Raw genomic sequence first — 288,358 nt, 5'->3', positions numbered from 1 at the left:
TTTTAACAACGATACCAGTCCAGGATTTGACACCACCCTCTTTTAGGTTTCCTTTGTCTTAACTGCTTTTGTATAAAAAAAACTCCGAGATCCAGCCACCAATTTCCATAGTTATTGCGACTCACATTCCACAGGTTGTCGTAAAATATCACAAACCTAAAAATCACTTCAGACATATTTCTGGCCTTCCACTTTCTTCTCAGCTCAGTTGGAGTGCCCTTAACCTCAAACTTCTTGGAAACTTCTCTTAATTGCTCTAGTTTCCTTAACCAGCTGCTCTTCAGGTCTCTGCATTTGTTTTCTCAACCATTACGATATGGTAAGGCTTTTCCTCTGGCAAAGCTGAGAGAGATGCTCCGTCTCTACCATTCTAATCCAACTTCTTATAGCACAGCTGCCTTCTCTCTCATTACCTATCTTCAACTGCCATCAAATCAGCTAAACTAAAACTTCAAATGTTCTCTACCTTGCAAGGCCCCAGTTCCGAAGCAACCACCACTGGTTTATTTATTCTTCAAGCTATAACCCTCTTTAAGCACAATGGAAACACAGTTTGAACTTAACCAACCCCCACACATACAAACACATTGTCCAACATGAATCTAACTATAAGTTTTATCCTTCCAGGCACAGAAACATTAAATTAAACCACTTAAATCTGTAACTTCTTTCTATTGTTTACCAATATGACTATAAATCCTTAAAACTACCTTTGTTCACCTAACAAAGAGGTAATAGAGATTGGGAGGACAATGCCAGGGGGGACATCAACAGTGCATTCTTGGCTCACGCTTGGCGGAATAAATGTGACATGTTTCCAAAACTGAGAAATGTTAACTTGCACTCTGAGAAAGATCCTGGGCCCCAGCTTCCCGTTAATTTTCCAAACGTCTCTTTCAGAATCTATCACAGTGATTATAGATAGAGAGAGAAGGCTGGGTCCACACTGGAATGGGTCTTGTGGAGGTGAAGAGCTAATCATTTCTAAAACATGATTCACTCAAGTGAAAGAGTTCTGCCATGGGTTTCTTTTATGGGTTTGGTCTATAATTAACTTTCATTCTATAAAGGTAACCTCACTATCATTCATGTGATCTGCATCTGCTACAAAGCACTTGTTGAGACTGTTTCAGTCATGTTATGTGCTGTCGGGCCCGTGCACTTCCTGAGTTAGGCATTATATTACGTTACATTAGAAGTGACAGCATGGGTTGGGTGTGCAGGGTCTGGTGGGGTGGTTTTGTTTATACGTTACAGGACGAGTAATCTAAATGCCTGGATTAATGATCCAGTATGGAACTTTGCCACCCAGACAGTTTGCAATTGTGCTGGGCTGGGAACCATCCGACAAATTGATTCAAATCACCAGCTTTGGATGGTTCTGCCAGTTTCACATTTATAGTTACTCTGAAAGGGTTAGAAGGCAAAAAAAGCACTTCTAACTCCAGAGTACTTATTTTAAACATACAGACTGAGCCCCCCACATACCCATGACACCCCAGCCGAGCCCCCCACCGGACACCCACACCTCCCTCACATGGTCCGAACACACCCTCACCTCGCCGGTAGATACGTTCCCTCTTCTCCTGGTCTGACCCTGGTCCCTCCTCTCCTGGTCCACCCCCCCCCTCCCCCCCCCACCCACCCCAACCAATTCACGGAGTCTCCGCGCTCCTGTTACTTGGCAGCAATGCAGCCAGGGGCATGCTTCGCTGCTCTTGTCTCACTCAGCCTGAGGAGGAAGGTTGGGTGAGACAGGGGCTTTGGAATTTCTACCAGGGTAAGTCCCTCCAGACCGGCAATCGTCCGGTGAGTACCACTCCGAGGAAATTACAGGCCACCGAGTGATGAATTGTAAAGAACAAGCAAATCCGAGATTTTACTTTATACTTTACACAGTGACTTGTTATGACCTGGAATGCACTGCCTGAAAGGTTGGTGAAAGCAGATTCAATAGCAACTTTCAATAGAGAATATAGGGCAGGGTCTTCCGACGCCTGTCAGCGGCGCGATCTTCCGGTCGTCTGATCTTCCGGGGAGGGAGGATCCGGCAGTAAACATTACAACCAAAAATCCCTGCAGGGCTATGGGGACAGACCGGGGCATGCAATTGATGAGATAACTCTTTCAAAAATGGGCTGAATTGGCTCCTCCTGTGCTATATGCTTCTATGAAAGAACGATTCATACGCCCCAAAGACTTCCACCTCTAGTCAGTGTCGCAGCAAACATCGCCCCCATCTTTATCTTAATATCTTTAGCAAGATATTTCAACCACTTGAGAAAACTTGCAGTGTTTTTAGGTTGGAATGTACTGCGTAAAAGAATTTCCAGTAAAGGCAGGAATAAACTGGAAAAGCAATTCATTATAAACTTTCCCTAGAGCCAAATTATCTGGAGTGTTTTACAGTGCAACAGTACGTAGTCTGGAGCCAGATCATCTTTCCCAGCAGGTGCTGCCAGAAACATAAGCAACTATTTTTCTTTGGTACTTTACATCCAGACGATTTTTTCAACACACACAGATAATTGCACCTTTTTTAAATTGATAGGAGAATTCCCCGCTTTAAACACATGGCTGTATTAGAGAAATGTGGGGCACTGCAGTGTATTCCTTGCAAAACGGATACAGGGCTGCGGGGAGAGAGCAGATTGGGTTTTGTGTTTGTGTAGCAAAAGGGCAGTTCCAGAAAATATGGGACAGAGGTCTTCTCTGCACCAGGGAATTCCCTGCTTCCCAGAGTTGAAATCTCCTTTTTTGGTATGATAATGAGTGCCTTGAGGGATAACTTAAACTATATTAGTTAACAAATGAGGGGTATCTCAATTTTTTGCCTCTATATCCACATTCATTTTGACACCAATGCCACCTACCTCGACCTTCAAAACGTCACCTGTCCCGGCACCTTCTCCTACTGGCTGCTGAATTTTCCAGCCTTCCTCTTATGGCCTCAAGACTTGGCAATTTCACTGCACTTCAGCTGGCTTCCCACCTTCCACCCTCCTTGGTTTCATCCTTCAGCTCATCTGAACCTCTGCTGCCCGTATCCTAATTTGCACCAATCCCTGTTCACGTATCCTTATTCGAGTTGGGATGGATTCCCAGCCTGCTTCCTACCCTACCTGTGGTGGCAGTTATGGCACCGTGGATTGAACCTGCCTTCGGGCATGGGGATGTGGAAGAAAGTGAATATTTGAAGAGAAGGACTAACCTAGTTGCTCTTCCAGAAAGCTAGTGTGGGCAGATTAAGCCAAATAACCTCCTTTTGTGCTGTAACCATTCTTTTATTTCAGAAACGTATTGGAAATAGGATTTAATGGTTGTTCAGGCATGAAACATCCAATTGGGGAACAAACTGTCTGCTCATTTTTCAGTTGGCCGAGGGGGATTGGGTGTAGTGATGATAGATGTGTCATGAGACCAATAGTTGGCAATTGGCAAAGGGGGGTTATGTGACGAGACCTCCAGGGATATGTCCAAGAGAGTTAACAATCTCAGCTCCTTGGGGAGCATTGTTTTTCAAACTCTTTTTCCAGGACCCACTTTTGGCAAACGGCCAACCTTTATGACCCACACCGGCGGACCGTCGTGACCCATGCCGGCCGATCTTTGCGACAAACGTCGACCGACCTTTGCGACACAAGCCATGTTCACTTACCTTCAATGTGAAATGGTCCTCATGATCTCACTTGAATCAGGTTCAAAGGAGGAGAGGTCCACACGCATATCAGGTGCAGAATTCAACCAATTCCTTTGTGCTGTCTTCATCTTTATGAAAATGGAAAATCAAACCTCGCACATGTAGGTCATCATGAGGGGCAATAATAACAAAATGCTTTTTTTACTCAGCACTGGGTACTCCTGGGAGATGCTGCACCAGAATGCTGACAACTGCTTCTGGGCGGCACGGTGGCAGAATGATTAGCACTGCTGCCTCAGAGCACCAGGGCCCCGGGTTCAATTCCGGCTCGGGTGGCTGTCTTTTTGGAGTTTGCACGTTCTCCTTGTGTCTGTGTGGGTTTCTTCCGGATGCTCTGGTTTCTTCCCATAGACCAAAGATGTGCAGGTTAGGTGGATTGGTCATGCTAAATTTCCCCTTAGTGTCCAAAGGTTAGGTAAGGTTGTGGGGTAGACGTCAAATTGGGCCTAAATAGGGTGCTATTTTGGAGCGTTGGTGCAGACTTGATGGGCTGAATGGCCTCCTTCTGCACTGGAGGGATTCTTGTGGGAGTTGGCGCATTTTAAATTGGTATTATAGGTACGCTGCAGCAGCATAGTCTTTCAATTTGGAGTCAGCTCTAAGTTGACAACTGACTCTGGGGTCTCAACCTCAAAAGGAATTTTTCACGCACCGCTTCTCTTTCAAATTCTGAAAATTCTCTCATTGACCAGTACTTTCCTGCATATTACACACATGGGTTTTGCCTCTTTATTTGCATTGCCACAATTGACAAAACCATACCTCAAGAATTCATCTTTATACTTCTTCGTTCCGAGTTAAGTTTCTTTTTTCAGGGGCATTAAACAGGGGGCCTGAAGCTTTTAACACTTCCACTGCTCTGTCCTGCCCTGGACTCTCCTTAGCGGCTCTCTCCAGCAGATTCTGTTGTGAGATCCTTTCCAATTGGTAAAGTACCAATTTGAGTCTCTGGCAGTCTATTACTTTAAATAAAACTCATTAATCTTCACAGTAGTTGCAAATAGCAGAGCAAAAACTCTGGTCCCTGCTTTTGCACCAAAAGCATGTCCCTGGATGGCATTTTTGTCAATTCTCTGTGCAGGGCACATGACTTACTCATGCTGCCAATTCTGGCCGGAAGACTCCACGCAGCCTAATCTGTATCTCCATTTAAAAGGCGGTAGTGGCCGTAATTCTCCTTGTAAAAGCCAGGAGTGATTGTTCAGCGCTTCTCCCGTTATTGGGACCATTGTGGGAGTGGCAGGACCGACTCTGCAACTGGGTAGCATGGTGGTTAGCATAAATGCTTCACAGCTCCAGGGTCCCAGGTTCGATTCCCGGCTGGGTCACTGTCTGTGTGGAGTCTGCACGTCCTCCCCCTGTGTGCGTGGGTTTCCCCCGGGTGCTCCGGTTTCCTCCCACAGTCCAAAGATGTGCGGGTGAGGTGGATTGGCCATGCTAAATTGCCCGTAGTGTCCTAATAAAAGTAAGGTTAAGGGGGGGTTGTTGGGTTACGGGTATAGGGTGGATACGTGGGTTTGAGTAGGGTGATCATGGCTCGGCACAACGTTGAGGGCCGAAGGGCCTGTTCTGTGCTGTACTGTTCTATGTCCCGACACCAGCCCGCAACCCGACCCACGACTTTGAAAAACCCTGGTCCAGAGCACAGGTTCAATAACTCAGGTCTACATGATTTTAGATCCCTATCTGAAAAATAAACATTGGTGCTAAGAGATGAAAGAAGTGATTGTGTTGAACAAATAGAAATTCAAGTAATTGAAAAGTTTGTTATGTAGAAAAAAAGGTTGAACATGAAAATTAAAAATTGCACATATCAGGGATACCAGGGGTACATTAACGGGAAAGAGTAACAAAAGCTTCAGGGGGGGGGGGGGGGGGGGGGGGGGGTGTATGACCAGCGCTGACTGACGCCACCTTTAAAAAGTGGGGCCAGGACGGAGGGACACTGACAGCCAGGAACCTACACACGGACGGCAGGATCGCAACACTGGACGACCTGACAGAGAAATTCAAGCTAGCCAGGGGGAACAAGCTAAGGTACCTGCAACTCACAAACTTCCAGCAAAAGGAGACAAGGACGTACCCACAACCACCACAACAGATATTACTGGATGCAAGCATAATAGAGAAAGGGAACTGTAGCGACATGTATAACTGACTGGTAGAAAGGCCGACACGGTACTGGACGCAACTTGAAAGAAATGGGAGGAGGACCTGGGGATTTAAATAGGGTGGGGACTCTGGAGCGAAGCACTGCATAGGGTCAACACCACCTCCACGTGCGCAAGGCTCAGTCTGACGCAACTAAAAGTGGTACATAGAGCCCACTTACCAAGAACTCGTATGAGTAGGTTCTTCCCGGAGGTGGAGGATAGATGTGAACAGTGCCAAGGAGGCCCGGCCAACCACGCCCACATATTCTGGTCTTGTCCCAGACTTGTGGAGTACTGGACAGCCTTCTTCGAGGCAATTCCCAAAGTGGTGGGGGTGAGGGTGGAGCCATGCCCGAAAGCGGCGGTCTTCGGGGTATCAGACCAGCCAGATCTATTCCTGGGGAGGAGGGCGGACGCCCTTGCCTTTGCCTCCCTGATCGCCGGCCGTGGAATCCTGTTTGGCTGGCGGTCAGCAGCACCACCCAAAGCCGCAGACTGGCTGTCCGACCTCTCAGAATCTCTCCAAAAGGAGAAAATCAAATTCTCCATCCGAGGGTCAGACGACAGCTTCCACAGAACATGGGAGCCATTCACTCAATTGTTCCGGGAGGCAAGGGAATGACAGCCGGAAGGACGGCACGGGAAACAATAACAAACTTGGCATCTACAGGAGCACAGAACAAGGAAAATCCGGGCGAAAGACGGGGCAAACGGCTGAAGCGGAGGTGATCACGAGACGACAACGGCAATGAAAACTGGGAGAAGCAAGCGACAACACCAACACTGATCCGTTCGCGTATTGCCCTCTGTAATTGTTCTGTATTTGTTTCCCTGGCGCCCAAATGTAGATGTACCCCCCCAGTTCTCCCCCTCCCCCCAAACAGATGCCTACTTATGTGCTAAAAACAGTACTGCCAATTGTACAGCTGCTGTTGTTGAGCTAGCACATAATACCCTCGCAGTTATTTTATTCTAACTTTTTATTTGTTGTTGTTTGTTTTGTTTTTTGTGTGTCCCCCCTTCTCTTCTATGTATATAGATGTATTCAATTTTGTGTACATAATGGTAAATATACTTTATTCAAACCCAATAAAAAACATTTATAAAAAAAAACATGAAAATTGAGGAATATGTATTCAGCAGTTTTAGGCTGCCCTCTTGTGGTGAATGGTGCTTACAACAAAGCGTTTTAACCAGCTTTTGCTAAGTCTGTAAAACTGACCCTTCTGTGAGAACAGCAATGGATTCTATTGCTCAATGAGTAAGAAAGAAAGAGCTTGCATTTATTTAGCACATTTCATGACTTCAGGAAATGCCAAACATTTTATAATCAATTTGGAACTGTTGAAGCTGCCTAGGGGCAGCAGGGTAGCATGGTGGTTAGCATAAATGCTTCACAGCTCCAGGGTCCCAGGTTCGATTCCCGTCTGGGTCACTGTCTGTGTGGAGTCTGCACGTCCTCCCCGTGTGTGCGTGGGTTTCCTCCGGGTGCTCCGGTTTCCTCCCACAGTCCAAAGATGTGCGGGTTAGGTGGATTGGCCATGCTAAATTGCCCGTAGTGTCCTAAAAAGTAAGGTTAAGGGGGGGTTGTTGGGTTACGGGTATAGGGTGGATACGTGGGTTTGAGTAGGGTGATCATTGCTCGGCACAACATCGAGGGCCAAAGGGCCTGTTCTGTGCTGTGCTGTTCTATGTTCTATGTTCTATTTTGGATGCAATGTTAATCAATAGCCCTGTCTGCCCTCTCAGGTTAATACAAAATATGCTATTTTTGAAGAAGAACAGGCGTATTCGCTCTGGTGCCCTGGCCAACTCCCTCAATTAACATTGTTTAAAAATATGATTATCCGTATAATTACCGCATCGCTCTTTATGGAATTTTGCTATGTATAAGTTGGCTACCACATTTCCTACATTACAACTTTATTTTATTGAAGATATAAATATAAAAGCCCTGGTAAACAAGAGATAAAATGCACTGGTCATTAACTCACTCAGTGTGTTATAGGAAATGAACCACGAGATTCAAAGCGCTATGCTTGGCGCATTGGCCAAGTTGGTCATGATACAGGTTGTCATGACAACGTGGACAGAGCATACACAGGCGTTGCGACCCACATTATAATAGGATGGAAAATGTGCTGAGTTGTAGCTGGGTAACAAATAGTAAATGCTTCTTTCCTGACACTCTCATTCATCACTTTAATGGGCACACATACACTGTCTCACAACACATGTAAGAAAGGCTGGTTATATTGACATCGCGCTTTTACCCATTTAGCATTGGTAAATTAAGCTGAGGCAACCTGAGGAAACCGTTCTTATCTGCAGTGAGTGGTTATGATGTGGAACCCACTGCCTGAAGAGGCAGTCAAAGCAGATTGAGTAGAAACTTTTGACAGACAATTGGAATAACACTTGAAGGAGAAAGATTTGCAGGGCTACTGGGAAAGAGCAGTGGGGAAGGCGAGTCAATTAGATATCTCTCACATGGAACTAGCACAGGTATGTTGGGCTGACTGACCTGGCTCTCTCTGGGTCACTCCATGATGAGACCCACTGCAGGCTTGGGAACAGTAGGCCCGGTTCAGGAAAGCAATTTGTCATCATGTGAACTGTGATGACACCCAGCAACAATATCTGCAAACTCTGACAATTACGGAACGGCGTGGATTGGGAATGTAATCACAACTGAAATCATCACAGAACCTGTTTGTTTTAAATGTACACATTATATGTTTGGATAGTGACACACAGAAAAATGAATAGTTCTGTTAGCTTAGTGTCCCCAGGTTAGAGAAAGTACACATCGTTATCTGTTATCCAAAAGGTCACTTTGATTATTCAGCTGCAGGTATATCTCGATTTTAAAACGATTCAGTCTCGGAATGGGAGAGCTCCTCTGTGCTTTTTCATGAATCCAAGATATAAGATTCTGCAGTCTGAGGGCCATGGTGGCAGCTCGTGGAAGACAGTATACGGGGAGCCCAGTGGTGCAGTCGACGGTCAGAGTGTGGAATCAGCTGAGGAGACATTTTAAATTGGACGGGATGTTGGTGTTGACGCTACTGTGTGGGAACCACAGGTTCAAGCTGGGGGAGATGGATGGGATGTACGGACAATGGAGGGAGGTAGGGTTGGAGAGGGTTCGATATTTGCACTCAGAAGGGAAGTTTACAGGTCTGGATGAGTTGTGGAGAGGTTTGAGTTACCGAGGGGTAGTCAGTTTCGATATATGCAGGTGCGGGACTTTGCAGGAAAAGTGTGGAGGGCATTTCCCAGGTTGCCGGAGTACACGTTATTGGAGCAACTTCTATTCCTGCAAGGAGTTGTGGGAGGGTAAGATTGGAGTTATATACGGGATTGAGGAAGCGAGAAGGGTGGCGGGTAAGTGGTGAGGATCAAGAATAGATGGGAGGAGAAGGTGGGGAGCAGAAATAGGCTAAGGACTGGGGTGCGAGGCAATGTGTTGGGTGAATTCAACCTCCTCCTGCACAAGGATGAGCTTGATTCAGTTCAAGGTGGTGCATAGGGTACGTATGACTTGGGCAAGGATGAGTGGATTCTTCCAGGGGGTGGCCAATGGGTGCGAGAAGTGTGGGAGGTGGCCGACGAATCATGCACACATGTTCTGGGATTGTGAGAAGCTGGAGAGATACTGGGCGCGATTCTCCGCCCCCGCGCCGGGTGGGAGAATAGCGGGAGGGCCTCCAGACATTTTTCACGCCCTCCCGCTATTCTCCCCCCCCCCCCAAGCCCGACCCTCGCCGCTCGCCGTAAAAACGGCGAGCGGCGATTCTCCGAGGCCGATGGGCCGAGTGGCCGGGCCTTCACGCCCGTTTCAACATGGCAGCAAACACACCTGCTCGCTGCTGTCGTGAAACGGGCGCCAGATGCCCGTTTGGGGCATCTGGGGGCCTGATTGGCGCGGCAGTACCACGGCCGTGCTAAGGGGGGCATAGGCCCATGATCGGTGCCCACCGATCGCGGGCCGTGCGTCCATAACGGACGCACTCTTTTCCCTCCGCCGCCCCGCAAGATCAAGCCGCCACGTCTTGCTGGGTGGCTGAGGGAAAAGACGCCAACTGCGCATGCGCGGGTTGGCGTTGTCCAACCTGCGCATGCGCGGCCGACGTCATCGGCTGCGTCAGCCGGCGTGACGCTTGACGTGCGGCCTTGATGACCGTCGTCAAGGCTGCGCCGCCGTGACGCACGGGGCTGCGCTCCTAGCCCCGACCGGGTGGGAGAATCGGCCCCGGAAGTGGGTGTGAAGGCTGCCATGGGTCACGGCCTGTCCCACGGCAGCCTTTACGATTCTTCGCATTTGCGGAGAATCTCGCCCACTGTGTTTGGGTCGTTATCTAAGACAGTGGGGGTTGAGGTAAGCTGGACCCGTGGTGCTGGAGCTTCTGGAGGGGAAGGGGGCCAATGTTGGCCTTCGCCTCTCTAATTACCCGGCGAAGGATCCTGTTAAATTGGAGGCTGGATATACCGCCGAGGGTGGCGCCTTGGCTGGGGAATGTATACTACTTTCTTTGGTTGGAGAAGATTGAGTTTGCATTGAAGGGGCCAGCGGATGGCTTTGAGATGTGGTGGGGGTTGTTCTTGACGCTATTTGAGGAATTATTCGTCGCTGAGGTGGAGGGGAAGGGGATAAAGGGGAAAAAACTATACAAACTGAGGGTTGTGATTGTATGGAGTGTGTATTTCATATGTTTCTGTTTTTACACATGTTTGGAATAAAGTACATGTAAAAAAAAGATAAGATTTTGAGAGGTCAAGCATAACCTCAACTTAATTCCTTGTCCGGCATTGTAGACCTCCCTCAGCATCAACCGAGCTTTTGTTGACGGAATGTGACCTGAACCATGACAGCTACATCCTGAAGCAGTTGGTCATCTCTGCCCACTTCGAGGAGCACGACAGGATGGATGGCTGGCTCTCGGGGGATAAGGGGTATCCGCTGAGAACCTGGCTTTTGTGCCAGTACGGAGGCCGGAGACTGAAGCAGAGACCGGGTACAACGAGGCTCTTGCAGCCATCCGGGTTGTGATCGAGCGTTGCATCGGATGCCTCAAGATGCAGTTCTGATGCCTCGACTGCTCTGGAGGTGCACTCCAGTACACCGCCCAGAAGACCACCCCCTTTATTGTGGTCTGCTGTGTCCTCCACAACCTCACAGCAGATGGGCAATGAGCTGGAGGTTGGTGACAAGGAGCATGTGCCCACTTCGGAGGAGGAGGGGTATAGGGACAATGAGGCGGCGTCAGACCAGCAGGGGCTGGAGGACAAGGCCAGGGAGGAATCCGAGGTCCAGCTGGAGGCTGCAGCTCAGATGGCAGCCGTGAGGGCCTGTCCAGCACGGAGGGCCAGGGAGGCCATTGTACTGGCTCAATTCACCTCGGACATGGTATGGTCCATCATCACATTCTTATCCACCCACCCTCCACATTTCCCAGCCTCCGATGTATGTGTCACATCACTCCAGGGGGCTGAGACTGTGTCGGCACTGTCAGCGAGTCACTGTTGAGGGCAGGGGGGTGATGATAGCCCGCAGAGAATTGGGCACTGGGGCTCCTCAGCGTACACATGCACAGCTTCAGATGCCTACTTCACTCAGCAGTGAGAGTGCCCAAACTCTGAAATTCTCCTGTCAGTAACTCGAGGAGCTAAGGCATAAAGACGACGTTGTGCCATTCTGTCTCATTTTCTCAGCAGTTTGACTTGAAATGAATAATTCCACACAGTCAGGAGAGTTTTGAAGGAGAGCGCGGGGGTGGGGGGGGGTGGGGGGGGGGGTGTGGAGTTTGTGCAATCACGGAATGTGGGAGGAACCTTGGTCGATGACCTTTTCGCTCAGCTGATGTGGGCTGACGAGGCCTGAGTGCCCTTCTGTTTGGAAGGAACGCAAATTGAATGCCCAGTTACTCTTGGTCATGTTGTTTACAGTGGGGATGGATTTGCGCTGAGCTCTGTGATTCTCTCACAGGTGCTTGTGTAGATGAAGCAGCTGTCCCCCTCAAAAGTCCACTTGTACAAATGGTAACCGATGAGGAATATTATTGGACTCTGCACTGTGAAGAAACCTGCCCAGGATCTCAGCTAAATTTATTAAGGCACAATTGTACAAGTTAATCTCAGGTCTGTTCATAATTTTCTTTTCTGGATTCATTTATGGGATGTGGCATTGCAGGCTCGGCCAGCATTTATTGCCCATTCCTAAGTGCCCTTGAGAAGGTGGTGGTCCACTGACCTCTATTAATGCCTGGAGTGGGAAGTGCAAGGGAAATAGGTTCTGGGATGATCATTTTCACTTGTGTTTCATTTGGAAAGCTAATGTCTCGAGACGCATTTCCCCCTGCACCCTACAGTCACTCCATGTGGCAATCTCCCTTTCCTTGACTCAGAAGAAGGGTGGCAGGGTGGGACAGTGGTTAGCACTGCTGCCTCACAATGCCAGGAACCTGGGTTCGATTCTGGCTTTGGGGACTGTCTATACTGAGTCTGCATATTCTCCCCGTGCATGCGTGGGTTTCCTCCGAGTGCTCCAGTTTCCTCCCACAGTCGAAAGATGTGGTTAGGTGGGCGGGCAATGCTAAATTGGCCCTTAGTGTCCATAGATTAATAGGTTGGATAGGGTGGGGGAATGGGCCTAAGTAGAGTGCTCTTTCAGTGCAGACTTGATAGGCTGAATTACCTCCCCCAGCACTGTTGGGATTCTTAGGAAGAACAGTTAATTTGTTCGCTGCAGGTGAATTTGTTCGGTACAGGTTCCGTGCACTACAGACAGAAAGTTTCAAACAGGGAAACCCGCTCAATTAAAAAAAAAATCACTCATGGCAGTCTTATTCCTGCACAGAAAGCTCTGCCCAATTAGCTTTACCTATGAGCCAAAAATCCATTGAATGTTAAATAACATAATTAGACAGGGATGAATGCTCTTATCCTACCTGAAATGCACGGCAGGAGGGACAGATGGGCTCTCCCTGGGTCTCTGAAAACACAATGTTAGCACCTGCCTACGACTGAAAGAAAGCAACACATCCCACAAATCATTTCAAAGGTGACAAGTTTTAAGTATAAATGATCCAATTGCCAGCTTTAATAAGAGCACATTTAGCTTCTAAAATTGAAACTCCTCCCTACGCCTTGAACAGTCGACCCACTTATTTGAAAGGCCTGTGCTTCCCATTAAAATGGGAGCAAAAATAATTTTACACAATGAACCGATGACTCTTTCAAAGAGACGCAATGGGCCGGAGGTCTCCTCCTGTGCTGTAGGATTCTGCAATTCTGAGCAGACCCTAAGTGCGTATTGATGAAAGTTCGTTGGATGGTAAAGGTGCCAAGGTGCCAGCTGCCGTTGTGTTTGATAGTGGCATGATCAGGGCAAGAAGGAAATCTGCCAGTGATGTCAAAACAGCCCTCTCACCCCAATGACCTTTGAGGTGTTGTTACCCTCATTGGGACCGTCAGAATTAATTAAATGGGTGTTTTGGGGACGCAACTGCCTCACATTGACGAGATAAAATGCTATCACAAGTCAAAGGAATTAGCCCCATGGTTGATACGTGAAAAATATATGCTTGTAAAAAATTGTCCATGTGGAGGCAGTGGGGTAGTGGCATTATCACTGGACGAGTAATCCAGAGATCCAGGGCAAGATCTGGGGACTGGGATTCGAATCCATTAAAAAAGAAACCTGAAATTAAGAGTCTAATGATGACCATCGACTATTGTTGATTGCTGTAAAAACCTAGCTGGGTTCACTAATGGCCTCGAGGGAAATAAATCTGTCATTCTTACCAGGCCTGGCCTACATCTGATTCTAAAATGCCCTCTGAATGGAGGGCAGTTAGGGGCGGTCAATAAATGCTTGCCCAACCAGCGACGCCCACATCCCGTAAATGAATTTAAAAAATGGGAGTCCACTGCCAAATAAGAATTCAGGAATCGCTGATGCAAAAATATTACGGTCCACCCAATTCACCTTCTACTTTCTGGACAGTTGCATATGCAACAATAATGGCATTGCTTTCTAAACATGGTGATCAATCTCTTATCAATCAGGCGACAACAGACCCAGACGTGAGGTGAGGAAAACCCCCGGTGATGGAGATCTTTGGGAACAAGAGGTTGAAGATTACCTGTTCCATGAAGAAAGTGACACTCACAATGTTACTAGTAGATTGGGTCCCGAAATGTTATTACTGACAGAAAATTATTTAATTTGAATTAATCAATACTAATTGCCTCCACTGACTCCTGATCAAGTCTGCTCCATAGATTGGCCCACATGTGAACATCTAGCTGCATTTTACCAGTTGGCCTGATCCCAATTTTGGCCTCAATTCTGGGTCTGGATGTGGCTGCGTGCAAGCAGTATCCAATTAAGGATAGAGAGTGAACTAGAGGGAAGCTGGTGGCCCAATGGGAAGTCTGCAGCAATGTTCAGTTGGCACCCCTACCTTATGAGGTAGGTGCTGCTGAGGCAGGTAAGATAGCAAGAGGGAGCATCGACATGGTGGTGTTCTCTGCAGATGGTAAAAGGATCAAAATTTCTCATGTATATAGCTGTCGTCCATTGTTATGAAAGGGGAACCGACTACCGAATGGCCTGTGGCTGAGGCTGTAGCCAATACATCCAATGGGTCTGTGCTGGAGTGATGGAGAGGGGGCATCAATGGCCACATTTTCTACCACCGAGAGGCCTTCTCTGGTTCAGTTCCAGGCTCCAGCCTCAGTGGATGCTCAGTCCCTGTTGGGAAGATTCTGGTGGCAGTGGCATCTCTGCCCCAGTGTGCCAAATAATGGGCCGAATTGCATACCTGCCATTGCAGGGGAGATAACCTCTGTTATACTCACCTCGCCCCAGAAAGATTGCTCATAGGCAGAGCATATTGGGGCGCCAACCCGACACATTCTTTTCTGCTTTTACTCACGGTCTCGCGATTGAACCTACCAGCGCAGGACAGGGAAATTTCAGCCCGTGGAGACATGAGTAGGCCATTCAGCCCCTCAACCCTGCTCTACAATTCAGTTAGCTTATGGTTGATCTGGATCAGTAACAGAAATATTGGGTGCGATCTAATGGAAATGTTTCTAAGTCTCATTTGTGGTGCGTTTTACGTGAGTTTCTGGCCAGCTCTGTCGGTGAGTTCCCCACTGCTATTTAATCACACTTAGTTACTTTTTTGGGCACTGGGGAGTTTCTCACCGGTTTAGCCCACACTTCCAATTATTTTCACCGCTGGGGAGATGAACTCACTGGCCAGACCGGCTCCTCATAGATTGAGCAGCCATTTTGAAAGGGTGCCCCAATCTCTAAGTGAGCTTGTGGGTTCTCCACTTCCCCCCACCCATGGCAATGTCATCCCCACACATATGGGCAGTACCCCACATCCCTCCAAGTGAAGACGCCCTGCTTTGGGGTCGCTGACTGCACTCCCCCCCCCCCCCTCCCCACCAGCCCCCTCCCCCCCGATCGTGCCACCTCACGGGTCTTGGGTAGATCCTGTGAGGCGTAGTGGCTGCCAGGAAGCCTGCAGGATGCCTCACGCTCCTGGTCGGGCATGATGTGGCTGGCAGTTCGCGCCCGTTGTTTCTGCAGATTAGTTTTTGAAGCGAGATTGGAGTACAATTGAACGCTTTATTGGACTAGATGTTTCCCTCAGCAGCGCAGGTACAGAATGCAGCAGCTGGGGGAGACACAGACTCTTATACTCCGCCTTACTGGGTGGAACCAGCAGGCAAGCTTCACCAATGATATCGCAGTCTCAGGTACCTCCCACACCAATGGTCTTACAGCCTCAACCTGGGTACCGTAATACCCCTAATACCGACTACCACAGTTTTCAATTTACTCCCTTCATATGCAGGTCATATCCTCTAAGTCTAATGTTCCAAGCATGACAAAACAGATTGTCATTGCCGACATTACCAAGTCCCTCAGAACCCTAAAGACAGCAAGAATATCACCTCTCTACTTTCCCTCAAAATCTCTAAGTATTTAGGTTTACCTAACAGTAGAGCTGCATCTGACGTGGTTGAGAATCTCATACATGGAGGGTTCACAACCATCCAGGATTGGCCTGGAGTCTCCAGGAATTGAAGATCAGTCACCAGGTCACTGCTGTGTGCAACCCTCAAGAAAAATGACCTGGACATTAAAACAGATGGGTTTTTTTTAGTCAATTCTTTGTACATTTCTCTTTACCAGGTATAAATATAAAAAGTATTTTGGTAGCATGTGAGTATTGCTGAACAAAGAGCACGTCGAAGCTTTTCATCGTGCACTCATATCAGCACACTTCACAACAATTTATACCACATGAGAAGAGAGTGCTGATTGGTTGGCAAGTGAACTCTGACTGGTAGAGGTGTTGCCACGGAGAATGCACCAATTAACTGCCAAGTATATTTTTTGAAATTTATACCAGGTATCTTGACCCTGATTGGTCAAGGCATTACCCCCAGGAATGAGTCAGCAAATGGCTGTCACTTATTTTATTTTGCTGGAACAGGCGCAATGTGTGTACATGTTCTTTCTGTCTGCAAAGATCAAGACCCTGTGCATTAATATATGTAGCTTCCAGTACACACACATACGCAGCATTGCAAGCCTAACTGACAATCTTAAATTGGTTGTCAGCATAATTCTTAGCACATTCAAGATTATTTAACAAATGTTGTCCGATACTGAAATTCATATACCACATTGCTTATTGTGCGAGAAGCAAAACATCTTTTTGGCTTAACTGCAGAATCCTTTTAACGGCGAATACCATTGTGCTGCTACTGTAGAGTAGCAGTGTCAAGCTACTGGCAGGTGAAGCAATGGGTGAAGCTGACTGTTTCACGGTTCTATCATAAGTCATTTTGCTCTTCAATTAGCATAGGAAGGCTGTACATCACAAAGATGGATGTATTGGCCAACTCATGGTTGGAGCCTGGGGGCAAGTGATGTGATGAAACCTCCAGGAATACATTCAATCACAGTTTGGAACCCTATTCACAAGGGAACTCTTAAACAGTAAATAACTTGCATTATAATGATATGCAATGTACCACACAGAATCAAACCGTAGCCCAATATATATCTGTCATAACCCCCACAAGGCCCACGGGGATCTCCCTGTGCGCCTCGTGGAATACGAGTTTCCCTAATAGTGGTCAGAGACCCACCCAGCTGGAGCTTATAAAACCGAACATAAAAGCTGGCCTAGGGCAGCACGGTGGCGTAGTGGGTTAGCCCTACAGCTTCACGGCGCTGAGGTCCCAGGTTCGATCCCGGCTCTGGGTCACTGTCCGTGTGGAGTTTGCACATTCTCCCCGTGTCTGCGTGGGTTTCACCCCCACAACCCAAAGATGTGCAGGGTAGGTGGATTGGCCACGCTAAATTGCCCCTTAATTGGAAAAAATGAATTGGGCACTCTAAATTTATAAAAATAAATAAATAAATAAATAAATAAAAGCCGGCCTGAGCAGGGATTGCCGGATTTATTGTTAGTTAACATGAATCTTTATCCTTCCTACTGCTGTCTTCCTTGGTCGTTATACTGTCCTTCTTCCTTTCTCCCTCATGTATTTATCCGGGTTCTCTGTAAATGCAGCAGCTACACCCTGTGCGAGCAAGTTCCACATTCTAACCACTCTGGATGAAGATGTTTCTCCTGAATCCCCTATTGAATTTATTCATGACTATCTTATTTATATGGCCTTTGTTTTAATTCCACCCATGTGTGGAATATCGTTTCTATGCCTGCTCAATCAAAGTCCTCCATTATTTTAAAGACATCTATTAAGTCATCCCACAGCCTTCTCTTTTTAAAAGGTATACAGGCAGTCCTCGGACTTACAACACAATTGGTTTGTCAAAACAGTGTCTTAAGTGGATATAACATAAGTCGGGGCCGATTTTCCCACAAGAGTAATATTATGAAGGGGACTGGTTCCTGAACAAAGGCCTGACCCAAAGTTCTATAATCAATTATAATGTAAATTTTAAGAAAAAGTTTGAAAGATGAGACCACTGTAAACTGAATAGCTAGGACAACACTAGAATAGTTCAACATAGGTTAGTTTATTAAGGCTTGAGATTAATCACAGAAAGTATACCCAGTAGTCATTGTTAACCACAAAACCTGTATTTTTAGGGCATAGCAGTAATACCCATTTAAAGTCTTGCTACAAGCAGTGGCCACAATGCATGGTGGGATTTAAGCTAGCTAACTTGCCCATGTTTTTGAAACAAACGGGATTGTATGGTCAGAAAATTACACAGTCAACTCAATAGTTCTTCAATAAACAGTTCTTATCGATGCCCCCAATATCCTGTCTCAAACAATCCATGGTGTGAAGAGGAAACCAACTTTGGCATCCTGCCCCTGGATGAACAATGAGGTGGACAGGAACTGACTGTGATACATGAGATGGGAATGTCAGTAAAACAACTTTAGAATGGACCACAAGATCCTGATAAACAACAGGTGACAGGATGAGGTTAAATCATGAACTGGTCACAAGTCATCTTTTGCTTAAAGTAAATTTTACTGGATAATATAAAAGTGACAGCTCCAAGGATTGGATGAAGTCCAACTAGGGTGTGCTATTGATTTTTGGAAAATCCGATAATTGGTGTGTTATCAGTGTTAGCCAGATTTATCTTGGCAGATCTTTCTCTTATGTACATGAACCAGGCTTGGCATAATAAAGCTGTCTTAATGAGGTAGATGTGTGTCTGCAGAGCTGCAGGGGACCGGCGCCAATGCGTGCATGCACAGTGGGACTGGTGCCAATGCGTGCATGCACAGTGGGACCGGCGCCAATGCGTGCATGCACAGTGGGACCGGCGCCAATGTGTGCATGCACAGTGGGACCGGCGCCAATGCGTGCATGCACAGTGGGACCGGCGCCAATGCGTGCATGCACAGTGGGACCGGCGCCAATACGTGCATGCACAGTGGGACTGGCGCCAATGCGTGCATGCACAGTGGGACCGGCGCCAATGCGTGCATGCACAGTGGGACCGGCGCCAATGCGTGCATGCACAGTGGGACGGGCGCCAATGCGTGCATGCACAGTGGGACCGGCGCCAATGCGTGCATGCACAGTGGGACGGGCGCCAATGCGTGCATGCACAGTGGCTCCATTCTCCGTGCCAGCCCTGACGTAACATTGAGTAGGGCTACAGGGGCCAGCGCGGAACAAGAGAGGCCCCCAGCCCGAGACACCGGCCCGCCGATCGGTAGGCCCCGATCACGGGCCAGGCCACAGCGGAGTGCCCCCCCGGGGTCGGACCCCCCTCCCCCCACCAGGCCACCCCCGATGGATCCAGACCGAGGTCCCGCCGAGTAAGAGCAGGTGTGAACGGCGCCTGCGGGACTCGGCTTTTTTTGTGTGGCTGCTTGGTCCATCCCGGGCAGAGAATCGCCAGGGGGCCCCCATAGAGCGACCCCGACCGGTGCCGCACCGACCACACCGGAGAATTGGCGGACCGGCGTCGGGGCGGCGCGGCGCGATTCACGCCCGTCTTTACGATTCTCCGGCCCGGCCCCGGGGTGAGAGAATCCTGCCCAGGATGTCAATTTATAAATGTGCAAGTTCTATTTGTCGTAACTCGAACGACTTAAAGTCAAGGACTTCACAACCTCAAAACATCACAAAGCATTTTACCAATGAAATACTTGTTGAAGTGCAATCACTGGGTAATGTCGGAAATCGTGCAGCCAATTTGCATGGGATGATCACCGTGAAATGGCCAGATATTCTGCTTTTTGAGATATTAATTGTGGGGTGAGCATTGGTCCCAGGACACTGGGGAGAACTGCCACTCTCTTCTTCCAGACAGCACTGTGGGATCTTTTACATGCACCAGACAGCACTGTGGGATCTTTTACACGCACCAGAGAGATTTAACATTCTATCTGAAAGATGGCACCTCTTACAGTGCAGCGCCTGGGCAGAGAGCGTCAGCCTCACTTTCTTCGGAATTAAAAGTGAAAGTTGGATCCCCAACCTCTTAATTCACAGGTGAGAGTATTTTGCACCGAGGCACAGCAGGCAGCCCGTTCTATTCCCCTGGGGTCAATGCCAGCAGTAACAAAACAGCCAAATCCTTTGCTGACAATGATTAAAAAAAGCTTTGATCGCTGACAGACGTTATGGAAATTGGTAGTGCTGTGTGGGAAGATGATGCAATTGGCAGGAGGGAGATTGAGCAAAGAAAGTCACCGTGCAGACACGCAGGATAGGAAGCAACCCAAAGCTCAGCCACAGCACATTTCTGAGCAGCCTTTACTTTGTGCTGGGTACTTTGGGGATGATGTGACGAGCAGGTAGGAAACCACAATCAATACTGTGCTCTGGGCGGTCATGTGTACATCGTGATGACGTGTGCACAGTGTCATAATATACACCAGGATATCATGGTGCAGACACACACTGATGGACACACACAGGGACCAATCAACATGTACAAACACCGCAGCCAACCACCAGTTAGAATACACACACTATAAAGGCAGAGGGCACCACGGTTCCCGTTCATTCTGGGTGGTGCCTCTGAGTGTACATAGAACAGTACAGCACAGAACAGGCCCTTCGGCCCTCGATGTTGTGCCGAGCAATGATCACCCTACTCAAACCCACGTATCCACCCTATACCCGTGACCCAACAACCCCCCCCCCCTTTAACCTTACTTTTTAGGACACTACGGGCAATTTAGCATGGCCAATCCACCTAACCCGCACATCTTTGGACTGTGGGAGGAAACCGGAGCACCTGGAGGAAACCCACGCACACACGGGGAGGACGTGCAGACTCCGCACAGACAGTGACCCAGCCGGGAATCGAACCTAGGACCCTGGAGCTGTGAAGCATTTATGCTAACCACCATGCTACCGTGCTGCCCCAGTGTAACAGGAACTCATCCAGCACAGCACAGACTTACAACACGTGCTGAGAGAATCAACTGGTTCGGACAACGCTCAGGTCTGCAGTTTAAGTTAGCATCATTTAGACCCACAATCATCGTGTGTTAGTTAGTTAGAAGTTAGTTCATAAAATTGAGTTGAACCTTCATCAGTGTTGGAAGTGTTTGTTCATCTCTCAAGTCTACACTAGCCAACACTTCATGATACCAGGTGTTGAGGGATGCTCGCACTTCTGAGACCTACCTTTCAGTGATCTGCCTTCCACCAGTCTCGCGCCATCCTATAGAATGGACTCCGTTCGCCCGCCGCCGCCTCTCCGCATTGCAGGGAATCTGGGCCCAAACTGGAAACTTTTCAAACAGCACTTCCAGCTTCCAGCTCTTCCTCGAAGCCAGGGACTTGGAAGCTGCCTCGGATGCACGGGAGATTGCTCTCTTCCTCTTCACAGCCGGTGACCACGCTCTGCACATTTACAACTCGCTCACCTTCGATGAGGGGAGCACAAAACGAAGTTCAAGACCATAATTTTGAAGTTCGACAGCCACTGCGCGGTCGAGGTCAACGAGAGCTTCGAGAGGTACATTTTTCAGCAGCGAATTCAGGGTAAGGACGAGCCTTTCCAGTCCTTTATTACCCACCTCTGCATCCTTGCGCAGTCCTGCAACTACGGGTCCACCTCTGACTCCATGCTCCGTGGTCAGATTGTTTTTGGTGTTCAATCTGAGCCCCTGCGCCAGCAGCTACTAAAAGTAAAGCAGCTCACTCTCTCCACGGCCATTGAGACCTGTGTGCTTCATGAACATGCCTCCATGCGCTACTCCTGCATCCAGGCCGCTGAAACGGCGCGGCAAGCCCCTTACGAGGCAGAATGGGTCCAAATGATTAAATCTTTTCAGGCTCTGGATCTGAACGATGGCGGCCATTTCACGCGCTTTTCACGGAATCCCGCGCTTACACGCAGTGAGCGTGCTGACGTCACGGACCGCTTCGCGCAGGTGCGCGCCACACTTGATCGCCCCGCGCATGCGCGGTGGCGCGACGAACGTCCCGACGCTCCGGCGTGCGGCAACTGCGGCTCCGGCCACTTAAAGCGGCAATGTCTCGCGGAGTCCCGACGCTGCCTGCAGTGTGGCAAACGAGGCCACTACGCTTCAATGTGCAGATCTTCCATGCCTGCTGCTTTTCGAAGGTCCACCCAGCCCCACAGAGATGCCAGGACTATCCAGCCTGCCATCAATGAACCTACTCTAGACCTTGATTCCGACTGTGCCTGCAATGACCCACAGGTCCCGTTCCAAATCGGCGTTGTTACTGCGAACAGGATGTCCCCCAAGCGTGGCACTGAACCTGTCCACGTCCACAGCGTCAGCCAGGATGATGAGTGGTGTGCCACCCTTACAGTCAACCAGAATTCGTCGCCCACCTCAGAGACTGAACGTATGAGCTCTGTACACATGTGGGGCGGAATTCTCCGCAAGGCCCGACGCTGTCGTGAAACCTGGAGAGGTTCACGGCGGCGTCGGAAGACTCCCCCGGCCCCCTATTCTCCCCTACCCGGGGGGATAGGCGGGCAGTACCGGGACACTTGGCGGCCGGGCCTTGTCCCTGGCTTCAAGGCCCGGCGCGCCAAAAATTACACCGCGGCGGCGCCTAATGACGTCAGCCGCGCATGCGTGGGTTGGACAGCTCAATCCCGCGCATGCGCGGTTGCCGTCTTTCCCCTCAGCCGTCCCGCAAGACGTGGTGGCTTGATCTTGCGGGGCGGCGGATGGGAAAGAGTGCGTCCCCTTGAGAAGCCGGCCCGACGATCGGTGGGCACCGATCGCGGGCCAGTCCCCTCCCGAGCACGGTCGTGGTGCTCGATCCCCGATCTGCCCCCCCAGGCCCCACACTTACCTGGCGCGCCATGTTCACGACGGCAGCGGCCAGGTGTGGTTGCCGCCGTCGTGAACAGATCAGGAACAGCAGGCCATCCGGGTCGGAGAATCGCGGGCCGCCATGAAAAACGGCGGCCCACGTTTCTCCGAGCAGCGTGTCGGAAAACCAGACACGCCATTTGGGGGGGGGGGGGGGGGGGGGGGGGGAGAATAACGGGAGGTGTGGGAACGGACCTCCCACTATTCTCCCACCCATCGTGGTTGCGGAGAATCGCGGCCCTGGACTCTCTGAAATGTTCTTTTTCCTATATCCTTTATTGTTGCATTCGTTATCCAGTAATTTGTAAATAGATTTGTTGGTTGTTCCAGTTCATGGTAGTCATCTGCACCAGGCACCTTCCTCTGTAAATAGTCTTGTTCCCTGTAGCTTTGTACATATGTCTTCGCACCTCACATGTAGCTAGGTACATTCTCCACACACCCACACTATTTATTATCACATGCCTAGATCAACATTTTTTTATAAAAGGGGGGATGTCATAATATACACCAGTATATCATGGTGCAGACACACACTGATGGACACACACAGGGACCAATCAACATGTACAAACACCACAGCCAATAGCCAGTTAGAATACACACACTATAAAGGCAGAGGGTACCACGGTTCCCGCTGATTCTGGGTGCTGCCTCTGAGTGTAACAGGAACTCATCCAGCCCAGCACAGATTCACACCACGTGCTGAGAGAATCAACTGGTTCGGACAAGGCTTAGGTCTCTAGTTTAAGTTAGCATCATTTAGACCCACAGTCATCGTGTGTTAGTTAGTTAGAAGGAGTTAATAAAATTGAGTTGAACCTTCATCAGTGTTGGAAGTGTCTGTTCATCTCCCAAGTCTACACGAGCCAACACTTCACACAGGACGTAACGGACGTGATTCTCCGCTCCCCACGCCAGGTGGGAGAATCGCGGGAGGACCGGGCGACTCACGACATGCCCCCCTGACACCGCCCGCGATTCTCCCACCCCCCGCTCGGAAGAATCGCCGCTTGCCGCTTTTCACGGCAACCGGCGATTCGTCTGGCCCAGATGGGCCGAGCGGCCTGCCGTTCCCGACCGGTTCACGATGGTGGCAACCACACCTGGTCGCTGCCGTTGTGAACATGGGCGGCAAAGTGCCGTTTGAAGCTTGTGGGGGGCGGAGAGGGGAGTGAGCACCAAGGGCGTGCTCGGGAGAGGACTGGCCCGCGATCGGTGCCACGCACTCTTTCCCCTCCGCCGTCCCGCAAGATCAAGCCGCTACGTCTTGCGGGGCAGCGGAGGGGAAGACGGCAACCATACATGCGCGGGTTGGAGCCGTCAGCCATTGTGACATCAGCCGCGCATGCGTGGATTGGAGCCGGCCAACCTGCGCATGCGCGGCTGACGTCACATAGGCGCCGCCGTCGCGTCATTCTCGACGCAAGCGTCAAGGCCCGGCGGCCGAGGGTTACGGAGCCCGGGTGGGGGTGAATAAGGAGAGAGGAGCGGCCTCCGAGGCTGTCATGAAACTTGGCCGAGTTCACGACGGCCTTCCCGATTTTTTGCGGCAGCGGAGAATTTTGCCCAACGTGTCGGTAGCACAGGGTTTCTCGCCCAGCACGGGCAGACACACAGCATGTAAGAGCTGCTCAGATGTTGAATTCTCCGCCTTTGGGATTCTCCATTTTGCCAGCAGCCCGGGGGTTTCCTGATGGCGTGGGCCTGCCCCACAACGGGAAACCCCATTGACCAGCCAGCCAAACGGAGAATCATAGAGCTCAGAATGAGACCATTTGGCCCATCACTCCTGTTGGCTCATTCCAAGATTAATGCCACTTCCCCACCCTGGATTTTTTCCTCATAGCCATGCAATTTTAAAAAAAAATCGCTTCCCCTTAATTCTGTGGAGCAAATGCCAAATGCACAATTTCATTCTTGTTTACACAACAGGAGTATTGGGCGTTACTCTCAGGCCTCGTTGCCCTCTTGCTTGAGGCCGGTAGATAGCGGGAGAAGCTGAAAGCGAGAACCATGCCAGGCAGCAATCGGTTTGTGCTGCAACCAGCCCCCTCCCATCGGCAAAATTGGGATCTCACCGTAGAATGGTGTGAAACCAATTATCACCACCCAAGCTCTATTTCCATACAATTAATGGGAGCCACCCCATATCCAATGGCCTCCCGTGATTCACCAGCCTCCCCAGCAAGTGGTAACACTGGAGCCAATTAGTACTCCATTGGACGGGTCCAGGTTGCCACCCAGCACCCTCACCTCATGCTCGGAGCCCATGGAGTGCTGGGATTCACCCCGGGACGGAGGGAAGCTGGTTCGAACCCTGACTGCCCCTGCATCATCTGGCTCTGCCAGCCCTGACGGCTCCCCAATGTCTACACCATCATGTTGATGCCCTCGGCGATGCTCCTCAGTGACAGGGCCATGCTCTGCAGCGACTTGGCAATGCCCACCCTCGACTGTGAGAAGCTCCGCAGCACCTCGGCCATTCCCATCTGAGAACGGGACATGTCCCGCAGAACCTCATCAAGGTCAGCCTGGTACTGGGTGACATCCTAAGTGAGTTGGACATTCTGCCGAGGCCCTCAGCCATGGCTGTCGCCGCCTGCGCGATGCCTTGGACACCTCCACTAATGTTGCTGAATGCGTGCACCAGGCTCTCCACTGCAGTCGCCACCCTAGCAGTGTTGGCCTTGGTGCCACACATTGCCGGCAGCATCACCTGTGCCCGTAGCCTCGGGACTCCTCCAATTGGCTATACCCTGGCCGTCTCCATCAGCTCTGGGTAACCTGTGCGGCTAACAATGCCCTCTCTGTGTCTCCACAGTAAAAGCTCTCCCACAATTGCTGGGAGAGGGCCCCGGCTGGCGGAGGGGTGCCGGACAAACGAATCCTCACCACCTTCAAGGAATCGAGGAATAGGCCCTGGGGGTGACAGGGATGGTTGAGGACAGAGCAGTTACCAATGTGGAGTTCGGCAGACGCCACAGAGGTGAGGGTCCACCGGGCCCCACCTAGAGGACCTGTCAACGTGAGTTGTTATTGTCATACAGACTGACCCATCCCTCCCACTGACCACATGTCCATTCTCCCACAGGTCCTCCAGCCAATGGTACCGGCCCATCCTGGGTGGCCCCCTCCCTGCCTCCCAGGTGAGCACCTCGGAGGAGAGCTCTGAGGATGCCACGATCGACGCGTCACAGCTGTCACCCCACCCTCCACCAGCCTAGATACTCATACTTCGGTGGGAAATGTTAGTGGGCAGGTTTAGGTGGCACAATCTGGTGAGCACCACACTGGTGCACATCAGGTGGAGGCAGGAACCCCCAGGCGAGACAGCAGTCAGAGGCTTCTGGATCCCAGGTCCCAGCTGGGTCCCAGCCAGATGCTGAGCATCTGCAACAAGGTTACCCAGAGCTGATGGAGACGGCCGGGATATAGCCAATTGGAGGAGTCCCGAGGCTACGGGCACAGGAGATGCTGCCGGCAATGTGTGGCACCAAGGCCAACACTGCTAGGGTGGCGACTGCAGTGGAGAGCCTGGTGCACGCATTCAGCAACATTAGTGGAGGTGTCCAAGGCGTCGCGAAGGCGGCGACAGCCATGGCTGAGGGCCTCGGCAGAATGTCCGACTCACTTAGGATGTCACCCAGTACCAGGCTGACCTAGATGAGGTTCTGCGGGACATGTCCCGCTCTCAGATGGGAATGGCCGAGGTGCTGCGGAGCTTCTCACAGTCGAGGGTGGGCATTGCCAAGACGCTGCAGAGCATGGCCCAGTCACTGAGGAGCATCGCCGAGGGCGTCAACATGATGGTGTAGACATTGGGGAGCCGTCAGGGCTGGCAGAGCCAGATAATGCAGGGGCAGTCAGGGTTCGAACCAGGGGCTGGTTTAGCTCACTGGGCTAAATCGCTGGCTTTTAAAGCAGACCAAGCAGGCCAGCAGCACGGTTCAATTCCCGTACCAGCCTCCCCGGACAGGCGCCGGAATGTGGCGACTAGGGGCTTTTCACAGTAACTTTATTGAAGCCTACTCATGACAATAAGCGATGTTCATGTTCATTCACATGTGGTTCACAGTGGTTGGGGGAGGGTGTGAAGGAAAGGTTTGGGGGTGCTGTTGAAGAAAGAGGGGGTGAAGGGAGGATTTTGGGGGTGGACGCTCACGTAGAGACGGAAAGGTCTCTGTGGGGACGGTTTGTGTCAACTCATTCATGCTGCCCGGTGTCGGTCATTGACCTACTGAAGGCCAGTCCTCCTGGTCACGCTTTCCGAGCTCACGGCTGCTGCAACCTTGTCCCAGGCGGCATTTGCTGCCCTGTGGCTCACCCTCACGTACACTCGGGGAAACAGGGCATTCCTCCTGACCTCCACCACATCGAGGAGCCTCCCAGGTCTGCATCCTGCATAAGGGGCTGGTTTAGCACAGGGCTAAATCGCTGGCTTTAAAAGCAGACCAAGGTAGGCCAGCATCACGGTTCAATTCCCGTACCAGCCTACCCGAACAGGCGCTGGAAAGTGGCGACTAGGGGCTTTTCACAATAACTTCATAACTTCATTTGAAGCCTACTTGTGACAATAAGCGATTTTCAATGTCATTTCCTTTTCATCCCCGAATCTTGGGGTCAGTGCCATGGCTGCGAGTTGAGTGGGGCAGGCTGTGCAAGTGATGTTTCAGTGCTGCTCGACCTTGATAGCAGAGGGATGGGAGGTCTCAGCGAATCGGCTGACAAGCCTTCATTTGTGGTGAGAAGCCTGTGAGGCCTTGTTAAGTGGAACAATTAACATTGGATAGCGTTGCCGGCCTCGCTGGGCTGAGACCGGGAAGCTCGTGGCAGTTCCCGCTCACTACCACACTGAGAAATCTTTCTGGAGAATCGCATCCAATAACTTACATTCATATCAAGCCTCCAACACTGCATTCACAAGATTGATTATCAAATAAAATTTGACACTGAGCCACATGAGGCAGTATTAAGACAAATGACCCAAACACTTGGTCAAAGTGGTAGGTTTTACAGAAGAGAAGCAAGGAGGAGTATAGGGAAGAAATTTCATAGCTTTCTATTCAATATAATGGTAAATATACTGAGCGATGTATCGGTTGCTTCCAAGATGTGATAATATATATAGAATAATAGACACACTTTCCTCCTATAACTCTCCCACAAAGGATCTAATGAGCTGCCTACTTTATAATTTGAACACAGTTTAAGATGGTGCCCATGCATTTTGTTGAATCGCAATCATGGCAAATGACATGCCAATTGAAGGGAATTTTCTTTCTCCCTGATTTCCCTCGTGAAGTAACCTCTTTCCCCTCTCCAGTTCCAATTCCTCACCAGCGAGCAATCCGGTTTGCGCTGAAACATCGTTCCATTGGACACTTCTCCTGGAAGGTATGTAAATTAGAACAGATTAACATATTTCTAATAGTCATTTTAATCCCAGTGAGTATCTGGGTGGAAGAAAATAGAACTGAAAATTGAAGGGAAACAAATTAATTTGCAACGTTAAGGGAATGGGCTTGTATTTTTTAAAAAGTAGTGAGATAAGCTGACAGAAATAATTGCTTTGCACATTGGAACCTTAAGGACATAAGACCTGAATCTCAAACTGCACTGAATTATTTAATTTAATCCCTACTCCTGGTCTTGGCTTGCTTAGATTTTTTTGAAATGAAAACTGCACCAAACAACATTTGAAGTTTCATTTCTAAATATTTATTGGCCATTCTTCTCCTGATTATAAGCAGGAGCTGTTTTTTATCAAAGTAAAAATAAAAGGGAAAGAGATGCCTTAATCACAATCTCAGAGTATCCCAAATTACGTTTTGAAGTGCAGTTACTTGTTCTCATGCTATAAAATACAACAACCACTGAGTTTAATAGACATGTATATGATTATAAATGCAAATCGTTCTTTCTTTCAATGAGACTATTGTGGTAAACACCACTACTAACACATTGCATGTATTTCGGTACTGCCACTGTATTACAGGTACCACAGTAAACCCCAGCCTGCTGGCTCCTCCCAGCAGGCGGCGTATGAAAGTGTATGCTCTCCTGCGCTGCTCCCATCCTGGTTCCAGCTGCAGGAGGCACAACATCTTGTGCAATAAAGCCTCGAATGTTTCACTATTCTCGTTTCGTGGTAATTGACGGTACATCAACTATTTTTACAGACACTGGTTGAGAGCAAGAAGGTCAGCTACATATATTGAAACCACAGATCCTGCCCAGAATGGAGATGATTGGGTCATTCCCCTTTTAATTATGCCTGTTGACCACGCTGCTGTAAGGTCAGAAGTGGAGATATTCGCTGATGATTGTGTAATGCTCAGTAACATACCCAACTCCTCAGATAGTGAAGCAATTCATGTCCAAATGCAGCAAGACCTGGACGATATGCTGGCTTGGGTCGACAAGTGGCAAGTTACATTCGCATCACACAAGTTTCAGGCAATGGCCATCTCCAACAAGAGATAATCTAACTATCTCTCCTTGACAGTCAATGGCATCACCATTGCTGAATCCCCCACTATCAACATCCTGGGGATACCATTGCCCAGAAATGGTATTCAGTACCATTTGCGACTCCTCAGATACTAAAGCAGTCTATGTACAAATGCAGTAAGACGTGGACAATATCCAGGCTTGGGCAGATGTAGTAATACAGGAGACAGAAAGATAAAGGTTAAATCAAATTTCTTTTGACTCAAAAGTAAATCCGCACCTGCGGCATACAACACTAGTGTTCCAGCCTGAGGCTAATAGGAACTCCCAATCCTGGTCAGGGATAGTTTTAAAAAGGCTTGATAACAAGTCCCAGCTGCACATAACTCAGTCCATTATCATGGGAATTCATACTCAACAAGTCCCACCCCAATGAGCGATTCCTCATGATCCTCAGAGCGGGTCATCCTGCAGTGAATAACTCAACTCCTGACTTCCCAAAGCCTGTCCACTATCGACAAGGCACAGGAGGGTGATGGAATAATTTCCACTTACCTGGATGAGTGCAGCTCCAACAATACTCAAGAAGCTTGATACTATGGATAAGGCGCTGCTGGCAGTGGCTGAATCGGGGTATCCGGCAATCATGGTCTCTGGCCAAACGTCGCACTGAGTGGATCTGCGGGTGGTTCGGGGGGAGGCCCAGAGGCCGCAATGACGCCGCATGTGGGACTCTTGGCGAATGAGGGAGTGTATGAGCGGGTGAGGGCTGCCATTTGGGGCTATGAGAAGGTGAATGGTACGGGGAAGGTCTTAGCCGCCACATTGTGGGAGGTACTCAAGGCTGTATTTAGGGGGGGAGTTTATCTCGATTCGGGTGCACAGGGAGAGGGTGGAGAAGAGAAGAGAGGGTGTGCAGGAGGTACAAGGTGGCACCAGTGGAGGGGTTGATGAAGGTGAGGCAGAGGTTCCAGATGGAGTTTGGTTTGTGTTGACCGGGAAGGCGGTGGGGCAGTTGAGGAGGGCCGGAGGACAGTGTATGAATATGGTGAGAAGGCAATTAGTTGAGGAAGCAGGCAGCGGCTATGGAGATTGGCAGAATGAGGGATTATTACATAGATTACATAGAATTTACAGTGCAGAAGGAGGCCATTTGGCCCATCAAGTCTGCACCGGCTCCCGGAAAGAGCAACCTACCCAAGGTTAACACCTCCACCCTATCCCCATAACCCAGCAACCACACCCAACACTTAGGGCAATTTTGGACACTTAGGGGAATTTATCATGGCCAATCCACCTAACCTGCACATCTTTGGACTGTGGGAGGAAACCGGAGCACCCGGAGGAAAGCCACGCACACACGGGGAGGATGTGCAGACTCCGCACAGACAGTGACCCAAGCCGGAATCAAACCTGGGACCCTGGAGCTGTGAAGCGATTGTGCTACCCACAATGCTACCGTAAGATGATGATGGATCCAGAGGGGGTGAATGAGGTATTTGAGGCCTTCTACAGGGAGGCTATCCGAGTCAGAGCCCATGAGGGAGTGAAGAGGGGATGAGGCAGTTCCTGGATGGGCTGGAGATTCCCAGGGTGGAGCAGGGGTAGGTGTAGGGCTCGGAGGCCCTGATTGGACTGTCGGAGGTGATGGATGGAATGAGGGCACTGCAGGCAGGAAAGGCCCCGGGTCTGGACAGGTTCCCTGTGGAGGTTTAGAAGAAGTTTAGGGCGGAGCTGGGCCCACTGCTGGTGAGGGCCTATAATGAGGCAAGGGAGAGGGGGGATTTTTCCCCCTATTTTGTAGCAGGCTTCTATCTCCCTGATTTTTAAAAAGGTTAAGGACCCAGAGGAGTGTGGGTCATACCGCCTGATATAATTGTTGAATGTGGATGCCAAGTTACTGCCGAAGGTGCTTGCATCGCGGCTTGAGGACTGTGTGCTGGGGTGTGCCAAGGTTGATTGGAGAGGATCAGGCGGGGTTTATGAAGGAAAGACAATTGTTGGCAAATGTCCGGAGGTTATAGAACGTGATTATGATGACCTTGTGGGGGGGCAAGAACTTGAGGTCGTGGTGACGATGGACGCGGAGAAGGCTTTTGATCGGCTGGAGTTGGTGTATTTGTTTGAGGTGTTGGGGAAGTTTGGGTTTGAGTAGGGATTTGTGGATTGTATCCGGTTGCTGCATACAGCACCAGTTGAAAGTGTGCGGATGAACCAAGTGAGTTCAGGGTACTTCGGGTTACAGCATGGGATGATACACGGGTTTCCGCTCCCCCCGCTGCTCTTCACCTTGGCGACAGAGCCACTGGCAATGGTTCTTAGGGCGTCGAGGGGTTGGAGAGGGATTGAGCGGGGGAGGGGGGTCGAGCATAGCGTTTCTTTGTCCACAGATGATTTGCTATTATATATTTCAGACCCGTTGGACTGCATTAGGGGATTATGGATTTTTTGGGGGAATTTGGACGATTTGTGGGGTATAAATTGAATATGGGAAAGAGTGAGGTGTTCCAGATCAATGCTAAGGGGCAGGAAAGGAGGTTAGGGGAGCTGCCATTTAGAGTGGTGGGGACAAGCTTTAGATACCTCATCTATCCAGGTGGGCTCAGCTGCATAGGTTGAACTTGGCTCGATTGTTGGAGGGGATGAAGATGAATTTTAGGAGGTGGGATATTTTGCTGTTGTCACTGGCAGGGCGGTGCAGATAGTTAAAATGACGGTGCTGTCTAGGTTTCTGTTTGTTTTTCAGAATTTGGGCATTCTGAATTCTCCCTCTGTGTACCCGAACAGGCGGCGGAATGTGGCAACTCGGGGCTTTTCCCAGTAACTTCATTGCCGTGTTAACGCAAGCCTACTTGTGACAAAAAAGATTATTATTATCTTTGTCCCTAAGTCGTTTTTCAGAAAGGTCAATGGGTTGATCTTGGGGATTGTGGTGCCGGGGAAGGCCCTACGGGTGCGACAGGCTTTTCTGGAGCTGGGGCGTTGGGTCGGGGGGGGGGGGGGGGGGTGGCTGCTGGTGTTGCTGAATTGTAGAGAGATGTGCTTCAGGGCTTTGTTGTTGGTGCCTCTGCCATTCTCGCTGGCCAGGTATTCGGTTAGTTCAGTGGTGGTGTCGGCTTTAAGGGTGTGGGGACAGTGCAGGCAGCACTTGGGGTTGGAGGGCATGTCATTATGGGTGCCAATTTGGGACAACCATAGGCTTGTGCTAGCGAGACTGGATGTGAAGTTCTGGGGATGGCGGCAGGCGGGGATTCAGTGTTTCAGGCACCAGTTTATCGAATCATGGAATCCCTACAGTCCATTCGGCCCACAGACTCTGCAACGACTCTCTGAAAGAGCACCCTGGCCGAGGCCTAATCCCCCACCCTATCCCTATAAATCCACCTAGGGACAATTTAGCATATCCAATCCATCAAACCTCCACATCGTTGGACTGTGCGAGGAAACCGGAGCACCCGGAGGAAACCCATGAAGACACGGGAAGAATGTGAAAACTACACAGACAGTCAGAATCGAACCGGTCCCTGGTGCTGTGAGGCAGCAGTGCTAACCCCTCTGGGGAATGGGTTCCAGTACCTGCAGGATTGGGATTTTGTGAGGAGAGAGGTGCCGTCTTTCCCGGGATTGCCTCCTCCTGTATGCAAGATAAGCTTCTGTCGGAGGACGAAATAGGGGGGAGGAAGAGTTTGGTGATTTACAAGAACCTGCTCACCACTGCTCGGTTTCGATTCAAGCAGGGCCACTCAGCTCCAGACTGCATTACAACATTGGTCAAATATGGCCAAAAACTATGCAAGTTGATGCTGCTGTTGTTATTAGTGATATAGAAAATAGAATCATATAACACCGAAGGAGTCGATTATGCTTGTGTCAGCTCCTTGCCAAAGTTAGTTGTCTCCACTGCTCTCTCCTCACTACCTGGCAAATTTTCTCCTTTCAAGTATTAACCTGCTCCTCATTTGAAAGTTACAATTGAATTTATTTCCACTGGCCTCTCAGGCAGTGCGTCCAGATCCCAGAAACTTGTTCTGTAAATGTGTTTTTAAAATTTCACTTCTGGTTCTTTTGGCAATAACTGTGCCCTCTAGTTGCTGACCCTTTTGGCCACGGAAATATTCTCTCCTTATCTACTGTATCCAACTCATCGTAGTTGAACACCTCTTGTAAATCTCCCTTAACTCTGTTTAAAGGAGGACAATTCCTTTTCATCCAGTCCCTCCATGCTTTTTAAAAAAATATTTTAATTCTCCTCCTTTTTCACAGTTTTTCTCCTGAATTTACACCCAACAACAATCAATAACCAACAACAAATGTCTCAAACCCCATAATAGTAACAACGATCCCATCCTCCCACCATGCCCAGATATCAGCACGCATGTTAACATAAACAAAAGACAAAGAGAAAAAAAGGAATCAGGGATTACCCATAGCCATCTTCAACATACACAGCCCCCCCCCCCCCCTCAGCACCCCACCCCCCCCCCCACTAATGTTCAATGTTACCCAGTTCTTGAAAGTGCATAATAAATAGTGCCCATGACTTGTAGAACCCCTCCGAGCTTCCCCTCAGTTCGAACTTAACCTTCTCAATGGTCAAGTATTCCAACAGGTCCCCTCGCCACGCCAGGGCACAGGGTGGAGAGGCCGCTCTCCATCCCAACAGGATCCGCCTTCGGGCGATCAACAAGGTGAAGGCTATGACATCTGCCTCTGTACCTGTTTCCAACCCTGGCTGATCCGACATCCCGAATATGGCCTCCACCACCTTGGAAATTACCCTAATCACCTCCTTCCAGTACTCCCCAAGCTTTGGACAGGACCAAAACATATGAACATGATTAGCGGGGGGCCCCCGCAACGTTCACACACATCTTCTACCCCTTCAAAGAATCGGCTCATCCTCACCCTCGTGAGGTGTGCCCTGTACACCACCTTCAGCTGGATCAGCCCCAACCTCGCACACGAGGTGGAGGCATTCACTCTCCGGGGCACCTCACACCAGACCCCCTCCTCTATAACCTCTCCCAATTCTTCCTCCCACTTCGCTTTGATCCCCTCCAGTGGTGCCTTATCCTTTTCCAACATAGCTCCGTATACCGCTGACACTGTCCCCTTCTCCAGTCCACTTGCCGCCAGCACCTCCTCCAACAACGTGGAGGCCGGTTCCTCCGGGAAGCTCTGATCTCCTTCCTGGCAAAGTCCCGAACCTGCATATACCTAAACACTTCTCCCTGCTCCAGCCCATACTTCGCTTCCAGCTCCCTCAATCCTGCAAATCGACCCCGAGGAAACAAATCTTTTAGAGTCTTAATCCCCTTCTCTTCCCATTTCCGAAAGCTTCTGTCCCACCTCCCTGACTCAAATCTGTGGTTCTCCCAGATCGGCATTTCCTTCGACCCTGCCCCCAACCTGAAGTGTTGGCGAATCTGCCTCCAGATTTTCAATGAGGCTATTACTACTGGACTCCCTGAGTATTTCCCCGGAGCTATCGGGAGCGGGGCCGTTGCTAGTGCCTTCAGCCCTGACCCCCTGCACGAACTCTCCTCCATTCTGACCCACTGGGAATCAACCCCACTGACCCAGCTCCGCACCTTCTCCACATTCGCCGCCCAGTAGCAGTACATCAGATTCGGGAGACCCAAACCCCCTGCCTGCCTTCCCCTCTGTAGCAGCACCTTCCTCACTCTGGCCACCTTCCCTCCCCATATAAACAAGGTAATCAACCCCTCAATCGCCCTGAAAAAAGACTTTGGCAGGAAAATCGGTAGGGATTGAAAAATAAACAGAAATCGCGGCAACACATTCATTTTAAACGCCTGCACCCGACCCGCCAGTAACAGAGGGAGACCATCCCACCTCGCTAGGTCAGCTTTCACTCTCCCCACCAAACTAGTGATGTTGTATCTGCGAAGCCTTCCCCACTCCCGGGCAACCTGCACCCCTAAATACCTAAAGTGAGTCCCTGCCCTACGGAATGGCAGCCCCACCACCCCTTCCCCCACCCCCGGGTGAGACACCACGAAATACTCACTCTTGTCCAAGTTCAGCTTGTACCCAGAGAAAGACCCAAATACCTGCAGCAACTCCAATATTCCTCCTATCGACGCACTCGGTTCTGACACATACAGCAGCAAGTCGTCGGCATACAAGGACACCCTATGCTCTATCCCCCCCCCCTCACTATTCCTTTCCATGCTCCCGAACTTCTTAATGCGATGGCCAACGGCTCAATCGCAAGCGCAAACAGCAGGGGGGACATAGGACATCCCTGCCTTGTCCCACGGTGGAGAGAGAAGTATCTCAAACTGATATTGTTCGTGCGGACACTCGTCTTCGGCTCCTTATGTAATAACTTTACCCAGTTCACAAATCTTGGTCCAATCCCAAACCGTTCCAGCACTGCCATCAGGTATCCCCATTCCACCCGATCAAACGCCTTCTCGGCGTCCAGTACCACCACCACCTCTGTTTCCTTCCCTTCCGCCCGTGCCATAACGACGTTCAAAACCCTCCTAATATTTGAAAACAGCTGCCTCCCTTTCACGAACCCTGCCTGATCCTCACCTATCATCTTTGGGAGGCACCCCTCCAGCCTACCCGCCAGTACCTTTGCCAATATCTTTGCGTCTACATGAAGAAGTGAAATGGGCCTATACGACCCACACTCCATTGGATCCTTAGTCTTTTTAAGCAACAGTGAAATCGATGCCTGCCCCAAGGTTTGCGGCAGCACTCCCTTCCCTATCGCCTCTTCAAACATCGCTAACATCAGGGGTGCCAACTTATTCTTAAATTTTTTATAATATTTCACCGAAAACCCATCCGGCCCTGCCACCTTCCCCTACTGCATCCTCCCAATCGCGTCTTTTATCTCCTGCTCCAGTATTGTTCCTTCTAATGTAGCCCTGTCTCCCTCCCCCAGCCTCAGGTACTCCAAACCATCCAGAAATTCCAGCATCTCACGGTCTCCCCCGGGTGGCTCTGACCTGTACAACCTCTCATAGAATTCCTCAAAAACCTTGTTAATCAGCTCTGGAGCCACCACCAACTTCCCGGCCCTATCCCTTATCTGAAGAATTTCCCTTGCTGCTGCCTCCCTCCGGAGCTGACCTGCTAACATACTTGTCTCCATGCTCATAAACTGCACCCCTCACTCGCCTCAGTTGGGGCACCGCCTTCCTGGTGGATAGTCGGTCGAAGCTCGCCTGTAGTTCCTTCCTCTTTCCCAGCATCGCTGGGTCCCCATCCTCCGCATAACTCCTATCTGCCTCCAACATCTCATCTATTAGCCTCTGCCGCTCCAACCTCTCCTCTTTGTCCACCCTGGCCTTAAACTACCACTACCGCCTTTAGAGCCTCCCAGGCGACTGACAATGACACCTCACCCGTACAGTTGAATCTTACATATTCCTTAATTACCTTTTCAATTTTTTCACAGAATACTTGGTTCCCCAAAAGCCCCACATCCAGTTTCCACCTGGCCTCTGCACTACCCCCTTCTCCAGCACCATATCCACCCAATATGGCGCATGATCTGACACAGCAATTGCAGAGTATTCCGACCCCTTGACTCCAGCCAGCAAAGCCTTTCCCACCACAAAAAAGTCAATCCGCGAGTATACCCTATGGACTGCTGAGAAAAATGAGTACTCCCGTTCCCTGGGTGCAGGAACCTCCAAGGGTCCACCCCTCCCATTTCCACCATTAGCCCAGCTAGCGCCTTTGCCCCCCCTGATGGGACCAGCGAGCGCAGCCGTGATCTGTCCAACCTTGGCTCCTGCACCAAGTTTCAGTCCCCCCCCCCACAATCAGCTCGTGTGTGTCCAAATCAGGAATGGCTCCAAACACCTTCCTCACAAATCCTGCATCGTCCCAGTTGGGACCGTATACACTTACCAGTGCCATTAATCTCCCGTCCAGCGCCCCGGCCAAAATGACATATCTACCCCCCTGATCAGCCACTACCTTCTCCATCTGGAAGCGTACCCTTTTGCTGACCAACACTGCTACCCCTCGAGCCCTTCCATCAAATCCAGAGTGAAACACTTGGCTAACCCAACCCTTTTAAAGTCTCACCTGGTCCTTCACCCTCAAGTGAGTCTCCTGCAGCATAGCCACATCGGTTTTCAGGCTTTTAAGATGCGCAAGCACCCTGGACCTCTTGACCGACCTCCTAGCCCTCTCACGTTCCACGTAACTATCCTTACTGGGGGTCTCTCACCCCCCCCCCCCTTCCTGATCCACCATCAACACACCGCCGGGCCCTGCCCCATAAGCCTGACCTGCCCCTGTCCATTGTTAACATCGAACCCCTTCCCCCCCTCCCAAAAACTCCCCCTACCTTTCCCCCAGAAACAACATCCCCCAGCATCCAACCCTTCCTCCCCCCCTCTTGGTCGACTCGTAGGCCCATTGACGCCTACTATCCAGGCTCCAATGTCCGCAGCCCTCCTCTCCTCTCACCTCCGTTCACTAGCTGACTGACTTTAGCTAGCTAGTGCGGGTGGCTCCCCCCCACCAAGACATATCATCCCCTTCCACCCAGCTCCAGAGAAAAAAAAACAAACCCAACAATCCAACCCATACAATTCACTATCATAACATGTAACCGTCGCAACACAGAACGCCCATAAACCCACCATTAACTTAAACTCTATAACAATACAAAGAGAAGTAGATTACAATACAAATCCGTAAAAAGAAAGTTATAACATTTATACATTTTCCGGCTGTTCAAACACAGTCCATAGTCTCTCTTCCAGCTCCTCTCTTCACGTCTGTCCCAAACCTTCTGCCTTCACGAACACCTCAGCCGCATCCGCTGTCTCAAAATAAAAGTCTTTGCCGTTATACGTTACCCTCAACCTCGCTGGGTACACCATACCAAACCGTCCCCCCTTCTTATACAACGTCGCCTTCACTCGCCCAAACGCCGCTCGTTTTTTTGCCAACTCCACCGTCAGGTCCTGGTAGATCCGGACCGTAGTACCATCCCATAGTATCTCCCGCTTCTGCTTCGCCCAGTTTAACACCTTCTCCTTCACGCAAAACTTATGGAAGCAGATAATTACTGCCCTTGGCGGCTCGTTCACTTTGGGCTTCGGCCTTAATGACTGATGGGCTCAGTCTAGCTCATACTATCACCTCTTTTATTCGTGTGATGAATGTTATCAGTAGCTGCTGTAACGGTACCTTACCTTTAATGCATTGGCCCTTTAAGACTGGGCTTGGAACCCTGGGGACTCCGCCTCTGGCTCCGCCCCCAGGAAACGGTATATAAGATGAGGCTCACTCGGCAGCATGTGATGAGCACACTTCTCGGCTGCTGTTCAGTTCTCAGATGATTAAAGCCTTTGAATTACCTATCTTCTCTCCTGTGTCGTAATTGAGGGTATCTCAATTCGTCTTCTCCTTCAGCGACCCCCACGTTTCCACCTTTCTTCGACGCTGCTTTTCACATCCTTTAGCAGCTTATTGTTTTTCACTTTCTTTCTCTTCTCCTCTCTCTCCCTCCACCCTTCTGTCCTTCATCAATCTGAATTATTCTTTTTTTTAAAGACAAAGGGGAGGAAAAAAAACTTCACCAAACTTCTTTAAATCTTCCAGCTCTCTTCCTTTCCCCTCCGTACTCATCCAGAATTCTCCTGGAACCAGGTTCCAGCCTTCTTTCTTCCTCCTAGGTGGGAGCTATCCGTCGTGGGACACCGCTCTTACATGGTGCCCTAGACTCGGGCCTGCCTCCTCGGCCTCCTCGTAGCTCTGCCCCCGCTGCTCTGGCGCCGACACCGCTCTGGGCCCAGGACCTCAGCCCCCGCTGCCCCAACACCTGCGCGGGGTTCTTCCCCGCTGGCTGCTCGCGCGGGCCCCAAAGGCCGACGGTAGTCGGGGGGTGCGTCGAAACTCGGGGATTTCCACGAAATTGCTGCGACTCACGGCCACCTTAGCTCTTCGCGCTGTGGCCACTCTGCGCGCCCACGCCACCGGAAGTCCCAGTCCCTCCATGTTTGAGGCATTTCATCTTTGTTATCATTCTGGTCTCCTGTGCGCTTTCTCTAAGGCCTTGACATTCGTCCTAAACCATGTTGCCCTGAATTAGACACAATATTACAGCTGAGACCGAATTAATGTTTGTTAAAGGTTTAATGGAACTTCTTCTACTTTGTACTCTACAGGCGGGATTTTAATTCATTCAAAACCATGCACAAATCCACTTGCACAGAGTTAAGGGGCGGGATTCTCCCAGCCCAGATGGGCTGAGCGGCCGCTCTAAAAAGGCAGAATCCCGCCGGCGCTGTCCACACCTAGTCGCAGCCGGTGGGAACTCTGCGCGTAGGGTCGGGGGGGGGGGGGGGGGGGGGGGGGGGTGGCCTGTGGGAGGGGGGTCTCCGACCCCGGGTGGGGGCCCCGATGGGGCCTGGCCCATCAATCGCCGGGCTGGCCTCTCGCTCCCCGGGCCTATTTTCTTCCGCGTCGGCCCCTGAACTCTCGCGCCATGTTGCGTTGGGGCCAGCGCATTGAGGGAGGCCACCACGCATGCACGGGATAGCGCCGGCACCACTGCGCATGCGCGGATCCCATGGTGCACAGTTCGTGCCAGGATGGGAGGCTGGAGCGGCATGAACCGCTCCAGCACTGTGCTGGCCCCCTTTAGGGGCCAGAATCAGAACTCCCAGCAGCCCGTTCACGCCATCGTAAAATGTGACGCCGTTTTCGACGGCGTGGACACTCTGCCGCCAAATGGAAGAATCCGGCCCGAGAACTTTGCATCTATTTATAAACCCTCCCTTATAAAAATGTCATAATCTCGGGTATCTCCCGTGCACAACTCTTTAAAATCATACCAGTAATTTTAAAATGCCTCTCATTCGTTCTTCTAAAATGTACCCCTTCATACTTCTCTGCATTACATTTTATCTGCTGTTTCACCAGTATACTTATGTTCTCCTGAGGTCAGTTATAATCCTTCTCATTGTTCATTCCCTTTCCAAATTGTGCGTTCTCTGCGAACTGCCTCCTAGACCTACGTCTGGATCATTAATATATATCAAAGAGAGCAGTGGTCCTCAGTGAGAGATGACACCTATTAAATCCTCGTGCTCAATGAATTACAGAGTAAGAATACATATGTGAAACAAAAACCTTATTAATAATTAAATATTGATTTCTTGTCATTCATCACACAATTAAAAGACATTTTAACACCTGATCTAAAGCCCTTGATAAATATTGACCATATGGAATATATTAAAGGGAAAATTTCCAGAGCAATATTTGATGCAATTTTAAATGGCTGATTACCGATACCTAAAGGAATAATTGAAGGATGAATAATGTAATATAAACCAACAAAGAAAAGTCGTATTGTTATCAAGTGCAGGAATTGGATAGTCCTCAACAAACTGACAAATCTAATGACCCCCTCGCTCATGTTAGTAAAAAGCCCAAATGCAACTGATTGTTTATTTGAATGATCAGAGCAAAATCTGTTTTTTCTGACTCAAGGAACTGATGATTTTTTAAAAAATTCTTCTGGTGCTTAAAAGCTTTTAAATGATTCTCTATTGTGTACCAGGGATGTGATTTTTAAAAATTCAGCGAGTTATAGGATCATAAAATGGTTACAGCAGAGAAGGAGGCCATTCGACCCATTGAGCCTGTGCCAGCCCTTTGTGAGGGCAATTCAGCACGTCCCACCCCCCCCCCCCCCCCCCGCCCCCCCGACAAGTCCTGCAACCATTTTTTCTTCATCTAATTCTCTAATTCTCTTCTTAAAGCCATGACTGAATCTGCTTCCACAACCCTCTCAGGCAGTGCATTCCTGAGCGTAACCGCTCTATACGTAAAATATTTTCCCCAAGGTTACCTTTGCTTCTTTTGCTAATCACATTCACCTTGTGTTCTCTAGTTTTCAACTTTTCTGCAATAGGTGTTTAGTCCAGAAAGCCAGGCAGTGAAGGATATTAATGAAGTCAGTCTTTACAAACTTTTATAAGCATTTATTTACAGAGATACATATTGCAAGCATGCACCTCCTAGCTGAACAACCACAGTCTGTTCTTATTTATTGGAGCACAAGCCAATCCCCAGTAATGTCCATTGGATACAATTAAATACAATTCACAATTGGAACAGTTTCTTCCTATCTACTCCATCTTGACCCCTCATGATTTAAAATAATTCCATCAAATATTCCTCTCAATGTTCCATCTGAGGAGAATAACTTCAGCTTCTCTAATTAATCCAATTAACTGAAGTCCCTTATCCCTGGAACAATTCTCATAAATCCTCTCTAAGGCCTTCACATCCTTCCTAAAAATGGGTGGTGTCCAGAACTGGACTCCAATTGTTAACATCTGGAATGGAATGCCTGAAAGGATGGTGGAGGCAGATTAAATAATAACTTTCAATACTTAAAAATGGGAAATAAATTGAAGGCTGTGGGGAAAGAGGGGACAAGTGGGATAAATTATATAGCTCTTTCAGGAAGCCAAGAGAGTGAATGGAACCCCTTCCTGGCATGCTGTATTACTCCATGATTCGCCATCGTTCATTGTATGTGTTGGACTTTTCTTCAAAGATTTACCTGGCTGACTTACTCTTTTCTGTTGAATATTACGAAGAAAATCCCAAAGTCAAATCTCCACTCTATTAAGAGGTTAAAAGGATTCAGAAATCCCTTTTTTGTATCCCTGGGAATTGAAAACTCATCTCCGGAGATGGCTACATTAATGGTAATTGGCCCCCATGCCTGATCCACTCCTTTTTGAAGTTCACTTAATGAGTTTTGGAGCAACATAGAATTGCATTTATGTAGTTTATTTCTTATAAAGAGTTCCATGTGTATAGCAGGAGGAACTGTAGTCCTTTCATGTATATAACATCTTACAGAACCTGCAGGGTCTCCCAAAGCACTTTGTCACCAATGAAGTACATTTGAAGTATACTCACTGTTGTAAGTTTAAGTCCTGCACACAGCAAGCTCCCCAAAACAGCAATGTGATAATAAGCAGATAATCTGCTTTAGTAATGTTGATTGGCGATAAATAGTGCCATGGGATCCTTCATGGCCACATAGACTTTGCATGTACCAAATGCGATACAACGAAGGAGCTTGCTGGGACATTTCAGAGGTAAGTCTGAATTGAACCAGGCTAGTGTGGAATTGGTGACAGGTATAGAGTAGGCCTGGCATGGAGGGCAAGATTTTCTTCCTGAATGAAAAACAGATTTGTATTTATCCAGCACCTTTCATGACCTCAAGACACCCATAGCATTTTACAATTAACAATGTACTTTTGAAGTGTCGCTGTGGTTGCCTCATAAGCAACAATGGTCTGTACAACCTTCAGGAGAGATGAATGTTGCTGATGTAGGAGGAAGACTATGAGGGCATCTCAAGGTGGATGCGCCCTCTAATGATTTCTTAAATTATTAGAAGTGTGGCCACAGATACTGGAACTTCACTGTTGTGGGGGTGGGGCCTCCAAGTGATGGCCTGCAGTTACAGCTGTGACTGTCTAGTATCCATTGCACTGAGGAGAATGCGAATTAAAGGAGACCTTGCTGGCATTGGGAAGATTCCAGCCAAGTCTCAAATTTGGACCCAAGGGGGCACTTCATTGATCTGATTGCAACAGCTAATTTACACACAGAGGGTGGAATCTTCCCAGCCCGATGGAGATGGATTTGGAGACTGGGCCGAATTCAAAATGAGTGAATTTCACATTGGGGAGACTTACTGCTGCGATCTGGGCTCTGGGAAATCTTGCTCAGAGTCTGAGGCAGGGTCTGACTCACACCAGCTAACTGCCTGATATCTCATTGTGGGAGGGAGAGGCGGATTAGATGGGGGGAGGGCGGCATGTGGCACAGTGGATAGCACTGGGACTGCGGCGCTGAGGATCCGCGTTCAAATCCCGGCCCTGCGTCACTGTCTGAGTGGAGCTTGCACATTCTCCCCATGTCTGCGTGGGTTTCATCCCCACAACCCACACTAAATTGCCCCTCAATTGAAAAAAAATTGGGTACTCTAAATTTAAAAAAAGGATTAGATGGGGGGAGGAGGGATGGGAGGGCTGTCATGGGCGGGATGGAGAAAGGGGGTGAGATGGCGGAGGAAAACACAGCTTATGAGAAGCGGGCGTGAAACAGGGCCCCCCCAGCCCTCCGGGCATGTCAGACCCGCGCCGCCGCCTGTTCTCCACCCTCCGGCTGTTCCCACAGGTACTCACCGGGCTTGTCCTTCAGCCCCCCCTGGTCAGAATCCTCCGCGTCCTCCTCCTCTGATGAGCCACATTTTCTTCCTCCTCCACCTCCTCCACATCACCCTGCTGCTGTGCCAGATTGTAGAGTGCGCAGCAGACCACCACAATGTGAGCGACCCTCCGGAGGATCTACTGCAGTGCACCACCAGAGCAGTCGAGGCAATGGAACCACATGTTAAGCAGTCCGATGCACCGCTCAATGACAGCCTGGGTAGTCACAGGGGCCTCGTTATTTCGGATTTCTGCCTTGGTCTGTGGCCTCCATACGGGTGTCATTAGCCATATTCTAAGCAGGTACCCCTTATCCCCCAAGAGCCAACCTGCCATCCTGGGGTTTCCCTCAAATACGCAGGGGATCTCTGACTTCCCCAGGTTGTAGCTTTCATGCACACTCCCTGGAAAGCATGCACACATGATCTGGAGATGTTGGTTGCACACGAGTTGGATGTACAGGAAGTGGAACCCCTTCCTGTTACTGAAGGGTGCTCCCAGATCGCCTGGTGCTCACGCAGTGTCATGCATGCCATCCATTGCCCCCTGGACCTGGGGAATCCTGACGATGGCAGAGAATCCCCCTGCCCGGGCATCTTGATGGGCTTGTTGAAGGCCAAAGTTTACATAGTCAGCTGCCCTGACAAACAGGGGAATCTCTCATTGGGGAGATTTACTGGTGCAATCTGGTCTTTTGAGAAATGTTGCTCAGAGTCTGAGGCAAGGTCTGACTCACACCCGCTAACTGCCTGGTAGCAGTGGGTAGCTAATTGTGGGAAGGAGAGGCGGATCAGATGGGGGAGGGGGAATGGGTGGGGCAGACGAGGGCGGGATGGAGAAAGGGGGTGAGATGACGGAGGAAGACGGCATGCGACACAAGCCCCCGCTTGAGCCCTGGAATGAACACAAGGCTTAGAGGCTCAGGACTGCCGTGACCATGCAGGGTCTACAATATTATCCATCGTGTGATATCTGTAAGGAATTTGAGAGGACGTGAGTTCAACAATCATTTATGACTTCCACCCCAGTACCCTCAAATTGCCAACCTTACATCCCATGCCATCTCTCAGGATGTCATCCAACAAGCTCTGGACATGCACCCCCAGCCGTAGCAAGGGCCCCTGGGCACCGGACACCAGACCCCTGGGCTGACTGCTCATTTCCCAAGATGGCTACTCACCTTCTCCAATCCCCACAGCAGCCATTTCGCTAGCTTCAAGTTTTTTAATTGGTGTGCTAAACGGCGTCCACGTGACCACTCACTGGGGAGCCGGATAGATCACAGGAAGCCGTTATATAGGGATCCTTCCTGGTAATGGGACGGAGACTGGTCTCACCATGCTGCGGAGGAATCCTCGTCAACGGGAGCAGGCCGGTTAGCCTGGAGCAGTTCCTGATTTCAGCCTCTCTTGTGATCTAACTGGCTCGCTCGGATTTGCGCCCAGCGCGGTCGTTAGATCGCGCCTATTATCGCTGCAGGCTGCAAATCATTAACTCTCTGGTGATTTCCCTGGTCAAACCACACTAACACCAGGTTTTTAACCCTTAAATTGCCCACCATATTTATTATCCAATTTCCTAAAATCTTTCAATCATCACCAAAGCAAGGGTTTCAGAATTGTTTAGAAAACATAGCTATGGTGGGGTACAAGGGGTAGTTTTTGAGTTTGATAGGTTAAGATGGCCTTAATTGCCTTAATTGTTGGTTAACACCCGATGAATGAAGAGCTGGAGGTTTCTGCAGCCTTATGATTCAGCCATTGCTGAACCACCGAACTAAAGTACACGCTCCATCATACTGCCGATCATACCATGGATCTTTGAGAAAGTATTGGAGTTGTAGGAAACACGATCATTCATGGATCAATGAACTGTTCATTAGCTCTTGAAGCCACAAACCTTTGGACTGAGAGAGCGAGAGCGCTGCCCCTGGAGCCTTGACATCACATCTCTTCCTATTCTGTACCCCAAACATCAAGCTATCTTCTCCCTTTTTATTGAGGCTGCAGAGCTGTTGTCTGTTCCGGAGCTGCAGATTTAACTGATTCAGATAAGCAAGTTGAGCAGACTCAAATTCTATATCCGAACAATTACACTCGGTAAGATAAAGTTGCCATTGTCCCAGATGACCATAGGCTGCTTTCCCCTTTAACCTGAGGACCACCACACCTCAGGTGAAGGTCAAGGTTGAGAAGGCGGATCTTCATGAATAACTTCAGCAAGTACCGGAATTGAATCCATGCTGTTGGTCTCGCTCTGCATCACAAATCCGCTGTCCAACCATCAAACCGTTACCCTCCAGTCAATTGAAGGTCTGATTGTATGTCTGGAATGTGTTTGTTTCTGCGTATGTGTGTCTTCGGTGTGTCCCTGGGGGTTTCATCACATGACCACATCAGCGGCCCCATCTCACATGTCTATTGGTCTATCTTCTGGGTGCCCTGTCTCCCCACAGCCAATTGAAAGGTCAACAAACTCTTTGGGCAGAATTTTATTTGACAAGTGGAAGTTGGATTTACAGGGAGGCAGAGGAGCTAAAGATCCAAAGAAAATGCTGCCGGGTTGAGAACCCAAAATATTCCTGCCCACTTCAAGGTTTAATAGGTGTGTATTTTGTACTCTTTTGGGTTGAACCACTTAAAGATATATCACAGAATCCCTACAGTGCAGAAGGAGTCCATTCAGTCCATCGAGTCTGCACCAACCCTTTGAACGACCACACTATATAGGCCCAATCCCTTGTCCTATTCCTGAAACCACCCTACGGGGAAATTTAGCATGGCCAATCCACCTGACTTGCACAACTTTGGGAGGAAACTGGAGCACCCTGAGGAAACCCACGCAGGCATGGGGAGAATGTGCAAACTCTACATAGGCAGTCATCCGACGTCGGAATCGAAGCCGGGTCCCCGGTGCTGGGAGGCAGAAGTGCTAACCACTGTGCCATCCTCTATGTTTTGCACTATTTTGGTTGAAGCAATTAAAGATATTTTGTAGGTGAGCAGGACACTGGTGAGAAGCTGTCAGATCAATATTTCAATAGGCATTCGATTGTCAATTTAACCCAGAATTCTGGCTTTAAGTAGCCAATTCATGGGTTTCCAAAGTGCTACTCATCAGGGTCAACAAGGCACAAACATCCTAAAGAGTCAATAATCAATTAAACTGACAGGCTGGAAAAGCCTTGAAATAGAGTGAGACTGGTCAGACACTGCGGTTGTGATGGGAAACGTTTGTGCTCATAGCACTTGTTCAGCGAGCCTGGTTTTACTGTTTTAAAGGTGGTTTCCAACTTTTTGGAAGTCAGGTCACCTGTCTTGGGGCTTCCCTCACATTAATCTGCAATTCCCACTGCCAGCCTTCACTGTAGCATGGGAGCAGTATCTACAGGGCTACTGTGGACCTGTGATGAGGACCAATAACAGCACCACCAACATCACCAGTAGCAGCACTTGCTGCTTTTTCCTGGCCACATACCACTTCCTAGAACAGGATTGGGTAAAGAGATTCATTTGGAAGGAGGCAAGGCCCGCAACCCAAGATCAGCTTTCTCCGAGCACCTGAGCCTCAATTTTCATGATAAGTCATTCCTGACACCTGTAGTCCCAGAGAGCAAAACCTCCTTTAGTGAGGACCCTGTGGGCACATTTTGCCTGGAGCCATCAAGGTGCCAGTCACTGGAGGGCTACCCAAGTTCTCTGTTTCTCCCTGGAGTTTTGCACTCTCCTGAAAGAACAGCAAGTTAAGTGTGTGAGAAATAGAAGGTGTGCAGAGGATGGAACCACATTTTTGGGGAGCCACTGTGAGGCATGTGTGTGAGATGGCAATAAGCAGAGGATGAGGGAGTGTTTCCTTTTTAGATGTAAATATGAGGTGGTGCCTGGAGAGATGGGAGTGAATGGAGCTCGAGGCTGTGCTGATCTGAGTGCAGGAGAATGCTGGGATAGTCAAGAGTTTGTGTTTGGCACTTGAAAGTAGGATAACAACCATTTTTCCTGCCCATATTAGTTAATTATTTGGGCACTGTCTCTAGGTTCAAGCCACCATGCTCCTGCCTTCTTCCACCACTTCTACCCGTGCTTGGTTTGGGGGGCTATTCTCTTCCACTTGTCTGCAAGAATCAGTAGGACTTCCAGGAAAGAATCTGGGGCCTGGAAAGCAGTTTTCAGTTTTTTCCTCTCCTGGGGCAGCACGGTATCATGGTGGTTAGCATAAATGCTTCACAGCTCCAGGGTCCCAGGTTCGATTCCCGGCTGGGTCACTGTCTGTGCGGAGTCTGCACGTCCTCCCCGTGTGTGCGTGGGTTTCCTCCGGGTGCTCCGGTTTCCTCCCACAGTCCCAAGATGTGCGGGTTAGGTGGATTGGCCATGCTAAATTGCCTGTAGTGTCCTAATAGTAAGGTTAAGGGGGGGGGGGGGGGGGGGAGTTGTTGGGTTACGGGTAGAGGGTGGATACGTGGGTTTGAGTAGGATGATCATTGCTCGGCACAACATCGAGGGCCAAAGGGCCTGTTCTGTGCTGTTCTATCTTTCTATTTATGTGGTTGCTGACCTCTAAGGAAATTTGTAGAATGCAGCCACGCTGCCCCCTGCTGGGATCCCTGATTTTCCCCTTTGACAGAGTGTGTATGGATGGTCGTCACCTGCCCTCAGTGATTGGTCTGGAAACCTGGATTTTAATGCCATGGCTGAGTTAAATAGAAGCAGCAAAATCCCATCCAGCTTCCTTCAACAGCATCTTCTGAACCCGTGACCTCTTCCACCAAGAAGAACAAGGGCAACAGAATGCATAGGCTCACCACCACCCGGACATTCCTCTCCAAGCCACTCGTCATCCTGACTTGGAAATATATCATCGCTCCTTCACTGTGGCTGGGTCAAAATCCTGGAACTCCCTGCCTAACAGCACTGCGGGTATACCTGCACACACAGCAGCCGTTCACGAAGGTGGCTCTGCCACTTTCTCAGGGACAATAAGGGATGGGTAATAAATGCCCATGTCGAAGAAAAGCTAATTTGAAAAAGAAAATGACCTATGTGAAGCTCTTTTATAGTAAAATTCTGCACTTTGTTACCCAATTGGATTAAACGTGACGCTTAGTGAAGCAAACCTTTTTATCACTATCAATAATTATCAGTATTTTTCTAATAAATAGAAACGTTCAAAGGTTTTTTAAATTGTTAAATGGCGTCAATTCTATTTTTATCTCCTGAATAAATTAATCTTTAATGACTGGAGGTTGTCAGTCACTCCCGCCCACCCAAAATAAAGTACCTGCCTTTTAATGGATCCAAGCAGTTGTAAGAATGGCTAAGGTGGGGCGGAGCTGATGTGATCCCATCACGTCGTATCACGGTGAAACACATCAGCCAGACTGTGCGGGAGCCTCCACAGCAACAAGGTGGAGGAGGCGCGACTTGAGCAAGCGTGCACTGGACCAGAAACCCACAACCTCAGATGGAGTCCCTGAACCCTCTTGCCATGATTGACGACGATGCGCAAAGTGGGTTAAAACTCTTCGCTTTGCATTGAGAGCCGCTGCACCCCACCTCCCTCCCCCAGCCTGACGTCGTGTGAAAGAGAGAGAGCTCAGCATCTCTTCGGGATATGAATGGAGAATGGCGGATGCAGAGTCCATGAACTCCCCGGCTGCCTCTCCCTTTCTGGGGCTGCACATCACCTCATCTCCCAATTTCAGGTAAAGCGGAGACACCGTCAGTGGGGGATGGGGGTACATGTACAATCTGCTATCCGGCGATATTTATTTAATCTCTGGTGTGAAGGGTTGAGGAGCAATACAGGGAAGAGTGAAGGGAAATATTAAAGCATTGGGGAAAAGAAGAGATGCTGAAACAGGCATGTTTGCTCACAGCAGACACCCGCCTTCCCCTTTTCTCATTGGTGCATCAATAACACTGGCAATTGGGGTTTAATTTGACCGAATTGCACCTTATTTTGTTCATAGTGTGTGGGGGTGGGGGGTTTATATTTTGAGAATCTCTGTTGAAAGTGCCAGAGATGATTTCAGGGCGTGGACAGCTCCCAGTCAGAATGAACCGGGAAGGAAAGCAGAGAGGAGGAAGAGGAGAGGGAGAAGGGAGCTTTTATTTTAAACGTTTGATTGATTTCCAAAAGAAATTGAAACGTTTTCGGAAATTGTAACTTTAAAAAAAAATCGAACATTATTTTTTTCAGCTGGCCTTCTCTTGTTTGGCTTCTGAAGGTAAACTAGAATTGTGACGGTCAGGTTATATCTGGGGCTGATGAGTTAGTTGCATATATTCCCCTCTCCATTAAAACAGGCAAAAACAAAATTGTGATTTAACTCTGTCTGAGGGAGGGGCAGCGTGGAAACGAGCTGTCTAATTGTGTGTTATTGCGAATTAAAGCCTTTACCTGGTGGTGAGGAGGCTTGGCTCTGGGAAGATTGTGGATTCGGGTCCCATTCCAAGGATTTCAGTAAATAATTCTAGGTTAAGGTGGTGCAGTCTTCTGGATGGGATGTCAAAGCAAGGACCCATCTGCCCTGAAATATCCTGTGGCACTCTAGTGAAATGTTGGGCAGTTTTCACATTAGCACACCTGATATCTAGGGCCCAGTTAACACAATTTGAATATGGTTATTAGTGTATCGCTGTTTGAGTGAGCTTGCTGTGCGTGAATTGGTTTCCCGGTTTCTTAAATTATAGCTGTCAAGTGTTCTGAGGTGTCTTTGGATCATGAAAGGAGCTACATGAATGCAGATCTACCATTATTAAATCAGCTGCCGTGTAGCGTCTGAATTCCGCTCGCGATATGGGATTTTCCTGGGTATTTTATGGAGAAATCAAATCCCGCTAGTCTATCTCTTCAGGATTTGAGTCTGTTAGTTCATGGAGGCACAAATGTGAAAATGATTTGGAACTGAGGGATTTTCTTCCCAGGATTTTTAAACTAGTGGGATGGATTCCATTACTGGGGCTGCTGGTTGCAGGGTTTTCTTTTCTTCAAAAATTAGAAAATGGAGGGGTGACCTAATGGAGGTCATTAAAATGATGGTTGCTTTCAATAAGGTAGATGGAAATAAGATATTTCCATTTACGGGAGAGGCCAAAAGTAGAGGGCATGGATATCGGGTAGTTGCTGATAATCCCAGTAAGGAATTCTGGGAAAATTTCTTTGCTTTAAGTGGTGAGAATGTGAAAATTATTATTCACTTTGAATACTCCATGGTGTAGTGTAGATGTGTCATCAAGTATCCTCCTAAATACACAAGGGATAAAGGAATAGAAGAATATGCTGATTGGGATTGGGGAAGGTGTTAAATGAAGTAAGTTGGATGCAGTTCTTGTGAAGCGTCAGTAACAGCCTAGAACTGATGGCCCAAATGGCCTGTATCACACGTGGCTTTCCATGTAAAATTGCATTTTATTGCATAGATGTGTTTTTTTTACCCCCCCCCCCCCCCCCCCCCTCTAGCTTAAAACACTCATCACTACGTCCCTCCAATTCTGGCCTGTTATGCATCATTGATCTTGATCAACTCTGCTATTATTGGCGGTCCCTTTGATTGTTCAGGTCCCGAGTTCTAGAATTCCCTCTCAAAACCTGTTACCCCTCACTTCCACAGGTGTTTGTTTGACCAAACCTATGGCCACCTGTCAGTGTATCTCCCCAATGGCTTGCTGTCAATTTTCCTGTGAAGGGATTTCTGACTGTGTTTTGGGCTTTCATTTTGTGATTCCCTGTAATGTTCGATGAAACCAGAAATTGGTGTCCAGCATCATCAGTAACAAGAATTTAAGGCAGTTATTTTAAGGGTGAAGAGTCTGTCTGGTTGGTGTGGAACTTTTCACATCTGGACCAGGTCCAGTAAGGATGACAGATTTCCTTCACTGTGGCCTATCTGACTCCAACCCCTCACAAATATGGTTAACACTTATTGCAAAGTATAATGCCACTAACATTATTCGAGAAACCTTCACCTTCTCTTGGGTAACCAGGGATAGGCAGGCAATGCCTGCACTGTCAGTACAACAATGACTGACTGCATTTATGTAAAATATAATGTGATATCAAGAAACAGCTGAAGGCATTGGACACTGCAAAGGCTTTGATAATGGGACCTGGCAATCCTAAACACTAATAGCCCCCTCACTTCTCACTCTAAAGTTATCTGTTCAGTTTGTCCATCGATCTTTCTGCACTTAAAAAAAATATATTTTGGACCAGTTTCTGATGCATCAAATGGACCTAGGAAGTGACTCCTTTATCTGAAGACTAAAACTCAGGGTGTCATGAGAAATCATTATTGTTACTTGGATGAGGCAGCCATTGCCTCTACAAGCAGCACGTCAGGCCGGAGAAGCAGAACGTGAGCTCCCGCCAGCTCACCTTTCCAGCAACTTCTCCTCTGCTGAGGCGGGGTAGCTAGAAGTGGCTGCTGGGAGTGCTGCAGAGTTGGGAGGAATGCTATGCCTCTGTATTAGTTTCAGAAAGAATAGTTAAGCTAACTCTTTCACTTACCAGGCTACATTCACGTTGGAAAGCGGGAGTATGGCCCAGGGCAGCTCACCTTGCACCAGGGGTTCTGAAAATGGGCAATCGGGCCCTCATTGTCATATGGACAGAAACTAATGCCCGTTTTACACAGCCACCCCAGATGCCTACAAAAGTGGGGTGATCCTTGGACAGGACATTGGGCCCCTGCCCCATTCACACCAATAGAATGTTGTCAACAAGGGCCAATTCCTACCTCTGTCTCTGTACCCTGGCTGTTCATGAGATAGTTACACCAGCCTCTTGTGTAAAGCAGTTCAATATAAACTGTTTATCCACCTTCCTTTTCCAATGTTTGAACCACTGCCCCTAACTCTACTCTAGTTCGTAGCAGTCTCCAGACATATTAACAGGATTCCATTTCCCCCCTTGCCACCAAGATCTTGAATACGGGAATATTATCACTGCCGACCCTGCCCCTTCCTCACCGAGCCTTCTGCCCAATGTAAACAATTTATTCCTCGCTTCATTGAATTTAGTGCAGAAGGAGGCCTTTCGGCCCATCGGGTCTGTGCCAGCCCTTGGAAAGAGCACCCCACTCAAGCCCATAACTCGTCCACCCTGTCCCCTCAACCCAGTAACCCCAGTTAACCTTTATGGACACTACGGGCAATTTAGCATGACCAATTCACCTAACCCGCACATGTTTGGACTGTGGGAGGAAACTGGAGCACCCGGAGGAAACCCACGCACACACGGGGAGAACGTGCAGACTCTGCACAGTCACCCGATCGGCAACTGAACCTGGGACTCTAGAGCTGTGAAGCAACTGTGCTAACCACTATGCGACCGTGCTATGCTCTTCATTGCTTTGATGCTTTAAGCTGGGGATCACTTGGGTTGCTGTAATCACTGCCCTGGCTGTAACAGGCAATGAGAACTGTAGATAGTATTGCAGACGTGGCTGTACTAGCATTTGTATAGATTCATTATGACCGTGTGAGATTGAAAATTTATAAAGCACTGTAATTATAATTGATGCCAGTTGTTTGTTTTTTTTTTGTTTTGAGTTGGGATTCATGCACTTCAAATAAAACCTGCATTTAATATTCATAAGTGATATTCCGACAAAATGATAAGGATTGTTACTTTTGCCTGCAGGTGATATTGAAATGGAAGTATGAATGTTTGAAATTCCAGATGTTGAAATATGTGGCTAATTATTTGAAGAGCTACAGGACTTGGTGGGATTAAAATTCTCATGTCCTCACTACACGATGCATGATATCGTGCCGAGTTTTATTTGGATATTTTAAGTTTTTTTTTATTGGTTTAGTGAAATCAATTATTTTACTCAGGTTTGACAATTTGTAACAGACTGTCCGAATCAATAGCTAGGTGTCAGAGATGGTTTATTAGGCAGCGTACTCACTTTTGAGTCAGTAGATTATGGATCCAAGTCGCTCTCTGGAACCTTGAGCATATAACCAAGGCTGTCACTCCCAGGACAGTGCCAATCAGAGGTGTCGTTCTTCAGATGAGATGTTACACTGTTGACCATCGATAGTTTGCAACTGTGTGCAGTTGTTAGTCCACAGACCTATACGCCAACATCCAGAGTAATATATCAGCTCTTCAATTATCGAATTTCCAATGATCATTTGGGTGTTTCATTGGATCTCCCATCAGTCAGGCAGTGTCAGTTTTGGCTCTGTGGGTAGCGCACTCGCACATAATGCTGGCTGACACTCCAGTGCAGTCCAAGCCTTTCAACCTCTATATGGTTTGCGAAGTGTGCAGTGTGCTCCTTCTCTTGGCTTAAGAAACTTAAGAAAACAATCTTCCCTGTTTCTTTCTTCAAAGGCCTTCAGCAGTCCCTTTTTAAGTTTGAGGTAGGTGATGCATTGCCGCAACTTGCCATGCCTCCTTCGACAGCTCCTTCTAAACCCACAACCTCTACCACCTACAAGGCCAAGGGCAACAGATGCATGGTGACAGTTCCCTTCCAAGCCACATGCCATCTTGACCTGGAACCATCCTTCACTGTCACTAGGTCAAAATCCTGGAACTCGCTCCCCAACACCACAGGGACTGCAGTAGCTCAAAAAGGCAGCTCACCACCACCTTCTCAATGAAAATTAGGGGTGGGCAATGTAAGCAGATTTTGCCAGTGATGCTTATATGCTAAGAGCGAATCATTCTTGCATCTAGAGATCAATTACTGGATAGTGCGGGGAAATGGCACTTTGGGTCGAAGATCAGTCATGAACTAGTTGAATGCTGGTGCAGGCTTGATGGCAGAATGGCCTCCTCCTCCTTCCTATATTTCCACACCTGGGGATTGAGGGAGATCTTCAGAGATATGAGCCTTAAATTTAACCTAGGGGCAGGGGGAATAGAGTGAGACTTGGGCCATGTTACCTCAGACCTCACTTAAATGTGGCTGTGATTATGTTGACTGCCCCTGTCCCACAAGAGAATGCTGGGGAAAAGTAAATCAAATTTGCTCAGGAAGCATCGATCTTTGCTGCCACTAGGTTTCAAAGGTGATAGTAGTGTACTGTGTAATTCTTTGTTAAAATTGTGTTAGTGCCCATCTTAAATCATCACACGCTAACTTAATAATGTCTGTATTTCCTGTGACATACATTGGTGGCAATATTTTGTGTGCAATATTTTGCATTAACGCTGGATCATTCCCACCATTTGAACCACACCCTTGCCCTCCTGCCATTTTAACCACATGCCCACACTATTGCCACCATTTTAGCCCCATTCTCGCTTGAGAGAGATTAACATCGGGCTAACATTTTGCAGAGCACTGAGTTTATTGGTTCTATTTTTTCTGCTGCCAGACCAGCATTGGCCACTTATGTGAGGTAGGGTACTGGGTATTTTAACTAATTTATGTAACATTTTCCCAGAACTACAGAATGATCCATCCAAATTGTGAATAAGGGAGCAAAACTAATGTCAACTCTTTATTATTCCAGAGAATTCCTACAGTGCAGAAGGAGGCCATTCGGCCCATTGGGTCTACACCGACCGAAAGAGCACCCTATCTAGGCACTCCCCCACCCTATCACTGGAACCCCATAACCCCACCTAACCTGCACATCTTTGGACTGTGGGAGGCACCCGGAGCAAACCCACACAGACACAGGGAGAACATGCAGACTCCGCGTAGACAGTCGCCCAAAGCTGGAATTGAACCCAGGTCCTGGTGCTGTGAAGCAGCAGTGCTAACCACTGTGCCATCATGTTGCTGTTCCTGTTGACATAACTGGCAAGGCTAGTTTTTATTGCCCATCCCTACTTGCCCGTAATGTCCTTGTGGCAAGTTCCGGCTCCACTATTTCAACAAAGGCATTAACTTGTTTTATTTTATAAATGGCTTAATGCCTCGATGAAAACATTACAAAGAGGGGATAAAAGAATAGTTGCTGGTAGAACATATTGACTGAATCTTCTATCCCAAGGACAGGATAAAAACAGCGGGGAGTGTGAAGTAACAGAGCCTGCTCACAGAGATGCTAATTGCAGAGTGTTTAAAAACAAAGACCATTATTATTGTTCAGACCCTCTGGAGATGGATTGAGCTGGCACTGAATATTCAGAACAGAGACCTAAAGAGAAAGTGGTTAAAGGGACAGGTCTTTGCAAAAAGGCAACCCAGAGGGAGGAAAAGTGACACAGGGATTTACCTCCAGGGGCAGGACAATAAAACAGGAGGTGTCCGAAGAAATCCATATTCCCATGAAAATGTCAGATGTCAAGAGGGGGGCAAACATTTGCCTTCAACAAGAGGTCATCTCTATTCATTAAATGGCCGATCAGTCACTGAAGCAATTCTCTTCAAAGGGACAGTTCCAATCATGACTATCTGCTGTCATGTTTCTATCATTGCTGTGTTTTCAATGGGGTATATGATAGAGCACAGAAGGAGCCCATTCTGCCTGTGTCAAAACTTTTAAAGAATCATCCAATTGGTCCCCTACTCCCTTACTGTTCTTTCCCAAAATCCCTACATGTATTTTTCCATTTAGTATTGTCTAATGACACTTGTGGTCAATTACCATTATTCACAGTCATGACTCCTGCCCACCACCCCCCACACAAGATGGCACGGTCTGCAGTTACACTACAATCGCATTGTTCGCATGTGAAATGGTTTCACTTCAAAGCAACAGTTGCAACGGTAATTCTGCACCAACTGAAAAAGCACGAGCTTGCATTTATATAGCATCTTTCACCATCTTGGAGCTTTCCATTGCACATAAATACATAGAAGATAGGAACAGGAGGAGGCCTTTTGGCCCTTGAAGCCAGCTCCTCATTCATCATGATTGTGGCTGATCATCCAACTCAATAGCCTCATCCTGCTTTCTCCCCATAGCCTTTGATCCCATTCTTCTCAAGTGCTGTATCTAGCTGGCTCTTGAATATATTCAATGATTTAACATCAACTACTTCCTGTGGTAATGAATGCCACAGGTCCACCACTCTTTGGGAGAAGAAATATCTCCTTTATCTGTCTGAAATGGTTTACCCTGAATCCTCAGACTGTGACGCCTGGTTCTGGATTGGATTGGATTGGATTTGTTTAGTGTCACGTGTACTGAGATGCAGTGAAAAGTATTTTTCTGTGAACAGCTGAACAGATCATTAAGTACCTGGGAAGAAAAGGGAATGAAAGAAAATGCATAATAGGGCAACACAAGGGACTCAATGTAACTACATAAGCACTGGCATCGGATGAAGCATACAGGGGTGTAGTGTTAATGAGGTCAGTCCATAAGAGGGTCATTTAGGAGTCTGGTGACAGTGGGGAAGAAGCTGTTTTTGAGTCTGTTCGTGTGTGTTCTCAGACTTCTGAATCTCCTGCCCGATGGAAGAAGTTGGAAGAGTGAGTAAGCCGGGTGGGAGGGGTCTTTGATTATGGTGCCCGCTTTCCCCAGGCAGCAGGAGGTGTAGATGGCGTCCATGGATGGGAGGCAGGTTCATGTGATGGACTGGGTGGTGTTCACGACTCTCTGAAGTTTCTTGCGGTCCTGGGTCAAGCAGTTGCCGTACCAGGCTGTAATGCCGCCAGATAGGATGCTTTCCATGGTGCATATGTAAAAGTTGGTAGGGGTTAATGTGGACATGCCGTATTTCCTTAGTTTCCTGAGGAAGTATAGGCGCTGTTGTTCTTTCTTGGTGGTAGCGTCGACGTGGGTGAACCAGGGCAGATTTTTGGAGTTGTGCCCCTCTAGGAATCTGCTAACCATCTCCACCTCGTCCCCGCTGATGCTGACAGGGGTGTGTACAGTACTTTGCTTCCTGAAGTCAATGACCAGCTCTTTAGTTTTGCTGGCATTGAGGGAGTGATTGTTGTCGCTGCACCACTCCACTGGGTTCTCTATCTCCCTCCCGTATTCTGACTCGTCGTTATTCGAGATCCGGCCCACTATGGTCGTATCGTCAGCAAATGTGTGGATGGGGTTGGAACCGAATTTTACCATGCAGTCATGTCTGTACATGAGTAGAGTAGGGTGCTAAGTACGCAGCCTTGTGGGGCCCCGGTATTGAGTACTATTGTGGAGGAGGTGTTGTTGTTCATTCTTACTGATTGTGGTCTGTTGGTCAGAAAACGAGGATCCAGTTGCAGAGTGGAGAGCCAAGTCCTAGGTTTTGGAGCTTTGATATGAGCTTGGCTGGCATTATGGTGTTGAAGGCGGAGCTGTGGTCAATACATAGGAGTCTGATGTAGGAGTCCTTGTTTTTGAGATGCTCTAGGGATAAGTGTAAAGAACAAAATAAAGTACAGCACAGGAACAGGCCCTTCGGCCTTCCAAGCCTGTGTCGACCATGCTGCCCGTCTAAACTAAAATCTTCAACACTTCCTGGGTCCGTATCCCTCTATTCCTATCCTATTCACGTATTTGTCAAGATGCCCCTTAAATGCCACTATCGTCCCTGCTTCCACCACCTCCTCCGGCAGCGAGTTCCAGGCACCCACTACCCTCTGTAATAAGAAAAAACTTGCCTCATACATCTCCTCTAAACCTTGCCACTCGCACCTTAAACCTATGCCCCCTAGTAATTGACCCCTCTATCCTGGGGAAAAGTCTCTGACTATCCACTCTGTCTATGCCCCTCATAATTTTGTAGACCTTGATCAGGTCGCCCCTCAACCTCCGTCATTCCAATGAGAACAAACTGAGTTTATTCAACCGCTCCTCATAGCTAATGCCCTCCATACCAGGCAATATCCTGGTAAATCTCTTCTGCACCTTCTCTAAAGCCTCCACATCCTTCTGGTAGTGAAGCGACCAGATTGAACACTGTACTCCAAGTGTGGCCTAACTAAGGTTCTATACAGCTGCAACATGACTTGCCAATTCTTATACTCAATGCCCCGGCCAATGAAGGCAAGCATGCTGTATGTCTTCTTGACTACCTTCTCCACCTGTGTTGCCCCTGTAGGGCCAGGGAAATGGCATCTGCTGTGGACTGGTTGCGACGGTATGCGAATTGCAGTGGATCAAGGCGTTCTGGAAGTATGGAGGTGATGGGCTTCATGATCAACCTCTCAAAGCACTTCATTTCGACTGAAGTCAGGGCCACCGGACGGTGGTCATTGAGGCACGTTGCCTGGTTCTTCTTTGGCACCGGTATGATGATGGTCGTCTTGAAGCAGGTGGGGACCTCGGAGTGGAGTAGGGACAGGATAAAGATGTCCGCGAACACCCATGCCAGCTGGTCCGCGCAGGCTTTGAGTGCATGACCACTCCGGGCCTGCCACCTTCCAAGGGTTCTGAAGGCTGATCTGACTTTGGAAGCTGTGATGGTGGGTGTCGGTGTGTTGTGAGCTGCTGGAGCAGACGACAGTGGATTGTTGGTTACCTGCTCAAACCGAGCATTGAATGGTTCATCGGGGAGGGGTCCGCTGCTGCCGGAGATACTGCTCGGCTTCACTTTGTAGCCGTTACGTTGTTTAGTCCTTGCCACAACCGCCGAGAGTCTGTCTGTGACTCTAGCTTGGTTTGATATTCTCTCTTGGCATCTCAGTTGCCACCCATCATTGGTCACACACCCAACATTAGTAACATCTTCCCTGCATCTCACCTGTCTAGTCCCATATAATTTTATAAATCTCTGAGATACCCCCTCATTCTTCTGAACTCCAGCGAGAACAATCCCAACCTAGTCAATCTCTCCTCATGTGATAGTCCCACCATCCCTGGAATCAGTCTGGTAAACCTTCGCTGCACTCCCTCGAGAGCAAGAACATCCTTCCTCTGGGGTGTTCTTGCTCTTGAGGGAGTGCAGCGAAGGTTACCAGACTGATTCCAGGGATGGTGGGACTGTAATAGATTGACTAGGTTGAGCCAGTCAATGCCATTGCTCTAATGTAGGAAATGTGGCAGTGGGCTGTGCACACAAGCTTCCACAAAGTTATGAGATAATGACCTGGTGTTTTTTTTTGTGGTGTTGGTTGGGCGATATATATTGAACCAGGATACCGCTGCACTTCTTCAAAATAGTTCTGTGGGATCTTTCACATCCATCTCAGAGCATCAGTTGAATGTCTCCTCTGGAAGATGGAGTGTTAGTCATGGAAATTGTGCTCAAGTCTCTGGAGTAGGGTTTGAACCCACAAGCGTTGGAGCTAGAGTGCCACCAACTGGACCAGGGCAGCGCCCATGGTGCCTAATTACCCCATTTGGTCAGGCTTGTGAATGAGTGACATTACAGATTTATTACTTTCTGGGTTAAAAAGGTTATATAGTAATTCAGGCTGAATTGACTTGGCATGGTGCACTCCCTCACGTTTAGTAGATTAAGGGATGATATGATTGAGGAGTTCAAGTCAATTTGATGAGATAGATAAGAGAGAAACTATTTCCTATAGTGGGGAGTCCAGAACAAGAGGGCAGAATCTTAAAGTTAGAGTTAAACTATTCGGGGTGATGTCAAGAAGCTTTCTTCTTCAAACAAAGGGCTGAGGGAATCTTCAACTCCTCTCACAAAAGGCTGTTGAGGGTGATGATCAACTGAAAATTTTAGATCTGAGTTTGGTCGATTTTTGTTAGGCGCAAGGATATTCTAGGATATGGGATTAAGATGCAGATCAGCCATGTTCTAATTCAGTGATATAATGGGTTTGACCCATTTCCGTTCTGATATTGTGGTGCAGCGAGTGAGTGTCGGTGATTTTTTCATTTTTCACTCGCAATTTTCACCAAATCCCATTTGCCCAACTATCTCTTCTATTGCGAAATTAGTAATAACAGTTTCTTTCTTGGTTAAAATTAGTATGCCACTGAAATTCTAGGCTATCCTAGAGGGTTTCATGTGTTTTCCATCAGCTACGAAGGTGCAAAGAGGATCATAACAAAATTCCTTTAGGCTTGTGCATCAAAATTACCCATGCACTCTTCCAGTGGGTGAATTATGAATTGGGTGAAATTACTCCAATAGTGTAAATGGTACTGCTGTTGCTCTTGCACAAACATTGAACCAGATTCTCTTCCCCATTGGTTTAATGGAGGTGTTTATCTTGATTGATTGATTTATTGTCACACGTACCGAAGTACAGTGAAAAGTATTTTCTGCGGCCCAGGGGATGTACACAGTACGTACACAGGAGACAAAAAGAATAATTGACAAAGTGCTTCGACAAATAAGTAATTGGTTACAGTGTGGAACAAGGGCCAAACAAAGCAAATACATGCGCAAGAGCAGCATTGGGTGTTGTGAATAGTGTCTTCCAGGGAACAGATCAGTCCGAGGGAGACTCATTGAGGAATCTAGTGGCTGTGGGGAAGAAGCTATTCCTATGTCTGAATGTGCAGGTCTTTAGACTGCTGTACCTTCTCCTGATGAAAGGGTCTGGAAGAGGGCAAACCCTGGGTGTGAGGGGTCTCTGACATTGCTGTCTGCCTTCTCGAGGCAGTGGGAGGTGTAGACAGAATCAATGGGAGGGTGGCAAGCTTGTGTATGCGTTGGGCTAAGTTGACTATACTCTGCAGTTTCTTGCAATCTTGGGCTGAGTAGTTGCCATACCAAGCTGTGATGCAGCTGGATAGAATGCTCTCTATGGCACATCTGTAGACGTTTGCGAGAATCGATGCAAATATGCCGAATTTCTTTAGCTTCCATAGAAAGTAGAGAGTTGTTGGGTTTTCTTGACTGTTGCATCAATGTGAGTCGATCAGGGCAGACTGATGGTGACCCCAAGGAACTTAAAGCTATCGACCATCTCCACTTTGGAGCCATATATGCAGATGTGTTGTCCTATTTTTCCTGAAGTTGGTCAAAAATAGTTTGGTTTTGCTGACATTTAGAAAGAGGTTGTTTTCAGTACACCATGTAACCAAGTGATCTATCTCCTTTCTGTAGTGTGACTCGTCAGTCTTTGAGATATAACCCACCATGGTCATATCATCCGCCAATTTATAGTTTGAATTGAAGTTCATAGAATCCTAGAAGTTACAGTGCAGAAGGAGGCCATTCGGCCCATCGAGACTCTACAGCCCTTGGAAAGAGCATCCTACTTAAGCCCACAGTTCCACCATATCCCAGTAGCCCCACCGAATCCTTTTGGACACTTAAGGGCAATTTAGCATGATCAATTCATCTAACCTACACATCTTTGGACTATGCGAGGAAACCGGAACACCCGGAGGAAACCCACGCTGATACGGGAAGACACAGACAGTGACCCGAGCCCGGAATCGAACCTGGGACCCTGGAGCCGTGAAGCAACCATGTTAACCACTGTGTTACCATGCTGCCCGTAGTCGTGTGTGTATAAGGGGTACAGTAGAGGACTAAGCGCACATCCTTGTGGGGCCCCGGTCTTGAGGACTATTGTGGGGGAGGTGCTGTTGCCTATCCTGACAGATTGCGGTCTGTTGGTGAGGCAGTCAGGGATACAGCTGCACAGGGAGTGGTCAAGTCCAAGATTACAGAGTTTGATTATTAGTCTTGTTGGGATAATGGTGTTGAAGGCAGAGCTGTAGTCTATGAACCGTAGTCTTTCATAGGTGTCCTTGTTGTCGAGGTGTTTTAAAAAAAAAAAAAAAAAAAAAAATTTTATTCAAATTTTTCAACACATTTTCTCCCAACAGTTAAAGTAAACAAGGTGTAAAACTAAACAGAAAAAGAAATTCCCCCCCCCCCATACAAAGTAATAAATTAATAACTAATAACAATACAAGAAAGAAAAAAATAGCAAACACATCGTTGCAAAAACAAACCCCCTTAACAAACCCTGAACCCCCACCCACCCCCGGGTTGCTGCTGAGACTGACCACCCTCTACCCCTCTGCCAGGAAATCGAGAAAAGGCTGCCACCGCCGGAAGAACCCTTGTACCGACCTCCTCAGGGCAAACTTAACCTTTTCCAGCCTGATGAACCCGGCCATGTCATTGATCCAGGCTTCCGGGCTCGGGGGCTGCGCGTCCCTCCACTGTAAGAGAATCCTACGCCGGGCTACAAGAGACGCAAAGGCCAGGATACCGGCCTCTCTCGCCTCCTGCACTCCCGGCTCTGACGCTACCCCAAAGATCGCGAGCCCCCAGCCCGGCTCCATCCTGGAACTGACCACCTTGGACAAAGTCCCTGCCACCCCCTTCCAAAACCCGTCCAACGCCGGACATGCCCAGATCATGTGGGTGTGGTTCCACGGGCCTCCCGAACACCTCCCACACCTGTCCTCTACCCCAAAGAACCGGCTCATCCTGGCCCCAGTCATGTGCGCCCTATGCAGCACCTTCAGTTGAATTAAGCTGAGCCGTGCGCAAGAAGGGGACGAGTTCACCCTCCCCAGGGCATCCACCCACATCCCCCTCGTTGATCTCCTCCCGTAGCTCCTCCTCCCACTTCGCTTTCAGCTCCTCCACCGAGGCCTCGTCCTCTTCCTGCATCATCTGATAAATCAGCGAGATCCTCCCCTCACCGACCCACGTCCCCGAGAGCACCCTATCCTGCGCCCCCCTAGGCGGCAGCAGCGGGAACTCCGCCACCTGCCGCTTAACAAACTCCCTAATCTGCATATACCTGAAAGCATTCCCAGGGGGGAGGCCCCACTTCCCCTCCTACTCCTCTAAAGTCGCAAACTTTCCATCGAGGAAAAGGTCCCCCATCCGCCTGATGCCTGCCCAATGCCAACTCAAAAACCCACCATCCATTCTCCCTGGTGCAAACCGATAATTGCCCCGTATCGGCGCACACACTGAGGCCTTCACTTCCCCCCCCCCCCCTGTGCCGCCTCCACTGCCCCCAAATTTTGAGGGACGCCACCACTACCGGACTCGTGTAATATCTTGCCGGGGGGAGTGGGAGCGGGGCCGTCACCAATGCCCCCAAACTTGTACCCACACAGGATGCCACCTCCAGCCTCTTCCATGCGGCACCCTCCCCCTTCATCACCCACCTGCGAATCATTGCCACATTCGCAGCCCAGTAATACCCACACAGGTTGAGCAACGCCAAACCGCCTGCCTCCCTTCTTCGCTCCAGGAATACCCTCCTCACTCTCGGGGTCTTCCGCGCCCACACGAACCCCAGAATACTCTTATTCACCCTCTTGAAAAAAGCCTTCGGAATCAATATGGGGAGGCACTGGAAAAGAAACAAAAACCTCTGGAGCACCATCATCTTAACCGACTGGACCCTGCCCGCCAAAGAGAGTGGCAGCGCGTCCCACCTCCTGAACTCCTCCTCCATCTATTCACCAGCCTCAAAGTTTAGCCTGTGCAGGGCCCCCCAGCTCTTAGCTATCTGGACCCCAAGATACCTAAAGCTCCTTTCCACCCTCTTCAACGGGAGCTCACCTATCTCCCTCTCCTGGTCCCCCAGGTGCAGCACAAACAGCTCACTCTTCCCCCACGTTGAGCTTTTTGCCCGAAAACTCCCCAAGTATCTTCAACACCTCTGGCATTTCCCCCCCCCCCCCCCCCGCCGGATCCACGATGTCGAGGTGTTTGAGTGTTGATTGTTGGACCAGGGAATCTGCTGTGGACCGGTTGCAGCAATAGGCGAACTTCAATGGATCGAAACAGTCTCGGAGGCTGGTGTTGATCCATCCCATGGCTTGCCGCTCTAAGCATTTCATGATAACAGATGTCAGGGCCACTGGTCGGTGGTCATTGAGGCATGCTACCTTGTTCTTCTTTGTACTGGTATTATAGTATTATATCTTCCCATTTTGAGTGAAATGGGGTAGTGGAGTGCGAGAAATCAGCATGGTACGTCACCATACTCGCAATTCCTGGGACATAAAGTACAGTATTGAAATTTTCATTTATTCTACTTTACACTGATCTTAACTTTAATTGACTCTATTTTGGCTATTCAACATGAGGCGTTGTTTAAAATTGCTTATTTGTTGCTTCTTTGATAGAGATGTCAACCTTGGTTTTGTGGATATTACTCTTGCCTTTGATTCAAGAGATTGTGGGTTCAAGTCCCATTCCACCCACTTGGGCCCATAACCTCGGCGGACACGGAACATTAAAGCCCTGGAGCAAGTATAGTGTAGATTCCGTGTTGTCTGGAATAAGAATCCCTTATTCTGAATAGAAACTTGAACATAATGTAGCTAATTCCACTAGAACTGACCAGGCTATCTAGTAGAGACATTTTTAATTATGAAGATTTTAAAAATAATTAAGGAAGAATATTTCCTCTGATTGGGGTGTGGCAGTGATGAGAGGTCCTTAATTTTGAATAGTCCCAACCAAGAGAGTGGGGCTAGAGGACAGGAGAAATTTCTTTATCAAGAAGGTTGCTGGCGCACAGGATGTTTTGCCATAGGGAATATTTGATGTTTTAGGAAAAGAATGGGCAATTATTTGAAGATGAGGAAGATGCCAGGTTCTGGGAAGAGAGCAAGATGAGGTTAGGGTTACTCCAAAGAGCTGTCCCAGACGAGACAGACAGAATGGCCTCCTGTTGTGCTACAAACTTTTTTGTTTATTTCAAATGGATTAACAGCTTCAACAAAATAATGGAAAGGCAGCAGCACCCACACATTGTGCAAGAACATTCGGCTTTTGTGCAATAACATTGTCAATTGTCTATCCTTAAGATTTTTCTTGCATATGCAATGTGTGAATGCTGCTATGAAGTTTGGCAATGGCACAATGTTAATGTTGTTTACCAGAGAATAGATTTAAGCAGCATTGAGATTAAATTGCTGTGAAATTAACGATAACAGAATGAATTGGCTACAATTCAGCTGGTAATTGAATGTTCCTGGTGGGACCGCTGTGGGAGGAGAATCGGTTCGTGTGTGCATCTGCTGAGCCTGATCTTTCACTCTGGGAGGTAGGTAAGTTTGTGTTACATGGCAAAATGCAGGCTACCTCTGCCTCTGGCAGCTCGAAAGGGTCTGACAGATGCAAGCAATCTCAATTCAGTTCTCAGTGGAGGTGTTCAACATTCTTCTTATTATACGCTCATTGGCACTGAAAAGACAAGTGTGTGAAATGCTAGTCTCAATGGAGTCTTGCGCACAGGAGCAGGCCCCTCAGCCTATCAAGGTTGTGCTGGCTCTTTGAGAGAGCAGGCAAAATGCTGTCACTGCCCTTGCTCTTCCCTTGCCGTTATCAGACTCCTAAACGACCCTTTTATGGACTGACCTGATTAACACTGCACCCCTGTATGCTTCACCCGATGCCGGTGTTATGTAGTTACATTGTGTACCTTGTGTTGCCCTAGTATGTATTTTCTTTTCATGTACTCGGTGATCTGTTGAGATGCTCGCAGAAAAATACGTTTCACTGTACCTCGGTACGCGTGACAATAAACAAAAATCCAAATCCCATAGCTCTGGAAATGACTATTTTTCAAATATATATCCAATGGCAACAACGTGTGTTTATACAGCGCCTTTTAACTTGGTAAAATGTCCCAAGACACTTCTGGTGTGCTATTTATCAGACAAAATTTGAAACTGTACCTTGTTTTTAAAAAAAAAAAAATGAGGATCGGTGACCAGATGCTGACCGAAGAGGCATTTAAAGGGGAGAGAAAGAAGTGAAGAGGTTTAGGGATTAGGAGGCTGAAGGCACAGCCACCGATTGTGGGACAATGGAAACCAAGATTGTGCAAGAGGTCAAAATAAATTGAGAAGGCTTAGTGTAAAACCGGGTATTGTTATGGAAATTGATTGTGCAGTCATCATCTTGAAGTGACGTGTAGTTATGGTGGTTTGAGGAGCTGTTCGTCGCATGGGGTAAAGTGGGGGGAGGTGAAAAAGGAGGAACAATTTGTGCAGACTGTATCGTTGTTGTTTGGAAGTATGTTCCCCGTTGTGTTTGTGTTGTAACCTGTAGTTATGGTGGGGGAGGGAGTATGAGCAGGGATGGTAGGGGAGGGGTGGGATGACGATGTGGTCAGGCAATGCCATGATGATGATGGGATACTTGGGCATTTGAGTTCTGCAGTTACTTTATCACAGCACCAGCACTATAGAGACAAGGCATGATTTCCAATTCCCCAATACTGCTCTTGTGAATACCAAGGTGAGCATGGTGCAACATAGTGACTGATTGCCTCCACCTTGGCTATTGCTCGATCAAAAGTATTTGTTTGTGGTGTTCACATGAATCATTATCACTTATCCTTCAACTCTGTCAAATGCTTCCTCCGGTTCACTAAAGGCAGAGTTGCTCATTTACCTGCACAAACGTTCAGTTACAATTCTGTGGTCCTGAGGCACTGCCCTCAAAAGACTTTTTGTTAAATGTATTTTATTACATGTATCAAAACAGGTTACAACACATAAACACCACGGGGAACATACTTCCCAGCAATCAACTATACATCTGTACAAATATTTCCTCCTTTTTCACCTCCCCCACCCCATGCGACAAACAGCTCCTCAAACACGGTCACAAACGTCCCCCACCTTTTCTCAAACCCCTGTGCGGAGCCCCTTAACTCATACTTTGTCTTCTCCAACCGCAGCTCGTACAGGTCAACCAACCAAGCCGCTACCCCTGGTGGTGATGCCAACCGCCACTCCAGTAAAACTTGCCGCTGTGCAATCAGACAGGCGAAGGCCACGATATTGGATTTCTCCTCTGCATGAGCTCTGGCTTCTCTGAAACCCCCAAATAACGCCACCAAAGGGACCGGTCCACCTCCCCCTCCAGTATCCTGGCTAAGACTGTGAACACTCCCGTCCAGAATCTTCCCAATTTTTCGCAACCCATAAAACATGTGCATGTGATTCGCTGGCCCCCGCCCACACCTCTCGCACTCATCTGCTACCCCCTGAAAGAACGCACTCATTCTCAACCAAGTCAAATGCACCCTGTGCACCACCTTAAACTGTATCATGCTCATCCTTGCACAGGAGGAGGTCCTGTTTATCTGACAGAGTGCCTCACTCCTCAATTGATCACCCCTCCTAATGCCACTTCCCATTTATCCTTGACCTTAACCACCTGCTGGCCTCCCTGCTCCCCCAGCCACTTGTAGAAATCCTAAGTTCTTCCCACCCCTTCCACATCCCGAAGCAACTCCAGCAGGGTGTATCCTGGCAACCTAGGGAACCCCCTCCAGACTTTCGCACAAAATCCCTAACCTGCAGATACCTGAACTCGCTCTCCCTCGGCAGCTCTACCCTCTCCCTTAGCTCCTCCAGACTGGCGAACCCTTCTTCCAAATACAGATCCCTTGCCTTGACCAGCCCCACTTCCCTTCACCTCTTCTATACACTATGCATCTCCCCTCGGCTCAAACCCATGATTCTCGCACAGTGGTGTTAGCACCGACATCCCTTCCATACTAAAATTCCTTCCACCCTAAAATGCCTCCTCAACTAATTCCATATCTTCACCGTGGACTGCGCCATCGGACTCCCTGAATATCTACTTGGAGCCATTGTCAACACTGCTGTCACCACAGCCCTCAAACTAGACCTCTTACAAGATTCCTCCTCCATCCTAACCCACTCCACCCCTTCTCCTTCCCACCATTGCCACACCTGATCCACAATCGCTGCCCAATAATGATGAAGCAGGTTCAGCAACGCCAACAGCGGGGGGCTGTTGCCTCTACCTCTGGAGCAGGGTCCTCCCGACCCTCGGCGCCTTTCCCGTCGAAACAAAGTCCGAATGTTCATGTCCAATTCCCGAAAGAAGGCCTTTGGTATAAAGATCAGGAGTGCCTGAAAAATAAACAAGAACCTCGGCAAAATATTCATTTTCACCACTTGGACCCATCCTGCCCCCTGCCTTCAAAGATGTTGCACCGACTTGGAGGTTTCCTGCCTTTTCTATGAATCAATCTGACTACCATGAAGGCTGTAAAAGGTTACGCACACATTTATTTTGTTAACACTTTGATACACTTGAGATGATTTGGCTGTAATTCATTGGGGTGGGACATCTTGCCGTTTGTTAGTCTTGTTCCTGTCAGCTCAAATAGTTTTCCTCTGTAACTTGTTGGTTGTGTGAACTGATGAAGTGTCATGGGGGCACTAGGGCGTCAGGGACCTTGGCGGACAATGGATTCAACAGACTGAGCTTTTAGGGTTGAGAAAGAAAAAGAGGAAGAGCAGAAGAAATTCTGGTAAATTAGTGTCAAATTAGACCCCAAAGAGGGATAGAAAGATTGGATTCAGAAGGAGAGAAAAGAATCAGAAATGCCACATATTACAAATGTCTACCAGCTGAAAAGAAATCGAACAGCTCAAATTGTTCCCTTTTTGGGACAATAGGCTGAGTGTCAGCGCATTAACAATTCTCACATCATTAAAAGGTTACTGATGTTCTTACTTGCCAGCACTAAATTAAGGTGACAAGTTCATTAACATGTGGGTTTAAGAGGCTCTGAAAATGAGGGAGATTAAGGGTATAATGTGATACAATGGAATGGTGTAAATTAACCAGCAACTTCTGAAGAATCAAACCATGGCAGAATCACAGAATCTTTGCAGTGCAGACCGTCTGCACTAGCTCTCTGAAATAGCATTCCACCTCATCCCGCCCGCCGGTCTTATCTCTCTAATATTGCACATTCTTTTTTTCTTCAGATAGCAATCCAATTCCCTTACTGAATACCTCGATCAAATCTGCCTCCACCATCTTCTCAGGAAGTTTTTTTTCCAGACTCCGATCATCACTCCGGGTGAAAAACGGTTTCCTCGCATCACTTTTACTCTTTTTGAATCTGTGCCCTCTGGTTCTTTATGCTCTCATGAGCCGGAACAAGTTCTCACTACTTACCCTGTTTGCTCCCCAGGATCTTGAATACCTCTGTCAAGTCTTGTCTCGGCTGCTTTTCTCCAAGGGAAACAGTCCCAACATCTCCGATCGATTCTCATAGCTACAGTTATTTATCCCTGGTATCATTATTGTGTATCTCCGCTGTACGCTGTCCAATGCCATCACATATGATGCCCAGAACTGGAAGTAGTTTTCCAAATGAGGCCTAGCTAATGTCTTAAGTTTATCATGGCCTCTTTACTCTAGTCCTCAATGCTATATATCCTTAATGGCTTATGTACATACACTGAGGTCCCTCTGTTCCTGCACCTCCTTTAGAGTTCTTCCCTTCATTTTATGCTGTTTCTCCATATTCCTCCTGCCAAAATGAATCATCTCAAAATTCTCTTGCACAAACTCCACTTGCCTGCCCAATCCACAATCCACAAACATTTTTGCCATTTTGAAGAAGACTCATCATCACAGTTGACACCATCTGCAAATTTTGAATTCATGCCCTGAACCCCACAGCCTAGGTCATTAATGTGTATCAGGAATAGCAAGGGTCCCAACGTTGACCCCTGGGGGACTCATTACAAGCTGTCCTCCAATCTGAAAAACATCCATTTATCTCTGGTTCTTGTCACTCAGCCAATTTCTTATCCATGTGCCTGCTTTCCCTTTTATTTCACGAGCTAGAATTTTATTCTAGTAATTTGTGTGGCACTGTATCAAATGTCTTTTGAAAATCTCAATAGCATTGCCCTGATCAACCTTCATTGTTATTGCCTGAACAAAAACTCTCAAGTTAATTAAACATGTTTTTCTCTTAATGAATCCATGCTGGCTTTCTTTAATTATCCCCCAACATCCCTCCTTTTGAGCCTGCTCCACCATTCATTATGATCATGGTTAACCGTCCAGTTCAATACCTTGATCCTGCACCCCCCCCCCAAACATCCCTCGATCCCTTTAGCCCAAAGAGCCCCCCCCCCCCCTTAGCCCAAAGAGCTATATCTAATTTCTTCTTTATTTTACACACTGTTTTCGTCTCAACTACTTTTGTTGACAGCAAACTCCACTCTGGGTGAAGAAATTTCTCCTCGCCTCAGTCCTAAAACATTAACCCCATATCCTTAAACTGTGACTCCTAGTTCTGGATACTCCACCATCGGGAAAAAAGTTTTGAATCTATCCTGTCTAATCGTGTTACAATTTTATTAATTCCTATGAGATCCCCTCTTACTTATCTAAACTCCAATGAATATAATCCTAACCGACTTGGTCTCTCCTCGTATGACAGTCCCGCCATCCCAGGAATCAGCCTGGTAAACCTTTGCTACACTCCCTCCATAGCAAGAACCTCCTTGCTCAGATAAGGATATCAACACTACATGCAATACTCCAGGTGTGTCCTCACCAATGACCGATACAATTGCCCGTAAAACATCTCTATTGCAATACTCAAATCCTCTTGCTTTGATGGCCAACATACCATTTGCCTTATTTACTGTCTGCTGTACCTATGCACATACATTCAGTGGCTGATGCATGACGACACCAAGGTCTCGCTGAGTATCCACCTATTTCAATTTACACCCATTCAAATAATAATCTGCCTTCCTATTTTTGCTACCGAAGTGGATAACCTCACATTTAGCCACATTGTACTGCATCTGCCATGCATGTGCCCACTCACTTTGCCTGTCCAAATCTTGCTCATGCATCTTCCTCACAGTTCACTCTCCCACCCAACTTAGTATCATCTGCAAATTTGGAGATACTGCATTTAGTTCCAACATTAAATATGTAATGTGAACAGTTGGGGTCCTAGCACAGATCTCTGCAGTACCCCACTCGCCACTGCCTGTCAATTGGAAAAAGACCCATTTAGTCCAACGTTTTGCTTCCTGTCTGCTAACCAACTTTCTATCCATGTCAAGACACTACCCGCAATCCTGTCTGCTGTATTTACATAGTAATCTGCTATGTGAGACCTTGTCGAATGCCTTCTGAAAGTCTAAATAAACCACATCCGCTGAGCCCCCCTGGTCAACTCTACTAGTTAGATCTTCATTCCAGTAGATATGTCAAACATGATTTCCCTTTCGTAAATCCATGCTGACCTTTTCTGATTATACCACTGCTTTTGAAATTCTGTGCTGTGAATTCCTTGATAATGGACTCTAGCAACTTCATTACTACCAATGTTATGCTCACTAGTCTATAATTCCCTGTTTTCTCTCTCCCTCACTTTTTGAATAGCGGTGTTATATTAGCTACCCTCCAATCTGTAAGAACTATTTCAGAATCCAAAGAATTTTGGAAAATGACTGCCAATAGATTTACTATTTCTAGGGCTACTTCCTTAAATACTCTGGGATGATGATTAAGATTATCAGGCCCTGGATATTTATCTGCCTTCAATCCCATTAATTTCCACAAAACAATTTCTCTACGAATACTAATTTACTTCAGTTCCACATTAAAATTTGTGTTCGTCAGAGCTTCCAGTAGATTATTCATGTTTTCCTTTGTGAAGACAGAAGCAAAGTATGCATTTAGTTCCTCTGCCGTTTCTTTCCACTGTGATGAATTCCCCTGTTTCTGACTGTATTCGTTTTCATCAATCTTACTATTACAGTCAGTTTTTATGTTTCCTGCTAGCTTTTTTTTTTCTTTTTAATCAATCCCTTGGTCTGCCTTTGCTGTAATTTTAAGCAGTTCCCAATCCTACGGTCTATTGCTTTACCTTGCTAATTTGTATGTCCCTTCTTTGAAGTACCCTTGGGTGAACCTCAACACATCCTGGTACCTGATCAATTACATCTCCTCTTTCTCAATTGTAAATTCTTGTAGTGTACCAGTTACCTCCATTCTCACCTTTGCCTGGGCAACATCGTCTTCCTTTTGTAAAGACGGATGCAAAATACTCATTAATACCGTTGCTATTTTTCCTGCCTCCAGATGCAGATCCCCTTTTTGTAAATCCCTAATCATAAGACTTAGGAGCAGAATTAGGCCACTTGGCACATTGAGTCTGCTCCGCCCTACTTTTTGTTATTGCCATTTTATGGTTTATAGGCTTACGGAAGACCTTGAGATTCCCATTTATGCCAGCCTCTTTTCATGCTTTCTCCTTGCTTCTCTTGTTAGTTTTTTTCACTTCTCTGGTTCTTCTGTATTTAGTCTGATTCTCCATTGTATTTTCTACCTGAAATCTGTCGTAAGTGCATTTCTTCCTTTTTTTTTATCTTCACCTCTATCTCTCTTGCCATCCAGGATGCTCAGGATTTGTTTGCTCTAACCTTTCCCTTCTCGGGAATATACCTTGACGTTGCCTACAATACTTTTTCTTTGAAGGTGGTCCATTATCCAGCCACCATCTTTTCAGTCAACAATTCCAACTAATTGGTTCCAATGTGGACCATCATCCCTGGTGGCTTGCCCTTCCCTAAAAGAATAACCTGCAGACACTGACATCCTTGACCCTGGCATTGGGGACGCAACATACCATCCTGGAGCCCTGTCTATGGAAATGCTTGTCTGCTCCCCTATCTATTGAATTCGTGACCACTAAAGCATTTCCCCTCTTCCACCTCCCTTCCTGTGCAGCTGAACCATCCGTGATGCCATGAACTTGGCTCTTTCTACAGTTGTCTGACGAACCATCTCGCTCACTAGTATCCAAACTGTAAAAGTGGTTAGACAGCAAGATAGCCTCAAAGGATTTCTGTGCTTCCTGCCTGTTTATCTTGGATACTCCCAATGCTCACTAATTACCTCTCTGCCCCTGTCCCTCTTTGTTACAGTGTGACTACCTCTTAAGTGTGCTGTCCACATATTCCTTAGCATCGCAGATGCACCACAATGACTCCAGCCACTGCTCAAGTCCTGCCATCCAAAGCTGATGTTTCTGCAGCTGGTGACACTTCCTGCAGATGTAGTCATCGAGGGCATTTTGCCTCTGTGACTTCTCCCATCTTGCAGGATGCATATCCCTCATGACTGAGCTGCACCGATGTATCTTTAAACTTTGTGTTTACCACATCTCGTAATCTCTTGATCCCACTAGCTGAAGTCTGCACGTTCCATCTTGGCTGCCTCCTAACGTCCCCAGCATCACCAGTGAAAGTCTTCAGCTAATTTGATTCAATCCACGTGATATCAGATTTTGGTCACCAGAACTACGACATGTTCTGGTACATCTGAAACACTGGTATCTCCCCAACAATTCAGAAAATTGCCCAGGAATGCCCTGTTGACAAAAAAGCAGAGCACACCACACCCAATCTGACCAATTATTGGCCCACCAGTTGGCTCTCAATCATCAATAAAGTGATTGGAAGGTGTCATAAACAATTGTTTCGAGCAGCAGTTACCCAGCTAACCTAAAGTTAATGGGAATCTGGGGAAAGTGCTCCACAAGTTGCAGTCATACCAATCACAAACTGGAAGGTAGTTGGTGGAGGCCAATCATTTCAGTCCTGGCACCTATAATGCAAGGAAGCTCAGTAAAGAAGCAGTTGAAATGTTTGACCTCGGTCACTGCCTGAGGAATTCATGCAGCTGCACAGACCTTATAAGTTGAGGAGTGGAGGTGTGGCTGATTACTGCAGTGTTCAGTACCATTTCGAACCATTTGGAAGTTGAAGCAGTCTTTCTTCATATACAGAAAGACTTAAACAACATTCAGCCTTCTGATAAGGACAGGTAACATTCACAACACACGTGTCAGGCAATGACTATCTCCAACAAGAGAGAATCTAACCATCTCCCCTTGATGGCATTGCCACACTGAATCCCATGCCATCAACATCTTGGTGGTTTCCACTGACTAGATATTTAACTGCCATTTAAATACTGTGGCTACAAAAGCAGATCAGAGGCTGGGAATTCTGTGGCGAGTAACACTCCTCCTGCCTCCCCAAAGCCGGTCCACCATCTACAAGGTACAAGTCAGGAGTGTGATGGAATACTCTCCACTTGTCTGAGTGAGTGCAATTCCAACAACACTCCAGAACCTGGACACCATCCAAGGCAAAGCAACCCACATGATTGGCTCCCCATCCACTGCCTTCAACATTCCCTCCATCCGATGGCGGCATGTGGTGCAGTGGTTAGCACTCAGACTGCGGCACGGAGGACCTGGGTTCGAATCCTGGCCCTGGATCACTGTCATTGTGGAGTTTGCACATTCTCCCCATGTCTGCATGGGTTTCACCCCCACAACCCAAAGATGTTTAGGATAGGTGGATTGGCCACGCTAAATTGCCCCTTAATTGGAAAATAAATAAATAATTAATTGAGTGCTCTTAAAATTTAAAAAGAAAAGTAATGGTGACTACAATGAAAATCTGGAACATATGCCAGAGGAGCTACTGCTTTAAAAAAAAAACATTCCCTTCATCCACTATCGATGCTGAGTGGCAGTTGTGTGTACCATTTACATACGAACATATGTACGTGTAAATTAGGAGCAAGTGCAGACCACTCAGTCCTTTGAGCCTGCTGTGCCATTCAATGAGATTGTGGAATCTGATTGTAACCTCAACTCCAAATTCCCACCTCCCCGATTACCTTTCACCCCCTTACTTATTAAGAATCAGGGCGTGGTTTAACAGCTGCATTGTGCCCAGCAGAGGGCAGCAGAGCAGAGCTACTGATCAGCTGTTCTGGGGAAATTTGCATACGTGCAGTGCGGTCAGCCTAAGTTGAAGATGGTTTGTGGAGAGGCTGTTGGCAAGTGACAGTTAAACCCGAAACACTTCATGAGTGTTTCCCACCCTACCTCCTCCTCTAACCATCCCCCCCCCCCACCCTACCTCCTCCTCTAACCAACCCCCCCACCCCACGGTGGTTGGGAAGCGGGAGCAGGGGCCTGTCGTGAAGGTGAGTGAGTGCCTTTAAATTTGCTTACCTTTCAGCGGGAGCAGGGTTTGAGGTAATATCAGGTAAGCTCTTCCTTTCTTTTTCTTGTTTTTTTAAAATCTAGAGGTGATGTCAGGGAAGGCAGTACAATGCTCCTCCTGCAGAATGTTTGAGGTGAGGGACGCCGTCAGTGTCCCTGCTGATTTCATCTGTGGGAAGTGCACCCAACTCCAGCTCCTCAAAAACCGTGTTAGGGACCTGGAGCTTGAGCTGGATGAACTTCGGATCATTCGGGAGGCAGAGGGGGTCATAGATAGGAGCTTCAGGGAAGTAGTTACACCAAAGACTGGAGATAGATGGGTAACTGTAAGAGGGACTGGGAAGAAGCAGTCAGTGCAGGGACCCCCTGCGGTCGTTCCCCTGAGTAACAAGTATACCGTTTTGGATACTTGTGGGGGGGACGACTTACCAGGGGTAAGCCATGGGGTACGGGCCTCTGGCACGGAGTCTGTCCCTGTTGCTCAGAAGGGAAGGGGGGAAAGGAGTAGAACATTAGTAATTGGGGACTCAATAGTCAGGGGCACAGATAGGAGATTTTGTGGGAGCGAGAGAGACTCACGTTTGGTATGTTGCCTCCCAGGTGCAAGGGTACGTGATGTCTCGGATCGTGTTTTCCGGGTCCTTAAGGGGGAGGGGGAGCAGCCCCAAGTCGTAGTCCACATTGGCACTAACGACATAGGTAGGAAAGGGGACAATGATGTCAGGCAGGCCTTTAGGGAGCTAGGATGGAAGCTCAGAGCGAGAACAAACAGAGTTGTTATCTCTGGGTTGTTGCCCGTGCCACGTGATAGTGAGATGAGGAATAGGGAGAGAGAGCAATTAAACACGTGGCTACAGGGATGGTGCAGGCGGGAGGGATTCAGATTTCTGGATAACTGGGGCTCTTTCTGGGGAAGGTGGGACCTCTATAGACAGGATGGTCTACATCTGAACCTGAGGGGCACCAATATCCTGGGGGGGGGAGATTTGTTAGTGCTCTTTGGGGGGGTTTAAACTAATTCAGCAGGGGCATGGGAACCTGGATTGTAGTTTTAGGGTACGGGAGATTGAGAGTATAGAGGTCAGGAGCACAGATTTGACTTTGCAGGAGGGTGCCAGTGTTCAGGTAGGTGGTTTGAAGTGTGTCTACTTCAATGCCAGGAGTATACGAAATAAGGTAGGGGAACTGGCAGCATGGGTTGGTACCTGGGACTTCGATGTTGTGGCCATTTCAGAGACATGGATAGAGCAGGGACAGGAATGGTTGTTGCAGGTTCCGGGGTTTAGGTGTTTTAGTAAGCTCAGAGAAGGGGGCAAAAGAGGGGGAGGTGTGGCGCTGCTAGTCAAGGACAGTATTACGGTGGCGGAAAGGATGCTAGATGGGGACTCTTCTTCTGAGGTAGTATGGGCTGAGGTTAGAAACAGGAAAGAAGAGGTCACCCTGTTGGGAGTTTTCTATAGGCCACCTAATAGTTCTAGGGATGTAGAGGAAAGGATGGCGAAGATGATTCTGGAAAAGAGCGAAAGTAACAGGGTAGTTGTTATGGGAGACTTTAACTTTCCAAATATTGACTGGAAAAGATATAGTTTGAGTACATTAGATGGGTCATTCTTTGTACAATGTGTGCAGGAGGGTTTCCTGACACAATATGTTGACAGGCCAACAAGAGGCGAGGCCACATTGGATTTGGTTTTGGGTAATGAACCAGGCCAGGTGTTAGATCTGGAGGTAGGTGAGCACTTTGGAAACAGTGACCACAATTCGGTGACCTTTACGTTAGTGATGGAAAGGGATAAGTATACCCCGCAGGGCAAGAGTTATAGCTGGGGGAAGGGCAATTATGATGCCATTAGACATGACTTAGGATGTGTTGGTTGGAGAAGTAGGCTGCAAGGGTTGGGCACACTGGATATGTGGAGCTTGTTCAAGGAACAGCTATTGCATGTTCTTGATAAGTATGTACCAGTCAGGCAGGGAGGAAGGGGTCGAGCGAGGGAACCGTGGTTTACCAAAGAAGTAGAATCTCTTGTTAAGAGGAAGAAGGAGACCTATGTGAAGATGAGGCGTGAAGTTTCAGTTGGGGCGCTTGATATTTACAAGGAAGCGAGGAAGGATCTAAAGAGAGAGCTGAGACGAGCAAGGAGGGGACATGAGAAGTCTTTGGCAGGTAGGATCAAGGAAAACCCAAAAGCTTTCTATAGGTATGTCAGGAATAAAAGAATGACTAGGGTAAGAGTAGGGCCAGTCAAGGACAGTGGTGGGAAGTTGTGTGTGGAGGCTGAGGAGATAAGCGAGATACTAAATGAATACTTTTCGTCAGTATTCACTCAAGAAAAAGATAATATTGTGGAGGAGAATGCTGAGACCCAGGCTATTAGAATAGATGGCATTGAGGTGCGTAGGGAAGAAGTGTTGGCAATTCTGGACAAGGTGAAAATAGATAAGTCGCCGGGGCCGGATGGGATTTATCCTAGGATTCTCTGGGAAGCCAGGGAAGAGATTGCTGAGCCTTTGGCTTTGATTTTAGGTCATCATTGGCTACAGGAATAGTGCCAGAGGACTGGAGGATAGCAAATGTGGTCCCTTTGTTCAAGAAGGGGAGTAGAGATAACCCCGGTAACTATAGACCGGTGAGCCTAACGTCTGTGGTGGGTAAAGTCTTGGAGAGGATTATAAAAGATACGATTTATAATCATCTAGATAGGAATAATATGATTAGGGACAGTCAGCATGGTTTTGTGAAGGGTAGGTCATGCCTCACAAACCTTATCGAGTTCTTTGAGAAGGTGACTGAACAGGCAGACGAGGGTAGAGCAGTTGATGTGGTGTATATGGATTTCAGTAAAGCGTTTGATAAGGTTCCCCACGGTCGGCTATTGCAGAAAATACGGAGGCTGGGGATTGAGGGTGATTTAGAGATGTGGATCAGAAATTGGCTAGTTGAAAGAAGACAGAGAGTGGTAGTTGATGGGAAATGTTCAGAATGGAGTTCAGTTACGAGTGGCGTACCACAAGGATCTGTTCTGGGGCCGTTGCTGTTTGTAAATGATTTTTATAAATGACCTAGAGGAGGGCGCAGAAGGATGGGTGAGTAAATTTGCAGACGACATTAAGTCGGTGGAGTTGTAGACAATGCGGAAGGATGTTGCAGGTTACAGAGGGACATAGATAAGCTGCAGAGCTGGGCTGAGAGGTGGCAAATGGAGTTTAATGTGGAGAAGTGTGAGGTGATTCACTTTGGAAAGAATAACAGAAATGCGGAATATTTGGCTAATGGTAAAATTCTTGGTAGTGTGGATGAGCAGAGGGATCTCGGTGTCCATGTACATAGATCCCTGAAAGTTGCCACCCAGGTTGATAGGGTTGTGAAGAAGGCCTATGGTGTGTTGGCCTTTATTGGTAGAGGGATTGAGTTCCGGAGCCATGAGGTCATGTTGCAGTTGTACAAAACTCTAGTACGGCCGCATTTGGAGTATTGCGTACAGTTCTGGTCGCCTCATTATAGGAAGGACGTGGAAGCTTTGGAACGGGTGCAGAGGAGATTTACCAGGATGTTGCCTGGTATGGAGGGAAAATCTTATGAGGAAAGGCTGATGGACTTGAGGTTGTTTTCGTTAGAGAGAAGAAGGTTAAGAGGTGACCTAATAGAGGCATACAAAATGATCAGAGGGTTAGATAGGGTGGACAGCGAGAGCCTTCTCCCGCGGATGGAGGTGGCTAGCATGAGGGGACATAGCCTTAAATTGAGGGGTAATAGATATAGGACAGAGGTCAGAGGTGGGTTTTTTACGCAAAGAGTGGTGAGGCCGTGGAATGCCCTACCTGCAACAGTAGTGAACACGCCAACATTGAGGGCATTTAAAAATTTATTGGATAAGCATATGGATGATAAGGGCATAGTGTAGGTTAGATGGCCTTTAGATTTTTTCCATGTCGGTGCAACATCGAGGGCCGAAGGGCCTGTACTGCGCTGTATCGTTCTATGTTCTATGTGCCTAGTGAGGGTCTGCGTGGGCTGGTTAGATCATGGGAGAGGCCCAAATATGGAACTGCGCCAGGAGCTAAGTGGTTTGCTATCTAAACAACCCGCTCCCGTTGGTGGGATCCGGATCCTGCCTAGTTGTGGCACGAAGGTAATTGAGATCAATTAAGGGAAATCTCCATCTCATTCGCGAGACAGAAACCCGATCAAACAGCCTGCGTGATCTAACCGGGTCTTCAGCGACATGTCAAGCGGGCACTGATTAATACTGGTCAACACAAATATGGACCATGCGTTACGGCTCCTGGGGAGTCTCCCAGATCATTCAAGGTCCTTGGTGGTCAGGGGCAGGGCACCCTGGCTCTCCTGGAACCTGGGAACTTTGGCACTGCCAGGATGGCATCTTGGTGCTGTCACCCTTGCAGGGATACTGCCAGGGTGTGAACGTGACAGTTCTATTGTGCCCACGTGTCAGGGTGGTACTGCCAAGGGCCACGGCCTGAGGTGGTCTCATGAAAGGTGGTTTGAGGGGGTGTAGGGTGGTAATGTAGGGGCCTCCGAAAGGTTGGAGGGTGGTGATGGGTGGGGCTCTGAAAGGGGGGATGGGGAGGGGTGAAAGAGTCAGAAAGGGACCATGGGAATGGTTGAAAATGGGGGCCCTCAGCAACTCCACAGTGATGTGTCTTCACTTTGGGGGTGGGGTGGGATAATTCCCATACGTGTGGGGGTGATATTGCCCATGGGGGGGGGGGGGGGGCCCTGGAGCTCTTTTAGAGACCTGGGCCTTGAGCTCTCTTTGAGATCGGGGCACACTTTTTCAAAATGGTGGCCTGGTTTCTGAGGAGACAATGTGCCCGGCACGTTCAGCTCCCCAGTGATGAAATGAAAATAGTTTATTGTCACAAGTAGGTTTCAAATGAAGTTACTGTGCAAAGCCACATTCTGGCACCTGTTTGAAAATCATTGTAAGTGTGGGCTAGCCTGGAGAGGAACTCCCCAGGGCCCACAAAATTGAATAAGTGTGGTTAGATAGTGGTGGGAAACTCCCAACCCAACCCGCCTGAAGTGACACTTCAAAACCCTTCTGTTAGATGCACCCAAAATCTACCCCAGACTTTAAAGTATTCAAAGACTCTGCTTCACTGTCTTTTGAGGTAGAGTGTTCCAAAGACACTCAACCCTCTAGAGAAAACAAAACTTCTTATCTGTATCCTAAATAGGCAATCCCTGGCCCCTAGTACTAGATTGTCCCACAGGAGGAAACAATCCTCACCACATCCACCTTGTTAAGACCCCTCAGGATCTTCTATATGTTGAAATCAAGTTGGCTCTTACTCTGCCTGACCAACCTTTCATCATAAGACAGCATGCCCAATCCTGGTATTAATATACTTTCTCTGAATTGCTTCCAATATATATATTTTTTAAATTTAAAGTACCCAATTATTTTTTTCCAATTTAGCATGACCAATCCACCTAAGTTGCATATCTTTGGGCTGTGGGGGTGAAACCCACGCAGTCATGGGGAGAACATGCAAACTCCACACGGACAGTGACCCAGGGCCGGGATTCGAACCCGTGTCCTCAGCAACATAGGCAGCAATGCTAACCACTGTGTCACCGTGCTGCCCGCTTCCAATATATTAACATACTTTCTTAAATAAGGAGCCAAATACTGTACACACTACTCCAGATGCGGTATCACCAATGCCTTCTGTAATTGATGCATAACCTCCCTACTTTCATATTCAATTCCCCTTTAAATAATAACATTCTATTACTTTTCCTAATTGCTTGCTGTATGTACATACCTGTCGTTTTCCAATTTATGCACGAGGACACCCAGATCCCTCTGTACCCTGAGTTCTGCAATCTCTCACCATTTAGCTAACATGTTTTTTTAACTTTTCCTGCCAAAATGGACAGTTTCACACTTTTCCTCATTATATTCCATTTGCCAGATCTTTGCACACTCGCATAACCTAACCTATCTATATCCCTTTGTAGCCTCCATATGTTCTCTTCAGGTCTTATTAAGCAACCTATCTGTGTCACCAGCAAATTTAGCAACCATACCTTTGGCCCCTTCGTCCAAGTCATTTATATAAATTGTAAATAGTTGAGGCCACACAGAATCACAGATTTGTTGCGTTGCGGAAGGAGGCCATTTGGCCCATTGTGTCTGCAGTGGCTCTCCAAACAAGCATTATGACTTGGTGTAATTCCCTTACCTTTTCCATGTGCCCCTGCACATTATTCAAATAATCATCCAATGCGCTCTTGAATGTGTCGATTGAACCTGCTTCCACCACACTTCCAGGCAGTGCATTCCAGACCCACTTGTTGTGTAAAGAAAGCTTTTCCTCCCATCACATTTGCTTCTTTTGCAAATCACTTTAAATCTGTGCCCTCTCGCACTCGATCCTTTTGAGTGAGAACAGTTTCCCTTCATCTACTCTGCCCAGCCCCTTCATGATCTTGAACATCTCTTATCAAATATTCTCTCAGCCTTCTAAGGAGAACAGTCCTTGGAGAGGCAGTGGCAAAGTGGTATTGTCGCTGGACTAGTAATCCAGAGACCCAGAGTCATGTTCTGCACCTGGTTTCTAATACAGCCATGGCAGATGGTGAAAATTGAATTCAATAAAAAAATCTGGTAACCATGAGACCATTGTCGATTGTTGTAAAACCCCATCTGGTTCACTAATGTCCTTTCGGGAAGGAAATTTGTCGTCTTTACCTGGTATGATCACGTATGTGGCCTGTATGTGACTCCTGACCCACACAATGTGGTTGGCTCTTAAATGCCCTCTGGGATGGGCAACAAATGCTGTCCATCCAACAACGCCCAGATCCCATGAATGAATTAGAAACAAAAAGTCCCAACCAACCTCTTCAGTGTATCCTCATAACTGAGGTTTCTCATCCCTGGAACCATTACCATTCTTCTCACTTCTGCACTCTCTCCAATGTGTTCAAATCCTTCCTATAATGTGGTGCCCAGAAACGTACGCCATACTCCAGCTGAGGTGTAACAAGTGTCTTGCTTTAGTTCAACATAACCTACTTGCTCTTGCACGCAATGCCCCTATTAATAGGGTAGAACAGTGGTTAGCACTGCTGCCTCACTGCATTGGGGTCCCAGGTTCAATTATGGCCTTGGGTGACTGTCTGTGAAGAGTTTTCACTTTCTCCTGTGTCTGCGTGTATTTCCTCCGGGTGCTCCCACAGTCCAAAGTTGTGGAGGTTACGGGGATAGAGTGGGAGAGTATGCCTGGGTCGAGTGCTCTTTCAGAGGGTTGGTGCGCACAATGGGACGAAAGGCCTCCTTCTGTACCGTAGGGATTCTATGGTTGTAATAAAGCCCAGAGTGCTTTATTAACTGCTCTCTCCACCTTTCCTGCTACCTACAATAGTCTATGCACAGATATACCCAAGTCTGTATACTCCTGCACCCTTTAAGAATTGTAAGCCTCATTTTCTATTGTCTGACCATGTTCTTCTACCAAAATGAATCACTTCACACTTCTGTCATGTGAGTACCTTTTAAGAAATGGGGTTTATAAAATAGCTGTCGTGGATGTACCTTTAAGAAATGGGTGTTTATCAGTGATGTCAGAGTGTGGGTGGAGCTGGGCAGTCTATCTGCTTTTACTTTCACTTTGGGCTCGCAGCTACAAGGTGTGTTTAGTTTTGTTTTCGATTTAGAGACGCTGCAGTCGTAGCAAGATGTGGATGAATCTCTGCAAGCTCCTGAACGTTCATTTGGTGATTTCAAAGTCGTAACTGTTCTCAGTATTGAAGTTAAACCTGATGTCTTTCTGTCAAAAGGTTGTTTTATCTTATGGATGTTGCAAGGAAAGATTAAGAGTTAGTTATAGAGTACTGTATTATTTGGGGGATTTATTGGGGTTGATGGTTGCTAAGATGTTTACTGTGGGTTTATAAAGTGTTAACTGGTTTCATAAATAAACATTGTTTTAATTTAAAAGTACTGTACATTTCTGTTGCATCATACCTGCAGAGTAGTGCCATGTGTTCCCCATAACCACAATCTATTCAAAGTTGTGGGTCAGGTCAACCCCATGATACACTTTGGGGTTCTCTAAACCCTGGTCCATAATATTTCCTCCACATTAAACTTCATCTTCCACCTATCTGTCTGCTACACCAACTTGTTTGTGACTTTTCAAAGTTCTGCACTGACCTCCTCACAGTTTACAGTGGTTCCAAGTTTTGTATCATCAGCAAACTTTGAAATTGTTCCCCACACACCAAGATCTAGATCATTAATACATCAGAAAAAGCCAGAGCCCTAATATGGGGTGGAATTCTCCGACCCCCCTCCCCCGGTAGGGTCGGGGAATCACCCGGGGCCGGCGTAAATCCCGCCCCCACCGTGGCCGGAATTCTCCGCCACCCGAGAATCGGCGGGAGTGGGAATCACGCCCCGCCGATTGCCGTGCCCCCCGCGGCGATTCTCCGGCCCATGATGGGCCGAAGTCCCGCCGCTGACAGGCCAATCCCGCCGACGTGGTTTAAACCACCTCTGTGCCGGCGGGATTGGTGGCGCGAGTGGGCCCCCAGGGTCCTAGGGAGGCGCAGGGCGATCGGACCCTGGGGGGGGGGGGGGGGGGGGGGGGGGGGGGGGGGGGCCCCCCCACGGTGGCCTGGTGGCCTGGCCTGCGATTGGGGCCCACCGATCGGCGGACGGGCCAGTGCCGTGGGGGCACTCTTTTTCTTCCGCCGCCGCCACGGCCTCCACCATGGTGGAGGCGGAAGAGACCCCCTCAGACCACGCATGCGCCAGTGATGATGTCAGCGGCCACTGACGCACCGGCGCATGCGTGGACCGGCGAACGCCTTTCGGCCAGCCCCGACACCGGGCGGCATAGCGCCAAAGGCCGTTGGTGCCTGTTTTGGTGCCATCGGCGGAGCTGGAGCCACTCCGGCGCGGGCCTAGCCCCTAAAGGTGCGGGCCCCCCCGCCCTGCCGGATAGGGGAGAATTTCGCCCATGGAGTCTGAGGAACACGACTACAACCATCCTCCAGCCTGAAAAATATCCACTGAGCATTACTCTCTGCTGCATATTCGTCAGACAATTTTGTATCCCCGTTGATGCTGTCCCTTTTATTCCATGAGCTATAACTTTTCTCACAAGTTTGTTGTGGCACAACGTTATTGAATGTCTCAAAAGTCCATGTACACTACAGCATTAGCCTCTTCGACCTTCTCTGCTACTCTTCAATACCTCCAGCAAGTTAGCTAGACTGATTTCACGTTTAGAAATCCATGCTAACCAACCCACATTTTCCGTGTGACTACTAATTAATTCCTGAATAATTGTTTCTCGAAGCTTGCCCACCACTGATGTAAACTGACTGGTCTGTAATTGCTGGCGCTATCCTTGCAACCTTTTCTGAAAAGGGCGTAACATTTGTAATACTCCAGTCCTCTGGTACCTCCCTGGAGTCGAGAGAAGACTGGAAGGTGGGACCAGTGCCCCTACAATTTCCATTCTTACTTCCTTCAATACTCTGGGACGTGTGGTTCACGCACAGTAAGGGACTAAGCCTCTGCAGAGATTTACAGACGAGGGTAAACTGGGCAGGAGGGAGCATGCCGCTCATCAAACCACAAGAGGTGATGGGGAGTGTATGAGATCGAGTAAATAAATTTGCACTGCAAAGTTTAGCATGAATTGAACTGTGTGTGGAAAGGAGTTAGCAAAGCCAGCTTGGATGCAATTTAGACAAAGTACGATAATGGCAATGGATTAGCGGTCCACCAGCAGAACATAATGGATATTTCTGAGGAACTGTGCGAAGCTGCCAGGATTCGGGGGATAAAATGGATGGGATGTTATGCAGCATTTGGACTGTAATGTTATGAATTAGTTACCTATATCTTTATTTCTCTTTTTTTTTGTTTACTGCTTAATTATTTGAGATTCGCTCTTCAGTCTAGGTTCCCTTCTCCTGGTAGTTTTTGCTTACAAGCCATTCATGATCTCGGTGTCCACTCAGCCGTGTCATTGTGAGAATACCTGGAAAACCTTTTATTCATCTATATGTAAATGTGACCTCCGGACGCCACAAAGCCCTTCACAGCTGATGAAGTACTTTTTGAAGTACAGTCACTGACATAATAAAGGAAATGCAGCAATTTGTGTGCAACAAATTCCCAGAAAGGGTCCTGTGGTCATGACCTGATTATCTGTTTCAATGCTGTCAGTTAAGGGCCAGGGCAATGATGTGAACTTGAAGTAGTGCCATGGGTAGATGGTTTAATGTCTCATCTGAAAAACAGTGGACTGGATTCTCCGATTTTGAGGCTATGTTCTGATGCCGGCGTGGGAACGGTGCCATTTTATGACCGAAAATCCAGTGCAAAACGGCCACGGATCCTCCCGCCATTTGGCTGGGGGCTCGCAGCTGAGCAGCATAGAGCACCTGGCTCTTGCTGCCGATACGGCCCGGGGAATTGCTGGGTCCGTGGCCGCACATGTGCGCGGCGGCCTGCAGCAGCCGGCCGCCGACCCGGCCTGCCAAATAGTGCCCTCCCCTTGCCTGACCTGTGACCCCTGCAGCACCCCCCAACAGTGCCCCCAGCCCCTGACAAAGTCCACCCTGCCCGCGGATCGGCCGACTGTGGCGGCGCTGGAATGAGTCTTGCACGTCGAGTTCCTAACAGGTAAGACCATGAGAGACCCGCGCTGTCTGGAACTTGGCTGGTCAAGGGCGAAGCATCAGGGGTGGGCCTGGGGCAACATCCTATGTGAGAATGCCACTTTTGAAGGGGCGGAGCATCACGAAAGATGCACCGCCCCCGATTTTGTTGGAAACGGGTATTCTCCGGATGATCGCCAATGCGATTTCACCGTCGGTGACTGGAGAATCCCGCCCAGTATCCCCAACACTGAAGCGCTCCCTCAGTACTGCATTGGAGTAATGATGCACATTATCTCTCTGTCAGTTAATGTTGCCTTAGTAATTGTGGCTTTGGTGCACCTTACACGAGTAAATTTGACAAGTGAAATTCTAGCATGGGTAATTTTGCATTGCTTGTTTGCATTGTCATCTACTCTGCGAAGTTGTGGGGAGGTTAAATCACTTTGCCTCGCATATCTGAGAAACGCAAGAGCGGCAGGGGAGGGCATTTAACTGAATGTTGGGAAGACTGAGGCAACGTTTGATCCCTACCATAAATGCTACTCCCTAGGCACTGACCCATTCTTCTTCCTGGCAAATCTGAGGTTAAGCAGATTATTTGGAACTTTGGTGTCATGATTGACCTTGAGATGAGCTTCCAACCCCTCACCCCATATCCACACCATCATTAAGACCAGCCGCTTCCACCTCTAACATTGCTTAATTCTACCTCCCTGCCTCAGCTCTTCTGCTGCTGAAATCATTATTCATGCCTTTGTTACCTCTAGACTTGACTATTCCAACACTCTCCTGGCAGCTCCCCACAATCTACTGCTCATTTGTTTTGGATAGTAGAATATCCAAGTCTCAACTTGAACTGAGTCTCATTCGTCTTCACTGCTGATCCACATTGGCTCCTGATCAGCAATGTTTAAATTTGATCATTCTCATCCTTGCCTTCATGTTCCTCCGTAGTCTCGCCCCTCCCCCCCCCCCCCCCCCCCATCTCTGCCCTCTTATCTCTATAAACTCCGTTCTGATGTCTCTGCGCTCCTCTATATCTAGCCCCTTAAACATTGAGAAGATGTTTGGTGGCATCAAAAGGGGTTGGATCTGGGAATAGGGGGAAAGAAACCAAAGTTGGGACTTATTGGGCCTGGATGCAGAGCACATGGAAAGTGGGTTGGTGGCTGGGGTTGGGGGGTGGATCTAGTGATATGGAGGTGGGAGAAGAAGGATCACATTTTAGGGTAAGGCTTTTTAGTTGTGAGTGGTTGTGCTTTGAATGCGTTTAGGATGGGGTGGTGGATAGGAAGCTGAGGAACTCCAGCTTCACATCGAGCCACATGTATTTGAAATATTGCTTTGCTTATTTGGGATTTGCAGCAGTCCAAGGTTAAGTCCCACCCTGATTCCACACGACATCTATGGTCTCAGAACTATCAAAGGCCTCAAAGCGGCTGTCAGCCACTCATTTGCACAAAAGTATCTCCTTGCTTTTAAACCGGGTATCCATTGTTTTGCCTACACCAAAATAATGACCAATAAACCTTTGGTATGGGAGAGACCTGAAGCTGGGGCCATAAATATACGATGGCTATTAATGACACCAATGGTAAATTCAGGAGAAACTTCTTTTACCCAGAGTGCGTAATTTAGAATTTGGAATGATGGACGAGTAGCAGAGATGCATTTAAGAGGATGCTAGATATATACAAGTGAGGAAGGAAAATAGATGAAATGCCAATAGAGTGAGATGCCGTGGGGTGGAAGGAGGCTTGTGTGGAGCAGAAACTCTGATATGGGCCTGTTGGGCCGAGCGTTCTATTTCTGTCCTCTAATTTCTGTTTAATACTTGTAACAAGTGCCCCTTTGGCTCCCATTTGGTGCGGCAAAAATGCACATGGACCTGAATTGGGTGAAACTCCGAACAAGCATTTCTGATTGACTTGCAGATTGTCAGAGAATCCGACCTTCCCAGTCATCGCACCATCTCTTACTGTGCTAGCTACCTTCTTGCCCACCTCCATCTGACCATAAAACATGATGAGCGGCACGGTAGCACAGTGGTTAGCACAGTTGCTTCACAGCACCAGGGTCCCATCTTCGATTCCCGGCTTGGATCACTGTCTGTGCGGAGTCTCCATGTTCTCCCCGTGTCCGCGTGGGTTTCCTCCGGGTGCTTCGGTTTCCTCGCACAGTCCAAAGATGTGCAGGTTAGGTGGATTGGCCATGATAAATTGCCCTTAGTGTCCAAAAGAAAGGTTAGGTGGGGTTACTGGGTTGCAAGGATAGGGTGGAGGTGTGGGTTTAAGTGGGGTGCTCTTTCCAAGGGCCGGTGCAGACACAATGGGCTGAATGGCCTCCTTCTGCACTGTAAATTCTATGATAAAACAAACTGCCAGTTGGAGAGCACACGTCAGAGCACAGGGATACAGGTTTATTGGGGGTGAGGCGCATCTCAGAGGGTGGTGGAAAGTGGTGAATAATTAATCATCAGCCCATTGCTATTTTCTATTGAGAACACAACACAGACCTGATCTCATCCTCTGTTAAAGTCAATGGGACGATAAAACTGGGTGGGGTGTAAAAATAGACAGGATAACACAATGCTGACAGATTCCCATCTGACTGATTCAATCTCCGTTTCTTCTCTGGGAACTGCTCAGAAGAAATGGTTGGGATTCACAATCTCTGGACACACCCTATAGCCAACTTTCTTTGAAGTTCAGTCATTTTTGTGAAATAGTAGTATAATCTGAGCACAGCCAGATTCAACAAACAGCAATGTGATCATGACCAGATCATTTATATTTTTGTTGATGAATATTATCTGAGCATCCAGAATATTGAGCAATTTTAGGCATTGATGATCGACAAGGTTTCTGCTTTTGGTTATGAATTGTCAGTTTGGCTGTTCTGGAGACTGATCATCTTGTTTAAGATTCAAGATGCAAATATTGGGGAGAACTTTTTTAAATCGGTAAATTGGTTGACATGAAGATGGATTACTCTTTTGTGTTAAAATCCTGGATCAGACCCCAACAGTGGTTAGGATGCTGGACAAGAGCTCCAAATGATTATTCTATTTGTAAAACTGTGAGGAAAGGATACTTCACACCAGGAGTGATGACTCTGACTACTAGGTATCATTTATGTTAAAACAAGTTTTAATTTAAACACAGAATTAACCACGTTAACATCAAAGAAAATAGTGTCACAATTATCAGTTAAACTTTTCTTAAATAAAAGGAGTAACTTAAACTTATTATCTTTGTGCCACTGATCTCAATTAAGCAACCTATGGCAAACTGCAAAACTACAGACAGACCTGTATTCTCCCATTAATTACATCATCTGTAGCCCAACAAGGTGTCGCGTGACCTGCTTAGCTAGGGCTAACCACAACCCCATATAACTTAATTACTCTCCGGGGAACTCGAGCAATCGTAACACAGTTCCATTAGCCTTTTTATCTGTAACCAAGTATGTGGCTGGAATGAATCATGACCTTGCCTTTTACGACTCCTTTTTTTCTTTTTTAAAATAAATTTAGAGTACCCAATAATTCTTTTTCCCCAATTAAGGAGCAATTCAGCTTGGCCAATCCATCTAACCTGCACATCTTTGAGTTGTTAGGGTGAAACACGCAGACATGGGGAGAATGTGCAAACTCCGCACGGGCAGTGACCCAGGGCCGGGATTCGAATCCAGGTCCTCAGCGCCGTAGTCCCAGTGCTAACCACTGTGCCATGGCCGCCCTCCAGACTGGATTCCTTAACCTAGGTTCTTTTGATATTACTGCAACATATATATATATATACCTTAACCAAGGCTGTTAAAACCCTTACTGCAACAGATTTAAGATGCAATATATATATCAATTTCTTACATTCATCACACTTGTTACACATGATATCGCACAAAGAGAGAAAGAAATCTGGCACTAGCTTCCCCTTCTTGAAGGCTGTGGACGTTGGTGGACAACTGGAACTTCCAAGATAGAGATTGTGGTTTGTTGCACAAGGAAGAACATGGGAGTTGGACTGGGTGAGTGCAGTTAAGCTGCAGATGAGCCATGATGTGATGGAATGGCAGTGAAGGCTTGAGAGGCTGAAACATCCTCCTGTTTCTCTGAATCTGAGACACAGAATATCCTTGTTCTTGTCCGTGGGTGTCTTTCATTTGAGGACAGATCCTATATTCATAAATTCTCCCACTGAGGGTTAGGAACGCATTTTTGTTTTGAGCATAAATTTAAATCTTTCCAACACTGTGGGCGATGACCTGGATTGATATTCAGGAGAACTCCCGATTTGAAACTAACAAATCCTATTGCTGAAATTAAGGAAACAGACCGACCTTTTTAGTTGCTAGCAATTACACAGTGCATCCTACATAATTCTTAATGTTCGTGCAGACATAGTTCTTGTAGGTTAATGCTACTGTATACCCTGATATCTAGTGTAAAAGAGCAGGAATATTATGCTGTAACTGCAGAATACGCTAAGGCCACAGCTTGAGTAACGTGCACCGTTCTGGTAACCACATTCCGGGAAGGATGTAAACAAACTAGAGACGGGGCAAACAAGATTCATGAGGATGTTGCCAGGAATGTGGAATTTTAGCTTTGCGATGAGGAAAGATTGGATAGGCTGGGATTGTTTCCTTTGGAACAAGGGGTGAGATTAATTAAGGTGTAAAATATTATAGGGGGTCACATTATTTTATGACAGAGGTCAATAACCAGGGACCATTGATTTGAAGTAACTGGTGGAAGGATTAAAGGGTAGTTGAGACAGTGGGTGGGATTCTCCAGCGCCGTCTGCCCGGTGACCAGAGAATCCCGCCCAAAGTCAATGGACTTCTCCATTGTCCGTGGCTTGCAAATGGCATTCTTGCAGTGGGCTGGGCAAAAGGAATCCAGCCCAGTTTCTCACCCAGGCACTGCGATCCAATGCCTGAAAGTGTGGTAGAGGCAGAAACACTCAGCATTTTATTCAGACAAAAAGAGCACTTGAATATTGTTATAACCCACATGGTACTTATCCAGCTGGGGATGATTGTTCCCTAGTGCTGATTGGGCTGTGAGTTAACCAGCACTCATGTAACAGGTGCGCTTCTGTAGCAGCTGACGGGAAGGAGTGAGAAATCTGTGGTGTAAATACTGTTGTTATGCTGAATAAATGTCTTTCTTATGAACTCTTTGGACTCCCCTTTGCCATTTACTTCAATTGGCGATGAGGATGAATTGGAGCTGTTGGCCGCCTTCCCTGAAATTTTTTATTAAAAGCGTGGACTTTCATTGCTGCGAGGGCCTTTCTTGGAACCTGTGGTAAAATGTCAGGTGAACGCCGGGCCGAGGATTGATGCCGGCTTGTGGAGCGCATGTGTTGTGAGTGCTGGAGTCTGACGTATCCGTTAGTACCGGAAGCAATGAATCAGGGTGACTTCTGGTGATAATCCTGCTGCGTTTCTGTCCGTTTCCATTGGCGGTCTTTTCGCGATGCCGGCTTGCTGTGGCAGAGTGCTATACTGGGGAGTCCTGACTGAAGTTGGCCGCTGCCCTTTTGGACTGTTGCTTGGGTTTGTTAGTGTGGTGCTAATTTTGAAAGACTGTTCCGTGATGGTTGGGATTGCGAGATGGACTGTGGTGGTATTTTACATGGGAGCTGATATTTGCTGCATGGTACACGTTTTGTGCTCAGTGTTGCAGCGCATACTGCCGACACTATTGTCTCTGCATTGACTGGTACTCTGGGTGAGAATGCTTTTCTGATGTTGAGCTGTGTGGACGCTGTATTTTTTTTGATGTGCCTGAATGAATCGGTATTGTATAAATTCTGGGGTGACAGCTCCCTGAGTGTTCGGTGGGTGCAGTTAATTCCCCCCCCCCCTTTTTTTCTATGTTTGCGCTGTGGCGAGTGCTTTGGGGTATATGAGGTGTAGTGTTGACACCCCCTCCCCCCTCCCCGGTCCCCCACCTCCACCACCTGGCCCCCTTGTAGCTGAACATTCTGCTGTGCTGGTAATGCCTTGGGCTGATGGGTCAGACGCCATGGTGTGCACTGTCCCCAGGCTCAGCTGTTACCGACTTTGCCCTTTGTGTAGTTAGTGGGGGTGTTGGGCTGGACGTAATGTTTGGCAGGGTGTACGCTGGTCCATCCTGTTCCCTCATTTTTGTGGCACCTTGTTTGGCCCGAATCGCTTTATATTTATTTTGTTGTCATCTGGCCATTGCGCTGTGTTGTGCTGTTTTTTTTTGGTCGTCTTTATTCTCCTCATTTTTTTTTCTCTGTCCTCTCCCCCTTGGTCGTGCAAGTTTCCAGACTTTGGGGGAGGGGAAGGGGTTAGCACCCGCATGGTACTCATCCAGCTTTGGATGATTGTTCCCTTGTGCTGACTGGGCTGTGAGTTAACCAGCGCTAGTACAACAGGTCAGCTGCTGTAGTAGCTGACGGGAAGGAGTGAGGACCCCGAGATGTGTAACTGTGTCCTGTGTATGCTGTTCTGCTGAATAAACGTCTTTCTTATCAACTTTTCGACTCCCCTTTGCCATTTACTTCAAATATGCACTTCAAAAAATAGGAAATTCTCGACAGGTTAGCTTGATCTCTGTTGCGGGGAAGTTGCTTGAATCAATCATTAAGGAGGAGATGACTGAACATTTGGAAAGGCAAAGCTCAATCCACCATTGTCAGCATGGTTTTAGGAACGGCAAGTCAAGCTTGACAAACTTGCTTGAGTTCTTTGAGGATGTAACCGGCAAGGTGGATAATGGGGAACCTGTAGATGTGGTATATCTAGACTTCTAGAAGGCATTTGACAAGGTGCCGCATAAAAGACTGATCCATAAAGTGAGATTGCAGTGGACTTGAGGGTAGAATATTAGATTGGATTGAGGATTGGCTGACTGACAACAAACAGAGGGTTGGGATAAACGGGCCCTTCTATGGCTGGCGAACTGTAACTAGCAGGTGTCGCAGGGGTCAATCCTCAGACCTCCCCTATTTACAGTCTATATAAATGATTTGCAAGCAGGGACAGAGTGTAACATAGGGAAAGCAGGCAGTGAAGAGAAGATAAGAGATTACAGACGGATGTAGATAGGCCAGGAGAATGAGCCAAAGTTTGACAGATGGAGTTTAATGTAGATAAGTGTGAGGTTATCCATTTTGGCTGAAAAAATAGAAAGGCAAATTATTATCTAAATGGAAATCAGATTCAAAATGTGTCTAGGCAGGAAGATCTGTGTGCCACTGTTCATGAATCGAAATGCCTATATGAAAGTCTGTATGCAGGTATAGTTTGAAATAAAAAAGGCAAATGGAATTTTAGTCTTTATTGCAAAACGACAATATAAAGTAGAGAATAGGGTGTTGGTGAGACCACATCTGGATTAATGTCTTTTAAAGTAAATTTGGAGTACCCAATTCTTTTTTTTCCAATTAAGGAGTAACTGCACATGGCTAATTCACCTAACCTGCACAGCTTTGGGTTGTGGGGGTGATACCCACGCAGACACTGGGAGAATGTGCAAATTCCACACAGATGTTGACCTGGGACCAAGATCGAACCCGGGTCCTCAGCGCCGTGAGGTAGTGCTAACCAGTGCGCCACCTTGCCACCCAACATCTGGATTAATGTGTCCAGTTTTGATCATCTTATTTGCAGAAGGATGTGTAGCATCGGAGGCAGTTCAGAGGAGGTTCACCAGATTGATTCTGGGGATGAAAGGATTGACGTTTGAGGGGAGATTAAACAATTTGGGCTTCTACTCGCTGGAGTTTAGAAGAATGAAAGGGGAACTGATTGAGGTGTATAAAGTACTAAAAGGGATTGATAAAGTAAACGTAGACAACGATTGTGGGACAATCTAGGACGAGAGGTCACAGAGAGAGGTTGATGGGCAGTAAATTTAAAACAGATGAGGAGAAAGTACTTCTCACAGAGGATGGTGAATTTGTGGAACTCGCTGCCCCCAGTGGAGTCTGAATCGTTAAATAGTTTCAAGAAGGAGGTAGATATATTTCCGATTTTTTAAAATAAAACGGGTTCAAGGGATATGGGAAACAGGTGGGGAGGTCGATTTGAGGCCAGGAAGATATCAACCATGACCTGATTGAATAGCAGAGCAGGCTCGAAGGCTGAATTGCCTACTGTTAGGGGCTAGGGTTTATTGATTTTGGTTACAATGAGCACAAGAGCCTGCCTTTCGGGTGTTATTCAACAGAGGTCTTGGGCACTTTTAATCAAAAAGCAAACTTTATTCTACAAATGTAGTTGACATTTTTATAAACACACACAGCAAGCATTTTTGAACTACAAACATAAATACCCCCACATAGCTACAGTAATCTATGTATAACCCTTAATGAATCCCCCCCTTTACTGTTCCAATTTAATAACAAGATCCCAAGTAAAAAAACAGAACCCCTTTTCAAAGGTATGGCCCAGCACACGGCTCTCTTTCTGACATAAGACTTGGTATTGATACTCTTCTTTCCTTTCCAAACAGCAGGTTTGAATTCCTTCCAGAAAGCAATTATCTCTTTAAGTTAGCCAGCAGTCTGGAAATAGCTTTTAAAATGAAGATAGAGAAACATTTATTTTTAACCTGTGCTGTACAAAACCATTTGAAACTCAAAGCGAAAGTAAAACTCCGAGCCACAGCCAGCTCCCAACCCAAAACAAAGTTTTAAAACTCAGAGCCACAGCCCAGCTCCACCCACACAATGACATCACTGAAGCCATGTGATAAGACAAAAACCTTTCTTAAAGGGACACTCCCATGACACTACTGCTGCTTCTAATTCCTATGTTCAGGTGCCATAACCTACAGGGCTACGGGCTGAAAGGTAGAATGAGGTTGGATAGCTCTTTTTTGACATACTGGACCAAATGGTGTCTCTAATGCTGTAGATCTTTCTATGTTTTTATGGGTTGGATTTTATGGCTTTGGATGGGGTTTGGGAGACTGGAACTGGATGTGTATGATCCCTGTGCTGTTTCACCATGTTGAATCAAGTATCGACTGGCCGATTAGTGGCCAGCTGCTGAAATGCTATCCAATTAGCATTGTGAAAGGCATACTGTGTCCAATCTGGCGTCCAGCAGTGAGGGAGTTGACCATGAACCGCAAATCTATTCCGGTCACCAATTTAAAGGCCATCTTCCTCCTCCTCATCTCCTTAATTATAAAAGGAATAAATAAAGATGACTAACTGCAAAATGCTGGCATCTACCTGCTGCTGCATGCAGTCATGGCCCTGTTTGCAGGCCTTTGCATCCACCTTTATGTTGCTGACTTATACCTGGTGTTAACTCACTCACAAAGTTTTTATCGCGCGACTAGCAAAAATGGAGTGGGCAAAGGAAAATTGCAATTGATTGGCTTTTTATCAAGTTCAACAGCTTGTTAATTGTTTTCCAAAAGGGCGGGTGGATTTCCGATTTTCTGTACCCGCTCGCCTCCCATGTTGTCCGAGACTGGTGGGATGACATCCGATTGTTGACCCAATGTCATCACACCATATTTTACCTAGGTGGGTGGTGGTGCAGAGAGTGCTCTTAAGCAGGAAGTTTCCGCCAGAGCATAGTTTGTATCTTATATCATTGATTCAAAGACAGAACCTTGCAGCTATTTATTCCCTCTGTGGTCTATCTTGTATTGCAGTTGTCCAAAAGAACAAAACACAAAAGCAAAATACTGCATGTGCTGGAAATCTGAATTCAAACAGAAAATGCTGCAAATACTCAGGTTAGGTTGCATCTGTGGAGAGAGAAACAGAATTAATATTTCGGATTGATAGCTTCTTGCAGTTCTGATGAAGGTTTGTAGCTGTAATAGGTTTGAAGCAAATGCGAAGGAGGGTGAGGAATGGATGAAAGGAAAGGTCTGTAATGGCGTGGAAGAGAGGAGGTATTAAATGGCAAAAGAATTGGTGATGCAAGGCCAAAGTGAGTTGTAATGTGACGAGCAAAGAAACAAATAATGTGTCCAAAGGAGGCATGAGTGGCAGAATCGTGAACAGCTGCTGTCTGAGAGCAAAAAATAACAAGAGGCAAAACAAGAGATTTAAATCAAACCTTTAAGGAAAAGAGAAACAGAATGGGGGCAGAGGATATGGTCTGAAATTGTTGAAGTCAGTTTTGAAAACACATTGTTCATGGGGAATTATAGACTAGTAAGACTGACGTCGGTAGTGGGGAAAGTTCGAGAATTCATTATCAAAGAGTTTATCGTAGAACACTTAGAAACCAATGGCAGGATCAGGCAGTCAGCAAGGATTCAGAATATTTTTTTAATTTAGAGTACCCAATTATTTTTTTTTCCAATTAAGGGGCAATTTAGTGTGGCCAATCCACTTAACCTGCACATCTTTGGCTTGTGGGGGTGAAACCCACGCAGACAGGGGGTGAATATGTAATCTCCACACAGACAGTGGCGAGGATCGAACCTGGGTCCTCAGTGCCGTAGGCAGCAGTGCTAACCACTGTGCCACCGTGCCGCCCATGGCATGGAGTTATGAAGGGGAAATCATGCTTGACAAATCTACTAAATTCCTCGACGATGTAACTAGTAGATGAGTGGATTTGGTATATTTGGACTTATGGGGCTTTTGACAAAGTCCCGCATAAGAGGTTCATAGAATCATAGAATGTACAGTGTAGAAGAAGGCCATTTGGCCCATTGAGCCTCGACCGCCCCTTGGAAAGAACATCAATCCCTGCAGTACCCCAATTTTCTACATTTCCGGGTAGATGCCAGTATTGCAGCTGTACTGGAATGGCTTGACTAAGGGCACATTGAGTTCTGGAGTGTAAGTCTTCAGTACTGTTCATAGAATCACAGAATTTATAGTGCAGAAGGAGCCTATTTGGCCCATCGGGTCAGCACCGGCCCTTGGAAAGAGCACCCAATTTAAGCCCACGCCTCCACCCTATCCCAGTAATCCCACCTAACCTGTTGGACACAAAGGGGCAATTTCGCATGGCCAATCCACCTAACCTGCACAGCTTTGGAATGTGGGAGGAAACCGGGGCACCCGGAGGAAACCCATGCAGAAACGAGGAGAAAGTGCAAACTCCACACGGACAGTCACCCGAGGCCGGAATTGAACCCTTGTCCTGGAGCTATGAGGCAGCAGTGCTAACTACTGTGCCATCCCAACTGTTGTTGGAATATTGTCAGTGTCCATAGCCTTTGCAGTATTTAGTGACTTTATGTGGAGTTAATAGAGTTGGCTAAAGACTGTCATCTGTGGTGGAGGGGGGCCTTTGTTAGGTCCGCATCTTGTTACAATGCTGCAAGCATCATTAGCTGTAGGGCAACTGATAATTTCTTGTATGTTCTGATCTCTCTGGGAAATATCTTGAACCTTTTCACATGAAAGACAATTTGCCTGGCATAGTTTTGGTCAGCTATGTTGATTTTTAAAAAAAGCATGGTTCAAACGCTATTCCCCTGCGATTTGAACATTCTAACTGCATTCCTCTTTGTCTCAGCTCTGATGAAGGGAGATCGTCAAACTCTGCTTCTCTCGACGGATGTTCCTTGACCTGCTCAGTATTACCAGAGTTTTCTGTTTTTATTTCATTTGCGATATTTTGCTTTTGCCCCTCCTTTAGAACATAGAACATAGAACAGTACAGCACAGAACAGGCCCTTCGGCCCTCGATGTTGTGCCGAGCAATGATCACCCTACTCAAACCCACGTATCCACCCTATACCCATAACCCAACAACACCCCCCCAACCTTACTTTTTAGGACACTACGGGCAATTTAGCATGGCCAATCCACCTAACCCGCACATCTTTGGACTGTGGGAGGAAACCGGAGCACCCGGAGGAAACCCACGCACACACTGGGAGGACGTGCAGACTCCGCACAGACAGTGACCCAGCCGGGAACCGAACCTGGGACCCTGGAGCTGTGAAGCATTTATGCTAACCACTATGCTACCGTGTTCCCTGCTTTCCAAACACACCTCTATGGATACGCCCTCAGTATAAATTCCATTCTCGCCATCACCCTGCTGCATGGTCTCCAATTCCTCCTTGTTGTAACACACAATTCAAATTTCTTCCTGCTGGGAAGGTAGGGGAAGAAAGATTCGCATTCATATAGCGCCTTCCATAGTCTCCGGACATCCCAAATTGCTGATGAAGTAGCTTTGAAGTGTAGCCACTGTTGTATTGCAGCAATGGCAGCAGCCGATTTGTGCTCCGCAAGCTTTCGCAAATGATGATGTGATAGCAACCAGAAATTTGTTTTTCGGTGATGTTGTTTGGGGGATTAGTATTGCCGGACACGAGGGAGACTGCCCCTGCTCTTCTTCAAAACATCCTTTCTGTCCACCTGAGAGGGCAGATAGGGCCTCCAATTAACGTCTCATCTGAGCATTGGTATCGCCAACAGTGCCTCCTCCTCTCAATACTGCACAAGAGTGTCAGCCTTGATGTTGTCCTCCAGTAAAAATAATTGTTGCTACTCAACATTGCCTGCGAGGGAACACTTCAAAGCATTTTGAACAAAAGAGAGTGCCGAATGGTTTCCTTCTACACCGTAGCAATCCTGAGAGTGATTCTGTATTTTGATCTGATAGGAAGCCTTTGTTAGATTGTGAAATATATCAATCCCGATTCTGTATGACAAGGTTGCTCATCAGCTCTGGAAAGGGAACCATTAAAAATTGCACTGTTTGAGGCTAAAAAGAGCTTTGTCTGGAGGGATGGAGCTTCACAACACATGATAGCAATCGAACGGTGCTAGAGTGTTTGGCAACATCAATCTCTGAAGATATATCTCACCGAGATAATGAAAGAAAAATCTCTCTCTCGCCCAGATTTTTGCTCCCAGGTCGGGTGCACAGCGGCAGGAGAATTCCTGGCTTTTTGAACGTGACCTGTAAAAATGGCTGCCCAAATGTTGGACTGGCCTGTCTGAGGGTGGGGTGGAATAGGAGTTGGGGCGAATGAGCTGGGAAAAAGTGAGGAGACTGTCAGGTGGGCTGGGTGGGTGTCTTGCCTCCACGCTCTGGCACTTCATTTAAAATATTTTTAAAAGCATGTCTAAAACAATTCTTCCCCCCCGCCCACAAACACACTCACTATGCCACATTGTTGCTAACCTGTGCCTCTTCATGCCCCCACTGACCCCGATGGCCTCTCATGCCCTGATGTCACCTCATGTCCCCCTACTCCACCCCCATGGCCCTGTATACCCCGTTGCCCCACCCCCGCTCGTAGCCATGGTCCTCGGGTCCCATGCCAACTCGTGTCCCTCCCAGCACCCTTTGCACTTGTGCCCTCCATGCCGTGGACAAATTGCACGAGCCATGACAACATAAAACAAATTATCTTTTTTTAAAAAACCATATCTATTCAATGCATTAAAATTCCTTCAACTAATGTTGTTCTATATTCACTTCAAGCTGTCATTCAAACTTCTCATTAAACTGTGCCCCCCCCCCCCCCTCCCCCAGCTATGATATGACAATGTGTGGTTGTAAAATCAGCCTTTGTAGCACCAACCCTATAATGACGAGCCACAGGCTAAGCACTGATTTTTAAAAAAAACTAACTTTGATACTTCAAGCCCAGCAGAGTAAAATCCATTAATTATTATTTCTAACATTGTGCAGACTGATTTTGGTGACTGCCTCAGCCTTCATTAACATGATCTGCACATTGCACCATGTGGGCATGGTGACAGTAAATGCATATTTACGGGAAAGATTCAATACGTGCAACCCAGATAAACTTTCTCCATTCCAGGCAGGGCTTTCTCCAGCATGGGTGCCTAATATTATTCAATATAGTTATTTCATACAAGTGATATAATTAGATTCTACTTTATCAGTAAGCTCTGGGTAGAAAGATCGAATGACTCCTGAATAACAAAGTGGAATGATTGAACAACATGGCTGTTCAGTGTCAAGTGAAAGTATTGGAGCCCTTCGGTGTTGGCTGGAGGACAAAGACTGAATGATTCACAATTGTATCAGTGTTTTCTTGATCAGCAGGTCTGAAGACTCTGCTGCTTTTCACTTCAATACTATGCAATACAACTTATTTGCATTATTTGGGGAAGTGATGGCATAGTGGTATTGTCACTGGACACTCGTCCAGAGACCCAAGTAATGCCTGGGGACAGAGATTCAAATCCACCATGGTAGATGGTGAATTTGAATTCAATGTTTTTTTTTAAAATCTGGAATTCATGGAACCATGGTCATCCAGGATGGAAATCTGCCACTGTTATGTGATCCACAACAATGTGGTTGACTCCACTCTGCTCAAGGGCAATTGGGGATGAATGATAAATGCTGACCCAGCCAGCGACGCCGACTTCCCATGAATGAAAAAAATTAAATATCTTAGAAATAATCCCTCAAAAGCACCTAGAGTGGGATAAAAGGTAAGTGGGCTGAGTGGCGCCCTCCTGCACTGTGCCATTTAATGATTTTGTGAAGCCCTTGTGGCCGTGGATTGATTCTGATTAGAAATGAATTGGGAGGTAAAGTTCACTGCTAATGCTGAGGCAATCTCTTCAAGCAATTTTCGGAAATCATTGCCATCACTCAAACGATAACTGCACCTTGTGATGGTTTTATTTTTATCTGCCCTTGACCCAGGTCTTTCGCTTTAGAAAGAGAAACAAATCCAAATCTGTAACCAATCTCTGTATTAATTTCATACATTACTCTATGCTGCGTAGAATCATGAAGGAGGTGACTGATTTTTTTTGGACGAGAATGTTGAGAATGTGTGTGAATAGCGAGTGAACAAGACTATATTTGGAAGGTGGAAACAAAAGGAGCCAAACATATGGGCCGAGATTCTCTGGCTATTTGTTGGCAGCGGGTTTCCCGGTCCTGCTGGCAGCGTATTCCCACCCGTGGGTTTCCTGGTGGTGTGGGGTGGCTTCAATTGGAATTCCCACTGACTGGCAGGAACAGAGAATGCCATGGTCAGCGATTGGCACACTGCCTCCCGCCACCATGAAACATGCAGCTGGGAGACCGGGAAATCCTGCCCATGATCACTCGTGTTCTCCTCCCTAATCATGTCAATACGAGGTTAGTGTCCAGAGTTGAGACTAGGCGTCCAAGGTGAGTTTTGTTTTTCAGTGAGGTGAGTTTAGTTTTGTTGAGTGGAAGTTATCCCAAAACTATTTTGATTAGGCCCCTAATGGATTCAAAGCATCTTTGATCCCTGCAGTCTGAGCTGGAATAAACCCCCGTCCCAAGGGTTAGGGGTGCATTTGAAGTGGTCCGATTATTGTGGGTTCAAGTCCCACTTGAGACTTGAGCATAAAATCTAGGCTGACACGCTCAATGAGGGAGTCCTGCATTGCCAGATGGAGGTGACATCTTTCAGAGGAGGCATTAAACTGAGGCACCACTTGCCATCTGAAATGAACATAAAAGGTTCCATGTCACAATTTCGAGGAAGACCATGGTGTCCTTGCCAATATTTATCCTTCAACCAAAATCACTGGGAACAAATTATCTGCAACAACATCTTGCATTTAAACAGCGTATTCAACATAGTAAAATGTCCCAAAGTGCTTAGTCGTTACCACATTGCTGTCTGTGGGAGCTTGCCGTGCAAATGTACTGTTGTGCTTCCTACATTACAACAGTAACTACACTTCAGAAGTTTTTTATTAGCTGGTAAGTGCTTAGGGATGTTCTGAAGTCAGGATGATCCCATTGGATCTCATAACATCTCATCTGAAAGATGGCCCCCCCCCAACAGTACAAAACTCCTTCAGCACTGCGCTGGGAATGTCTGCCAGGAATTATTGGAATCTCTCAATAAAGGTTGTTGCTACTTTCGGGCACCCTGAAATCATGAAAGTCATTCTGAACATTAATTCTTCCTTTGAAAACTTTCATCCTAATTTTCCAAGTTGTAGCTTGCGCTGCAGACTGAAAAATCACAGTCCCCAGGAAATTATCCCCAAGTATCTGCTGAACGTAGTTTAAAAATTGGACATTGATAATCAAACCAGATACTGTGTAAATGGATGAGAACAATTTTTCCACAGATTTGATTAATGATCTGGATCTTGCCGTGTCCATAGCAACCATAGTCTGACGGTTGGAAGAGATGGCGATGCCTTGCATGGGAAGCGGTTTCTCATGAATTTCCCCTGAGATGAATCCCAAAGGTGGTCATTAAACAGGATTTCACTGCCTTTTGGAATCGAGCTGTCTGCTTGTTTTATCTCTTTTCTGAAAGCCCATTCATGTTTATTTTATTCCCAGCCAGGAAAGTCATTAACTCGGTTCTTGGCCATGGACTAACCAGTGCAGATCATTCCCCTGTAGCTGAGGCTGCTGCTACCTCACTCGCAGGCCATCGCAAGGGGTGAGGACACTAATCCACAACCCAGTCCTAACTCTGATTGAATGCATTCCTGGAGTTTTCATCACATGATCACCTGCCACCTCCCCCATGCACCCCTGCCTTTGCCCCTCACCCCACAACGCATAACCGTGCCAAACAGAAAGCAACAATGTTTTTCTTTAACCAGTTAGATTTTCTATCACAAACAACAGTGCGATAGCGACTAATTAATCTGTTTTAATGATACCATCTGAGAATTAAGTGTTGCCAAGAACAATGGAGAGAAACTGGCATGGATTCCTTTATATCCCCAGATATATTCATTCACTGGCTCAGCCAGCATTTTAATTGCCTATCCCAAATTGCCCTTGAGAAGGTGGTGATGAACCGTCACCTGGAACCGCTGCAGTCCATGTGTTGTAGGAACACTTACAGCACTGTTAGAAAGAGATTTCCAGAATTTAGACTGAGTGACTGAAGGAACGACAAAATAGTTCCAAGTCAGGGTGGTGTGCAATTTGGAGGGAAACTTTCAGGTGATGGTGTTCCCATGCATCTGCTTCCCTTGTCCTTCTGAAGTGGTAGAGGTTGTGGGTTTGGAAGGTGGTTTGGAAGGAGCCATTGTCAGTTGCTGCAGAGTATCTTGTAGATGTTGCACACCGCTGCCACTGTGCGTCTGTAGTGGAGGGAGTGGATGTTTAAGGCAGTGAATAAGGATGCCAGCTAACCTGGTTGCTTTGTCCTTGATGGTGTCAAGCTACTTGGGAGTGTTGTTGAAGCTGCAGTCATACAGGCAAGTGGAGAGTATTCCATCATACTCCTGACTTGTGCCTTGTAGACGGTGGACAAACTTTGGGGAGTTGGGAGGTGAGTTACTCCATAAAATTCTCAGCCTCTGACCTGCTCTTGTAGACACAGTGGGCTGGATTCTCTGATCAACAACGCTGAATTATCATTTGGCGATGGGTCAGGGAATCCATGTTTCCGTACGCAATCTGGGGTGGCGCTGTTTTTAAGAAGCTCCGCCCCCTCAGAGGCATACCCGGGGAGTATGCCGTATGGGTGGACTCGAGACGTCACCTGAGCGGCCTCCCCCGATGCTCCGTCCTCTATGGGCCAAGTCCCCAACGCCGTTCTCTCACGGTTCGGGGACCGCGCATAGCGGCCACGGACTGAGTCCAGTGGCGCCACTGTTGGGGGAGGGGGAGGGAGCTCTTCCGCTGGCAGCGGAGTCTTTGGCTGGGGTTGGGGGGACTGGTGGGGGATGGTCTGGGCATGGCAAGGCTGGTTACAGGGGGGCAGTTTTTGTCAGGCCGGGTCTGCGCGTGGCCGGCGCCATGTTGCACAGCGCGGCCAACGGCGTGCTCCTGCGTGGCCATGGACCGGACCATTATCCGGACGTATCCACAGGTAAAGCTGGGGGCTTTACGCTGTGCGACTGATAGGCGCCCCCCTCCCTCCCACCACCAGGCAGAGGATTGTTGTGGGGGCGGCGCCAACTTTCTGGTCATATGACCAGATGGATCCTGAGGACATTGCCACAGGATCGGAGAATCCAGCCCAATATTTATGTGGATGGTCCAGTTCATCTGGTGTCAAACTCTCAGGATTTTGATATTGGGCGATTCAATGATAATCATACACTTGAATGTCAAGTGAAGATGGTTTCTCTTGTTGGAGATGGTCATTGCCTGGTACTTGTGTGGTGCGGATGTTGCCACTTATCTGTCCTAGCCTGAATGTTGCCCAGGTCTTTCTGCCTCTGGGCATGGACTGCTGGAGTGTTTGAGGAGTCGTGAATGGGGCTGAACTTTGTGCAATCATTGGCGAACATGCCCATTCCTGACCTTATGCTGGGTTGAAGGTCATTGCTGAAGCAACTGAAGACGGTTGGGCTGAGGACACTACCCTGAGGTACACCTGCAGTGATATCCTGGAACTTAAATGATTGACCTCCCAACAGTGCTGATGCATAATAAAAATGTAGATTTATATTGTGCCTTTAATGTAATAAAACATCCCAAGGAGCTTCACAGGAGTATTATATTAGGAATTCTGACATGGAGGCATGTAAGGGGTTTCTAGGGCAGATGACCGAAAGTGTGGCTAAACAGATCGGCTTTAAAGGGGAAGAGAAAGACCCAGAGGAATGGTTGAGAGAGAATTTTGGAGCTTAGGACCTAGGAATGCACTGCCACTAGTGGTGAAACAATTTGACATTGTGGATCTCATAATATCTCAGGCGGGCTGGAGCTGGAGGAGACTTGAGTAGGGGAGGGGCAAAGAATGGAGGAAATCGAAAAACGGGGTTGAGAATTTTAAAATTCACGACCTGTTCAGCAGAGATTTGGATGACCTACGATTTACAAAGTGTAGCATATTGAAGGCTGTACAGTAGTGCATTAGAGGCAACCGTGACATAGAGGAGGGTTTCAGCAGCAGGTGAACTGAGGGAGGGTGAAGTGGGATGGTGTTACAGAGGTGCAAATAGGAGGTCTTATGAGGGGGGGTGGGGACGGTGCGGTGGAATGTGGGAATAAGGAGGCGGATTCATTTCCTGGTCGCGGAACTGGAAACCTTTTGTGGACCACGAAGGAATCCACACCGAATAGTTTAAATGAAACAAAGTTTTCTTAATTACAATGAACTATTATTTAGGGATCACTTTCCGTCCGTACCAACATCGGCAGACTTTACACAAGAGATAATTACACATGGTTTAGAGTTCCCCACCCCCTTAGCGGGGAGCTTGTATTTGGCGAGGTTAACACAGATTCTAATTGTTGCCCCCTCGTTATGAAAAAATTGAAAAAAAATGAAAATCGCTTATTGTCACGAGTAGGTTTCAATGAAGTTAAGCCCCTAGTCGCCACATTCCGGCACCTGTTCGGGGAAGCTGGTACGGGAATTGAACCGTGCTGCTGGCCTCCCTTGGTCTGCTTTAAAAGCCAGTGATTTAGCCCAATGTGCTAAACCATTATTCCCGTGCTGGTTATGACAGAACTGCCTGGCACTTTCACTGAGATGGAAGTTTAATTAGAGAGGGGGGTCACTCCGTTGTCCAGTTAGTGACTGGGAGGAGGTGGGGACAGAGGCATGATATCTGGGAAGTAGGCCATGTTCTGGCCCCAACTCAGTAAGTGGTCATTACTGTGGCGGCCGCCTGTGAATGATTTCTTTAAAATATAAAGAACGTACATCTTCAAATTGGCCAAGGCAGATGCAGGATCGGGGAGGGGAATGCCAGGATCGGGGAGGGGAATGTTGATAAGTTTAATTGCTGTGCAAATTTTTCAAAATTCTAAATGTCCTCTTTTTTTTAAATCACAGAAACATTTTCTATGCTGCCCCGGTTCCCGAAAGGCTGGAGCTGTTTGGCTTCACACAGCCGCCTACCATTGTAAAAATGAACTTGTAATGATTTCCTTCACTCCATAAATATGCCTAATCAAAGGGCGCCATGTGGTGCACTGGTTAGCACTGGAACTACAGCACTGAGGACCCGGGTTCAAATCCAGGCCCTGGCTCACTGTCCTTGTGGAGTTTGCAAATTCTCCCCATATCTGCATGGGTTTCACCCCCACAACCCAAAGATTTGCAGGTTAGGTGGGTTGGCCATGTTAAATTGTCCCTGAATTTGAAAAAGGTAATAATTGGGTACTCTAAATTTAGAAAACAAAATCTGCCATATCAATGAAGGGAGGGACTTCATTTTCCTGCTACCATTGTGAGTGTGGGTGGGGTGGGGAACAGAGGCAGCAGACTGGTATCCAGGCCATCAGTGACATTTTGCTTCATTGCCCACCCCTGTGCAATGCACGAACATGTGGCCCGAAGAGTATTTATTCCAGAAACTTCCACCTTCAAAGGTTGGGAGGAGATACGTTTCGTACATTAATACCAGCCTAGGCTATTTGATCTAAATGCCCAGTTTCAGTATTGTACGTTCTATGTAATTCTTATTTGTCAGTCTAGCTGCCATTTTTCACCCATTTCCGGAATATATTTATATACAACTAATAAATGAAAGCATTCAGAGGAAATTAAAAAATATATATAATTTATTTTAATGCTCCCAAGATTTCTGTCGTGGGGTTTGTTTGAAGCCATAGCCTGGAAATTAATCTTTAATTCCTGGAGACTCGGGCAATTCTGGAGGGTTGGTACCTGATTCAGGGCATTTCAGTCTCTGAGCATTTCTTCAAGAATCAGGACAACACTAGCTTAATGTCCCTCTTCTTCAGACCGCCATAATGAAATGCCAATAATCTTTCAAAATGTTAAGAAATCTTCTGTAATTCCGAGGTTGGATTTTGACCTCGGGGCCTTCCAAAGTCCATCACTGCCGATGATGTGCAGTCGCTGTTCTAACATAGGAATGTGGCAGCCAATTTGCGCACAACAATTACCCACAAACAGCAATGAGATTAATGATCAGGTAATTCTGCCTTTTTTTTCAGGTGCAAGGTAAGGCATAAACATCAATTGTGACGCGAAGGTTAACTCCCTGCTCTTTGAAATAATGCCATGGGATGTTTTATTGTTACTTGACAGGGGAGACATAACTGTGATCCAGAAGACAGCACCTATGAGTGCACCACTCCTTCATTGAACGTTTCAACTTAGATTTTGTATCCCAATCTCTGGTGTGGAATTCAAAACCCACAATCTTATGACTCCCGGGGCAAGAGTGTAACTCGCTGAGTGTCCTGGGTGAGTCCGTGTTTGATTTTATGAAGGAGCTGCTTCTTAATTTCTGTCCATCTCACACTCTTGATTATCAGATACACAATGTGGAGGAGCTCAATGGGGGAAGGGGCAGTCAGAGGACATCCTGTCAGATCTAGGCTGTGCCTTCCACAGCTCCAGGTTGGATGCTGCCTGTGGTCACTTTTGGCTGTGTCTCCATAGTCTTTATCTCAACTTCGTGGCTCTGGAGAAGAAACAGAGTGTCTGCCACTGCACTTGAGGCCTTCTGTGACCGATGGCTACTACAAAATTGGCGGGGAATTTAATTGGTACATTAGGAAAGTATTGGGAGGTCGATGTGGAAAAGGGGGGGGGGGAGGGGCAAGGACGTTGAGGGGTCTGCCTGTCACCTTCAGAATGTAGTAATATAATCTGTAGAGTCACAGTCATTGGGCTTTAAAGCACAGGAGGCTCTTCCCCCATCTTGTCTATGCCGACCATCAAACACCAGTCTATTCTAATCCCATTTTCCAGAACTTGGTCTGTAGCCTTGTTTTTTTACTGCGTTCAAGTGCTCATCTAAATGCTTCTTAAATGTTGTAAAGATTCCCGCCTCTTCCACCCTTTCAGGCAGTGAGCTCCATATTCCCATCACCCTCTGGGTGACGAGGTTTTTCCTCAAATCCTCTCTAAATCACCCGCTACTTAATTAAATCTATGGTTATTGACCCCTCTACTAAGAGGAGAAGTTTCTTCCTATCTACCCTATGTTCCCCTTAGCCTTTTGAGTTGGAATAAGTGGATCATTTTCTGGTTGGCAAGCTGGAACAGTGGTGTGCAAAAGGTTTCAGTCCTTGGGGGGGGAGAAACTATTTACAAGATACAGGAATCGAATGTACTATAACAGTTGTCCTGGCAATTGTAGTTTCTTGATTTGAGGGGCATGGTGGCACAGTGGTTAGCACTGCTGCCTCAGTGTCAGGGACCTGGGTTCGATTCTGGCCTTGGGTGACTGTCTGTGTGGAGTTTGCATGTTTTCCCGTGTCTGTGTGGGTTTCCTTCCAGGTGTTCTGATTTCCTCCCACGGTACAAATATATGTGCAGGTTAGGTGGATTGGCTATGATCAATACATGGGGTCATGGGGATATGGCAGGAAGTGGGCTGAGGTAGAGCGCTCTTTCAGAGGGTCGTGCAGACTCGGTGGGCCAAATGACTTCCGTCTGCACGGCAGGGATTTTATGGAAAACAAGTTGCAATGAAGAAATAAGAAATGGATATAGATCATTTAGATAAGTGGGTCAAAATTTGGCAGATGGATTTTAACGTGGATAAATGGAGAGAAACTTCAACATGCTTCAGTGCACAGCAATCTGTCTCCTCGTGCACAAATCACAAAGTTAGTATGCAGGTGCAGCAGGTAATAGGGAAGGTAATTCGAATTTTGACATTCATTGCTCATGGAACAGTATGATAGTAGGGAAGTGTTTGTAACTATACAGGGCATTGGTGAGATTGCATCTGGAGAATTGCGCACGGTTTTGCTCCCTTTATTTGAGGAAGGATGTAAGTGCGTTGGAGGGCAGTTCAGAGCAGGTTCACTAGATTGATTTGAGGGATGAAGGACTTGTCTTATAAAGAACGATTGAGCAATTTAGGTATCTATTGGCTGGATTTAGAAGAAGGAGGAGAAGGAGAATTGAGGTGTATCAGATGCTAAAGGGAATTGACAGGTTAGGTATAGACTTGATGTTTCCCCTTGTTGGACATTCTAGAATGAGGGTCTATAGTTTTAGTCTAAGGGGTGGCAGATTTAAAACATAAATGAGAAGGAATTACTTCACTAAACATCATTAATCTGTGGAATTCTCTACCCCAGAGTGCAGTGGACGATCGGACACTAAACAAATTTGAGGAGGTAGATAGATTTTTAATTTAGTAGTGGGGTGAAGGGTTATGGGAAATGGGCAGGAAGGTGGAGATGAGGCTGAGCTGATGCCAACCATGATCGATTGAACGATGGAGCAGGCTCAAGAGGCTGAACTGCCTACTCCTGCTCCTAGTAACAACCCCAACCTTAATTAGCCCCTCCATCGCTGAAATGCTCCAGCCTGGGCAACATCCTGATCAATCTCCTCTACGGTATATTTTTTTCTGTTCCAAGACCTTGGAGAGAACATTCCAGGAACCAGCTGAAGATTTGTCTTGTCAGCCCAAAATCCTATTGCAAATTAGACAGACCTGATTACATCATAAGGCATTATTCTGTCTCCTCTGACAAAGATGTTTCATGAGCTGTTTATCCAGGAATGAGCACCAGCCCACATCAAGTACCCACACCCCAGGGACCCTCCAAAATCAAAACAATGTTCCATTAGCTATTTAACTGTAAACAAGTAAATGGATAAAATAAAATCTTACCTTGCTTTTCCAACCCGCTTAATCACAGCTTTAGTAGACATACTGCCTGTATGTATCTAAACCAGGGTTTTTAAAAATAACATTACTGCAACAAATATAAAATATAATGTATAACAATTTCTTACATTCATCAGTGTCACATCCAAAATTACTGATTACATTTACATAATTATATAATTACATATTATTGGCAAGAAAGTGGCACGGTAGCACTGTGGTTAGCATGTTGCGTCACAGCTCCAGGGACCCAGTTTGATTCGAGGCTTGGGGTCACTGTCTGCGCAGAGTCTGCATGTTCTCCCCGTGTCTGCATGGGTTTCCTCCGGGTGCTCCAGTTTCCTCCCACAGTCTAAAGATGTGCAGGTTAAGTGGATTGGCCATGCTAAGTTACCTTTGGTCAGTGGCGGACTGGGTCTAAAAATATTGGTTGCCAGGAGACAAAGGGGGCCCACCCACAACTACAATGCTATCATTTAATTTTCATAACGAATAAATAAAATTTTCAAAAAATACATATGGAAAAAAGGGTACAATTAAATTTTTGTGGAAAAAATGTGTATTTCTTAGTAATTACAGTGTACATGTACTGTACATATTACTGGCAGTAGATACCAAATGTAAATACAGAATGTTATAATTGAATTTTTTTTTAAAATTTTAAGTAATTGGTTGATATTTTTAAATAGTTTACTGCACAATTTACACATTAACAGATAGTTCCAAAGTACAATAGAGCATTGCATGCAGTCCACTATATTAAGAGCAATCTTTGTGTTCGCTAGATGATGGTGCGAATCTGCCAATAATTGCTTCTGCATCCAATTCATCTAACAATTCCTTTTCAATGGATAGCAACATGTATGATTCCAAATTCTCCTCAGACAGCGAATTTCTTAACCTTATCTTTATGATCTTTAGCTTTGAAAATGTCCTCTCACGGACTTGAGTAACGGATAGTATGCAGATGACTTTATAAAGTTCATAAAGGTTATCGTATGCCTTGTCATGAAGTCTGTTGGATGCCAGAATTTTTAGTACACACGATGGGCAAGTGCTGCAAATTTTATAATTGTTGCAACTGGAATCCATATTCTCACTATCATTAAGCAATAGCTTTAATACATCAAAGTTTGAAGCAAAAGAAAACAATTCCAATATTACTTGACCTTTGCTGATTTGTGGAAACAGCTTAATAATACCTTCCAATGCTTCATCTTCAAGGCCCTTCTCTGCAATAGTTTTAAACTTTGCTGGGTCCAAGCAGGACAAATCTTTATACAACTGTTTGTGTTGTACAAAGTGTGATTCTAGTGTCTGGACAATGCGATCCATTATTAGGTTAAACACATTTACTCGAAAATCAGCTAGAGAATCTGAGGAATTTCTTTCATCATCAATAAGCTCATCTGCCATTCTTTTCTTCTTCCTCTGCCTCTTAACTGACAATGCTGTTTCCAACGCATCAATTTCCAATGTTTGATTTTCATCCATATTCATCTGTGAAATCCTGTCATTACATTTATTTACAAATTCCAAAGCCTTGCTGTGAACGTTATCAAATGTTCTTGTCTGTTCCTTCAACTTTGTTGTAGCTGAATCTACCAAACTCCATGCAGTAAACATATCTAAACCACTTGTCTGTAGATAACTTGATAACGGGGTTGTAGCTTCAAATATATACAAGTAAGTAAATGCTGTCAATATGGTTTCAAACTTTAGAAGACTTTGAAGTAAGACATTTGCTTCATGTTTTGTTTTTGCATCAAACTTTTCTGAATCTTGTATCATTGATAAGCATGTCAATAGATTTACGAAAGTACTGGCAGCGGCATCATCAAAACGTCCAAATATAGTTGTTGCTGCATTGGATTTTCCTGACCATCTGGTCTCACCAATTAGCTTTAATCGTTTCATTTTTTCTTGTCCTAGATGTTTTCCAACAACTTCTATCCCTACAGCCATTCTCTTGTATGATGCTTTCACAAAAGCTGCTATATTCTGGAGCAAATTGAAAAAAGAAACTGCAGGCACACAACATTTTGTTGTTTCAGTTATCACCAAATTCAAGACATGGGCATAGCACCATATATGAACATGTTGATCAGCCACATCAGCAATTTTACTTTGTAAACCATTATACTGGCCATGGTAGCTTGCAGCGCCATCTGTGTTATCAGATAAACATTTTTGGGGGTCAATTTTAAGATGCTGTAATGTTTCAATCAATAGATCAAAAAGTCCCTGTCCTGTACCATCATTACTTGGCACAACTGAAAGTAGTCGCTCACAGATAATACCTTTAAGCACATACCGAATAATAATGCTTAACTGATCGATGGATGAATTATCTTGTGTTGAATCAACCTGAATAGAATAATATTTTGCTTGAGAAACTTCATGACTAATTCTTTCTTGTATCATATTCTTCATAATTTTGATTAACATGTTTATAGTTGTTTTACTCAGGTATGTAACAAGTCCACCACGGCCTTTACTTTGAGCCTTTCCTTGTTGCTCTAATCGTTTGATTCTTTGTTTAGACTTGTTTTGCACTGCAGAAACGTGAGCTGCCATAATGGGGTCATATTTTGCCATCAACTGCACTGTAGCTAAAAAATTGCCATGATTCAGAACCTCATTATCTAGAGTGTAGGCCGATTCATTTCTGTGACCTCGAAAAGGAAGTGCTTGCTTGCCTAACATCTTTATGATGTCTATAATCCTCATGACAATACTTCTCTGCTTCAATACTTCTTCTTTCCTTTTAATTAGTGATGCTTCAAAAAATTTATCTAAGGTGCCATCATTAACCACACTGATATATTGCTGAGCATTTTTGACATGTGCTGTTGTCGATTCATGTAAAGTCAAGCTCTGGCTAATACGCCTGTAGTCACTAAAGCCACGTACAAAGGGTGATGGATTGCAAGTGTTGGGAAACTCAAAGGCCAAGCAGTATGAACAATATAAGCATCTATTTTCTTTGTTATATGTTAGCCATTTTCTTGGGACTGAGTCATTCATAATTTTCCTCTCATACAAATGAACATCAAATGGCAGATCATCAAGTGGCTGAAGTGGATGTTCAGCAAAAAACTGTTTTAGCTTTGCTCGTGATGGATATTGGAAGATTCCAGTAATTGATCTTTCATTTTCTTGCGTAGGTTCATTTACAGGATGTGCTTCAGAAACCAAGTCATTTATGCTTGAAGGAATATCTGATTCCCTGTCACTAGTTGAAGCTATGTGTTCAGATGTTGCAACTACAGGCAGTACAGATACCGGAACAAGGAAGCCAGAAGGAATATTGGGTCTGGGTTGATTAGTAATGGATGCACTTGCATTTGTCTCTACATTCAAAGTAGCTCTTCTGTGTTCTTGTAACTCGCATGTCATTACATCATCACCATGAGCATTGTTTCTTGCTTCTTGATTATTTGTTGCAGAACTGGATATTGATGTGGATTGTGCTTGTGGTATTATAAACTCTGTAATAGGCCTGCATCGCTTGGCTGATTCCTTCCTTTCTGCGTCTTTTTTTTCTTTGCTATTTGGTGACCCAGATTTATGCTTTTTCTTTTCCATGCTGGTAGGGGTAATATTCCTGAAATAAAAACTTAATTAAAAATAGCCCACATTGGGAAAAATGAATATTTATGATTGCAAGAATAACTTGAAGGAACGCCAGATAAACCCCTACTTGATAAAAAATATAAAATAGCCTATTGAAGTGTAAGTAAGTTATGTTCGTTAGTCAATACTACTGTGGCCTATGCAGCTTCAGAAGAGGAGACAATCCACTGTCCAGTGTTCACACCAGCAAGCAACTGAGACAACTGTTGAAACTTAGAAGTTTGGTCCGACTATAGTAAGACGTTAAGAATGGTCCCACGACCAAAGTTAACATGTCCAGTTTGATGCCAGTGTAGTGCTCTTTCCAAGGGTATGTGCAGCCTCGATGGGTCGAATGGCCTCCTTCCGCACTGTAAATTCTATGAAAAGACCAATTGAGGTTCTTGAAGATCAATTGAGCGCAATTTAAGGGATGCTTTTGCCACTTCTGACATACTATGGGTGGGTCAGGGCTTGTGGAGTGGCGGCTCCATCCACAGCATGGGGAGACCACTCAGTAAATCTGTGGCATTCCCTATGGACGCTGATGGATGGAGATGGAGGCCCTCCTGATAGGTCATTTTATTACCAAAGAGGACCACTGTGGGTGTACCTATGTATACGGACTCCAGGGGTTCAAGAAGGCGGCTTGTCCCCACCATCTCCATGGTAATTAGGAATGGGCAACAAATGCTGGCCTTGCCAGTGATGCTCACATCCTCTGAACAAATACATTTTTAAAAACAGTCATTTGCACCTGGCTTTCTGGCCTGCCATCAGAGTCACCACTGGCCTATCAAAATTCAATCCTTGGAGTGTATAATGGACACTGCCAATATTATTCACTTTATAAGATTTACCATTTCATTTTGGAGATTCCCCTTTAAAGGCACTTCTTCCTGCTTGTTTTTATTTGACATCCTGGATGAACCAATGTTATTAATGACATCTAACCCAATTTGACCGGCTCTTACCTGTAGCAACGAAGGTACTTCTCCACCAACATTGCAATGCCCATCTCCTTGAACATCTGAGAAGTAAACACCCTATTTATTCAAGGGCAATCCACTTTGCGACTATGTTCACAGCGTCTTGTGCTTGGTTTAAGAGGAGAATGCAGCACAAGCACAATGGACAGCCAAAACTACTGATATCTGGAAAACATCCAAAGTTAGTTTGAAACAGAAGAATAAAGTAATACTGCAGGTGCTGCATGAACTGAGAGATGATAAACATTTGAGTTTGGTGTAATCCTTTTCCACCAAATGCTTCCTGATGCAATGGTTTTGATTGGGTGCCAGCCCCCCCCCCCCCCCCCCCCCCAACGACCTTGCTGTTAAAAGCCTCCAGCCCATATCTGAGGCTGTCTCTTTCTGGTAATGGTTAACTGGTAAGTACTGTATTGCGACTTTTCTGGAGGTTAATGGTGTTTAATGGCAGAGAGGTCAAACCAGTTTCTGTACCCGCTGTCTATTCCATCTGCTTTTAAAGATGGCATTTAACCTTTGAGAAGCATCAGCTTATCCATTTGTAAGCTGATACTTCCCCTGAGGCAGTGCGTCTCAGATAGGTTTTATTTTGTAACTCTTATTGTGTGTCTCCATTATTTCCATGTCCCAAAAAAAAGGCCGCAGATTTTTCTGGAATGGAGTATCCTTCCTGCCCTGCGTGTTGGCCTTTTTCTCTCAAACTCTGACTCGATAATTGTTTTTGTGCCAAAATTAGCTGAAAATGATGAAGATTGTGGCAGGTGGGTCCTTGGTGAACAATAGGCCCAACAGCCTTAACCAATAAAGAGATGAGAATGATGGAGAAGGAAATAGGATGAGATAAATAGAGGCACATCAGGTACAGAGAGATAAAAGAAGGGAAAGGGAAAAATATAAAAATTATTTAAAGTTTTGAAAATCTGCAAGAATAACCTATCACTTGTAGAGTTGAGACCACAGTTTATATTAACCCTTTCTGTCCTGGAGGTGTTGGCTGGCATTGAAGGAGCTAAAATCTTGCCATGGGAAGGGCTCTTACACTTGTGTACTAGCCCTAATTATTTGTGACTGGTTCATTAGGTAAGTAATGCACAAATGCAACAATTTCTTGAAGCTCAGGGTGAGCTGCTTTTTGCCTAAGGTAATTGGTTCAATGACATTTGATGATTTTTCAGCTCGTCTCTTCTTTCGTCACAAGCTCTTGGCCAGTTTGCCCACTCATAAAGGCGAACCATTAAACAGGTGACTTTTTTGGCATCAAATGCTGGCCCAACCACTGGAATTGGGGTGATGCATATTTCTATGATCTCTACAGGTCTGCCAAAGAATAAGAAAAAGAAACACAAGGTGGCGAGTAATTACTGCAGTGTGTGTCCTCCTGAAGATAGTTTGTTCACAATTAGCAAGTACCAGAACCACTGCTTAAACAACCTTTATCATTCTCACTTTCTGTCTTGTCTCGGACAACAGGCTTTATTGGGAACATTATGCTAGCCATTCTCCATTGCTATAATCTGTCAATTGCAAATGTGTCACACAATGCATTCAGCTCGTTGACTATTTAGGACAGTTCAAGTAGAACAGCTTTGTTTTCCAATTCAGCCCATTCATGGTGCTTTCACCAATGCTGCGTTTTTTTGGATTCTTTCCTGTAAGTAACAGAATCTTCACTGCCTTCAGTCCCTGTAACACCTCTTCTTAACTTGATTCCTTTTGGGAATAGCTCAGCTGTTCCTGCCAGCTTGTTGAGCTTCTCCTTGTTTTGGGGGGTGAAACATGAACTGCCCCTTCCCTCCCCCCCCCCCACCCCGACACCCTAGGAGCTCGAGGTCGGGCATTTGGAGGCCGTGACTTCCTCCTTTTGAATGCAGTTGAGTACCCAGGAGTTTACGGCACAGAAACAGGCCAGTGGGCCCAACTAATCTCTGCCAGTGTATTTTGCTGCACACGAGCCTGCCCACGTCCTGCTTCATCTCACCCCATCAGCGTACCACTCTATTCCACACTTCCTCGTCTGCTTATCCAGTTTCTCCTGAAATGTCTCTGTGCTATTTACCTCAACTGCTCCATGTGGTAACGAGTTTCATAATCTTACCATTCTCTGGGTAACAAAGGTTTCTCCTGAATTCCCTTTTGGATTCATTAGTGAGTACCTTACATTTATCACGCTTGGATTTTGATTCCCCTACAAGTGGTCACAGCTTTTCTATAGCTGTCCAAAATGTTGTCGTGTAGACCGAGAACTGTCACCTAGATTTTCAAGTAGCAAGATCAAATAATCGATATGCTTTCTTTTTTTTAATTTTCAAAAATAAATTTAGAGTACCCAATTCATTTTTTCCAATAAGGGGCAATTTAGCATGGCCAATCCACCTAGCCTGCACATTTTTTGGGTTGTGGGGGCGAAATCCATGCAAACATGGGGATAATGTGCAAACTCCACACCTCGACATGGAGGCTAGGGCAGTTGCATGCTCCTCCTGTAGGATGTGGGTGGTGAGGGATACCACTGGTGTCCCCGCTGACTATACCTGCGGGAAGTGCACCCAACTCCAGCTCCTCAGAGACCGTGTTAAGGTACTGGAGCTGGAGCTGGATGAACTTCGGATCATCCGGGAGGCAGAGGGGGTCATAGAGAAGAGTTACAGGGAGGTAGCCACACCAAAGGTACTGGACAAGAGTAGCTGGGTTACAGTCAGGGGAAAGAAAACTAACAGGCAGACAGTGCAGGGATCCCTCGTGGCCATTCCCCTTCAAAACAAGTATACCGTTTTGGATGCTGTTGGGGGGGATGACCTACCGGGGGAAGGCCCCAGCGGCCAGGTCTCTGGCACTGAGTCTGGCTCTGGGGCTCAGAAGGGAAGGGGGGAGCATAGAAAAGCAATAGTAATAGGAGATTCAATGGTTAGGGGAATAGATAGGAGATTCTGTGGTCGCGAGCGAGACTCCCGAAAGGTATGTTGCCTCCCGGGTGCCAGGGCCAGGGATGTCTCTGATCGTGTCTTCAGGATCCTGAAGGGGGAGGGTGAGCAGCCAGAAGTCGTGGTGCACATTGGTACCAACGATGTAGGTAGGAAAAAGGGTGTGGAGGTAATAAACAAGTTTAGGGAGTTAGGCTGGAAGTTAAGGGCCAGGACAGACAGAGTTGTCATCTCTGGTTTGTTGCCGGTGCCACGTGATAGCGAGGCTAGGAATAGGGAGAGAGTGCAGTTGAACACGTGGCTGCAGGAATGGTGTAGGAGGGAGGGCTTCAGGTATTTGGATAATTGGAGCGCATTCTGGGGAAGGTGGGACCTGTACAAGCAGGACGGGTTGCATCTGAACCAGAGGGGCACCAATATCCTGGGGGGGAGGTTTTCTAGTACTCTTCGGGAGGGTTTAAACTAATTTGGCAGGGGAATGGGAACCGGATCTGTAGTCCAGCAACTAAGGTAGACGATAGTCAGGACGCCAAAGCACGTAGTGATGCAGTGGGGAAGGTAACAATGACAAAGGAGAGTACTTGCAGGCAAGGAGATGGGTTGAAGTGTGTATACTTTAATGCAAGAAGCATCAGGAATAAGGTGGGTGAACTTAATGCATGGATCGGTACTTGGGACTACGATGTGGTGGCCATCACGGAAACTTGGATAGAAGAGGGGCAGAAATGGTTGTTGGAGGTCCCTGGTTATAGATGTTTCAACAAGATTAGGGAGGATGGTAAAAGAGGTGGGGGGGTGGCATTGTTAATTAGAGATAGTATAACAGCTGCAGAAAGGCAGTTCGAGGGGGATCTGCCTACTGAGGTAATATGGGTTGAAGTTAGAAATAGGAAAGGAGCAGTCACCTTGTTGGGAGTGTTCTATAGGCCCCCCAATAGCAGCAGAGATGTGGAGGAACAGATTGGGAAACAGATTCTGGAAAGGTGCAGAAGTCACAGGGTAGTAGTCATGGGCGACTTCAACTTCCCAAACATTGAGTGGAAACTCTTTAGATCAAATAGTTTGGATGGGGTAGTGTTTGTGCAGTGTGTCCAGGAAGCTTTTCTAACACAGTATGTAGATTGTCCGACCAGAGGGGAGGCCATATTGGATTTAGTACTTGGTAATGAACCAGGGCAGGTGATAGATTTGTTAGTGGGGGAGCATTTTGGAGGTAGTGACCACAATTCTCTGACTTTCACTTTAGTAATGGAGAGGGATAGGTGCGAGCAACAGGGCAAGGTTTATAATTGGGGGAAGGGTAAATACAATGCTGTCAGACAAGAATTGAAGTGCAGAAGTTGGGAACATAGGCTGTCAGGGAAGGACACAAGTGAAATGTGGAACTTGTTCAAGGATCAGGTACTGCGTGTCTTTGATATGTATGTCCCTGTCAGGCAGGGAAGAGATGGTCGAGTGAGGGAACCATGGTTGACAAGAGAGGTTGAATGTCTTGTTAAGAGGAAGAAGGAGACTTATGTAAGGCTGAAGAAACAAGGTTCAGACAGTGCGCTGGAGGGATACAAGATAGCCAGGAGGGAACTGAAGAAAGGGATTAGGAGAGCTAAGAGAGGGCATGAAAAATCTTTGGCGGGTAGGATCAAGGAAAACCCCAAGGCCTTTTACACATACGTGAGAAATATGAGAATGACTAGAGTGAGAGTAGGTCCGATTAAGGACAGTAGCGGGAGATTGTGTATTGAGTCTGAAGAGATAGGAGAGGTCTTGAACAAGTATTTTTCTTCAGTATTTACAAATGAGAGGGGCCATATTGTTGGAGAGGACAGCGTGAAGCAGACTGATAAGCTTGAGGAGATACTTGTCAGGAAGGAAGATGTGTTGCGCGTTTTGAAAAACTTGAGGATAGACAAGTCCCCCGGGCCTGACGGGATATATCCAAGGATTCTCTGGGAAGCAAGAAATGAAATTGCAGAGCCGTTGGCAATGATCTTTTCGTCCTCGCTGTCAACAGGGGTGGTACCAGAGGATTGGAGAGTGGCAAATGTCGTGCCCCTGTTCAAAAAAGGGAATAGGGATAACCCTGGGAATTACAGGCCAGTTAGTCTTACTTCGGTGGTAGGCAAAGTAATGGAAAGGGTACTGAGGGATAGGATTTCTGAGCATCTGGAAAGGCATTGCTTGATTAGGGATAGTCAGCACGGATTTGTGAGGGGTAGGTCTTGTCTTACAAGTCTTATTGAATTCTTTGAGGAGGTGACCAAGCATGTGGATGAAGGTAAAGCAGTGGATGTAGTGTACATGGATTTTAGTAAGGCATTTGATAAGGTTCCCCATGGTAGGCTTATGCAGAAAGTAAGGAGGCATGGGATAGTGGGAAATTTGGCCAGTTGGATAACAAACTGGCTAACCGATAGAAGACAGAGAGTTGTGGTGGATGGCAAATATTCAGCCTGGAGCCCAGTTATCAGTGGCGTACCGCAGGGATCAGTTCTGGGTCCTCTGCTGTTTGTGATTTTCATTAATGACTTGGATGAGGGAGTTGAAGGGTGGGTCAGTAAATTTGCAGATGATACGAAGATTGGTGGAGTTGTGGATAGTGAGGAGGGCTGTTGTCGGCTTCAAAGAGACATAGATAGAATGCAGAGCTGGGCTGAGAAGTGGCAGATGGAGTTTAACCCTGACAAGTGTGAGGTTGTCCATTTTGGAAGGACAAATCTGAATGCGGAATACAGGGTTAATGGTAGGGTTCTTGGCAATGTGGAGGAGCAGAGAGATCTTGGGGTCTATGTTCATTGTTCTTTGAAAGTTGCCACTCAAGTGGATAGAGCTGTGAAGAAGGCCTATGGTGTGCTAGCGTTCATTAGCAGAGGGATTGAATTTAAGAGCCGTGAGGTGATGATGCAGCTGTACAAAACCTTGGTCAGGCCACATTTGGAGTACTGTGTGCAGTTCTGGTCACCTCATTTTAGGAAGGATGTGGAAGCTTTGGAAAAGGTGCAAAGGAGATTTACCAGGATGTTGCCTGGAATGGAGAGTAGGTCATACGAGGAAAGATTGAGGGTGTTAGGCCTTTTCTTATTAGAACGGAGAAGGATGAGGGGCGACTTGATAGAGGTTTATAAGATGATCAGGGGAATAGATAGAGTAGACAGTCAGAGACTTTTTCCCCGGGTGGAACACACCATTACAAGGGGACATAAATTTAAGATAAATGGTGGAAGATATAGAGGGGATGTCAGAGGTAGGTTCTTTACCCAGAGAGTAGTGGGGGCATGGAATGCACTGCCTGTGGTAGTAGTTGAGTCGGAAAATTTATGGACCTTCAAGCGGCTATTGGATAGGTACTTGGATTAGGGTAGAATAAGGGAGTGTAGGTTAACTTCTTAAGGGCAGCACGGTAGCATTGTGGATAGCACAATTGCTTCACAGCTCCAGGGTCCCAAGTTCGATTTCGACTTGGGTCACTGTCTGTGTGGAGTCTGCACATCCTCCCCGTGACTGCGTGGGTTTCCTCCGGGTACTCCGGTTTCCTCCCACAGTCCAAAGATGTGCAGGTTGGGTGGATTGGCCATGACAAATTGTCCAAAATTCTATGATTAACCTAGGACAAAAGTTCGGCGCAACATCGTGGGCCGAAGGGCCTGTTCTGTGCTGTATTTCTCTATATCGACCCGGGATCGAACCTGAGACCTCAGCGCCGTGAGGCAGCAGGGCTAACCCACTGCCCAACCATGCTCCCCCGATGTGCTCTTTCAATAGTCAACAAAGAAAAGTACAGCACAGGAATAGGCCCTTTGGTTCTCCAAGCCCTGTGCCGATCATGATGCCCTAACTAAAAACAAAAACCCGTCTGCCCTTGCTCGGTCCGTATCCCTATACTTCCTTCATTTTTTTTCATAAATTTAGAGTGCCCAATTCATTTTTCCCAATTAAGGGGCAATTTAGCATGGCCAATCCACCTATCCTGCACATTTTTGGGTTGTGGGGGCGAAACCTATGCAGACATGGGGAGAATGTGCAAACTCCACACGGACAGTGACCCAGAGCCGGGATCGAACCTGGGACCTCAGCGCTGTGAGGCAGCAGTGCTAACCACTGCACCATCGTGCTGCCCCCTCTATTTCCTTCCTAATCATGTATCCATCCAGATGCCTCTTGAATGTTGTGAATGTGCCACCACATCCTCTGGCAGAGCGTTCCAGGCACCCACCACTTTCTGCGTAAAAAAACGTACCTCGCACATCTCCCTTAAACGTTCCCTCTCTCACCTTTAAACCTGTGCCCCCTTGTAATTGACACTTCCACCCATGGAAAAAGCCTCTGATTATCCACCCTGTCTATGCCTCTCAGAATTTTGAAGACCTCTATCAGGTCTCCCCTCAGCCTCTGTCTTTCTAGTGAAAACAATCCTAGTTTATTCAACCTCTCCTTATAGCCAACACCCTCGAGACCAGGCAGCATGCTGGTGAACCTTCGTTGCACTCTCTCCAAAGCTTCCACATCCTTCTGATAATGTGGTGACCAGAATTGCATGTAATACTCCAAATGCGGCCTAACCAACTTTTTATAATTGCTAACTGAAGAGCAGGGAGAACTCCACTGCTGCTCTTCTTTGAATAGCACTTTGGAACTGAAAGGGTAGCTACAGCTTGCTTTACTGTTTCATTTGGGACGTAAAGCACCCCCAACAATCCAGCACTCCATCTCTACTGTACTGGCCATTTCAGCCTTATGTGTCCAAGCCTCTGGAGCGGGTCTTGAACCAACAACTGTCTGCTGCCTGCAAGGTGAGCATGCTACCAACTGAGCCATGGCGCAGATACTGTTGTGTGAAGGAGGTGGTGCTACAACTCAGCCAATTTATTCAGGCTGCTATTGAGGTTGAGAGGTTTCATTGACACTGTTGGAAGATTTTGCACAGCATGATATTCGGGTTGCAAGCAGAATGCTCGTGTGTATCCATCCACGTAATTGTTTTATCTTTGCTCTGGCACTGTGCTTAGCTGGGAGCAGTGCCTGGGTCAGGGAATGCAGATTAATGCAGCTCTGGATCATTGATTAGATAGAGTAACAGGATCTCCCAGACTGCAGGGGTAAAGAGAGAAATAACAGCATTGGAAAATGAAACTTATTGATTTAAGCTCTAAATAATGAATGAGGATGGCTTTGCCTCCAGGCTGTGAGAGCTGGGACAGGCTGCATTTCCTGTTTCAGGCTGGTTATATATAGTGACGAATACCATACTTTGCTGCTTCTTTTTCGTGGCGTCCTGTGTACTGAAGGGCAGGTTCTCCTGGGCTGATGAATGGATTATATGTGAAGATAGCCCAGAGTAAGGGCACTGAAGAAAGTGGAATCTCCATGTGAATTTGTTGAAGTTATTTATTTGGCGAACATGTGAAAAGAAAAGGATAAAGTGACTGATCAATGTCTCCACCTCCTGCCAAAATGGACTCTGATGAAGAGGAGAGCTGGGTTGAGGATCACTGGGAAGAATGGTAGGAAAGTTCTCAATCCAGCATTGATGGTTTGGAAGGCTGCAGGCTTGGGGATATTTGGTTTTCCACAGGAGCTCATGCATTTTCAGTCCATCTTTAACCAGAGGATGAGTGATTTATTACTCGATGCAAGCTGGAGTCTGGCTACTGTCTCCTGACAAAAGATCGTTTTATGCATTGTTTCAAAGCATAGCATTGCCAGAATGCTCCATTAGAGTTTTATCAAAGGGATTTTTCTTTTCTCACTGTAGTTTTCTTGCGATCAGTCCTGGCTAGAATCCATCTGGAGGTCCCTCTGTTACAATGCAAACTACAGTGTCTGTGAGCCATTAACTAAACCTCATCTCCCGCAAGCAGATGTTTTATTCATTTAAAAAATATATATTTGGGGGAAAAAGATATGATTTTCTTATCGGGGAAAAACAGCTTTGTCTTACGGTCGAAGCCTGGGTCGTCTGTGAGAGAGATGCATAATATAAATATGTAATGTATAGCCGGGTTTACAAAAAAAGAAAAGTACAGCACAGGAACCGGCCCTTCGGCCCTCCAAGCCCGTGCCGACCATGCTGCCCATCCGAACTAAAATCTTCTACACTTCCTGGGTCCATATCCCTTTATTCCCATCCTATTCATGTATTTGTCAAGATGTCCCTTAAATGTCACTCTCATCCCTGCTTCCACCACCTCCTCCGGCAGCGAGTTCCTGGCACCCACTACCCTCTGTGTAAAAAGAACTTGCCTCGTGCATCTCCTCTAAACCTTGCCCCTCGCACCTTAAACCTATGCCCCCTAGTAATTGGCCCCTCTACCCTGGGAAAAAGCCTCTGACTATCCACTCTGTCTGTGCCCCTCATAATTTTGTAGACTTCTATCAGGTCGTCCCTCAACCTCTGTCATTCCAGTGAGAACAAACTGAGTTTATTCAACCGCTCCTCATTGCTAATGCCCTCCATACCAGGCAACATCCTGGTAAATCTCTTCTGCACCCTCTCTAAAGCCTGCACCCTCTCTAAAGCCTCCACATCCAACTGGTAGTGAAGCGACCAGAATTGAACACTATACTTCAAGTGTGGCCTAACTAAAGTTCTCTCCAGCTGCAACATGACTTGCCAATTGTTATACTCCATGCCCCAGCCAATGAATGCAAGCATGCAGTATGCCTTCTTGACTACCTTCTCCACCTGTGTTACCCCTTTCAGTGACCTGTGGACCTGCACACCTAGATCTCTCTGACTTTCAATACTCTTGAGGGTTCTACCATTCACTGTATATTCCCTACCTGCATTAGACCTTCCAAAATGCATTACCTCACATTTGTCTGGATTAAACTCCATCTGCCATCTCTTCGCCCAAGTCTCCAAACAATCTAAATCCTGCTGTATCCTCTGACAGTCCTCACCGCTATCTGTAATTCCACCTTTAAACGGCCCCTGCTGTCCTATTGTAAGTCATGAACCATGTTCCGTTATTCTGATGTGGGGATATTATATGTTTTTTAAAAATAAATTTAAGAATACCCAATTCATTTGTTCCAATTAAGATGGGCAATTTTGTGTGGCCAAACCACCTACCCTGCACATATTTCGGTTGCGAGGGCAAAACTCACACAAACAAGGGGAGCATGTGAAAACCCTACACTAACAGTGGGATGTTATATGATTGTGTTACAGATTTGAACTAAGTTATTCTGCAGAAAATTGTTATGGCCCGATTGGAAAAAAATGATTCAGTCCTGAGCCTGTATAATACTGGTTTATTTCACGATCAAGTAATAGATCGATTGAGCTACCTGTTGCTGTATACAGCCCAAGATTGAACTTGCTCCATATGTTCAATGACTACATTTGGGCAACGGGGAGATGCAAAAAAGTGCTTTAATCCTTGATTAGAAAATTAACTGATATCAAGTGTGGGTTTAACTGCCTTTGTAGGTTTACTTCTGATTCACTGTTTGCTTCTGTTTCACTGTTTGCTCTGGTCTTTTGTCTCTTTTTCAATGTTGAAATGTGGGGCTAGTGGAGACCATTTAACCCCTCCAGCTTGTTCTGCTATTTTGATGAAATAATGGCTGATCTGTAATTTATTAGTCAAAAAAAATCCATCAGTCTGGGATTTAAAATGAACAAATTATCTGGCATCAATTGCCCTTTGCGGAAGAGAGTTCATAACTTTTGCATGTAGGAGTGCAACAGAAAAAGTGAGGCTGACATTCTGGCACGGAGGGAGTGCTGTATTGCTGGAGGTGCCATTCCTTGGCTGAAACAGTAAATTGGGGGCTCATCCTGCCTTTCTGGTGGAAGTTCCCATGGTACTATTTTGAAGAGCTGGGAATTCTTCCCAATGTCCTGATCAATTTTATCCCAAAATCCACATCACAAACAGATGATCACATTGCTGTTTATGGGATCTTGCTGTGGACAAAGTTGCTGCTGCATTTCCTACATTGAGACAGTGACTACATTTCAAAAGCATGTCATTGTCAGTAAAGCACTTTGGACATTTAGTGGCCACGAAAGCTGCTATATAAATGCAAGTATTTGTGTGGCGAGGGGATCAGATCTGGAGTTGTGCTGATTGTGTAACCCCAAAAGCTCTCTGCACCAATATGAAGGTGACAGTGTAACTGCATCCTCCCAGTGAACCAATGCCAGAACATCCATTTGCTACTTCTGTAACTCAGTAAATCAATGCAACATAACAGCCCTAGCATAATGGAGTTAACACTGACCTGCAAGGAAAATAATGAGCATTAATGCTTCGACTTGGGTAATTGGGAAGTTTTCGTAGCTCACTGGTGCTTGCAGTCTTTTGATGCTTGGGGGTCGAGTTTATTTGCAAGTGGAGCTATTCAGACTTGCCTTAAGTGCAAAGGTCAAACAGCACCCTGGCCCAATACCTTTGGGGCCCATGTGGTATTTATCATTGAAGTGGTGCTACTCAAATAAATTTCTCCTCCAATATACCTTATTCGAACTTGGAAAAAAATGCAATTCGGTTTAGGTAGAATGATCGAATGTGCTAACCACTGCGCCACTGTGCTGCCCTGAATGAAATTCTTAAGTAAATCATACTTTGTTGCAATATTAGAGCATCCTGCATCTCCAGGCTTGTAGACAGAAGTGCGATGGTTTTTATGTTGATCTAATTCGGAAACCTAGTCTGGAATTTTCTGCTTCGCCACCCTAGTGTGAGCATTTACAATTAATCATATGTGAAGATGTACAGAATAAAATTGGACACCATGTTAGCTGGCACCATGCTGGTTGCATGTCAACCTACACCAATACTATGGGTACTTTACTTGAGGAGGGGGGAGATGTTCGGTGGCCTGCGCACCCAATGTGCTTCACATTGGGACACCCCTATGTTCTTCACAGGGACCCCAACCTCCTCGTCCCCTTGCTGAAAGCCGTCAGCCAGGCCCTGTAAAGACCCAGAACCCACCTAACCTCTGGCCTATCAGTGGCACTGCTGGGAAAAGATAACTGCTGGCAATTTGGCTGGCTGGTAGCTGTCTTGAGGTGGCAGGTGCTGTCAAATGGCTGTCAGGTGTGCCGGCAAAGGCAGGCGGGCTGCTCGTGACTTCTAAATCATGGGGTGGAGACCTCACCTGCAGCATAAAAAATTCAACCCCGAGAAATGGGTATGCATGAGCTGGCTCCCAGTGTAGCCAAGGGACAGGCTCCTCGACCCATGATAAGAATGGCTCCGCACACCTCGAACAGGAGAAACCAACTCCAAGGTGCCAGCCTTCTGGAATCGAAGTTAAAAGAAGCTTCGTAGGAAATATAAAGCAAAATATGTTTTTGAATACCAACATATACGGGCCCCCCCCCCCCCCACCTGCCCGCCATGGTGCTTCCAAAGGGGGGTCCCGGCCCTGCCAGAGGGCACTGTTCCCCCTAGTGGGCTGAACATAACTGTGTACCCCGGAAGAGTCCCTTTGCCTGGTTCCTGTTTTTAAAAACTTGTAAATCTTGCCAACATTGTCACGCTGGCAAGGGGATAGATCCCAGTGGGCGGGGATGATATGATGAGGAAGCCTTATAATAGATATTAATCAATTTAAATTTCCTGACCTACCTAGATGAGAACTTTATTATGTCAATGGCGCAGGATGTATGTCACTGTTTGCTGTGGCACAAAATCCCATCCATTGTTTTGTACATGCTGTCATGTGAGCGCACCTTTAAGAAATGGGTGTTTACTACTGCAGTGATGTCAGAGAGTGGGTGAAGCTGGGTTATCTGTCCGCTTTTTACTTTTGTTTTAGGCTGTTTGCTGCAGGGTGTGTTTTAATTTGGTTTTCAGAGCTGGATAGCTGCAGTCACAGCCAGAAGGTGTATGAGTCTCTCTGTAATCTAAAGAATGTAAATTGATCCTTTGGTGATTTAAAACTAATAACTGCTCTCAGTAGTGACTTTAACCTGATCTGCTTCTGTTAAAAGTTCTTTTTTAAGTCTTATGTATGTTAAAAGGAAAGCTTAATGGATTACTTAGTGTTGTAGTCTTTTGGGGTTGTATTTGAATTAATGGTTGCTAAGATATTCACTATGTTTTGAAAAGGTTAACTTGAGTTCATAGAATAAACATTGTTTTGCTCTTAAAAAAAACTTTTCCATTTCTGCTGTACCATACCTGGTAGAGTGGGCCATGTGCTCCCCATACCACAATCTATTAAACGTTGTGGGTCAGGTGAACTCCATGATATACTTTGGGGTTCTCTAAACCCTGGTCCATAACAATGCACATACACATGTATATCTATATGTATTCTGTATCACACCATATAGAAGGTAAATTTCATTACAGGTAAATGTCCTTAAAGGTAACATTTTGTTCATGTGACCTTTTCTAACAGCTTGTATTTATATAGCATCTTTAAACGTAATAAAATTACCCAAGTCTTTCCCAAGAGCATTAAAGAGCAAAGTATGACTCTGAAGCCGATAAACAGACAATGGGTCAGATGACCAATAGCTGTGTCAAAGAGGTAGCTTTAGGGAGCCCCTCATTGGAGAAGTGAGGTGAGATATGCGGCATGGAGGTGTAGGTAGGGTACTGCAGAGCTTGGAGCCAGTTGGAGGCAAGGCCGCCAATGGTTGAGCAATTGAAATTGGGGATCGAATAGAAAGGAATAGAATTCCCATAGTGTAGAAGGAGGCTATTTGGCTCATCGGGATTGCACCAACTCGCTGAAAGAGCACCTGACCGTGTGTCGGAATTTCTGCTTTTCTTGTTGTTGGTGTTTGTGGTGAGTTCTGTGCCCAGGAAGGTGACACCATTGCTGTCCCACTGATTGATGAGAGTGACATGGACAGGACTGCTGAAATGTGCCCCGCAGCCTACCTGCAGTAATGCTGACATCTTCTGCAGAATAAACGCCATGTTAGACAACTCTCTGAATTTCCCCATCCTATCCCCATAACCCCACAACCTCACCTAACCTATATATCTTTGTTAACTCAGACTCTCGGCGGTTGTGGCAAGGACTAAACAACATAACGGGCAACAAAGCGAAGCGGAGCAGTATCTCTGGCAGCAGTGCAACTGTCCCCGATGAACTCAATGCATTCTATGCTCGGTTCGAGCGGGTAACCAACAATCCGCTGTCGAGTGCCTCAGCAGCCCATAATTCACCCAGACCCACCATCACAGCTTCCGAAGTTAGATCAGCCTTCCTGAAAGTGAAATCTTGGAAGGCGACGGGCCCAGACGGGATCCCTGGTCGTGCACTGAGAGCCTGCGTGGACCAGTTGGCAGAGGTATTCACAGACATCTTTAATCTGTCCCTACTCCACTCCAAGATCCCCACCTGCTTCAAGAAGACCACCATCATACCAGTACCAAAGAAGAACCAAGCAACGTGCCTCAATGACTACCATCCGGTGGCCCTGACTTCAGTCGTAATGGAAGTGCTTTGAGGGGTTGATCATGAAGCGCATCACCTCCATACTCCCAGAATTCCTTGATCCTCTGCAGTTCGCATACCGTTGCAACCGGTACACGTCAGAGGTCATTTCCCTGGCCCTATACTCATTCCTAGAGCATCTCAAAAACAAGCACTCCAACATCAGACTCCTATGTATTGACTACAGCTCCGCCTTCAACACCATAATCCCAGCCAAGGTCATATCAAAGCTCCAAAACCTAGGACTTGGCTCTCCACTCTGCAACTGGATCCTTGATTTTCTGACCAACAGACCACAATCAGGCAAGAATGAACAACAACACCTCCTCCACAATAGTCCTCAATACCGGGGGCCGGCAAGGCTGCGTACTTAGCCCCCTACTCTACTCCCTGTACACACACGACTGCATGGCAAAACAACTCCATCTGCAAGTTTGTTGACGATACGACCATAGTGGGCCAGATCTCGAACAACGATGAGTCAGAATATAGGAGGGAAATAGAGAACCTAGTGTAGTAGTGTAACGACAACAATCTCTCCCTCAATGCCTGCAAAACTAAAGAGCTGGTCATCAACTTCAGGAAGAAAAGTACTGTACACATCCCTGTCAGCATCAATGGGGCCGAGGTGGAGATGGTTAGCAGTTTCAAATTCCATAGGGTGCACATCACCAAAAATCTGTCCTGGTCCACCCACGTCGACGCTACCACCAAGAAAGCACAACAGCACCTATACTTCCTCAGGAAACTAAGAAAATTCGGCATGTCTACATTAACCCTTACCAACCTTTACAGATGCACCATAGAAAGCATCCTATCGGGCTGCATCACAGCCTGGTATGGCAACTGCTTGGCCCAGGACCGCAAGAAACTTCAGAGAGTCGTGAACACCGCCCAGTCCATCACATGAACCTGCCTCCCATCCATTGACTCCATCTACACCTCCTGCTGCCTGGGGAAAGCGGGCAGCATAATCAAAGACCCCTCCCACCTGGCTTACTCACTCTTCCAACTTCTTCCATCGGGCAGGGGATTCAGAAGTCTGAGAACACGGACGAACAGACTCAAAAATAGCTTCTTCCCCACTGTCACCAGACTCCTAAATGACCATCTTATGGACTGACCTCATTAACACTACACCCTGTATGCTTCATCCGATGCCAGTGCTTATGTAGTTACATTGTATATGTTGTGTTGCCCTATTATGTATTTTCTTTTATTCCCTTTTCTTCCCATGTACTTAATGATCTGTTGAGCTGCTCGCAGAAAAATATTTTTCACTGTATCTCGGTACACGTGACAATAAACAAATCCAATCCAATCCAAGTTAGTGTAGCCAATCCACCTAACCTGCACTTCTTTTGACTGTGGGAGGAAACCGGAGCATCCGGAGGAAATTCACGCAGACACTGGGAGACAATGCAAACTCCACACAGTTACCCAAAGGAGGAATTGAACCCTTGTGCTGAGACAGCAGTACTAATCACTGTGACACCCTGAGCAGAGGACGGCGGGCAGCAGAGGAGACCAGAATTAATATCTGAGGCTTTTGGAGATGGAGACAATTATGGAAGTAGAGAGGAACGAATCGTGAAGAATTTTAAAACCAGGATGAAAATTCTAAAACCGAGACATTGTTTGACTGGGAGCCAGTGCTGGTCAGCAAACATGGGTGATGGATGAGCAGGACTTGAGTGAATCAAGATGTGGCAACAGAGTTTATGGAGGGCAGTATCTGGGAGGGCCGCTAAGAACTCATTGCAATAGTCAAACCTCGAGGGAACAAAGGGATGAAGGGTTTCAGCAACAGATCAACTGAGGCATGGTGATAATCTTTATTGTCGCAAGTAGGCTTGCATTAACACTGCAATTAAGTTACTGCGAAAAGCCCCTAGTTGCCACATTCTGGCGCCTGTTTGGGTACACGAGGGAGAATTCAGAATGTCCAAATTACCTAGCACATTTTTTCGGGACCTGTAGGAGGAAACCGGAGCACCCGGAGGAGACCCATACAGACCCAGGGAGAATGTGCAGATTCCACACACTGACCTAAGCCGGGAATCGAACCTGGGGCCCTGGAGCTGTGAAGCAACAGTGCTGACCACTGATATTACATTGAGCTTGTGAACCAATTGGCTTAGCCTCGGGGTGAGGGATAAAGTCAGTAGCTATAGATCAGAGTTTGCAGCAGCAGCAATTACTTTGTTTTCCCAATATGCAAATTAAGGAGACTTCTGCTCATCCAACACAAAGTCTGTTAAGCAGTCTGATAATTTAGAGACCTGGAAGAGTTGACGAGGTGCTGGTGAGGTCGAGCTGGGTGTTGTCAGCGTACATGGTAAAACTAATACTGTGCCATTGGACAGTGTCACCAAGGGATAGTTTGCAGGTAAGAAAAGGGGAGGGGCCAAGAGTAGATCAAATAGGACACTGGGTGCAGGCAGAGAAGCCATTGCAAGTGATGCTCTGGCTATGATTAGATAGATAAGAATGGAACCAGGTGAGAGTAGTCCCATCCAGCTGAATGACATTGGAGGAAGATAGTATGGCCAACCTTGCCAACGGCTGCCTGCAGGTTGAGAACGACGAAGGCGGAACGCTTACTTTTTATCACAGTTGCACAGGATGTCATTGGTGATGTTTAGTTGTTTTTGTCTTGTGACAGGCTTAGAAATTTTACTGGATTCAAACATGGGCTTTATTTCTCAAAGTGTGACATAAAGATTTATGCCAAAAGGTTTAGTTATGTACTAGGAATTTCCTGTGATGTTGCTCACAGTTAATCAGAGGAACTGGTGATTATCATTATCAACTTGATTCCTGGGTAGTAACATGGCGGAGCGTCCATTGCAGAAGTCACAGATTTTCATCCCACTCAAAATGGTTGGCCTTTGCAACAGAGCGGAAGTCGACTCTCTCAATTCTCAGTTTTTGAGGTCAGGAATTGGCTGTTCCCTTGTCCCGTGTCATTGTACCAAATTACAATGCCACCTAAGTGGCATGTTTTAAATTTTACTCTATTAGATCTTTGCAATGAGACAGAACACCAGGTTTTACAATTGCAGCATTAATTATTGATAGACTGAGGGCAATATTGTGGTGAAGCTAACTCTAGATTTTAATGGGTTATGATTAACTGTAACAATATATCAAAGGCATTATATCATCTGCATTAGTTAGATTTTCCCCTTTTTAGGTGGCAAGTTGCTGAAAGTGCAAGCTAATAATGGTGCACTGAAGGGGGAGTAGGGCACCTGGGACCTGAATATCTCCTGGGTATATCCTTGAACAATCGGATTTAACGATTGGGAAATAAACATCGCAAGGACTGAGAAGCAATTGTAAATTAGAATGGGAGAATTCATCTCAAATCAAGTACAGAAAGAGAAGTATGTGAGGGGAAGATAAGAGGTGTCAATATTTTTAAATGTTAAAGATTGTTCAATTTTACATGGTTAAAATTTCCAAAACAATTAAAATGAGACTCCAGACTTTTAATCATTAATTTTCAGTGTCAAATTGGTTGTTTGGCAATAATTAGTACTCCCCAAGGATCTATCCATGGCCTCGTCTACATGCTGAACCTTGGTGACATCATTCAAAGGGACACCTCCATTGTCACTAAATTGTCAGACTACCTATCTGACTTTCTTGCCAGATGAGCAGAAATTTATTCCCATTAAATAGTGGGATGACAGAAGCCATTGTCTTCAGCCAAACTGTGTAACCTAGCCACCTGACTCCAACCCTTTCCTGACCGGCCTAACAGACTGTTTGCAAGCTCGGTGTCATTTATGACCCCCAAGATGATGCATCCAAACACACATATATGGGGAAATGGTGACATAGGGGTAATGTCACTGGGCTAGTAATTCAGAGGCCCAGGGAAATGCTCTCCGACACTGATTCAAATCCTACCGTGGCAACTGATGGAATTTTAAATTCCATTAATAAATCTAAAAAATAAAACTAGCCTCCGTAATGGTCATGGAAGTATCATCACTTGTCTTTTAAAAACCCATCTGGTTCACTGATGTCCTTTGGGGAAGGAAATCTGCCGCCTTCCTTGGTCTGGCCCACATGTGACTCCAGACCCACAGCAATGTGGTTGACTTTTAACTGATCTCTGAAATGGCCAAGCAAGCTACTCAGTTGAAGGGCAATTGGGGTTGCACAACAAGTGCTGATCTTAACAGCAGTGACCACATCCCATCAAAATATATAGAATAATGCTCTATCATTGGCAGCCATACCTTCAACTGGCTGGGCCCTAAACTCTGGAAATCCCTCCCTATGACTTTCTACCCCTCTCTCTTCCTTGAGGCTCCTTAAAGCTGACCTCTTTGATCAAGCTTTTGGCCATTGGTATATAATTTTGTTCTATAACACTCCTGGGGATGTTTTATCGCTGTGCGAGTTAGTGTTAGCACACTGCTAAGAAGGTATTAAGACTTTAAATCAATTACTTCACTTTTGTGATGAGTTTAGTTCTTATTTACCATGCAGCAAGTCCTTCGAATTTATACGGATGGTCATATGCCAAGCCATTTAATGCATTTAAATAGTGAACCAGACATCATGGTGTCATTTTCACTATTAATAAAGGTGCCCTCTGTCACCTTCTCTAGGTTAGATATGTTGCCACGCCTGCATCACCCATGTTGAGAACTGACAAAATAAAGGCTTCCATTCTATCAAAGTATCTAAAGCACTTAAGAAACATGAAGCTGAGAGAGGGTTTTGGATGATGAAGGATTGCAGCTCAAAGTGGTGATACTAATTACCTTTTTCTTTGCCCACAATCCTTGTTGAGACCTACACCAAAAATGATAAAGTTGTTTTTATTTTGAATGTCATGAGGCACTGTGATTCCTTCTCAGTCAAATTCCATTTGGACATCATGAAGCAAGAGTGGAAAATAAATTTAAAACCTATGTTCATTCTTTTGTGAATGATGGGCGAGATTGCTGAGAGAACTAGAAGAACTAATTCAATTGAGAGAGTCTGGTAGACGTTAAGAAACCTCCAGAGCTTTGCTCACTGGCTTGATGATGCCATCCGATGCTCTCAAATGTGATTACCGATCTTGTAATTCCCCTTGAGGTCGCCATTACTCACATTTAAATCAGACTCTGTGTCGGATGTGTTGGAGCTGAGGCTCTGTGTTCCCATATTATCATTAATCAAGCAAATATACAATGACACTCCAATCACCTGCTTATTAACAGTTGCTGCCTTGGATATAGAGTGTTGTTTGTGTGTCTCCGATGTAGAAATCTGTTTAATTGCAACAGTCTGGATTAGGTGCAGGCTGTGCAGGGTGGCTTGTGAAGGTGTGATGGATTAACATGTCTTTAAGTGCTGTTGCTCAAAGTACAAGATTTTGTAAGTACCATGTGACCCACATTTGCTAAGGTGGAGGTTTGACAAAATCTAATTGTGAAGTAAACTCAAACTCGGGTCACTCAGAGTTTAATTGCTGTTTTTGGGCAGGAAACTTTGCAAATTGAAGTGCTTGACCATTTGAGCTGTAGTTCAGAAGGACACGGCCATAAATAGTAAACATTTATTCTCATGATTGTTTGTTACGGTAGCGAAGTGTGACGGCTAGAATTTACAGACTCCAGTCTGTCTGCTCATGTGTTGACATGCCGTTTCTAAAGAATTATATTGGAAACCGATAGATGTAGCCAAATAATGTAAAGAAAAGTTAGCTGAGAAGAAAATTTCACCAATGCCTCATTCAATACACAATGGATGGAAACTCTGGTTAGTGTTTGTGCTGGCAACGTAAATTTTTGTAGAATAGGTTCATTGGTTTGCTTTGGGAGTTCTAAAAGCTGGCGTTGCTTTTCTGAGCAGTGCAGTTCAGTTTTTGGGTGTTACAATTAAAGACGAGACAGGCTTTAAAAAAAAAAAAAAAAAAAATTAATTTGTGGAATGTGGGCATTGCAGGATAGGCCAGAATTTAGTGCCTATCCCTAACTGCCCTTTGAACTTGAATAGCTTGCTGACCATTTCTGAGGACATTTAAGAGTAAACCACATTGCTATGGGTTTGGAGTCACGTGTAGGCCAGAGGAGGTAAGGATGACAGATTTCCTTCCTTAAAGGACATTAGTAAACCAGATGGGTTGTTACGACAATGATTTCATGGGCATCATTAGGCTTTAAATTCCAGATTGAAATTTCGAACCAGAATATTTCCCCCTCACCTCTGGATTACTAGCGGTGACGGTAACGCGATGCCACTGTCCCCCACCCCCCTCCCCCCAGGCTGAGGGGATTCCTTACCCGTTACTGACTCGTGTTTGCTGGCACAGTGCAGCCCATTTTGCAGCTGAATCCCTAATCCATCCCCTTGTTTTCTCTAGTCTCAAGTCTTCCAATATTGTCCTGGTGAACTCCCACCTTCCATCCTCCTTGGAAACATTAACTCGTCCAAAATGCTACTTCCTGTTTCAAAGCTCGCATCGAATCCGGTTTCTCCATTATCTGCTGACCATGGTTCCCATTCTGCCAAAGCATTGAATTTACAGTTTTCATCCTTATTTTCCAATCACTACATGGCCTTGCCCCTCCTGAAACACTACAACCCTCCAAGATCTCTGTGCTCTTCCAATTCCAACCTATTGTCCATTCCTAATTCTTTCTTTTCCACAATTGGTGGAGGTGCCTTCAACTGCCTTGGCCCTTGGCTCTGGAATTCCTTCCCTAAACCCCTCTCCCACTTTCTGATCCATTCGGATCCTGCATAAAATGCAAGTATTTGACCAAGCTTTTGGTTAACTGTCCTGATATCACCTTGAGCGGCTTGCTGCCAAATTCTTTTTGATGGTTGTCCCACTGAAACACCTTGTGTTAAAGAAACTGTGGGCGCAGGTGCAATAATGCTGTGAGAGCATGAAAGTGGGGATCTCGCTGGTGATATCTCAGGTTATCTTTCCCATGCAACACTGCCCCCCCCCCCCCCCCCCCGCCTTAAAACAGTGACGTAACAATGTTTCCATCCAGGAAGGTCAGGAACCTCACTTCAATATATTAGTGGATGCCCCACTTTATCGTCCCACCACATTGTGAATTCCCAACATGTTTTTCAATGTATGAACCAAACAAAGGGAACTCGCCGCGTATGCAGGCATGTACTGCCCCGGAGGGGTGAGGAGAGGGACGTGCATGAGCAGTACTCGAGCATAGCCCCTCCCCTCCCCCAGGGGCAGTGCCAAGGAGGTTTCTTCTGGAGACCTTCATTAGGTTGGGATCTCTGTGCGTGGGGAGAGTGGGAGTGTAGGGTGGATCCGATCTGGTGGGAGGGGGGGGGGGGGAGAGAGAGTGGGAGTGTAGGGTGGATCCGATCTGGTGGGGGGGGTGGGGTGGTGTTCATAGTTTTTTTTTGTGTTCTGGAGATTAAGTTTCCTCACAACCTTCAGCACTTAGTGGGTGGAATTTTCCCTTTCTTCTATATAAATATATGATGTTTTACTGACCTGTCGGAGAGGATACCGTGCACATATTCCATTAATTCTGGGTAATTTAAATTCCATTTGATTTGGATGAAAATGATGTGAAAAATGTTATGCACTGAAGGAAGTGGTCGGAACTCAGGAGAGATTTGACGAAGATGTCTTGGGCACAAGACAAAGGGAGTGTAAATTATGGTGTTCAAGACTGAAGACTTTGTGGCTGCTTGGCGGCTTCTTGAACTTCTGTATAGTGGCTGAGTACATATGATGTACATATTGGGAGGTGCGCAAAAGAACTGTCAAGTTCATCTAAATAATACATACTTTCCACATACATGAGTACCCCTATCTATGTAACTTGTTCCAGCCCTACAACCCTTTGAAGATCTCTGCATTATTCCAAACTTGGCCAATTGTGCATCCTCAGGTTTTATTGCTCCACCATTGGTAGTCATGCCTTCATTGCCTAGGTCCTAAATCAGTGATGGACAACCTAGTGGTCCTTCTTCATCTCAATGGGCCGCAAGATTAAAATCAGGCTTATTCATTAACCATGAACCCATCAATATGATTAATTTAATGCATGCCAAGTATTTTGTAATCAGTTATAGAAAATGGTGAGTCATTTATATATTCATAGGACTGTCATCAACTTCAAATGGTTAAAAACAAAATAAATATTTACACTTCGGAAGCAGAGGGAATGCATCCCACATGAGATCCGGGCTGCAGATTGCCCACCACTTTGCCTCAGCGAGCAGCAAACATTACTTTCCTGGACTCTGGGACCAGAATATGTACATCCTCTGAAGTAAAAACAGAAACTACTGAAAATCCTCAACTGGTCTGGCAACATCTGTGGAGAGAGAAACAGAATTGCTATTTTGAATGTGATGGGTTTTATAATGTGTAAAATGGAGTGGAATAAATAGAAGATCAGGGATAGATGGGAGATTAGGCGAAATTTGACAAAGATGTCTTGGGCTCAAGACAAAAGAAGTGTCAATGGCAGTGTTAAAGACCGAAGAAAGTGCCAATCGTCTCTTAAAGGTAAAATAGCAGAATATGTCAATCTGACTTTGGCAGTCAAAGTGCTGCTGATTTTCAGATGGGATCATGAAGTGCTATTCATTCTCTAAATTGCAATTAAAGTCTGGCCCCACTCTGTTTACTGAACAATTGGGCTTTATAGCCATAAAGAGAAAGATCACGTAAGCAAGCTCAACTCTGTTTCTTGCACCACCAGGAGGTCAAGATTCTGTTCCAATAGATGCTGAATTAGAATGGCTGGGGAGATTTTCTGAGATTTAATTGTCTCTTGGTTTTAAAGATGTCACTGTCCTTTTCTTCAGCTGCTATTTTTTGCAGACTGACCAGTTTCTCTCTGGTTCTTGGGATAGCAAATTTGTTATCTGAAGACCATTTTGGTCACGTGATCAACTGCTATTGCTCACCCGGAATGGTTTGCAAATCTGAAATCAATGGGGGATAGCTGATGACCATTCTCACTTGATTGGAGTTAACTTTAGGTTTTGGGTAAACTCCAAAACAAGAGCAGGTGTAAATTCAACATATGGTTTTCTTCTGTGTACATCCAGCGAGGGAGAGGCTCCGACCCATGGTTATTCAATCAGGTTGGAGGCAAGTGCAGCATGGTGGCACAGTGGATTAGCCCTGCTGCCTCACGGCGCCGTGGTCCCAGGTTCGATCACGGCTCTGGGTCACTGTCCGTGTGGAGTTTGCACATTCTCCCTGTGGTTGTGTGGGTTTCGCCCCCACAACCCAAAAGATGTTCAGGCTAGGTGGATTGGCCATGCTAAATTGTCCCTTAATTGGAAAAAATGAATTGGTACTCTTTTTTTAAAAAAAAAAAAACATTTTTTTAAAAAAGCTTGGAGGCAGAAATTGCAAAAGTCACCTAACCATTGGCCGACATCTAATATTAATAATAATAATCGCTTATTGTCACAAGTAGGCTTCAATGAAGTTACTGTGAAAAGCCCTTAGTCGCCACATTATGGCGCCTGTTCGGTGAGGCCGGTTTGGGAATTGAACCTGCACTGCTGGCACCTTAACTGTTTTCTGTGTGTCGATATTTAAATAAAAGACCGTTCCAGAAAACTACACACCGAATGCAGTCCTACTGAAAAGTATGAGTTGGGCATACCATCACTGGGCATGACCCTTGGATTTAACCTGATACACCAGTTTTTCCCCACCCCACTCTGCTATCCTGCTACAATAATTTATACCTCCTCTTATCATGTAAATTATGCTTCCAGATTGGTTTCTATTTACTCTCCATAAATGCTGCCTGGGTTGCTGAGAGTTTCTGGCATATTCCATTTTCACTTCAGATATGAAACATCCATGATATTTTACTTTTGTCACAGGAGATCTGCTGGTTTTTAAATGCTTTGAAATTTCGCAATCTGTGTCAGCAACAGATCAGTGAAGGGATTGTAGCTTTTTCAAAATGGAGAACTAGCATCTAATGTGTAGGGGTTGCTGTTCTTGGTTGGTCCCGTGCGTTGATTGCTGTTATATCGTTATATTATTCAGAAAGAGTAAGGAGCTGATAGTTATGTGAACATATGTTCCGGGATGCCATGTTGATCATTGCACTCCAGTCATGTGCCAGGAGCATGGAGTGATGGACATTTAAATAGCCGGAATCTCCCAGCGGCCAGGATATCTCCCCCCGATTGATGGGGGGGAGGGGGGGGGGTGCATCTACAGCGGGATGTTGCTCTTCTGGGGGCAGGTGATGATGATTGAGGGGTGTGGTTGTGGAAGGCTGCACTCTCACTTTGAAATCAGTGTGCCCTAAAAAAAAAGGATGTACCAACCACTGAGGCCAGGCTTGTCGCCATCTTCAGGCCCCACACATTGATTTCTCAGCGGGTTTTACACGGCTCCAAAACAAATACGAAAAATGCAAGCCTGGCACACTGGCAGTACCCTTGCCAACTGGCAATGCCAACTGGGTACCTTAGCAATGCCAGGATGCCACCCTACAAAGAGGGCAAGCACCTGGGGCCTCTGATCCCCTGGGTGACCCCCACAAGTGTTGTTCCATCTGATCCCCGTTTGTGGGGACCAGCACTGAACGTGGCTTGCCGAGGTCTCCCGATGCCTCAGATAATCAAGGGGATGCTTGTTCGAGTGAGACTAGCTGTTTTGTTCTATAATGCAGATTTGCAAAATTGTGATCCCGCCCACAATGGGCAGGATTCGGACAGCAATGTCTTGTGAGATCCTGTTGGTTCGCACTGGGTGTGGTGAGCCGGGTAGATTTCGGAAAAGAGATTTCCGCGCCGCCTTTTGGGCCCAGGATATCTCCCCCCGATTGATGGGGGGGAGGGGGGGGGGGGTGCATCTACAGCGGGATGTTGCTCCCGCAGTTAGATCACGCCCAATCAACGTTTTGGGAGAATTCCACCTAATGACTTGAAGACTTATATTGAGGTCGAGGCATGATTTTTTTTTTTTATAGAGGTATGTTATTCTATGTTATTTCTCTTGAGCTGGGCGCTAATTGTTTTGTGAATATATATTCCTGGCACAATGCAGCCATGTACTGGGTAACAATGTTCTGCATTCGTCCACCAGTCACATGGAGAGCTGTAAGAAATATGCTCAATGAAGCTTTGGCATTTTGTATCCTAAGTGTGATTATTTCTCACTTCTGGGAACTGGAAGACACAATGGTGGTTGAGTGCTGGGACTCCAGGTTAATTCTTTGTGTTGGGTTTGGGATTCTTGGGGTGCAAACCACCGGCCGAGTTGTGCTCTCGCTCGAACATGGTGCAGCCGGTGAATCCCGGGAGAGGCTTCACTGGGTTTCCTGGCAGCCTTTCTGCCTCGCGGGATGTACCCAAGTTCCGCGAGGTGTCGGAGTCAGATGACCGCCCAAAGGGGGTGTGACCAAAACGTTAGAAGTGCTAACGTTTCAAGTCCAGATGACCCTTTGTCAGCTCTTTTCTCTCCCTACAAATGCTGCCAGACCTGCTGAGATTTTCCATCATTTTGTCTTTAGTTTCAGATTCCAGCATCCGCAGTAATTTGCTTTTATCATGTCAGCAACTGGTTGCTGAAAAATGAAATGAAATGAAAATCGCTTATTGTCACGAGTAGGCTTCAAATGAAGTTACTGTGAAAAGCCCCTAGTCGCCACATTCCGGCGCCTGTTCGGGGAGGCTGTTACGGCTGCTTATACAGAACAAGCCATTGCCCTGGTCATATTCCAATGGAAAATCACATCTTTCGGGCAGTTTTTCAGGGGACAAAGCCGAAATATAAAAATATAAGCATGAAGCACCATTGGTTTGCCTGTCCCTTCAGGAATACTAGTTAGATATGAGCTAGATGGCAGCTTTATCAGCTGGTAGGTCTCCTGACTGTGAGTCAGAAGGTTATAGGTTCAAGAACCACTAAGGATCTGAAAACAAAATCAAGGCTGACTTAATTGTCAGTGGTGTTCTCGGGGAGAACTGCGTTTCCAAAAAATAATCCTGACAGTCATCACACTACAGTTCCCGCCTGCCTGTTCAAGTGGATGAAGAAGAATTGGGAGTACTCCCAGTGTTCTGGTCAGTATTCTTATCCCCAAATTTTGATTTGTTTGCTGCTTTTCAAATCTTGTTGTGCAAAGTTCACTGCCTGTGACTGCGCTCGGAATGAACACGATGGGTGCCAAGTGTTTTTGACCTCCCAGGAATACTGAAGGTCTCTCACAAATAGCATGTTCCTTCCCGTATTTCTTCATTTCAACAGAGACACCAACCAAACCTAAAAGTTGGATTGAAGAGGAAATGGAATTATACATGTTAACTCTGTGCAGAATTAAAACAAAGGCCATGATCAGGAATGTGAACACCTGGAAATGACAGAACACCTTTTGAATTTGGGGAATGTAGGAGCAACATAAGCCTGATACAAACATGGAATTCCATTTTCAATTACCAGTTCTCATTCTCCCACTACAGAAATATTGTTAAGAAAAAGGAAGACTTGCATTGATACAGTGCCTTTCAGAAGCTCAGGACATCCCATTACCCTTTCCAACCAAGTACTCTTTGAAGTGGAGTCGCTGTTGTAATGCAGGAAACATGGGACAGCCAATTACTGCACCGCAAGATCCCCAAAAAAACAACTGTGTGATCAGGACCAGAACATTGTGTTTTTTTTAAAGTGATGTTGGTTGAAGGGTAATATGAGCCAGAACTTCACTCCGTTTATTTTCAAAACCGTGAAATAGGAGGTGGGATTCTCCCATCCCGTGGCAGAGTCCCCGCGCCGTTGTAAACGAGTGTGGGTGGAGGCTGCGTACTTAGCCCCCTACTCTACTCCCTGTACACACGACTGCATGGCAAAACTTAGTTCCAACTCCATCTACAAGTTTGCTGACGATACGACCATAGTGGGCCGGATCTCGAATAATGATGAGTCAGAATATAGGAGGGAGATAGAGAACCTAGTGGAGTGGTGTAACAACAACAATCTCTCCCTCAATGCCTGCAAAACTAAAGAGCTGATCATCGACTTCAGGAAGCAAAGTACTGTACGCACCCCTGTCTGCATCAACGTGGCCGAGGTGGAGATGGTTAGCAGTTTCAAATTCCTAGGGGTGCACATCGCCAAAAACTGTCCTGGTCCACCCACGTCAATGCTACCACCAAGAAAGCCCAACAGCGCCTATACTTCCTCAGGAAACGAAGGAAATTTGGCATATCTAACCCTTACCAACTTTTACAGATGCCCTATAGAAAGCATCCTATCGGGCTGCATCACAGCCTGGTATGGCAACTGCTCGGCCCAGGACCGCAAGGAACTTCAGAGAGTCGTGAATACCGCCCAGTCCATCACACAAACCTGCCTCCCATCCATGGACTTCATCTACACCTCCCGCTGCCGGGGGAAAGCGGGCAGCATAATCAAGGATCCCTCCCACCCGGCTTACTCATTTTTCCAACTTCTTCCATCAGGCAGGAGATACAGAAGTCTGAGAACTCAGAAACAGCTTCTTCCCCACTGTCACCAGACTCCTAAATGACCCTCTTATTTATTGATTGACCTCATTAACACTACATCCTGTATGCTTCATCCGATGCCAATGCTTATGTCGTTACATTGTATATCTCGTGTTGCCCTATTATGTATTTTCTTGTATTTTCTTGAATTGTGTTTAATTCCCTTTTCTTCCATGTACTGAATGATCTGTTGAGCTGCTTGCAGAAAAATACTTTTCACTGTACCTCGGTACACGTGACAATAAACAAATCCAATCCAATGGCCTGTCTGTCATTTTTATACTTTCGTTTTTGAGCAGGCTGCAGGGTGTGTTTTGTTTTGTTTTCAATGTTGGAGCTGAAACCAGACCAAGCAGGGGGACTGCTGTTCTCTCTGACATCAAAAGACATCTTGATCATTTGGTGCATTCAGAATTATAAATGTCCTCAGCAGTGAATATAAACCTAATGTGCTTCTGTTGAAAGGTGTTTCTTCTGTCTTATGGATGTTAAAAGTAAAGCTTAAAGGATTACTTAGTGTTGTATTCTTTGGGGGTTGTATTGAATTAATGGTTGCTAAGATGTTCACTCTATGTTTTGAAAAGATTAACTTGAGTTCATAGAATAGACATTGTTTTGCTTTTAAAAAATACTTTTCGATTTCTGCTGTACCACACCTGTAGAGTTGGCCGTGTGCTCCCAATACCACAATCTAGTAAAAGTTGTGGGTCAGATGAGCTCCATGATACACTTTGGAGTTCTCTAAAACCTGGCCCATAACACGCCATGCCGGCGTCATTCGCGCGACGCCCCGATGATGCGGCGGTGCCACATCGCTTAAAATGTGCACGAGCGCCACAAACTCACAAGACCGGCGAGATGGACGCCCCTCGCCGTGCCGCCCCGAGGTTCCGTGATCACGACCTAAGTGATGCTGCTGGACGCGGTCCAAGATAGGAGGGCGATCCTGTGCTGTCGACGTGGCCAACGGCACCATGCCAGCACAGTGAGGAGGAATTGGCGTGAGGTGGGCGTTGAGGCAAACCCCACGGACGGCCGAGCAGTTCCGCAAGAAGATGCACAACCAGACAAGGGCAGCCAGGGTGAGTACACTGAGACGTGCCCCTGGCACCACCCAATCCCTACCAGCCACATGGGACCAAACCCGCGCCCCCAGGTGTGTTGCCAAACCTCCCACCTGACCCTCATGGTTATAGGGGCTAGGGTACTTGTATGTTAGCGTTACAATTAAACTCACAGTTACATCAATGCAAGATGCCCCTGCCCTGTGGCCACGTGGTCGTGAACGGAACTGATTGGCACTGTGTTCGAAGGTCGGTGTAACAGTGAGCCCAGGTGGGTGTAAAGATTCCCCCAGCCATACTTGGCACCCCGTTGCCAGCTGCCCATGTGTCCGTTGCGTGTATACAGGGACCACCCACGTGGAAGGTGTAGCTGTGGCCATGAGTCAGACATTGGCTAACGAGTTGGAGCTCACAGATCATCGCAGAGCGGGGTTGTCATCATCCTTCATGGCATTGAACACACTTGGGTGGTGAGGTAGGTCAGTATGGTGGTGCCAGTCCCCCTGCTCAGAGTCCCTACCCCCCCCCTAGTTGGTGAAACGTGCGGCTATTAACGCCTCGCGTGCGTGCTGCCCAAGTCGGTGGCTTTGTGCAGCCTCGTGTCGTGTTTGTTGCCCCCCTCATCCCCATCGTCCTCATCTGAAGAGGTGTCTCCTCCCACGGCCTCCTCCTCCTCCAGCACATCACCCCTCTCCTGGGCAATATTGTGGAGGATGCAGCAGACCACAACTATGTGACTGACCCTCTCCGAATGGCACTGGAGGGCCCCTCCAGAGCAGTCCAGGCACCTGAAGCGCATCTTCAACAGGCCAAATCATCTCTCAATCACACCACTGGTTGCTGCATGGGTCTCCGCGTCGGTCTGTGGCCTCCGTATAGGTGTCATCAGCCATGACCGCAACAGGTAACCCTTGTCACCCAGCAATCAGTCCCTTGAACATGGCGGGGATTAACGATTGTGCTATGATAAACGCATCATGTACACTGCCCGGGTATTGTGCGCAGACATGCATTATCTTCATGTGCTGGTCACACACCATCTGAATATTTATGGAGTAGGACCCATTTCTGTTCATGAAGAAGTCCCTGTTCTACGCTGGAGGCAGCATGGCGATGTGCAGCCCATTGATCGCCCCCTCTACCATGGGCATTTCTGCCACGGCAGCGAATCCTGCTGCCCGGTCATTCTGGTGGGTGAGGTCCACTGGGAATTGAATGTAGCGGTCTGCGATGTTGTAAAGAGCGTTGTAAAAATGCACCTGTGCACCGATGGCTGGGAGATGCCGGACAGGTCCCCACTCGGCAACTGGAACGACCCTGTCGCATAGGAGTTAAGGGCCACTGTTACCTTGACGGTAACCAGGAGAGCATGTCCTCCCTTAGTCCCACGCGGTGTCATAAGTTGGCAAATATGTGCAACTGTTTCTCTACTCATCCGGAGTCTCCTACTGCCTGCCCCATCCGGCAGCTCCTCGAAGGACATGCGGCATCGGTATTCACGTGGCCTCATGGGGCGCCTCCGCCGCCTTGGCCCCACTTCCCATCTGCTCCCCCTGCTCCTCATCCACATTGGTGTCGTCATCCTGAGCACACCCTCGTTGATCTGATCGATGTCCGTCTCGGCCGCCTCCTGCGCCGGTCGGGCAGGCGGCCCTGCAGCCTCAGCATGACCCACCTGGCCTGCTGCAGCCCGTCCCAGCCAGCGATGTTGGCCGCCGTGGCGGGAGCAGCTGCCCTCCATGTGGGCCTGTGGCAGCGTCGGTGCAGAGTGACTGCGGCAGCAGCGGCTGCAGTCACTCTGCTCCGCTGCTGCCACAGGGCCACATGGAGGGCAGCTGCTCCCGCCATGGCGGCCAACATCGCTGGCTGATGCCCAAACATTGTGATCTGCAGGGGGTGGGGGTATACAACATGTTTCAGGATGGCGCGTGGTCCCCTCTGCAGCCAGGTGCCTTGGGGTACACGTCTGCCCCGGCTTGCTGAATGCGCCACAGCCACGCATGCGCCCAGACCCCGGCCATACCCTCCACCTATACTGCCCGTCCCTCGTGATAGCGCCATCATTGGATAGCCAAGCCTTCACTGGGGGATGCCAGGGTCTGGACCCGCCCCTTACTGCCAATGTATGCCGGCTAATAGGTCTGCCCCGGTGGGGGAGGGGCACACCCATGGGCAAGGCCCGGGGCCGTGCGAGTGGACAGCACCAGGGTGGGCGCCCATTAGCCTTGCTGCTGTTCTGGCGGCAGTGGCTCTGGCAACGCCCTGCATTGGCATGGCGGCTGGCATGTTGTCCGCATGGCCCCCCCCACCTGAGCATAGAGGCCCCCCTCCCCTGAGCAGAGAGGCCCTGCCAACATCGAGGCACACCTCCAACATAGAGGCCCAACCCGCCCCTCCAACATAGAGGCCCGACCCACCCTGCCAACTTAGAGGCCCGACCGGCCCCCCCAGCATAGGGGCACAGCCCCCCTCCCCTCCACAACATGGAGGACCCACTCCGCCAACGTAGAGGCCCGTGCCCATCCCGAGAGTGTCACGAGCGCCATATGCCGGCCGCTCACCTCTTCTCCCATACCGTCATGAAGCATGACTGGCTGACAATTTTTTTTGCAGGTGTGAACAGCGTCATTGAGACCTCGGCCCATCCGGGCCGCAGAATCGACGGGACACCAGAGAATCGCGGGACTTGCCCCCTCGGCCGATTCTCCAGGCGGCGCGCCGCCGTTCATGATTAGGCTATTCACGCCGGGTGGGAGAATGGCAGGACGGCGTTGGACTGTCACCGCATGAAAAATCGGCGCGATCGACGATTCTCCGTGGGGGTCGGAGAATCCCGCCCAGGATCTTTTATATCTAAGAAGGCAGATGAGCCTTTGGTTTAATGTCTCATCTGATGCATGGTTCCTCTGACTGAGCAGCAATACTCTATTGGGAGGACGTTATCCCAGATAAAGCACTTCCACGTTTGTGGCCTTGCTGCTTGGTTTTAGATTGTCAGTGCATCTTTTGTCATATAAAAATTCCTGGCTGATATTTTGAATGTTGCAAGTTGAAATTCTGAACGTTGGATAATTTTTGCTCCAAAGGATAACACAATAGGGATGGGATTCTCCGGTGGGATCCTCACTTCCCACATCGCGGATTTCCTCACGGCGTGGGGTTGGTCACATGGGAAACCCCATTGGCCATCTGCCAGGCAGAGGATCGCACTGAAGACGGAAGGAAGGTGGGAAAGCCGCAAAAGAGGAAACGAGAAGGGGTGGGGGGGTGGAGGGGTAACCCCATCCGCCTCCCTGAACATAAAAGCAAAACACAGCCAAAGCCAATGGGGTGAGGGGGGCAGGAGGGACAAGGGGAGTATGTAAGGAGGGGGGGGGGGGGGGGGGAGAGGAGAGACGGGAGGGACCATAGACCGAACCAGAGGGCAGCAAAATGTATATGGGGTCAGTTAAAAGAAGGACAGGATAAACCCTTCTGTAAATGCGGGTATGAGGCACTCTCAATTACGACGTGAGAGCGAGGTCGGTAATCAAAGGCTTTAATATACAGAGAACAGGACAGCATTCGAGAGAAGTGTGCTCGCCACATGGAACCTTATCCTATATACTGTTTCCTGGGGGCGTAGCCAGAGGCGGAGTCCCCCAGGGTTCCAAGCCTCTTAAAGGGGCAAGGTATTAAAGGTAAATAAATACCGTTCATCACAGGGTACGAAAAGTGTGTGTGTATATACACAATTATTTATAAATATGAAAAATGCTAACAATTTTAAAAGAGCAATAATACTGCAGTGACATTGTCACTGGAGGCACTTTATATTAACTCCACCTCTAGTGACAGTAAATCAATATTGCAACGTTTCAATCTGCACATCCAACAACATATCTCTTCCCCCGTCCCTGTCCCCTCCTCAAGTATTTATTCATACCAGGCATATCTCTAGTATTAGAATCTCCCCAAAGAAAATTCTTGCCGAAGTTGTTAAATACTGCACTGGATCTTGAAACAGTATAAGTATCTGGGCAGAAAAACAAATACAATACATCAACATACCAAATCTTATTATATTCGAGAAGAGAAGGGTGGGAGGAGAATTTAATAATCTTTATTAGTGTCACAAGTAGGCTTGCATCAATACTGCAAGGAAGTTACTGCAAAAAGTTCCCTTGTTGCCACCCTATGGTGCCTGTTCGGGTACACTGAGGGAAAATTCAGACTGTCCAATTCATCTAACAAGCACGTCTTTCAGGACTTGTGGGAAGAAACCGCAGCATCTGAATGAAACCCGCGCAGACATGGGGAGAACATGCAGACTCTGCACAGATGGTGACCCAAGCCAGGAATCGAACCCAGGTCCCTGGCGCTGTCCAGCAAAGTGCTAACCACTGTGTTACTGTGCCGCCCAGATGGAGGTGTTCAAAACCCTGAGGGATTTGGACAGAGTAGATCAGGAGAAGCTGGCTCCATTGGGAGTGGATGAACCTTTTGATTCTGCAATTGGCAGGGACCTGGAATGCACTGCTTGAGAGCGTTGATGGAGGCAGGTTCAATCGTGAAGAGAAAAATTGCAGGATCAGGTGACAACAAAAGGGGAGCGGCACTAGGTGAATTGCTCTTTCAGAAAGCCAACACAAATGTGGAGTCAAGATTGGCCTCCTTCTGTGCTGTAATTCCTCTCTAATTCTATCGCTGATATACTCAATCCCATGAAGCTGCACACAAAACCTTCCGATTAGGAGTTAATTGAGATGACTCATTCAAAACAAAAGTCACAAAGTTGTGGAGTTAGAATCATGCAGCATGGCAGGAGGCCATTCAGCCCATCATACCTATGCCAGCTCTCTGAAAGAGCAATCTGATTAGCCCCACCCTGCTGTTTTGTTCCCCACAGCTCTGCAAGTGTCTCCTTTAGTAAGTATTTATCCAGTTCCTGTCACAGTTGTGAAGCAGGAGTGGTACATTGGTGTGCAAGGGACATTTGATACAAGATTGTACCTAAAATTCAGAAAGGAAATTGATTAGATTCTTAACTTTCTCTGACCTGAGATTGTTAATGTTGTCACTGGATTGAAAGTCAAATAAATATTCTTCCCTGGTACTCCAGTTCCTCAATCAGACAAACATTGAAACCAGGTAAAGTTTCAATGGTTGAGAACCGAATATCTATATTAAACGTACAGCAATTTGTCCAACTTATTGGACACCGCTAAAAAGAATTTGCAATTATATTGCATCTCTCTCAATCTTAATAACTCCATTAGTAACAGCCATTGAAATACTATTGGAGTCGTCACTCTGTAATGTCGGAAATGCTACACAGGAAGCTCCCACAAACAGCTGTAGTACCATAGGATCTTTATATCTATATGAATGAGCAGATGGGACCTTTGTTTAACATCTTTTTGGAAAGATGACACTGCCAATAGTGTAGCAAGCCTTCAGCACTCCACTTTGGCATCAGCTTAGGTTTTTTGCTGAAGTCTCTGGGGTGGGACTTGAAGCAACAACCTTTGGGCTCAAGAGGTTAGCCACATTAGCACAACTGTATGCGCACTTATTAAGATAGAAGGACTGCAGAATGGTGCCATTGTGTGGAAGAACAGTTTCTTGATGCGTCCTAGTATTTGATTTTGTACTAACCCGGACTGTTCTCCATTATGTTGCTGCAGGCTAACTCATGACATAAGTTTGGAGGAGTTCGAAGATGAAGACTTGTCTGAAATAACAGATGAATGTGGGATAAGTCTGCACTGTAAGGACGGCCTGGCCACAAGGGTAAGAGTGTTGTGAGCTGAGTGTAGGCTGTGAATGTTAGGCGGGTATATCTCACTGTGATGGTATGGAGTGGATGGGGAAACATTGGTGAGCAAAGTCAACACTGCAATACCTCTCTTCAGGATTGTGGGTCCTAACCACAATGATGGGAAGTTGCAAGTGGTTAAGTAGAAAGACCATTGAATGGATTTTATTTTGCTGTTAATGTAGTAACAACAATGCAACTTTACTCTGGAAAAAAACGATTGCTTATTCTTAAAAAGGTACAAGACTTCTGGCAATTACCTCAGTCCAGTATTTTCCATGCAATGTTAAGTTGTAATCAGAATCACAGCAAAGCAGTGCCTGGAAAAACTCTGGTGATACAAGTAATAACCATGAAGGCCATAATGATAACTCTATTGCAGAGACACAAGTAGCCAGTCCTGGAGATGCACATGTGCTCTCAATAAAGACCAGACAATTGGTGTTTCTGGATTTTGGAATTCCGGATTTGAAAGGTTACAGTAGTGTTAGTAATAGTGACCATGGGACCACCAGATTGCTGTAAGAATCCATCTTGTTCATTAAGGCACTTGGGGAAAGGAAATCTACAGTTGTTACCCAGTCTGGCCTGGCAGTACAACTCCAGACCCACTGCAATATGGTTAATTCAATCTTTCTTGCCCTCTGAAATGGTGTAACAAGTCACTTAATTGTATTCAAGAAGGCAGCTTACCCCCACCATCTCGAGGACAACTGGGGATGGGCAATAAAGCTGACTTTACCAGTGAAACCCACATTCTGTGAATGAATGAAAAGAAAAAAAACCACGAGAAGAATATGGAGCAATTGGATCATGGGATGATTAATTTTTTTTAAATTTTTTATTGGGATTTTCACAAAATATCAAAAACAGAAAACATCAACAAGAAAACAGTATTAACAAAAAACACAATAACACCCCCCCCCCCCCCCCCCCAAGTAACTACAAAAAGAAATAAATAAGCACACGGCATAATCAGTAAACACATGTTCACATTTCTCCCCCCCCCCCCCCCCCGGTTGCTGCTGCTTAGGCTCCCCGAGCGCCTAACACACCTGTCTTCGCCCCCGAAAAACCTACTCCATGGGATGATTTATGAGAGTTGACTATTGAGATATAGGTTATAGTGTAATTTAAAATGGCATTGTACAGGAACTTGAAAAGGAACCATATGAAAGAATTTGAGAAACTGGCAGAGAAATGGAATTTGGATAGATGGGGAAAAAAAGAACTCTATATAACACCTTTCACAACCTCCGAACCACTCAAAGCACCTTTTATAATGAATCAATTTGAAATGTTAGAGTGGAACTGGCACAAGACACAGGAACAATGGATCAAGTGATTTCCTTCTAGGCTGTAATTTTTATCAAGTTGTGATTTCTTTTTTTTTACTGCCGCTATACTTGTCATGTCCGTGATTTCAAAACATTATCTGTTGATATTTGCCTCAGAAGCACAGAGGATCTGGAATATATAGTGCAGAGGAGAGTGATCCCTGGCTTCGACATATCTTGCTGTGAATATTGGTTCCTGGTTCAGTAATGCCTCTAATTCCGAATTTTCATCTTTCTCTTGCCCCTCCTCCATTTTTACAATGTAGTAAAATATCAAGAGGCCCTTTGAGGATTGTTGGACAAAATTGGGCTCTGAGTCACATAAGGAGATGTCAGGACAAGTCGAGCCTTATCAAAAGCTTAGAGAAAAAGAAAGGTAGACAGGTGAAGAGCTTTCAGGACAAAATTCCTGAGCTTGGGACCCAGGCTGCAAGACATGGTCGTCAATGGTGGAGCAATTAGGTTGGTTTAGCTCACCAGGCTAAATCGCTGGCTTTTAAAGCAGACCAAGCAGGCCAGCAGCACGGTTCGATTCCCGTACCAGCCTCCCCGGACAGGCGCTGGAATGTGGCGACTAGGGGCTTTTCACAGTAACTTCATTGAAGCCTACTTGTGACAATAAGCGATTTTCATTTTAATTTTTTTCAATTAAAATTGGAAATGCACAGGATTCTGGAATGCAGGAAAGCCGGTTGTTGTCTCAAAGCAGACACAGTGTCCTCTGCTATATTATTGAAGGGTACGATCATGTCTGCTACTCCTCCAAAACAATGAGTCTCTTGGAGTTGGTATTATTACAGGGAAGACATTAATGGGACTTCATGTGTATTGCTTAAGGGGTTCTGGGCAGCCAAACCTTACCTGACGTTTCCATGATAATCTCTTTCTGATGCTAGGCAGGATGACCTCCTGAATGTCTTAATTCACTCTGCAGAATAGACTGTGATCCACCTGTCATGTCAGCAAAACTCTGAGCTAATTGTCAGGACAGTTGTCCAGCCCCTGTGTCAGCAAAAGCCAAAGTATAGCCCTGATTTGATGCTGTACTTGGAACAAGTCCAGGACCGGCAGAAAACCTATTAAACTATCCCATTGGAAAAGTGCTGCATTATCTTTTTCTAGCAACCCAGACAAGGAAATTGAATACTGACAAATAGGATTTTAATAAACCAAGGAAGCCTGTCCTAGCCATGAACTGCAGTAGTTCCAGAAGGCGACTCACCGCCGCCACCTCAAGGACACTTTGGGGATTGGCAATAAATGTTAGCTGAGCCAGCAACTCTCCCATCCAGTGAAATAATACAATAAAAGTCAATTAATGAGCACTGTAATTATTTGATCCCTGACTGCAATTTACCCTTTGTATTCCTTGGCTTTGGTGGGTCATATTCTCATCATTGAGTCAGAAACTTATGAGTTCCGGTCCCACACTAGAGACTTAGAACATAGAACATAGATCCCTCGATCTATCCTCGATAGGAACGTGAACAAGATGATGGCTGCATAGCTGGGTCAAGTTAAAGGTTTATGTTTGTAACCAAAATTTAAGGTAATTTACAAAAGCATCAGAGCTAATATCAGATCTTTTTTAAGTAAAGAGTTGCAATCTGGAATACACTGTCCAAAAGTGGAAGCTGATTTAATTGTAACTTCTAAAGGGAATTGAATAATTCTAGCAAAAGAAATTTGGAGGGCTGGGAGAAAGAATGGGGATGAATTGGAAATGATATGCAGGAGCAGTTATGTAAATAGTAACAGATATGACCTCCAACCAGAAGGTGGCAGTAAAGAACAACCACATGACACTGCAACCTCGGAGTCTGGAGATAGTCGTCGTAGTGGATAGTTGCATTTGTAATAGCTCTTGGATAATATTCTAATGGTAATTTAATAGTTAATAGTTTTAGTAGTTTTCATCTTGTTACCTGACCCATGTTATTGTAATCAGTAAACATTCAACTTGGTCATGAACTAGACATTCTCTGGTGCACTAATTCTATCCCGCCAAGCACCAGAACGTAACAATCTCTTTTTTAAGCAGATGGCACTGACATGTTGGGCTAAATGCTGCCCTACTGTGCTATATCATTCTATGGTTCCAGCATTAAATTGAGCAGCCACAGTAATGAGTTGCGAATCAAGACTGATCCTGTGATTTTTGTGCTCAAGCATTTTAAGTATGTGTGTTGTACATAGTTATGCAATGATCGTGGTCTTGCCAATGGTAATTGGCGTCCAAAGTCCTTGGAAAAGATGGTTGTTTATTTAGGTCATCAAAGCATCTTCTGATATCTGACGCCTTCTTTCAAATCTTTGCAACATGCTTAAATAATCCTGACCTTGGGCAGGGAGGGGGGGGTGGTTTGCCATTCCATAAGGAAGGGACTCACTTTAGGTAGGTTTCTCGTAGTTTGGCGGGGAGAGTGAAAGCTGATCTGGAAAGGTGGGAATGTCTCCCTCTGTCAGTGCTGGGTCTGGCACAAGCGGTTAAAATGAATGTGCTGCCGCGATTCCTGTTTATTTTTCAATGCCTGCCGATTTTCCTGCCCAAGGCATTTTTTTTTTTTTTTAGAGACATTGAAGGGATGATTACCTCGTTCATATGGGGAGGGAAGGTGGCCAGTGGCGAATGTGGAGAAGGTATGGAGCTGGGTCAGAATGGTTGACTCCGAATGGGTCAGAAGGGAGGAGAATTTGGGTAGGGGGTTCGGATTGAAAGCGCTACCAATAGTGCTGCTCCGGACAGCCCCGGGGAGATACTCGGGGAGTCCGGTAGTAATAGCTTCGTTGAGAATTTGGAGGCAGTTTCGACAGCAGTTTGGGTTGGGGGCAGGGTCAAGGGAAATGCCGATTCGGGGGAACCATAGATATGAGCCAGGGAAGTGGGATGGAAATTTTTGGAGATGGGAGGAGAAAAGAATTGGGACACTAAAAGATTTGTTTCTTGGGTGTCTTTTTGCGGGATTGAAGGAGCTGGGAGTGAAGTATGGGTTGGAGCAGGGGGAAATATTTAGATACATGCAGATTCGAGACTTTGCCAGAAAGAAGATGCAGAACTTCCCAGTCGCGCCGGCTTCCACATTGCTGGAGGAGGTGCTGACGACAGGGGGACTGGAGAAGGGGGTAGTATCGGCGGTTTACGGGGTGCTTTTGGAGGAGGAGAAGGCGCCGCTGGAAGGGATCAAGGCAAAGTGGGAGGAAGAGTTGGGAGAGGGTATGGAGGAGGAGGAGGGGTTCTGGTGTGAGGTGCTCCGGAGGGTGAATGTCTCCACCTTGTGTGCGAGGTTGGGGCTGATACAGCTGAAGGTGGTAAATAGAGCGCACCTCACAAGGGCGAGGATGAGCCGGCTTTTTGAGGGGGTAGAAGATGTATGTAAACGTTGCGGGAGGGTGCCGCAAACCACTTTCATATGTTTGGTCCTGTCCAAAGCTGGAGGATTACTGGAAGGAGATGTTTAGGGTAATCTCTAAAGTGGTGAACGTGAAACTGGATCCGGGCCCTTGGGAGGCCATTTTCAGGGTGCCGGAGCAGCCGGGGTTGGAAACGGTCGCTGAGGCAGATGTTGTAGCCTTTGCCCCATTGATCGCCTGAAGGCGGATCCTGTTAGGGTGGAGAATCTCCACCCTGTGCCCTGGCATGGCGGTGGGACCTGTTGGAATTCTTGACGCTTGAAAAGGTCAAATTTGAACTGAGGGGAAGGATGGAGGGGTTCTACAATTCATGGGCGTTATTCATTATGCTCTTTTGAGAATTGGAGCACATCGAACATTAGGGGGGGTTGGGGGCTGGGAGGGTTGGGGGAGAAGGGCCGTGTGTGTTAATAGTGACTATGGGTGATTCCTGATTCCTTTTTGTCATTTGTTTATGTTAACATGCGGGCTATTGATTGTAGGTTTGGTGGGAGATCGGGATCAATGTTATTGATATGGGGATTGACATTACATTCGTTACTGATTATTGTTCATTGTTGGGTGTACATTTGAGAGGAAATGTGAAAAAGGAGAATAAAAAAAATATTTTAATTTCTTTTATTTGTATTTTTATTTTTTGTGGACCACAACATGTATACTGCACCCCACCCAAAATCAAGTGTTTCCTCAGAGAGGTGATAAACTGGACACATAGCCATAAAAGTCAAGTGAATATATCAAGTGTGATGCCTGATGTGTTAGGCAGATTGATTCAATGTGGACTGCACTTGATGTAGTGAAGCTAGAAACAGACGTCTAACACTGGAGAAGATCCAACATGGTTTTATTCAACGATAGAACTAATATATATATTCAGCTGTGGGTCGACACTATACTGAACTAACTGGAGACCTTGTACTAGCCTGACCAGACTTACTAGCTACCGCATGGTGTTTGCACTGGCTAGCTCGTAGACTCTGACTGTCTCAGTGGCTGGGTCCAGAGAGAGCGGGAAACCTAGTGCTCTGTGGCTTTATAGTGGTAATGTCCTGTCTGGTGATTGGCTGCACTGTGCTGTGTGCTCACTGGTCATCCTGTGTGTCAATCACTGCCTGTCTGCACCTCATTATATACATGAGTGGATATTATGACAATTCCACTTTTACAAATATGGCATGCGAGTCTTCAAAAGAGGGACGGATGAGGGAAGCGGGGTAATTTTCTCAACCTGCTCCAGCTCACCCATAGACTACCAGAAAGTCCAGAGTCATCAGTCCATGGCCTAGTTTGTAGGCCCCACTCGAGTAACCGCATAACTCCCAACCACTGTTGCTGTTAAATGTAAATGGATGTGAATTAAAAACTGGACTTGCTGGCAATGAATGGGTGGGAAATTTATGGATGAAGACCGATCTAAGACAGGGTAGTCGAATTTAGAAGGATAAAATGTGTGAAAGCGTACAGCCCTGAAATGAAAGTACTTGACTTGGAACAACAAAAGCAATTATGTGCTGCATAGGTTACAAATTGCTTGAAGCAGTCCATGTCCACATGCAGCAAGATCTGGGCGGCATTTAGGCTTGAGCTGGTAAGAACATAGAACATACAGTGCAGAAGGAGGCCATTCGGCCCATAAAGTCTGCACTGACCCACTTAAGCCCTCACCCACCCTATCCCGGTAACCCACTATCCCCTCCTAAACCTTTTTGGTCACTTACGGGCAATTTATCATGGCCAATCCACCTAATCTGCACATCTTTGGACTGTGGGAAGAAACCGGAGCACCTGGAGGAAACAGGGAGAACGTGCAGACTCCGCACAGACAGTGACCCAGCAGGGAATCTAACCTGGGACCCTGGCGCTTGTGGGTCAATATTAGATTCAGTGTCTTTCTCTCCTGATGTATAATTGTGCAAGCATGTCCTCACTGACCAGCCTCCTGTTCAGCATTTTGTAAAGTCTTTTGGCCCATTATTTCGGCGGTAGCTGCTTTGACAGGGAACTGTTGTTGAATAATGACAAATGGCTGGATTCTGCCTTTTCTCTGGCACTAAAATCTGTAGCTGTGCCAACGATCAGACCCTTCAGGGCCACAGGAGCAGGTGAAGGTCATTCGGCCCCTCAAGCTTGTTCTGCCATTAATGACTTGTGTACATCTTACTCTGTACACCTGGCAAAATTATTTACAACACATAAGTGGGCGACTGTTGGTGGGGGGGGGGGGGGGGGAAGGGGGTGTGTGGAGACTGGGGAGGTAAATATACATTCGGTTGTGGAGAAATAATTTTAGTGGGCAGTACTCGAATGGGTTTGGTGTTGTTGTCGCTTGCTTCTCCCGGACGGATCTCGCTGCCGTCTCGCGCTCACTTCCACTTCTGCCGTTCCTCCCGTCTTTCATCTTCATTCTCCTCGTTCTCTACTCCTGGAGATGCCATGTTCGTTATTGTATTCCGTGCCTTCCTTCCGGCTCTCATTTCCCTGCCTCCCCCCCACCTCCCTGGTTCTCCTCTCTTGTTATCTATCTCTTTCCTCTTTCCCCCCTCCCCCCCTCCCGTGGTTCACCTTTCTTTCCTCTTGGGTTTAGCTGTCCCCCCTCTCTCCCGGTCTATCTCTCCCTTTCAGCGCTGGCCCTAGGGTTGCTGGCGCCCCGGGCAAGCTGAACTTCAGCGCCCTTGGGGGGGGGGGGGGGGGGGCCGGAGGAGGGCGACCGGAGGGGGGGGGGGGGGCGGAGGGGGCCGCCCTGGGGGAGGGCGGCCACCGCGCATGCGCTGGTTGGCACCGGCCCAACTGCGCATGCGCGGGACCCGAGTCTGGCGCCTCCTAGCACATGGCGCCCCGGGCGACTGCCCGAGTTGCCGGTACCTTGGGCCGGCCCTGCTCCCTTTCACGCTTTGGCTACTTTCCCCTGATTCTTGGCTACCTGGCTATTCTTCCTCTTGTTCGTTGGCCACAAACAGGTCCCAGAACAATTTGCGTGAATTGCTCCCACGTTCTGTGGAAGCCGTTGTCTGACCCTCGGTTGGCGAATTTAATTTTCTCCATTTGGAGAGATTCCGAGAGGTCGGACAGCCAGTCTGCAGCTTTGGATGGCTGCTGACCGCCAGCCAAACGGGATTCTACAGCGGCCAATCAGGGAGGCAAATGCAAGGGCGGACTTGTGTACATCCTAACTCTATCCACCTGCTTTGGTTCCATATCTTTGCAACAAACTAATCATTTATGGCACTGGCACAGTGGGAAGTGTTATGGGCGGGGGGGGGGGGGGGGGGGTGTAATTTTAACAGTACTAATTTATCCTCTCATTACCCACAGGGAGGTGTTCTTCATTTCTTTTCCTCTTTTCTAAGCGGTGACATATTTCCAAACCCCTTGATTTTGGTGTGATCCAACTTTCTATTCATCTGACAGCAAACCCAAATGGGGCAAACTCAAAGGGTTGGCTTATTAACACACAAAATGCGAAAGGAGGCTCGCAATGTTTCCTCTCTCCTCATACAATAAGAAGAGAGATAGATAAATTAAAGATTTACAGTGCAGGGACCACCAAGAAAATAAATATTGTTTCACATGGTTTCCAGAGTCCCGATTTCAGGTATTTCTTCACTTGAGGTCAGCAGGTTAAATACTGATGCTACACAATTCACTTTTTTACTGTGGGATTTGTTGTGTTATGCTTCTTCATGTAGCATAAGCTGCTTCCTTAATGTATACTCTGACAAAGGAAGGTTCAGATTTGGAGATAGGTTTAACACATTTATTGAACAGTTAACAATTCTCCTACTTGAGTTCGACTCTCCTGCTGATCTTGCTATAGTAACTCAATCTAACTAACCAGTCTGCTCTAATCCATGCAGTGGGTGTGATGCTGCCTGATCTGCCCCTGTCTCTCTGAGAGTCACCTATGGAAAGAGAAAAAGAGCATGTGTGCCCTGTCCTTTTATATGGGTAGCCCCATTGTGGTAGTGTCACCTCTGGGTGTGTCTTGACTGCCCATTGGTCGTGTCCTATCTTACTGACCTATTGGTTGAATGTGTGTGTGTCATGATGTCTCCTGTGCTCCCTCTAGTGTTTACTCAATCCTCGTGTATCTACATTAACCCCTTGTGTACCTACAGTGATGCATGTCACCACAGGGTTGTCTTCACATGATGAGATAAGCAAGCAGAGATGAATCTGTCTTGTTGGTGATGGTACAGGATTTCCAGGAGAAGCAGTGTAAAAAGGGCTAGATGTTCAACCTGGAGCAGAACTCCTTTTCTGTGCAGCTGCCAGTTAGATGGTAAATAGCAGACTGAGACTATGTAGTTCAGCAAGGCAATATCACTTGTCCACAAACAAGAAGCCCATGTCACATAGCTCCCTACCTCTCCACCCAGCCTTTCACAAAGGATGTGTATCCATTGTCTGGCTTCCAAAGACTGTTGATTGCCTCGGCCATTAGGAGTTGAAAGGAAGGTTGTGGAGCCTTTGTCTTAGCAGACAATCCATCTCCTTCTGGTCAGCCTGGCTTATTAAATTGGTATGGCATTTTTATAGCTCCCTTTAAAGTTGGAATCTATAGTGTACAGAGAGGTTATTTGTGGCTCCTTGGAGATAACAACGTTTGAGGTTTCTTAAAATGCCAGGTGGCCTCTTTTGTTCAGAGGTCACAGACAGACACAGTTTCAGCCATTTTAGGAATCCTTGATCAGTTTTAATGTTTTAGAAATATCAATGAGCGTATATTTATTATAAAAACATACAATGTGAGGATTTCCTTCTGCATAGAGGCCATTAACCCCATTTGAGTGTATGCCGGCACCTTGAAGTGCAAACTGGGTAGTCTCATGCCCCATTGCTCTATCGCCGTAGCCCTGCAAGCTTCTTTCTTTCAAGTGCCCATCCAATTTCCTTTTAAAATCATTGATCATTTCTGCTTCCACCACACTCTTGGGCAGCAAGTTCCAGGTCATTACCACTCCGTGTTTTAAAAAAAAAAATAATTCTTCCTCTCATTTTCCCCAAATCTCTTGCCTAAAATCTGTCACCTAATCCTTGTAGCATCAATTAACATGAACAGCTTTTATTTGTCTACCTTGTCCAAATCGATCATAATCTTGTACGCCTCTAATAAATGACCCCTCAATTTCCTTTGAGAGAACAACCAGGCTTCATCGATCCGGACTTGTAGCACAACCAACATTACTAAAAAAGCTTATCTCATCATTATCTTACTGTTGTCTGTAGGAGGTTGCTGTGTACAAATTGGCTGCCACATTTCAAACATTAGAACAGTGGCTACACTTCACTGGCTACAGAGCATTTTGGGACGACCACCATGGAAGCCATGTTGTTAATTCAAGAAATCCCTTGTAAAGATTGCTAATGTGTCTTTAATGCAGCTAGTTGTTATGATCTGGAATACGTTGCCTAAAAGGGTGGTGGAAGCAGATTCAGGAGTAATGTTCAAAAGAGACTTGGACAGGAAAATGTGTGCAAGGCTTTGGGAAAATGGCTGCTGTACAAAATGTCTTCTCAAGTCCCCTTGGTTCTTTTGCCAATTATTTTAAACCTGTGGCCTTTGGTTACCAACCCTTCTGAGACTGAAAACAGTTTCTCTTCATTTACTTAATGATTTAGAACACCTCTATTAAGTCTCTCCTTGGCCTTCTCTACTCCAAGGAGGCAGTCCCTACTTCACCATTCTCTCCATTTGTCTGGATAAGTGCAGCTTCAACAGCACTTGAGAAGCTCAACACGATCCAGGACAAAACAGCCTGCTTGATTGGTAGCCCTTACACAAAAATGGACTCCGTCCACCACCAATGTACAGTAGCAGCTTGTGTGTGTCATCGGCTACACGATGCACTGCAGGAACGCACCAAGGCTCCTTGGATAGAACCTTCCAAAGTAACAACAGCTGCCATCTGCAAGGACAAAGGCAGCAGACATGTGAGAACTCCACTTGCGAGTTCCCTTCCAAGTCACTCACCATCGCAACTTGGAAATATATTGTTGTTTCTTCACTGTCGCTGGGTCAAAATCCTGAGACTCCCTCCCTAACAGCACAGCAGGTGTACCTACAGGACATAAACTGCAGAGGTTCACGAAGGCAGCTCATCACCACCTTTAGGGCAACTAGGAATGGGAAATAAATGCTGGCCTAGCCAGTGACCCCCACATCCCATAAATGAACAACAAAAAAATGTTAGGAACTAGAAAGCCATTTAAGATTTGATGAAGCCGTACCTATCGCGGGTGATGTAAATCGGAGTCTTGCGCCGGAATTCTCCGGACATTTTCTTTTTTCACTGGCAGCGCACCCTGCCCAGCGGTTTCCTGGCAACGTGGGATGGCTTCAATGGGAAATCACATTGGCAAGCGGCGTGAAGAGAGAATCCCGCCACCAGTGAACGACACACTCCTGAGAAACACGTAGCTGGGGGATCGGAGAATCCAGCCCATGTTCTGCTTTTAGACAGAACCTGGTGGGAACATTCACCTCATGACATGCTAGTTAACAGCTCCCTCTGGTGACCCTATAGTTTATTGCAGCAGTCAGTCCCAAACACACTACCATTTAATATATTTTCGAGGGGTGTGTAAATCCACAAAGAAAGTTTGTACTAAGAATGTCCTGAACAAGGAAAAGTGAGTTGGAGGCTGATTTAAATTGATGATCATGTTTCTCGCATTACAATTCTCCAATATATTCTCCCCGTGTCTGCGGGGGTTTTCTCCGAGTGCTCTGGTTTCCTCCTACAAGTTCCGAAAGACGTGCTTGTTAGGTGAATTGGACATTCTGAATTTTCCCTCTGTGTACCCGGAATGTGGCGACTAGAGCCTTTGCGCAATAACTTTATTGCAGTGTTAATGTAAGCCCACTTGTGACACTAATAAAGATTATTATTAATTCCATTAATACACATAAATGAGGCTCATCTTGAACATATGAGTGTAATACAATACTTATCCAGGGAATGGTTCTGGATATTTAGCACATCAATGGCATGTCCCACTCCAAGAACTTGGTGTTTTTACCTTTTGAATTTAAGAAAATCTCACACTTATTCCGGCACCTTTATTGAGCTATTTGTTTATTTATTTAATAAATTTAGAGTACCCAATCCAATTTTGCATGTCCAATCCATACACCTTTGGGTTGTGGGGGTGGGACCCACGCAGACACAGGGAGAATGTGCAAACTCCACACAGATAGTGACCCGGGGCCGGGATCTAACCTGGGTCCTCGGCGCCGTGAGGCAGCAGTGCTAACCACTGCGCGTCGTACTGCCCCAATTGAGCATTTTAACCAAAATATTTTCAGTTAAATCATAGTTACTCAAGTGGTCAGCCTGAGATGACTGCAGGTCATTTCGGAGTGATCTTTAATCTGAGATTTTCCTGCTTGGTTCATTGGGGCTCTTCCTGTTGGTTCCTTTCTCTGCCTTCCCTTTCTGATGCTGTTGTAAGGAACATTTTTCAGGGTTTACATACAGTGCTCTACCTGAAGGCAGGCCCTTGGTTCATTGTCTGTTGATTCTTCATCCTGAGCTGTTTTCTGAGCACTTTATTTTTGTCAATGATGGCTTGCCGTAACCTTCCACTCTCAGCAGCAGTTGGAAGAGGCAGGTCTCATCTCTTACCTCAACTAGAAAGGGAATCGAACCTGTGTTATTAAATTATGCTGAACTACACGCTCGCCATCTCGCCAGATGAGCTAACTGGCCTCTGGACATATAGAATACAGTTCATGAAAGAGCTCATGCCAGTCCTGTTCTGGATGCGGATTGGTTGGTTGAGTGCGTGATCGGCTGTTGGTTGCTTAGCATATTCCCAAATTGATCTGCATTGGATTAGCCATGTAATGAATTCTTCCCCTCCCGCTGTGGTTACCTGTTTTGCATTGATTAATTTCCTGCAATTAGCTTCTGTTTCAATGTAGAATGTCCTATTTAGTGAAGATTGTTCTATTCCGAGTGGAAGGTCCACTTCAATTCAACCCATATTATTGTATCCTGTTTTGAAATAACAAACATTGCTCTGAACTGTAGCCAGTTCATTTAATGCCTTCCTTACAGACTTGAGCATTTAATCCAGGCTGACACCAGTGTCATCTTTTGAATGAAATGATAAACTGGAGCCTCACCTGTCCTCTTGGGTATATGTAAAAGATATCATGACTTTATTTGAAGAAGAGCAGGGAAAATCTCCTCTGTGTCCTGGGCCTAATAATTATCTCCCAACCAATCATGATTTAAAAAAAAAAATAATGCCCATCATCACTGCTGTTTTTGGGACTTGCTCCAGTGAAGTTGGCTACCGCGCTGCCTACATTGCTTCAAAGATCAAAGTTACTTCATTGGCCATAATGTATTTTGGGACATACTGGTCTTCTGAAAAGGGTGATATGAAAGTAAATATTTCTCTTTATTTTGTTCATGTTGCTGACCAGGTCTTCTGGAATGCACAGGTCTCATTGTTTTATGTCTGTGGCAAGTGATACTTTTGAGTGTTGATGAACAATTTTCACAGACAGAAGGATTGAGAGGTTTGTCTACCCGGTAGGAGATTGGCAGACTAATACGCTCTTGCAGATCAGTTTCACCAACCAAGTGGATCTTGTGCCCTCTTGGGATAGCTTTTCACTTTAACTTAGTGATATAAAGTAAGCACATGCAAACAAGGTTACGATAGTATGGTGGTTATGTTTCCGGACTAGTAATTCTGTGGCCTGGAAAAGTAATCTTGAGAGAACAGTTCAAATCCCACCACAGCACAATGGAAAATTGAATTCAGTTAATTGTACATTGGGAATTTTTTCAATAAGCTGGTTTTGTGAAACCATTGATTTGTAGAAATGTGTCTGGCTCACAGGGAAGGCAGTCTGTTGTCCTTACTTGATTTGTCCTACATGTGACTCCAGCCCCATGGCACGTGGTTGACTTTGCACTGCCCTCCAAAATAGACAAGCAAGCCACTCGGTTGAAACAAAAAGCGACAACAAAATAAAATCAGACATGGCAAAGGCATACCATGTTCAGTCGAACCTGCAAAGTGCCCCCCGCTAACATCTGTGGAATTATTGCATGATTGGGAGAACTGTCCCACAACCTAGTCAAGTGGCAACAGCCTGATATAGTCACATTCACTGTATTGCGCTTTGCAGGTGATGTCCCAAACGCCACCATCAACATCCCTGGGTGTGTCCAGATGCAGCAGATGTGGAGGTGGGGTGGGGGGATGTTACTGTGATATACAACCGGGAGGGTGTGGTCCTGCAAGTCCTCAACATTTGACTCTGGACCCAATGATGTTTCGTGACATCAAGTCAAATATGGTCAAAGAAACCTCCTGATGGCCATCTACCACCCTCCCTCAGCTGAAAAGTCTGTATTTCATGCTGAACACCACTTGGGAGAAGCATAGACAGTGACAAGGACATGGTATACTCTGGGTGAGGAACTTCAATATCCATGGCTGGCTCGGTAGTACCAATATTGACTAAGCTGATTGAAGCTTGTTGGACGTAAGTGTCAGATTGGGCATGCGACAGAGGGTGAGAGAATCCACAAGTGAAAGACCTATTTAACCTCCCCATCAATCTACCTGTTGCAGATGTATCTTTCCATGACAATACTTGTAGGAATGACTACCGTGCAATCCTTGTGGAGACTAAGTCCAAACTTCACACAAGGATACCACTCATTGTGTTGTGTGACTCTACCAACTTGTTAAATGGATAGCTTCAGTGCATATCTGTCAGGTAAGAAAGAGGAATCCATGAGGTGCTACGGGCCATCAGCATTTGGAAAATTGTCTTCAACCACAATCTGTGACTTCACCGCCTGACAAATCCCTCGCACTTTTATGACCATTAAGCCTGAGGATGAATGAGGAGTGCAGGAGATTATGAAGGGGACAGGTTGATGAAGCTACAGCACACAACTACATGCATGTTAAACAGCAGAAGCAGCACGCAATAGACAGAGCTAAGCGATCCCACAACCTAAGCATCAGACTAAAGCTCTGTCGTCCTTCCACATCCAGTTGAGATTGGTAGTGGAAAATTAAACAGCAAACTGGAGGAGGGGGAGGTTCCAAAAGGATTCCCATCCTCAATGATGGGGAACCCAGCACATCAGTGCAAAGCACAAGGCTGAAGCATTTGCAACAATCTTCAGGCAATTTGATTCACTCCACATGATATGCAGAAACGGCTGGAGTCACCAGCTACGGCAAAGACTATAAGCCCCAACATCATTCCAGATAATGCCCTGAAGACATGCTCCGAAACTTGCCATGCTCCTACCCAAGCTGACCAGGACAGCTACAATGCTGGCAACTACCTGAAAAACTAGAAATTTGCTGAGATGTCCTCTTGTTTGCAAAATGCAGGAAAAATCCAATCCAGCCAATTACAGCCCTATCAACCTCCCTATCATCTGTAAAATGGTGTAGTGTGTCATCAGCAGAGCTGTCAAGGAGGACTTATTCCCCAATAACCTGTTATGGATGCTCAGCTTGGGTTCTGCCACGACTACTCAGCTCCTGACTTCATTCCAACCTTGGTCCAAAAAGGATAAAAGAGCTGAATTTCAGAGGTAAGTGTGACTGCCCTTGACATTAAGTCAGCATTTGATTGAGTGTGGCACCAAGGAATCCTAGTAAAATTTGACTAAATGAGAATCACGAGGGCAAACACTCCATTAATTGGAATCATACCTAGCCTAATGATGGTAGTAGTTGTTGGGTGCCAATTATCTTAGCCCATGGATATTGCTGCAGGAGTTCCTCAGGGTAGTGTTCCAGAGCCTAACCATCTTTAGTTGCCTCATCAATAGCCTTCACTGCATTATAAACTCAGAAATGTGGATGTTCCCTAATGAATGTATCATGTTAAGCAATATTTGCAACTCCAGATACTGAAGCAGTCTGTGTCCATAGGCAGCAAGATTTGGGCAACATTCAGGCTTGGGCTAATAAGTGGCATGTAACATTTCTATCACACAAATGCCAGGCAATGATCATCTCCAATAAGAGAGAATCTAACCATCTTCCCTTGACATTCAATGACTTGATAATTCTACATCACCCACTATCAACATCATTGGGGTTTGAACAGAAATTGAATTGGACTAGCCACGTAATTACTGAGGCTACAAGAACATATCTGAAGCTGGAAATTCTGTGGCAAGTAACTTGCAAAATGCCTGCGGACTCCCTGAAGCGCGTCTACAAAACACAAGCCAGGGGTGTGATGGAATAATCTTCACTTGCATTGATAAGTGCAGCTCCAACAACACTCGAGTAACCTGATGCCATCTGGGACAAAGAAACAAACTTGATTGGCACCTCATCCAACTTAAATATTCAGTTCTTCCATCCTGTCTACCAGATACCTTGCAGCATCTCATCAAACCACCTTCAAAGCACTTTCTAAACCACAGAATTACTACAGTGCAGAAGGAGGCTATTTAGCCCATTGAATCTGCATGGACCCTCTGAAAGAGCACCCTACCTAGGCCCACTCCCCCACCCTATCCCCGTAACTCCATCTAACCTGCACATCCTTGGAATGTGGGAGGAAACCGGAGCATCTGGAGGAAATCCACACAGACACTGGGAGAAAGTGCAAACTCCACACAGTCACTCAAGGCTGTAATTGAACCCAGGTCCCTAGTGCTGTGAGGTAGCTGTGCTGACCGCTGTGCCACCCTTGTGACTTCTATAACGTCTAAGAAAAATGGAAACACGCTTGCAAGTTCCCGCTCCAAGTCGCACACCATCCTGCCTTGGAAATACATCATCGATCCTCACTGTCACGGAGTCAAAATCCTGGAACTCCAGCCCTAACAGCAGTGAGGGTATACCTGCACCACATAGACTGCAGCAGTTCAAGAGGGAAATTAGGGATGGACAGTAAATGCTCGCCGAGCCCACACTCCATGAATGAATAACGGAACAAATGATCACGGGTAGATGAAGGAGGAGGCTGGTTTGGAGCATAAACACCACTATTGCCCAGTTGAACTGACTGGGCTGTTTTTGTGTTGTACGTTCTGTGTAATTCAATCTAAAATAAATTGGCTCAAATCTAATGAGATGAAACATTTCCTGTTGCAAAGATACTGTTTCGCAGTAGATCAGAAATTACAGGTCAAAAATTACGGAAGAGGGAAATCGGACTGCTGAAGGTCATTGTGTGTTTGAAGATCATTGGCTTTCTGTCCAGGGAAGCCTTATTTTGTTGTTCCCGTCCTGCTCCCCCATCGCTATTGGAAGATCCGGATTTGCTTTTCAGCAAGCAGCATATTCCAATCCTTAAATCTGTCACTTTTAACAGATTAATTCAGTTGCATGGTTGTATGAGTCTGTTTTTGGAGTGTCCTCTGTGTTTTTGGGATACAAGTTAATCTGGGAATTTTTATTAAAGGTTGGGCTCGCGTCTTATGATCCTTTTAGAAACAGTAAAGGAAATGCTTTTTTTTTAAATTAGGAAAGTACCAGAGTGGGACATGAGATTTTTTAAGCAGATCTGGGATGCACTGCCTGAAATAACAGAATTGAACAACATGGAAGGAAGCTGTGATTTATTTCGGAGTCAATTGGGCAACCGAAGAAAGGTAAACTAAACAGTCATCCCATTGAATTTGATGCACAGAAATAGGCCATTTTAGCCCGACAGTTCTATGCTGGTGTTTATGTTCTCCACAAGCCTTCATCAGCACAATGTCTAATCGCAGTCGGGGATGAAATGGTGAGATGAAGAGAGATTGGGAGGAGGCTTGTGTGGAGGAGAGGCGACAGCACGGAGTACATGGTGGCACAGTAGTTAGCACTGCTGCCTCAGTGCCAGGGTCACAGCTTCAATTCTGGCCTTGGGTGACTGTGTGGAGTTTGCACTTTCTTCCCATGTCTGCGTGGGTTTCCTCTGGGTGTTTTGGTTTCCTCCCACAGTCAAAAAATGTGCAGGTTAGGGGCCATGCTGAATTGCCCCTTGGAATTGCCCCTAAGGACTTACAGGTTGGGCTATGGGGATAGGACATGGGAGTGGACCTAGGCGGGGTGCTCTTTCAGAGGGTCAGTGCAAACTTCATGGGCTGAATGGCCTCCTTCTGCACTGTAGGAATTCAATGGTTCTATGGAGAATTAAATGCCACTCATCTTGTTCATCTTCATTTTAACCTGACTGAGTATTAATGGAATGGGAATCAAATGGGGTTTATGCCTCAGTTGCTATTAGTCTCTTACTTCCTATAGGTGCTAAATTAAACCATGCCCATTCATAAATCCACTTATCATTCCATTGTACTGTTTTGGGGCTGACTGCAATTTGAACTGGCTGTTGGATGACGTGTGTTTTGAAGAGGATCTCTAAAGCAGCTGCAAATCTAAGAAAAGTCAATTTGATTTTTGTACACTGCACATTAATTTGAAGCAGGGAATTGGAAGGAGTTTTCACCTGATTTGAAAACGCATTCAATGGCAAATGGAACAAGAACCACTTCCTTTTGCACCTCACCTTTAAGAACATAAGAACTAGGAGCAGGAGTAGGCCATCTGGCCCCTCGAGCCTGCTCCACCATTTAACGAGATCATGGCTGATCTTTTGTGGACTCGGCTCTACTTTTAATGTTGAAAAATGTCCCAAGGCTCCGCCAGAAGAACGTTATCAGACACAAATTTGATGTCAAGCTGCATAATTGGATATTAGGGCAGATGATCAAAAACATGGACAAAGGGGCCCTTTGTCCAAAATCCAAAAAATGCAAAGACTTCTTTCTGAAGCACCTTTCATGACCACAGGTCTTCTGAAATAACACTGTTGCAACATGGGATTGTCTTAAAGGAGGAAAGAGAGTGAGAGAGATCTTGGGGAGGGAATTCTCACGTTTAATATCTTTATTAGCTGAAGGCACGGCCGTCATTCGTGAAGCAATGAAACTCCAGAATGTGCAAGAAGCCAGAATTGGAGCAGTGCAGCGATCTCCAGAGGGTTTGGGGGCTGAAGGAACTGACGGAGATAAAGGGATGAGGCCATGGAGAGATTTAAAAACCAGGATTAGAATTTTAAACTGAGGGCACTACTTAAAGGGCAATACAGATGAGAGAATGCTGAGCGATAGATGAACGGGGCTTGCTGCAGAGAGTTTAGGTTTATGGAGGGTGAGCGATGTGAGGCTGGTCTGGAGAGCACTTCAATGTAAAGTCAGTGGAATGACAATCAAATGGTGTTCATGTCCCTGTCACTAGCAGTCTTGATGTAGGTTGAACAGTACAGGCTCCCTCCCCTTCCCTGTCAAGTTTTTAAAAGATAACAAAGTCGTGGATGAGGGTTTCCACAGCAGATGAGCAAAGGCAGGGACAGAGTTGGGTGATGTTGTCGAAGTGTAGGTATGCATTTATATTTTTTGAAAATATTTTATTAAGGCATATATAATTTAAACAATTTTCAAGAGGAAAAGACAACAAAGCAAATAACACTCATCAAACAAACCTGCCAACATGGCTTACATACACAATTCCACATTCCCCAATTCCAACTATTTCCCACCTCAACCAGGCCCCCCCCTCCCACCCCATGCTTTCCTCTTTCCTTTTTCTGCTGACAGTTTAATTTTCCCCAAAAAAGTCGATAAACGGTTGCCACCTCCGGGCAAACCCTACCATCGATCCTCTCGGGGCAAACTTGATCCCCTCAAGCCTGAGAAGCCCGGCCATGTCACTAACCGATTCCCTGATTTTGGGGGTTCCGAGTCCCTCCACGCAAGTAAGATCCGTCTCCGGGCTACCAGGGAGACAAAGGCCAAAATATCAGTCTTTCTGGAGCCCTCTGGACTCCCGGGTCTTCCAACACACCAAAAATCGCCATCTCTGGACTCGGAACCACCCGTACCTTCAATACCGTGGACATGACATCGGTAGATCCCTACCAAAATCCCCTAAGCCTCGGACATGCCCAAAAAATGTGGACATGATTTGCGGGCATAGGAATGTGTTTATTTGTTATATAAATTCATCAAAGCATCATTTACCCCTGATTGACTGCAACAAACTAGGCTCCAAACTCTGCAATGCCCTCCCTAATTTCTCCTCTCCTCCTTTAATGGGGAGACAGTGGCGTTCCTATATTGTCACCAGACCAATAAACCAGAGAACCAGGGCAATGCTCTGGGATTTGGGTTTGATTCCCACCACAACAGATGGTGAAATTTGAATTCAATAAGAATCAAATTAAGTCTAAAAATCCTCCTGGTTCCCTTTTATGGAAGGAAATCTGTCACCCCTACCTGGTCTGGCCTACATGTGACCCTGGCTTGGCCAATCAGTTGAAGAGCAGTTAGGGATGGGTAATAAATGCTGACCCAGCCAGTGACACGCACAACCAGTGAATAAAAAAACACTCCCCTAACTCTTTGACCAAGCTTTTGGTCACCTGTTCTGGTGCCTCCTTATGTCGTGCCTGGTCAAATCTTTAATATTCAGCATGTCTGAAGATATTTTGTTTAATAAATTTAAAGTGCCCAATTCTTTTTTTTCCAATTAAGGGGCAACTGGGGCACCACGGTGGCCTAGTGGTTAGCACAGCTGCCTCACGGCGCTGAGGTCCCAGGTTCGATCCCGGCTCTGGGTCACTGTCCGTGTGGAGTTTGCACATTCTCCCCGTGTCTGCGTGGGTTTCGCCCCCACAACCCAAAAATGTGCAGAGTAGGTGGATTGGCCACACTAAATTGCCCCCTTAATTGGAAAAAATAATTGGATAATCTAAATTTTAAAAAATTTAAAAAAATAAAAATTAAGGGGCAACTGAGCATGGCAAAGCCACCCAGCCTGCACATCTTTGCGTTGTGGGGTTGAAACCCATGCAAACACTGGGAGAATGTGCAAACTCCACACAGTGACCCAGCCGGGATCGAATGGGTCCTCGGCACCATGAGGCATGTGCAAACCACTGTGCCACCCCATGTGTGAAGATGTTAATGGCCATCGTTTCCTGGACCCCATGGGGGATATGGCAGGCCAGCCAAAAGCTCATTGACTTTCAATGGGATCATCCTATCCTGGTGGTGGGCGGGGTTGGACAATCTCACTTAATGTTCCTTTCATCAGAATTAGAAAGTGTTACAGATGGAACATGTTTTAAGCAAGTACAGAGGCAGTGAAAAAGGAGAAAAAGACAAAATATCTTTGGGGTCAGATGTGGTGGCACTGCTGCCTCACAGCGCCAGAGACCCGGGTTCAATTCCGACATTGGGTGACTGTCTGTCTGTGTGGAGTTTGCACTTTCTCTCCATGGTGTTTCCTCCGGGTGCTCCAGTTTCTTCCCACAGCTGAAAGATTTGCAGGTTAGGTGGATTGGCCCTGTCAAATTGCTCCATATTGTCTACTATGTGCAGAACATAAAACATAGAACATACAGTGCAGGAGGCCATACGGCCCATCAAGTCTGCACCGACCCATTTAAGTCCTCACTTCCACCCTATCCCTGTAACCCAATAACCCCTCCTAACCTTTTTTGGACACTAAGGGCAATTTATCATGGCCAATCCACCTAACCTGCACGTCTTTGGACTGTGGGAGGAAACTGGAGCACCCGGAGGAAACCCATGCAGACACGGGGAGAACGTGTCGACTCCACAGACAGTGGCCCAGCGGGGAATCGAACCTGGGACCCTGGCGCTGTGAAGCCACAGTGCTATCCACTTGTGCTGCCATGCTGCCTACTAGATTAGGTTAAGGGGTTACTGGGATAGGTTGGGAGAGTGGGCTTGGGTGGAGTGATTTTTCAGAGGGTCGATCCTGACCTAATGGACCAAATAGCCTCCTTCTGCACTGTAGGGATTCAATGATTCTATGATCTGTGATGGGGTGGAAGGCAAGAGCGATCCAAAGCTGTGAACTTTACCACCTTGAAGGACACGGGCAGCTGATGCATCGAAACACCATCACCTGTAAGTTCCCTTCCAAGTCATACTCCATCCTGACTTCAAACTGTATCTCTGTTCCTTCACGATGACTGGATTAAAATCCTGGAACGCTCTAATGGTAGTGGATGTACCTGCACCACATGATCAGCAGCGGTTCAAGAAGATGGCTCACCATGGTGCATCACTTTCCTGTGGCAATTATACGCTGATCTAGCCAACGACGTCCACATCCCTTGAAAGAATAAACAAGAATGACAGGAAGGATAATGGTTCAAGACAAAATGGAATGGTAATGAGACAAATAAAGAAACCAAATCATTATCAGCACATGCTTTTCAAACCAAATGGGAGCAGCGGTTGTAATCTGAAAGTGTTGCACTCAATTTGACTCCAGGATTCAGTTTGATGACCGCACCAATGGAGTGCCTTGGGAAGTTTACTTCATTAAAGGTGCCATATTTTGTAATTGATGATTTGGCCTCCCTTTGGACCTGAACAGAGTTTCTAACTGGTCATTCAATTGGTAGCACACAATGCCTGTTGTTCTTTCTGCTTTTAATGCATGCCCCTCTTAATTCTTATTTTCATTTTGAGTTACAATAGATTTCTACCTCATCATTCAAAATTGACCAGCATGCTGTTGGATTCTTTCCTGCATGATTCAAGCTTCCTTCAAGTGGACACTCTAGACAAAACTTTATGCTTTTGTTTCCAAAGTGTCTTTTATTATATGCCGTTGCCCCGGTGGACTGACCAGCACCTCCGATTCCTACATGTCTCCAGATACTTCTCAACCAATCCTTGCCTCCACTTTTGGCTTTTTCACAGCATCCCTATCACTGGAATCTATCTCTCTTCTTCCGGAAGAGCCTTGTACAGCCTGTGCACAACCCTGGCCTCCATCTTTATAAAAAGGAGATGATTGAAGAAGGCGCAAAAAAAACGACTTATGAGGATGATAAAGGAACTGAGAGGTTCGAAGTATTTGGAAAGGTGAACAGGCTAGAGCTCTTTCCTCACGAGAAAAGAGGTTTGAGGGATGGTCTGATAAAGTAAAGTCGCCGTAGTCCCACATGACCATGGGCTGCTTTCCCATTTTGCGGGGGAGGAACTGCTGGTGATTTAACCTGAGGATCACCACACCTCGGGCAACGTACAAGGTTGAATAACCTCAGCCGGTATGGGAATTGAACCCATGTGCTTGGCCTTGTTCTGCATCACAAACCAGCTGTCCAGCCAACTGTGCTAAATGGGAGGGAGGAGATCAAAACTACGGGTCATAAATATAAGTTAGTAACTAATAAAGCCAATAGCATATTCAGGAACAAATTCTTGCCCCGAGAGTGGTGAGAATTTGGAACTCATTATCACAAGAGTAGTTGAGGTGAATAGTACAGATGTATTTAAGCGGAGGCGAGAAAAGCTCATGAGGGGTCGGGGAGTAAAGGGATATACTGATCGGATCAACATTGGATGGGAGGAGGCTTCCATAGAAAATAAACACTGGCATTGACTAGTTGGGCCAAATGACCGGGGGCGGTTCTCCGCCCCCCCGCAGGGTCGGAGAATCGCCCGGGACCGGTGAAAATCCCACCACCGCCGTGGCCGGAATTCTCCACAACCCGGGAATTGGAGGGGGTGGGAATCGTGCCGCGCAGATCGGCGTGCCCTCCGTGCCGATCGGCGAACCCCCTGCGCCGATTCTCCGGCCCATGACGGCCGAAGTCCCGCTGCTGAGAGGCCTCTCCCGCCGCCGTGGTTTCAACCACCTCTGGTGGCGGCGGATTGGCGGCATGAGCGGGGTCCTGGGGGGGCGTGGGGCGATCGGACCCCGGGGGGTGCCCCCACGGTGGCCAGGCCTGTGATAGGGGTCCACCGATCGGCAGGCGGGCTAGTGCCGTGGGGGCACTCTTTTTCTTCCGCCATTGCCACGGCCTTCATCATGGCGGAGGCGGAAGAGAACCCCCCTACCGCTCATGCACCGGTGGTGACATCAATGGCAGCTGATGCACCGGCGCACGCGCGAACCGGCGAAGGCCTTTCGGCCAGCCCCGACGCCGGCCGGCGGGTGTCAAAGGCTGTTGCCGCTGGTTTTGCCGCCAGTCGGCGTGGCGCCAACCACTCCGGCGCGGGCCAAGCCCCCAAAGGTGCAGAGAATTCCGCACCTTTGGGGAGGCCCGACGCCGGCGTGGTTGGCGCCACTCCGCTACGCCGGGACCCCCCGCCCCGCCGGGTAGGGGAGAATCCCGGCCCTGTTTCCGTGCGGAAGACTCCGTGTGACTCGATGTAACATTGACAAGCTTTTCCTTTCTTCAATCACCCAACTGTACTAATGCTGGAATCGTTTTCTTTCTGGCATCACGTCACAATAATAAACTTAGCATCTAATTGTTTTTTCATTGCACTCGCAACTGACCCAGTGCAGACTATTGTTACAGACCGCTGCTCAGTACACAGCAGCTGGTGACTCCCCACCCCCACCCCATTGTTGACACATAACATCAGTGATAAATAAAAGTGTTTATATTCACAAGCGGGAAACAGTCAGAGAAAACAGGGAAAATACTGTGGATGCTGGAAATCTGACATGCAATCAGAAAATGCTGGAAAACAGTCAGCTGGTCAGATAACTTCTGTGGTGTGAGAGAACGAGAGAAACAGAGTTAACAGTTCACTGGCTTTCATCAGGACTAGAGATCAAGGGACTGAATATAGCAACAACAGAGATGGGGGAAGGGGAGGAATGAACCAACAGAAGGATCTGCGATGGGCTGGAAAGTAGGAGTAATGAAAGAATAGAGAGATGATGGTGCAAGTCCAAAGGGCGTGGTAAGGGTTTAAGTAATGGATCATTATATGGACATACTGATGGTATATAAATGGTTATAATTAGAGAGTCAGCACTTTCTGATTTTCTCAATTTTTCTAGAGTTTATTTTTCCTCTTGGAAACGCACACAACATTGAGCGATAATTTTGTGTGATAACGAAAGGGGTTTTGATTGTTAGTTGAACTCCGTGTCGCAGTTTGGGAACAGACGGAAGCAATAAATTATGTATTCATCGTGAACGCACAGCCTGGGGCTAAAATGTCCCAGTGCTTATTCCAGCAATTTATTTTCCATTCAGCAGCGAAATGCTGAGGCAGGGGAAATGTCATCTGGGGATAACAGGGTCAGACAACCACGTAAAATTGCATCTGATTTTGTTTATTGTGCAACTCTCTCATTTATTTATTTTGTCAGTCTTCCCAGGTTTTATCTTCCCCAATCCTAGGGATTTCCCCAGAAGGTGACTGCGCTTCCTAGTTTTTAGCCTTGGGTGGATTTGATTAGCAATAGTGGGGGAATCATCGGGTCATTATGGCACAAAAGGAGGCCATTCAGTCCATTGAGTTCATGCCAGTTCTGGACTGGATGTCGAGCAATTCAGCTCGCCCCATTTTTCCACCGTTTCCACAGCCCTGTTTATTTCCCTGAAGTGCCCGTCCAATTTCCTTCAGAAATCATCAATCATTTCTGCGTCCTCCACCCTCACAGGCAGCAAGTTCCAGGTCATTACAAATTGCTGCTTAAAATAGTTCTTCCTTGTTCTTCCGTACTGTCTCCATTGCAGGAGACACTGAATCCTGGTCACTAGCCTGCCAGGTAAAACCTGACTCGCCTTTTGCCAGGCTGCTTGGGGTGGGTGGGTGGGTGGGGGGGGGGGGGGGGCTTCCTCTTTGGGCACCCTTGGCCTGTCGGCCGACACCTCCCCCACCCACCCCCTCCAACTAGGTGCATTTCTCTTCCTCTCCCCTCCCTCAAGTCCCAGTCTTACCCTTTCCAACCGTGGCCGCCACTCCCCTCAACCTCTTATTGAAGCTTGCCAACCTGGTCCTGGTGAAACTCCAATTTCACCTTGCATCCTGGCTCTAAACTGAATGTGTTCCTCTTGATATGGTGGCACTGCTGGTACACGAGTGCTGCTGGCCTGCCCAACTGGGAGGTAACCCAGAGGCGGAAATATTTGATAAGGGGCAGATTGTTCGTTTTTAATGGCTAAAGGGATGAACGGGCAAAGCAGGGGTGGGATCGCCTCTACCTACCCGCTGCCTCCTTCCCCGACTCCCCAGTGTAAAACTTAGCCCTATAATTCTATGATGTGATCGTGCCACATAACTAAGTGAGCCTTAACAAAAAAATAGTCCGCTGAGCATATTCACCCTTTTTCCATTCCAAATGAGTGTATCCAGATTCATGCTATTCTAAATATGGATATAAACCGAACAACGCTCATTATAATCTGTATATACAAGTGCTTCACAGTGGAAACAGTGGATTGCCTCTATCTGCATTTACAATCAGAAACAGTGTTATGTTGTAGATGCCACATCTGTACTAGCTCGAAATACCAATTTAGACAATGATCCTGTGAAATGTCAAATGCTAATTTTTGTTAACAAATGATCGTAGATTCAAAGAAGCACGAATGTTAGGACCTGTTAAAATACTGCATGCTGTACTGTACATAAATAATATCGCTTCCTTACATTAGAATCTTGGGTGCATTTGATATGAGCCATTACCAGTTCTAGTAAATTGCCCATGGTGTATTCTCTGACTGCAAATAGATGTTAATACCTTTTTAAAAAAAAAACAACTGATTCACCTTAAAGCGGGATCCAATTCTTTAACTGGAATTAAATGAAACTATTGACGATTGTTGTAAAAACCCATCTGGTTCACTAATATTCTTCAGGAACGGAAATCTGCTGTCCTCATCTGGTCTGACCATAATCCCACCTAACCTTTGGACACTAAAGGACAATTTAGAATGACCGATCCACCTAAGTGGCACATCTTTAGACTGTGGGAGGAAACTAGAGCACCTGGAGGAAACCCACGCAGACACGGGGAGAATGTGAAAACTCAGCACAGACCATCACCCAAGGCTGGAATTGGACCTGGGTCCCTGGTGCTGTGAGGCCGCAGTGCTTGCCACTATGCCACCATCATTGCTGTTCTTTCACTGTCGCTGGGTCGTTTAAAATTCGATTGAATTTCAAAAAAGTAAAGAAACTTGTATTCATTCAGACTGAACTAGAAAAAATATTTTAAGTCAATGTCCCTATTTTTTCACTAATTTCTGTTGCACCTGCCACCATTACAAACTATTGAATCATAAGATAGTTACAGCACAGTGCTGGCCAGGGTGACAGGCTAGCAGTGCCAAAGTGCCTGGGTGGCATCAGGAGTACCAGGGTACCACCCTGCCCAGAGCCTGACCACCTGGGGGCCTCCGATCGCCTGGGAGACCCCCAGGTGCCGTTAGGCCTGGTCCACATTTGTGCGGGCCAGTGCTAAACGGCACCACAGTGAAATATCCCAGATGCATTTGATCCTAGGCCTTGGGAAACTGTAGCGAGAACATATTTAAGTGAGCTTAACTGCACATTTAAATATCCAAATCTGGATCCCACTCGGTGAGGGCGAGATCCAGATCGATGTCTTGTAAGACCACATTCGATCTCGCGAGACATCTCGAGCTTTGTAAGTCATGTAAGCGGCTCTCATGAGATTTAATGCCTCATCACGTCACCAAGTCAGATGGGCCAAGGTCGTTCGATTGCGGCCAGAGTCTTTACTGTCCCATGTAACCAAAACAGTTCCCGGGGGTAGTGACTGCGGGCGATTGTATGCTCTCAAAAGTTAACACCAGTTCATTAAATATTCATATAATAGTATAAATGGCATACAGACATACGACTATTGGCCATTTGACCCTTCGAGTCTGCTGTGCCATTTGATTAGGCCATGGCTGATCTGATTGTGGCCTCTATTTTCATGTCTACTCCAGACACCCATGGACTACCTTGTTAGTCAAGAATCTGTTTAACTCAGCCTTGAAAATATTCAGTGACCCTGTCTCTCTACTCTCTGAAGAAAAGATTTCCACAGACTGACTGACAACCCACAGAAGAAAAAAAGCTGTTCACCTTTGTCTTAAATGTGAGACCCCTTGGGCTGGATTTTGCATGCTGTGGCCGGGTAAATTTTGGGTGGGGGAGGGAGCAAGTAAAGAGGGTGGCTACCTATCCAACCACTCTCCTGCCCACCACCAAGCTCGCCCCCATAAAACAGCAGGTGGGTGGGTGCTGAAACTGGCATCCTGCCTGCCATATTTAAATAAATAAATAATTACGAGGGTCAGTTGAGCTTGTTAACAAATTGGTTGACCTGACACTACACTGCCCATGCCATAATACGGTTGGAGTGGGCAGACTGTTTTTTGTAAAACTTTATAAAAGGGCATGAAGGAAGGTGTCTATTATCTTCTGGCACATCAGGGGGCAGCCCCCACTAAGATAGTAATCCCCTTTCTTCCTACCTGCTTGCCCTGTAAAACCAACCACCACGACCCTCCTCCCCAAGCTACCCAAAGCCTCCTTGGCCAGTACTCCAGACTTGCCTTACTTTGATGTCCATCGCACCTTCTGCATGGGCCTTGTTGCAATCCTGACGGTGTCCACTGCGCTCCTGGTGCTGTCAGGACTGCTGGAGCTGCCGGCCAGCCAGTGAGGGGCAGAGGCCCCTCCAGTAGCCCACCCACAGTGCGTCAGTTCCACACTGTGTTTCTGAGGGTGGGAGGCGAGGCTGTCCCGTCTGCCCGTCCATTACCCCCCCCCCCCCCATAATATGCAGCCCCTTATTTTTAAATGGCTTGCCCCAGTTCTGCCTCTCCCACAAAGGGAAACAACCCTTTCAGCATTGAAGTTACAGCAATTTCTACCCTGTACGACCGTAGATCCGAAGGAAAGCACAAAAAAATACAAAGTAGAATCGTTTTGAGACCCATAATTATTCACTTTTTGCTTTGAGAAAAGAGCTAATGAGATCTCTGGTCTCCTTCTGAATACCTGTGGTGTTTAATGACTTCCTGACTGCAGTGGTAACTGTAAATGAGCCATGAACTGTTTTAGTCACACAGTATTCCCCAATTGAAGAACCGTTCTGAATCTGCGGCTTGGCCAGTGCTGACCCATCAGTAGCAATAGAAGATGGGTCAGTCCTATTTTGCCAGAGACAGCTGTAGAAAGAGATTATCTCATACAGTAATGGATGAGGTAATGAATTTCACAGGGGCATTGAGAGCTTAGCTCGGTGTTTGTGTGTGTGTGAATGTAAGAGTTAAGCTGCATTGTCTCTATCGGTGCCATTCACGACCCTTTGTCTGCTGTGACGGATCAGAAGATGATCTTTACTTTAGGGAAAGAAATTACAGCCAAGGTCTGGATCTTAAACTGAAGGTACGTGGTTGTGAGCTTGTGCCAGAACCGGAGCGATTAGCAGTGCTATCAGTCACATTGGCCCCAAATAAAGTGTGGGAAAGTTCTCTGTAAGGTTGGGCAATTGGAGCTCCCGTCGATCTGAATGGCAAGTTAGTTGTTTCCATAACGTGTTGCTGATTCCCAACTGATAACCGGGTTGATTGACAACTTGTTGGGGGGTGGGGGGGGGGGGGGGGGGGGGGGGCGCAATTCGCATCAGGAGGCAAGAACCAGAAATCCTCAGGGTCAGATGCTGCAGTTAATTCAAGGTTAAGAGCCCATCAGGATGGAATCGAGTCTGGGGGAGATGGTTGTGTGTGTTTGTGAATGGAGCCATGATTGCGTTCATTCTGGAGGTGTCTGTTAGCAATGGAGGGAGGGGGGGGGGGGGCTGCAGAGGGAGTTGGTGTCTGGTCATAATTGAGGATGAGGTCGGTGGCAGGAGGCAGACTTGTCAGCTCTTGAAACTGGGAGGTGTGGTGAGGGGTGCGGTTTAACCTGTTACCAGCCGGTGGCTCTGCCTCCCCTGACCCACAGAAAAATCTGAAAAATAAATTTTAAACTTGCTATTGTACCTCTTCTGGCCTTGGATTTGGTTCCGGACAGTTGAATCAAAACTGCCTCTCTCCGCCTCCTTCAATCCTGATTCCTTTGCTCCCTCTGTCCTTACCTTCCTCCTTCATTCCCTTTGTCAATGACCTAATCTGCATATTTGAAACCGAGCCCCTGCTTCTTTCTTTTTATTATTCTGTTCGCCTGTGTTAATGATTTATTAATTGTGTTTAATTATATGGAGGCAGAGGGCAATTTCAGCATACATAAAAAGATATTCACCCCTGGGAATTACATTTTCACTTAACTTATTTAACTTTCATTTAAATTATCTTTATGATATGTTTTAGTTAGAATGTCCTATTGGGGATGTCATCCCTGTATTTTTCGTTTAATTTAATGATTATTTTCTTGAAAGAGTATAAAAAGTTACTCAAGATCCCTGGATGCTCAGTCGGGAGAGCATCAGACTTTTAATCTGAGGGTCTGAGGGTTTCAGTTCGACAGCATTTGGCTCAAAATGTTCACGCCCTATGAAACATTCTCAAAAAAAATCAAAAGTGTTGGAGATGTTTCTTCAATTTGCCCAAACGCCATCTTCTCAGAATTGGGTTCGGCTTGTCCATTTTGACCCAGTGTAGAGGGGAGCTGGGAGGGAGGAGAACCTTCTCTGCCTGACTAGGGTGATCATCGACAGGTTCAAGGAATGGGAGGTTGAGGTGGTTGTCCAATCCAACTGTCTGCCCCTTTACTGCGGCTATGCTTGCAGCTGGGTGGTCCTAGAGGGGGAGCACATGGCATTCATTGGTACGTTTCAGGTCTTCTGTGACAGGTGGGCATCACAGGGGCTGAGATACATAATCACCCCTGGAAATTATATGTTTGTTTACTGAGTTAAGTTTCCTTTGATGTTTTGGTTCAGTTACAGTGCGCCACCAAGGGCTCTCGCTTCACCCCTCGCCTCGTGTTTCTTTGATTTATTTACTTTTGTTTTATAAAAAGAGTATAAACGGGAACAAAGTGGCTATCATTCGGTTTAATAGATACTCACTGCCCCACCAGGCTGTCACCCCCCTCTCGCTAGTTTATATTATTGGTTCTTTTTGTTGAAAAGAGTTTAAAGAGATGCTGAAATTATAGTATGGTTGAGTTCGGAGTTATATGCCTGTCACATTTCACTCTGTAAATAAATACCAGATGGAGTGAAGATTGCCTCCAATTTCAACCTTCACCAACTGATTTTCTGGAATATAATGGGTTGTTCAAGGATTAATATGGGGCACAATGGCAAGAAAGTGGGATTGAAGAGTGTAAATAACTTCTGTTATTTTGATACTTTGCCACCTCGGCCTGGTTTCTGACAGGTGAGTTTGGATTAAGTCTGGGCTTTTATGTGATAAACTGTTCATTGCAGCTGCAGTGTCTTGGTTATGGATTGATTTGTCTTTTAGAATGGCAGGGCATTTTATTATTCATTGTTGGTTACTTTCCCCTCTTGAAATCCTTTCTTATGTTTGTTTCAGAATGTGGGTGATGCTTGTTTAAAAAAAAAAGTATTTATTGCCCATCCTTAATTGCGTGAGGATATTGAGTCAACCACATGGTGTCACGAGTAGGATAGACCAAGAGGAGCCAGCAGATACCTTCCCTGAAATACAACAATGATTCACTTGGCTTCTTACATGCATCTGGTCGGCTTTCACTGACTGATGATACCGTCAACAACAAGTTACATTTATTTAGCACCTTTTTAAAAAAAAATTAAGGGGCAATTTTAGCGTGGCCAATCCGCCTACCTTGCACATCTTTGGGTTGTGGGGTTGAGACCCACGCAGACACTGGGAGAACATACCAACTCCACACACACAGTGACCTGGGGCCGGGATCGAACTCGTGACCTTGGTGCCATGAGGTAGCAATGCTAACCACTGTGCCACCCGAACATAGGACCTTTTAATGTAGTCAAATGTTCCATGAAGCTTCATTGGACTTAGTAACAGGAATAGGCCATTTGGGGTTTCAGTAATTAAATAAAATGTTACACTGAGCCAGATAAGGAGGTATTTGGACATGCAGCCAAAGCTTGGGGAGACAGTGGTGTAGTGGTATTGTCACTGGACGAATAAAGCAGAGACACAGACTAATGCTCTGGGGACGCAGGTTCAAATCCCGCAACTGCAGATGGTGAAATTAGAATTCTGGAATTAAAAGATGGCCACAAAACCATTGTTGATTATCATATCATAAAATCCCATCAGGTTCACTAATGCCCTTTAGGGAAGCAAATCTGCCATCCTTACCTGATCTGGCCTACATGTGACTCCAGACTACCAGCAACATAGTTGACTCTAACTGCCCCCTCGAGGGCTATTGGGGATGAGCAATAAATGAGGACACAGCCAGCAATGCCCATGTCCCATGAACAAATAAAAAACAATGATCAAGGATGTCATAATATACATCCATGTATATGGTAGAGTGCAGACAGGCAGTGATTGACACACAGGATAACCAGTGAGCACACAGAACACAGCAGCCAATCAACAGACAGGACATGACCACTATAAAGCCAGAGGGCAGCAGTTTCCCTGCTCTCTTGGGAATCCAGCCTCTGAGACAGTCAGAGCTCGTGAGCAGCAGCTAGTACAAACGCCGTATGGTAGTCAGTTAGTCTGGTCAGGCTATCCTCGGGTCTCCAGTCAAGTCAGCATAGTGCCAACCCACAGTTAAGCATATAATATAGTTAGATGTTCAATAAAATTGTGTTGCATCTCATCAAGTGTTGGAAGCCTGCCTCTCTCTACATTGCATCAAACGCAGTCCACATAGACCCAGCTTACCCAACACATCAAAGGAGTAGTTAAGGAAGTGAGAGCTAGATATATCTGAGTTTGGGTTGTAGCAGTTTACAGGGGATGAGGGGAGTTTTTTCAGTGCAGCAAATTATGATTTGAACGATCTGAAAAGACAGATTCAATAGTAATTTTCGAAAAGAAATAGAATAAATATGCAAAGCAAAACTATTTGCATGGTTTTGGAGAAAGACAGGGGAATGGGACTAAATGGGCAACTCTGAGAGCCGATGGGTCAAACAGCCTTCTCCAATTTGGCACAATTCGATGATCTGTTCCTGGGATAATCCCGCTGACCTTTTTTTTTTATCCTCGCATGGATGATTCATGAAGTAGACAATAGTTTCTTGACCTGCTGAGAGGCTATAGCTTGAAGAAATCTCCTCACTCCCTTCCTTGAGCTATCCTTTGCCCCCTAGCCAAGGCCTAATTGGCAAAACCTGAGCCTCTGAAATGATCATTTGCTTCGACTGAAGTGAATAATCACACCCGACAGCTGGAACACTGCTGATGTTATTTATTTTTTGGTCTGTTCGTCTCCTGGAAGTTGTGGTGATATGCATCACTGTAAATACACAAGGGGTTAATGTAAATACACTAAGACTAAGTAAACACTAGAGGGAGCACCAGAGACATCATGACATGCAGACATACAGCTAATGAACACATAGAATAGGACACGACCAATGGGCAGTCAAGACACCGAGGTGACACTACCACAATGGGGCAACCCATATTAAAGGACAGGGCACACATGCTCTTTTTCTTTCCACAGGCGACACTCAGAGAGAAGTACAGGGGCAGATCAGAAGCATCACACTCACCGCATGGATTAGGGCAGACTCATTAGTTACATTGAGTTACTATAGCAAGATTAGCAGGAGAGTCAAACTCAAATAGGAGAATTGTTAACTGTTCAATAAATGTGTTAAACCTATCTTCAAGTCTGAACCTTCCTTTGTCAGAGCATACATCAAGGAAGCAGCTTGTGCAACATGAAAAAGCATAACACAACAGAAGTCAGGACTCATTTTTTAACAGACGCCATATGCTTCTCGGCATTTCACCCACGCGTGTCTTCCACACTGCGCGGGTCAGCAGGCTAAGTAGGGAAGCAACAGTCCATTCGGTCAAGCCTGACCTGGCATGGTAATCTAGTAAGGTAATGGACTCAGAACTGATCTTTATCTTCAGTCCTGGACTCTTGAGTCCAGCCAAGATCAATTGTAATGTGCACACTGGTCTTGATGGAGATAGCTGAGTCTTTTAACATGGTGATGAGGGATTAGACATTTTAATTTCCCTGTATAAATCTGGCCAGCTCTGATGCAGCATTTTAACGTTCAGAACCCAATTTAACCATCCATCTTTCTCTCTCCTTTCTCTTTCTCTCTTTCTCTCTCTCTCTCTTTCTCTCTTACTTTCTCTCTTTCCCTTTCTCTTTCTCTCTTTCTTTCTCTCTTTCTCTCTCTTTCTTTCTCTCCTTCTCTCTCTCTTTCTCTCTTTCTCCCTTTGTCTTTCTCTCTTTGTCTTTCTCTCTTTCTCTCTCTCTCCCCCCCTCCCCCCCCTCTCTTTAACTTGTCTTCACCACAGAGGAGTGAGCCACAAGTGCTTCAAAGCAGCTTCTGTTTCTCCACTGAAATTATTCCATTGAAGTGGCAGTACTTAAAAAAAGAATCAAAACAAATGCACCGAAAATCAGACGATGACAGTTTCAAGTTCTTCTGAATCCCTCCCCTCCCAACATTGGCACAACTCGAGGGCAGCGGGCAGAATAGGGTGGCACAGCAATGCCAGTGACACTGGTAAGTTGGCGGGAGCCCCCTGGCTCCAGGCCCTCCACTTAACATCCACCAAGGGAAATAAAGGACAAAGGGCATGGAAGGCAGCGGGCTGCTTCCACCTCTGATGTGCATCCTGGGGACACACCTAGATGCAGCAGTAGACCACTATTAAAACATGTGACACCTGATACATGTGAAGCTCCTGTCACGTTAATCTTCTCAGCAGGGAAGGGGGGATTTGAGGAATGAGGGATTGGGAGGCAGGAGGGACTGCAAGAGAGGGGGATTTGAGAGAAGGAAGGATTTGGGAAGGGGGAGATTGGGGAGAAGGAGGGCTTGGGGGAGGGGCAGAACTAGAGGGATTGGGGAGAAAAGGAGAGATGGGGAGGGGTGAGCTGACAGACATAGCGTCAACCTCTGAGAATGGGGCACGGTTGAGTGCCCACCTGATCCTCTGGACATGCCGGACCCTTGCCGCTTCCTGTCTTCAATCCTTCTGCGGGTTCTCCCCAGGTCATCCTCCATTCCCTCCGCCTCCTCTTCCTCCTCATCAGACGAGACTGCATGCAGCCCCACTGCTGTGCCAGGTTGTGAAAGGCACGGCAGACCACCACAAAGCGGGAGACTCTCTTGGGGGGTGTAGTGTAGGGCACCACCAGAGCGATCCAGGAATCAGAACCTCATTTTGAGTAGTCCGATGGACCGCTCAATGATGGCATGGGTGGCAATGTCGGGTCTCTAACTTGGTCTTTTGCCTCTGCACCGGTGTCTTCAGCCACAACCTCAGCGGGTATCCCTTATGCCCCCCAAGAACCAACCTGTCATTCTGGGGTGGCCAGGGATCTCCAAGTCTCCAAAGGTGTCGCTGTCATTCAAGCTCCCTGGGAAGCGTGCGAACATGTGCAAAATCCGGAGGCAGTGGTCGCTCTGGTGTGTGCAAGGTGGCATGCGTGCCATCAGTTGCCCCCTTGACCTGGGGCATCCTGGTGATGGTGGAGAACCTTGCAGTTCTGGCATCTTGGTGGGCCTGGTGCAGCTCAAAGTTGATATAGCCTGATGCCCGGGCATTCATGGATCAAGGATAACCCTAAAGCTTTCTATAGATATGCCAGGAATAAAAGAATGACTAGGGTAAGAGTAGGGCCAGTCAAGGACAGTAGTGGGAAGCTGTGCGTGGAGTCCGAGGAGATAGGAGAGGTGCTAAATGAATATTCTTCAGTAGTATTCACACAGGAAAAAGACAATGTCGAGGAGAATACTGAGATTCAGGCTACTAGACTAGAAGGGCTTGAGGTTCATAAGGAAGAGGTGTTAGCAATTCTGGAAAGAGTGAAAATAGATAAGTCCCCTGGGCCAGATGGGATTTATCCTAGTATTCTCTGGGAAGCTAGGGAGGAGATTGCTGAGCCCTTGGCTTGACCTTTAAGTGATCTTTGTCTACAGGAATAATGCCAGAAGGCTGGAGGATAGCAAATGTTGTCCCGTTGTTGAAGGGGAGTAGAGACAACCCCAGTAACTATAGACTAGTGAGCCTTACTTCTGTTTTGGGCAAAGTCTTGGAAAGGTTTATTAGAGATAGGATGTATCATCATCTGGAAAGGAATAATTTCATTAGAGATAGTCAACACGGTTTTGTGAAGGGTAGGTCGTGCCTCACAAACCTTATTGAGTTCTTTCAGAAGGTGACCAAACAGGTGGATGAGAGTAAAGCAGTTGATGTCGTGTATATGGATTTCAGTAAAGCATTTGATAAGGTTCCCCACAGTAGGCTATTGCAGAAAATATGGAGGCATGGGATTCAGGGGGATTTAGCAGTTTGGATCAGAAATTGGCTCGCTGTAAGAAGACAGAGGGTGGTGGTTGATGGGAAATGTTCAGTCTGGAGTCCAGTTACTAGTGGTGTACCACAAGGTTCTGTTTTGGGGCCACTGGTGTTTGTCATTTTTGTAAATGACCTGGAGGAGGGTATGGAAGGATGGGTGAGTAAATTTGCAGATGACACTAAAGTCAGTGGAGTTGTGGACAGTGTGGAAAGATGTTACAAGTTACAGAGGGACATAGATAAGCTGCAGAGCTGGGCTGAGAGGTGGCAAATGGAGTTTAATGCAGAAAAGTGTAAGGTGATTCATTTTGGAAGGAATAACAGGAAGACCGAGTACTGGGCTAATGGTAAGATTCTTGGTAGTGTGGAGGAGCAGAGAGATCTCGGTGTCCATGTAGATCCCTGAAAGTTGCCACCCAGGTTGAGAGGGTTGTTAAGAAGGCATAGTATGTTAGCTTTTATTGGTAGAGGGATTGAGTTTCGGAGCCATGAGGTCATGTTGCAGTTGTACAAAACTCTGGTGCGGCCGCATTTGGAGTATTGCGTGCAGTTCTGGTCGCCACATTATAGGAAGGATGTGGAAGCATTGGAAAGGGTACAGAGGAGATTTACAAGGATGTTGCCTGGTATGGAGGGAAGATCATATGAGGAAAGGCTGAAGGGCTTGAGGCTGTTTTCCTTAGAGAGAAGAAGATTAAGAGGTGACTTAATTGAGGCATACAAGATGTACAGAGGATTAGATAGGGTGGACAGTGAGAGCCTTTTTTCTCGGATGGTGATGTCTGGCATGAGGGGATATAGCTTTAAATTGAGGGGAGATAGATATAGGACAGATGTCAGAGGTAGGTTCTTTACTCGGAGAGTAGAAAGGGCGTGGAATGCCCTGCCTGCAACAGTAGTGGACTCGCCAACACTAAGGGCATTCAAATGGTCATTGGATAGACATATGGATGATAAGGGAATAGTGTAGATGGGCTTTAGAGTGGCTTCACAGGTCGGCGCAACATCAAGGGCCGAAGGGCCTGTACTGCGCTGTTATGTTCTAGTTGAACATTCAGGGAATGGAATCCTTTCCTGTTAATGAAAGACACTCCCTGATGGTCTGGTGTGTGCAAGGTGGCATGCGTGCCATCAGTTGCCCCCTTGACCTGGGGCATCCTGGCGATGGTGGAGAATCTTGCAGCTCTGGCATCTTGGTGGGCCTGGTTCAGCTCAAAGTTGATATAGTCTGATGCCCGGGCATTTATGGAATCCCTGACCTCATGGATACACTTGTGGGTCATAGCTTGTGATTTGCTGCGCAAGACCCCGCTCGAGCCCTACAATGAACTGGTTTCACAGAAGTTGAGGGCTGCGGTGACCTTCACAGCCACTTGGAACGGGTGACCTCCTCCTCCATGGGGTACCAAGTTTGCGAGGAAGTGGCACAGGTGTCACATTGTCTCTTTAGTTGAGATGGAGTCTCCTGCAGCGCATGCTGTCTGTCATCTCCTTGAAAGACCAATGATGACTGTACACCTTGAGCCGTCGTGGCGTCCCACTCTGGGTTCCTCCTCGGCCTGATGGTAGGCCGGGTCTTCAGGAGAGCGGGTAAATGGAATTGAAATCAACCATGATTGAATGGTGGAGTGGACTCGATGGGCCAAATGGCCTTACTTCCACTCCTATGTCTTATGGTCTTATGTGCGGCAGTCCCATGCACATGGGAGCCGCCTCCAGCCTGCGTCGATGTTGCTGCTGCCTTCTTTGGTGTCTGGCCGCCGGGATGCCACCAGTACCGTGAGGGCAGCTTCTGCATGACTGACATAATCAGCCATATTGTTATATCTTTATGGAATTGGTGAAGAAGGGAGAATGAAAATCAATTAGGACTGGAAGGGAGCATTCCTGCCTGGCGATTGTCGCACAATGTCCGTTCCATGGTACATTGGCGAGACCATGCAGACGCTGCAACAACGTTGAACGGACATCGCATGACAATCGCCAGGCAGTAATGTTCCCTTCCAGTCGGAGAACACTTCAGCAGTCAAGGGCATTCAACCTCTGATCTTCGGGTAAACGTTCTCCATGGCGGCCTTCAGGATGCACGACAACGCAGAATAGCCGAGCAGAAACTGATAGCCAAGTTCCACAAAGATGAGTATGGCTTCAACCGAGATCTTGGATTCATGTCGCATGACATTCCCCCTCCACCATCTGGCCTGGGCTTGCGAAATCCTACCAACTGTCCTGGCTTGAGACAATTCACACCTCTTTTTAACCTGGGTTTGCCCCTTTCTCTGGATCTGTAAAGACTTAATTACCTGCAAATGCTCGCATTCAAAGTATCGTCCTGAATCTTTGATTTTGTCCATATATATGTTTCTGGAACTTACCTCTTCATTCACCTGAGGAAGGAGCAGTGCTTCGAAAGCTAGTGATTTGAATCAAACCTGTTGGACTTTAACCTGGTGTTGTACGACTTCTTGCTATGCTCACCCCAGTCCAACGCTGGCATCTCCACATCATGTTTACCAGGTAGTTGATACCATCTCTATAGCTGTGTCTTGTGAATCCACTGTGTGCTTTCATTGCCTCAGTTCAATATGCAGTGATATAGGCAGAAACAATGACACTCATTTCTTAGCAAAGCTCACCATGGGCCTTCGGTTTCAAGGTCAGCTAACAGCTCGGTTGCATTTACTGTGTTACCACCCACCAAACAAGCCAATGACATCTCCTCTGAGGTACAAAGACTTCAGTATGTATGACCAACCTCTCAAAGTGGCCTTCCTGAAGGTCCACTTTTCATATACGTCCAGCACTGACCCCGCCTTTAACAACTCCGAGGAAGCTGCCGGCAGATGAACATAACTTTAGCTATTTACAAAGTCCCGCTCAAGGAAACATGTTACTGCCAGGGGAGTCCTTGCTGGAAGGACTCAACAGCACCCGGCCCTGCTTTGGGTCGGCTTACACCTTAGTTCACAATGACCACCAGGCGGGTGGCCTCTGCCCCCTATTTGGGGAACTTGTACTTCACGAGTCCCACGGGTTTCCTCTTGGCTCTCGTGGGGGTTATGACACCGCCCTACTTCTGGGCCGCCTACACCAACTCCTATTATAGTCTGCTCCCCCCAAACTAGAAATCTGACATTCGGGACCACATTTATAGAGGTTCATGGGAATTCTCCCGACCCTCCCTGTGCAATGCAAGGAAAAAATACAAGCCTAATATCTGGAAATTAAAAGCTGGTCTCAGAACAAGTGACCAAGAAGCTGTCGGATTGTCAAAAAAAACCACAACTGGTTTGCTGATGTCTCTTCAGGGAAGGAAACCTGGTATTCTTACCCGGTCTGAGATGGTGTGGCTCCAGCGCTGTGCCGGTGCAGCTAATTCTTGATTGTCATCTGATGTGGCCTATAGTGAGCTGCTCAGTTGTATTAAAACTACTATTGGTTCAACTAGAATACCCACCACTATCTTGGGATGAGCAGCTAGTGGGTGACCATTGCCAACCTTGTTCGTGATGCACATATGTTGAGAACTGAAAAAACCAAGCCAAGGAAGGGAATATTTGATGTGACCAAAAGCATTTAAGGAGCATCTTAAGGGAGGAGAGGTAAATATAATTGCTCTTGAAATTACCAGACAATTCCTTTCTCATTGTGCTGACCTTCTCAGTAACCATCAATGTCACTGATTTTAAATATTTATTATGGCTTACCAATTTAAAAGTAAATGTACTCTTATATATGACCAGAAATGCTTTGTGCATTGAAATTAATGTGAGTTGATCACAACACCGGCTGTTAAAGTAAAGGATGCAATAATCTTTTCCCGTATTCATATCCTGGAAGCAATCTGTTAGGCAAACGTTCGATATTTGGTTGGCAGGATGTGAGGAATGTTTCTGTAAAAGGTGGTTAAACAAACCGCTCTCAGCATTTCCCATCACCTCACTGAGTAATCATCTGTTTATGTCATAAAACTGCTCTATTGTGTACGAGAGATGCAATGAATTAGCTGTAAACCCATTTGCAGTGCCTCAGCAACAAGTCCCCCATTGTTACTTGGCAACAGAATCGTCATTGGATGTTTTAAAGAGGCCTCCGAAATAAGAGAAAAGAAACTATGAACTACTTCTTCAATGCTTCCTGTGATGTAGGAACTTGTTTTATCAATCTGCTTCTCACAGACCACCATAATTTAACCCATTGAGTGCTAGAATTGCTTATTAAATCTTGCAATACGCATGTTTTCTGTCATCAGTTGGGATGTGTTGATGTAGTGCCCATAAAGATTGAAAGGAAAAGATTGTTCATTCTACTTTTTCCTTTCTACTCCTCTCCAGAAAAGAAGCTTGCACTCCTTTTGGGGTTATTTTAAGCTAATTCTCTGGAGGCCCTTGGATCGGACTGCAGCTGAGAAGCTAAGGAGCTATTTTCAGAATGGCTCCCAATCTCCGATCTCCAGATTTGTGTTCTCTTTCATCCAATTGCTCATTGTATTCAGCAAATGGAAGAGACAGCTGGATTGGAACCAGGAGAGAGACTGGCTGGGAAGTCATCTTGGGGCAGTTGCTCACACTGATGGATGGAGTGTTGCAGTCTTTACCATAAACCAGTAACAAGATGCAGAATGAAATGAAATGAAAATCGCTTATTGGCACAAGTAGGCTTCAAATGAAGTTACTGTGAAAAGCCCCTAGTCGCCACATTCCGGCGCCTATTCGGGGAGGCTGGAACGGGAATTGAACCATGCTGCTGGCCTGTCTTGGTCTGCTTTAAAAGCCAGCTATTTATCCCTGTGCTAAATCAGCGCCTATGTGTGCGTCAGAATGCTGTGTGCGTCAGAAAGAATAAACCAAGGATTGTCAGATAACCTCCAATTTGCCGCACAGCTATTCAATAGCAATTCCCCAGAAATTCGCAGTTTTTAGTCTGCAAAAAATCCCCATCAATTATGCCATTGAATCTAATGTCTATAAAATGGAGCTTAAATCATTCAACCCAGTTTTACTGGTGCAAGTCTGCCTGCTGTCTAATTTAATTTCCACCACAGAAACAGGATCTCAGCCCAGCTGGAACTTATGCTCCACAAAACCTTCACCCTGAAGACTTCATTGAAACCCAACAACATTTCCTTCATATTTCTTCATTCAGAGGGTGGTGAAGCTATGGAATTCTTTACCACATAAGGGTGTGGAGGCCGAGTCACTGAATGTATTTAAGAAATAGAACATAGAACAGTACAGCACAGAACAGGCCCTTCGGCCCTCAATGTTGTGCCGAGCTTTGTCCAAAACCAAAATAAATAAATAGATTTCTAGACACTAAAGGCATCAAAGGGTATGGGTAGAGAGCAGGTGCATGGCATTGATAGAGGATTAGCCATGATCACATTGAATGGCGGACAGACTCGAGAGACTGAATGGCCTACTATTTTCTCTGATTCTATGTTTGAATTACTTTCTACCCGATGTTTATTCAGCTTCCTCGGATGCATCCATGCTCTTTGCCTTAACCACTCCATGTGGCAGTGAGTTCCACTGAATCTTGAATTCCCTGTTTATTAATTTTCAGAAGTGGAAACCTCTTTTCCATGTCGACATGAATTAACAGCATAAGTGATGACAGCTGCTCCTCCGCTCATAGGATCCTGCATAAAAGACCAACAGGAAAGTGACCTTAGTCATTGGTCAATCAATTCCACACTTTTCTCCAGTCAAACTTCCCACCTGCACATCTCAAAATGACAGGCAGCAATTTGAAATGTGGGATGAGAATCCTTTGTGCTTTAAATCCAAGCCTCAGAATTGTACAGCACAGAAAAGGGCCATTCAGCCCATTGGGACTTGCCAGTAGACTTCCACAATAAAAAGAAAATCAGCGTACTTTACTAAAGTAGTTTTTTTTTTTGCTTAGGATGTATTTCAAAATGAGGTTTGAAATCTGCAGTCCAAGCTAGTTCTGAAAAAGCTGAACCAGCTGCTGCAGTCAGGTGAGCACTCAGCATCAATCTAACGCACAGGCTGTGCAGGGCCATAAAGCCTCAAGGTTCTTCACTGACTCTTTCTCGTGACTGCCATCATGAGGTACATTGTAAGTGAGTTTTTCTGGTCTTGAGATTGTTTGATCGGTGCCTTTTTCCTGGTCAGTGTTGTTGGTTTGTTCAGGGTCTGGCTTTACCCTTGGTCATTAGCTAGGTCAGTGTTTTCAGACTGGCCAATGTATTTTGCCTGTTTCATGGAATTGAAAGTAAATTATTAACCTGGTTAACAAATTGGCTGAGTGGAAAGGGATCAGGATCATGGGCAGGCACTCCAAATTGGCAGGATGTGACTGGTGGTGTCTCGCAAGAATCTGCGTTGGAGCCTCAACCAATAGTTGATGGGATAGAAAATTACTTATTCAAAATTGATGATGGCAGAAAAATAGGTGGTATTCCTCACAGAGTAAATGGAAGTATTACAGATAAAGGGAATGGGCAAAACCACAGTAAGTGTACTTCAATGTAGACAAATGTGAGGTCATCCATTTTGGACAGTATTCCATCATGCTTGAGGAGAAAAGAACAGGGCACTTTCTAAATGATCAAGAGCTAGAAACAATGGCTATCTAAAGAGGTTTATCTAAGGAGCCCAGGTGCACACATTATAAAATGTCACGAATGGGTACAGAAAATAATCTAAAAGGCTGATGGAATAATGACTTTTGTTACAATTCATAGGACGTGGGCATTACTGGCTTGGCTAGCATTTGTTGCCCATTTCTAATTGCCCCTGAGAAGGTGGTGGTGAGCCACCTTCTTGGATAGCTGCAGTCCATGTGGTGTCAGTATATTGCTGTTAGGGAGGGAGTTCCAGGATTTTGACCCAGTGACAGTAAAGGTATGCCAATATAGTTCCAAGTCAGGATGGTGTGTGGCTTGGAGGGGAATTTGCAGGTTCTGGTTCTTTGAGGAAGTAACGAGTAATGCGGATGGAGGGGAACCTGTGGATGTGATGTCCTTAAATTTCCAGAAAACATTTAACAAGCTGCCACATCAAAGTTTCCAACACAAAATAAAAGTTGATGTTGTTGGGGTGGTATATTAACATGGATAGAGGATTGTCTAGCTAATAGGAAACAGTAAGTAGGCGGAAATGGGTCATTATTTGGATTGGCAAGATGTAATTAGTGGTGTTCCACAGGGATCAGTGCTAGGCCCTCGGTTGTTTACAATTTATATCAATTAATTGGATGAAAGCATAAATGTATAGTTGCTAAATTTTCTGCAGACAAGAATAGGTAGGAAAGTAAGTTGTGAAGGGAACATGAAGAGTCTCCAAAGGGATATAGAAAGGTTAAGTGAGCGGACAAAAAATAGGCAAATGGAGTGTAATGTGGGTAAATATGAACTTGTCCATTTTGGTGGGAATAGAAAAGCAGTATATTATTTACATGAGAGGAGATTGCATAACTCTGAGGTACAGAGGGATCTGGGAGTCTTGGTACATGAATCACAAAAAGTTAGTATGCAGGTAGAGCACACGATTAGGAAGGCAAATGGATGTTTTTGTTTAATGCAAGGAGAATGGAGTATAGAAGTAGGGATGTTTTCCGACAGTTGTACAGGATGTTGGTGAGACCATATCTGCATTACTTTTACAGTTTCGGTCTCTTATTTAAGGATGTACATAATTGCTTGAGAAGCAGTTCAGGGAAGATTCTCTTGACTGATTCCTGGAATGAGGGGTTATCTTACGAGGAAAGGTTGTTTAGGCTGGACCTGTATCCAGTGGAGTTTTGAAGAATGAGAGTTGTTCTCATCGAAACATAATCCTGAAGGGACTTTGATGTCGTGAACAATGAGGATGTTTCCCCCTCTGGGAAAGACTGGAACTAGAGGACACAGTTGAAAATAAAATGGAGATGTGGAGAACTTTGTTTTTTCTGACGGTAGTGAGTGGAACTGTCTTCCTCAGAGATCGATAACATTAAATATTTTCAGGGCAACGGTAGGTAGATTCTTGACTGACAACAGGGGAGTCAAAAGGTATCGAGCGTAGACAGGAAAGTGGTGCTGAGGCCATAATCAGATCAATGCTCATTCAGGCAAGTGGAGAGTATCCCATCACACTCCTGACTTGTGCTTTGTAGATGGTGGACAGGCTTTGGAGAGTCAAAGGGTGAGTTCATCACTGCAGAATCTCTCACCTCTTAGCTGCTCTTCATCATACATATCATTAGAGAATCCCTACAGTGCAGAAGGAGGGTTTTCAGCCCATCGAGTCTTCACTAACCCTTTGAAAGAGTGCCCTACCCAGCCCCACTCCCCAACCCTATCCCACCTAACATTATGGAAACTAACCACCTAACTTGCACACAGAACTGCTACCCACTGTGCCACCGTGCTGACCTATCTCGTCACAGTATTTATACGTCTGGTCCAATTTAATTTCTGCGCAATGTTAGCCCTCAGGATGTTGATAGTGGGGGATTTAGCCGTGGTAATACCATTAAATGTCAAGGCTCGATGGTTTGATTCTTTCTTTATAAATGGAGGAATAGAATATAAGAAGTCCTGCTTCAGATATAAAACTGTTAGACTACACCTGGAGCACTGTGAGCAATTCTGGCCATCACATATTTGGAAGGATATATTGGCCTTGGAGGGATTGCAGCAAAAGTTTTCAAAATATAACCAATCTAACTTTGGTGGTGGGGAATTTCTAGAAACAATAATTTGGGGCAAAATGAGTAGTCACATGGTCAACTGTGGATTGATTAAGAAAAGTCAGCATGGATATTTTTAATGGAAAATCATGTTTAACTAACTTCCTGGAGTTTTTGAAATAATAATAGTCGTCTGTATTGTCACAAGTAGGCTTACATTAACACTGCAATGAAGTTACCGTGAAAAGCCCCTAGTCGCCACATTCCAGCACCTGTTCAGGTACACGGAGGGAGAATTCAGAATATCCAAATTACCTAACAGCATGTCTTTTAGGACTTGTGGGAGGAAACCAGAGAACCCAGAGGAAACCCACGCAGTCACATGGAGAATGTGCAGACTCCGCACAGTGAACCAAGCCGGGAATCGAACCTGGGACCCTGGCGCTGTGAAACAACAGTGCCAACCATTGTGCTACCGTGCTGCCATGTGATATCAGACGCGGTCAGTAGGGGCAAGTGTTGGTGTGATGCACATGGACTTCCAAAAGCCATTTAATATAGTGTTGCACAACAAACTTGTGAGCAAAGTTATAGCTCATGGAATGAAAGGGACCAAAACCACAAGGAAACTGAATTGATTGAGTGGTCTGAAGCAGTAGTGGTTGATGAATTTTTGGGGGGCTGGAAGAATGTTTGTAGTGGAGTTCCCCAGGGGTCAGCATTGGGACCCCTGCTTTTCCTGATATATATTAATGAGCCAGACATTGGTGTACGGGGGGCAATTTCACAGTTTATGGATGATACAAACTCTGAAGTATTGTGAACTGTGGGGACAATAGTGTAAAACTTCAAAGGACATAGACAGGTTAGTGGAGTGGGTGGACAGATGACGAATGGAGTTCAAAGCAGAGAAATAAGAAGTGATTCATTTTGGTAAAACAATCATGGCAAGACCATGTAAAATGAGGGGTACAACTCTAAACATGCTCCAGGAGCAGAGAAACCTAGGTATATATGTACATAAGCTGTTGAAGGTGGCAGAACAGGTTGAGATAACAGTTTATAAAGCATACAGGATCCTGAGCATTATTGATAGGAACATAGAGTGCAAGGTGTCATTAGTTTGACCTCAACCTGACTATTGCATCCAGTTCTGGGCACTGTATTTTAGGAAGAATGTGAAGGCATCGAATCATAGAAGGGTGGCACAGTGGTTAGTACTGCTTCCTCACAGTGCCAGAGTCCCAGGATAATTTCCGGCCTTTGGTAACTGTCTGTGTGGAGTTTCCACTTTCTCCCCATGTCTGCGTGGATTTCTCCCCATGTCTGCTGCTCTGGTTTCCTCCCACAGTCCAAAGGTGGGAAGTTAGGTGGATTGGCCATGATAAAACTGCCCCTTCATGTCCAGGGATGTACAGGTTAGGGTGGGGGTTACGGGGATAGGGAGTGGGCCTGGGCAGGCTGCTCCTTCAGAGGGTCGGTGCAGGCTCGATGGGCCGTATGACCTCCTGCACTGTAGGGATTCTATGGTATCGTTCTACGGCATGGGAGTGACTGCAGAAAAGATTCATGGAATGAGGAACTTCAATTGTGATGATGAAATAGACAAGTGAGGACTGGTTTTCCTTAGGCAAAAGAAGGCCGAGAGGAGAATTTGATAGGGATGTTCAAAATCATGAGGAGTCTAAATAAGGAAACAGGAATATTTCTCCAGTTGTTTCAGAACAGTTCCATCAAGAATTCCTTGTTTTCATATTCTTGCAATAAAGGCCAACTTTTCATTTGACTTCTTATTACTCTCTACCCTGCATATGATTCATGTACAAAGATGCCTTGATCACTCTGTGGCCCAGGAAATAACACTTATACCATTGTAATACTTCTCTTTGAAATGGTAGTATGGGATTATTTTACTCCCACTTGAAAGGGAAGACAGGAGTTTCAGTCAATGTCTCATCCAAAAGACAGCACCTCCAAACATGCAGTGCTTCACACTGACGTGAAGCGTGGATTTTGAGCTCACATTTCTGGAGTGGGATTGGAACCGTACCTTCTGACTCTGAATGAATTGAATGTGTTACACACTGGGTCTAAGCTGATATATTTTAAACATTGGGCAGAATACCACCAAATCCCTACAGTGCAGAAATAGGCTGTTCGGCCAATCGAGTCTGCACCGACCCCCTGAAAGAGCATTCTACCCATGCCCACTCCCCCGCTCTACCCCTGTAACTAACTCCACCTAACCTGTGCATCTTTGGACACAAAGGGGCAATTTTTTTCACATGGCCAATTCACATAACCTGCACATCTTTATACTGGGAAGAAACCAAAGCACAGGGAGGAAACCATGAAGACATGGGGACAACGTGCAAACTCCACGCAGACAGTCACCCAAGACCAGAATTGAACCCGGGTCCCTGGCACTGTGAGGCGGTAGTGCTAAATGCTGTGCCACTGTGCTACCCAGCCTGAAATCTTTAATTTGGTGGCGAGAGTGGAAGCCATGGTAGCATAGTGGTTAGCACAGTTGCTTCACAGCTCCAGGGTCGATCCCCAGCTTGGGTCACTGTCTGTGCGGAGTCTGCATGTTCTCGTGTCTGTGTGGGTTCCCTCCGGGTGCCCCGGTTTCCTCCCACAGTCCAAAGATGTGCGGGTTAGGTGGATTTGCCATGATAAATTGCCCTTAGGTTGGGTGGGGTTACTGGGTTACGCGGATAGGGTGGCGGTGTGGGCTTAAGTGGGGTGCCCTTTCCATGAACCAGTGCAGACCCGATGGGCCGAATGGCCTCCTTCTGTACTGTAAAGTCTATGATTCTATGAATTCCTGCGTTGGGAGGTGGGGAGCACAATCTTGCACTGTTCAGCTCATTACTGATTTCCTTTGTGGAGCAGGGTGAATCTCAATGGGGGTTGGCAGGAGGTTGCCTTCCCTGCTGTTATCTCATAGGATCGAAGGCCTGGCCGATATGCCTAAATGGCACAGGATAGCCTCAATCGCTTTCCCCCATCCCTCCTATCATCTCCTTTACAGCCCCCGTGTGTTCAGCCTGGGCACAATTTATGCTGCCCGCACAGAATATGAGTCAAGCTGTGAGCAGTCCCCAAGAAGACAGATGCAGCGTCTACTCACTTCCGCAGTACTGGAAGTAGTCAAGCTCGCCAGGGGCACCCCACTTGTGTGCAACCATAAAAGTGAATGTTCTCATTTCTTGCTGGTGGGGAACTTAATTTGGAGGGGGATATTAATTCTGGTGAGGTAGCCTTTTAATGAGCACGTATGGCATGCTAATATGTGAGTGAGGGCCTCCTGATATTGTTCTTTGAGAAGCTCCACATGCCTTTTAGCTGTCTTTGAAGTTGCGAGAACAGAATTCCTACAGTCCATTGTCCAGAAAAAGACCTAGTTATCCTGACTCTGCCTGATGTGGATCTGTATATCAGTGGCTTCTGACAATTGACAGATGGTTAATGAAATGATAGTCACATCTAACATACCGATTAACAGGGTAAATCTGTGAACTGTGTGCTAAATAATGAGGGGTGAAATCTGTGAAATGTGTGCAAAATAATAAGGGAGAAATCTGAACTGTGTGCTAAATAATGAGGGGGGAAATTTGCAGGGCAATGTGGAAAGGTCAGCAGAGTGGTATTAATTGGACAGCTCATTCAAATAGTTAACACAGACATGATAACCTGAATAGTCTCCTTTTTCATATTATATCGTCACTCGATTCAATGATTCTGTTGTTCGTGTTTTTATTTCCGATTGAAAGGAAATGTGCTTTACTGTCTGAAAATTATTGTTATTTCTTTGTGATGTGGGCTGTGATTTGCACTGAAGTTAACCTGGAGCATTTTCCCACTTGTTTAGATAGCAAGAGAGCCGAAAGATTTTAAGTACACCATGCACTGATTTACAATCTTCTTGTTTATTATTTATATAATTTAACATAAATTATTATTCATTTTTATTATATATAGATTATTTATATAGTACCTACCTTCATATAAATCATCAACACCTTACCGTCCAATCTCCTCCTCTTCTCAGTCCCGTGTGACCCTGGAGACCAATAATGCTGCAACGACAAGCGGAAATGATGTCTGTACAATCCAGGCAGAGATGCTGCAGCTGGACCTGATTGATGCTGTCGACGATATCGAGGAAGAAGAGGACAACGGTCCTCTGAAGGAAACCAATCCTGTCAGCATGGCATCCTACAAACCCAAACGGCCCACGACCTTGAATCTTTTCCCACAAGTTCCTCGGACTCAGGTAAGATGGACGAAGGTGGCGGTGCTTCCTCGCTGTTCTACTGATGCTAGCTCGCAAATTAAAATGACCTCTGCAGCTCATCCCCCCCCCCCCCCTCCTCCCCCACATATAATCTTATGTTTTTCCCAGACAGTACATAAGAGACAGAAAAGGACTTATTTGCTTTGTTACCCTCTTTTGCTCAGCTCAGTTGTAATAAAGGCGGACCTTAAACTTTGCCTTGATTATGGTCATTAATAGTGGAAATCAAACATCCGTGTTTTCACATTCATTATTGCTTTCCCCGGTTATTTAATCCTAAACATAGACTGTAGGAGATTGCAAAGATTGCCTGCAGCAGTGAGTGTCTGATCAGATTACTGTACCAGTGGACAGTTGCATCACTGAAATGCAGACTTGATTATTGGGCCAGAACATATAATTCATTGCCCTTGTAATCTGTACATGGATGGATTTCAGTAATATGTTGGTTATTGAAGCTGCATGCATGTTGAAAAGTGTAAGGCGAGATCAAATTGAATTGTATGAATAGTCTTTGCATAAAATTACTTATAAAAATGCTTGTTAGTGGATAAATTAATGCCATATAACTGTCTGAAAGCTATAAAGTAAAATTGAAAATGTTGTATTTATATCGTGCCTTCAGGATGTCCCAAGGCCCTCGATAACCAGTGAAGTACTTATGAAGTATATTCGTTGTTGTATTATGGGAAATGTAGCTGTCAGTTTGTGCACCGCAAGTTCCCACAAATAGTCATCTAATATTGTCCAGATAGCTATTCCAATGATAATTAAGGATAAATAATGACCAGCTGTGAGGAGAATTCATCTTTGAAATAGTGGGCATGGGGGTGGGGCGGGATTCTCTGATCCTGAGGCTAAGTGTTGACGCCGTCGAGAAACATCAACATGGCCTCAGAATCAGCAAGTCTGGCCCTTACAGGGGTCCAGCACGGCACTGGAGCGACCCACGCCACTTCAGCTGCCGATCCCGGCGTCAGATGGGCGCCGCCACTCTGCGCATGCACGGTGGAACCGGTGCGATTTCCGCGCATGCGCGGTGTCTCCCTTCTCCGTGTCGGCCCTGACGCAACATGGCATAGGGCTACAGGGGCCAGCACGGAACAAAGGAGGCCCCCGAGAGGCCGGCCCACCGATCAGTGGGCCCCTATCACGGGCCAGGCCACAGCGGAGCCCATCCCCGCCCTCCCATAGGCCGTCCACGGACCCTTCCACGCATGGTCCCGCTAGGTAAGACCAGGTTAGAACGGCGCCAGCGATACTTGGGCTTTTAGGTATGGCCGCTCGGCCTAACCCGGGCGGAGAATCGCCGGGGGGGCCCCATAGAATGGCTCCTGGCTGGCGCCACGCCGGCGATTCTCTGCTGTGAGGAGAATCGCGTCGGGGCAGCGTGGCTCGTTTTGCGCCGGTCGCGCCGATTCTCCGGCCTGGCCCTGGGCTGAGCGAATCCCACCCGAGATCTCTTGTATCAACCTGAAAGGGCAGATGTGACCTCAGTTAAATGTCTCAGCCAAAATGTGACACCTTTGACAGTGTGGCACTACCTCAGTGCACTGGGAGTGTCAGCCTAGATTTTTTTGCTGAAGTCTCTGGAGTGGGACTGGAACCCGCCACCTTCTGACTCAGAGGAAAGATTGCCTCACATTCTCCCACACAAATACAAATATCATACCTTCAGTGATTGATCCAATCCCAGTGTTGTCATTCTGGTACTTGGTGTCAACCTGGCCTGTTGTATGCAGAATAAAAGCAGGCTTTCAACCAATATAAATCGATGACCGGTGTCAAAGGTGTGGTTTTTTTTTTAAAAAATTGATATATTACCATCCAAAATGGTCTACCATGGCACACTTTGTGGTAAAATGAGAATTAAACTGTTTTGCTGGGCCAGACAGGGTGGGAAGAGATGCCAATCTCCTCCTGAATGGAAGGAAGTGTCCGAGATACTCGAGAGATTGACTGCTTCCTGGCGAAGAGTGCATCGGCGCAACATCGAGGGCCGAAGGGCCCGTACTGCGCTGTAATGTTCTATTTACCCACTGCAGAAAGGGAAATAAATAAACTCATTGTCTTAATTTACCAGTTACATAAGTCAATAAATCACCACCTTTCTCACTCTAGAATATGAAAGAAGGAATAATTTCCCATCTGTTTGAGGTGGGAATTTATATAGGTTGGGCAGCACGGTAGCATAGTGGTAGCCACAGTTGCTTCACAGCACCAGGGTCCCAGATTCGATTCCCGACTTGGGTCACTGTGTGGAGTCTGCACGTTCTCCCCATGTGTGCGTGGGTTTCCTCCCGGTGCTCCGGTTTCCTCCCACAGTCCACAGATGTGTGGGTTAGGTGGATTGGCCATGCTAAATTGCCCATAGTGTCCAAAAAGGTTAATTGGGGTTACTGGGTTAAGAGGATGGGGTGGAGGAGGTGTGTGCTTGAGTGGGGCGCTCCTTCCAAGGGCCGGTGCAGACTCGATGGGCCGAATGGCCTCCTATCATTCTATGATTCTATGAATTTAAAAGTATTCAACAGATTGTTATTTGCATTATTCCTCCTTGCCGAATACCTCGATGACAATATTTAGTGTTCTGGTTAAATAACATTTTGGATTTTTATTCAGAACCACCCTCTAAACCTGAACAATGATACAATCCTTGCAGAAGACAGCGAGTGGTAGTGGATGGAAAGTATTCCGCCTGGAGGTCGGTGACCAGTGGTGTCCCGCAGGGATCTGTTCTGGGCCTCTGCTCTTTGTGGTTTTTATAAATGACTTGGATGAGGAAGTGGAAGGGTGGGTTAGTAAGTTTGCCAATGACAAAGGTTGGGGGAGTTGTTGATAGTGTTGAGGGCTGTTGCAGGTTACAACAGGACATTGACAGGATGCAGAGCTGGACTGAGAAGTGTCAGATGGAGTTCAACCTAGATAAATGTGAAGTGATTCATTTTGGAAGGTCAATTTTGAATGCTGAATACAGGCTTAAAGGCAGGATTCTTGGAAGTGTGGAGGAACAGAGGAATCTTGGGGTCCATGTACATAGATCCCTCAAAGTTGCCACCCAGGTTGATAGGGTTGTTAAGAAGGCGTATGGTGTGTTGGCTTTCATTAACAGAGGGATTGAGTTGAAGAGCCGCGAGGTTTTGCTGCAGCTTCATAAAACCCTAGTTAGACCACATTTGGAATATTGTGGTCGCCTCATTATCGGAAGGATGTGGATGCTTTAGAGAGGGTACAGAGGAGATTTACCAGGCTGCTGCCTGGACTAGAGGGCATGTCTTATGAAGAAAGGTTGAGGGAGCTAGGGCTTTTCTCACTGGAACGAAGAAGGAAGAGAGGTGACTTGATAAGAGGTGTACAAGTTGTTGAGTGGTATGAATACAGTGGATAGCCAGGGGACTTATCTATCCTGATGCTTTTCAAAATGTCCAGCACATCCTCCTTGATATCAACCTGTTTGAATCTATTGACCTGGTTCACCCTGTTCTCGTGAGCAACAAGGTCCCTCTCTCTAGTGAATACTGAAGTAAATTATTCATTTAGGGCCTCACCCATCTCCTCAGACTCTAGGCACAAGTTCCCTCCACTATCCCTGATCGGTCCTTCTCTCACTCTGATCATCCTCTTATTTCTCACATAAGTGTGGAACGCATTGGGGTTTGCCCTAATCCTTCCCGCCAGGGCTTTTTCATGCCCCTTGCTAGCTCTCCTCAGTCCATTTTTGAGTTCCTTCCTGGCTACCTTGTAACCCACTGATCCGAGTCACATCCTTACTTCCTCAACCTTACGTAAGTTTCCTTCTTCCTCTTGACTAGAAGCTCTTGTCATCCAAGGCTCCTTCACCTTACCATTCATTCCTCGTTTCAGTGGGACTAAACTATCCAGCACTCACAGCAATGCTCCTTAAACAACCCCCACATTACTGTTGTGCATTTCCGCAAGAACAATTGTTCCCTTTATGCCCCTCAGCTCCTTTCTAATCGCAGTATAATTTCCCCTCCCCCAATTAAATACCTCCTCACACTGTCTGTTCCTATCCCTCTCCACGACTATGGTAAAGGTCAAGGAGTTGTGGTCACGGTCACCGAAATGCTCTCCCACCAAGACATCTGACACCTGGCCTGGGTCGTTGCCAAGCACCAAATCTAATATGGCCTCCCCCTAGTTGGCCTATCTACATATTGAGTCAGGAATCCTTCCTGTATACACCTGACAAAATCTGCTCCATCTCACCCATCTCCTCAATTTACACTAAGGAGGCTCCAGTCAATATTAGGGAAGTTGAAGTCACCTATGACAACAACTCTATTATTTCTGCAGTTTTCCCAACATCTGCCGCCCAATCTGTTCCTCTATCTCTCTGCTGCTATTGGGGGGGGGGGGGTCTATAGAAAACTCCCAATAAAGTGACTGCTCCTTTCTTGTTTCTGACTTCCACCCATACTGACTCAGTAGACAAACCCTCCTCAACTACCTCCTTTTCTGCAACTGTAATGCACTCACTAATTAACAGTGCCGCTCCCCTCCTCTCTTACCTCCCCCCACCCCACCACCATTCTTCCGAAAACATCTGAACCCCGGAACATCTAACAACCATTCCTGCCCCTGTGAAATCCATGTCTCCATAATGGCCACAACATCTTAGTTCCAAGTACTGATCCATGCTGTAAGTTCATCTCCCTTATTCCTGACACTCCTTGCATTGAAACCGACACACCTTAACCCGTTCTACTGAGTGCAACTTTGCCCTATCAACTGTCTATCCTTCCTCACAGACTGGCTGCACACTATTTATGCCTGTTCAACAGCTTCCCTATCCTCTGATCCACAGCTCTGGTTCCCATCCCCCTGCCAAACCCTCCCGGAGAGCTCTCGCAAACCTCCCACCCAGGATATTGCTGCCCCTCCAGTTTAGATGCAATCTGTCCTTCATGTACAGGTCCCACCTTCCCCAGAAGATATCCCAATGATCCACATATCTGAAGCCTTCCGTCCTGCAGCAGTCCTGTAGCCATGTGTTCAGCTGCACTCGCTCTCTGTTCCTTGCCTCACTTGCATGTGGAACCGGTAGCAATCCTGAGATCACTACTCTGCTCGTCCTGCACTCTAGCTTCCAACCTAACTCCCTAAAATCACTTTTTAAGCCATGTCGTTGGTGCTTATGTGCACCACGACTTCTGGTTGCTCCCCCTCCCCCTTAAGAATCCTGTAGACATGATCCAAGACATCCCTGGCACCCGGAAGGCAACATAACTTCCGGCAGTCCCTTTCGCGACCACCAAATCTCCTATCCATTCCCCTAACCATTGAGTCTCCTATCACTATTGCTTTTCTATTCTCCCCCTTCCCTTCTGAGCCATTGAGCCAGGCTTAGTGTCAGAGACCTGGCCGCTAGGGCCTTCCCCCAGTAGGTCATCCCCCACCCCCCAACAGCATCCAAAATGGTACACTTGTTTTGAAGGGGAATGGCCACAAGGGATCCCTGCGTTGTCTACCCGTTCCCTTGACTGTAACCCAGCTACTCTTGTCCTTCACCTTGGGAGTGGCTACCTACCTGTAACTCCTCTCTGTCACCCCTTCTGCCTCCCGGATGATCTGAAGTTCATCCAGCTCCAGTTCCCTAATGTGGTCTCTGAGCTGGAGTTGGGTGCACTTCCCGCAGGTGTAGTCAGCAGGGACACCAGTGGTATCCCTCGCCACCCACATCCTACAGGAGGAGCATGCTACTGCCCGAGCCTCCATCCCCTCTGATCTGAATTCCCAAAGAGATTTAAAGGGTAAAACAAAGAAGAAAAGATTAAACACCCGTTAGGCCCTTTAAAAAAAACAAAAAATATATATATAGTGTTGCTACTCTCCCAAGTGAACCCTCTAAGATTGGTGATTCTGCTAAATGATACAATGATAGCCCCAAAAACAAACAAACCGAAAAATAAAAAAAATTTTAAATTAAAAATTTTCAAAACCCAAAAACAAACAAGTCTTACCGTACAGAATGTAGCTGCCCTGTGAACCAACTGGAACTCCGCCCTCAGACAGGACACTACCACTATAAAGCCAGAGGGCACCAGATTTCCCGCTCTCTCTGGACCCAGCCACTGAGACAGTCAGAGTTTGTGAGCTAGCCAGTGCAAACACCATGCGGTAGCTAGTCAGTCTGGTCAGGCTAGTACTAGGTCTCCAGTCAAGTCAGCATAGTGTCAATCCACAGTTAAACATGTATAGTAGTTAAGACATTAAATAAAATCGTGTTGCATCTCATCAAATTTTGGAGGTTTGTCTCTCACTACACTGCATCAAGGGCAGTCCACATCGACCCAGCCTTCCCAACACATCACCAGCCACTTATCTGATCAGGTGCCCCGGAAAGGCCAACATTTCCTTCTGGCTAAATCAAGCATCTGCTCTCATTTGATGTCACAAGAATGTGATTTTCAGCAGTCATTGTTCAGAGCCATTTCTCCTGGGGCAGGCAATTGGCAAAGAAAGTCTCATTTCATTAATGAGATCTGACTTTGGTCACAAGTACTCGAGTTGATTAAAGTTCAACAACGTATTATGTACTACTTGAACAAAAAAAAGAAGTAAGTGTTAAGCCACAGTTTTTGCAAAAATAATTTCACATTAAATTTAGGACTGATGTTGTGATCCAGCCATAGCCAAGAAACCAGTTGAATTGCAGTCAATTGTCTTAAAGATTATGAAAGGGTTTAATTGGTTGGACAATGACAACAACTAAGTGTCTTTAATGTAATAAAATGTTCCAAGACATTTCATCAGAGTGTGATATGTAAAAATTAGAAACTGAGCTGCGTAAAGTGATATTAGGCAAGATGGTCAAAGGGTTGGTTGAAAGGGGTAGGTTTTAAGGAGCATCTTGAAGGAAAAAAAGAAGTTAGAGAGATGGAGAGATTTAAGGCCTCGGCAGCTGAAGGCATGGCCACCAAGAGAATGCTCATGAGGCCAGAACTTCATGAGCACGGATATCTTGGGTGTGTGTGGGATTGAGGCAGATCGCAAGAGGTAGGAAGGGGCAAATTGTTGAAAACCTGAATGATATTTTTAAACCAAGTCATAGTTAAGACATGGGCAACACAGTTTTAAATTGTTTATTATGGAGGGTAGAATGTGGGAGACCAACAGGAATGCATTGAAATAGTCAATGCTAGAAGTTTAAAAATGTTTAAATGAGGGTTCCAGCAGGCGAGTCGAGATAGGGGAGGTCTGACAATGCTACGCAAAGGAAATAGACCATCTTATTCCTTAGACAAAGCTTTTCCACATGTGGGGAGGCCCAAAACTAGGAGCCACAAATAAAAGATAGTAATAAATCCACAAGGGATTCAGGAGGAAATTCTTCACCTGGAGGATGGTTCAAAGTGGAATTCACTACCACATGGAATGTTTGTGGCAAATAACTAAAATTAAAAGGAACCTAGATAAATATATGAGGGAGGAAAGACTAGGTGGGACAGGGTGAGATAAAGCAGGGTGGGAGAAGGCTGTTGTGAAATATAAGCAGAGGCAAAGCATTTGGGCCGAATGACCTGGTTATGTAATTGTACATTATAAAACTGGAGAGGGATATAAAATAGTCTGCTAATTCACCATTATCTGCTTTACTCTCTGCATAGTCTAGGCCGACCTCAGTATATAACCGATGGATCTGATTAATTTGGATTTTCAGAAGGCTTTCAACAAGGTTTCACGTTGCAGATTGCTATGTAAAGTTGCTATGTAAAGTTGCTTTGTAAAGTTGCTATGTAAAATTAAAGTGCATGGGATTGCGGGTAGTGTCTTGAGTGGACAGAAAGCTAGTTAGCAGAGAGGAGGCAAAAAGTTGGATTAAATGGGTCGTCTTCTGATTGGCAGGCAGTAACTAGTGGGGTACCATTGGGATCTGTGCTAGAACTCCAACTGGCCATAGTATATATTAATGATTTAGACAAGAAACGAATTGTATTGGGCATGATCCAGTGGCCGTGTTATACTTGAGCGAAAGCACAGTGCGGCTGCTGCATCCTGGGAGAGGCCTCGCGTAGGCTTCCCTGCAGCCTTTGCGCCTTGTGGCATCTACCTAAGTCCTGCGAGGCATCAGAATTGGAACTCCGCCCAAAGGGGCGGGGCCAAACAGTGCTTGCTAAAGTAGGTCTTAGTAGGTTGAGGCCTAAATACCAACCTCTCTCAATCCATCCGCCTCCCCAGGGAGGCTTCAGCTGGGTGCCAATCGGTATTGTTCCACAAGAATGTGGACCAGGCATAACGGCACCCGGGGGTCTCCCAGGGGCATTAGAAGCCCCTCTGTGGCCAGGGATAGTGCAGGGTGGCATCCTTGCCATCCCCTTGGGACGTGAGCACCACGGCACTGCCCAGCTGGCACCTTGGAACTGCCAGTTGGCATTTTTAAGGTGCAGACATGGTGCTGCCAAGCTGGCAGTGCAAGGGTTCCCAGGTGCCAGTGTGGCACTGCCAAGGGGCAGGGCCCAAGATGGGACAGGGCCTCTGGGAGGTTGAGGCGGGGTGACAGATGGATGTCCTGGGGTGGGAGGGAGACTCTGTAAATGGACCTGGGGGAGGGGGGGGGGGGGCTGAAGAGGGGGGGTCATTCAGCAAACCCATAGCGGGGTGTCCTCACTTGGGAGGGGGAAATGTGGGGTAGTGCCCTGTGCATGGAGGGGGGGGGGGGGAGAGGAGGGGGGAGTGACATTGCCTATGGGTGGGGTTGTGGAGGCCCCACAAGCTTACATAGAGATCAGGGCACCCTTTCAAAATGGCGGCCCGATGTCTTGAGTTCAGCTCCCCAGTGCTAAAAAAAAGTTTTTAAGTGTGGGCTAAATCAGTGAGAAACTCCCCAGGGCCCAAAAAGTGACGAAGTGTCATAGGATAGTGGTGGGGAACGCATCGACAGAACCAACAGGAAAATCCCTGAAAGACCCGCCACAAATTAATTTAGAAATGCTTCCATTGAATTCCACCCATTATCTCCAAATTTGCAGGTGATGCAAAGTTGGGTGGGAGGTTGAGCTGTGAGGAGGATGCAGAGATGCTTCAGCGGGATTTGGACAGGATGAGTGAGTGGGCATATGTGTGACGGATGCAGCATAATGTGGATAAATAAAGTGAAGTTAGCAAAAATAGGAATGCAGATTATTATTTGAATGCGTGTGTGGTGAATCTAACATGGTAATTCACACTGTATCTTTGTAAGCGCAGTAGCGTTATCCGACCACTAGGGGGAGTAGCTCTGGGAATGCTCAGGAGCTTGTACAGGGCTCCACCCTTTGCTCCGCCCACGACTCCTCCCCCTTGTGCTGCTGTATAAATACCCTTGTCCAGAGTCAGTCTACAGTTCACCGAGAGTTCATCAACGGGTAACAGGCTGGCTCTGTAGTAAGTAGATTAAAGCCTATATTCATAGCGGAAACACGTGTCTGGTGAATTGATGGTTCCATCAATTTAATCTACTTAAGAACAGTCAAGAACGATTATGGAATCAGCCCTCAAGCCTGGACGCCTGGAACTCGGCCCGCAGGATGCAGAGGCTAAAGAAATCTTCTCCCACTGGCTGCGGTGCTTTAAGGCCTACCTGGCAGAAGCGAGCTCAGCCGAAACAACAGAGGAACAGAAGTTAAATCTACTGCACGCGAGGGTGAGCCACAGAATCTCTACGCAACTAAACTCGGCCGGTTCATATACTGCAGCGCTAGCGGTACTCGATAAGATATATGTAAGGCCCATTAACGAAGTTTACGCACACCATGTGTTCACGACTCACCGCCAGCGGCCTACAGAATCATTCGCCGAATTTTTAAGGGAACTCAATAATTTGTCAAATGACTGTAATTATCAAGCGGTTATCAAGCTGAACACAGAGAACTTGCTGTACGCGATGTTTTTGTACCGGGCCTCAGGTCTAACTATGTGCGCCAACGACTGCTGGAAAAGGGGGCCCAAGACTTAGAAACGACTGTGGAAGCTGCGACCACGATGGAGGTCTCCTTCCGCAGCCTTAACTCGTTCCCCGCGACCCAATCATGGGCCCCCGACCAGCGACTCCCCTAGGCCTGTGCTACGCGGCCGCCCAGCCACCATGCTGCCCCAGCCAGCCACCATGCTGCCCCAGCCAGCCACCATGCTGCCCCAGCCAGCCACCATGCTGCCCCAGCCAGCCACCATGCTGCCCCAGCCAGCCACCATGCTGCCCCAGCCAGCCACCATGCTGCCCCAGCCAGCCACCATGCTGCCCCAGCCAGCCACCATGCTGCCCCAGCCAGCCACCATGCTGCCCCAGCCAGCCACCATGCTGCCCCAGCCAGCCACCATGCTGCCCCAGCCAGCCACCATGCTGCCCCAGCCAGCCACCATGCTGCCCCAGCCAGCCACCATGCTGCCCCAGCCAGCCACCATGCTGCCCCAGCCAGCCACCATGCTGCCCCAGCCAGCCACTATACTGCTCCAGCCTGCCATTTTTGCGGCCAGAATCAGCACCCGCGGCAGCACTGCCCGGCCCGCAACGCAACCTGCAGCAGCTGCGGGCAGAAAGGCCATTACGCAAGAGTGTGCCTCGCTAAAAGGGCCCCAGCTTCCAACTCCCCAGCGGCACAAAGTAATCACTCCCCAGGCCCGTGGGGCCCGAAACGCTGCGGCCTATGCCCCGACTCCGCCCCTCCCGCTACGTGCGATCCTTGGGGGCCGCCATCTTGGCAAACCTCCACCACGTGGCCGGCCACGTGCGACTCACGGGGGCCGCCATCTTGGACGCCATCTTCCTCGCCGCCCGCCACGTGCGATCCACGGGCCCGACCTGCATCTCCATGCTCGAACAACTCATCGGAAGAGTACGACTATGAACTCAGAGGGCAGTCATCACGGGGCCACTCCAGCACAGCTGATCGAGCCGCAGACTACCCGCAACTCAGCGCAGTCACTCTGGACCAATCACGCCCGAAGCATCTGCGAAATTCGATTGCAGAGGTCCAAATCAACGGGTACAAAACGCCATGCCGCTTCGACTCCGGTAGCACTGAGAGCTTCATACATCCAGACCTGGTAAGACGCTGTTTGCTCCCCGTTTTCCCCGTGCGGCAAACTATCTCGCTCGCTTCAGGCTCCCATTCGGTCCAGATCCAGGGACGCACCGCCGCGACACTCATAATCCGAGGCGCTAACTACTCAAAATTCAAACTCTATGTTTTGCCCGACCTCTGCGCGCCACTCTTATTAGACCTAGACTTTCAATGTAACCTTAAGAGCCTCACCCTCAGCTTCGGCGGGCCCATGCCCCCACTCACTATCTGCAGCCTCGCTACGCTGCAAATCCCCCCCCCCCCCTCCTCTCTTCGCCAATCTCACAAAGGACTGTAAACCCGTAGCCACTCATAGCAGGCGGTACATCCTGCAGGATAGTGTTGGGATTATAGAGGCCAGCAATAGTCCCTGGAAAGCTCAGGTGGTGGTCGTTAAGACCGGGGAAAAATTCCGCATGGTTGTCGACTATAGTCAGACCATAAATAGATTTACGCTCCTCGACGTGTATCCCCTCCCCAGGATTGCAGACATGGTAAACCAGATCGCCCAGTACCGGCTCTTTCCCACGGTGGATCTGAAGTCTGCATACCACCAGCTCCCAATCCGCCCGGAGGACCGCCACTACACGGCACTCGAGGCCGATGGCCGCCTCTTCCATTTCCTCCGGGTCACTTTCGGCGTCACTAATGGGGTCTCGGTGTTCCAACGAGCAATGGACCGAATGGTGGGCCAGTACGGGCTGCGGGCCAAGTTTCAGTACTTGGACAATGTCACCATCTGCGGCTATGACCAGCAGGACCACGACGCCAACCTCCACCGTTTTCTCCAGACGGCACAGAAACTGAATCTCACGTATAACAAGGAGAAATGTGTTTTCCGCACAACCAGACTAGCCATCCTCGGCTATGTCGTGGAAAACAGAGTCCTGGGCCCAGACCCGGACCGTATGCGCCCCCTCTTAGAACTCCCCCTCCCCCATTGCCCCAAGGCCCTCAAACGGTGCTTGGGCTTCTTCTCCTACTACGCCCAGTGGGTCCCTCAATATGCGGACAAAGCCCGCCCAGTCTTTAGGGCCACACAATTTCCCCTGTCAGCCGAGGCACGCCAGGCCTTCGACGGCATCAAGGAGGACATCGCCAAAGCGGCCATGCGGGCGGTGGATGAATGCACTCCATTCCAGGTTGAGAGCGACGCCTCAGAGGTAGCTCTAGCAGCCACACTAAATCAGGCAGGGAGACCAGTCGCATTTTTCTCCCGTACCCTCTCCGCTTCAGAACTCCGACACTCCTCAGTCGAGAAAGAAGCACAAGCCATTGTGGAGGCTATTCGTTACTGTAGGCACTACCTCGCAGGTAGGAGGTTCACCCTCATCACCGACCAAAGATCGGTTGCCTTTATGTTTGACAACTCGCAAAGGAGCAAAATTAAAAACGACAAAATTCTGAGGTGGAGGATCGAACTCTCCACCTACAAATACGATATTAAGTATTGACCCAGGAAGCACAACGAGCCTCCGGATGCCCTATCCCGCGGGACATGCGCCAGCGTGCAGATTGACCGATTGAAAGTCATCCACAATGACCTCTGCCACCCGGGAGTCACCCGGCTCGCCCACTACATCAGAGCCCGAAATCTGCCTTTCTCCAACGAGGAGGTAAAAGTGGTCACCAGGGACTGCCCGATCTGTGCGGAGTGCAAACCGCACTTCTATGGACCAGACAGGGCCCACCTGGTCAAGGCTTCTAGGCCCTTTGAACGCCTCGCGATTGATTTCAAAGGGCCAATCCCCTCAACTAACAAGAACGTTTACTTTCTAAACGTCGTAGATGAGTTCTCCCGTTCCCCATTTGCTATCCCGTGCCCCGACATGACCTCCCACACAGTCATTAGGGCCCTGGATAGCATCTTCACCCTGTTTGGTTTCCCCAGCTACGTACACAGCGACCGGGGTTCATCCTTCATGAGCGACGAGCTGCATCGGTACCTGCGCGACAAGGGCATTGCGTCGAGCAGGACTACCAGCTACAACCCCGGGGGAACGGGCAGGTGGAGAGGGAGAACGCGACAGTCTGGAAGACGGTCCTACTGACCCTCTGGTCTAGAAAGCTCCAAGTCTCCCAGTGGCAGGAAGTCCTGCCAGACGCGCTCCACGCTATTAGGTCCCTTTTGTGCACAGCGACCAATCAGACCCCTCACGCGAGGCTCTTCATTTTTTCCAGGGGCACTACCACGGGGATCTCACTTCCGGCATGACTGAGGACACCGGCCCCGTATTTCTGAGGAAACACGTCAGGGCACACAAAACCGACCCCCTTGTTGAAAAGGTGCGCCTGCTCCACCCCAAAGCCCAGTACGCATTCGTCGAGTTCCCTGACGGCCTTCAGGACACTGTATCACTCCGGGATCTGGCACCCGCCGGATCCAGCGCCCCTCTGCCCCCACAGAAGGACCTCTCACCCTACACCCCATGCTGGCGCTCCCGAGCCCATGAGCTCGCTCCACCAGTTCCGCGCACCTACGCCTGCCAGCGCCCCCAGTCCCCGGTCGAACCAGGAGAGTATGAAGCTCAGATACAACCCTCCCTGGAGTCCGCCATCGTACCCCAGCACACTACACCCATCCAGCCACCGCAAGAGGCTGCAACCCCGGTGCTCCGCAGATCACAGTGGACAGTTCGACCACCGGACAGACTGACTTTGTAAACCACCACCCCCGCCGGACTTGATTTTTTTTGCAGGGGGTGAATGTGGTGAATGTAACATGGTAATTCACACTGTATCTTTGTAAGCGCAGTAGCGTTATCCGACCGCTAGGGTGAGTAGCTCTGGGAATGCTCAGGAGCTTGTACAGGGCTCCGCCCACAACTCCTCCCCCTTGTGCTGCTGTATAAATACCCTTGTCCAGAGTCAGCCTGCAGTTCACCAAGAGTTCATCAATGGGTAACAGGCTGGCTCTGTAGTAAGTAGATTAAAGCCTATATTCATATCGGAAACACGTGTCTGGTGAATTGATGGTTCCAACAGCATGTAAATTAAGAGAGGTGGATACTCAATGAGACTTTGATGTCCTTGTGTATCAATTACTGAAAGTAAGCGTGTAGGTACAGCAGGCAGTAAAGAAGGCCAATGGTATGCTGGCCTTCATAGCCAGAGAATTTGAGATGTTCTACTGCAGTTGTATAGGACATTGAAGCCACACCTGGAGTATTGTGTGCAGTTTTGGTGTCCTTATCTGAGGAAGGATTGTGAATGCGTCTCTAATTCACTTGTCTCTCAGTCTGGAGGAAACAGTCTCGAACACGTTTGTACTTCAGAATATTCTTTATTGCGATCGGGGCAGCTCCCTAGGTATTCCGGAGAACCACCTCGGAGAGTGCCAAAGTATTGCTCAAAACATCCTTCTTTTATATGTCACAGACTTTGAGGTTATCTATTGGCACATTAGTATATAGCAGTCTTAGCTTAAACAGCAGGTGTTAGCCATAGTTGCAAGCGGCTCCCACATTTCATATTCCGTCATCCGACCATCTGCCTTGTTTCTCAAGGCTATTCGGCTTACAGTCATGAGTCGGCTCACAAATTCCGATATCAACTCCCTTATCTCAACAAGTTCATCCTCCTTTAATAGCTTCAATATCAAACTCCTCCACTTGTAATTTTCCACTAATGTATCCCATTCATTCTGGCTCGTTCTAGCTCTTAACCATTGCTTCACATCCTCATTCCCCCCTTTGATCATTCCGTATTGACACAGCCCTCAGGGGCTTATCCTTGAGAGTCTGAGGAATTCCTCCGGGAAATCGTCCTTTGGTCCAACGTCCTCATACACATTTTCGGCACCTACTAAGTCCTGCTTGTCTAACTGTGGAAGCCGCTGCAGCATCTGTGGCATCACAGAGGCGCCTAAACGATTACAAAAGCATTTCACGCAGGTTGCAATGATACATAGCAAAATGCAAATAACGATAAAGATAATAAATCCATGAAACAGATAGGTGGTCCAGGAACTAGACCACAACCATCCCCACCAGTCATCCGAGGAGGACTGGCGGAGTCTCTTTACCCTGTAGGTCATGAACAAAAACGAGTTAGCAGTCACATGGTGCATTGCCCGCTTCCTCCTGGTAGGCGGGTGAGTATGAATAGTCTTACATTCAGGAACTCGTGGCTTGCCTTTCCTCGTACACCGGTAGTCCCACCGGCAAGCATAGCGATCGCAGGTCAGGGATCCGCAGCTAGTCAGGAACCGAGGCTTCTGCTCGTCTTGATGAATGATGGTGGTGCAGGTATCTACCGGGGTCGCCGTCCACAAGGTCTCATCTGTGGTGCTGTTGGCACAGCTAAAGGTGTCCTCACGACAAAGGTGCAGAATTCGTCCGCCTGGTCTACATCGCCGGTCTCGAGCGATCGCACACAGTAGTGTGCTAGCGAGAATCGCAAGGACAAAATGCAGCCTCATCCTGTAGTCGAACGATCAGCCACATGTACCTAGAACTTTAAAACGAGAGTTAGTGATCATGCAAACTTTATTAGTTTATAATGGTGCATGTGGATCCATGCATTACGTCCTTCAACTTTGACTGCTGTGGGGGTGGTTAGGAGAACTTGAAATGGTCCCTCCCAACGCGGTTCCAACCCCTTCCGTGTCCAATTGCGGATCATCACATGATCTCCTGGTTGCACAATATCGGAGCTGGCCAAGGGTGGCAGTTCCTCTTGTGCGGCACGTACTCGTAAGTGGAGACTCTTTAATACTTTAGTCAAGGCTGTTATGTAATTAGCCATTTCTGTAGACATGTGGTGTAACTGAATGCCTTGGGATGTATGACAGTCCCAGGGGGTGCGAAGGGGTCTTCGTTACAAGATTTCAGCGGGGCTCAATCGAGTCTTTCCCGCAGGGGTGGTTCTGATCTGGAAAAGTGCAACAGGTAAAAGTTTGAGCCAGGTGGCTCCGGTCTCTGCTTGTAGCTTAGCAAGTTTGGTCTTCAGAGTCTGGTTAGCTCTTTCCACTATCCCAGCTGCCTGGGGTCTGTAGGCGCAGGGTAACTGCTGTTTAATTCCCAGTTGAGTGCAGAATTCTTTATTGATCTGTCCCACAAAGTGAGGCCCATTATCAGAGCTTAAACAATATGGAATTCCAAATCTTGGTACAGTTTCACGCCTAAGAACTTTTACTACAGTTGAAGCCTTATTATCTACAGTAGGATAGGCCTCTATCCATTTACTAAACACATCAACAATCACTAATAAATGCTTATAACACTGGCATCTTTCCAACTCAATGTAGTCCAGTTGCAGGGTCTCAAAGGGAACCTCGGGCAATGGTGTTTTCCCCTACTCATAGGGCACTGCCTTACCAGGGTTATACTGCTGGTATATCAAGCAGCGATTGCTAATTCGTTGGGCTATCTCCTGCAGTCTGGGATGCCACCAGGTTTTTAACAATATATCACCTGTAGCGTGAGCACCACAGTGAGTTGCAAAGTGTACACATTCGGCCACACAGGCTGCCAAAGCATCGGGCATACATGTCTGCCCTGCTGGGGTGACCCACAGCTTACTTTCTTTACCATATGTACATCCCAATTCTTCCCATAACTTTTTATCGCTAGCAGGAGCGTCCTCCTGTAGCTGGATTACGTCAGTAATGGTCGGCATAGGTTTTTCAGAGGGAGACTTGTCTTTTGAGCATTTAGTCTGGCTCATCATTTTAGGCACCGCCATTTAGTCGTCTTTTGCTTGGTGGTCGGCCTGCCTATTTCCTTCATCTACTGGAGTTTTTCCTTTCGTATGGGCAGTACACTTTATCATTGCTACCTTTTCTGGGAGCATAAGAGCTTGGAGTAACTGGGTCACCAGCTGCTGATGGGAAATTGCAGTGCCAGCGGATGTTAAGAATCCTCTATTCTTCCATAATTGTCCAAAGTCATGTACGACTCCAAAGGCATATCTGGAGTCTGTATAAATATTTACTTTTTTGCCTGCTCCTAGTGCGCATGCGCGTATTAGTGCGAACAATTCTGCTTGCTGGGCCGAGAATGGAGTTTCAAATGCTGCTGATTCTGCTGTCTCCCCACCCTGGTTGATTATAGCATATCCTGATAACCGCTCCCCCCTTTCACCGATGGAAGCACTTCCATCTGTGAACATGGTCATGTCTGGGTCGTTAAGAGGGTGAAAATTCAAAATTTAAGATTTGTAAGTTCCAATTAAAATGCATCTTCAGCTGTGTGGACTGTTCATTACTTCATCAGAATTAAAAGGGCCAGAGCTTACAGGCAAACCCAGCATGGGAATGTCAAGACATCTTCTGGATTACACACAAAAGCTTGTTGAAAGGGTTAATTTTCTTGCAGAGACAAAAAGGAGTGTATAGTGGGTGGATAAATTGGAATGATGCCATTCGCATCTCTAAACGTTTTTTATATTTTTCACTCAAATGGACTGGGAGTAAAAGTTGGAGTGCTGCCAGATTCCCGTTATCAAGTCTTTCAGCAAACACAATATGTTATTGAGACTCTGAGTGAACCAATTTTGCGTGGTTCTTTCCCAGACGAGCATGATCATGGACATATTTCATTTACCCATCTGTTGTTTATAAGTAATTCTGCAATCTCATAATTAAAACATCTGCGTTGTGAGACAGGTTAATTTCACCCTACTGATGATTATTTGTGTCAGGGAAGTTTTAACCCTTAACTAATGAAACACCGGCTTGATGATATTTGTCAGATGTATTTCAACTATCCTAACCTCCACTGAACACCATAAAACTAATATTTTCTTATTCTTACATACGTGATTTTGCACCCTGATTAAAATTCCTTGTGTATCAAAATTACCCTGGAAATGTCAATGATAGCCTTTAAAAAGAAAAAAATTGTTAACTGTACTCAAACTATAATCTTTAAAGGCAATGCGTAGACCATTTGAAGCTTTCAAATAATCACAGCTCGTAACAAAACTTTTAAAAGTCAAAGTCTGAATACAGAGACAGTGAATAGTTCAGAACAAAGTTTAGATGCCTAAAACTCCCTCTCTATAGATGCCTAAAACTCCCTCTCTCTCTGTCTATCTCTCTACGTAACTCTGTCTGTCTCTGGAACTCTTGTCACTCTTTCTCTTTATCTAACTACCTCTCCCCGTCTCTGTCTCTCCCTGACTCGCTCTCTTTCGCTCTCTCAACTTTCGCTGTCTCTATCAGTCCCTCTCTCCTTCTCTGGCTCTCTCTCTCTAACTCTCTCACTCTTTCTCTAAAATGGAGCTCAATTAAAATACTGAACAACATTTTTCATTCTCCTTCGAAAACTTTATCTGTATCATTCCATTTAAGTAAATTTCCACTGATTGATTTTAGAGGCATTAGCTATTCTTAGAGACGTATATGTCTTTGTGCAGATGACCTGCTTGCTGAAATGGTTAAATTTTTGTACAGAATCGAAAGTGGTGGAGAACTTGGCATGATGCCATCTCCATCCGCTACGTGACCTCAGACATTATCCATCCTTTCTTTCAATTTTCAATGTTCGTTATTTAACCGGTTTTTGGAAAGAGACATTATTGGATGTTTATTTTTCTTTTATTTCAAATAAGTTGAATTACTGCCGAATTTATCTGGACGGCTTGAAACGATCTGAAGTTATTCACGACATGTATCCATTGTTAAGTTTATAACCGTAATCTTGTATTGATTTTCCTCCCCATTTTTTCGTTTTGGGAGGGGGGGGATTAGTCATCCTCCGATATTCCTGAACAAAACTAATTGAGTGTTTTAGCCCCTTTCTGATCTTTTGGACTTCACTTAATTTGATTTTCTTTTTCTCTCCTTGAGACATTCCGGGACAGCCATTAGCCGTAATTGTTGGCAGTTTTGTGATGTCTTTTGCTAGTTTGCACAATCTGTACTGCTGCTATCTTTACCCGCTTTATTGCTATGCTTAAATGAGTTAGAGCTCAATTCCTTTAAACCAGCCTGTCTTCCAAATGGTGTGAAGGTTTAATTTATGTCATTTGTGCTTCTAACTTTATTTGTCTTATCTTTACTTCTGTGTATCTCACCATTTTTCTCTGTTTCACAGAAATCACACCCATCTTCGATCATTGTTTTATTTTGTACCAGAGTATTTTGCTCTTCAAAAACCCAAAAAATGTTTAAACTGACTCTTTTACTTTTACTCATTTGGCCTTGATACCAGATTTATTGGATGTTACCTCACCGTCTGTCTGCCTTGCCGAGTGACTCAAATTTTTGGCGGTCAAAGGTTTGACTACTCGCCTTGTCCACCGGCTCGAGTGGCGTCCAGCTCAGCAAATCCTTCCAGACTTACACTAAATGTTAGGGGTGAAAATATTCACACGAAGGCCTGAGTATCAGTAACAAAGCAGTTTATTATGTTAGAATTCTGGGAGATAAGATTTGGGAACTCTGCAGTCCCTGACAGCATCTTATCCTGAGAGGCCTCATGGTAGCATGGTGGTTAGCATCAATGCTTCACAGCTCCAGGGTCCCAGGTTCGATTCCCGGTTGGGTCACTGTCTGTGTGGAGTCTGCACGTCCTCCCTGTGTGTGCGTGGGTTTCCTCCGGGTGCTCCGGTTTCCTCCCACAGTCCAAAGATGTGCGGGTTAGGTGGATTGGCCATGCTAAATTGCCCATAGTGTAAGGTTAATGGGGGGGATTGTTGGGTTACGGGTATACGGGTTACGTGGGTTTAAGTAGGGTGATCATTGCTCGGCACAACATCGAGGGCCGAAGGGCCTGTTCTGTGCTGTACTGTTCTATGTTCTATGTTCTTATCCCACTTAAGCCTATCCCACTTAAGCTTAAACTCACATGGATTAATATACAGATTCAAGACGGATAGCCTAATGACTTGGTTATTTTCCCATATGCGCATTCCTTTTTTTTTAAGACCTTGGCTGTTTTAACTATTCATTTCTCTGTCAATTTTATACCCAGTTTTAATGCATTAGTTTTCCCCCCAGTGGCCACTTTTCTTCTCCTAACCTTTTATGCAATTCTCCTGACAATTGTCTCAGTTGCTTGGAATATTCCGGATATTGTTCACACAAGGTTTGAAGCGCGCTTCCACTATCAGAGGTTGTATCTAACATACCATCTCTAACACTATTGGCAGTTAATGATCCTTGCGATTATCGTTCATTTGGCGAAATGGTCCTGGACCAATTTATTCAATCATGAATTTAAACGGAGTTATCCTGCTCTGTTGCCCAATTCAGGCAGGCTCATCCGTGCCTGCAAGCCTATCTAACTACAAGGTTATGACGTCCCTGTTATGTTGTTACCTTAGGGTTGATCACGCACCCTTCTAAAGCCTCTTATCGCGGGGGCACTTTTAGACAAAGGCAAGGATCATGATGATGCCGAAACCTCTTCTGTAGCTATGACTGTAGGGGCTACACACCCTCCCTTAAAGCACTAGTCCCTGACTGTGCCTGTGACTATTACTCTAGGGGTCACACTCCCTCCCTTAAAGCACTAGTCCCTGACTGTGCCTAGTGACGATTAATGTAGGGGTCACACTCCCTCCCTTAAACGGGTTTGCCGGACTGACCTGGATTTCGTAGGAGCGTCCCTGAGCACTGACAGCAGGGCCGAATCGCGGACGGTACAGCGGAGGGGAATACCAAAGTGGCAAAAACTTTACTCACAATGGGGACCAATTCCTCCTTCGCTCCCGAACTCGATCAGTCGCTTATGCCGCCAGTCTCAGCGGAGACTCTTTGAAATCCCACCTTTGCCACCAAAATGTGAATGTGTCTCTAATTCACTTGTCTCTCAGTCCGGAGGAAACAGTCTTGAACACGTTCGTACTTCAGAATATTCTTTATTGCGATCGGGGCAGCTCTCTAGGTATTCCGGAGAACCACCTCGGAGAGTGCCAAAGTATTGCTCAAAACATCCTTCTTTTATATGTCACAGACTTTGAGGTTATCTATTGGCACATGAGTATATAGCAGTCTTAGCTTAAACAGCAAGTGTTGGCCATAGTTACAAGCGGCTCCCACATTTCATATTCCGTCATCCGGCCATCTGCCTTGTTTCTCAAGGCTATTCGGCTTACAGTCATTCATGAGTCGGCTCATGAATTCCGATATCAACTCCCTTATCTCAACAAGTTCATCCTCCTTTAATAGCTTCAATAACAAACTCCTCCACTTGTAATTTTCCACTAATGTATCCCATTCATTCTGGCTCGTTCTAGCTCTTAACCCTTGCTTCACATCCTCAGGATGTTCTTGCTATGGAAGGAGTACAGAAAAGGTATACCAGGCTGATTCCTGGGACGGTGAGAGAGTGGTCAACTTGTGGAATTCACTATTGCAGAAAGTAGTTGAGGCCAAAACATTGTGTAATTTCAAGCAGGAATTGGATATAGCTCTTGTGGTTAAAGGGATCAACGGATATGAGGGGAAGGTGGGATCAGGGAATTGAATTTGATGATCAGCCATGATCATAATGAATGGCAGAGCAGGCTCAAAGGGCTGAATGGCTTCCTCCTGCTTCTATTTTTCATGTATAAGGATAAAATATGATCATGTCAACTTTCATGTTTTTATTCACCACTGTTGCTGTCAGATAAGGTTCACTTTTGACTTGAGGCAGTGGTGTAGAACTGGGTTAAAAAGGCCTTAGCCACCTGTTTAACCTCTCCTGAGTCAAGGCAATGGCAGCAGATATCAGGATAGGTGTTTAACAGGCAGCCTAGTCTAGATTTACGCTTCTACACGACTACCCAATGTTACGATTCTCACCCTCTTCCCCTCCTGTGGTTTTTGGTCATTTGTAAACAGGGTTTTTTTAATGAAATAATCTTTGTTATTTTATGTCACTGGCAGTAGGTTGAAAATATGGAGTGGGATTCTCCGACCCTGACCCTGTAGGGGCCAGAATTAGTCGTGAGACAGAGTTTAAGACGGTGTGGACACTCTGCCGCGGGATGGGAGATTCCCGCCCATGTTGTTTGCCTAATTATGTGTCAGCAACTTCTGCTGCCCCAGCTGCATGAGACTGTCACCATCTGCACATGACACCCTTTGTTTCCTGTTTCTAGGATACACTGAATAACAACTCATTCGGCAAAAAGTACAGCTGGCAGGAAAAGGTCTCTCGCTCATCATCGCCACTGAAAACTGGTACGTATGCCTGCACTGCATGGTCTGTTGTTGTGTACTTATTGGAGCTGTCTCTAAAAGAAAAGTTTATCTCCTTGGTTCTTAATCCACCAAAGTTGATTAGTGACCTCTGGTGTGTGTGTTTTGTGCAAGGACTTCTTTAAAAACAAAATGACTGTTGTGTTACCATTTGATGAAGGGAACAGGAGCTTGCATTTATGTAGAGCCTTTCATAAAGTAAAAAGTCTTGAGGTGATTCATGCAGGTTTATTCTAAAGGGAGACGGAATGTTTCCTCTTCATATCTGCCGCTGCAATTACTGCCTCCTTTAAGACCCTCATTAAAATCTATCTCTTGCCTGAATATTTGGTCACCTGCCTTAAATCCAGAATTTTAACAGGACTAGGACAGGGTCGATGCAGGAAGGATATTCCTGATGGTGGGGGAGTCCACAGTCTGAGGATACAGGGTAGACAGTTTTAAGACCGAGATGAGGAGAAATTTCTTCACCCAGAGAGTGGTGAGCCTGTGGAATTCAGTACCACAGGAACGAGTTACGGCTGAAACATTGTATATTTTCAAGGAGTTAGAGGTAAAGGGGATCAAAGGATATGGGGGGGGGGGGAGGCGGGATCAGGTTGTTGAGTTGGACAATCAGTCATGATAATGAATGACTGACCAGGCTTGAACTCAAAGGGCTGAATGACCTTTTCCTGCTCCTATTTTCTATGTTTCTAATATCTCCTCCTTTGGCTTGGTGTCAATTTAGCCTGTTAACTATCCTGTGAATGCCTCGGACATATCACTTCATTAAACGGTGCTCTATGCAAGGTCAATGGAATAAAAATCAGATAGGTTCTCTAATGGGCGGGTGATCTGTCTCACCAATGTACCCACCAGGCCGCGAAGATGACAATCTGCCCCTTAGGTATTTGTCTTCGGTTTGGGAAACTGGTTTGGTGGATTGCAGACCTCTTCTTCATTGTCAAGCAAATAATCAGTCCTCTTCCCTGAGATTTCTCACCGCACATTCCCACTAGGGGCTGGGATGACAAATGATTAGGCTTCGCTGACCACTCCACTGGGAATCCCAGACTTTAACAGTAGCCTCCACTTCTCTGCTGACTCACGACAGCAATCTCCTGAGGTTCTGCTGATAACTATTTGCTTGGATTGCGAGGATGTCACACACAGATTTCCAAGTTTGTAATTGGAGGAGCCTCTGGTGAGGGGGAAGAACTGCAACATGTTTCTGCAAGGGTGTGGCGAGATTTTAATGACCCAGTTTTAGCATAAGATAGAGATGGGCCTGCCCACTGTACGGGCTGCAGGAGGAAGAAAGATTCGGAGTGGTTAACTCCTAGCTTCTCAGACAATTTCTGACACAGTTTCCCTATTTCTTGTCGAGAGATGTTCTCTCTTGGCTTTCCTGGTGTTAAGTCAATGAAAGACTCCTCCAATTATCCAATCTCTGAATCTTCAATTCATTGGTAACAGGAGCGCAATGTACAGTTTATTAATCTTCTCGTCCTCTTGTCCAGAGGCTCTGGGTTCAAAACCTGCTTCAGGACTTGATGGCCACAGAAGGTGTGTTCATAACAGGGCCAAACAGATTAGCTATTAGATTGTAAATCCTTCCAATACACCTGATGGTCGGCGGTAAAAGTGGGAGAGTTCACTTGTCGACCATAATGCGGGAAGTGACGGCAAACCACTGCACTACTTTGCAATACATAATTATGGACCAGTGGAAGTCCATGATTGCCAATACCCTTGTAGGGCATGGTAACTGGAGGGGGAGGGAGAGAGTGCAATTCACACACACAATCAGAATAGTACAGAACAGAAGAGACCATTCAGTCCATCACATCAATGTAATTTCTATCCTAGTGCAATTCAGTGTGTTCCACTTACCTGCTCTTTCCCCACATCCTTGCAATTTTTCCACTCCATTTATGGTTCTAATTCCCTTTTCCAAGGCTGATTCCGCCACCCTTTCAGGCAGCATTTTCCATATATTAAATGCTTGTTGGATAAAAATGATTATCCGCATGCAGCCTCTGGTGCTTTTGACCATCATGTCTAATCTGTGCCCTCAATTATCAACCTTCTTTTATCAAATTGCTTTTGATTGTTCTGCGCACCAGTCACCATATCCATATCTTTATTGCCACATTTTCAATGTTACCTACAGGTCTTATCCACAGAGAGACCTAAAAGAAAGCTCCACGCATAGTTCAGCATAGGGAACTGGATGCTTTTAAAATAACGAGTAAGAATGATGAAATGAAATGAAAATCGCTTATTGTCACAAGTAGGCTTCAAATGAAGTTACTGTGAAAAGCCCCTGCAAGTCAGTAAAGACAACACTTTGGTTTGTGGCTGTGTCACTGTCCATTTGTTTGTCTTTCAAGGTCTATATCCTTGTACATCAATTCTGTTCTTCTTCCTCCTTCCCACTATCTGGCCTCTCCCTCCTCTTTTCCTTTTCTCCACCTTTTCTTCTCTCTCTCCTCACCTTTTTCCTCCCCCTCATCCCCTCTTTTCTCCTCTTTCCCTCTGTCCTCCCTCCTCCTCCTCTTTGTTTCCCCTCCTGCATTTCCCACTTCCCCACTCCTCATTCCCCTTCTTCACCCCTCCTCCTTAATACTAACCTTTTTCCTCCTCCTCCCTTTAGCCTCAAGTGTCCCTCCCTTCCTTCCCCCACCCCTTCTTTTCTACTGCCATTATCCTTTTGAATCTCTTGAGTTTCCTTCCATTCAGATGAAAGAACCCACTCCCACAGTCCCAATCCCCCAGGGCATGTCCAAATGGTAGTTTGTGTCACTTAATTGTATGAAGGGCCAGTGTTGGTTGAGCAGTGCAGCTAATGCCTTTCTTTTTAAATGTGTGGCAGTGGTCTGGAGAATATGACAGCTGGTATTTTTGGGGTGGGGGAATTGTTTGTAGCATTCAATAACCTTTGTGTATTACAGGAGAGATGACTCCCGCTCACGGGTGCCTGGGCGATGAGGTGAATCCAGCGAGTGGCACCACCGACAAAGGGACATCGACTGCCCAGGTCAATCCCTGCAGACGGGCACCAGCAGGGCAGAGCGAGACTGTAGCTTCCAACCCCATGGGGTGCTCGGCAAAGGTGGCGACTACTAATCAGCGGGCGAAGGACAACGAGGGCCAACATGATGAGCGCATCCGATACCAAACGCAAGTGCCGATCGAGACGACTGAGGAGATCTACCTAACTCCGGTGCAGAGGAACTCAGACTCCTCGGAAAATGAGAAGCCCTTCCTCTCTCAGTCCAACGAGAATCGCATGTCCATCAGCTCGGATGTCGACTTTGCCCACTGCTTAACCCTACCAGGGAACCCGAAACCTTCTATCAGTGAAGGGGATGAAGAGCTCTCTTACCTTTCCACGTCTCACAACTGCTCATTGCCACGAACCTCGCTCAATGCAGAGCAGCTCTTTCCGCGGACCTCTGTTAGCTCAGATAGTGCGCTGTCCTATGATTCGGTTAAGTACACACTGGTTGTGGACGACAACATGCAGTTGGAGTTGGTGAGCCTAAAACACTGTTACTCAGGGTACAGCGACGACAGCGATTCAGCAACCGTCTATGACAACTGCATTCCGTCTCCGTACGAGTCTGCTATTGGAGAAGAGTATGAGGAGGGTGTGCTGAAGAGAGATTCGGTCTGTCTATCAGAAGACTCCACTCCAGAAGCAGATATTCCTTTCTCAAAGAAATTCCTCAATGTTTTTATGAGTGGAAGGTCAAGAACGTCCAGTAAGTAGCTTTCTATTATTTCCCTGGCTGAATCGCTCAATCTGGAGATTTACATGGTGCTCCAGAGTTGTGACAGTAGTGGGGGGGGGGGGGGGGGGGGTGCCAGAGTTGTGATAGCGGTTTTTGTGGGGGAATTGGTGTGGTGGGGGGAAAAGAAAAGAGGGTGGCTTCCAGAACTTTGGGTGAGGGAGGTGGTAGGAGGTGCAGGGTGCCAGCATGGGGGAAGGGAGGGTGTTATATGAGCTATGAGAGGGCGCAGAGTGGGTACTCCACATGTGCAAGATTTAAAGATCTGAATTATGGCAAATTCTGGATGCATCCAATCTGGGACAGTGGGCTCAATTACAGGATCATCCTGTGAAATAAGGTTAAATATTCACAATTTCAAGACATCTGAAAATGCTTTATAACCAATAAGGTAAGTACAGTTACCGTTGTAATGTAGGAATGGTGGTAACTTGTGTATAGCAAGTCCCCACATCCAACAATGAGATAAATTACTTGTGAATTTGATCCTGTTGGTGCTGTTTGAGGAAGATATGTTGTCTGGGAGCTTGTCTATTCTTGTTCTTTGAATAATGCTGCACGATTGCTAATGCCCACCTGAATAAGCAGCTGGGCCCTCAGTTCAATGCAGTGCTCCCTACAGTCCTGAACATGAATGTTATCCTGGATAATGCATTCAAGCTTCAAGGGATTCAAGTCTGTGTAAGCTATGCTTCATGGATTCGCTTGGTGTGTACATTGCAATACATACGCCATTAGGCTGAAATCATTCTGAGGATTCTAGGCTTCACTGGCAAGGCTGCAATTTATTACCCTAACCTAAAAGAGAAAGAAAGACTTGTGTTTATGTTCTGGCCTTTCATGACAATCGGACATTTCAAAGTGCTTTAAAGCCAATGAAGAACTGTTGTAGGAAGTGACGCAGTCATTGGCACACAGGAAACTCCCTCGGGCAAATGTGACAATAATTAGACACTCTGTTTCTGTGATGTCAGTTGAGGAATACACTTGAAACTTTTTTATCTTGTGGAAATAAACATTGTGAAATTGATAGCACAGCTCTCAGTCCCAGAGCTGGCATAACACCATAAGACATAGGAGCAGAAGTCGGACATTCGGCCATCAAGTCTGCTTCACCATTCAATGAGATCACGACTGATCTGATAATCTTCAACTCCGTTTTCCCACCTTATCCCTATAACCCTTGATCCCTTTACTGATTGCAAATCTATCTCGGTCTTGAATATACTTAAAGACTCAGCTGCTACAGCCTCTGCAGTAAGGAATTCCACTGATTCACTACCCTATAAGAGATTAAATTCTTCTTCACCTCTGTCTTAAATGGGTGACCACTTACTCTTAAAATCAATCAATGGTTTACTTGGTGCTTATGTCTTTTAATAGACCACTAGATTTCTAGACTCTCGAACAAACCTCATTATGTATACTTGGTTGGAGGCATAAAATCTATTTACCTGATGAAACACTTGCGCCCTATAGAAAACATTGCTTCATTCACAGCTCTGACTCTATGCTCCATGTTGTCAATTTCACAATGTTCATTTACACAAAATGAAAATCTTCAAAGTGCTTTCAGTTTCACCTAGTGATACTTTAAATGATCTGCATGATAGTTTTATTGCATTGTAGTAAAAAGGTTTTTTAAACAAAAGTAGGAAGTTATCAATGCATGATTTTTGTCAAGCTTTGTTTCCACATCCTACTCAATATATTGTTCATTGCATTCTGTACAGTCTATAGTTGGTAAATGGACATGGAATTGGGTGGGTGGGGGGTGCATGGGTGAAGCATGAGTGTGTATGTGGGGGTGGGGAGGGAGGTACGAGGACTGACGGGCCTTTCTGTTAATATAATTTGGAGAACGACCCACAACAACAAGGCGGGTCCTTTAACCAGCACGCCTTTACACTCGGCCCCTGTGACTGTCCAGGTCAGCTGGACCACCTCCAGCCTCAATAAGGGTGCAAGACCGAAAAACGTGCTTGTTCGGTGAATTGGACATTCTGAATTCTCCCTGTGTGTACCGGAGCAGGTGCCGTAGTGTGGCGACTACCCTCTGAAATGACTGAGCAAGCCACTCTGTTGTGGCTTCTCAAGGACACTAAGGGTGATGGGAAATAAATGTTGATCTTGGCAATGCTCCCCGCTGAATCCCCTGAATGAATAACAAGGCAATATGCTCACATGAGCACTTCATTCCGGGAAGAAGCTGAAACCTGCTAGATCATTCTTGCCTCCTTGGCTGGGAGCAGCTAATACAACACAAACTGAAGGATCAATACTGACATCTTCCTCAAGGCTGAGATACATTCCACAGTAACTTCATTGCAGTGTTAATGTAAGCCTACTTGTGACACTAATAAAGATTGTTGTTATTGTTGTTGTTATTACTCCAACAACACTCTTAAAATCTCAAACTTTCCAGGACTACACTGTCTGCTATTTTAACACCCTAGCTACTGGCTTAAAGATCCACCACCAGCGCACCATGGTAGTGTATACCATCCACAGAATTCACGACAGCAACGTGCTGAAGCTTCTTCGCCAGCACCTGTTGCTCGTTCTGGGTGAGTGTGCTTAACACTCAATTTGGCTCTGTTTCGTTACTTAGCTTTGGAGTCGCCAGGTATCGTTAAGATACCGCCACATGTTTCATGGTCAAGTTCAAAGCAATAAATCCATACACCAATTAGTAAGTTCAAACAAGACACGTTTATTATATTACAGTAATCTACTTATCATGCATATAAACTATAAGACTAGGCTAACCCTACCACTAATAGGCCAAATACTTATCTGGATAAGGGGACTGCCGGATCAGGGAACAACGGCCTCTAGCCTTGTCCTGGGTCTGCAGGCTTCCAGTAGTTATGGACTAAAGGGGGTCAGGAGTGTCTACTCTCGTAGCGTGCGTTGTGACTTACTTGTTGCCGGCTGCTGTCCAGACCTCTCCCAAGGTTCTTCTGCTGCAACGGTGTTCTGCTGGGAGGGCTGGCTGGTCAAGGAGAGGCTGGCAGAGAGAGAGAGCTGGGGTCGCGGTCTCTGTCTTATACTCCTCTCAGGGTCTTGCGCCCACCTGGGCGGACCCTCTATACTCTCGCAATCGATTGGGTCTCTTCCCAATCGATTGATTTGAATTCCCCAATAGCGGGGCAATTCATCGATCACTGGGGCGGTTCTTGGGACTTATTGTTTTGGACTTCTTTGGCGCCGAAAAGTCTGGTCTTCCATTGAATGTATCGATCTGTGTTTAACTTGTTTCCATTGTATCTGGGGATCGCCCGGTATCGCCTCATTAGTATTCTAACTGTTTCTTTTCATAGTGCTGTCTGGTTTCTGCAGCAGTAAAAACTGGTTTCTGCAGTAGTCTGAATATACAAGCGCTTTGCAAGCTGCTTGCTTTACAACATGTCCAATTTCCCTGCATTCCTTGCAATCTTCCATTTTGTGTTGGGCAGTGGTCACCCCAGGTGGCTACACTCCCTCCTTGTGATCCTCATGAGAAATCATGAAGGATCACCCAAGTTCGGTGTCTTTGTGTTCCCTGATCTCAGCGAGTCCTATGGCCTCTACACTTTCCTCAATGATGGCACAAAAATTTTATCTAACGGTCTCTGGTTGGCGCTATGTCAAAGGGGACATGCATTACTAAGTAACGAAACAGAGCCAAATTGAGTGTTAAGCATTACCCTTTGTAAACTACACTCCCTTACACATTTAAACATTCTATCTTCCTATCCTTAAAACATTATCATTACACTCCATTTCTGGCTCGGCAGTGGAGCTCAGAACATTACAAAACATCAGAAAGATCTTTATTTACAACATCAAACCAAATGAAATCATTCATTACACATCAAGGAGTTGGGGGGAATGGTGGAAGCCGAAAATAGGGGATTGTACTCCATATAGTCGAGGCGCAAGAGCGGGAGGCTCTCCTTCTCCATTTTCTTAACCAAAGCGTCTGCACTACGATGCAGAGAGCTGCTATCACCAAAAGTGATTCGATAACGTATGAAAGGGAGTACCAGTTCATAAATTTTGTGCACCAGGCCTGGTCATCGCTGTTCATAACTGGGCTTTGAGAAGTTGGTGTCTGGGAAACATTAACGGCGGGGGTCATAGGGGAAAAGGGTTTGCGTCTGCACGCAAAAATACAAAAACAATAACTAAAAACATATAGGTCATCATCTCGGTCTTTCTTTTCTTCCTTCAGGCCTTTTGTATTGCTGATCTTGCTCTGATCCTTCCTTCGAACGTTCGAAAGCTATGGAATCAAGCATAGTATCTGTCAATAATTCGCTTAATACCTTTAATGTTAGTGTATCTGTCCTCTCATTCCAATTGTCCCTTAAATGAATGGCCAAGTCACACCCTGTGACTCCCCTCATTTTTTTTTCAGAAGCGAATTTAGGACCAGACATACACTTAACAACTTTGCCACTGCGAGCCGTCTCGCAGGTTTTTATGATTTACCATCTGAATGTTCCTGGATGTAAAGAGCATAAGGAATGGCAGCTGAAGGGCTACCTCAAACAAAACAAATGAAACCAAACTTTAGAAATGAGATATCCAAATGAGTTGCGTATGGGCTGCGACAGGTAAGATTAGGATGGAATCTCCGAGTAGGGCGTGCTGTGCTGTACCCGAGCTTAGCTTTCCAGAGGGGGAGTCCTCAGACAGGGCGGGTCCTCAATGCCGTTTCTCCACTGCCTGAGCAACACGGAGCGAATGGGCATGAATGTGTTCATAGAACATAGAACAGTACAGCACAGAACAGGCCCTTCGGCCCTCGATGTTGTGCCGAACAATGATCACCCTACTTAAACCCACGTAACCCGTATACCCATAACCCAACAATCCCCCCATTAACCTTACACTACGGGCAATTTAGCATGGCCAATCCACCTAACCCGCACATCTTTGGACTGTTCATTGTGGATTTTCAGCCTCTATTCCCAGAATAGAGGGGCACCTAAAAAAAAGGGGGAGCCAAGATGCTCCTAGTGGGGTGAAGGGTGAAGCCTTAAGATGGGCTTCAGACATTGCAGCTGAGTCAAGTTCTCAGAGTTATCTGCGGACAAACTTAACGTGCATGTGAGGTGGTCACAAGTTTTTCGGCTGAAAAGCGAATGGCCAATCTCCAAATCAAACACTTAACATACAAACAAACATTCACCAACATGCGTGCAGGTTCCATCAGAAAGGACACCGTTTATCTCTCAAGCGGTTCCTCTTTTTACATCATCTGGACACCTCAATTCTCTTCATTCTCTGCGAACAGGGTCGCAAAGGGGTTTCCGTGTCAGGAGTCAGACATCAAATCATCCTCTTCTCCTGAATCCCATACCCTTGTGTGTATCAGGCATGCAATTTTAGTGTTGTGTAACCGGGGATCACTCTCGTCATTCAGGACAAGTATCCAAGAATTGTCCCTGTGCCAAATTGTGGGGTCTAAATTTGAATGAACGTTTTCGGGGTCGTCATAGTTGGGCGGTGGGTTTGGTTGTGGGTCTGGAGTTTTAATATAAGTGACCTCTAAATCACTGTAGTCGGGGTCGCAGTTGATGTGTGTGTGGTCTGTTGTATCAGGGCAGTAGAGAGGCGTGCTGTGGCTGTCGTCCAAGTCACAGTTGCTGCCTCTGCTGTGGCAGCTTGTGGACGTTTTGGGGCATGGTATGAAGTCATTGGGTGGAGTCGAGGTCGAGTCCGATGAGGAACTGGTATGTGTGGGGGAGGGTGGAAATGTGTCTCTTGTGGGCGGGGTGTGGTGTTCTGCTGCGTCTAGCAGGACATGGTGTGAGTGGCTTGACTGTGTTCCATAAGCCTTTAACTGGTTAATGTGGAACTACGCAGTCCTCCCATTTGGGTACTTGATCCTATATACTGACGGGCTGATTTTGTCTGAAATTGAGTACGGGCCGGAAAATTTTGGGGCCAGAAACGTGCTGGGGTTATACACAGATAACATTACCTGTTGGCCAACCTGAAATTCTGTGGTGTGAACATTTTTGTTGAAACAAGCCTTGCTCTGTTTCCGCCTTTAACACAATTTTACTGCGGCTGCTAGCTGAGCCGACCTTACAGTCTCAACTAATTGTTGTACTGCTGTCTCGTGTGTGAGGGCCGTCACTTCTGGGCTGGTCATGTTGAGTCCTAAAAGGAATTTGGATCCTTTCATAGGGCGTCCGGTCATGAGTGTGTGTGGGGTGAAACCTGTTGATGCTGAAACAGTGTTTCGTATAAACATAAGAGTGACTGGGAGCACTGAATCCCAAGTTGAATTGTTCCCCTGTACCATTTTTCTAAGGGTCGATTTTAGAGTCCGATTCATGCGTTCCATTATCCCGCTTGGCTGGGTGTGGTACGCAATGTGGAAATTTTGTTTGATGCCGAATATGGTCAGGACGTTCTTCACGATCCGTTCTGTAAAATTAGATCCCTGATCTGATTCAATACTTCTGGGGAGTCCCCATCTCGTGAAAATGTGGTGGGTCAGGATCTTTGCGGCTGTCTTTGCTGTGTTCGTATGAGATGGGAATGCCTCTACCCATTTCGTAAACGTGTCTATGACCACCAGAACATATTTATGGCCATTCCTGCAAGGGGGCAAGGGACCTATAAAATCGATCTGTTGGTTAGTCCAGGGGCCATTAACGGGGCGAGTGTGGCTGAGTTGTGCCTTCTTTGCATACCTCTCCGGGTTATTTTGTGCACAAATCAAACAGTTCTCGATGTAGTGCGTTACATTGTCTCTTAAATTGGGCCACCAACAGAGCTGTCTAAGGTGGGCTGTGGTAGGGTCGATCCCTTGGTGTCCATGACCATCATGGAATAAGGCAATCATTTGATTCCTGTCTTTCTCAGGAACCACATACAACTTGTCTTTGATAATCACACCCTCATGTGTGGTCAAAGCATGTTTGAATTTGTCGTACTGGGCCACAAAGTTTCCTTTTAAAATCTCCCGGAGATTTTCGTCCTGCCTCTGTGCCTGTACTAAATCTTCTATGTCTGTCTGTGAGACCTGAACTGAACTCACAGGGGCGCTAGCTGGTGCGCTAGCTGGGGGTGTCCAAAGATGACCTCGCCTGGAACCTGCTTTAGCCAGTGCGTCAGCTTTCACATTTCCAGGGGGGGATGATCGATGGTGGCTTCTAACTTTAATAATGCCATACGTCCTATCCTTTGCCTGTTCCAGGATATGGCGGAGCAATGGGGCTGATGGAAGGGGCTTCCCGTCCGCGGAGACAAAACCTCTTGTCCTCCACAGGGGTAGAAAATCTGTGAGGCTGTTACAGACATATAAACTATCCGAATATATGTCTGCTGGGCTGGGGAATGAATCTGGGTGGTCCACTATGTATGCTATGGCCGCGAGCTCTGCTGCCTGCGCGCCTAAATGACCGGGTAACTTTAATGCTATCTCCTCTAGTGCAAGTCCCTGTGCATCTTCCACATAAATTCCGCATCCAGTGATGCGTTCGCCATCTAAAACTGTGGATGAACCGTCCACATAGATCTTCAAGGGGGCACACGTGTCTGTGGGCTGGGGGCTCTGGCTTGAATTCCCTATCTTCCTGGGGGGCGTCTTAGCAATGAAGGGTCCTGTGTTGTGTAGGGGTGCTACTATTTCGCATTCATGGGGTTGTCCTGGGTACTGGAGGTTGTCTGCTAAAAATATGTGTGTCTTGGTCCGTTTAACTGTTATGTCCCGTCCTTGTAACAGAAGTGTCCATCTAGCTGCTCTTATCTGGCTCACTGAACCGTCCTTCAGTCGTCCGTCTAAAAGTAACTGTATGAGGGTGTGTTCGGTCAGAATGGTGATGGGGTTGAGTCTGGTAATGTAAGAAAAGTATTGTACTGCCCAGAATACCGCGAGCGGGTGCTTTTCGCAGGCTGAGAAACCTTGCTCCACGGGGTTTAACAGTCGTGAGGCATAAGCCACTGGTCGTAGCTGCTCGTGCCGTTCCTGAAGGAGCACGGCCGAGGGGGTCAGATCTGTGCTAGCTACCTCAATTGCATAGGGGGAGAGTGGGTCTGGAACTTGCAGCGCGGGTGCTGCGCTAAGGGCTTTCTTTAACTCTTCCACAGCCTCTGTATGCTGCGGAAGCCATTCCCAAGGGGCTCCTTTCTTAAGGAGGTCTGATAGTGGGGCTGCCTTGGTCGCAAAACCATCGATGTGGTTCCGACAATACCCAACCAGTCCTAAAAACAACCGGAGGGCTGAAACATTTTGGTGAAGGGGCAATTTGACGATCGAGTCAATTCTTCTGAACTCGATCTCGCGTTTGCCGTGTGTGATGACTGTACCCAAATACATCACTTTATTTTCCAATAGTTGGGCCTTTCTGGGGTTAACTTTACAGCCGATTGAGTTCAGAAGTTCCAGGAGTTCAGACAGAAGCGTGATGTGCTCTGCCTTGAGTAATAGGTCGTCCACATACTGTACCAGACATTTGGGTCGGGAAAATTTTGCTAGTCCATTTACCAGCTGTCGGTGGAAAATGGAGGGGGAATTGTGGAATCCTTGTGGGAGGCATGTCCATGTGTACTGCTGTCCTTTGAATGTGAAGGCAAATTTGTACTGGCACGCCTTTGCCAATGGGATTGACCAGAAGCCGTTGCTAATGTCCAATACCGTGAAATATTTGGAATGGAGTCCCTGCTTGAGCAGGACTTGTTGCTACCATGGGGGCTACTGCTGGGGTAACTTTGTTGAGTTCCCGATAATCAATGGTCAGACGCCATGATCCGTCGGGCTTCCTCACTGGCCAAATAGGGGCATTATTAGTCGAGGCTACTGTCCTAAGTACACCCTGCTCTAATAAGATCTCTATAACTTTTCCAATTTCTCCCTCCGCTTCTAGGGGAAATCTGTACTGTCTCTGTGGTCTCTGGTCAGGTCCTGTAATTTGAACTTGTCCAGTCATTCTGCCGCAGTCGTGCCGGTAACTGGCAAATGCTGTCCTGTGTTTGTTCAGTACTGCCCTAACCTGTTTATCCGTGCTAAGTGTGGTCGGGTCAAAACTAATCCTGTTTGCGTACTCTCCTACTGTGAGCGTTGCGGGTGCTCTGTCTGATTTCACCATTCGCCAGACACACTGATTTACTGGGTCGAACGACAGGCTGTGGGCATTCATAAAGTCAATGCCCAGTATATGTTCTGCTGTGCGGGGCAGATTAACTAAAACAACGGGGTGTCTGGTGGAGATATTCCCTAGTTGGATTGATACAGGGGCTGTAATGTGTCCCTGCTGTGAGTGGCCTATAAAGCCGCTGAGGGTTATTGTGGCTGTAGTGGGCCACGTGTCTGCCTGTGGTGTACTGGAGCAATTAATGGTTGTGCGGGACCCTCCTGTGTCCCAGAGTAATTCTGTGGGCTTGCCCCGAATTTTCGCCGGGACCACCGGTCTTCCGGATTGGTCCCAGAGGGTGTCACAGACCCAAGTGGGGGAGCCCGAACACCATCAGTCCGCTCCGTCCACATTGGTCTGTCCTGACTGCGTCCCTATACTGTGGATAGGCTTAGCTTTGTTCCTGGTCAGAGTGCCTGTCTGCTGGCCTCTGAGATTTCTGCGGGCCGTTGCATTCCCTAGCAAAATACCCTAACTGTCCGCAGTTGTAACATTCCTGCGATTTCTGTGGGGGGCTGTTCTTTCCCTCATTTACCCATGCGGGGTTTTGGTGCGCTCTCACTGCTTGGATACCTGCTGCAGCCTGAGCTTCTTCGGGGTTCTTTACTGTTACCTTGCCGTGGACAAATTGCTCCCAAGCGCGGGACAATCTTTTCAGTACCCATTTTTCATTATGGGCCTCTTCTGGGGGGTCATAATTGGAGCAGACATTCTGTCCTGTATCTGTGGCGTGGGAGATGATGGTACGGGTCCATTTAACCATATTGTCTCGGGTTAAATGTGCGCTGTTTAAATCACCAAAAACGGCAGTGAAATGAATCCACAGCCTTCCTGCGAATGCTGTCGGGTGCTCGGTCCTTTTCTGCCTACGCTTATTTAGGCCTTCGACTGGGTCTCCGCTGTTGTACCCAATTGCGTCTAAAATAGCTGTATGCATCTCTTCGAGGGTGCCTCCTCCAACGTTCTGTGAGTCGGGGAGGGCTGCTACTATCGATGAGTCTAAACTCAAAACCGTGAGCTTAACCTGCTCTCGCTCATCCAGGCCGTACATGGTCGCCTGCTGTTTCACTCGTGCAAAGAATTGGTGGGGGTCTGAAGTGGGGAGGAACGGGGTGATTTTCTCACGCGCGTCCCTTAGTTGTGTCACGGTTAAGGGGGTGGTGTACGTGATCTCGGGTGCGCCTTCTGCGGTTGCTTTTCTTTGGGTGGTGACTGGGTTCATTGGAGCGGGTGCTATCTGATCTGTAGGGGGTTGGGGCGCTTTCCTTTTCTGTTGCGCTGCTGGCGCACATGTTCCCTGAACATATCGCTGCGCTGTTTCACTTAATTCCTGCCAATCTGGGGCATTTTCTTCTTCTAACTGTGTCCCAAATGTCTCTTGGAAGCCATTCTGCACAGAAAGCAGAGATTGCAGCTGTGCAATCTGCTTCCTACATTTCGCATGGTCCACTGTGCTTTGCCTTTGCTCAGTGGTGGCAGCATGGAGTGCCCTTAAAGCTGCTTTTAGGTCGCTACACTGCTTCTTCAGTGTCTCTACCTGCTTTTCTGACTCTTCTTTTATCAAGACTGCACGCTGCACATCTTGATGGGCTTTTTCATATTGAACTTGAGAGCTGCTCAGATGGGCTAGACAAGACTGATGCGCCCTCTTGGCATTATCCACCTCTCTATCCTTATCTGCCAGTCATTGTCTCAATCCTATATTCTCCTTTTCGATGTCCCTGACATCCACTTTGCTCATTCTGTTCTTCTCCTCTAACTCTGCTCGGAGCGGCCTGACGACCTCCTCTGTGCCTCGCAATTGTGCCAAGCAGGACACAATTGCCATCGGCTTACGTGCTTTACTTATACTTTTCTTGTGAATTTCACTCTGGTTCTCCCACCAAGTATGTCCTGTACTCCCGGGACCTGTCTCCTCAATCACACAAAACTCACTCCAAAGATGCCATCCTTTCCCTTTGAGGTACTTGAGTTCCAGCTCCCATACGGGACACTGACCTACTCTGCTGCTGTTGGTCGCTGCGACCACGAACTGCTCTGGGTTCATGAGGCATTCCATTGCCTGCATGGCCATTTCTTTTTCTCCTATGCTCTCTTAAATTTGGAACGAGGGATAATAAGGGAATGCTTATAAAATACGGGTATGGCTTTCGCTATGTTCCGAATTATAAACTCCCGACAGTTTGTCGCAACACAAATCTCGCGGTTTTACCTTACAACCCTGTTAGTTACGCATGCAAAAACACACTTCCGAATTTTGAGTATTGGTTTGAACTACTTGAACACGTGTGGTTTTTCCCTCTCTCGATTGGATTTAAAATTCAAATTTCTGGGTTCCCACGGAGTGGGGGGGCCACTTCTAGTCGAGTCCCGTCGGATGTCGCCACTAAATGTTGCTCGTTCTGGGTGAGTGTGCTTAACACTCAGTTTGGCTCTGTTTCGTTACTTAGCTTCAGAGTCGCCAGGTATCATTAAGATACCGCAACCAGTTTCAAGGTCAAGTTCAAAGTAATAAATCGATACACCAATTAGTAAGTTCAAACAAGACACATTTATTATATTACAGTAATCTACTAATCATGCATATAAATTATAAGACTAGGCTAATCCTACCACTAATAGGCCAAATACTTATCTGGATAAGCGGACTGCCGGATCAGGAACAACGGCTTCTAGCTTTGTCCTGGGTCCGCAGGCTTCCAGTAGTTATGGACTAAAGGGGGTCAGGAGTGTCTACTCTTGTAGCGTGCGTTGTGACTTACTTGTTGGCGGCTGCTGTCCAGACCCCTCCTCCTCAAGGTTCTTCTGCTGGGAGGGCCGGCTGGTCAAGGAGAGGCTGGCAGAGAGAGAGAGCTGGGGTCGCGGTCTCTGTCTTATTCTCCTCTCAGGGTCTTGCGCCCACCTGGGCGGACCCTCTATACTCTCGCAATCGATTGGGTCTCTTCCCAATCGATTGATTTGAATTCCCCAATAGCGGGGCAATTCCTCGATCACTGGGGCGGTTCTTGGGACTTATTGTTTTGGACTTCTTTGGCGCCGAAAAGTCTGGCCTTCCATTGAATGTATCGATCTGTGTTTAACTTGTTTCCATTGTATCTGGGGATCGCCCGGTATCGCCTCATTAGTATGCTAACTGTTGCTTTTCATAGTGCTGTCTGGTTTCTGCCGCAGTCAAAACTGGTTTCTGCAGTAGTCTGAATATACAAGCGCTTTGCAAGCTGCTTGCTTTACAACATGTCCAATTTCCCTGCATTCCTTGCAATCTTCCATTTTGTGTTGGGCAGTGGTCACCCCAGGTGGCTACACACCAGTCAAACTGACACATCCTTATCATCCAGAAGACCAAACACAGCAGACACCACCTGAAAGTTGTCCTCAGAAGCCACACATCATGCTGACGGAGCCATAATCACGATTCTTTCACTGCTTCTGTGTCAAAACCGCACTCTAATAGCACTGTACCTATACCATATAGATAGTAATGGTTGCCCGCCCCTCCCCCACACCACCTGAATTGCAATTGGGGTGGTTAATAAATGCCGGCCCTGCCAATGACACCAACAGCCTGAGAAGAATCTTTTTTTAAAGAAAGGCACAGTGCTACAGGTAGCTATGAGTTTATCCAATTAATATCTCAGCCTTGAGGAAGATGTTAGTATTGATCCTTCAGATTTTGTTGTATTAGCTGCTCCCAGCCAAGGAGGCAAGAATGATCTAGCAGGTTTCAGCTTCTTCCTGGAATGAAGTGCTCATCTGAGCATTTTTCCTTGTTATTCATGCAGAGGATGCGGGGAGCATTGCCAAGATCAACATTTATTGCCCATCACTTAGTGTGCTTGAGAAGCCACAACAGAGTGGCTTGCTCAGTCATTTCAGAGGATAGAAAAATGTTAACCACATTGCTGCTGGTCTGGAATTATATGCCAGACTGAATAAGAACAGCAGACTTTTCCATAAAGGACATAAATGAGGCAGATTTTTTCTCCCCCGATTTTAATGCAGTGGTTTCATGCTCGTCATTATTAATACTAGACATGCTTTTAATTTCAAATATATTTAATTCATTGAATTTAAATTCCCCAGCTGTCATTGTGGAATTTGAATTTGTATTTCCAGATCATTAAGCCAGGCCCCTGGATTAATAGTCCAATATCATAAGCACTATTATGCCACACTCTGCAGTGATGTTGGCCATGATCAAATACCCTTCTGACACTCACTCTCAAGACTTCCCACATAATGATAACAAAGTTTCAGAGGGTGGATTCTACCAGGGGCGGATCTAGCTGGATTCCAACCGCAGCATAGAGCTTTGCCAGCGGGGAGTACAGATCACAGGATCAGCCCTGTCACGCAGCAGGACCAATCTATAAGCACACTGTCGTGCAGAAGGTTGCGAGAATGGCATACAGAACCCCATTGATATGTGCTCACCTATTTAATGGATGTGGAGCTACAAAGGAGAGACATGTCATTTCCTATTTGTGCGAAGTATTTTCTAATTACATGCATCCTGTTTTGATGGTCACTGAAGCATGAGCACGTGTTGATTTCAGTAACAGGTTTTCAATTCCATTGGGGGTATCCTTCCTAATTACAGAAATTAGCAGATGAAGGGTCGGGTGTTGCCTGCTCTCTGCCTACTTGAATGAGATGTTGTCCTTGAGCAGAAGAGGCCAAGATGAGTTTTGATAATTTATTTGAAATCACAAAGGGTTTAGATGGAGTAAATAAAGAGCAACTGTTTCTCATGGCTGAAGGGTCAACAACTAGAGGGCACAGATTTGAGGTGACTGGCAAAAGAACCAAAAACTTTTTTATTAACCTGTTAAAAGGATTTGGAAGATACTGTCTGATGGGATGATGAAAAAAGATTCTATAGCTGTCTTCAGAAGTGAATTTGATTAACATTAGAAACAGAAATAATTGCAGGGATCTGGGGAAAGTGCATGGGAGTGGGACTAACTCAATTACTCTCCAAAAGAGCAGGTGTAAACTTGATAGGCTGAATGGCCTCCTTCTGCTCTGTACAATTCTAAGATTGTATGAAGTTGACCAGAGCCTTTACACTGACCATCAAAGCCTATTTTATTCCTTGCAGTGGCAGTGCGAAGACCATTCCTCCAGCCCAATGCAAGTTTATTATTAATGGTACCCAGTCTGACAGCTCAGAGTGAAGTAGGTTAATAAACACAAATAAAAACCACTCCGCACCTACCCCAAAGGAGTCTGGTGGAACTGATGGTCTGAGGAAAAAGATGTGTTCAGTAAGGGGGCATGGGGAAAATGTTTAATCTTCTCCATGAAACATGACCAATAACACTGAAGCTGTTGAGGGATATGGGTCAAAGGTGGGTAGATGAACTTGGATCCTGCTGTTCTGATGTTGCCTGCCGAATGTGGACTTTCTTTACAAGCTGCAGCAGTCCCTGTGGTATTGGTGTCCCATCACTGGTTTTAGGTGTCTATGCTGCTGTTGGCTCTCTCCAAATAAAGTCCCTAACACTAATCACAGTGACCTGCCTTCCGTACACTTCCTTCTCAAATACTTCAAAGTCTGAGTGCTGCCTCTCGTCAAATGTGGCAAAATCATCTCGCCCACTTTAAATCACAAAGTTGTCCATAACGTTACCCACACTCCAACAACTCGCCCCATGGGGCACACACTTCAGCCCTTCACACATGATTGTGTATCTACCTGGAATGCACTGGAAGGAAAGGATGGTGTCATGTTGCAGGTAGAAGGGCTGAAGTATAGTGAAGGATTACTAGGAATAAGGAAATATTGGCAGACGAATGCGAGAGTCAAATATGGTGTATGGCCAGGCTGGAGCAAACATGGCGGCTGGGTGCACTAAAATCACACAGGAGGTCACAGGACAGTGTGCTGGTAGTGGGAGAGTCTCCTGAAATTAATTCAGAAGTGAGGAGGAGACAATGCAACTGGCAACTAACCCGCTGCCAGTGGGATGGCAATTAGACTCATTAATGAGCCACTTGAGACCAATTATCCTTGAGTCCACTGGAATTTCGTGATGGCTCAATCATTAAATGGAAGTCACACGGCTCTCCCATGCCTCTCGAATTCCAATCAGCTGGAGGAGCACTCCGTTCCCAACTTGGGTACCAGGAGCAGTACCAGGCATGAGATGCTAACCTGGTGAGGTTACAGACATGCCAATCAGTGGAAGCCAATATGTTGCAGACGGAACTAAGCAATCCCACAATTAAGAAATTAGATCAAACTTCTGCAGACCTGTCACATCCAATTGTGACTGGTGGTGGACAATTAAACAACTAATATAGGGAGAAAGGTCCACAAACACCTCATTCTCAATGATGGAGGAGCCTATCACATTTGTGCAAAAGACAAAGCTGAAGCATTTTATAAGTATCTTTATTGTCATAAGTAGGCTTACATTAACACTGCAATGAATTTACTATGAAAAGCCCCTAGTCGCCACATTCCGGCACCTGTTCGGGTACACGGAGGGAGAATTCAGAATATCTAAATTACCTAACAGCATGCCTTTTGGGACTTGTGGGACAAAACCAAAGCACCCAAAGGAAACCCACACAGACATGGGGGAACGTGCAGACCCCACACAGACAGTGACCCAAGCAGGAATCGAACCTGGGACCCTGGCGCTGTGAAGCAACATAACTAACCACTGTGGTACCATGCTAGAAATGCTGAGTGGATGATTCATCTTGGCCTCCTCCTGCATCACAAATGTCATTCTTCAGTCAATTCGATCCATGCCACCTGAAATCAAGAAATTGCACTGGATACTGCAAAGACGAAAGATCCTGACAACATCTGGGTAGTCGTACTGAGACTTGTGCTTCGGAATTAGCCAATTCATAGCCAGGCTGTTCCAGTACAACTACAATACTCCCATTTATCCAACAATGTGAAGAATTGCCCGGATATGTGCTGTCCATAAAAAGGGACAAAATCAATCCAGTAAATTTCTGCCCATCTGTCTACTCTCAATAATCAGCAAACTGATTGAAGGTGTCATTGACAGTTCTATCAAAAGGCACTTGCGTAGCGATTACCTGCTCACTGACACTCCGTTTGGGTGCTGCAAAACTACAAAAGTAGGTCAGAGATTGAGAATTCTATGGCAAATAACTCATCTCTTGATTTCCCAAAGCTTGTCCGACTACAAGGCAAAAGTTAGGATGTGATGGAATACTCTTTACTTTCCTGGATGAGTGAAGCTCCAACAACAGTCATGAAGCTCAACTCCATCCAGGACAAACAGCCCACTTGATTGGCATTCTATCCACCATCTTAAACATTTTCTCCCTCCAGCACTGATATACAGTGTCAACAAGTGTGCCATCTACACGATGCACTGCAGCAACCCACCAAGGCTCCTTCAATAACACCTTCCACTCAGGGACGTGGATCACCTAGAAGGACAAGGGCAGCAGATGCATGGGAACACCACCACCTGCAAATTTCCCCACACAGCCACAACCCATCCTAACCTTGGAAATATATCGATGTTCCTTCACTGTCGCTGCTTCAAAGTCCTGGAACTCTCTCCCTAACAGCACCTACACCAGATGGACTGCAGCAGTTCAAGAAGGTAGCTCACCCACCATCTTCACGAGGGCAATTGGTCCAGGTAGCAAATGTTTGCCTTGTTAACAACACTCTCATTCCATACAAGATGAACAGGACCACTCGGCTCCTTCAAGGCCATTTTCTGCTTGGGCTCAATACTTAGGCTAGCAGGCATTCAATAGTTTTGTTTTGTGTGGGTGGGGGGAGGAGTTTTGACGATAAGGCAGAAAAGTGGAGTTAAGGAATATCCAGTTAGTCATATTCTCATTAAATGGCGGGGCACGCTCGATGAGCCAAATTGCCAATTTCTGCTCCTCCTTATGGTATAAAGCCAAGATCTTGGATGGGAAGATGTGCGGAGAACCTCCATCAGCCCCCTTCTGACAGGGAGCGCCCTGCCCTTCGGGTCCAGTGACCTCTGTACCTCCCTCACCACCCCCCTTCTCAGTCCCCAGGCATTCTATCAAACACCAACCCCCCAGCCCACTTGCTGGCCGCTGCAAACGGTATTTGAATGACTGGAGAGCTGCAAGCCAGTCAGCGCTTGTCTGCAACGGGCTTGTGGATTCTTGCAGTGGGGGCAGGCAGGTAACTGCTATCCTCACCATTACCTCATGGGGTAAAGGTCCAGGCACCATATATAAAGGACACCCAGGCAGCCTGCACAATCTCTTCCACCCTTGCCAGCCACTTCTCCGCTAACCTTTCCTTGGTCATCCTTCACGTAACTTGCACTGCCACCACCTGCTCTCGCGCAGAGTCAGGCATTTGCACACATTCTCCAAAGAGGTCCCTGCAGCAGCAACTCACCATTAATTGTGGAAGAAGTCTACCTCACCTGGTGCACGCCACTTGTGTGCAGTTATGAAAGTGAAGGTTCTAATTTCTCACTGGAAGGAAACTTAATTAGGAGGAGGGGATTCAATCCCACTGAGCTGGCTTTTTAATGAGTATGTTGTGGTAAACCACTGTTGCACCTGTATTAGGTGATGTACGGTGATGAAAACGGGCAGGTAGAGGGGGAGAACGGGACGGTATGGAGGGCCGTCCAACTGGCCCACGGTCCAGGAACCTCCCAGCCTCTCGCTGGCAGGAGGTCCTCCTTGATGCACTCCACTCCATTCGGTCACTGCTGTGCACCGCTTCTAACAACGCACCCCATGAACGTCTTTTAGCCTTCCCCAGGAAGTCCACATCCGTGGTGTCGCTCCCGACTTGGCTCGCAGCTCCAGGACCAGTCCTGCTCTGTAGGCACGTCCGACTCCCTCAGGGACCTGGTACCGTCAGGTTCCTGCCAAACACACTTCCCCACCCATGCGCCACCCTCCCCTTCCCCGGCGCTCCCAGCATTAACCCCACCAGGACCATCCGTCCTTCCCCTGCCCACGCCCGAGGATGAAGAGGATTTCGGCATGCTCCCGGAGTCACCGAACATCAGGCCAGCACCGATATCGCCGACACCGCTACGTCGCTCTCAGCGGAACATCAAGGCACCGCACCGGTTAAATCTCTAACTGGCACCAGACTTCTTGATCAAATACTGTAAATATTAACTCATTGTTGTATATAGTTCTCCACCACCCCCGCCGGACTCAATTTCAACAGGGGGCGAATGTGGTAAACCACTGTTGCACCTGTATTAGGTGATGTACGGTAGGACCTGTATTACAGGTTCGCCGGTAGTCTCTGCCAACTGTATAAATATGCGTGTCCTCCAGCTAGCAGCCATTTCGCCAGCTGCTGTGGGAGGCCACACATCTTATAGCAATAAAGCCTCTGTTGGATTCAACTATCGTCTTTGTCCAATTGATCGTGCCTCATATATGTATGGCAGGCTAATACAAGAAAAAGTGCTTCCAGACATTGATCGTCGGGAAGCTCAACTTGCCTTTAAAGACCTGAGAATGCAATTGTTGAGGTTCAGCCCACCGTCACAACATATTTTTGGACTGGTGCCAAATTAAGTTTTGGATCCGCCAAGCTTCCCGCTGCTGGCATGATTGGAAGATTCCACCCTGTGTGTTCCTCCAATAAAAGTCCTCCCCAATCTCTGTTAAAAATTAGGGAAAGCATCCCATACAAAATACATGTCGTGCCATGAGAGAACCGTTAGCACCTATTACACTATTTGGCAGCATATGGAGTACTACATTTTTCCAGCCCATCTTGCTTGTGACATCTCTTTGAAAGAGCTATCCATTTAGTGCCGTTTCCCCCCTGCTCTTTTTCCAGAGCCCTGTAATATTCTTCCCTTCAAGTATTTACCAATTCCCTGCTGAAAGTTACTATTTAATCTGCTTCCGCCTTCCTTTCAGGAATTGCCAGTGCCTGGGCAACTTTAAACCTTTGGAGTAAAGATGTACACGTACAGGGAATAACCAAGCAGAATATTAGCTTAAAGAGAAGTGGGCATGGGGTATAGTTATCTCAAATACATTGATACAGAAACTGCTTTTCACTTCTCAAGTTTATATGTGCTTATTTCTGTAACTTAGGTGCAGAATCCTTCGGATTGTTTTCATGTACAATAAATGGAGAAGAAAGAGATCAAACACACAGAGCAGTATTCAGGTAAGAACCAATGCATTTAACGACTACAAAAAGATTCCCACGGCATCTGTATCTGTGCTAGTGTTTAACTAGCGCTATAGGCTCCAATTCAATTTGTCTGCTTTTAGTGTAAGTTGTTATCACTTTCCTTGCTTTCTGTTTTGAGAATATCTTCAAATTAACTCCAAACCTGACCCGAATTATGGGTCTGAAACCCAGAGCATGACATCATCCACGATGTTCCTCACGACATCAAAACACTACCAGTTGCTCCTGATTTTGAAGAAGAGCAGGGGAATTCTCCCCGAGTTGTGGCCAATATTTGTCCCTCAACCAATATCTCTTAAACTGAATTTTAAAAATGTTTTTTTTTACGAGGTGTAGGCAATACTGGCTAAGCCAGTATTTCTTGTCCAACACTAATTTCCTTGAGGTGGTGATCTGCCTTCTTGAACCGCTGCAGTCCTGAGGTGTAGGTCCAGCCATAGTGCTGTTAGGGAGATTGTTCCAGGATTTTGACCAAGCAACAGTGAAGAAATGACAATATATTTCCAAGTCAGTGAGTGGCTTGGAGGGGAACCTCCAGGTGGTGATGTTCCCATGTATCTGCTGCTCTTGTTCCTTTAGATGGTAGTGGTCATGGGTTTGGAAGTTGCTGCTGAAGGAACATTGGTGAGTACCTGCAGTGCATCTTGCAGATGGTACGCACTGATACCACCGCAGCTCGGTGGTAGAGAGAGTGAATATTTGTGGAAGGGTTGCCAATCAAATGGGTACTATCACATTTCTGTTTGTGGCAGGTAGTGTTACCCTTGTTAGGAAACATTTTAGTGTTATTTAATTAGCTGGAAATCTCTTTTAAGATGTCCTGAGGTGGCAAAAGCTTCTCTAGAAATCCAAGTTCTTTCTTTATTATTCTGTAGGGTTCCAGAGCATGCAGTATGAGGGAAGTTCAGATCAAAGGACCACCAGTAAGATTCCTCATTAGTTTCTCGGCTATTAGGATACTCGGTATTCTGTTAGAAACCACAAAATTGCTCAACTGAGGAGAATGCCAATCTGCCTGATATCCTTCAGCAAGAATTCCATTCACTCACTTCTCCAAGACATGTTGAAGATTCTTGACGTTTTTCTTCTAACTGGACAATGCTATATCCCTTTCTTACCGAGAGCAGCTTTTGAGAACTAGTTACAGATTTCCGGTGTCCACCAGGGGTAACTACCCACGTACTTCAGTGATGGTTATGACCTACGAGTCTCTCTGCCATTAGCCACAGTATGGCATCCATTTCCCTCCATGTATTTAACTGTATGCTTCAAAAGTTAAATAGAGATTGCTTCAATCTGTCTGAATGGGTTGATAAAATTATTTATAGCTATCTAAATATATAAAAAATATTACAGTTGAAGACACTTCCTAAATAAACAGCTTGATTTCATATATTTTTGTTACACATTTTAGTGTAGATTTACACTATTCACAATAGTGTAAGACAACTGAGAGCAAATTGGCTTCTGAAAGTTAACAGAAGCAAGCGTTGATTTTCTATCACTTATTTTACACAAATATACCAAATCGAAACCGGTCTCCTTTGTCATCGTTCTCCATTATAAATTCCTGTGACCATTTATAATTGTATTGCCGCTGTTAATTAATTTTCTATTTAAAATATGTTTATTAAATTTTTTCAATAATAAACAAAATAATATAAAACAATTAACCCAAGTTACAAAATTAAAGAACAAGACCATCAAGCAAAAGTTCATATTGAACGCCCTAACGGTGACCAGCACTTTAAAAAAGGAAATGAATGGCTGCCATCTTGGGTAGATCCCTTCCACCGACCCTCTAATGGTTTACTTAACCTTCTCCAAATGTAAGAAAGACATGGGGTCACCAAAGCCAGCCGAGGCAGTGGGTGGATAGTGTTGAAGAAAGAGGCCCAAAAGCTCACCAACCTGGGAAAACACCAGAACATATGAATGTGGTTAGCCAGCCCCCGAGAGCAACGCTCACATTTGTCCTCCACTCCAGATAAAAATCTACTCATCCACACTTTAGTCAGATGAGCCCTATGTACCACCTTGAAGTTGATCAGACTTAGCCGAGCACGTGAAGATGTGGAGTTGACCCTGTGAAGGCCTCACTCCATACCTCATTGCCCAGAATGGGACCCAAGTCCCCTCCCATTTCGCACTCGCCTCACTCAACGGGGATGACTCTGCTGAGAGGATATGGCCGTATATGCTCAAAATAGTCCCGCCCCCCCCCCCCCCCCCCCCCCCCCCCCCCCCAAAGACCCGGCCAAAGACAAAATCCTCTTCCCAGGGAAGAGGATGGCAAACATTTGCGACCTGAAAAGCTTGGAACGAGGCAGTTGGAATTTTTCGTCAGCTTCTTGAAACTAGCAAACCTCCCCTCCGCAGAACAGGTCCCCAAATCACTCCAAACCCTTCCCCTCCTGAGACTTAAATGTCGAGTCCAAACCCGCAGGCATAAAAAGGAAGTTATTGCAGGTGGGGCAAGCGGAGGCATAGAACAAAGCTTAAAATGCTGCCTAAACTTTATCCAGATTCTCAGGCTGGACACCACCACTGGATTAAGGGAAAATTATACTGGAGAGAAAGGCAACAATGTGATTACTATTGCACCTAGAAACCATGCAGAAACTCGCTTCCATTTGGCCTCGTATGGAACCACTGTGCCACAACAATATGTTCTGAATATTGGCTGCCCAACAGTATAACAATAGAGTGGGTAGAGCCAAGCCCCCAGATTGCTTATCTCTCCACAACAGAACCCCACGGATCCTTCGAGTCTTACCCGCCCAAATAAAAGAGGACGTTAATTTATTGATCTTTAACACAAAAAGGACTTGGAGAGAAAAAATGGGGAGACAGTGAAAAAATAAATAAAAATCTCAGGAGAACGTTCATTTTAATAGTCTGAAGCCTGCCCACCAAGGACCGGGGAAGGTTATCCCACTTCTGTAAGTCTGCCTTGACACCATCAACCAGACTGGTATAATTTAACTTATGAAGTGAGGAGCACTTGTGAGCCACCAAGGCTCCCAGATAATGAAAGCTAGTCTTGGCAAGATGAAAAGGTAGCATCCTCGGTTGGGCTTTCCTTCACAGGGGATTGACCGGGAAGCTTTCACTCTTAGCCAAGTTCAGCTTTTCCCCAGAGAAGGAGCCAAAACTCCTAAGCAGCTTCATTTTTTGTTTCATAGATGGTACTGTGTCTGTAATATAGAGAAGTAGGTCATCCGCATAAAGGGAGACCATATGCTCCACCCCTCCCCGATTTATCCCCTTCCACTTAACCAAGGACCTCCGTGCTATAGCAAGTGGTTCTATCGCCAAGGCAAACATGAGCGGAGACAGCTTCCCACAGCGTTGAAGGTGAGATTGACTCACTTTTATTACATCTTGTATATTCCCCAATGGCAGTTGACAGGCGTTCAGAAAATTTCTTGTCTGCTAATAATACCGTGTCCAATCTCCATGGTGGATGCTCGGACCGACTCCAGTGCCAAATCAACAAATGTGCGGGGCATGGTCCAAAATCACAATCGCTGAGTAACAGCCACCCTCGCAAAGGAAGGAGAGACTATCCACCACGAAAAAACCAATCGAAGAGTAGACATGATGCACATGTGGGGAAAAATGAAAAATCTATATCACCTCCGTGCAAAAAATACCAAGGATCTATCCCTCCCCCTCCCATCTGTACCATGTAAAACAACAAAGCTCTGGCCAACACTGATAGAATCAGAGATTTGGACTCGGACCAATCTAGGCTAGGGTTCAGAACACAATTTAAGTCCCCACCCACAATTAACTAAGGCAAATCCAAATTGTGGAGGGAAGGCAGCAAATTTTTCATAAATTTCCTGTTGTCCCAGTTTGGAGCACATATATTAACTAGAACCACCAGAGTGCCCGGCAAAGAGTCACAGACTATAACATGTCTGCCATTGGGGTCGGCCAACATCTTAGCAACAGAAAACGGAATCCTTTTATTAATTAATATTGCTGCACCCCGGGCCCAAACATTGAAGACCGAATGAAGAACTTGACTCACCCGCCCCTTCCACAGCCTTGTCTGATCCCTAACCCGCAAGCGAGTCTTCTGCAAACACACCACTTCGGAATTTAAACTTTTAAGGTGAGTAAATACTCGCGACCTTTTGACTGGACCATTCAACCACTGACATTCCTCGTGACCAGACGAATTGGGGGCCTCCCACCCCACCTTACGGAGTCGACCATTTCCACCAAGAGGGATTGCCCAACACAAACGCAAAAGGTACAGCAACCAGGTCGACCCAAGATGGCACCAAACCAACTCGCAAGGCTAAACAAAGACAAATCTGCAGTCATTGTCAGCAGATATTGTCCCCCCCCCCCCCCATTCATCTTCACCCTCCGATACTTTCATGCCCAAACACTTATCCAGATAAAAGCAGAGTGAACATAAACAACTAAAATCTACTTCTACTAAACCTAAACTTGAACAAAGCAAGAACTCTGAGCTCTTTATCTAAGGACAAAAACTATTATAATGAGCTGCAGTCAACCTTTCAACACCACTCCCGTTAGCCAACTCTTAAGTTAGCAGGGCAACCCCGAACTAGAGTGAAGAGAAATTGGTGGCACGGTGGTTAGCACTGCTGCCTCACAGCGCTAGGTACCCAGGTTCATTTCCAGTCTTGGATGACAGACTGTGGAGTTTCCACATTCTCCCCATGTCTATCTGGGTTTTCTCCCACAGTCCAAAGATGTGCAGGTTATTGTGGATTGGCCATGCTACATTGTCCCTGCGTTTATCAGGGGTTATGTGAAGAAGGGAGGAGAATGGGGATGAGAAACATATCAACCATGAGTGGCGGAGCAGACCTGATGGGCCTAATGGCTTAATTCTGCTCCTATATCTTGTGGTCATTATACTCAAATGCTCCTATATCTTATGGTCATTACCTTCAAGTCTTTGGGTTCTGCTGTTCCTACTTCTGTTTTAATTTGGATATGTCCCTTTTTGCATTTTCCCCAACCTCTGTCTGGGTCTTTGTTGTCCTGCACTGTCATTGCTTTTAAACACATTATTCTCCCAATGTGCTTTCTTGTGCTTTCTCAATTGTAATGGTTCAAAAAGGCATCTCACCACCACGTTATCAAGAGCAGCTAGCAATTGGCACTATATGCTGGCCTGACCAGCACCTCCCACATCTCTCAAAAAAATAAATATGCACAGAGACTATTGTAACCACTAGTGGCACTCCATGGAGCTCTTTAATAAGTACGAAATATAACATGAGCTGTTTGTTGCAGTCTTCCTCACCAGTTAAAGAGAATCTAGCACAGAATTATTTGGATTACCTTTGAGATGAGTCGTGAATTTAAAAAATATATATTTTTATTTGGGTATTTGTAATTTTCATAATAATAACAATAACAGCAACATAAACATGGTACAGTAAACATTGCCATCCCCATCACATTCTTCACACCCCCACCAATAAAACAATAGTCTAGCATCTCAACCCCCCCGAACGGCTGCCACCTCCGGGTGAACCCTAACATTGACTCTCTTAGGGCAAACTTTATTTTCTCGAGACATGAGAAACCCAGCCATGTCACTAACCCAGGTCTCTAATTTCGGGGGCTTTGAGTCCCTCCACATTAGTAGGATCCGTCCCCGGACTACCAGGGAGGCAAAGGCCAAGACGTCAGCCTCTTTCGCCCCCTGGACTCCCGGCTCTTCCGACACTCCAAAGATTGGCACCTCTGGACTCGGTACCACCCGTGTTTAAGTACAGTGGACATAGCCTTAGCAATCCCCTGCCAAAGCCCTCTTAGCTTCGGGCATGCCCAAAACATGTGGACATGATTCACCGGGCTTCCCGTGCACCTCGCACACCTGTCTGCTACCTGGAAAAACTTGCTCATCTGGGCCACCGTCATGTGTGCCCAGTGGATTACCTTGAACTGTATCAGGCTAAGCCTAGCACGTGATGAGGATGTGTTAACCCTGCTTAAGGCATCCGCCCACAAACCCGCTTCTATCTCTGCCCCTAGTTCGTCTTCCCACTTCCCTTTAGGTCCTTTAGCGGAGTTTCCTCTGACTCCATAAGTTCTTGGTAGACATCTGATACCTTCCCCTCTCCCACCCACATTCTAGAAACTACCCTGTCCTGTATCCCCCGTGGCGGCAGGAACGAGAAGGTCGGCACCTGCAATCTCAAAAAATGAGATGAGTCGTGAATTAAATCACGTTACAACCAATGTCTTGTTGACGATTCACTAGTCAGATGCAGTGACTTCATGCTCAGTGAATCAATGTTATTCATTTGTTGGGAAATCTGTGTAATTATAAATGTGATATTATAACTGTTTACTGTCTCACGTTAACTTAGGATGGCATGTTTGTGCACACGATGTTCATAACGCTGCAGGGTGGAAATTATAATTAATACGCTTCTTAAAGCCTGTGCTAAAATAACACAGAATTATAATCATAGAATCCCTACAGTGCAGAAGGAGGTCATTCAGCCCATCAAGTCTGTACCGACCATTGGAAAGAGCATGGTACTTAAGCCCACATCTCCACCCTATCCCAGTAACCCCACCTAATCATTTTGTCACAGAGGGGCAATTTATCATGGCAAATCCATCTAACCTGCACATCTTTGGACTGTGGGAGGAAACTGGAGCACCCGGAGGAAGCCCACGTAGATATGGGGGGAAAGTACAAACTCCACCCTAGAACTGTGAGGCAGCAGTGCTAACCACTGTGCCACCCATCAAAGAATGACAACTTTATTATTGTAATACATTGTAACTGTTAGGATAGTGGACCAGACCCCAACTTTTGTTAGGATACCAGACAAGAACGCCAAATCATTTTTCAATCTGTAGAACTGTGAGGAAAGGATACTTCACCCCAGGAGTGATGACTCTGACCAATAGGCACATTTTATGTAAACACAAATTTAATTGAAACACAGAATTAACCAAGTTAACATAAAATAACTAGCTTTACAATTAACAGTTAAACAGTTCTTGAATAAAATGGAAAACTTTAACTCAGCATCTACACCTGCCACTAATTCCAATTAAATAATCCAATGCAGTTCAATTGCCACTTATAAATAAAGTTGACAAAACAGGTTACTTGCTTATCTGTGCAGACCTTTAGAGTGAGAGTCCCTTTTCAGGAACAACCTGAAAATCCTTCTGATATTCTACTCAACCTTTTTTTTTTTTTAAATTTAGATTACCCAATTTTTTTCTATTAAGGGGCAATTTAGCGTGGCCAATCCACCTACTCTGCACATTTTTGGGTTGTGGGGGCGAAACCCACGCAGACACGAGGAGAATGTGCAAACTCCACACGGACAGTGACCCAGAGCCGGGATCGAACCTGGGACCTCAGCGCCGTGAGGCGGTTGTGCTAACCACTAGGCCACCGTGCTGCCCTATATTCTACTCAACCTAACAGCGTTTGTTGAAACTGCAAACGACAGACAGACCTGGCTCCTCCCATTAATTACATCATTTCTATCCCACTAAGATGCCCTTTTACCTGCTTATCTAGAGCTAAATACAATCCCTCATAAACAATCTCATTTCCAGCAATCAAAACAATATCCCATTAGCCATCTGTCTGTAAAAAGGAACTAGTTAAAATCAAACATGACCTCACATTTTCTGACTCCTTGGGCGGGATTCACCCCGACCCGGTGGGACGGGGGGTCCTGGTGGGACGGAGTGGCATGAACCACTCTGGCGTCGGGCCGCCCCAAAGGTACGGAATCCTCCGCAACTTCAGGGTCTAGGCCCGCCCCGGAGTGGCTTGCGCCCCGACGGCCGCCAGGAAAGGTGCTTGGTGCCGCAGCAAAGGGCCTCCGCCCGCCAGTGCGAGTCGGTGCATGCGCGGGAGCGCCAGCGGGTGCTGGCGTCATCCACACCGGGAATGGCGGGAATTGCCTCTGGTGCGGAAGGATAGAGTGCCCCCACGGCACAGGCCTGCCTGCGGATCAGTGGGCCCCGGCCGCGGGCTAGATACTGGCCAGCATACCAGTGAGAACACTCCTGCTGTGGGACAAATTGGCCTTGTTTTACTATCTCAACCTAAAGACAGTACCTCAGACACTGATTTTTGTTCTGAAATCTCCCCAGTGGGATCTGGACTCGCAACCTACCAACTCCGAGGCGAGGGTAAACACATAGGGTGTAATCTGGTACCCCCGTTTGCCGCTGGCACAAATCTGTAATGGCCACTAAATCTTATGAGTGGCCAAAAATGGAATTTGCGCCAGAGAGATCTCAGTTTAAAATCTTCCATCGGTAATCAACGAGGGCATCAACCTGATTTCCATACATTTAATACATATAATATAACTGATGAGCTTGATGCCGTAACATCTGCCTCCAACTTATCCTCCATCCCTGGTGGCATTTCATCACCCTGGCACTACTAGTTTGCAAAAGTGATAACCACATTGGGAGTGCGTTGGTGTCTGGAGGTCCAAGTGGTTGAGGGACAAGGTTGGGCAATGCACTTGGGCACCCTGGCAGTGTCCCATGGTAGCATCAAGGGGAACATCAAAGGGGCAGTGCCAAGAGGGCTCTGGCAGGGGGATAACCCTCCTCTATTGGCCCCACCCCACAGGACACAAACCTCACCCCAGATTCTCTGTGTACGAAGTGCCAGAAAATCTGGTGTGAAATCACAGCTGTGCATCTGGAGAGATAGAACAGTACAAGAATAGAACAGTACAGCACAGAACAGGCCCTTCGGCCCTCGATGTTGTGCCGAGCAATGATCACCCTACTTAAACCCACGTAACCCGTATACCCGTAACCCAACAATCCCCCCCATTAACCTTACACTATGGGCAATTTAGCATGGCCAATCCACCTAACCCGCACATCTTTGGACTGTGGGAGGAAACCGGAGCACCCGGAGGAAACCCACGCACACACGGGGAGGACGTGCAGACTCCACACAGACAGTGACCCAGCCGGGAATCGAACCTGGGACCCTGGAGCTGTGAAGCATTGATGCTAACCACCATGCTACCGTGAGGCCCCTTTTCACTCTGAACCTGATACACTGAACTTTTGGGAACAATTCCACCCATAGAAAATAAAAGAGAGGATGTACTTCTGATTCCTAAGCCAAAATAATTTTAAGTAAATGGTAAAGAACAGTCGTCTCAACACAGATTCCTATGGAACACCACTTCCCACCTTCCAGCCGTCCTGAATAGCCATCTTTAAACTCTGACCTTTGTGTTGTAGCCAATTTGAGATCTATTCTACTGACATTGCATGCTCTGACCTGAGTGAGCAGTCTACTGGCATTAAACTGTTGAAATGAATAGCCAGTTACTCTGTTATATATTCTATTCTGGTTAAAAGGATACATGGTTTTACATGATTTATGACGTCATGAACTGTCATTTAGCAGACTACCTTCGTCAGACTTTACCTTGGGGACTATGCTCTTAACATTACACACTGTGATACAGGTGTAATCAGTTAATGCTTTCAGCCCACTCCACTCTGCCACAACTCCCTCGCCTTTCTATTTTAGTGGAGGAGCTCACCTATTTTAGAATTGGGAGAATTCTGGGTTTAAAACAGGAAAAAGAACGTTTGAGATGAACACCATGAGCATTTGTATACTAATATCCTACTGTATAATTAAAACATTTTGTGTATAATTGAGATCAAGCATAACGTGTGTAATGATTAATTGGAACTGTCAGTAAATTAGCTTTAAATAATTGAACCAGTGGCGAATTATACCTTGCCATAGACTGCAGGATTATTACCAATGCCAAGCAGGTAATTTTAACAGCTTGGTTGGCTGTGTCATAAATGTTAGGAAGTTATGGGTTCAGACTTCATTTTAGGACTTGAGCATAATAATAATAATTGCTTATTGTCACAAGTAGGCTTCAATTAAGTTACTGTGAAAAGCCCCTAGATATCATGCAAGCTGTCTCAAAGTCCTATTTGCTTGTTCGGGCAGATGGATTGAAGCAATAATATGATAGTATTTGAGGCAGCATTGTGTTTTCTCCTGCCTAATAGGTCTCCTTCAGCCAAAAGCACCAATATTTAGTTAATTGGTTGGTTGTACCTTTTATGTTGGAGGGATCTTGCTGTGTACAATTAGCTGTCATGTTTGTCTATATAACAAACTGTAATTATATAGAGTGGTGAGAACATAGAAGGAGACCTTTAGATCCATTGTGTCTGTGCTGGCTTTCTGCAAGAGCAACTCTGCTATTTGCACCCCCTTCCCCACAGCCCTGCAATTCATCTTTCTCTTCAGACAGTAGGTGTTCTCTTTTGAAATCCATTCTTGAATCAGTGTTGATTAATGTCTGATAGTTAAGCACCTGGGCATGTTTTACCACATTAAAACTGCTGTACAAATGTGTGTTGCTGCTGACAATGATCAATGAAAGGGCTGGCCCATGCAATAATCCATTCAGCAGAATACATCCATATTTCACTTTAGAAAGGCATGTTTCGTGATACCAAAATATGAACACACAAACTTTGCCTTGATCAATGAACTACAAGATTTTCTGACTAAAAGTAGAATCATAAATACATTTCGGCAATGTGATATGTGGATGTTGAGTTGCAGTTTTCGTGCAATAATGACAGGATTATGGAACGCAAATGGAAAAGAGTTCTCGAAATACAATGTGTTACGATCCTTGATCGAGCCCCTAAGTTTTTCGACACCCTCTGGTTAGTTACTGCTAATGTTTTCAGTCGACAAAGTTTGATATTCAAGACACTTACTAAGAGAATAAAGCCACAAGATTCCACAGGTTTTTAACAAATAAAAATAAACAACTGTTCAAGGTCAAAAAGATCAAAAAATTTGCAATATCTAACTTATACTCTATGTGAACTGTGCCTGTAAACTGATGGGCAAGGGCAAACTTTAGTAAACAGACCACAAGTACAATAAATATCATGCAACCAAGTCTTATCCCATGGATTTCTTAGCAACTCACCCGGATTTAAATAAACACAGTGAGTCAACCAATCTCATTGGAACTCTTGTCTCCCTCATGTGGGACTCCAAACTTTCCAATTTTGGAGATTAAGCCTCTGGCTTCCCTCAAAGTTGCTCCAACCTAGACTGCCTCACTGACTGCAAAACTCCAGGTTTTCAATCTCCTCTCCCAAGACTCTGTTCCTCTGGATTTCTAAGTCTACACTCCAGCTCTACATACTGGCTCAATTTGGGCTCTTCACTAGCCTCTAGTTTCACTGGGGCTAGCGGGACCGGAGAATCCCACCCTTTGTCTTCCCAGAGCCAAACGTATCTCTATAATATCACACCGAGCCATGACCTTTGACAAAGAGTCATCCAGACTCGAAACGTTAACTCCCTTATCTCTCCACAAATGCTGTCAGATCTGCTGAGATTGTCCAGTATCTTCTGTTTTTGTTACAAACCATGAACTAGGTAATAAAATGTGGAATTTGACTTAATTCAGTAGGAAAAAACCATTAATTGGGCCTTAATACAAATGGACTGACTGTGATTTCCCCCCCAAAGGCTAACACTCCAGTGCAGTAGTACTGAGGGAATGTTGGAGGTGCCATCTTTTGGACAGACTCTAAAATCGAGTTCCCATCTGCCCTCTCAGGTTGACAAATCCCATGGCACTATTTTGAAGAAGAAAAAGAGGGGTATTTCTGTTTTTTTGGCCAATATCTATCTCTCAGTCAACAGCACAAAAAACATTACAACAGTGACTGCACTACAAAAGTACTTAATTGGCTGTCGAGTGCTTTGGAATATTTACTGGTCATGAAAGGCATTGCATATATGCAAGTTTTTCTTTTAAATATTCCACCAGCCTACTTGATTTAAACATTTGAATTTGACTAATTATCCATAAATCGATAGTCCTGATAGTCTGTAAATTCACCAAAGTTACACTCTACCATGGTTTTGTTTCATTATAGTCTTGGTGCTAGGAAAAGCTTGTCTTTCCTTTTTGACAGTCTCTTTTTGTCACCAACATAGATTTGTGCCTCGACATGATGACGAACTGGAGCTAGAGGTGGACGACCCTCTCCTCGTGGACGTTCAGGCTGACGATTACTGGTATCATGCCTACAATATGCGAACGGGCGAGACCGGAATCTTCCCAGCGTATTATGCACTTGAGGTCAATGTGGAACAAGAATACTTTGCAGGTATTCCTCACTTCAGCAAGATCAAAGAGTACTAATGCAATGCACTTCAACCAATTTGCACACTGCCAGAAATTTGAAAGGGGAAAACTCAAGCAGGTCAGTCAGCCTCCAGAGAGGAAGAAAGAGATTAGCTCAACCTTTCAGGCTGACGACATTTCTTCTCTTTTCGTGTTGGAATCGTACAGAAGCCAATGATTGATTGCAATGTGCCAGGGTCTTGTTGAAAAAAAATAATAAGGCAAAATCCTGGAACTCCCTCGCTCCCTCACTGGGTGTACCTACACCTCGGCGACTGCAGTGGTTCAAGAAGACAAGGCGCCACCTTCCTTAGGGGCAACTAGGGATGGTCAATAAATGCTGGCCTAACCAGCGACCCTCACATCCCGAAAATGAATTTTTAAAAATGCTGTTATTAAAGCACAAATTGATCAGTGAGTTTGGAGAAGAAGATGCATACTGTGAGTGGTGAATAATTTCCAAAACCACTTCCCGTAACACATTTGTGTCAAATTGCTCTTTCGGTTACTTTGATAAACTAGACTTAACACCCAGGTTAGGAAGGAATGGATAGATGGTTTATTCAAATGTGTTAAGTGTTTTCTATCAGTTCAACATCAGAGATAATTTCAACCCTCTTGTAGCATGTTTCCATTTGTAAAGTTATGCAACTGTAGAGCATTTTTCAAAAAACGTTCTGTCAAATAACCAAATTTATTCCACATGTATACATTCTCTCTCTCTCTCTCTCTCTCTCTCTCTCTCTCTCTCTCTCTCTCTCTCTCTCTCTCTCTCTCTCCCCCACACTCTCTCTCTCTCTCTCTCTCTCTCTCTCAGCAGCAGCAGTAGCAGAAAAGAACAACTGGGTAGACAAATTTCACCTGAAGTTCCTGGGCTCAGTCCAAGTGCCGTACCATAAAGGGAATGATGTACTATGTGCAGCCATGCAGAAGGTAAAGAGAAACTAAACCAATATATTCTGTATTCCGAAAATCAAAATGAAACTATTTTCATCCCACACTTAACACGAGGGAAAGGCTGTGGATGTTGTCTGCATGGACTCTAGTAAAGCATTTGACAAGGACCCTCATAGCAGGCTGGTGCAAAAGATTAGATCACATAGGGTCAGGGGTGAACTAACTGGATGGATCCAGAACTGGCTTGGCCATAGAGGACAGAGAGTAGCAGTGTTAGAGTGTTTTTCCGAATGGAAGTTTGTAACTAGTGGTGTTACGCAAGGATCAGTTCTCGGACCTCTGCTCTTTGTAAAAATATAAATGACTTGGAAGAATACGTAGCAAGTCTGATTAGCAAGTTTGCGGATGGTGCTAAGATTGCAGGAATTGCGGATAGTGATGAAGATTGTCAGAGAATACAACAGGATAGAGATAGGCTGAAAAATTGCTCAGAGAAATGGCAGATGGAATTCAACCTGGACAAATGCGAGGTGACGCATTTTGGTAGATCCAATTCAGGTGGGAGCTATAAAATAAAAGGCAGAACCACCAGGAGCACAGATCTGGTTGTGCAGGTCCACAGATAATTAAAAGTGGCAGCAAGGTGGAAATGGTGGTGAAGAAAGCGTATGGCATGCTTGCCGTCATAGGACGGGTTATCGAGTATAAAGGGCAGCATGGTAGCATTGTGGATAGCACAAATGCTTCACAGCTCCAGGGTCCCAGGTTCGAATCCCGGCTTGGGTCACTGTCTGTGCGGAGTCTGCACGTTCTCCCCGTGTGTGCGTGGGTTTCCTCCGGGTGCTCCGGTTTCCTCCCACAGTCCAAAGATGTGCAGGTTAGGTGGATTTGGCGTGATAAATTGCCCTTAGGGTCCAAATTGCCCTTAGTGTTGGGTGGGGTTACTGGGTTGTGGGGATATGATGGGGGTGTGGGCTTTGGTAGGGTGCTCTTTCCAAGAGCCGGTGCAGACTCGATGGGCCGAATGGCCTCCTTCTGCACTGTAAATTTTATTTAAAAAATAAGCTCGAAAATTATGTAACAAATATGTGGAACATTGGTTAGGCCACGTTTGGAATACTGTGTCCCATTCTGGTCACCACAATACCAGAAGGACGTGGATGCTTTGGAGAGAGTACAGAAAAGGTTTAGCAGAATGTTGCCTGGTATGGAGGGTATTAGCTATGAGGAGAGATTGAATAAACTGGGATTGTTCTCCCTAGAGAGACGGGGGCTGAGGGGCGACCTGATAGAAGTTTATAAAATTATTAGGGGTATAGATAGAGTGAATAGTTGGAGGCTTTTTCCCAGGGCAGAAATGACAATTACAAGAGGGCACAGGGTCAAGGTGAGGGGGGGGAAAGGTTCAGTGAAGATGTGCAGTGGGCGGTGGTGGCCAGGAATGCGTTGCCAAGTGAGGTGGTTGGGGCAGATACGTTAGCGATCTTTAAGACACATGAACAAACTGGGTATAGAAGGATACAGGTGGTTGGTCTAGATAGGATATGTGATCGGCACAGGCTTGGAGGGCCAAATGGTCTGTTCCTGTGCTGTATTCTTTGTTCTTTGAATTCACCTCATACAGACAGTGGCAAACCTAACTCTTGTCTCAACTTGAGATTTAAGTCCCGCATCCAAATCTCCACCATGAAACAATATTGAATGAGGAAACCGAGCACTCCCCATCTCTGTAACCTCCTCCAGCCTCATAACCTTCAATGTACTCCTGTGCCCTTTCAAACCTAGCTTCTTGTGCATCTCCCAAGATTCTTCATCCTAATGGGAAAATGTTAATCCAGTGTCTGTCTGTTAGGCAAATATACCCTAATCTCTAGACTTCTCTCCCTAAACCTCTCCACCTTTCTTATCCTCCTTTGATATGCTGCTAAAAACCTGCACATTGACCCAGCTTTTGGTCATCTGTCTACTATCTCTACTGCAGGGAAAATACCTTAACTAAAGAGACTAAAACCCTCCAAATCCCCTGGACCTGATGGTCTTTGTTCTAGGTTTCTAAAAGACGAAGCTGCAGCAATAATGGATGCACCAGCTATGACTTTCCAAAATTCCCCAGATTCTAGAACAGCCCCAGTGCGAAGGATGTTAGCAAATGTTAGACTGCTATTCAGGAAAGGAAGGAGAACAAAAAGGGGGAACTACAGGCCATTTAAACGGACAGCAGGAAAACACTGGAATCTCTTATTAAGGAATTCTTAACTATGCACTTAGAAAGGCATGATCAGACAACGTTTTACAAAACGGAAATCATCTATGTGGGAATGTAAGCTGTGAGGAGGACACAGATGGTGCAAAAGAGAAATAGAGAAGTTAAGGTAATGGGCAACAAGGTGACAGATGGAGGATAAAGTAGGGTAATGTGAAGGTATTCATGTTGGTAATGAGAATTGAAAAGCAGAATATTTTGAAAAACACATGGAACTTGTAAATGTTGGAGTTCAGAAGGACTTGGGTGCCCTCGTACAGGGAATGCAGAAGGTTAGATTGCAGATATGGCAAACAATTATGAAGGCAAATGGCAGGTTGGCCTTTATTGCAATGGGATTGAAGTACAAGAATAAAGAATTCCTGGTGCAATTCTACAGGGCATGGTGACACCACACCTGGAGTACCGTCCCTAGTTGTGGTCACCATATTTAAGGTTGAATATACTTGCATTGGAGCAGTACAGAGAAGGTTCACTGGATTAATTACTGGGTTAAAGAGTTGTACTATGATGAGACGCTGAGTAAATTGCATCTTTTTTTCTGGAGTTTCAAAGAATGAGAAGTGATCTCATTGAGACATTCGAAGATTCTGAAGAGATTTGACAGGATAGACGCTGCCAGGTTGTTTCTCTGGCTGGGAAATCTGCAACACTGCATCAAGCTCAGGATAATGGGTCAATCATTTAGGACTGAAAGGAGGAGATATTTTCTCACTCAAATGTTTGCGAATCTTTGGAATTCCCTAGCCCAGAGGGTTGTGATTGCTCCGTGGTTGAATATATTTAAGGTTGGAATAGATAGATATTTGGTTTTTCAGGGGATCGAGGAATATGAGTCGTGGGGTGGAAAGCAGACTTTAGGCTGAAAATCAGTCAAGATCGTATTGAATGGCAGAGCAGGTTCAAGGGGCTGCATGGACATTTCCTGCTCCTACTTTCCATGGTCTTATCCTCTTACGTAGCTTGTTTCACCCTTGTCTCATTGCTTTCTTGTGAAGAATCTTGAGATAGTTCACTACAGTGAAGTTGTCATTTCATGTGAGTTCCTGTAGCTGAAGAGTTCAGCTTGACAAAAGACAATAGGGACAATGCATATTACTATAATTTAGAATGCACAACTTCGGTGGCGTGTGCGTGGTTGCACACAGGGCAGCTCCTGCTCGAAGGCCTAGAAAAGAGCGCTTTTTACCTGGAAATGGGGGAGATTTTGACGGAAAAGTGCAGCTGAAGGTTAGAGGAGAAATTCCCCCAGGGTGTGGCATATCTGGTGGTTACCAAACCCGGCAGAAGAAGGTGAAAATGCTGGCCCAGGAGCTGGAAGAGAACTATGGCACAGAAGTTATTGGAAGGATGACGGAGGGGGAAGAGCCGGTACAGGTTGGAAAGCTCCAGTTGGAACAGTTGACGGTTCTCGTTCAGGGAAGAGTTCCATCAACAAAGAAAAGAGATGCAGTAGGACAGATCGAAGGCCATTAAAGGGGCTGTGGCACCCCTGAAGGTCTCGATGGAAAGGCTGGGGGTGGTGGCCTGGCTTGGAGACTTGTATGACTTTCTCCATTTGGAAAAGGTCAAATATGAACTGAGGAGTTCAGCGGAGGGCTGTGAAGCAAAGTGGAGGCTGTTTGTGGACACGTTTGAGCTGTTCGCGCGGGAGTGGGTGGGGGGGGGGGGGGGGGAGGGGGGGCGGGTGGAGACAAATGGGGGAAAAACCTGTCCACATTATGAGGTGGGGAGCATGTTCCCTGCATTGTTTATGTTTTCTAACTGAAGCAATTTGGAATAAAATACATTTTTTTTTAAAAAATCCAGAATGCCCTGCCTGGAAAGGTGATAGAAGTAGCTTCAATGGTAGTTCCTTTCATTGGATTTATAGTTGAAAAGGAGACATTTGCAGGACTGTTTGCAGGGAACTGGGAAAAATTGGATAACTCTTTCACTGATTTGCCACAGGCACAGTGGTTCAAATGGCTTCCTGTGCCATAGGATTCCACGATCCTATATAGATCTAGACAGGAAAACCATACAGTTCATATTCAGGATCCTGACATGCAGGGTTCATGAAGGATGCTTAGAACTATTTCTTTGAACCCAGAGCTGCAGTGTGATTTTTAAAAGTATATATTCGTTCATGGAATGTGGCTGGCTGGGCAATATTTATTGTCCATTCCTAATAGCCCTTGAGAAGGTGGTGCCCTTGTCCTTCTAGATGGTGTCACAGGTTTGGATGGTTGAAAGGGTGATTAAATACAGCGCATTAAATTCCTTTAAAAATGGATAGAGACTTTAGTGGGAAAATGGTAGAGTTGGTCCTCAACAAGATCAAATGTGCTGACAGAAAGAAGGATGAACCATTTATATAGTGTCTTTCGTGATCTCATGACTTCCCAAAGCACTTTGCAGTCGATGGAGCACTTTTGAAGTGTAGCCACCATTGAAAACAATTAGCATGCTCCCACAAACTGCAGTGAAATATTTGACCAGATCATGGGCGAAATTCTCCCACCCCCAGCAGGGTCGGAGAATCGCCTGGGGCTGCTGAAAATCCCGCTCCCGCTGTGGCAGAGATTCTCCGCCACCCGGGAATTGGCGGGGGCGGGAATCACGCCACTCCGATTGGCGGGGCCCCTGCGGCGATTCTCCAGCCTGGATGGGCCGAAGTCCCGCCGCTGGGAGGCCTCTCCCGCCGCCGAGGTTTGAACCACCTCTGGTGACGGTGGGATCGGCGCCGCGACCGGGCCCCCGGGGTCCTGGGGGGGGGGGGGGGGGGGGCGATCGGACCCCGGGGGGTGCCCCCACGGTGGCCAGGCCCGCGATCGGGGATCCCCGACAGGCGAAAGCCTTTCGGCCAGCCCCGCTGCGAGGCTGCGGGCCTGAAAGGCCGCTGGCGCCGGTTTTTTGCGCCAGTCTTCTGGTGCCAACCGCTCCGGCGCGGGGCTAGCCCCCAAAGGTGCGGAGAATTCCCCACCTTTGGGGAGGCCCGACCCCGGAGTGGTTGGCGCCACTCCCCTACGCCGGGAACCCCCATCACGCCGGGTAGGGGAGAATCCCGCCCCATGTGTTTTGGTGATGTTGGGTGGGGTAATAAATATTGGCTGGGCTTCAAGCGCATCTAAATATGGGGCAGCATGGTGGTTAGCATAAATGCTACACAGCTCCAGGGTCCCAGGTTCGATTCCCGGCTGGGTCACTGTCTGTGCGGAGTCTGCACGTCCTCCCCGTGTGTGCGTGGGTTTCCTCCGGGTGCTCCGGTTTCCTCCCACAGTCCAAAGATGTGCGGGTTAGGTGGATTGGCCATGCTAAATTGCCCGTAGTGTCCTAAAAAGTAAGGTTAAGAAGGGGGGTTGTTGGGTTACGGGTATAGGGTGGATACGTGGGTTTGAGTAGGGTGATCATTGCTCGGCACAACATCGAGGGCCGAAGGGCCTGTTCTGTGCTGTACTGTTCTATGTTCTATGTTCTAATACATTGAGAAAAAATAAGGGAACAGGCACTGGATTAACTTCTATATTTGGTGAAGTCTAATCAATTGTTACTTTCTTCTTAACAGATTGCAACAACGAGAAGATTGACTGTCCAGTTCAACCCTCCTTCTAGCTGTGTGCTGGAGATCAGCATGCGAGGAATTAAAATAGCTATACAACTCGATGGGTGTGGAGTCTATGAGAAGGTAATTTATAACTTGTCTGTAATGATTGCAAAAATTTCTTCGTGGAACCACAAAAATTGACAGTACAGAAAACTTTCACATCTACGTACACTCCCTGTCAATATTTTTCCCTTTAGAAATTCCCATTTCCACATTGAGAATGGAAATGACCTTGTTATGACATAATTGCACATTTCTCCCAGGGGAAGCCTTGAATTATATCTACATACCCAAGTTCCATTTTTCCCTCCAACGACATGAAGGAAAACCTTTAACGCAGCGAATGGTTAGAATCTAGAATGTCCCGACTGAGTGTGATGGAGGCCGATTTAACGATGGTTTTCAAAAGGGAATCGGTAAGCACCTGCAGAGAAACTTACAAGCCTACAAGGGGAAGGAGGGGGAATGAATTTGTTCTTGCAGAGAACAGGCACAGAGGAGACAGGCCGAGAATGGCCTCTTTCTCTGCAGTTACCATATTTTGATTCAATGATTCTTGAACCCAACTTCACCTGAAGGCTACATTTGCCTCTACCTGAGTAATGCCACATGAGATCAACTAGTTAGAAAAAACAGAACCCTACAACTTCTGCCAACATATCTCCTATGGTGGTGCTTATAGCATGTCAGAGGTTATGTTGTTACCTAATATGGGACATGTTACCAGCAAAGTGTGATCAAGAAAGCCTGATTATTTTGTGCAGAATGAATCAGTTCCTGTCTTATAGTCACCCATTCTGTACTTATTTTACATATTTGGTACAAATTCCTATGCCAAGTTTATATCGGAAAGTCGTTGTAAACATGGCACTGTAATTCACCCATCTCTGGTGGCACAGCAGCAGTTTAAGCGATGGCAAAGTGTGAATTTAGCATGACAGCTTTCCCGAGACAACTTCCACTATAAAGGTAGACTTGGAAATTTAGAGTAGAGAAAGTTGAACGTGCTTGCATAGAAAGGTAACATTTTTAATAAATGTTAAAATTTGGAGAGTTTACAGATGAGACTCACTGGAATGATTCCAGGGATTAGGGATTACAACTACATAGACAAGCTAGAGAAACTGGGGTGGATCTCCTTCGAGCAAATATATTAAGGGAAGATTTGAAAGAGATCTTTAAAAGCTTGAAGGTTTCAGATAGAGTTTGAAAAGAGAACATGTTTCCAATGGCTCAAGGGTCAATAACCAGAGGAGACATATTTAATGTGGTTGGCAAAAGAAACCGAGGACATGAGTGAAATCCTTTTTACGTGACACATTATTAGGACTTGGAACGTATTGGCTGATAAAGTGGTTGATACAGATTCAATAGTAACTTTCAAAAGAAAATTGCATAAGTATTTGAGAGACTAAAATTGTGGGGATTTAGGGAACAAGCAAGAGAATGGGAATAACTGGATTGTTCTTCAGAGAGACCAAGGAAGACTTTATGTTCCCAATGGCTTCCTTCTTTGCTGTGATATTCTATAATTCTGTGAAGTATATACTTCCCATTTATTCACTTTATTCAAAAATCTCCACATTGGGGGTCACGTGATGTGAGTACAGGAGCGGCTGCGTTTTCGCAAGCTCTGGCCCTACTCATCTTTTAATCCTTTATTTTATCCTAATGCACATTCCATAATCTTTTTTGGGGGATTTTTGTCTTGTGCTTTGTCCCTGGATGCTCCTGGTTGAAATTTGGTGTCGGGGAGCTGAGTTGAATCAGAGAGAATCCTCGTTTATTGAGCTGGCTGGAGTGGGATGTAGTTTGCAGTGGCGGTTTTGCTGGTGAATGGGCCTATGCCTCCAGTGCTGTTTGCACCTGGATGATGTCTGCCATTGCGAATGATGTTTTGGATGATGATCTCGGCTCTGAGGTGCAGGTCATTGGTGCTTGCTTTGGTAAGCAGAGAATGGTGGAAGCTCAGAAGAGAATCCTGGTATTTGATAGAGCAATTTCCCTGGTGGGGGCCCACCTTTGTTTCATAGAAAACCGCTGCATGGTGTGTCGTCTAGTTTGACACTCGTGAAGTTGATGCCAGACAAGGAGTGTTTGTGAGCCTGGCCTCTTGCGAAATATGGGAGGGGAATGCCTGATTGAGTTTGGAAATTGGCTGCCATGCTTTAGCAGTGTTGATTTGGAGGCTGGGCGCATTAGGTTCAACGAAGCACATTGTATCCATTCTTCGAGGCCTGGAGTCGGTTGGGACCCTGGACACTGGTCTTACATTATCCTGTTCTTGATGCTCGTGGTGAGGGTTTGGAGGTGGCTGGTTTTGTTGAGTCATCCCCCCCACCCCCAGCCAGGGACTAAGTTCCCAGTTGAATGGGTGTCGGGACAATGGCATGGGTGAAGGCGCTTTTGAGAGATCCTGAGGGTTGTTCGATGATCCTATCATAGCTTTGGCCTTTCCAAGCAACGTAGATGGTGTTATTATCCTGAAGCTCATCAATAATCCTGGCCTTTGCTCCTTGTGATTATGCTGTTGGTTTCTTGTTGTCTTTTCTCCTGACAAGGGTGGGCAAAATGCGATCACGACGGCAAGGGTCTTCTGTTATCCTGTTTTAGCAAAATTCGTATTGATCGGTTATGTGCCTTGTGACCAGTCTTACTCCTGGTTTTGTATGTGCTATAACGCTTGCAGTTATGAGAAATGAGTGCATTTTAGAGACCCCTTATCTTGTTTACCATGAAGATGAGTGGAGCCATGGCGGGTGATGGGTGGATGGTTGTTGTGGAGGTGGGTGGTAGATTTAGTTACTAGGACTAAGGATGTGGCGATCTCTACCACTGTATATATGTGTATGCTTGCATTAGGGGATGTATGACAATACCTGTATTACAGATTTTCCGGTAAGCCCATGCCGGCTAGCTCCGCCCACAGGGAGCAGTATAAATATTCATAAGTTTCCCTGAGATGCCAATCTACAGCTGCAGCCGAAGGAATAACATCTCGCTGTAATAAAGCCTCTCTTGTACTAATTCGAGTCTTTGTGTGCAATTGTTAGCGCCACAATGGATAATCCCTAGTTAAAGCTAATTGTATTGAGTTTTTTTGTTTTTTTTAATTACTTTGAATTTTGAGTATCTGTGCTCCTAGCTTTGAGGGCCCGGATATATCATATATCCTGGAGAGGACTGGATTTCTTCTGATTCTTCCTTGAGATTGGTGTTTATTTAGAAATGAGTAGAGGCGCATGCCAGGGTGGGGTTATTTAATCCTTGTTAAAATTGTTGAAGTGAGAGTCTGTATGCCGTGCCTGTACATTGTTGGAGCCCTTCTTCGGTTTGGGGGTAGCCTTGATGGGAGAGTTAGCCGCCCTCCTCTAAGGGGCCTTGTACAGTGGTTTCCTGAGCCGTCTCCTCATGGGGAGGCAGCGTCTCTGTCTCTGTTGAGGCAGTGCTGTCTTGTTGTGTAATACCCTCTTCACAATGGCATACAGTGCTGGTCTGTGGCTAATGTTCCTGGGCTAGATCGGCCGTTCCTCCTTTACGGGGGTATTTTTCTGTTCACCTGGGCGAGCACTATACTATTATAAACACTGGTTCGGTTCAATGGATTATGGAAGTGGCGGGAGTGGGGGTTCCCTGATCAGACCAGAGAGGGAGAGGGAATCGATCCCTCTCCCAAGACATCAGATTATTCTCTTGATGGTGGTTCCCCTCAGTCGTAGGGTCCCCCGGTTGAGGCTGATGTGATCTTTCTAGTGTTAGTGGAGTTGGTGCATTGTCCTGTGTGTGGTCGTGATGCTGAGTGACCGGTCTTCGTGTGTCTTGGGGGTACTGATTCCTGTGTGGCGCAGTGTGCTGGATTAGGCCACGTCCGGTGCTCGGATTGGTATCCTGTTGCCACCTTATGCTTGGGATGTACCTTCTTGAAAACACTTATTTGGGATGTTTTGAGAGGCTGGGTTTTTCATTTGCTGTGTTTGAATATCCTTGGTTGACAGAGGCCTCTTTTCCTGGGATTGAGCTGAGTCCTGTACTGTGGTTGTCATCCTGTGTCCCCCCCCCCCGCACCCTTACATTTCAGACGTTTCCTTGTCTGAACGAGCAGTTTTTTTTCTAATTTTCATAAATAGATGGTGGCCATTTGCCAGAGGAGTACTTTGCTTGGTTGGGTCCTGGCCCTCTTTTACCCTGTGACCTTCTGCTCCTGGTGTTCTCTTTTTTTTTGTTAACCCTTTTCAAGTAGTTTGTTGGTGGACGCTGACGGCACTGACCATAAACCAAATCTATAGCCGCTAGTCCTCTGCATAAATATGTGAAATGACAATCCTTCTATTCTGTATCTGAAGTTGGGGTTATGTTGTGTTGTGTGGTACATGTATAACATCCTTTTAGAACTGGATTCTCATGTTTTTTCTTTGTATTTTTCCTTTTTTGCTATGGTGGGTATAAATAATCCATGATTAGTTCCTGCTGGAGTATAGACGGGTCTGTTACCCAAGGGGAGGAAATTGCGGTGTGTCATTGGTGCTTGTTGGGCTGCTGGAGTTGAGGGAGATATGCTCTGGTATGTGCTCTAACATGGCACAAAATACTTATGCTGAAGCATAAGGTCGTTGCGAGCAGTCACCGCATGGGAAGGTGTGCACCATTTTGCCATGTTTTCATGGCATTCTCCTTTTCTCCCTTGTTCTCTGGTGGTGCACATGGAGATGTCAAGTTTGGTCTAATGATTGTATTGAGCCAGCTGTATTTCTGTTCTCCTGTTTCCATCTGTATTCATGTATGTTGAGGCTTTTTTTCTTGTTGAGCTGTACCATTCCTGTGGTTTTGTTGCATTAGTTGTTAAAATGTGAAACTTCAATAAATATACTTTTAGAAATCTCCACATTGATGTAAAACTATTCAAATAAACTCTTGATCTTTATGTTTCATGAATTTTGTTTTGAATCTTACCAATCATTCATTTCATATTAATCCCATAGAACAATAGAAAGGTTACAGTGCAGAAAGAGGCCATTCAGTCCATCATATCTGCACAGCCAAAAATTAGAAAAATTAAACTAGCTCATTTTAATCCCATTTTCCAGCACCTGGTCCATAGCCTGGCAGGTTACAGTACTTCAGATGCAGATCAAGGTCCCCTTTAAATGAGTTGAGGAATTCAGTTTCAACCACCAACTTTGGCAGCAAATTCCAGACACCCACCTGGGTGAAAAAAGGTTTTCCTCATGTTCCCCTCTCGTCCTTTTACCGATCACCTTACGTCTATGCCCTTGGTAATTGGCCCATCATCTAGGGTAAGTAATTCTTTCCTGTCGACCCTAATTAGACACTTTGTATTTTGTACAATTAGGGCGCCCCTTAACCACCTCAGTTCTGAGGAAATCAACCCTAGCCTCGTCCAATACTTTCTCATAGCTCCAATTTTCAAGCCTTGGCAATATTCTTGTAATTTGCACCAATATTCTTGTAATTTGCACCAAAACAATCCTTGTAATGCCCCCCCCCCCCCCCCCCACCACAATCAAATGGAGCTCCAAGGTGCCAGTGGCAGTGCCAAGGTTCTCCTTGGGCACGTCCCCCTCCCTCCTGGGGCTATACTTACCTGTGCGCACCAGTCTCATTTTCTGGTTCTCGCAATGTTTTGCGGCCATGTGGCCGTTTGTGCCTGGGCCAAATTCCAGCGCACAATCATGGCTTTGGTGACCAGAACTGTACGCAAAATTTCAGCTGTGACCTAGCCAGTGTTTTATACAGTTCAATCATTACATCCTTGCTTTTGTATTCAATACCTCACCCAGTAAAGGAAAGCATTCCATATGCTTTTTTGACCACCTTACTTACCTGTCCTGCCACTTTCAAGGACCTGTGGATGTGCACTCCAAAGTCTGTCACTTCTCAACCCCGCTCAATATCTTCCTGTTTATTGAGTATTCCCTTGCTTTATTCGCACTCTGCAAATACATTCCCTCCCACTTTACCGGATTGAGTTCTGGATCGAGTTCCAATTGCCACTTCTGTGCCCACTCAACTAGACTATTGACAGCAGCAGCTGCTGACTGCAGAACGATATCAACCAACATTCCTTTTATATCCAACATTATGTTAAACATACCAGCAAAATGAAACTCTTCACAATAATGGAACTTTGAGTTTAAAAATATCACAATGATAGATCATGTGGTATCATTTTATTCATTCAGGCATTGTAGATCAGTGGCCCTTGCAATACATCTCTAAACAGGATGTAACAACTCCAGAATCTCCATAGAAATGTATCCAGACTTCAGATGTCATATTTCACAGCATGATAATAAACAAAAACCATGTTGGTTTCTTCTAAACTGGTGCTAGAAATTGTTTAGCACACACCAGTTTACAAACTTCCCTTATTTGCTGCAGTTAAATTTTGATTTGCCTCATGTTTTGGAGGATTGCCTGGATTAAACAATGTTAGAAGGTAAGAACATTAGAACTAGGAGCAGGAATAGGCAATTCAGCCCCTCGAGCCCACTCTGCCATTCGATACGATCATTGCTGATGTTGCAACTTAGCAGCAGAATAATACTGTTGTTATTCATGTCCATTCCTCATTAGAACTAGGTCACTTTAAGAGTCCGAACACTTGATGTATTGATGATATTAACAGCCATTTATGCAGACAAATGCTGAGTCTATCCTCATAGCCTGTAGAGCAAACACCTTTCCAATAAAGCTCTTGTTTGTACCTTTGTGGTCTGCAAGCCTCTCCTTTTAAAAAAAGAAAACTGGCACCACGCAGGTAGTCTACCAGAGAAGTAAAATAAAATCTAGAAATATTGTCAATCTGTATGCAGACATCTGAAAAGAATTAATAAACTAAAACTTTGCTTCACCAAAGCTAGCGACGAGGGATGCCAAATATTGGTAGCAGCCATCAAAGGAACCAAAATTCAAATGTAGATTTCAGAGAAAACAACAACAGAAAGAAGCTCGCCATGTGCTCTGCCTGGAAACATCTGGAACAGTACAGGGAGCACTGTGTGTAGCAAGTACCCTGAAACAATAGTTTAGAGCTGGGGGTGTTATAAAACCTGAAGCAAGGTGGTGCTCAATACTTTATGGCACATCATGTCTATGCGGGCTCTTTCCATAGGAGAAATAGTGGGAATTTTGGCTCCATGGAATCATGTGGTGAGAATACTGAGCTCATGTACTGAAGGATTTGATTACTTTGTCCAAGTAAATAAAATTGTGTCAGACATTGTTGTCCCAACTTTCCTGTGTGCAATGGGGAAGAAACATTCAATCTCCTGCGAGTCTGGTGCAATCAGAAAAACTAGGCTTGAAATCCTATGATGAGATTTTGGAGATATTGGAGGGCCACTTCTCACCGAAACCTCTGGTCATCACTGAGAGATTCAGATTCCATAGACGTAACCAACAAGAAAGTGAATCAATCACCTAGTTCGTAGACACTTTGAAGAAGCTAGCTGAATGATGTGAATTTGAAGATACTGTGAATGACCACCATTAGAGAAAAAGTGGCGCATGGGTTGAAAAGCAAAGCTATCCAAAAATGGCTGGGAAAAGCAAGCAACTTAAACCTAAAGAAGGCTTTAGAAGTTGTGATCTCTATGGAATTAGCAGCCAAGGAAGCCCAACAATTAAGTTTGAGCACTAGAATCTATAAAATGTCAGGAGACCTGAGCACAGGCGCAGGTTCAAAATTGTCACTGATGTGCAAAAACTGGTACCAAAAATGCAAAATGCAGGAATTGTGATAGAAAGGAGAAAATCAAATGTGCGTGTTCGTGAAAGAAACAATTCCAAACAAGAACCAAGTGTATCAAATGCAAAACTGAATAGAGTGAAAAGGATCCATGTAATATAAAACGGTCACAAAAAAGGAGCAAAGTCACAATGAGGTGACACAAGGGGCGGGATTCTTCCATAATCGGCGGGGCGGGCAACTCCGGCGGGATGGAGTGGCATGAACGACTCCGGCGTCGGGCTGCCCCAAAGGTGCGGAATCCTCCACACCTTCAGGGGCTAGGCCCGCCCCGGAGTGGTTTACGCCCCGCCAGCCGGCGGGGAAGAGCTTGACGCCATGCCAACCGGTGCCGAAGGGCCTCCGCCGGCCAGCGCGAGTTGGCGCATACACGGGAACAGCGTGTGCTGGCGTCATCCCCGCGCATGCGCAGAGGGCTTCGTTTCTACACCGGCAATGGCGGACTGCTACAGCCGCCGGTGCGGAACAATAGAGTGCCCCCACGGCACAGGCCCACCCGTGGATCGGTGGGCCCCGATTGTGGGCCAGGCCACCGTGGGGGCACCTCCCGGGGCCGGATCCCCGCCCCCCCCCGGAGAACCCTGGAGGCCGCCCACGGAGCTGGGTCCCGCCGGTAGGGACCTATCTTGATTTATGCTGGTGGGCAGCACGGTAGCATAGTGATTAGCACAAATGTTTCACAGCTCCAGGGTCCCAGGTTCGATTCCTGGCTGGGTCACTGTCTGTGTGGAGTCTGCACGTTCTCCAAGTGTGTGCGTGGGTTTCCTCCGGGTGCTCCGGTTTCCTCACACAGTCCAAAAGATGTGCAGGTTAGGTGGATTGGCCATGCTAAATTGCCCTTAGTGTCCAAAATTGCCCTTGGTGTTGGTTGAGTGGGGTTACTAGGTTATGGGGATACGGTGGTGTGGGCTTGGGTAGGGTGCTCTTTCCAAGAGTCGGTGCAGACTCGATGGGTCAAATGGCCTCCTTCTTCACTGTAAATTCTATGATCTCTATGACCCTCATTAAACGGCCGGGACTTCAGCCCATCGCGTCCCAGAGAATTCGGGCGGCCACGGGGCCCATTGAGTCACACCGGTCCCCACCATTCTCCGAGGCTGACGGCGCGATTCACACCAGGGCGTTTTTTGGGGGGAGCGGAGAATTCGGAGGACAGCGGGGGCGGGATTCACGCCGACCTCCGGCGATGCTCTGAGGTCATTGAACGTACTGGCCATTGCAAGAACAACAAATCGTTACTGGGCGGACAGCTAGGGAAAACGGAGGTGGACACTGGAGTAGCAGTTTTGTTGGTACCAGAAACTGTGTGCCAAGAGAAACATTTTGCCTTAAAACCCTCAAAGATGATACTAAAAACCTATGCTGGGTTCCATTCAGCGGCTGTATCAATGTAGATGTGCATCTAAATGGACAGACCACAGACTTGTCCCTGCACATCGTTAAAGGTAACTATCCAACCCTAATGGGGAGAACCTGGCTGGAAAGAATCAAGCAATGATTGAATGATGGAGCGGACCCAATGGGCTGAATGCCCAAATTCTGCTCCTATATCTTGTAGTCTTAGCTAAACTAGGCTGAGGAGAATCTCGTGTTGGAGTCCGATGATTTTAAAGAAACATCCAATAATCTTTAATGGAGAGCTGGAAAGCATGCAAGAGATCTCAGTCGAGATGAAGATTAAGGGCAGATCCAAGCAATATGCTTAACGGCTAGGTCAGTACAGTACGCCAGGCCTAAAGTCAAGGCAGAATTGAGATTGGTCAAGACGGGGGTCCACAAACCAGTTAATGTAAGTGATTTAGCCTTTCAGAAGGCTTTTGACAAAGTCTTATATGAGAGACTAGCGTGTAAAATTAAAGTGCATGGGATAAGGGATCGTGTATTTTGATGGATAGAAAACTGGTTGGCAGAAAGGAAACAAAGAGTAGGAATTAGTAGGTCTTTTTCAAATTGGCAGGCAGTGACTGGTGGGGTACTGCAGGGATCGGTACTAGGACCTGAGCTATTCACAATATTTATTACTGATTTAGATGAGGAACAAATATTGTGTGACTTATCATGAGGTAATATCATGGATGAGTTTGTTATTGTTTAATTTTTAAAATATTGTTCAAAATCATAAATTTGCTACTGTATAAATGGCGCAAGCATAGTATGTCATTTTCTTTGAATTAATTCTCCTCCTATCTGTTGTTACATGACAGGCCAGTAAATGCAGTCACTTCTTTCAGCTGAAGAATGTTTCATTCTGCGGGTATCATCCAAAGAATGCCAAGTAAGTCCTATCATGGAGTTTAACATTCACTTAACGACCAGAGATCAATGCTGATATCGATGAGACTGAGGTAATCTCAATGAATACCAGTCACCAGGACAAGAAAGGGCATCCTATTTCCTGGAAAACCTTGATGTCTTGAACCTATTATCTCCCCTATCTCAGATGTTTATTGTGTTAAATAAAGACACTGTATAAATGCAAGTTATTGCTGCACCAGTTGCTATAACGTAATGTTGCAATAGAGTGTTTGGATTTGGCCTTGCAACCCTGATTTCCTATCTCGGTATGTTCCTGGCTCCAGTCATTCTGTTCAGAAAACAATGATGACTAAATGCTAAACTGGTTCCCAAAGATGAGGGGGAGGAAGCACTTGAGTAACCTTCTCTGCTTATCTCCTGAAGGTACAATTCTCGGCAGGGCACCAGTTCATAGGAGCTAATAGAGCACCTGGTACTTCATGTGCGGGCCAGGACGGAACGCACCATCTGGCTACCCAACCATGTAAAGCATCGCCAGCAAACCCACACAGTCTCCAGCTGTTGTCCACTCATTGGGTACAACAGTGAAGTTGTTGTTTGGCTGGAATAGTCATTGAGCAAGCTGAAATTAATAATCCAGTTGAACATTAGTTTACATTGCAGTGTAGCACTTTGGTCAGTTAAATTCATTTTAAAAAAATGTGGAAGTAAAGGTGATATGAGTGAAAGTTATCCTCGAGCTGTTGGATCGTTGTTGAAATTCCCCTACCTCACCAGTGTTGGCCAGTGATATCATTAGTTATCATAGAATTTACAGTGCAGAAGGAGGCCATTTGGCCCATCGAGTCTGCACCGGCTCTTGGAAAGAGCACCCTACCCAAGGTCAACACCTCCACCTTATCCCCATAACCCAGTAACCCCACCCAACACTAAGGGCAATTTTGGACACTAAGGGCAATTTATCATGGCCAATCCACCTAACCTGCACATCTTTTGGACTGTGGGAGGAAACCGGAGCACCCGGAGGAAACCCACGCACACATGGGGAGGATGTGCAGACTCGACACAGACAGTGACCCAAGCCGGAATCGAACCTGGGACCCTGGAGCTGTGAAGCAATTGTGCTATCCACAAGGCTACCATGCTGCCCACCCTTACACTCTCTGTCCTTTATATCAAGCCAGTCCCACACCAACATGGTTGACTCTTAACTGCCTTGTGAAGTAGCCTAGCAACCTGGTCCAAGTTGAGAAACAATTAGCTGAGTCTTGGAATAGGTCAAGATTTTGGCAGCTGGAAGATCGCCTGGAGCCTGACCAGTGAGCATTGGAATAGTTAAGTAACAAAAGAATGGGCCTGGAAATAATGAGGCTCTCACAATAATAACTGTCTGCAAAATATTGCTGCCTAGTTTCATATAAATAGGGGCAAGGTGGCTTTCGAGAAGTTGCAGAGGAGATTTGCTGGATTGGTTATGGGTCTATGGGAATACAGTTACTTGGACAGAGTGGAGGAGCTGGAATTATTCTTGAGAGTAGAAAAGGTGGAGGAGATTTAATAGAGATATTTAAAATCTTGAAATGGTGAGATAGAATAAGTAAAGAGAAACTGTTTCGAGGGTTTGAGCGTCAGAGGACACAAGTTTACGGTAAATGGTGGAAGAATCAGGTGATACCTGTATGAAAGGTTTTTTTGATGTAATTAATAGTTAGGACCTAATAGAATGGTGGAAACAGATTCAATATTAACCTTTGGAAGAAGATTAGATAGATATTTGAAGGAGAAGAATTGTAACGATGTGGGGAAAGGGTGAGACTAACTGGACTGCTCATTGAAAGAGGCTTCTTGGGCTGAATTGCAGCGGTACGCTATTCTATAATCCTGTAGTTACCTGGAGAGACCAGTGAAACTGGGCTTGTTTTCCTTAGAGCAGAGAAGATTACAGGGTGATTTATTAGAGGTGTTTCAGGTCATGAAGGGTTTTTCAGTGTAGGTAAGGAGAAAATGTTTTTCATTGGCAGGAGGGTCATTGACGAGAGAACACAGATGGAAAATCATTGGCAAAAAGAACAGGGAGGGGATTAGGAGGTTTTCTTTTTAACACAGCAAGTTGTTACGACCTGGAATTCTCGACCCGAAATGGAGGCGGAAGCAGATTCAACAGTTAAGTTTGCAAAGGGAACTGGATAGATATTTGAAAAGGAGAGATTTGCAGGGTCCTGGGACAAGAGCAGGGGAGTGGGATTAATTGGGTAACGCATTGAAAGAGCTGGTGCAGGCCCGATGGGCCGAGCAGCCTCCTTGTGTACTGTATGCTTCTGTGATTTGATTGAAAAATCAGTGTTGCCTTCCTGCTGCATTTCTTTTCTCTTTCCAGATATTTTGGATTTATTACCAAACATCCTTCAGATCCTCGATTTGCTTCCCATGTGTTTGTCTCTGAGGATTCAACTAAACCAATAGCAGAATCAGTAGGGTATGTACTTCTCCCTATAAAACTCTACTTTGCAGAAAGAAAGAGGGATAGGTTCACTGATCCCATGCTACCAGTGGGCCACTGTATTCAAATGGGAGTGCAGTTTGGACAATCAACAAGTGCCATCTTGTCCTCAACCCATTCTCCCCCTCTTTCAGTGTGAGCCTTAGTTCCATTGATAGCGTTCTCACCTCTTGAATCACAGAGCTGTAGGTTCATAGTCCCACTCTAGAGACTTGAGCACAAAAATCTAGGCTGACGTTCCCAGAGCAGTTAGTGAAGTCAATAGAGGAAATAAGAACTTTTATTTTCTGCAGATCAGCGCAGCTCATAAATCAAAGGCCTTTACAAGCAGAGAAGGTATGAGAACTTTTCTCGAGCAGTAGGGTGTTAGGACATGGAATGGCCTAACGGAACCAGGCATGAAAGCAGTATCTATTATTCCCTTTAAAAGGGAAGAATACACGTTTCTGAAAAAAAGGCATATGCACGATGGGCCAAATGGTTTCTTTCGGCACTGAGGTTTTAAGATTTCACCGCCTGAAAACCCTTGTTTTTGGTCATCCTCCCCGCTTACACCGATCAGGTGTTAAAAGCATTATATAAAACAAAGCCAATTTTAGGTGAGACCTAGGTAGGTACATAATTTATATGTGTAATCTTTACATCCAATGAACTTTTGCCTTGGGCCACAGGGCCTGTTTCCATGCTGTAAATCTTATCATTTATGTTATGTTAGTTGGAACATCAGAGAGGCAGGAGGCCATTCAGCCCTTCATGCCTGTTCTGAAATTCTCTGATGATTAGATCATGGCCGATTTGTTCCTCAACTCTGTTAACCAGCTCCTTTGTCGACATGCCTTGATACCCCTACCCCACCAAACAAAATTCTGTCAGTCTTAGTCATGAAAACAGATCCATGCACAGCCTTTGCCAACATAAATAATCACAGAGGTACAAGTACAAAAGATGACTATTTATACTGCTGCGGAAACGTGACGGGGGTTGGGCGTTGTGGGAATGAATCACTCCACCTGGTTATCAGCCATGGTGCAAAGTTCATAATTCTTCCCTCCCACATGGAATCCATTATTGCAAAATTCATCTTATTGTTTTCGGCCCAAGTTGTTGGTACATGTTATAGAAACTGTTTTCCTCTACCCCCAAATCTTTAGAGATGAATTGACTCAGCCATCGCATGTTTTAAGCAAAGATCTCGGACCTTGTATGATAAAATGACGTTGAGATATTTGAGCAAGCCATTTGATGTTAAGTATATTTCTTTCCCTTTTTTACAGGAGGGCCTTCCAGCTATTCTACAAAGAATATGTTGAATACACCTGTCCAACAGAAGACATCTATCTGGAGTAGATGCCTCTGAGCTGCGGTGCTGCTCTGAACTCCTCAGTCTCCTCCTCAAACTCTTCATGATGCATGAACATACTGTGCCAGAGGCCCTTTATCATGATCCAAAACTATGCAGCATCTCAATTGAAACATTTTACCAATTGCTACTTTTAGACATGCTACACAGATTGACATTGTCCTCCATCAGTTTGCGCCTCATATCCCTATTCTCTGCAAATCCAGTCCCAACTCGTGTTCCATCGGTTCGTGGCGAAACAACTCAACTGCTTGCTTCTTAACACCACTCGTGATGCATTTGATACATATTTGGTGTGATGGGCCAGGATTTAAATCTGGTAAAATGCCAGGACAGAATGGCCCCAAAGCACTGGGGAGTTACAAGATTCATTGTAACAATGATGTTACACTGTATTCATTAATAGTGTTGTGTGTAAAGTTCTTAAACTTTGTTCATGAAGTGTACAACATGGTTTATTTAAAGGTTTGATGACAGCACCTTCTTCTCCACTCTGCTTCTTTGCACCACAGCCAAGTGTTCCCTAAAAAGAAAATCTGCACAATTATCCACCCCCCCCCCCCCCCCCCCCCCCTCCCACCCCCCCAACCAAGAAGAAGAAGAACAGGGGCTGGATTCTCCGTTCCCCCAGCCACGGGGTTTCTTGGCGGCGCGCCATTCACTGGTGGCAGGATTCTCTCTTCCCACCGGTTGTCAATGGGATTTCCCATTGAAGCCACCTCCTGCCGCACATAAACCTGTGGGCGGGGCTGCGCTGCTGGCGGGAAAAGTGAATGGCAATGGATGGAAAATTCCGGCCCAGGTGTCATTGAATGACACAGGACATCGTGGGTGACATCAAGCTAATCAGTTCTTTATCTACTCACAGGAGTGTAATACCACATGCAATATAGTTAGGGGCACTGAGTCAGTAGTGATTCAGTGAGTTAAATTTTGTTTCATTAAATGGGATTCTGGAATAGCTGATTTGAGATTCACTTTTCTTGATTGCATCTGTTAACAATTAAGGCAATTGGAATGGCTGAAAATGTCAAATTCTGTACTTATTACCTAGGATTGTGAGTCGAAGATTAAAATTCTTACATCCAGTCTTTTTTTTATTATTCTTTCACATGATGTGGGTGTCGCTGGTGAGGCTAGCATTCAGCGCCCACCCCTAATTGTCCTTGAGAAGGTAGTGGTGAGCTGCTGCCTTGAACCGCAGAAGTCCATGTTGTGGAGGTACACCCACAGTGCTGTTAGGAAGGTAATTCCAGGATTTTGACCCAGCGATGGTGAGTGACTCGCAAGGGAACTTGCGGGAGTTGGTGCTCTAGGTGGTAGAAGTTAACGGTTTGGTAGGTGCTGTTCAAGGAGCCTTGGTGAACTTCTGCAGTGGATCTTATAGATGGTACACACTGCTGCCATTGTACTTTGGTGGCGGGAGTTAATGTTTTAAGGTGATGGGTGGGGTGCCATTTTTCTATGAAAACCATAGATTGGCGCATTAACTATTTCTTTGCACACTTGCCCTTTTAGTTATTTTAGTCATTTTGTTTTCAATCATATTCAGATTTTTTGCAGCTGATATTTTGTCACAAGTCAGAGACATCTCCATCTCGGCTCCCAGCAGTGCCCTGCGACTGCACAATCACTTTTGATCTCTAGCCTTTTAGACCTGTTGTGGCCCTTGAAAGTGTAGACCTGGCAATAGTTACAAATTTTAATACAGATTAACGAGGCTGGTCAACTCTGGGTTGAGTATACCGATTTCATCACATGACCTCCTACTTCCAATTCCCCTGCCACATTTGCCCGCCCTTCAGGCACCACTGCCTTAATCCTACAGCCAATTAGAAAGGGAATAAACTCTCTTACCCAATTGGATTAACCATGACTTGTTAGTAACCCCCCACCACCACCATCTCCAATATTTATTCAACAATAAGTGTTCAAAGAGAATAAAAAAAGACACCATTTATGCTTAAGGTCCCTTGATAATGTTTCTTCTGGATTTTGCTGACTGCAGTTTCCTGGAGGTTAATCTATTAATTCCTAGAGATTCCCAGGCAATCCTGGAGAGTTTCCAACCTTAAAATCAACAGATCTGCTGTGGCATTTTTTGTGAGCAGTCTGAGTTATGGAACATTGTTGATGCTTGCTGATTACTTTGACCTGCCCCTTGAAAACAACTGCACAAGCATTGCTGTCCAGTTTCTTGGGGCTGCTGGTAAATAGTTGTAATCTCTGGTTTAAAAGATGGGATCAGTCAGAATTTAATTGCTGCTTGGTGAAGCTTTTGGATTATCAGATCCTTGTATATTGATGGCTGCAGAGCAGAAAGTCAGCAAATTGTTTCACACAGTCTAGCACAGTTTGAAGTGTGAAGTGCGGTGATGGGAATGAAGAACTTGTCCTATGAGGAACGGTTGAGGACTCTGGGTCTGTACTTGTTGATGTTTAGAAGAATGAGGGGGGATCTTATTGAAGGTAACAGAGTACTGCGAGGCCTGGATAGAGTGGATATGGAGAGGACGTTTCCACTTGTAGGACAAGCTAGAACCTGAGGACACCATCACAGACTAAAGGGACGATCCTGTAAAACAGAGATGAGGAGGAATTTCTTCAGCTAGATGGTGGTGAATTTGTGGAACGCTTTGCCGCAGAAGGCTGTGGTGGCCAAATCATTGAGTTTATTTAAGACAGAGATAGATAGGTTCTAGATTAATAAGGAGATCAAGGGTTATGGGGAGAAGGCAGGAGAATGGGGATGAGAAAATATCAGCCACGATTGAATGGCGGAGCAGACTCGATGGGCCGAGTGGCCTAATTCTGCTCCTATGTCTTATGGTCTTATGGATGATATCAAATCTTCTGTCTAAATTGGAAAATAAACACTTTTTGTTTGAAGGAACAGCAACAAATTGCATTTATACAGCAACTTTAACATAGCAAAGCACCCCAAGGCTCTTCACAGAAGTAATTACCCAAATACAATTTGACATCAAGCTACACAAGGCGATATTTGAATAGGTAACTAAAAGCTTGGCCAAGAGCAAGAAGAAAATTCTAGCCTAACTCCAAAAAATGTTTTGTTGTGTTGAGATGGTGAAGTAGGGCTAATCCATTGTCCCATTTCCTGTTTCTCACTGTGACCGTTGCATCTCCTCCTGAGTGCCCTGAGCTGTGTTGGTGGGTATAAAGTGAGATATAAAGGCAAGTTGTCATATCACAAAGGCACATTCCTGTTGCTATCATAAAGAGAGATGTAGGGCGGGATTTTCTGTGTAAGCAGCCGCGTTTTTTCAGCAGTGGAGGCGGCCCGCTAGCGGGAACTTCTGGCCCCGCCGTTGTCAAAGGGATTTCCCGTTTAATGCACCCCTTGTGGCTGGGAAACCCGAGGCAGGGATGCACCGTCGGTGGGACCGGGAAATTCCATGAGTGCTTGTAGAATCATAGAATATTCCAGCACAAACAATGGGCCATTTGGCTCATCAAGTCTGTGGTGATGATTCATATCCACTTGAGCCAAAATGATTAACCCATTTTCTTTCTCACTCCCCAATGGTGTCAAACCTCAAAACTATAACTAATTAACAATTTGGAACAGGAAGATCATTTTACCCTGCTGGTTCTTTCCGCCACGAGTGTGGATGTGCAATCCACCTTTGCCTCATATCAATTAATACCTTGAATAACAGAAACCTATCAACCTGGATTAAAATTTACAATTAATCTCGCATCAATGGAGAGGTGGTAGCGTAGTGGTATTGTCACTGGACTAGTAATCCAAAGATCCAGGGTAATGCTTTGGGGTCCTGAGTTCGTATCCCATCATGGCAGATGGTGAAATTTGTATTCAATAAAAATCTGGAATTAAAAGTCTAATGACGCCATGAAACCATTGCCGATTGTTGTAAAATCCCATCGGGTTCACTAATGTCCCTGAGGGAAGGGGAAATCTGCCATCCTTAACCGGTCTGGCCGATGTGACTCCAGATCCACACAACGATGCAGTTGCCTCTTAACTGCCCCCCACTGAAATGGTCTAGCAAGCCACTCCATTCAAGGGCATTTAGGGATGGGCAACAAATGCTAGCTCAGCCAGCGACGCCCACATCCCAAGAACAAATTTTTTTAAAAAGACAGTTTCATTCTGGTACTCATCAATTGCATTGAGAAGTGTTTCTTAAGTTCATTTATGAAAGGTATATCCTATGTAATGTAATCGCTCTATTAGAACATAGAACATATAGTGCAGAAGGAGGCCATTCGGCCCATCGGGTCTGCACCGACCCACTTATTCTTTAAATTATGCTCCCTCGTCCTAGACTCACCAACCAATAGATGGAGTTTCCTCTTTAACTGCCTGGATCTAGACAGGAATTGCTCTACAATTATATGGTGATGAAATTCATTTATGGGATATGAGCTTTGCTGGCTAGACCACAAGTTGTCATCACAAGTTGCCCTTTAGGTGAGAGATGGAAAAATTGGCAATGCCAGAGAGATTAACAGGAGATACTCCTCCCCCACCCAGCAACATGATTACATGAGGTTTGCGGCTGACAATATATATCATATAGTCCCTTGCATAGCCATGACCACACACATCTACCATGAATCTGTATCCCTTTACTGTTGGCAGGGTCATCCTCAAGTTAGCGGGTTACTGAATAAGAGGGAATGAGAAAGAATTACACTTATAAAGCTCCCTTCGTGAACTCCAGACATCTCAAAGTACTTTACTGCAAATTGGAGTACTTTTGAAGAACAATTACTGTTGTAATTAATAAAACGTGGCAAATCAATTTGTGCACAGCAGTCTCCCACCAAGTGTGAAAAAAGGACCCGATCATCTGTTTCTGATGTTGATTGAGGAGTAAATGTTGGTCAGGAGACTGAGAGAACACCCATACTTTGAAATAGAGAAGTGGATCTTACATAGCCATTTGAAAGGGCAGACAAGACCTCAGTTTAACATTTCTTTCAAATGATGGTAATACTGATAGTGCAGCACTTTGTTTCAGTACTTCACTGAATTGCCAGCCTGGAATAGTCTCTCAAGACTCTGGAGTTCGACTTCCTTTGGACTCAGCCTCAGCATTTTAAATGCCTCCAATATGCAGGTATTATTACTGCAATGTTTCTGCACAGGTTGCATTTTTAAGCAGCACATTATAGAGAAACATTCCCCAATTGCAGACAGTAGCTGTCCCTGGCTGAGCCAAGCTGGTACTTCAAGGATGTCATTATGCAGATTCTCTCACTTCATAAGAATCACCCAGTGGAATGACACTACATTACATAGGATATAGTGCGGAAATGGGTCTAACAGTTAATGAGAATGTTTCATCTTCACTCTAACCTCCCTTTCATCTTTTCTCATCTAAATATATCGTAACACTCCATTTCCTTCTCCCTATATTATATTACATTATTTGCTTCAAACAATCCCAGTTGAAGTGAGTCCTACATTCTCACCACTCTTTGGTGAAGATGTTTCTACTGAATTTCCTATGGGAATGAGAAACACAGCACTGGACCCAGAGAGGGATTTGTATTGCTGGAGATCATAGAATGAGAGTAGCTAATACTGATTGCTGTTTTGCCCTTACTCGGGTGTGCATAATTTTATTTCCAGTTTCCAAGTGTATTGCGTTCACTGAGTGGCGAACCAGCTATCCCAGGGTGATGGACAGAGTGAAGAAAGAAAGGGAACACTTCAGGTTCAAACACGTTTGGACAGACTTCCAATATCCAGTTCAGGTCAGGAGCATTCCTTTGCCAACTTGATAACTGGACAAGAAGTCTGCCTTCAAATCTTTCCCTGGGCTATTGTTCTAGAAAAGGCATAATTACCAAATGATTAATACTTGCATTGAGGTAGAAGAAGAAAGTATTGATAAGTAATTTACATGCTACTAGCCAACTGTGTAATTTCTGGACTGTGGAGTATAAACATATTCACTGAACATGCTGTTAATAACTAAACATATTTAGCAGTATACTCAGCCTCTGAAATAGAAGAGTAGGTCACTGCATTGATGTGACCTTCCAGGATAATGGCTATTGAGTTGGAACAGCTCTGCTGACTTCATTGTGAAGATCCATTTAACTCTTTGCTTACCCAAATGTATCAAGGAATGAACTTAATGCAGAATGGCTACTTAAAGCACTGCTTGTACCTATGTCCCAAATGGCATGGTTCTCAACTGAATCCCCATCAAGGATAATTTGGTTGCTAAATTTAAACAATCCAACTATGTCCTACAAACATAACATCACTGAGTTCAAGTATTAGTCTACGTTGGTTTGGTTCATTAGGTTCAATATAATAAGTTGATTTTGAGGATTACATTAAGTGCTGTCCTTTTCAGCTTCTATAATAAAATAGGTTATAATCATGCTCTCCATGCTTTAGATTTTATAAATTATTGTTCAATTTAGTGAAGTGGCAACCCATATGGCAGTTCGATGCAATACTACCAGTTCTTAAAATTATGTGAAAATGTGTAACAAATATATTCATTTATAGATTATTGATGAAAGAAATGCTATTTGATCTTAAGGCTTGCACGTCTATAATCTCACTTGCTACACCTCAGTAGGTGGATCACAATCAGTCTGCCAGGGTTTACCAAGAACATAATCATCTGTGTTGGAGAGTGACAGATGAGATCATCCTATTATTGTTCCCTTAGCTTCAGTTAAAGTGGAGACATGAAAGATGATATGTCTGACAGAAATTAGCAATTTGTTCTGATTGTGGACATCAAAACAACGATATTTCAAACGTTATCCTGAGTGAAACAAGATGGATATTGCAAAAAAATCTTCACTGGGGTAAGGCTTTATTGACATCTCAACTTAACGATATTCTTGTGAAAATGTTGGAGATAAATTAAATGATCTGGACACCATCCCTCTCAAAGTTATACAATTTATGGATAGTAAATCTATATTTTGCTCCAACGATGGGCCTGTGGACAAAGCCATGAATAGCTGCAGAGTGCAGAGGAGGAGGCTCCAGCTTCAGTTCCCAGGTCTGTGGAACAACAAATAGTTGTGAGAGGGATGGATGGGAAGGGGCAAATTTGATCCCAATTACTATCCAGTGATGAATGCTGGAAACTGAATGTGCGAACATGTTTGCAGTGGCTGTGATAAGCCCTCTAATGGTCAGATATCCTGCCAACATTCATTTGTTTTTTTAACACATTCATAAATATGGCATAATCTGTTGGGTGAGATGATTGTGGGCACTTTGTACTTTGGAACTGAACTATCTTTGGAATCAGCAAGCTCAAGAGGGGGAAGATAAAAGAAAACTAGACTTGAAGATGTATTTATTTCCAGACAATGAAGTAAAACACATTACCTATCCTTATGTCCTAAAAATATACTTTTACTTTAGTTTCATATTCATAATGTCTGCAGAGTTTTCGAATTTCATGCTTTATTAAATAGCTACAGAATAAATTATAAATGTTTTGACGCTAGTAGTTATCTAAAATAATCATAAAAATCATCGGGGTCTGGATCATCCCTTTTGCTACGACCAGCATTTCTTAGGAACAATGATGGAGCTTTCCTTTGTTGCTTCCTTAGCTTGGGAATCATTGGTTTTATGCCATACTCTGAAAATCAAACAAAGGGTCATTGTTTCATAGATTAAGATATTTTCTGTGGCAGTGTTGAGATAGATTCCTGGAATTATCAGCCAACATGGATTGTTGACATTCCCATATCAGGGGGCCTCATAGGTCACATATTCAGCTGGACCGTTTGGACTAATTGCCTTTCAACTGAGTGAGTGGCTTTCTAGGCCATTGAAGAGTCAACCACGTTGCTGTTGGTGACATACAGGCCAGACCAGGTAAGGATTTTCTACCTTGAGGGTCATCAGTGAAGCAGATGAGTCATGGGTTTTACAACAAAGTTTTCATGGTCACCATTAGACTTTTAATTCCAGATTTTTATTGAATTCAAGTTTCACCATCTGCCATGGTGGGATTCGAACCCAAGTCTTTAGGTCTCTGCCCAGTGACAATACCACAACTCCACTGTCTCCCCAGCAAATGGTCAGCAAGCAACGGATTTCCTCAAAGTGCTTTCAGAGACATCTTGCATTAGTGACAAAGCAGAATTCCTGACACAAAATCAGAAAGATTTCGCAGCCCAGGCAATATTTTGGGAAGGGAATTGTTGAAAACGTAAGATTGTGAAAAATAATCTTGTCTCATTTAATTAAAGATGTCAAGGAAGTCAGAAGAAAAAATGCCATCCTTACCCCTTGGGAATGTCATACAGCATGAAGGCTCAAGCCATGTCAAAAAAGGAATATTTCCATATTTTGTAAAACACATTTCACAAGCAAAAGTGTGAGAAAGTGAAACCCTTCTCATTGAATTTGCAGTGACTGCAGTGGTTTAAGCACATGATAGAATAGTACACGGCTTGCACATTCCTGCTTTTAAAATTTATTAGTAACTCAGAAATATTTATGTTCAATGATTGATGTACATTTTCCTTTGTCTGCAAACTTCACTCCTCCCCGTATAGATTCCCTGCTCATGGCCTTTTCATGCTCAACCGCTGACCTCGTCTACATCCCAGCTCATGTCTTTCAATCTTCCGTCTCACGCATTTCTATGTATTTCCCTTGGTCTTTTCTCTGATATTCATGGCACAGGCTTCTGTATTTTTAGCCCTGCTGTTTGGTACCTATCCTCCTTTTATTTCCTTTCCTATTCTTCTTGGTCCTTGTACCGAGGAATGTTAAGTATCCAATCTTCTCTTTATTGAGTCAGGTCTAAGTTGTTACCACTACATCATATGTGCTGGTAATCACCGGCACATTTAAAATGCCTTTTCACAAATCTATGTTTTTCATCTATACATTCAGTCAGACCTGGAACTTTTCGATTACTGATCCAGGTGTATTTCTCCTCTTGTGGTGAAGTGCTCGGCTTTGCAGTGCAATGTGTTCAGAAGCATGTATCTCTGGCTACTTTGCCCCATAGCTGAGATGACGTAACTTAGCACTAACTGGTGAACTTCCTGATCTGTTTGAGATACTGCCTTACCCAGCTGAGCTATTGATGAAGCAATGACCTAGGTGATCTGTTAGTGATTAATAATAAATTTTCCCCCAGGGAATATTTTTGTACTTTAATTGTTTGAATTAAGGGGCAAATTAGCATGGCCAATCCACCTACCTTGTACATCTTTGGGTTGGGGGCATGAGACTCACGGGGAGAATGTGTAACCTACACACGGACAGTGGGCTGGGTTCGAACCCAGGACCTCGGCGCCATGAGCAGCAATGCTAATCACTGCACCACCGTGCCACCCCGGTATGATATCTGAACTGCTCACTTGGCCCATAAAGTCAGCACCGACCTTTCGAAAGATCACTACCCAGGTCCATTTCCCTATCCTCATAACTTAACCTTCACATCCCCGGACTCTAAGGGAAATTTTGTAGAGCCAATCCATCTAATGCGCCCATGTTTAGACTGTGGGTAGAAACCGGAGGAAGCCCACACAGACATGGGGAGAACATGCAAACTCCACACAAGGCCGGAATTGCACCCCGGTCCCTGGTGCTGTGAGGCAGCAATGCTAACCACTGTGCCATCGCCCATACCTATTCTGATAGGGGAATGCGGATAGGGGAATGGACTAATTCAGAGAGGTGGTTACCTGGTCTGGCCAATATTTATCCCCTAACTAATATCTTGAAAAACAGATTATTTGGTCATTATCTCATTGTTGTTTGTGGGAGGTTGCTGTGTGCTGATTGGTGCCATGTTTCCTACATTACAGAGTTGACGACACTTCAAAAATACATCATTGGCTGTAAATGCTTTGTGACATCCTGAGGTCATGAGAGGCACAACAAAAATGAAAGGAAGCAAAAGTTGACTTTACCATCTAAATATCCAAAGTGCTCTCTTGGTCGATTCAACTCCATTACATTCCCAATACTTTCTTTCTTCACTCTGATAGTGAAATGGAGAAATAAATAGCACATAAATTAGGTGAGTTCTACACCATTCCATGTAACTTTAATCTTTGGTCAATAGACATTAGATATAATTGATTCCTACAAACACTGATAGCGTACCGTTTCAGTGTGACCATTTCACCTGCATCAAAAAGAATCGCCAGAAGTAAGAGACAGTTGAGACAAAGTCTCTTTAAACAATTGTGTTTTTTAGGAATGTGAGCACTCATTATTCCTTTAAAGTGAGTTTAGAATCAAAATATATACAAGAGTTAACTAACAAGGGCATTAAATTACAATATTTCACACACAATATAATATCAACACAAATAAAATACTGCCCAGGAAAGTGACGTTCAAACTTTAAATAGAATCATTTGAAAAGATGATCACCAGAACATAATTGTATATGCAATTATGATGTCACTCTTTGTGATGCATAAAAGTTTGTTTTTTTTCCAAAGGATTGACTTAAGTTTTATTTTTAAGTATGCCACCATGATAAAATACACGCCCACTGATGTATTGGCGTTTAAAAACGAAGTGAGATAATGGTCAAGTAAAGACTTGTATTCAAAAACAATCCTTTAACTACTATTGTATCGAAGTTGGTGTGTATTGTACTTGTAGGGTAAAAGAATGGAATGCTGAAGCACGTGGGGTGGAACGCAATGATCAACAGATGTTTATTAGATGGCTGTGACTAGACTCTCAAAGTGACCATGCAACAGCACAACAACAACCCACATATATAACATCCCTCCCTCTTTACTTTTAAGGTACCATACAAGAAATAAGTAGTAGTTTTACACAGTCATTAAAACATATCGACAAGGGCAGCCATTAAATCATTACACATTAATAATACAGTTAATAGGAAAGTAGATCTGGCGGGCATCTATTCTGCACCGGTTGCCTGTGCACTTCAGTGATTTGGTTGTTCCTGACCTTCAAGGTAGTCTTAGAATCTTCAGAGGATGCCTCTGCCCTGGGAGGTGTTACAGTCTCTTTTATACATGTAAGATAAGCAGCAGCAGGGGATTCTTCAACAATCTCTGCTTCTGCAGATTGACCAGAAGTCGCAGTCGTACAATCTGGTAGTGTGGATGGTGTTTCCTCCTGAGGTAGTTCTGGCATACACTGGTTCTGGCACATTGGTGCATGTAGATAACATCTGATATGCGTGTCTTCCTCACACTGGCTCATCTTCAGGAGATAGGGCTAGATTGAGCCAATACATTTGCAGCAACCCACTTCTTTCCAGTGGTGTAGCTGCGCACCAATATTTGCTTTCCTAGTTGAAACGAGCATCTTTTAGAGTTACCTTCTTTTCTCAAGATTTGTGACTGCTGATTGTGTTCTATGTCTCAAACATCTACTGCAGTAAGAGTACATCAAATGTAGTTCTCAATTCCCTCTTCTGTACTAGTAAAGTTTATTGCTTATTGTGTTCTCTCTTTAATTGGCTCTGTTTATGGCGGTTAATATGGTCGCCTTCCTTAATTCTAATTACGTTTGCTCAAGAGTCGCCAGGTATCTTTCGATACCACCACAAGGTTCAAAACCGAATACTGATCAAAGACTCGATACACCAGGTAGTAAGTTCGAAATCAATGCTCATTTATTTACACATAGTCAAATCTACTCATGCACAAAACTCTACTGACTAAACTATCACTACTACTAAAGCCTATATTTAGCTTCGGGTGCCCACTCAGTCAGAGGAACAATGGCCGTTGACCGGTTCTGAGGCAGCTGGGGTCGAGCTGGTACGGAATAGTAGCTAGGAGCGTCTGTCTCATAGCGTGCGTTGACTTTGGACTTACTTGTTCTGGTGCAGCTGCTAGGCAGGTCTCTCCTCGCTGAGAGCCAAGGCCAAGAGAGCAATTCTTCTTATACCCAAAAGGGGCTTTGTGCGCATTTGGGCGGGCCTTGAACTTGGTCCCAATTAATTGGACCGTATCTTGATCATCGGTATCGATTTCCTCCAATTAGGTGGGTGCCCTGATTGCTGGGCGGGTCCTAGGTGGCCGTTGGCCTGCTTTGTTCTAGTCTCCTCTGGCACCGGGGTTTCTGCTTTAGTATCGTTTACCTAAATGTTACTCTTTTGTCCCCGGAGATGGCTCATGAGTATGGTAATGGCTTTGCAGTATCGGTCTTGTCTGGGAGCTGCAGCTCCAATCAACAGACAAACCTTGCACCTGCTTGCTTTCTCAGCATTGTCCATTTTCCCTGCATTCTTTGCAAAGTGCCCATTTTGTATTCGGGACGTGGCCACCCCAGGTGGCTACAAGTTGGGGGCCTTTTAAGCAGTCACACATGTGGTGTTGCGATACGTTGCTAAGAAACTGTTTTGACGGCCATATCATGAACCTTGCTCCATGGAGGATTTCAGTGCATGTTTCAAGGACTGGACAAACCTTTTGCTAAACAATTTGTGGATAAGTGGTAATGTCCGGATTTTATATGTTGGTTACTACTCATCTTTAAATACTTATCGAACACATGAGCTGTGAGCTGTATTTGTGGTGATATGAATGTGCACATCAATGTATGTAGTTATCAGTATGACCTCCGACCAGCAGATGGCGATAGAGATCTATCGTGTGATGAGAGAAAGAGAGTCGGCAGTTGGTAGTAAGTCGTACTAATGGACAATTGCACTAGAAGTACCACCAGGAGAATTCACTGAATTCAATTATTAGTTACCATATGTATTATATTTTGTTAGTTGCCTTTCCACATGTTCATTTTGTTAATAAATTATCTTACTAGTCAAAGAATTAGATGTTCTGTGTTGATCTTTACCATGGCCGTAATACCTAACATAACATGGTACCAAGAGTGTCGAACAATTTACTTTGTTAATTTTGAGTACTCAATTTATTTTTTCCAATTAAGGGGCAATTTAGTGTGGCCAA

General features: G+C 46.3%; 1 protein-coding gene and 1 long non-coding RNA gene across 7 annotated transcripts; one reads left to right on the top strand and one right to left on the bottom strand.

Annotated features, from left to right (window-relative positions):
- The first annotated feature begins 48,763 nt into the window (after positions 1–48,763).
- On the top strand, positions 48,764–275,925 carry mapk8ip1b (mitogen-activated protein kinase 8 interacting protein 1b). Of its 6 annotated transcripts, none has more exons than XM_038807884.1 (12): positions 48,764–49,109; positions 148,268–148,373; positions 197,069–197,293; positions 219,409–219,490; positions 222,445–223,257; positions 242,496–242,571; positions 254,627–254,799; positions 255,637–255,749; positions 261,524–261,643; positions 271,535–271,605; positions 273,964–274,062; positions 275,361–275,925. In XM_038807884.1, exons 1-12 carry the CDS (start codon positions 49,030–49,032, stop codon positions 275,431–275,433), a joined length of 2,031 nt encoding a protein of 676 aa, XP_038663812.1. In that variant the 5' UTR covers positions 48,764–49,029; the 3' UTR covers positions 275,434–275,925. The 6 variants fall into 6 exon arrangements, with proteins under 6 accessions (XP_038663812.1, XP_038663811.1, XP_038663814.1 ...); XM_038807883.1 differs by having other exon boundaries at positions 255,634–255,749; XM_038807888.1 differs by lacking the exon at positions 48,764–49,109 and adding an exon at positions 106,699–106,717 and having other exon boundaries at positions 255,634–255,749.
- Positions 275,926–282,988: 7,063 nt separating this feature from the next.
- Positions 282,989–285,646, bottom strand: LOC119971008. The gene is made up of 3 exons (XR_005461718.1): positions 285,558–285,646; positions 285,362–285,432; positions 282,989–283,065 (listed from the first exon to the last, which is right to left on the bottom strand). It is a non-coding gene; the product is annotated as an uncharacterized LOC119971008 (long non-coding RNA).
- Positions 285,647–288,358: the final 2,712 nt, after the last annotated feature.

This window comes from Scyliorhinus canicula, chromosome 9, assembly GCF_902713615.1.
Source record: "Scyliorhinus canicula chromosome 9, sScyCan1.1, whole genome shotgun sequence".
In the NCBI taxonomy this organism is placed as follows: domain Eukaryota; kingdom Metazoa; phylum Chordata; class Chondrichthyes; order Carcharhiniformes; family Scyliorhinidae; genus Scyliorhinus; species Scyliorhinus canicula.
The sequence above is the reverse complement of the archived record's forward strand: the minus strand, read 5'-3'. Positions and strand labels throughout refer to the sequence as shown.

What these genes read in the sequence shown, in the direction of transcription:
- mapk8ip1b (XM_038807883.1), top strand. Translation starts at nt 49,030, where the DNA reads ATGGCGGATGCAGAGTCCATGAACTCCCCGGCTGCCTCTCCCTTTCTG. An exon ending in GGAACAAGAATACTTTGCAG is followed by an intron (nt 254,800 to 255,633) that starts GTATTCCTCACT and finishes TCTCTCTCTCAG; the next exon opens with CAGCAGCAGTAGCAGAAAAG. An exon ending in TATCATCCAAAGAATGCCAA is followed by an intron (nt 271,606 to 273,963) that starts GTAAGTCCTATC and finishes TTCTCTTTCCAG; the next exon opens with ATATTTTGGATTTATTACCA.